The 269943-nt window shown below is 50.2% G+C and overlaps 23 protein-coding genes, 3 long non-coding RNA genes, 1 other non-coding gene and 1 pseudogene across 48 annotated transcripts in view; 16 read left to right on the forward strand and 12 right to left on the reverse strand.

Annotated features, from left to right (window-relative positions):
- The window catches only part of LOC110297728 (transmembrane protein PMIS2), an 863-nt gene extending 681 nt beyond the window's left edge, over window positions 1-182 (forward strand). The window contains exon 2 of the mRNA XM_029479738.2: window positions 1-182. This exon is cut by the window's left edge and continues 251 nt beyond it. The gene's annotated coding sequence lies outside the window, so the exon portion shown is untranslated.
- A 5854-nt stretch (window positions 183-6036) lies between these two features.
- Haus5 (HAUS augmin like complex subunit 5) lies at window positions 6037-17050 on the forward strand. Its single transcript, XM_021166601.3, has 19 exons — window positions 6037-6238; window positions 7575-7637; window positions 7733-7765; window positions 7894-7918; window positions 8885-8990; window positions 9071-9230; window positions 10589-10658; window positions 10741-10823; window positions 11326-11383; window positions 11510-11634; window positions 11799-11862; window positions 11945-12075; window positions 12263-12425; window positions 13108-13188; window positions 13291-13436; window positions 13762-13873; window positions 13969-14098; window positions 16465-16597; window positions 16712-17050. Exons 1-19 carry the CDS (start codon window positions 6141-6143, stop codon window positions 16788-16790), a joined length of 1860 nt encoding a protein of 619 aa, XP_021022260.1. The 5' UTR covers window positions 6037-6140; the 3' UTR covers window positions 16791-17050.
- A 3744-nt stretch (window positions 17051-20794) lies between these two features.
- On the forward strand, window positions 20795-30153 carry Rbm42 (RNA binding motif protein 42). 2 transcript variants are annotated; one of them, XM_021166608.2, is made up of 10 exons: window positions 20795-21041; window positions 21260-21395; window positions 23145-23229; window positions 23325-23399; window positions 24947-25012; window positions 25089-25264; window positions 25767-26099; window positions 26311-26428; window positions 29656-29850; window positions 29934-30153. In XM_021166608.2, exons 1-10 carry the CDS (start codon window positions 20902-20904, stop codon window positions 30044-30046), a joined length of 1437 nt encoding a protein of 478 aa, XP_021022267.1. In that variant the 5' UTR covers window positions 20795-20901; the 3' UTR covers window positions 30047-30153. The 2 variants fall into 2 exon arrangements, with proteins under 2 accessions (XP_021022267.1, XP_021022268.1); XM_021166609.2 differs by lacking the exon at window positions 24947-25012 and having other exon boundaries at window positions 25110-25264.
- A 4688-nt stretch (window positions 30154-34841) lies between these two features.
- Window positions 34842-37754, forward strand: Etv2 (ETS variant transcription factor 2). Of its 3 annotated transcripts, none has more exons than XM_085841933.1 (7): window positions 34842-34954; window positions 35502-35591; window positions 35689-35778; window positions 35982-36041; window positions 36258-36734; window positions 37267-37379; window positions 37534-37754. In XM_085841933.1, exons 1-7 carry the CDS (start codon window positions 34888-34890, stop codon window positions 37732-37734), a joined length of 1098 nt encoding a protein of 365 aa, XP_085698059.1. In that variant the 5' UTR covers window positions 34842-34887; the 3' UTR covers window positions 37735-37754. The 3 variants fall into 3 exon arrangements, with proteins under 3 accessions (XP_085698059.1, XP_085698058.1, XP_021022288.1); XM_085841932.1 differs by lacking the exon at window positions 34842-34954 and adding an exon at window positions 35082-35246; XM_021166629.2 differs by lacking the exon at window positions 34842-34954 and adding an exon at window positions 35082-35246 and having other exon boundaries at window positions 35692-35778.
- A 6369-nt stretch (window positions 37755-44123) lies between these two features.
- Cox6b1 (cytochrome c oxidase subunit 6B1) lies at window positions 44124-52949 on the forward strand. The gene is made up of 4 exons (XM_021166681.3): window positions 44124-44259; window positions 45685-45798; window positions 46814-46914; window positions 52761-52949. Exons 2-4 carry the CDS (start codon window positions 45693-45695, stop codon window positions 52812-52814), a joined length of 261 nt encoding a protein of 86 aa, XP_021022340.1. The 5' UTR covers window positions 44124-44259; window positions 45685-45692; the 3' UTR covers window positions 52815-52949.
- Window positions 52950-56963: 4014 nt separating this feature from the next.
- On the forward strand, window positions 56964-65948 carry Upk1a (uroplakin 1A). The gene is made up of 7 exons (XM_029479733.2): window positions 56964-57044; window positions 59454-59654; window positions 62422-62496; window positions 62645-62752; window positions 63829-64008; window positions 65189-65272; window positions 65408-65948. Exons 1-7 carry the CDS (start codon window positions 56964-56966, stop codon window positions 65450-65452), a joined length of 774 nt encoding a protein of 257 aa, XP_029335593.1. The 3' UTR covers window positions 65453-65948.
- LOC147003347 (uncharacterized) lies at window positions 59591-72946 on the reverse strand. The gene is made up of 4 exons (XR_015047986.1): window positions 72693-72946; window positions 68075-68179; window positions 67371-67477; window positions 59591-59829 (listed from the first exon to the last, which is right to left on the reverse strand). It is a non-coding gene; the product is annotated as an uncharacterized LOC147003347 (long non-coding RNA).
- On the forward strand, window positions 70940-71046 carry LOC115031686 (U6 spliceosomal RNA). Its single transcript, XR_003837345.1, has one exon. It is a non-coding gene; the product is annotated as a U6 spliceosomal RNA (small nuclear RNA).
- Window positions 72947-79488: 6542 nt separating the features above from the next.
- LOC115031532 (uncharacterized) lies at window positions 79489-83587 on the reverse strand. The gene is made up of 3 exons (XR_003837182.1): window positions 83501-83587; window positions 82843-82941; window positions 79489-82002 (listed from the first exon to the last, which is right to left on the reverse strand). It is a non-coding gene; the product is annotated as an uncharacterized LOC115031532 (long non-coding RNA).
- On the forward strand, window positions 81522-83519 carry Zbtb32 (zinc finger and BTB domain containing 32). The gene is made up of 5 exons (XM_021166611.2): window positions 81522-82381; window positions 82569-82642; window positions 82736-82804; window positions 82929-83093; window positions 83242-83519. The coding sequence occupies exons 1-5, from the start codon at window positions 81570-81572 to the stop codon at window positions 83517-83519; spliced, it is 1398 nt and encodes a 465-aa protein (XP_021022270.1). The 5' UTR covers window positions 81522-81569.
- A 1149-nt stretch (window positions 83588-84736) lies between the features above and the next one.
- Window positions 84737-104349, forward strand: Kmt2b (lysine methyltransferase 2B). 4 transcript variants are annotated; one of them, XM_021166556.3, is made up of 37 exons: window positions 84737-85099; window positions 86120-86192; window positions 86418-88435; window positions 88638-88751; window positions 88845-88995; window positions 89246-89525; window positions 89688-89743; window positions 89960-90238; window positions 90542-90636; window positions 90918-91016; window positions 91145-91258; window positions 91442-91588; window positions 91681-91776; window positions 92095-92212; window positions 92682-92795; window positions 92960-93144; window positions 93219-93308; window positions 93409-93513; window positions 93654-93727; window positions 94270-94385; window positions 94471-94562; window positions 94645-94782; window positions 95836-95994; window positions 96164-96284; window positions 96363-96441; window positions 96537-96697; window positions 97222-97446; window positions 97676-98975; window positions 99066-99155; window positions 99237-99343; window positions 102369-102509; window positions 102583-102657; window positions 102743-102920; window positions 103164-103271; window positions 103365-103448; window positions 103562-103691; window positions 103769-104349. In XM_021166556.3, the coding sequence occupies exons 1-37, from the start codon at window positions 84737-84739 to the stop codon at window positions 104042-104044; spliced, it is 8151 nt and encodes a 2716-aa protein (XP_021022215.1). In that variant the 3' UTR covers window positions 104045-104349. The 4 variants fall into 4 exon arrangements, 2 of the variants coding, with proteins under 2 accessions (XP_021022215.1, XP_021022216.1); XM_021166557.3 differs by having other exon boundaries at window positions 102372-102509; XR_015047979.1 differs by lacking the exons at window positions 103365-103448; window positions 103562-103691; window positions 103769-104349 and having other exon boundaries at window positions 99247-99343; window positions 103164-103262.
- An 833-nt stretch (window positions 104350-105182) lies between these two features.
- Window positions 105183-107586, reverse strand: Igflr1 (IGF like family receptor 1). 2 transcript variants are annotated; one of them, XM_021166625.3, is made up of 4 exons: window positions 106774-107586; window positions 106213-106400; window positions 105714-106005; window positions 105183-105562 (listed from the first exon to the last, which is right to left on the reverse strand). In XM_021166625.3, the coding sequence occupies exons 1-4, from the start codon at window positions 107000-107002 to the stop codon at window positions 105237-105239; spliced, it is 1035 nt and encodes a 344-aa protein (XP_021022284.1). In that variant the 5' UTR covers window positions 107003-107586; the 3' UTR covers window positions 105183-105236. The 2 variants fall into 2 exon arrangements, with proteins under 2 accessions (XP_021022284.1, XP_021022283.1); XM_021166624.3 differs by having other exon boundaries at window positions 105648-106005.
- Window positions 107587-107802: 216 nt separating this feature from the next.
- Window positions 107803-109876, reverse strand: U2af1l4 (U2 small nuclear RNA auxiliary factor 1 like 4). 2 transcript variants are annotated; one of them, XM_021166654.3, is made up of 8 exons: window positions 109784-109876; window positions 109564-109651; window positions 109186-109252; window positions 109051-109100; window positions 108878-108976; window positions 108572-108705; window positions 108381-108476; window positions 107803-108069 (listed from the first exon to the last, which is right to left on the reverse strand). In XM_021166654.3, exons 1-8 carry the CDS (start codon window positions 109825-109827, stop codon window positions 107985-107987), a joined length of 663 nt encoding a protein of 220 aa, XP_021022313.1. In that variant the 5' UTR covers window positions 109828-109876; the 3' UTR covers window positions 107803-107984. The 2 variants fall into 2 exon arrangements, with proteins under 2 accessions (XP_021022313.1, XP_021022314.1); XM_021166655.3 differs by having other exon boundaries at window positions 109564-109626; window positions 109775-109844.
- Window positions 109877-110001: 125 nt separating this feature from the next.
- Psenen (presenilin enhancer, gamma-secretase subunit) lies at window positions 110002-111287 on the forward strand. The gene is made up of 4 exons (XM_021166676.3): window positions 110002-110124; window positions 110238-110380; window positions 110727-110831; window positions 111017-111287. The coding sequence occupies exons 2-4, from the start codon at window positions 110320-110322 to the stop codon at window positions 111154-111156; spliced, it is 306 nt and encodes a 101-aa protein (XP_021022335.1). The 5' UTR covers window positions 110002-110124; window positions 110238-110319; the 3' UTR covers window positions 111157-111287.
- A 2193-nt stretch (window positions 111288-113480) lies between these two features.
- Window positions 113481-118001, forward strand: Lin37 (lin-37 DREAM MuvB core complex component). Its single transcript, XM_021166647.3, has 9 exons — window positions 113481-113782; window positions 115274-115349; window positions 115553-115603; window positions 115945-115974; window positions 116054-116139; window positions 116215-116381; window positions 117448-117588; window positions 117676-117749; window positions 117829-118001. The coding sequence occupies exons 1-9, from the start codon at window positions 113749-113751 to the stop codon at window positions 117908-117910; spliced, it is 741 nt and encodes a 246-aa protein (XP_021022306.1). The 5' UTR covers window positions 113481-113748; the 3' UTR covers window positions 117911-118001.
- Window positions 117994-120952, reverse strand: Hspb6 (heat shock protein family B (small) member 6). Of its 3 annotated transcripts, none has more exons than XM_085841948.1 (3): window positions 120751-120952; window positions 119944-120334; window positions 117994-119222 (listed from the first exon to the last, which is right to left on the reverse strand). In XM_085841948.1, the coding sequence occupies exons 2-3, from the start codon at window positions 120139-120141 to the stop codon at window positions 118848-118850; spliced, it is 573 nt and encodes a 190-aa protein (XP_085698074.1). In that variant the 5' UTR covers window positions 120142-120334; window positions 120751-120952; the 3' UTR covers window positions 117994-118847. The 3 variants fall into 3 exon arrangements, with proteins under 3 accessions (XP_085698074.1, XP_021022326.1, XP_085698073.1); XM_021166667.3 differs by lacking the exon at window positions 120751-120952 and having other exon boundaries at window positions 117994-119015; window positions 119100-119222; window positions 119944-120737; XM_085841947.1 differs by lacking the exon at window positions 120751-120952 and having other exon boundaries at window positions 119944-120743.
- A 217-nt stretch (window positions 120953-121169) lies between these two features.
- On the forward strand, window positions 121170-133303 carry Proser3 (proline and serine rich 3). 5 transcript variants are annotated; one of them, XM_085841896.1, is made up of 12 exons: window positions 121170-121275; window positions 123001-123077; window positions 123858-123954; window positions 124271-124438; window positions 126962-127086; window positions 127164-127264; window positions 129664-129746; window positions 129823-129956; window positions 131372-131550; window positions 131634-132537; window positions 132610-132706; window positions 132873-133303. In XM_085841896.1, exons 3-12 carry the CDS (start codon window positions 123896-123898, stop codon window positions 133012-133014), a joined length of 1992 nt encoding a protein of 663 aa, XP_085698022.1. In that variant the 5' UTR covers window positions 121170-121275; window positions 123001-123077; window positions 123858-123895; the 3' UTR covers window positions 133015-133303. The 5 variants fall into 5 exon arrangements, with proteins under 5 accessions (XP_085698022.1, XP_085698023.1, XP_085698025.1 ...); XM_085841897.1 differs by having other exon boundaries at window positions 132625-132706; XM_085841899.1 differs by having other exon boundaries at window positions 132625-132706; window positions 132877-133303.
- Window positions 127258-136898, reverse strand: LOC115031533 (uncharacterized). Its single transcript, XR_003837183.2, has 3 exons — window positions 136684-136898; window positions 134051-134111; window positions 127258-127297 (listed from the first exon to the last, which is right to left on the reverse strand). It is a non-coding gene; the product is annotated as an uncharacterized LOC115031533 (long non-coding RNA).
- Window positions 136899-137317: 419 nt separating this feature from the next.
- Window positions 137318-150166, forward strand: Arhgap33 (Rho GTPase activating protein 33). Of its 4 annotated transcripts, XR_002378316.3 has the most exons (23): window positions 137332-137440; window positions 138145-138254; window positions 139321-139418; window positions 139509-139593; window positions 139898-139978; window positions 140085-140222; window positions 140685-140777; window positions 141568-141690; window positions 141775-141852; window positions 141935-142001; window positions 142082-142141; window positions 142230-142382; window positions 142459-142561; window positions 143491-143635; window positions 143741-143823; window positions 143906-144013; window positions 145006-145151; window positions 145791-145944; window positions 146032-146177; window positions 146262-146336; window positions 147858-148502; window positions 148600-149950; window positions 150110-150166. XR_002378316.3 is itself a non-coding variant. In XM_029479686.2 (22 exons), exons 2-22 carry the CDS (start codon window positions 138177-138179, stop codon window positions 149856-149858), a joined length of 3918 nt encoding a protein of 1305 aa, XP_029335546.1. In that variant the 5' UTR covers window positions 137318-137440; window positions 138172-138176; the 3' UTR covers window positions 149859-150155. The 4 variants fall into 4 exon arrangements, 3 of the variants coding, with proteins under 3 accessions (XP_029335546.1, XP_021022230.1, XP_021022231.1); XM_029479686.2 differs by having other exon boundaries at window positions 137318-137440; window positions 138172-138254; window positions 148600-150155; XM_021166571.2 differs by having other exon boundaries at window positions 148600-150155.
- Window positions 150167-150233: 67 nt separating this feature from the next.
- Window positions 150234-156975, reverse strand: LOC110297681 (inactive serine/threonine-protein kinase TEX14-like). Its single transcript, XM_021166589.3, has 15 exons — window positions 156811-156975; window positions 153947-154061; window positions 153545-153710; window positions 153315-153469; window positions 153177-153237; window positions 152975-153099; window positions 152786-152878; window positions 152038-152373; window positions 151804-151961; window positions 151530-151723; window positions 151375-151447; window positions 151222-151298; window positions 150989-151138; window positions 150550-150608; window positions 150234-150460 (listed from the first exon to the last, which is right to left on the reverse strand). Exons 1-15 carry the CDS (start codon window positions 156941-156943, stop codon window positions 150364-150366), a joined length of 1992 nt encoding a protein of 663 aa, XP_021022248.1. The 5' UTR covers window positions 156944-156975; the 3' UTR covers window positions 150234-150363.
- A 2625-nt stretch (window positions 156976-159600) lies between these two features.
- Prodh2 (proline dehydrogenase 2) lies at window positions 159601-172103 on the reverse strand. 3 transcript variants are annotated; one of them, XM_021166617.3, is made up of 10 exons: window positions 171816-172103; window positions 171545-171735; window positions 171323-171461; window positions 171149-171235; window positions 166014-166094; window positions 165783-165938; window positions 165539-165705; window positions 162741-162851; window positions 161409-161494; window positions 159601-159829 (listed from the first exon to the last, which is right to left on the reverse strand). In XM_021166617.3, exons 1-10 carry the CDS (start codon window positions 171987-171989, stop codon window positions 159657-159659), a joined length of 1365 nt encoding a protein of 454 aa, XP_021022276.1. In that variant the 5' UTR covers window positions 171990-172103; the 3' UTR covers window positions 159601-159656. The 3 variants fall into 3 exon arrangements, with proteins under 3 accessions (XP_021022276.1, XP_021022275.1, XP_085698054.1); XM_021166616.3 differs by having other exon boundaries at window positions 171545-171741; XM_085841928.1 differs by lacking the exons at window positions 159601-159829; window positions 161409-161494; window positions 162741-162851 and adding an exon at window positions 163541-164190 and having other exon boundaries at window positions 171545-171741.
- A 6315-nt stretch (window positions 172104-178418) lies between these two features.
- Window positions 178419-206764, reverse strand: Nphs1 (NPHS1 adhesion molecule, nephrin). Its single transcript, XM_021166575.2, has 30 exons — window positions 206468-206764; window positions 206171-206386; window positions 205975-206097; window positions 205679-205807; window positions 205115-205196; window positions 204632-204735; window positions 203802-203929; window positions 203555-203726; window positions 203240-203397; window positions 202893-203037; window positions 202640-202764; window positions 200696-200882; window positions 200467-200596; window positions 200136-200308; window positions 198959-199099; window positions 198738-198878; window positions 198277-198398; window positions 195466-195637; window positions 195219-195375; window positions 194980-195131; window positions 190959-191070; window positions 190695-190876; window positions 186934-186990; window positions 183651-183770; window positions 183491-183515; window positions 183341-183416; window positions 183087-183180; window positions 182585-182700; window positions 178926-179090; window positions 178419-178836 (listed from the first exon to the last, which is right to left on the reverse strand). The coding sequence occupies exons 1-29, from the start codon at window positions 206565-206567 to the stop codon at window positions 178959-178961; spliced, it is 3771 nt and encodes a 1256-aa protein (XP_021022234.1). The 5' UTR covers window positions 206568-206764; the 3' UTR covers window positions 178419-178836; window positions 178926-178958.
- Window positions 206765-209144: 2380 nt separating this feature from the next.
- On the forward strand, window positions 209145-218827 carry Kirrel2 (kirre like nephrin family adhesion molecule 2). Its single transcript, XM_021166585.3, has 15 exons — window positions 209145-209892; window positions 210121-210270; window positions 211066-211215; window positions 211347-211507; window positions 211981-212131; window positions 212297-212402; window positions 212478-212626; window positions 212877-213004; window positions 213096-213228; window positions 213487-213587; window positions 213750-213969; window positions 215523-215621; window positions 215941-216041; window positions 216509-216574; window positions 217964-218827. Exons 1-15 carry the CDS (start codon window positions 209841-209843, stop codon window positions 218297-218299), a joined length of 2103 nt encoding a protein of 700 aa, XP_021022244.1. The 5' UTR covers window positions 209145-209840; the 3' UTR covers window positions 218300-218827.
- A 1957-nt stretch (window positions 218828-220784) lies between these two features.
- On the forward strand, window positions 220785-231348 carry Aplp1 (amyloid beta precursor like protein 1). The gene is made up of 17 exons (XM_029479704.2): window positions 220785-221062; window positions 221924-222067; window positions 223224-223356; window positions 223528-223640; window positions 223833-223966; window positions 224084-224274; window positions 224630-224760; window positions 225265-225339; window positions 226091-226249; window positions 226330-226458; window positions 228120-228219; window positions 229438-229545; window positions 230118-230141; window positions 230284-230354; window positions 230519-230581; window positions 230714-230857; window positions 230942-231348. The coding sequence occupies exons 1-17, from the start codon at window positions 220916-220918 to the stop codon at window positions 231038-231040; spliced, it is 1965 nt and encodes a 654-aa protein (XP_029335564.1). The 5' UTR covers window positions 220785-220915; the 3' UTR covers window positions 231041-231348.
- A 700-nt stretch (window positions 231349-232048) lies between these two features.
- On the reverse strand, window positions 232049-234040 carry LOC110297457 (small nuclear ribonucleoprotein F pseudogene; annotated as a pseudogene).
- Window positions 234041-237657: 3617 nt separating this feature from the next.
- Window positions 237658-244351, reverse strand: Nfkbid (NFKB inhibitor delta). 2 transcript variants are annotated; one of them, XM_085841938.1, is made up of 12 exons: window positions 244092-244351; window positions 243287-243387; window positions 243095-243155; window positions 242350-242561; window positions 241394-241581; window positions 241197-241302; window positions 240949-241095; window positions 240784-240835; window positions 240541-240689; window positions 239630-239746; window positions 239224-239388; window positions 237658-238262 (listed from the first exon to the last, which is right to left on the reverse strand). In XM_085841938.1, exons 4-12 carry the CDS (start codon window positions 242353-242355, stop codon window positions 238209-238211), a joined length of 984 nt encoding a protein of 327 aa, XP_085698064.1. In that variant the 5' UTR covers window positions 242356-242561; window positions 243095-243155; window positions 243287-243387; window positions 244092-244351; the 3' UTR covers window positions 237658-238208. The 2 variants fall into 2 exon arrangements, with proteins under 2 accessions (XP_085698064.1, XP_085698063.1); XM_085841937.1 differs by lacking the exon at window positions 237658-238262 and having other exon boundaries at window positions 239076-239388.
- A 2585-nt stretch (window positions 244352-246936) lies between these two features.
- Hcst (hematopoietic cell signal transducer) lies at window positions 246937-249266 on the forward strand. Of its 2 annotated transcripts, none has more exons than XM_021166686.1 (4): window positions 246937-247081; window positions 248336-248359; window positions 248759-248890; window positions 249132-249266. In XM_021166686.1, exons 1-4 carry the CDS (start codon window positions 247039-247041, stop codon window positions 249170-249172), a joined length of 240 nt encoding a protein of 79 aa, XP_021022345.1. In that variant the 5' UTR covers window positions 246937-247038; the 3' UTR covers window positions 249173-249266. The 2 variants fall into 2 exon arrangements, with proteins under 2 accessions (XP_021022345.1, XP_029335602.1); XM_029479742.2 differs by having other exon boundaries at window positions 246961-247081; window positions 249135-249266.
- Window positions 249267-249311: 45 nt separating this feature from the next.
- On the reverse strand, window positions 249312-252990 carry Tyrobp (transmembrane immune signaling adaptor TYROBP). The gene is made up of 5 exons (XM_021166672.3): window positions 252863-252990; window positions 252372-252398; window positions 252092-252238; window positions 251161-251204; window positions 249312-249634 (listed from the first exon to the last, which is right to left on the reverse strand). The coding sequence occupies exons 1-5, from the start codon at window positions 252921-252923 to the stop codon at window positions 249569-249571; spliced, it is 345 nt and encodes a 114-aa protein (XP_021022331.1). The 5' UTR covers window positions 252924-252990; the 3' UTR covers window positions 249312-249568.
- Between the last annotated feature and the right edge of the window lie 16953 nt (window positions 252991-269943).

The raw sequence follows: 269943 nt of genomic DNA on the forward strand, positions 1-269943 counted from the left end.
AAAACTCAACATCCAACAAACGGCCCCAGGCAGGCCACCTGACTACACTCCACCAGTTCATTCTCATTTGTCTTCCACGGCTGTCTCTACGGCTCAAGTTCAAAATCTGCATAAGCCACTAAGCTGCTCTTTCATGAAAAAAAAAATCACATTTCAGAGCCCAATAAAATTGAAGGGACTATCCTGGCTTTGCCTGTGTCTGGGTGTAGATGTTTCTCAGGATCAATAATAGTTTCACTGGAGCTATGTTGGCTTAGACCCTGTGAAAGTCAGACTGCAATAATGGTGCCAGGCTCTGTGGCACACATTTATAATCCCAGAATTTGGGAAGCAGGGACACTTACACACACATATATATATTTTTTAAATTGCATGTCTTTGATTTCCTGAACCTGTTTTTGTTGTAAAGTATACATAATAATTCATAATAAGATGAGAGTGTGTTTAGGAATCTGAATGTGTGTTTACTCTACATGACTTCCCTCTCAAGCTGAGGTGTTGGGCTTTTGGTGTCTCAGAGCAGGAGAAAAAAAAAATCCAGAAACCTTGGCCACGTGTGTTGTCACATGACTTTAATCTCAGCACTCAGGAGGCAGAGGCAGGATGGATTTATGAGTTTTAGGCCAGCCAGAGATAGTGAGTTTCAGGACTGCCAGGGCTGTGTAATAGAAAAACCCTATCTTGGGCTAGCAAGATGGCTCAGCGGTTAAGAGCACTGACTGCTCTTCTGAAGGTCCTGAGTTCAAATCCCAGCAACCACATGGTGGCTCACAACCACCCATAATGAGATCTGAAGCCCTCTTGTGGTGCATCTGAAATCAACTACAGTATACTTATGTATAATAAAGAAATCTTTGGGCCGGAGCAAGCATGGACTGAGAGAGCAGGGTTGACCAGAGTGAGCAGAGATCCTAAAAACTCAATTCCCTTCAACATGAAGGCTCGCAACCATCTGTACAGCAATAGTGTACTCACATACATGAAATAAATAAATCTTTTAAAAAAAAAAAAAAAAGGTTCTTTGGAGCAACTCCCTTCTGTGTTTGGCAGTTCAGTTCACAGGTCGGCAGCAGCAGCTCCATTCACTTGCAAACACTTCACAGATACACCAGCAGTCCAGTTCGGTAGAGTCTGGATAGCAAATGCGAATCAGTAGAGGTGGCACTACCTAGCAGAGACAGCCAGGCCTTGGAACCATCTGGTTGCACAAGTATAAGTTTGGATCAGCAAACTCATGTAAAAGCCAGGGATTGTGGCCTGTCTGTATCCCAGGACGAAGGCACAGATCCTGGGAACTCACTGGGCTAGTTTAGTTGGCAAGCTCCGGGTTCAGTGAGCTTTGTCTAAAAAAAAAAAAAAAAAAAAAAAACCTAAGTTGGCCGACAATAGAGGCAAATACCTACTGTTGACCTCTTACCACCAAACACTCACAGGCAGGCTCAGGCGCACACCCACTAATAAGATGAAGTTGCTGTTAACTACCAAAAGGTGGCAGTGTTGCTCACCTACTTGTCAAATCACAGCTGTCTTTGTTTTCTTGTCCCGGGTTCCTTAGCTGACTCAAGTTTCCCTCTTTTGCTTCATTCTTCATAGTACCACAATTGGTTTCTCTGTGTAGCCCTGTCTGTTCTGGAATTTGCTCTGTAGACCAGGCTGGCCTCGAACTCAGAGACCTACCTGCCTCTTCTCCCTTCCCAGTGGTGGGTTAAAAGCACTCCCTACCATGCCTGGCCCAAGATCTCTTATCTCTCTCTCTCTCTCTCTCTCTCTCACACACACACACACACACACACATACACACACATTTATCTAGATGATATAAATATATAGATGATATATAGATATAAAATTTATGTGTATGAATATATGTCTGTGTGTAGTCCAACTATATGTGGTGTCTGCTGGGGCCAGAAGAGGCCATTGGATCCCCTGTAATTGGAATTATAGGATGGTATGAGCCACCTGACATGGGTTCTGGGAATTAGACTGGTCTTTTGCAAAAGCAGTTTAACAATCAGTCTAGCTAGCTAGCTATCAATCTATTAATCAATCACTATTAATCATCTATAATTATCTATTATTTATCACCTATCTATCATGTGTATTTGTGGGTGTGCTTTGAGACAGTCTCAGACCTACATAGCCCAGGCTAGCCTCCAACTTGATTTGTAGTTAGGAATGACCTTGAGTTGATCTTCCTTACTCCACTTGCTGAGTGAAGGATTACTGTAAGCCCAACCACAGCCAGTTTATGCAGTGCTGGGGACCGAACTCCAAACTTCATGCATAGTACACCAGCTACACTCCCTGACTCCTTAGCCCTGTGAAATCCATCCTTATTTTTGGAACACCCCCTCTTCTTCTCTTACAAGTTTGAGTTGGGTTTTGTTGATGTGTTTTGTATCTTCTGTCTGAGACCAGTTGACATTAGGATGTTCTCAGGGCCAAGGAAGGCTGAAATGAATGGGGTATTTATTAAAAGCTGAAAGACAGAAAGCAATCCCATCGCCTGGACTGGTTTCTATCAGCTCTCAGCAAGTCAAAGCTCAGCAGCCTGCAATCCACAGGTGATCCCTGGATGTCAGCCAAGTGAAAACCTGCTGTGACTAGAAACAGAAGTTAAAAATTTCTGGTTACTGGGGAAGGAAAGAAGTCGCACGACCACGGAAAAGTTCCATTTTCAGGAGCAGGCAGGTGTGCTTGTGTGGAGTCTGTTTGACCAGTGGTAGGTGGACTCAAGTCTTGGGACTTCTTTGATCCCCTGAAGATTACATGAATTTTCGGTTCACAAAAGGAGGTATATTAGCACTGCCATTGTATTAAAGTCAACAGTGTAGAACAAGCAGTCAACACGTGTTTGTAGGACAGCAGAAATGGACGCATGTCTTCAAGTCTTAGCAAAAGGATAAAACATGTTTCTTTAGTGGGAAGTTACACCTACAATCTGTTTATCTTTTAACACGAGGTCTGTGAGCAAGGCAAACCCATTGGTCCTCTGTTAGTAAGAGACCTAGTAGCTTTAACTAATTAGTGAACTGACTGACACAGTGGGTGACTACCTGGATCAGGAGCTAGTTGCCTGTTGTTCCCTAGCTGACAAGCTACAGTTAGCCTAGCTGCCAATGTGATCAGAGACCTGAGAAGGATAAATTATAGTCTATATAACCGATGTATCCATTAAAAAGACAGAGACTAGCCCATAGTCCATTCCGTAGCCAGTCGTCTCAGACTGTCTGCATGGCACTGGGAACAGAGGCAGTCATTGGACAGCAGGCCCAAAGATGAGAGGCTCTTCTGAGGAGGAGAACATGGGAGAGACTGACCTCAACTTATCTAGGCAAAGTAGGGCAATCAATTCTTCCATGTCTTGCTTGTCCGAAAGGGCTGAGCCCTAGCAGTGGGGCAGTCTTGCCCAGTGGTTAGCATTACCACAACCCAAATGGAGTCCTTTATACACCAAACCCCTGTGCCCATTATCTTCTTGGAAACCTTGGCAGGGGGTGTCACTGCTAGGATCTGGAAGTCTCTGTCAGTCATAATAAGTTTAAACATCTTAAATGACATATTCAAAAGATCTCTGACAGATTATAGCTGGTACCTACCAAACATATCTGAGTTAAACAATCCTTCTCTGCTTTTAATATTTATCATGACTATAAATATGCTTCTGAAGATATTGAAGAATTTGATTATATTAACTTGCATTTTTTAACTATACTCAATAGTTTACAGTGATTTGGTAAGCTTCATAAGATTAGAACTTCACATATTATAGATGTTATGTTTAGATTTTTTCTTTTACGTTTAGATTTAAAATAAGGATTTTAAACTGGACTTCTCTTAGTGTCAAAACAAAGCTTTTTAATCCATAGAGAGACTGGGAACGTTTCTGACCTATATATGGTGTGTCGTTGTAGAACATAACAGTTTCCCATATGACTCCGTTTATTAAAAAAAAAAAAAAAAACAGGGGGCTGGAGACATGGCTCAGCGGTTAAAAGCACTGACTGCTCTTCCAGAGGTCCTGAGTTCAATTCCCAGCAACCACATGGTGGCTCACAACCATCTGTAATGGAATCCAATGCCCTCTTCAGGTGTGTCTGAAGACAGCTACAGTGTACTCATATACCTAAGATAAATAAATATATCTTTAAAAAAAAAAACAAAACAAAAAAACTAGTTTCATGATGCTAGCAAAAGCAAAGTTAGACATATTCTTAAAACATCTCTGTCAGCCTAAATAGACCTTAGGCAAGGAGAGACACTTCTAAGCCAGTAATGTTTAACCGCTTTTAATGTTGTAAACCTCTAAAACATTGTAAAGGAAGTTTGAAACCTCTCAATTGTGTTTTTGCAATATCAAAATTAAGTATCTTTCTAAAGAGCAAAGACATAGAGCATAATCATACGTTTCAGAAGGCAAAATCAAGTTCTAATAGTGTAAACCATTTAATCTCTCTAAAATTAATTGCAAGTGGGTTATTTATGTTACGAGTGTGGCGGCCTGAAAGGTACATTGCTGTACATACGTGCATGGAGGTGCAGTTTTTATCTTAGTAAAATTCTATAAACCTGGTTTTTAAATATAAGACAGGGGCTAGAGAGATGGCTCACTGACTGCTCTTCTGAAGGTCCTGAGTTCAAATCCCAGCAACCACATGGTGGCTCACAACATCTGTAATGGGATCCGACGCCCTCTTCTGGTGTGTCTGAAGACAGCTACAGTGTACTTACATATAATAAATACATCTTAAAAAAAAATTAAATTCCTGCATTCCAGGAAGTTATCTGGTTCCTGAGAAGGTGGAGCTTACAGATTAATTTGGGGAATTTACCGTACTGCATGCAGGCAAAAAACATATACTCACAAAATAAGATCTAACATATCTTAAAATATGAGCATTAAGTCCATTGTCTCTCATTTGTTTCTCATTGAATGAAAATCAGGACAATGTTGCGGTAATTTCTCACCCCAATAAGCCCGTATAAAAAACACACAACTATAATAATAAGCTATATGCCTAGATTGGGCAGATCTATCACTGTACTAATCTAGTCTCCAACTATGAGACTTCTTGCTACTTGCTACTTGCGGCTTCTCCAAGCCATGTCTCTCTCCTCCCTCTCTGAGATTGGGGAGAAGGCCCAGTGAGATCACCTGAGTATGCGCTCTGCTCATTGTAGAGGACAGCTCCTCTTGATGAAGCAGAATAAAAATCAAAATACAAACGGCGCCAGGGCAACAACCCACAACAGGACAAGAATGCTCCTAAGTATGGGTGAGAACGATTTTACTGTTACATGTAGACATGAAGAAGAGTACAGCCAGAGGCATCTGGAAGAGTTCAGACTGAGTATAGCTAGCAAAATAGACGGGGCCATGAAAGGAGAGGTGGGGAGTGGGGCGGGGGCGAGCTAAGAAGAGAAGACTTGGGAGAGAGGGTTCCAAGAGGACCCCGAGGGCGCTTGGGAATAAAGAGGGGAGTGGCCAAAGTGGGCACTGAGAATCTGAAGCGGGCAAAGCACGGGGGCTAGAGAGATTCAGTATAGGGGCGGGGTATGCCAGGCAGGCAGGATGACTCTGTAAGAGGTTCTTGTGAGAAGGGCCTGAAGGAACCTAGAAGCTAGCATAGACCTCGATATGCCAATAGACGCCACCAAAGGCATAGGTTAATGGAAGAGTTCTATGGCCCTTCTGCCAAAGACGAGGAGAATGGCCACTTTTAGCAAGTAAAAACGAGTTTCTTAAGTCCCTGAGAGAATGATGGGTTTTGTCTAAAAGCCCGAGTTTGGGAAAAGGGAATTTCTTGCACGTTCCCACCCGCTGCCCCCTTTTTTTTCCAGGTAGAGTGAAGCTTTTAGAACCTTTTGCCTCTTACAGTGAGTGAAAGAACAAAGGTGGATAGGCGGGTGTCTGAATTTCACCCCATCCTTTTCATTTTCATTTACTAACCTACATACACTAGAGCGCCAAGAGCCGCTACGGGTAGCCGACCGGTACAGAGAGACCGGTCAGCAGGGACCTGCTGTCTGCTTGACAACCGGAGACATCTTAGCGTCGCGCTCCTGACGTCATAGATGGGCGCCATACTTAAAGAGAGTGCGGGAAGCTGCGACTGTAGCTGAGCTCTGTGACAGCCATGGAACTAACGCAGAAAGAGCGGGAACTGAGTCGCTGGGCTGCTGAAGAGATGGAGGTGCCCCTAGCAGCTCGCCCCCGGGAGTCGACGCTGCGTAGGTGAGGCTGCTTCTGGAGTAAGGACTCCCCATCCTGGAATTAGCCTCGAGGAGTAAGATCACCGCCCTGTTAGACCCCGGGGACCCAGGTGTAGAGACCGCGACCCCCAGAAACACAGCTTGACCATAGACGCTGTAATAACAAGAGGTTTTTATCCGACGCGCGTGGGGTTGCTCAGCCTCGCAGGGAGAGTCAACCCCGATTGTCTAAATACAGCTAATTTATACTTTTTGTGAAAGGGCTCACACAGCTATTTTATTATTGGCTAATAAAGCAACAGTATAATTTTAATTTAGTAGAAAACTTTGTCAGCAATCAGCAAGGTCAAAGCAGTTTGTAGTTTTCCTCAGAATTCAGACTGAGGAGGGGTAGGGAAGTTTTCTCAAGGATGGTCATTTCTGGCAGCTGTGGTCTTTATGCCTCCCAAGTGCTGGGATTAAAGGCATGCGCCACCACTGCCTGGAGAAAGGAAAGATTCTTTAAGCAGCAGGAGACAGCTGAAGATAGAGAGTGACTGCTGCAGACAGCTTGCAGCAGGAGACAGCAGGAGATAGGGGAAGCAAGCTCTGCAAATAACTTTGGTATACATTAATTAAGCTAAAAACTAAGCCGGACGTGGTGGCGCACGCCTTTAATCCTAGCACTTGGGAGGCAGAGGCAGGTGAATTTCTGAGTTCGGCTACACAGAGAAACCCTGTCTTGAAAAAACAAAAACAAAACAAAAAATGTTAAGCTATATTTCTCCCCAGCACTCGGGAGGCAGAGGCAGGCAGATTTCTGAGTTCAAGGCCAGCCTAGTCTACAAAGTGAGTTCCAGGACAGCCAGGGCTATACAGAGAAACCCTGTCTCGAAAAACCAAAAAAACAAAACAAAACAAAACAAAAAACAAAAAACCTATATTTCTTTACCCCTCATCGAGAATGAGACAGATCTGCAGAATAAGGGGGTCCCTACAGCACCTCACCCTACTCACTCTTACCCTAATCAAAGGTGATACTAGGCAGTTGGCAGTGGCTGTTCTATTGGGGATCAAATCTGCAGAAACCAGTAACATATGACCCTGTTATGAAAGACCATTTCCTGGGGTGGAAACCTCTTACACCCACCTCTGAAAGTGACTACAACTAAACCTCTCCTAGAAGAAATAGAACCCGTCATGGAATAAGAATACCCTCAGATTTAGGGAGAAGGCCACCCTCTCAGTGACAACCCCCAGGCCCACCCACAGAAGTGAGACATCTTGGAACTTTCCACCACCATAACTGTGGAGACAGTGGAGGGTCCTCCTCCTGGGCAATGCTCCAGTCATACATACTCTATGCTGTATCCCTTCAGGCTGTGTCTGAGTCAGGGCGCTGACATCTGGGCCTACATTGTGCAGCATGTGCGTAGTCGGAGGTAAGCCAAACCTAGTGCAGGGGAGGGGGCTAGAGAGTGGGAAAGGCCCAGGGAAGGCCCACAGCAACTCCTCTCCCTCCATCTCTCCAATGCAGGAATATCAAGACGATCCAGGGAAACCTCCTCTGGTAACTGCTTCTTAAATTCATTGATTCCTATCTTCACCAGTTTTGTCTAGCCTTGTCCATAACCAAGGCCTCTACTTCCTGCCTTCTCCCCTGGAAGCCCCAGCCTAACTCTGGTCTCATTTCTCTAGGCATGCCTATCAGGACAATCCAAAGGTAAGAAGCCTGTGCTGTTAATATTCTCCCTCAACTAAAAGTCAGCTTGCAAATATTTTGCTCTAGGCCCTAGAGGTAATGGGTCTGTCAGGAACACCATGTTACAAAACAACCCAGATCTTTGTGCTCCCAGGGATTGTGGTCCAGGGTGAGCCAGGCACAAGATGGGAGCAGTGGTGTATGGACATGGGGCATTGGTGTTGGAGAGAGGAAGGTCTTGAGTCCTATAGTCTCAGCACTCAGGATGAAGCAGAAGGGTCAACATGAGTGTAAGGCCAGCCTGGGCTACATAGTGAGACATGGTCAAAAGTAGACACAGTAAACAAAACTGCTAAAAGGAGATGGATGGGTTTTTCAGAGCTGCTAAGGAATTCAAGGGAGAGGTCAAGACTAGGAGGGGGACCTACAATTAAGAGCATTTGCTGCTCTTGAAGAGGACTTATCCCAGCATCCAGAGCAGATGTCTAACAGCCAACTGTGATTTCAGTTCTAAGAGATCTAACACCTTCTGGCCTCCACTGGTACCTGTATGCATGTGGTACACAAGACATACATTTAAAAAAAAAAATAGAGGTTGAGTATGTTGGTACTTGCCTGTTATCCCAGCACGTGGATGCTGAAGAAGACTGTGAATTTAAGGGCAGTCTGAGCTAGTTACACACCAAAACCCTGTCTCAATAAAAATAAAAAATAATAATAATAATAAAAAGCATCTGACAGAGATGTAGGAGTCACCACACAGATAGAAACCAAGAAGATGGAGAGGCAATTCCCGGTGGGAGAGAACCAAGTAGATTCTTAGTGCTTCTATGTTAGACCTGAGCCACTTAAACAAAGAAAAATCTGTCAACCATCTCTCAGGAGATGAGGAGAGAAGCCGAGTGCCACCCTGAAGGTAGTACAGCCAGGCTAAGCTCCAAGGAGTCCAAGCATCTGACCTTCTGACCCTCTACCTGATCCCACCAGATCCATCGGAAGTTGGAGCTGGAAGCCACTGCGGCCCGCCTTCGGGCAGAGAACCAAGAGCTAGACCAGAGCCTGGAGCTGATGGATCAAGAGTCTGAAGCTCAGGGTGACTCATGGGGCCAGCCGGATGGGCAGTGAAACCCTGGGTGACAAAGGAGTTGACAGTCACCCCTGTTCCTCCCACAGATGTAGCCATGACACAGACACTGCAGAGCCTGAAAGACACCCAGCATCGAGCTCTTCTCCTCCAGGCCCAAGCTGGGGCTGTACGAAGACAGCAACGTGGGTTGCAAGACCCCATGCAGCGGCTGCAGAATCAGCTCAAACGTCTGCAGGATATGCAAAGGTGGGGTTCAGCCTCCCCAAGTTGGTTAGATATTCTCCTCAGAAACCCCTGTGTTCTGCCTGATCCCTTCCTTTCAGAATTCTGAGCTTCCAGCCATAACATAAGGGCTGTCAGGATGGGCAGTTTTATTATCTTGAGCACCTGGATTTATGGTGCCAACTGGATGTCTACAACACTGGCTTTGGAGAAACAAGTGAATATACAAAATAAGGTCCACCTTGCTGGAGCTAATGTTCTCCTGCATAGAAGGCAGATGGGAACCTAGGAACCACCTCACAGTTTCAGGTAGATGGAAATCCTGGAAGGGTCATAGGAGTTTATGTGCATGCATGCAGGTGTCCATTGGAGGCCAGAGGGCATCAGATCCTCTGAAGCCAAAGTTTAGGCAGTTGTGAGCTAGGGCCTTGTGAGAGCAAGAAGGCAAGAAGTGTTCTTAACCACTGAGCCACCTCTCCATCTCTCTGGCCCTGACTTGCTTTTAAATTTTATGTTCTATGAAATGTGAGTCAGAGTCTCACTAAGTTACCTAGACTGGCCTGGCCTTTTTTTTTTTTTTTTTTTTTTTTTTTTTTGCTTTTTAAGATTTATTTATTATGTACAGTGTTCTGCCTGCACAACAGAAGAGGGTGCCAAGATCCCATTACAGATGGTTGTGAGCCACCATGTGGTTGCTGAGTATTGAACTCAGGACCTCTGGAAGCGCAGTCAGTCCATTCAACCTCTGAGCCATCTCTCAAGCCCGAGATTTGCCTTAAATGTGTTTTGTAACCACAGCAGCTGTGCCAGCTTCCCACAGTACTGGGATCACAAGCCTGTGCCAGGGCTGCGGACACTCACTGTGTAGCCCATGTATGTTGGCTTCAGACTTTGAGTCATCTTCCTGTCTCAACCTCCTGAGAGCTAGAATCAGCAGTTCTCAACCCATGGGCTGCGTCCCCTTTGGGGTTGAAAGACTCATTCACAGGGCATTACCTAAGATCATCAGAAAATACAGATATTCACAACAGCAGCAATATTACAGTGATGAAGTAGCAATGAATAATTTTACGGTTGGGGGTCACTACAACATGAGGAACTGCATTAAAGGGTCACAGCGTTAGGAGGGTTGAGAGCCACTAGCTAGAATCTCAGGCATGAGCCGTGATGCCTGACTGAAAACCCAGGTTTTAATAGGGTTGCTGACCTATAATAGGTCCAACCGGAGGGGACAGGAATAGGGAGACCAATGAAGAGGCTAATATAGAAGATGACAGTGACCTAATCTGAGAGATTGCTCTTGAGAGCATGGCAGTACGAGGTGGAGGGCACAAACATCTGCTCTCCCTAGGGCCCCATCCCAATTATACTCTTCCTTCCAGGAAAGCCAAAGTGGATGTGACCTTTGGACCTGTGGTGTCAGCAGCCCCAGCCCTAGAGCCTCAGGTGCTGGTAAGAATCCTAGGCTATGCAGGGACTATGAGGAGTCGAGGATCAAGCAGAACCCACTAACACCCCATGCTCTTCTCCCTAGAGTGATGTCCGGGCAGCCTGCACCCTCCGAACTCAATTCTTGCAGAACCTTCTGACTCCCCGGGCCAGGGGAGGCAGCATCCTGTGAGTGTTCTCGGCCTCCGGGACTCTGTGAGGACCCGGGCTTGACGGATGGGAGATTGCTAGTTTATTAACTCCTCGGACAGTGGATTTCTGGGTTATTTCAGTTCTGATCCCTGCCATGTGAGAGCTCCTAGGGTGGGATGAGGAAGAGGCATACCCACCATAGATGTTGACAGCCTACGTAGTCAGGGCTGCTTGGGGAGGGGAGGCCTGAGGCTCTGGGACACAGAGGAGGCCCTTACTCAGCTCTGGCAATGGGGCAGCGGGCTCTGGCCAGGAGACTTAACAAGGGTGAAGGGTCAAGGACTAAAGAGGAAATGTAGTGGCCACCAGACAGCAAGATCGGATAGTTGAGGAACTCAGGTCTAGTAGGCATAGGTGGACTGGATGCACTTATTTATACGGTGGGGACAGTGTAGCTCCTACTGACATGTGGTGGTGATAGTTTAGACTGTAATTGATGTGCCTTACAACGTTCATTGTCTGCTCCCCAAATCCACAGAAGCCCTTGTGATGACCACGTTGGAACATCCTATCAGCAGTGGCTGACCTCAGTTGAGGTGAGAGGGCAAGGCTCCCAGGAAAGGGTACCTCCTCCTCCTCCATGATGGAATTTCAGTGCCTCAGAGGCCTGGCTTACATCCCTGCACCATCATTCTGCCCTGCCTTCCTACCTGTCCCTTCAGACACTGCTGACAAACCACCCTGCGGGCCACGTCCTAGCTGCCTTGGAGTACCTGGCTGCAGAGCGGGAGTCAGAGATCCGGTCCCTGTGTTATGGAGATGGGCTCAAAGAAGAGGAGCTGTCCAGGTGTGGAGTGAATGTTCCCATAGCCAGGAGAAGGCACAATGAACTGCAGATTGCGTGGAACTGAATGCCAGCCAGTCACGGGGGGAAGGGAAGACTTGATATTGACTACCCAAACTTATCAATACAAAGAGGCTGCTCCCTCAACTGCTCTGTCCCCACCACAGGCCTCAGGCACCAGAATCTTCCAACTCCAGCCAGGTTCTGCCGTCCACTGTTCATCTCATCCAGGTAACCCTGAGACAGCCCTCTCCCAAGACCCACTGAAGCCCTCTCCCCATGGACCATGCTCACAGAGACCTTGCACCCCCAGGAGGGCTGGCAGGCTGTAGGTGCATTGGTTACCCAGAGGAGTGCGCTCCTGAGTGAGAGACAAGACCTGGCTGGCCGCCTCCAGGGCCTAGTGGAGGAGGGGAAGAGACTTTTGCTGGGATCCAGTGAGAGGTAAAGATGCTCCCTCAGCAGAGGCTGGGGATACTGAATGTTGTCTACTCTGGGGACCCCTTCTCTTCCTCCCTTTCCTGGTGCTTGTTTCCTGTGTGTGGGGTTTTTCATGCCTCCCCAAAGATCTCATCTCCCCAGTGTGACTGCCAGTCTCTCTGTGCTCTTTCACTTCTTCCCCACCCCCCAGGAAAGTCCTGCTGCTGGGGCTTAGGCACAGTGGTCTATGGGCAGAGCTCAAGGCTCTTCATGCCCAGAGCCAGGAACTGGAGAGTGCAGTTGGACAGCGGCATCTTCTCCTGCGGGAGCTGCAGGCCAAGAGGCAGCGGATCCTACAGTGGCGTCAGCTGGTGGTGAGATCATGGGCCTGGTAGACGGTCTGAGTGGGGTTGTGGGGTTTAGAGACCAAGCACAGGGCTTCAAGAGATGGCGCAGCATTAAGAAGACTGGCTACACTGGCTCATGGTGGCCTATGCCTTTAATCCCAGTGCTCGGGAGTCAGAGGCATGATATCTGAGTTCAAGAATAGCCCTCTCTATAGAGCTACATCGAGGAGAGAGATAGATACACGGAGAAACCCTGTCTTGACAAAAGATCACTAGCTGTCCTTTCAGAGAACCTGGGTTTAATTCCCAGCATTTACATGGCAGCTCACAACTGGTAGTTCAGTTCCAGGGGATCCAGTGCCCTCTTTTAGCCTCTGTGGGTATGTGGCTTACATGCAGTGCCTAGATATCCATACAGGCAAAACAGCCATATGCATAAAGTAAAAATAAATAAATCTAAAAAAAATATATAGGGGGGAGGGTATGGGGGACTTTTGGGATAGCATTGGAAGTGTAATTGAGGAAAATACATAATAAAAAAATATTAAATAAAATAAAATAAATATATATAGGAACAAATGACCCTGGCCTCTGTGGAAGGGGGAGCCAAGGGGAGACTCCCAGGAAGAAGCAGGCCCTGTCCCCTATAACAAGGGATGGATTGCCCTAGAAGAATAGGGAGCTAGTTGGTGGCTTTCTGACTCCCTAGGAGGAAAGGCAGGAACAGATCCGTCTGCTCATCAAGGGAAACTCAGCCAGCAAAACTCGCCTGAGCCGGGGTCCAGAGGAGGTAAGGTGAATGTTGGGCAAGGCTTGGCGGGCCCTGCCTGCCCTGCCTGCCCTGCCTGCCCTGCCTGCCCTGCCTGCCCTGCCTACCGGCTCCATCCCACAGGTGTTGGCCCTGGTTGACCAGAAGCTTGTCCCCACCTCTGAAGCTGTGGCACCACAGAGCCAGGAACTACTGCGATGCTTGAAGGAAGAAGCCAAACACCTGCCCCGAGTTCTCCTGGGCCCACTGCTGCCATACCATGTCAAAGGGTGAGGCTGGAGCCAGCCCTGTCTTCCCTCTGAAACCTATTCAAATGAGTGTCTCCAAGGTGAGGCCCAGTGAGAGGAGAGCCCTGATCTCAGAAAATAAAGGTGATCAAGAAGACATCAGATGTCCACCTTGGGCCTCCACACACATTCGCACACACCTGTACATGAACACAAAAGTAGCCCAGGGTCCCCAGACTGCCAAACCTTACCCCATATCATCAGCCCAAGTCTGGTCTCCCAGTTCTTAGGCCTACCTCCAAGTCCCTGTACCCCAGAGCTTCTGTAAATCAAACTGCTTAATGTTCTGTGGCTACCCACCCACCAGGCTGAAGCCGTTATCCAGGATTCTACCATCCATCCATCAGCTGCACCCCACTAACCCAAGGGGCTCCAGTCTTATCTTGCTGAGTCACACACTGGGACTGCCTGTGGGGAAAGTAAGTGCCCATGACCTTTGACCTGACTGCCCATCCCAATCCCAACCCAATCCCAGCTCACAAGGCCAAGGTGACTCTCCTTCCCCTGCCCCCAGGCATCTGAACTGCTGCTTCCAAAGGCTGCCTCTCTCCAACAAGATCTTCTGTTTCTCCAAGACCAGTGGGGTCTCCGAGGAGGAAACCTCTGTGTGAAGACCAGTCTGCCTCCGGGACCATCCACCCAGGGTACGTTGACCCCTGCCTGCTTTCCAGATCCATCATTCCTTCTGTTCTGCACCACCATAGGCTGCCTGAAGTGCTAAACACCCTAGTACTGCAGCTTGCTTTGGCTGCATGGCAAGCTCTTGCTGTGTGTTGTGTCTCCCCCCAAGTGGCAGAGCAGGGAACTCAGGTACACAAGGCTTAGTAGCCTGACCTCATGGTAGAATGAAGGTTGGTTGGTTGGCAATTTTTGTCTTTTAGTGTGTATCTCACTGTGTAGTCCAGACTGTCTTCAAACTTGAGATCCTCTTGCCTCTACCTTCCAAGGCCTGCACCCTGCCAGCACTCCCTCAGCCCAGGCAAGAGCTTGGCTGTGAACGTGGGTCCCATCCCAGTCCCAACCCTATGGGACATCCATTTGCCAACTACTCACTCATGGCCTTCAGAATACCTTGTTTTGTTTTAGTGTGTGTGCATGTGTGTGCATGTGTGTGCCACACCATGTTTGTGAAGGTCAGAGGACAGCTTGTTGAGCCTGTTCTCTCCTTCCACCATGTGGGTCCCAGGGCTCAAACTCAGGTAGTCCGGCTTGGCAGCAAACACTGTTATCTGCTGAGCCATCTTGATGATCCAGTGTTCTTTTGTTGGTTTGTTGGTTTGTTTGGTTGGTTTTTTTGGTTTTTGGTTTTTTCGAGACAGGGTTTCTCTGTATAGACCTGGCTGTCCTGGAACTCACTTTGTAGACCAGGCTGGCCTCGAACTCAGAAATCTACCTGCCTCTGCCTCCTGAGTGCTGGGATTAAAGGCATGCCTGGCTACTTTTGTTGTTTTTTGTTGTTGTTATTTTGTTACTGTTTATTGAGACAGGGTCTGGCCAAGTAGCCTAAGCTGGCCTCAAACAAGCAATTTGTTTCCTCAGCTTCCTAAATGCTGGTGTTAGCCTGACATCACTACCCCTGGCCTCATGGTTATCTTGAACTCTTTTTGTTTGGTTGGTTGGTTGGTTGGTTTTCTCTGTGTAGCCCTTGCTGCCCTGGAACTCACTCTATAGACCAGGTTGGCCTCGAACTCACAGAGATCTGCCTGCCTCTGCCTGTTGGGATTAAGGTATGAGCAATCACCATCTGGCTATGTATCTGTAACAGCTCCTGGATCCCTCTATTCTAAAGAATAATTTTGCTCCCTTTCTTCCTGCCTCTCGCCGCCCCCCCCCCGAAATGATCCCTAACCCCCATGTCAGTTCAGAGTCCCAAGCCCTCAGAATCCCAAATTCAGGGTTCTGTTCCCGCCATACTAATCCATGACTCAGAGAATTCCCAGAGACGGCAGGCCTAGATAAAGAACATGTAACAGTCATGGTGGAGGTCACCGACAGGGCACTCAGTGACTGTGAAGCCCTGTATTCGGTTTCAGTGGGGTCAGTTCTGGTGCAATGGGAACTAGGCCCAGTCACCATCCTGGGGAAAATGGTGCAAGGGTGGAAGGTCGGAGCAGGGTGAAAAGGCCTAGGAAAGATGGTGAGTTAAAGATAGAGCCCAGGGGGTAGAGTGCTTGCCTAGCATGCATGCAGCCCTGGCCTTCATAACCAGGACTGCATAGAACTAGGCATAGTGGTTGGGAATAGTGGCATACACCTTTAGTTCCCAGTACTGTGCAGGCACAGGCAGGTATGAGTGTGAGATCAGTGGGGGTCTACATAGTAAGTTCCAAGCCAGCTAGGCCTACAGAGTGAGATCTGTCTCCAAGAAAAGGGGAGGCGGCTAGAGAGATGGCTCAGTGGTGCAGAGGCCCTGGTTCAGTCCCCAGCACCCACACGGCAGCTCACAACCATCTGTAACTCCAGTTCCAGGGGACCTGCTGCTGTCTTCTGGTTTCTTTGGGCATCAGGAACACATGTGCTGCACACACACACACATGAATGGAAAAACACTCAAACTGAACCTAAAATACACACACATGCACATGTGCCTGCACAAACCTGCGTATCCAGTACACGGGAAGTAAAGGCAGTAGGATCCGAAGGCTCAGAGTATCCTTGTATAGCAAGTTTGAGGCTAGCCTGCACTACATTTGACCTTGACTCAAAAGAAAAAACATAATAATAGGCCAGTTGTAACATGCACCTTTAATCCCAGTACTCAGAGGAGTTAGAGGCAGAAAGGTCTCTGTAAGTGTAAGGCCAGCCTGGCCCACATATGTAGGCCTAGCTGAGGCCTGGGACCTGGGAGAGAGGCCACAGAGGAAAGGGAGAAGCTGAGGCAGCCAAGTTGTGCCTGTGTCAGAGCCTGGTAGACCACGGGGTAGGCTATGGGAAAGTCCAGGTTGAAGCCTTGAAGGTGGCATCCTTGAGATGGGGACCCTGAAGCTGCCTCCCCACTTGTACCCTCCAGAGCTGCTGCAGATCCAGGTGTCCCAGGAAAAGGAGCAGAATGAGAACGTGGGGCAGACCCTGAAGAAACTGTCAAATCTGCTGAAACAGGCACTGGAGCAAATCCCTGAGCTACAGGGGATCATTCAGGACTGGTAAGAGGGGGGTTATTTGAATATCGGGGGACTGACTATGGTTCATGGCTTGAGCTGCCACCATGGGAAGGTCTGGAGGACGAGCCTTTCCTCAAACACCATGCCTTTCCCCAGGTGGGAGCAGCCCAGCCAAGCTGCCCTCCCTGAGGAGATCCGTCAGGGCCTGTCTCTGCCCCAGTGTCAGCTGCGCTGAGTGCAGGCCCAGGTAGCGCTACAGCAGCCATACAAATGAAGAGGCGGCTAGAAGCAGAGTCAAGACTTGCAATTTAGCCCGGTCTCTGCACCTACCGTATCTACTCAGGAGACTGAGGAAAGAGGACTGCTATTGATTTCTAAGCCAGCCTGGGCTACACAGCAAGCTCCAAGACAGCCTAAGCTACATAGTGAGACTCTAACTCAAAAATAAATAGTATTTAACTCCCCAAACTTCACCTCCCTCAATAAAGCATTTCAAAGAAAGCACTGCCCAGTTTTATCAACTTTGTCTTGACACAGACCTGCAGTTCCTCTCTGGCTGCCATTCTATGGTTTCTCCCAGGCCTTGCACTGCCCTTCCAACTAAAGCCAAGAGAAAGAGAAAAGGTGTACTCTGGATCATGCACCTTAAAGTGGCTGCTTCACTGTCCTCCTCAGTGATCAAATACAATGGACCAAAGCCCCTGCCTTCATGGAACTAGTGGCCTAGGAGAGGGAGGTAGCCAGCTGGCATGAAGGATGACTTAAGTACAGCGGAATTTAATTGCCATGGGTACATTAAGCAGGGTAAGGATGTGGGAGGGAGACTTTGCGAGCAGAGCTTTACTGGCAAGGTGATCAGGGAGCACAGTAGCACAGTTCCTTGCCAGAATAGAGCCCTATGTAGGGGCAGGTCAAGAGATGGCAGTGTCCTCTAAGGTTCTGTTTTCTTAGTCTGTGACTGGAGCCCAGGCTGGCCTTCAACTCATGTGCTTTCTGCCTCCACCACCCCTACTTAAGTGTTTGTATTACGAGATTGCCTTGATTCCTTTTCAAAAGCTGCAACAAAATAATGAAAGCAACATATGAGAGGTTGATTTTTGCTCACATTTAGAGACTACAGTGTGTCCTGGCAGGGAAGGCACAGTAGCTCTGTGGTGGTAGGAGCGGAAGGTGTTGCTTGTTCATATCCTAGCATCTGGACTATATCTGAAGATACTGAGTAGAAACCAAAATGAATACAGTGTTCAGGACTGGCTGCCAGCAACTCCCTCCCAGCCAGACACCACGTCGCAAAGGCTCACTTACCTCACAAAACAGCACCACCATTTGGGGACCAAGTGTCCAAACATGAACCTGTGTGGGCTGTTTCAGACTCCAACATTGGTCTCATAATTTGTACAGTTTTTATTTTTTATGTTTAAATCGGAGCTATTTTGTAGTTTGTCCTAGGAGTATGTCTCAGGGTTTTACTGCTGTGAACAGACCCGGTGACCAAGGCAGCTCTTATAAGGACAATGTTTAATTGGGCTGGCTTACAGATTCAGAGGTTCAGTCCATTATCATCAAAGTGGGATCATGGCAGCACCCAGGCAGGCATGGTGCAGGTAGAGCTGAGAGTTCTAGATCTTCATCTGAAAGCTGCTAGAAGACTGGCTTCCTGGCAGCTAGGATAAGGGTCTTAAAGCCCACAGTGACACACCTACTCCAAGGCCACACCTACTCCAACAAGGCCATGCCTCCTAATCGTGCTACTCCCTGGGCCAAGCATATTCATACTACCATATTCCACTCCCTGGCCCTCATAGGCTTGTTCAAACGTATGAGTCTATGGGGGCCACACCTAAACATAGCATAATGCAAAACACAGTCCAACTTCAAAAGCCCCCATAGTCTATACCAGTCCCAACAATATTAAAAGTTCAAAGTCCCTTCTGAGATTTACCCAATAACTTCAGTGTAATCCCCAAAGCAAGACAGGAAACCACCTGGGCAAACTCCAAATCTGCATTTCCATGGCTGATGTCAAAGCAGTCTTCAGATCCCCAATTCCTTTTTCATCTTTGTTGACTGCCACAAACTTCTTTCTCATGGGTTGGATCCACTCCCTGTTAGCAACTTTCCTCAGCAGATATCCTACAGCTCTGGCATCTTGAATGTCTTGGGGTCTCCAAGGCAACTTCAGTGTTACAGCTTCTTGTTCCAGTGTCTGGGATCCACACATGTTCTGGGCTCCTCCAAAGGGCCTGGGTCACATCTCCAGCTCTGCCCTCTGTAGCACTCTAGGCTCTGGTTGACTTCACTCCACTGCCATTCTTGATAATCATCTCACAGTAATGGCATCTCCAATACACTGGGGTCTTTGGCTGCAACTAGGCTTCATTCATAGGCTCTCTTCATGGTGCTGAGCCAAGTCCTGCTGCAACAAGAGGTACAACCTTGGCTGTCTCTGGAACACAGCTTCTTTGTGCCCTCGAAAAATACTTCCCAGAAGATACCTCACTGATGCTGGTCTTTATATATATATATATATATATATATATATATATGTATATGATTTATTTATTTTATGTGTATGAGTGCATAATAGCTGTCTTCAGAGCTGGGCGGTGGTGGCGCATGCCTTTAATCCCAGAACTCAGGAGGCAGAGGCAGGCGGATTTCTGAGTTCGAGGCCAGCCTGGTCTACAAAGTGAGTTCCAGGACAGCCAGGGCTATACAGAGAAACCCTATCTCGAAAAACAAAAACAAACAAACAAACAAACAAAAAGCTGTCTTCAGGCACATCAGAAGAGGGCATTAGATCCCATTACAGATGGTTGGGAGTCACCATGTGGTTGCTGAGAATTGAACCCAGGTCCTCTGGAAGAGCAGCTGGTACTCTTAACCGCTGAGCCATCTCTCCAGCCCCAGATGCTAGTCTCTTTGTTTTGTTTTGTTTTGTTTTCAAGACAGGGTTTCTCTGTGTAGCCCTGGCTGTCCTGGAACTCACTTTATAGACCAGGCTGGCCTCGAACTCAGAAATCCACCTGCCTCTGCCTCCCAAGTGCAGGGAGATTAAAGGCGTGTGCCATCACCCGGCTGCTGGTCTCTTCTTCATCACCGCTAATTTCTCAGCTCCAGCTAACCAGCATCAATTGTCCCAGTAGTCTCTTCTCTTTTCACTCTAAAGCCAGAGTCACATGCTGGAACATCACCCCACCCCACCCCACCCCACCCCCATTCTATTACCAGCTTTCTGTTTTCCACCTCCATCATTGCCTAAGCTTGGTTGTCCTGGAACTTGCTCTGTAGATTGACCTTGAATCCAGAGATCTGCATGGCAGTCTCCTAAAATATGGGATTAAAGACATGTACTGCCACAATTCTCTCTACATATCTCTAGTATAAAAGCCAATATTTGTGGGGCTGGAGAGATGGCTCAGCAGTTAAGAGCACTGACTGATCTTCCAGAGGTCCTGAGTTCAAATCCCAGCAACCACATGGTGGCTTACAACCATCTGTAATGAGATCTGACACCCTCTTCTGGTGTGTCTGACAGCTACAGTGTAGTTAGATATAATAATAAATAAGTCTCTTTTTTTTTTTTTTTTGGTTTTTTGAGACAGGGTTTCTCTGTATAGCACTGGCTTGTCCTGGAACTCACTTTGTAGACCAGGCTGGCCTCGAACTCAGAAATCCGCCTGCCTCTGCCTCCCAAGTGCTGGGATTAAAGGCGTGCGCCACCACGCCCGGCAAGTCTTTTTTTTTAAAGCCAATATTTTGTTCTGTATCCGTAATCCCAGCACTTGAAAGCCTATGACAACCTAGGAAGTTCCATACCTGGACTCAAAACCAAACCAAACCCCAAAATGAAAAAAAGAAAAACATGGAAGTAGTCAGTAAAATTAAATTTTATTCAAAAAAAGAATAATGAACTGACCCCTGGCAGTGTATCTGTCCACCGAGAGCAAAAGACCCCTACCCTGACTTTGCAGTGTTTACAAACTTCTGGAAGGACCTCCGAACTTCCTTGCCTCCTCAAAGTTCCGGCTTCCACAGAGGGGTGGATCAAAGTGACGTTGCTTCGCTCTCATTCGCCCACCTTCCTCTACGAGGGCGGGGCCTATCCGTACAGCCGCGTCTGTCAGATTAGAGGCCCTTCCGGGGCCCTGTCTTTCCGACACTCTAATTGGCTTTTGCTCGCCCTGGGGGTGTGGCCAAGTCGTATTAGTCCCGGTTCTTAAACTACGTCCTCACGCAGCGCATCCGTCGCGGTAGTCCACACGTCATCGGCCGGCTCCCACCCTGAGACGAAAGGGACTCGACCGTAGAACCCGCGGCGGCTGCTGGAAGGGGCAGTGAAGGCTATGGCATCAGCGATGGCCGGAGCAGGGCCGGCTCCGGGACTCCCGGTGGCGGGAGGGCCGGTGGTCCCGGGGCCTGGTGTCGGCATCCCGGGCAAGAGCGGCGAGGAACGCTTGAAAGAAATGGAGGCGGAGATGGCCCTGTAAGGCCCTGAGTAGGAGAAATAAAAGCTGTTCCCGGGCAAACCCACTCAACCCTGTAGCCTCCAGGTCTTCAGAAGGTTGAGATGTGGTTCCATAAGGGGCCGTGGGACCCGAGGGATGCGGGGAGGCATTAGCTGGGATGAAGGCGCGGTGGAGAGGTGCCCAGCACCTCAGGCTTGGTGAGACCTGACCTATGGTATCTGTTCCGCTACCCCAGGTTTGAGCAAGAAGTATTGGGAGCTCCGGTGACCGGAATCCCAACTGCTGTGCCTGCGGTGCCCACGGTAGAAGCGATGCAGGTCCCCCCAGCTCCTGTGATCCGCCCAATTATCGCCACCAACACATACCAACAGGTAAGGTGAGAGCTACAGTTTATGAGTCGGGAGAACAGAGTGGTTTGGTCCCAATCAGGGCTTATCTATGGACAGCGATTGATGTTTTGGCTGGCATGACAACTTAAGTGACAGGGACTCAGGATGCAAGACAGTATATTTAATCCATTGGAAACTAGTATTCTACAGTGTCTGTCCGGTAGAACTTTCTGCAGTGTTATTCTATATAAACATCTCTTGAGCCGGGCGTGGTGGCGCACGCCTTTAATCCCAGCACTTGGGAGGCAGAGGCAGGTGGATGTCTGAGTTCGAGGCCAGCCTGGTCTACAAAGTGAGTTCCAGGACAGCCAGGGCTATACAGAGAAACCCTGTCTCGAAAAACAAAAAAAAAAAAAAAAAAAAATCTCTTGAAAGTTTATATTCACGGATTTGGGGTGTAGTTCAGTGGTAGAGCACTTAGCCTGGCAGAGTCCTATTTTCTAAGCCCACTACCACCACAAAAAAAAAAACCCAAAAAATATTAAAATGTGTATCTGTGTTGTCATTCCCAAGACTCATGGATAATATTCCAGGTGCTTAATAGTCAGCTGTAAGACAGAAGCCGAGGAAAGAAGGAAACAGGGGTGAACTATTTAGAGGAGCACCAGCAGAGAAAACGTGTTAATTGTGTTCACAGTTATTAGGTGGGCTGGGATGCAGCTTAGTGATAAATCTCATGCCTGGCATGTCAAAGCCGTAGGTTCAATCCCTTGCATTGCAGAGGGAACAAAAAAGATCTCAGCACTAGGCACTGTTCTAAGCAAGGGGTGTATAGGAGAAAACAAAACAGAAAAGTTCCTGTTGTTTCTTTGACCTTACAAAGTGGTAAGAGTTTTACTAGCAGTCAGGGAAGGCCTTTTTGATTTGGTATTAGTAAAGCAAAGATAGAGATGAGACGACTGGACCATGCAGATGTCTGGAGTGATGTTATCCCAGGCAAAAGGTTGTCCATGCCAAGACTGAGACAGCGTTGTCTTCTTGTTCATGCAACAGCAGAGAGGTCAGTGGCTAGCGAGGAGCGAACAAAAGGGGAAATGGAGAAGATTAAAACAGTGATGGAAGCTAGATCTAGCAGGGTCTTCTGAGCCACTTTAAGATGAAATGAGGAACTACTAGAGAATGCTAAGGTGGGTGGTAATGGTCCAACTTAGAGGTTAAGCAAGTAGCTTTGGCTGTCTGGATAATATACGAGAGAGGGCAAGGGTGAGTTCAAGGAGATGGAGGAAGAGGCTAATAATCTAGGTAAGGTAGAGGTAGACAACAGGGAGAACAGGTCGAACATTAGTTAAGATAGTGTGGGGTCTGCAGCCTCACTCTGAACATACCTGCTCTCAGAAATCACAGGGCCCTGGTTAGTCCTCGGATGGGAGATAGTGCTGTAGGGAACTGAGTCAGAGAAGTTGATCCTGGGAGATATTAATAATAAAAGCTTAAGCTATTAAGTGGTGGTAGCACATGCCTTTAATCCCAGCACTTGGAAGGCAGAGGCAGATCTTTGTGAGTCTGAGGTCAGCCTGATCTACAGATGGAGTTACAGGACAGCCAGGGTTACACAGAGAAACCCTGTCTTGAAAAACAACAAAAATAGCTTTATTTAGTATGGCTCCAGAAGCCCCAGTGAAGAGACCTTGTAGCAGACTCTGAGTGGTCACCAGACCCATAAAATAAAGAGTAAAAGTATTAACCTGCCAGGGGAGCCAGCATCTCTGAGCCACAACTCCTCCCCAATAGGTCCAACAGACTCTGGAGGCCCGGGCAGCTGCTGCAGCCACAGTTGTTCCTCCCATGGTGGGAGGCCCTCCTTTTGTGGGCCCAGGTAAGTGATAAATGAGGGGTCCTGTTTCAGGCAGGGTGGTAAAAGGGGGTGCCCAAAGGTTGCCTCCCACCATCCTCACCTCTTCCTCCCCACAGTTGGCTTTGGCCCTGCCGATCGTGGTCACCTGGACAGTCCTGAGGCTCGAGAGGCCATGTTCCTGAGGCGAGCAGGTAGGTTGGGGACCAAGACCTTACTTTTGGCCAGGTACACTTGTCTGACTCCGCCCTGCTGCAGATCCCTATCTCCATGCTGATACCGTCTTCACTCAGTACATCCCTGACCGTGTCCTTCCGTACTGTCTCGAGTCATGGCACTCAGTTAGATCCTCTCAGATCTAGTCTAGTCCTGCACTTGTCCTTGCCGAGCTTGGCATTCTCCCCAGCTTGCAGCACCTTCTAGCAAACTCTTGAGTGCTTACTATGCTTGTCATCTTTCACTTCCTCTGACAAGCAAGCTTTGTGAAGGGCAGAATTCTTGATTTTTGTCACATAGTAAACGTGACAAAATCTCCACCGAGAGAAGATGGGCGGTCTAGACCAGCACCAGGCGGCTGACTGGTAGTGACCCGGTTCCATGCAGAGGCATACGCTCCATCCAGCTCATTCAGGAGTTCCAAGCATGGCTGAGATGTCAGCAAGTCAAGGGGCCTTGTCTCTTCTGCTGCATGTCAATCAGCTATGAGCCTCCAACCTTCCTGTCCACCGCCATTGCCCACACTTACACACAGTCACATCCTGCTAGGTTCTGTGACATTACTTGTGAGAATATGTGGTGAGATGTGTTCTCAGTTGAATGTGAAATTTTGTTAGCTGTGTTTTATATATTAATGCTATTCTGCTGTTCTGTTCTTGTGCTGGGGATGAACCCAGGGCCGAAAGTGTGCTGTGTACTAAGCTCTATCCATGCAAGCCCTTGGCTTTTAGAAATAAGACCTTGCTATGCAGCCCAGGCTGGCATAAACTCACATCTCCTGTGTGTGCTGCCTGAACACTACACTTACTAGCATGTCCCTCTCTCCCCATCTTTCTCTTTAATCTGATTTAAAAGATGACAAATGTTAACATCGATTCTTTAGTAACTTAGTGAACATCTGACTTGGTCACCCTGCCCAGCTCCTTAGCCTGCCGTGCCCTTGGAAGGATATCATGGCTCAGCTAGAAAAGCTGTTTTGATGCCTCCCAGTCTTTCTCCTGGGGCTCCCCAATCCCACCCCCACCCATATCCTATGGAATATCGCCTGTACCGGAAGGGAAAGGTTCTCCTTATAAATGCTCTCCATGGTGGTGATATTTCTGCTCACCCTTTGCTTGATTGCTTTCATTATCCTGAGGTCCTAGCTCATGGGTTCCTTTCTCCAGGAGGCCTCCAGTTCCCCACAAGCACCCTCTACTGGCTGGGTCAGGATGCTCTTGCCTCTGACAGCTCCCTGGGCTGCCCTTCTCTGGCAGTGCATGGATTGCCTCCTGTCCTGGACCAAGAGCCCCAGAGGACCGTGTGGTCTGCTGGGTGGGTTCCTAGCACTGTTCCCAGCAGGCTTAGGTTCTCAGGAAGTCCTCACAGTCAGTGTGCTGAGTGAGTCAGTGGCGAGACCGCTTCATCTTCTAAACGGCTCCTCAGTCTCTCCTCCAGGACCTCCTGGGTGCTCAGAATACCTACACAAACACCTTGTCCCAAGTGTCCCTTTCCCCCATGACACCCCCATCTCTCTCTCCCACAGCTGTGGCCCCTCAGAGGGCCCCTATCCTGCGTCCTGCCTTCGTCCCCCACGTGCTACAGAGAGCAGGTGAGGGGCCAGGGTCATGATCCCTGCCAAGCAATTTCTCCCAAGCCATGGGACTCCCCCACTAACACCCTGACAGATTCTGCCCTTTCCTCTGCAGCTGGTGGCCCCCGACCTATGGCCCTGAGGCCTCCACACCAGGCCCTGGTTGGACCCCCTCTGCCTGGGCCTCCTGGACCACCCATGATGCTGCCACCAATGGCTCGGGCACCTGGACCACCCCTGGGTTCTATGGCTGCTCTGAGACCTCCCCTGGTAAGTGGAGACTGCTATGGTTAAAGCCCTGATTTATATGAAGTCTTTCTTTCCCCAACTTTGCTTCTGCATCTTTGTACCCCTATTCTTTTTCTTTGTATCGGGGGAAAAAAACCAAAAACTTGGTTTTCTTTGCTCTTTGGAGCCAATAACTTACTATGTAGCTCAGGCTGGCCTAGACCTTGTAGTCCTCCTGCCTCTCAGCCTCCCAAATGATGAGGCGTGTGGACCATGCCCAGCTTTCTCCTGTGCGGAAGAGAGTCCAAAGAGAAACACCCACTGTGGATTAGTTCCATGTGTTTCTGTTTTCCTTTGATTGCCCTTTTTTTAACCTATGTGCATTCAGCATCTCCTTTGCTGCCTGCAGTTCTCTGTATCCAGCTACTATATACTTCTTTGCTCACTGTTCCCTGGCTCCCAGACCCTTGCTCTGTACACAGTGGGGATAGTAAAATGCCAGTCTGTGAGCTACCCATCCCTAACAGCCTTTCCTTGCCCACAGGAAGAGCCAGCAGCTCCTCGAGAGCTAGGCCTAGGCCTTGGTTTGGGCCTGAAGGACAAGGAAGAGGCAGTAGTGGCCGCAGCGGCTGGGCTGGAGGAAGCTAGCGCAGCAGTGGCAGTGGGGGCAGGAGGAGCCCCAGCTGGGCCTGCAGTCATTGGCCCCAGCCTCCCGCTGGCCCTCGCCATGCCCTTGCCTGAGCCTGAGCCCTTGCCCCTCCCACTGGAGGTGGTACGTGGCCTGCTGCCTCCGCTGCGAATTCCTGAGCTCTTGTCTCTCCGTCCACGACCTCGGCCCCCTCGGCCTGAGCCTCCTCCTGGCCTCATGGCCCTAGAGGTAAGCAGGGAATGTACAGAGAGGGGACAGAAAGGGCCAGGAGAGAGCAGAAGCCTATGCGTTTCCACACACAGAGGGTGCCGGGTGAGGGGAGGCAACCCCTCATAGTCCACGTCTGGAAGCGGATCTAGTACTTGAATGGAAGGTGCCATGGCTGGAGGCGTTGCAGAGCATGAGACTTCCAACACCCTTCCCTTCCTTCCCCCTATAGGTCCCAGAGCCACTGGGTGAAGACAAGAAGAAAGGCAAGCCAGAGAAACTGAAACGCTGCATTCGCACAGCAGCGGGGAGCAGCTGGGAGGACCCCAGCCTGCTGGAGTGGGATGCCGGTGAGTGGCCAGAGCAAGAGGCTGGATATTACCCATCCAAGAACAGGCTGCACTCAGTTTTCAGGGCCACCAACATGGAAAAGGAAGCAGGGGGACTCCGCAGTGCCTGGAGGGCAGGACTCTCCTCACCATGTTGGGAAGTGGTGGGCATAATTGATCTTTAGGGCTTTGGTGATGTCTCTCTGTATCCCAGGCTGGCCTTAACTTTCAATCCTTTTGGCTTAGCCTTGTGAGGGATGGAATTACAGGTGTGAGCCGCCATGGCTGATTGTTAACGAGGGCTTTCAGACCCTTACTTGTGGGGAACCAGGCCTGCTGAAGGGCAAAAGGATTTTGTTTCAACTTTATATGAAAACTTGAAAGTGCACAGTGCTACAGTGAATGACCTACTGCTGCCTAGATTCCGCAGTTAACATTGCGATGTATTTGCTTTATTACTGTGTGTTTAGGTTTCCCGTATCCCCCAACCCGTATGCGCGCGCACACACACACACACACACACACACACACACATGTGCATGCTAGGTATCCATAGAATCCTGCCTTCACAAAGTCATCCCTTTGTTTGAAATAAGAATTGAAATTATTTTTGTTGTTTTGTGGGGTGGGGTCTCATGGGGTCAGATGGACCTCAGACTCATTATCTAGCCAAGTAAGGTGTTGAACTTCTGCCCCTTCTGCCTTTGCATGTGAGTCTGGCATGTACCACCACTCTTGAGTTTATGCGGTGCCAAATTGAACCCAGGGGTACGGTGAGCTGTACCACCTGCTTAGCATCCCTAGCCTACTACTTTGTTTTTAAATACCTCAGAATTCACACCTAAGGAAGACATTCTCTCATGATACTATTAGAGCAGCTAGGAAAACAATTATAATTGATGTAGTTACAAGCTCTCTATGTAGCCAGGCTAGTCGTGAGCTTATCATCCTCTTATGTCAGCCTCCCAAATGCTGGAACTACATACAAGTGTTCTTTACTTAGACCCAGCTTCTGCTCTTTTTCTTTGTTCTGATCACACTGGCCTACAGAGCCTGGGCATGTAGCTCAGTGGTGGAGCACTTGCCTAGCATATGTGAGCCCCTGAGTTCCATCTCCCAATAGTGCAGAAAAAAAATTGAACAAGCTGACAGTAGAGAAATGCTTCAGTAGTGAAAGAGTGCTTACTACCTCAGTTTAGTTCCTACATGAAGCTCCTCAGAACTACCTGTAACTCCAGCTCCAGGGGACCTGAGACTGTAGACCCCAGGAACAGCAGCGCTCACATGTGCACCTTCCCCACACAGACACATACACAGTACTTAAGAAATAAAAACTTTAGGCCAGGTATGATGACACACTTGAGAGGCAGGCAGATGTTGGGGGTTCGAGGCCAGTCAGGGCTACATAGCCAGATGCCTATGAGTTTGAGGCCAGCCTAGTTTACAGTAGCAACTTCCAGGTCAACCAGGGGCTACATCATGAGACTTTGTCTCAAAAAAAAGTTACTTTTTCTTTTAAAAAAGAAGCAGTTAGGTGTGGTGGTCCAGGCCTTTAATCCCAGCACAGGGGAGGCAGAGAGGCAGGCGGATTTCTGAGTTTGAGACCAGCCTGGTCTATGAAGTAAGTTCCAGGACAGCCAGGGCTTTACAGAGAAACCCTGTCTCAAAAAAACCAAACCAAGCCGGGCGTGGTGGCACACGCCTTTAATCCCAGCGCTCGGGAGGCAGAGGCAGGCGGATTTCTGAGTTTGAGGCCAGCCTGGTCTACAGAGTGAGTTCCAGGACAGCCAAGGCTACACAGAGAAACCCTGTCTCGAAAAACCAAAAAAAAAAAAAAAAAAAAAAAACAAACCAAAAAAAGAAGCTAGATAAATCCTAAACCCAGAATAAATGAGTAACCATTCATGCAGAAGGGCAGAGAGGGTGTCTATATTCCAGCCAGCATCCTGCATGCTGGCCCAGGTTCGTAGACATAAAGCCAGGAGGACAGGGGATATTCTGGTGGCACCTCTGCTTCCTTGAATGCCCCTCCAGACCTTGCTAGGACCCTCAACAGGAAGCGTGCTTCCTGTAAGAGTGAGACGAGTACCTGCCCACAAAGATGTGTTAGCTGGGCTGGCCAGGGGGCACACGCAGGTGCATCTCTGCATGTTGAAGACCAGCCAGGGTACATAGTGAGACCCTTCCCTCCACCTTCCAAAAAATAAAAGTTTTAAGCTGAGAGGTCAGCTTGTGGACACTTGGCTTCAGGATGCACCTCTGCAGCCATTTTCTTATGAAGATGGTTTTGCCAGCATGCCTGACTTATATCTTATATGTTTTCTAAGTTGCTAGGTCAATGGCCTTGCTAGAAAAATCTCACAATAGGTTATCAGGTTATTTCCTCCTGGGTTAGCCTATTTCACTCTCAAAGAGTATCTTTAATCACCTTGGAAGCCATGAAGCAGCCCCAGCCATAGCTGAGGACAAAGCAAACTGCCTTTTTCACTCCAGCCCTCAGCTGCTGCCTCCTTCCTGGGACAGGGCTGTAGCCTGGTGCAGTTTACTTGATCATTCAAGTCTCACATCTCTATTTCTGTGGAGGAAGACAGTAATTCAAGAGCATGCCTTCTAGAGGCGCAGGCCCTGAGGATAAACCCAAGAGTGGTGACAGAGGTCTCCTTGGAGAAGGGGCAGGCAATGTGTTTGTGCTCTCATGTCAACGTGGAGTTAAAACAGACTTTCAGACTTTCAGAGGTGGCCCAGATAAGGAAGAATGAGGTGTCTCAGGAGGCTGGTGAGTGCTAGAGGCTCAAAGGACCAAGGACAGACTAAAGCTAAGACAGAGTTGAGACTTCATTGTAAAAAGAAGTAACCACTGTAGGTGAGGGACGGCTGTGCTGTTGGAGGTTAAAGGTGTAGACTCTGGGTGTGTTCACACCTGTACTTCCAGCATGGAGGCTGAGGCAGAAAGATTGAGTTTGAGGCCAGGCTGAGCTACTACATAACAACCTATTTCAAAGAGAAAATAGACTCTGCAACCAGATGCCTGAACTCCCAGCTCTGCTTGATGTAAGTTCAGGCAGTAGCTTGATTCCTCTACCTCTGTGGGGAAGGCCTAGAGTCCCAGAGGCTTCCCTGTAAGACTGCCTGACTCGAGGTTCAGCACTACATGGATACTGATGGATACTGGCAGTTATTAACTGAAGGTTCTGGGGATGGAGGAGCACCTGGGATGTGCTGACCTGACCTCTTCTCTCTCATCCCAGATGACTTCCGGATCTTCTGCGGGGATCTGGGCAATGAGGTGAACGATGACATCTTGGCACGAGCCTTCAGCCGTTTCCCATCCTTCCTTAAGGCTAAGGTGATCCGTGACAAGCGCACAGGCAAAACCAAGGGCTATGGCTTTGTCAGCTTCAAAGACCCCAGTGACTATGTGCGCGCCATGCGAGAGATGAATGGTGAGTGAGCCCTCTCCCGGGGAGGGTGGGTGTGGTAGAAGCCTAACCTCCCAAGTCTGACCTGGAACCCTCCATTCCCACAGGAAAGTACGTGGGCTCACGCCCCATCAAGCTTCGCAAAAGCATGTGGAAGGACCGGAACCTGGATGTGGTCCGTAAGAAGCAGAAGGAAAAGAAAAAGTTGGGCCTCAGATAGGATCTGTGGCTAGGCACCCGCTCCCACCTGGCCGTGCGCTAGCTCCTTTCAACAGTTGTCCACTTGCCTGTCCCAAAACCAGTTTCAATAAATTACCTTCATTTCCATCCCTGACTGGACTAAGAAACTGTTGGCCAACAGGGCCTGGCTCACCCCACTTGAGAACTGAGAACTTTGAAAGTTCACCTAGCAAACATTCAGATGAACAATGTTGAGCGTCTGGTCTGTGGCTATTATGTCATGTGTGTGTGTGTGCGTGCGTGCGTGCGCACGCGCTCTCCCTCTCCTTCCACCATGTGGGCTTTAGGGATCAGATTGGTCATTAGACTTGGTAGCAAGAAGTGTCTTTGCCCACTGAGTCACTCACCGGCTCCCTCTGATGGGATCTCTGATGTTCCTGGCTGCCCTCAAACATGGATGTGGTTTACACCAAACTCCAGGAGCAAGCATTTGAGGCCTCCTGGGCTACATAACAAGAACTTGTTTTAAAGGGGAGAGTCTGCTCTCTAGGATTATATGTGTGCACTACCACAGACAAGTGTATGGGGTACTGGGAATTGAATTTAGGGCTTTGTGTATACTAGGTAGACACCTACCATCAGAGCCTTACCCTCGGCCTCTAGCCTCCTAAATTCTCATGTGCGTGCCAAGTGTTGGCCCATTCCATCTGAGGAAGAGGGACTTTAAAAGGTCAAAAGCAAGCCTAGCTTGGGTCTGTGTTCTGACTCCAGCCTGTGCTCTTGGCACTGCCCTCCTAGAACGCACAGCCACCATTGGTAGACTTCCATCTGTTCCAGGATCTGGGCAGTGCTGAGGACACTGATTACCATCAGCTCCTAGAGCTCATGAAATGATGTCTCCATGGACCCCAACCCAGACATGGAGGACTGGGAAGCCCAGGGACTGACCTTAGGATGGAGACATCCTAAAGGAATCTGGTATGAACTAGCTCTGTAGTCCCAGCTGGGGGTAAGCTTGCATTCCCACCCCAGTCTCCCAAGTGCTGGGATCCCACTGTGGCTCAGAGACTATCTTCACCCTATCTTGATCACCTTGTGGACTTGCGGTGTGTACAGTCTCTGGTGAGCCCTATTCAGCATCTCTTGTAGGCTCTGGGTTTCCATTTCTCTCCCCTCTCCAAACCTACTAGCTATCTGTGCCTTTGGGGTCTATACATAGCTTCAAGCTTGAAGCCCGAGTTGGTGATGCATGAGGACAGGCCCAGCACTTGGAAAACTGAGGCAGGAAGATCACCATGAGTTCAAGGCCAGTCTGCACTTCATAGCAAGACCCTCTCAAAAGCCTGCAAAGGGAAATTCCTGAGCTGAGGAATTCCTGTATGAATGGGGAAGGGGAACTGGGAAGGGTTCCACAGAATTAAGACCCAGCACTGGGAGGCAGAGGCAACAAGATCTCTCTGAGTTTGAGACCAGCCTGGTCTACTTAGGAAGTTATAGGACAGCTAGGGCTACAAAATGAGACCATGTCTCAAGAAGAAAAAGGGGGAGATGGGGAGAAAGAAAGAAAAGGAAGTAAGAAAAAGATCTAGAAGGAAATGCCCAGAACCCAGCACTTTATAGATGCTGGGCATGCCCAAGCTAGAAAAAGCAGAGGTACCGGGCTGGAGTGTAAGAAGAAGATGTGGAGGTCTGCCAGAGGCACAGCCATCAGAAGCCTAGATTAGGGAACAAATTAAGGGAGATTGGGGCTTGAGAGTGGAGAGGCAATGCCAAGGCTCTCCAGGGACATTACTTTGGAGAGGTGTCAAATTTCTTCTGTTCCTGTCTCCCCACACTCTTTACAACTCCCTCCCTGACGACGTCACATTTTCCAGTCTGGCCACAGGGGTGAGGGCCTCCCTCCCCGGCAGGAAATGCCCTTTAGCCCCCTGCCACCTGGAGTGGACTACTCAACCCCCAAACCCTTAGGCTCCCTTCTCCCCGTGGCCAGCTCTTCCTACCCTAAATCCCCTTTCTTCCCTGCAACTAAAAGAGTAAGGGAGGAGATGGAAAGGTGACCCAGGAAAAGGAATTGTCAAAGAGCAAAGGACAGAGGTTTCAACAAGCAGAGATATATGGATGGGGGAGGCTAGGCAGAGTAGGAACTAAAAAAGTACAAGGTACAGAGAGATGGAGGACACTATGTCCCAGGAGTGAAACAGATCCAGGGCTAGGGACCTCAGGGAAGCAGGAGACAGGAGAGGCCAGCCTCAGGGAAAGGAAGCCTGGGGCAAGAAGACCAACAGGACCCTTCGGGCCTGGAGGATGAATGAATTGGGGGCTGGAGAGAACCAGTGATCTCCCCAGCAGTTCATGGCTCACTCAACTCTGGATCCAAGCATAGGCCCAAGAGACTGTTCCCTGGGGGTTCTGTTTCTCTGCAGAATGGAAGTGCCATTGGGTGTGTCTCTCACCCAAATACTAAAGAATGAGGGTTCTGTGCCAGTTCTGTAGGCTATTAAAAAGATTTGGGGCAGCCATCAAGCGATGGCTCGGTGCTTCAGAGCACTTGCTGCTCTGCAGAGGACCTGGGTTTGGTTCTCAGTGCCCCTAGGGTAGCTCACAACCTTCCACAATTCCATTTCCAGAGGGTCCAATGCCACCTGATTTCCACAGGCACCAGGCATGCACATGCTGCACAGACATGCAGACCGACAACACTCAGAAATCTTTTCTTTTAAAATTTTTGCTAGGCATCATGGTACATGCTTCTAATCCCAGAATCTAGGAAGAGGAGGAAGGAGGATTAACAGTTCCATCTGAGGCCAGCCTGGGCTGCATAATCAAACACTCTCTCTCTAAAAATCAAGGGTTTAGATGAGTGAGGTGGTTCAGTGGGTAGCCACACATGGTGGGCAATCCCATTGACCCGAGTTTGATCCCTAGAATCCATGTGGTGGGAGAAGAGTGCTAACCCTCACAGTGTGTCCTTTGACCTCTAACAGTGTACACACACACACACACACACACACACACACACACACTACAAACCAATACCAGGCAAGGTGGCACATGCCTTTAATCCTAGCACTCAGGAGGCAGATGGAAGCAAATGTCTGTGAGTTTGAGGCCAGCTGGGGCAACATAGTGAAACCCTGTTCTGAAAAAAAGGAAAGAGAGAGAGAGAGAGAGAGAGAGAGAGAGAGAAGGCTTGGTGGGAAGGTGGGCTCCATGGCTAAAGGTGCTTTCCACACAAGTCTGAAGACCTGGGTTCAATCCGCATGTGAAGGTAGAAGGAGAGAACGGCCTGCACAAAGTTGTTTTCTGACTTCTACATGCACATCCTGGCACACACACAACAACAATAGTAAAGTTAAGGGTAGTGGTATAGCGAAATGGTAGAGCACTTGCCAAAACAAATTAAAGAAAAATACTTGTATTTATTACCTTTAAATAGGGTCTCACTTTGTAAACCCTGCTAGCCTGGAACTTACTATGTAGACCAGACTGGCATTGAAATTCCAGAGATCTGCCTTCTTAGTGCTGGAGTTAAAGGCATACACTGCCATGTCTGGAAATAAAAATGCTTTTAATATTGAGTATGTACTCATTTATAATAAGTATTTTTTGTTGGATTGGTGTGATTCTGGGGTTTTGTTTTGTTTTGTTTTGTTTTGTTTGAGACAGGTTTCCTCTTTATAGCCCTGGTTGTCCTGGAACTCACTCTGTGTTGACCTCTAACTCAGAGATCCACCTACCTCTGCCTCCCAGTTACTGGGATTAAAGGTGTATGCTAGCACTGTCCAGCCAGTAAGTAAAATTTTAGTATTAAAATTAAGTATTAGGGCTGGTGAGATGGCTCAGTGGGTAAGAGCACCCGACTGCTCATCTGAAGGTCCGGAGTTCAAATCCCAGCAACCACATGGTGGCTCACAACCATCCATAACGAGATCTGACTCCCTCTTCTGGAGTGTCTGAAGACAGCTTCGGTGTATTTACATATAATAAATAAATAAATAAATAAATAAATAAATAAATAAATAAATAAAAATTAAGTATTAAAATGGCCTCAAATATTTTCATATTAATATTTACTTATTAATATCTACTAAGCAAGTACTTAGAAAAATGAGCACAGCATTGTCTGAGGCCAAGTTACTGAAGCCAAGGTTCAACAAGACTTAGCAAATTAAAACAAAACAAAGAACCAAAATAACAGGATGCCTAGTTACTAAGTTTTAGTTTAACAAGTTAAATACTTTCTGGTGTCGCTGTGTCCCAAATATTGTTTGCATACTTTTGCACATTGTGCATGTGATTCTTTTCTGAATCAGTTGAAGTAAGCTTCAAACAAAACTCTTCATTTCTAAATGACTCCATTTTCTAACCTATCACTGCACACATAAAAATTATTCCATGCAATAACTCACATTCAGTTCATACTCGAAATTCTCCAGTTGTTTGGGACTGCTATAGCCCAGAAAGCCCAGACAGAAAAAGAAATGGGAGAAAACATGCCTCAATTTCCCCCTTCATAAATTCCCCCCTTAAAACACTTCCCCCTTAAGAAGGTTAAATGAAGGCCCGTTGTCACGACTTCTCGGACCCATAAGACCCTCATTTAACGTCAGTGGTTACTATTATTGTCGTCTATAATGATGTTATTTTGATTATGGTTGCCATTATTCGGTAGTAGCTCCAGGACACCCTCCCTGTGCCTGGTAAGGGATTCGGGGTTGGATTCTCCTCCACCCCACCCCGATCTGCTGTCTGTCACCCTGCCGATTGTGACGTAGGCTGATGCTAGGGAAAGGGGGCATCTGGCCGGAAATCCCTCTTCCTGTTGCAGATAAGCCCAGAGCTGCCCAGCTGACCCCAGACCCTCCTCCCCCACCACTTTTCATGTCTCACCACCAAATCCTCAAGACGGGGAACCTGTCCAAGCCCATCACCCCATCCCCACTACCCCGTAAGCATCCCTTAGACCTCAGCACCCCAATTCCTGCCCTGCCCCTGTTCCCCAAGTTCTTTTCCAAGCCCAATTCGTCCCCGAAAAGGGACCGTTCCAGGGACCCGTGCGCATCCTAAAGCAGGGGGTGCAGCTTGACCACGCCCCCATCCCTGCAACTTGACCCAGGCTGCGACCCCCAGCTCTGACGTCTCGGAAAATTCCCCCTCCCCTATCAGGCCCCCCGGGAAGGGTGCATGGTATGAAATGGGGCTGAAACCCCCCTGGCTAGGAGAGAAGGAACCTGCCAGAGGTGAGCCACGAACTGGGGACTGAATGCCTGGGTGTTTGAACTAGGAAGGACCTGGGAACACCAAGATGTAGGGAACCTGGATTTAAGCGTCTAAGAGAGGGTGAAGGAACTGGAAACCAATATTCCTTTTCCTGGGGAAGGAGGTTGCAGAAGTCTCCTCTGGGTCTGAGGGAAACAAGGGTTGCAATCAGATTCTTGGGTCCCTAAATGTCACCAGCTTGTCCATTACCCTTGGAACTTTCCTCTCTCAACCAGAACCGTCAGAACAAGCGTCCATGGACCTGTGGAACTGGGATGAGGCGTCACTGCAGGAAGTGCCTCCTGGGGACAAGCTGACAGGACTGGGTAAGCTGCTGTGTTTTGGGACAAAGTGTATGCAAGGCTCCAAAGATGCGGGGCCCCTTGACCCCTAACCGGGACTTAACATCCTTGTTGCCTGCAGAAGGAGCGGAATTTGGTTTCTATTTCCCTGAAGTGGCCCTACAAGAGGACACACCAATCACACCAATGAACATAGAAGGCTGCTGGAAAGGTGGTTGCTGGGCTTGACCCCCTGTGTGCTGGGGGCGGGGGAGGGGGATGGGAGATTCTGGGCTTTTTAGAAGGAGCGAGGGTGCTGAGCGGGAAGGAAGTAACATGTTTGGAATCGAGATTGAAGGAAGCGTGAGTGGATGGCCGAGGTCCCTAAGTCATTGCCCACATCTTTCCTAAACTCAGCTCTCTTGTCCAACATAGGGTTCCCAGAGCTGGACTGGAACCCCGCTTTACCTCACGAAGAAGTACCTTTCCAGGCAGGTGAGTGGTAGAAATGGAGATGGAAAGAGAGGAGCTAGGGTCCTGACACACTAGAGCTGAGTTCAGACCCCCTAGTATACAGAGGACCAGGACTAAGACTGGGGACAGCTAAATCCTCAAGGCCATATGAGGCGCCAAAACTCCCCTAAAACTCCGAAGGGTGCGGGAGACCAAGACTCCTGGGCTTCCCTTGTTTAAGGTCTGTCTTCCTCGCAGAGCCCGTTGCTCACCCCCTTCCGTGGTCGCGAGACTGGACAGACCTGGGGTGCAACACCTCGGACCCGTGGAGCTGTGCTTCACAGACGCCAGGACCTGCCCCCACTGGCACGAGCCCCTCCCCCTTCGTCGGCTTTGAAGGGGCGACCGGTCAGAATCCTGCCACCTCGGCAGGAGGGGTCCCCTCGTGGTCGCACCCTCCGGCTGCCTGGAGCACTACCAGCTGGGACTGTTCTGTGGGCCCCAGTGGCGCCACCTACTGGGACAATGGCCTGGGCGGGGAAGTGCATGAGGACTATAAAATGTCATGGGGCGGGTCTGCCGGTTCGGACTACACCACCACGTGGAATACTGGGCTGCAGGACTGCAGCATCCCTTTCGAGGGGCACCAGAGTCCAGCATTCACCACGCCCTCCAAATCGAACAAGCAGTCTGATAGAGCCACATTGACTCGCTACTCCAAAACTAACCACCGAGGTAAGAGACTGCAAACTGCAGAAGAGGTAAAGCAAAACGGATTAGGACTGGGCCTGGGTACCTTGTGGGTGGGGTCTGGGTAACTAAAAGAGGCGGGATCCGGGAAACTGGCAGCTAGAGGACAGGGGTTCTGTATCAGAAAGCAGAAGAGGGAACGGGTGAGAGGATGGAACTGACTTTCTAGGGACCAACAAAAAAGGCCCCTAGGTTATGTGAGAGGAAAGAAGAGCGTTCGGACTCCTGGGTCTTCGAGGTGGGGAGGCTAAACTCCTGAATCTCCTAGATGTGGCTCAGGCTGCCAGGAGTTCCTGAAACTGGCTCTTGGGTCTCTACTATGGAGGGATCCAAACTCACAGACTCCCGAGGAGGAACAGAGCTGGACTCCTGGGTCCTAAATTGGGAGAACCTGAACCTTTTGAACCTTTTGGCCTTCAAAGTGAAGGCTCCCCGACTCTTAGGTTCGTCGCAGCAGTGTTTTGGGTCTGAGAAACCTGGCGTTCACATGCCCCCCCCCCCTCTCTCTCTCTCTCAGGTCCCATTCAGCTGTGGCAATTCCTCCTGGAGCTGCTCCACGACGGGGCGCGCAGCAGCTGCATCCGCTGGACGGGCAATAGCCGCGAGTTCCAGCTGTGCGACCCCAAAGAGGTGAGACAGCTCCCCTTGCCGGGCAAGCCCAACTTACCTAGTTCTCAGCCCCGCCCCCACCCACTCACAACCCCCCACGCCCATCAGGACTGAGACCCGCCCCGCCCATAGCAGCTAAGACCCTGGTCCCTCTGACCTCAAGATTGTGTCCTAGGTGGCCCGGCTGTGGGGCGAGCGCAAGAGGAAGCCGGGAATGAATTATGAGAAACTGAGTCGAGGTCTACGTTATTATTACCGCCGCGACATCGTGCTCAAGAGTGGTGGGCGCAAGTACACATACCGCTTCGGGGGACGTGTGCCTGTCCTAGCCTATCAGGATGATATGGGGCATCTGCCAGGTGCAGAAGGCCAATAAAACAAAAAACAAAAGCAACCCTGTCGAACCTGCGTGTCTGGTGTCTGTTTCTTTTTCACTGATACCTACTCGACCTGTCAAGGGAGCTTAAATGTGCACCCTGACATTTCAGGCTCCACCCAGACTGAGGTATCCGGACCCCTGTCTATCTTTGACCGAGTGTTTCCCTCCCGTGGTCCCTACCTAGACTGTCTGTCATAGCTCCTTAGTCCTTAGTTTCAAGACGACCATCAAGGCCATTTCACTATGAGTGATGATGCAGGTCACTAATTTCACAGCATTCAGGAGGCTGAGGCAAGAGGATTGTAAAATTAGGGGCTCCAGACCTACCAGAACTACAAACTAGTCCTTAGTCCTAAGAGGACCCAGGAGGGAGGACCGGACCCGCCCCCTTCCAATGGGAAACCTGTAAACTACAAAGCCCTTGCTCCCTCCCTGCCAGTTTTCCCCAGCCCTTCCTTGCCTTAGGAATCTAGGTCCCACCACTTCCCACTGCCTTTGCTCTCTCTGCATCTACTGCACCTCTCACCTTGGTTAGTTTAAGGTAGTCTGTAGGGTCTATTGTGTGCCAGTACTGTATGGGAACTTTTTTTTTTTTTTTTGATTCTTCAGCTGACTGCAAGAGGGTTTATTGTACACGAGCTACACTTGGCCACAAGAGAACAGAGCTAGTCCAGAGTGCCGGGGGTCCAGGGCAGAGGGACTGTTTTGGTTGTAAGAAAGGAGGTCATTTCTCCAGGCGAGGTGACGTTCCAGGTCTACTGAGACTCATTACTGATGGCAGCACACAGTCCGATAGCTTGTCCCGGCCCTCAGCATCCCTCACTTCTGCTCCTGCAGGCGTCGTGGGTGCACGGGCTAGCTTACTTGGACCTCTGCCTCATCTTTCTTCTCTTGCGCTTCAGCCTGTGCATTCTCTTCTTCCGCCACTTCGCCCTCATGGCACAGGAGTCTCAAGGAAGATGGCGCTAAGACCGAGAGCTGTATAGGAACTTTTTAAAGAAATTGGACTTCTTTAAAGATTTGTATATTTTATACATGTGACTACACTGTCACTGTCATCCCTCTTTTCAGACACACCAGTAGAGGGCATCAATCCCATTACAGATGGTTGTGAGCCACCATTGTGGTTGCAGGGAATTGAACTCAGGACCACTGGAAGAGGTCCAGTGCTCTTAAGTGCTAAGCCATCTCTCCAGCCCCAAAACTGACAATAGTTTATCCTCTGAAATTTATCTAAGAGTTTAATCCCTGAAGTTTTATGTTAAATATATTAAGAGCATAGAAAGTGAATCTGTGGCAGAGATGGTGGCCTGTTTGGAAATAATTAGATGATTAGGAAGAAGTTCCCATGGTTGCATTCTGATGTTTTATAACTAGAGCTAGAGACACACAAGGGTGTTTCAGTCTCATACTATGTGATATCTCAAGATGACCAGCAAGAAGGTCATTTCACTGAGTGGTGACTCAGGCCGCTAATTTCATAGCATTTGGGAGACTGAGACAGGAGGATTGTAAATTTAGGGCCTCCAGACCTGCCAGAGCTATCTAGCAAGATATTGTTTTTTTATTTAAACAAAACAAAACTCCATGGAACTGGAGAAATAGCTCTTTGGTTAAGAGCACTGACTGTTCTTCCAGAGGATGCTGTTCTCACAAGGCAGCTCACAACTCTCTGTAACTGCACGTCTAGGGGGACAGCTTCAGATATACATACAGACAAAACACCAATCCACATAAAATAAAATAAAATAATGTAACAACCCATAAAGTAGTGAAATGACATAATCATTTGGACCCTGCTCGGAGCCACAGTTCTATAACTGGGATCTTATTGCTCTAGACCACGAGCCAAAAACAAACCTATGCTCCTTATAAAGTGGCCCAACTTGAACATTTTATTATAGTAAGAGTGTTATTACAGCTATAAAACCCCATCTCAGAAGTTTATCTGCTCTGTCTTCTTGAAGAAAAGAGGCTCACAGCCAGGCATAATGGCTAATGCCTTTGATCCAAGAACTCAGGAGGCGGCAGAGGCACAACGATCTTTATGAGCTCAAAGCCAGCCTGGTCCACAGAGTGAGTTCCAGGACAGCACAGGTACACAGATAAACCCTGTCTCAAAACAAAACAAAATAGAGAAAGAGGAGGGAGGGAGGGAGGGAGGGAGGGAGGGAGGGAGGGAGGGAGGGAAGAGAGTCAAGCTTCAAAAAGGCTTTGCTGAGTATCTTCTAGTTGTAGAAGAAATCTGAGTAATTAGACCTAATGTACACTTAGAACAACCATGGGCACTCCAAGTTGGAAGGCACAGAATCAGACCTTCAAAAAGCCTACAGGAAGCTTAACCCACTCCAGGAGCCCTCAGAGGGCTGTTACTGTGTAACTCTCCTGTGTGTGATGCTGAAGATACATCACTAACCACAACAGGCACAACCTACATTCACTGCCATCAGAAAGGACAAGCCCATAGTCCTTAGGACTGGGATGGAGAAAACCCAGGTGATTATGATAGCCCAAAAGGAGGAAACTATGTAGCCCAGGAGGAAGAAAGTCTGGGACTGGGGTGGAGAGAAGAAGTCAGGAAAGCAAAGAATGTTTCTATCAGAAGACAAGACCAAGAGATTTGTTTCTGGTGATGGTAGTGGTGGGGTTTTGTTTTTGTTTTGTTTTGTTTTGTTTTTCAAGACAGGCTTTCTCTGTGTAGCCCTGGCTGGCTCACTCTCTAGATCAGGCTGCCCCAAACTCACAGAGATCTGCCTTCATCTGCCACCTGAGTGCTGGGATTTAAAGGCATGTGCCACTACTATCCAGTCAAAGTCCTTGTTTCTACAGTGCGTGAGCAAGGCAGATCTAGGAGGTGACTTAGTGAAAATTCTCTATCTTTGCTTTTGTTTGTTTTGTTTTTGGGGTTTGTCTTAGTCAGGGTTTCTTGTTGTTGTTGTTGTTGTCATTTTGTTGTTGTTGTTGTTGTTTTGGTCTTTGGATTTTGGTTTTTTTTGAGACAGGGTTTCTCTGTATAGTCCTGGCTGCCTGGAACTCACTTTGTAGATCAGGCTGGCCTCGAACTCAGAAATCTACCTGCCTCTGCCTCCCAAGTGCTGAGATTAAAGGCGTGCGCCACCCAGCTTAGTCAGGGTTTCTATTCTTGCACATCATGACCAATAAGCAAGTTGGGGAGTAAAGGGTTTATTCAGCTTACATTTCCACATTGCTGTTCATCCCTAAAGAAAGTCAGGACTGGAACTCAAACAGGTCAGGAAGCAGGAGCTGAGGCAGAGGTCATGGAGGGATGTTACTTACTGGCTTGCTTCCCCTAGCTTACACAACTTGCTTTCTTATAGAACCCAAGACTACTAGCCCAGGGATAGCACCACCCACAATAGGCTCTCTCATCCTTGATCACTAAATGAGAAATTGCCTTACAGCTGGATCTCATGGAGGCATTTCCTCAACTGAAGCTCCTTTCTCTGTGATAACTCCAGCTTGTTCAAGTTGACACACAAAACCAGCCAGTACAGGGTTGGTTGTTTGTTTTCAAGGCATGGTTTCTCTTTGTAGCCCTTGCTGTCCTAGAAATCTCCCTATAGATCAGCTGACTTCCAGCTCAGAGATTCACCTGCCTCTGCCTTCTGAGGGCTTGAATTAAAAGCATGTGCCACCACTACCCAGCAACATGCAAAATCTTACAGTACTGTTCAGAAATATGCATATGGGTGGAGAGGGGTCACTTTACAAAGGATCCATAGGCAATGGTGTCTCTCCAAGGCACTTGGAAGGCACAGTGGCATATAAGCAGAGACAGGATCTAGATTTTAGGAAGATGTTGTTGAAAGGGATGGATGTTTTATGTAAACAACTCCACAAGTAATTACAATGGTGACTGCGAGACTATGAAGGAGGCTCCTGTACCAGTTAGGTCTTGACACTGGATCAAAGAAGTCTGTGGATGTCAACAAGATGGCAGAACCTGTAAAGACACACGCCCTCGAGCCTGACAACCTAAATTTGACCCCAGGGACCTAGATGGTAGAAAGAGAGAACCTGTTGAGTTTAAGGGCACACGCCTTTAGTCCCAGCACTGGGGAGGCAGAGGCAGGTGGATTTCTGAGTTCGAGGCCAGCCTGGTCTACAAAGTGAGTTCCAGGGCAGCCAGGGCTATACAGAGAAACCCTGTCTCGAAAAACCAAAAAAAAAAAAAAAAAAGAAAAACCAAACAAGAAAAAAAAAAAAGAATGATACTGTACCACTTTCCCCATGGATCTCTTTCCATCAGACCCAACATTTAATTCCTAAAGTTTCCTCCAATCAGTACAGGTCTTGCGGCTGCCTGGATGTGTGAACAGTGATCTCTGGGGATTGAGAATAGTAACGAGCAGGCAGTGGTGTCTGATACAGTGATGGATGAGACTGTAGGAGAGACCAGTTCATTTTTCACCTTTTAACAAAGCTCTTAGGACCTAAGAAGGCAAGGTTTTTGTGTTTTGTTTTTTTTTCAGCAGTGCCTTAAAAAAAAAAAAGATTTATTTATTTATTGTATGTATATGAATACACTGTATCTGTTCAGATGGTTATGAGCCTTCATGTGGTTGCTGGGAACTGAATTTTTAGGATCTCTGCTCACTCTGTCAATTCTGCTCACTCAGTCCCTGCTTGCTCCGGGCCAAAGATTTATTTATTATTATACATAAGTACACTGTAGCTGACTTTAGATATACCAGAAGAGGGCGCCAGATCTCATTAGGGTGGTTGTGAGCCACCATGTAGTTGTTGGGATTTGAACTCAGGACCTTAGGAAGAGCAGTCAGTGCTCTTACCCACTGAGCTATCTCACCAGCCCCCCACCCCTTTTTTAAAACAGGGTTTCTCTGTGTAGCCCTAGCTGTCCTGGAACTAATTCTGTAAACCAGGTTGCCCTCAAACTCAGAGATCCTCCTGCCTCTACCTCCTAAATGCTGGCATTAAAGGCATGTGCCACCACTGTCCAGCTAGCTATCTTGTGAACTGAATTATGTCAATTCAGAATACAGGTTTTGTGTGTAAAAATTACCCTAAAAAGGGCTTGGTGCTACACCAAGATTTCAAACACCTAGTGTAATCACTGGAGACCTAATAAAAACTTTCTATTAACTTAAACCCAGGTCTGAGCAGTCTTTTCTGGTGGATACTCCACAACATATGAATGTTGGTCAGTGGTAGTTCAGGCCTTTAATCCCAGCACTCGGGGAGGCAAAAGCAGGCAGATATAAATTCGAGGCCAGCCTGGCCTGCAGAGTGAGTTCTAGGACACCCATAGATAGATAGATGAGTTTCCAGGGCTACACAGAGAACCTCTATGTGAATGGCTACTCTTGATTATCAACTTGACTATATATAGAATGAACTATAACCCAGAAACATAGGGTGCACCTGCAATTCAGACTTGAGGCAGGAAGACAACATGCCTGTAATCTGGACCTTAAGGCTGGAAGACACAGGCTTTTGATCCAGACCTCTATGAGGAATGACTCAAGCTTTTGGTCCCAGTCTTGAAGCACACCTTTATTCTGGGCCATATCTTCTGCTGGAGGCCTATATAAGGACAATGGAAGAAGGGACAGGCACTTGCTTTGCCAGTACTTCCATTGGAGCCTAGTTCTTCTGGATTCCAGTTATGCAGAAAAGCAGCTGAAACAGCAACCCTCAAGGATCAGAGCAATTCACCACATTGCTTCCAATTATGATGATAATGGACGAAACATGAAACTGTAAGCCAGCCCTTAATTGTTTTCCTTTATAAGAGTTGCCATAAGCCGGGCGTGGTGGCACACGCCTTTAATTCCAGCACTCGGTAGGCAGAGGCAGGCGGATTTCTGAGTTCGAGGCCAGCCTGGTCTACAGAGTGAGTTCCAGGACAGCCAGGGCTATACAGAGAAACCCTGTCTCGAAAAACAAACAAACAAACAAACAAAGAGTTGCCGTAGACATGCTGTCTCTTCACTGCACTAAAACACAAACTAAGATTCTCTATCCCTAAAACCCAAATAAATAAATATAAATAACTTTCGAATCAAGGCACAGGGGTAAACGCTTGTTATCCTAACACCTCGTAATCTGTGATCAAAAGTTCGAGGCCAGTCTGAGATATACAGCGAAGCCCTGTTTCAAAACACAGATTATCTGTGACATTTTTCAATTCCCACTCTGAAGACAGTCTTCTGCTTTTTCCTCTGGGAAGGACAGGCAGGGTGACAATAACCCATAATTGAACGTCAGGTGCCTTTTATTAAGAGCAAAGTAAAATCTCGATTGGCCCAGCAACAATAATAAGCAGGAATTTAGCTTAATAGGAGGTCCGGCCTCTTTGGAAGTGGGCGTGGCTGAAGCGGTTTCTGGGCACGCCTCCCGAGGCCACTCTAGCAGTCGGGAGGACTCAGCTCGGCTCCTCCTCTCGCAGCTTCCGGCCAGTCGGAATTCCGCTTCCCGTCTGACATTGGCGTCTTTGCTAAGGGTCACATTGAAGTAACGCTACTCCGGGACAATCTTTAGGTGAGTGTGAAGGGTCGGGATCCTGGGGGAACCTTGTCCGTTGCAGAGAAGCGCCCCGGGCCTTCCCTGACGCCAAGCAGAAACTTCCGGCGGCCCCGGGTCCGGCGTCCTGGAGCTAACCATTATAGCCGCCTTTCTTTATGATGCTAGGTCGCTTTCTAAGCAGTCCCTATTACTCCATCCTTCAGCCCTATAAGTCCCCTTTGATAGCATTGGGGCTGGAGTGTGAAGCGCCTTACCCGTGGCTATAAGGCAATTCGGATTTGGACCCAGTAAATTGGACTGTGGAGCTTTTAGTCGCGAGCTCACAGGCGTGGCCACCCGCGTTCCAAGGCCGAAGCCTGTCGTCTTGACTCGTGTCTTTTCCCCTCAGCGTCATTTTGATCAACTCTCAAAACTCGAAATATTGTCCAAAATTACTTCCGACACTGAGTCTTAAATCCCCCGTGCCCACCTTGCCTCCTCCAATGAACCTGCCCAAATACCCCACTGGTTTGGACTACTTCAGTTAACACTGGCACCTCTGTGGTGTCAAGGTCCCCCAGATGCTCTAGAGTAGAGACAGTTTCTCTCAGGTCTGGTGATATTAACTGTGTCATCTCTTCAGTCATATCAAAGCTGAGAGAAGTCGATAAAACTCAAGGAGCTAAAGTATTTGAATGATGGGGGGGGGGCGTTGCATGGGGTTCTAATCGAATTGCAGTATTTACTTCCATTAGGAATGGAGGCAGCAACGTCAATAGATTTGGTAGCATGGGCCATTGTCAGCAGTCAAAATCACAGATACCTGACACATGCCAGTTACAAGAGTCACAAATCTTCAGTCATGGTTACCTCCAGTTGTTCTTGATAAGTCCTTTGAGCTTTTTTTTTTTGGAGCCGGGGGGGGGGGGGGGGTCATCTTAGGCAATCCTGCAATGCATTTAGGCATATTCTGAGCAAAGTTTGAGTTCATTGGACCTCAGAAGAGTGTGTGACACCAGAAAACTAACTGGTGACACCAGAAAATCCTTGCAGTGTTTTTGCTGGTGATGGATAAAGCATTATCACTGGGTGCTGTGTGACCTTGGAAAGTCATTTAGACACCCTGTCCCTTGTGTAGACAACAGAGGTAGTAATACCTTTTAGACTGACCATGGGGTAGGTATGTATAGAGTACACATAGTATGTGCTGTGCACACAGTGAGCGTTCACTGGAATTTAAGGATGAAGATTGGCTTTGCCAAGGAGACCTCTGCCTAACCCTACTGTGGCTTCTGTACTCAGATATATGGGTTTCCCCTGCCCTTCATCTTTCTGTGTTTGTGGAGAAGGGGGAGATGATGGGTTTATTCACATTCAGCCTGTTATTCTGCTCTGGCCTGACATCCCCACACCCAGCACCTCCAGAATGGTTGCCAACATTCCCACTCTGTTTGCATCCAGGAGTCAGGATGGCTGAAGACATCAAGACTAAAATCAAGAACTACAAAACCGCCCCCTTTGACAGCCGCTTCCCCAACCAGAACCAGACTAAAAACTGCTGGCAGAACTACCTGGGTAAGCAGAGTACATAGTGGGCCTGCCTGGGTCTCCCATGCACCTCCAACCTCAGAAAGGAAGTTGGGGAGCAGGGGCATGTGCGTTCCAGCCCGGTTTCCCTCACTCCAGACATACCCTCTGGAGGGCCCGACCCCTCAAACTAGCTCTCAAGGTCATAAACCTTGGTCTCAACAATACATTTTTTGAAGAATATAATTATATTTATAATATATAATTATATAATATAATTGTATATATGAATTACATATGCATCTTATGTGTGTGCCACATACACACACAACATACAAGTAAATACAACATGTAAACAGTTGATTCAGGGGCTGGCGAGATGGCTCAGCAGGTAAGAGCACTGACTGCTCTTCCGAAGGTCCTGAGTTCAAATCCCAGCAATCACATGGTGGCTCACAACCACCCGTAATGAGTCTGACGCCCTCTTCTGGTGCATCTGAAGACAGCTGCAGTGTACTTGGATATAATAATAAATAAATCTTAAAAAAAAACAAAAAAAGTTGATTCAGACATAGTCACAATCCATGGATAAAAATGAATATTGCCAGTACTCTGCTTTCGGCTTGCTTTGTGCCCAGTCTTAAACACAGTCCCTTTCCTCTCTCCCTGCTAGAGACATTTGGGGCCCCTGCCCTTACTTGAGTCCATGAGACCTTCCCTCAAAAAAGAAAAAAAAAAAAAAAAAAAACAACTAACCATTAACAAGAATTTAAAAACCCTGCTGGTACCTGTCCTGTCTTCCTCAGATATGTTCAAGACTACCTTCCCTAGCCCTGTCTGGACTTCCACAATTCTGATATATGCCCCTCATACTTTGCTGTCATTCCTAGCTCCAGAATGTTCTATATAACTCCCCGGGTCAGGTGTATATAGCTCTATATGGTGTACTTGTAAGTTTGCATTCCCTCTGTATGTATAACTAATCTTAAAGCAAAAAGCATTTGTGGATTTTCCTCTGAAATGTGCTTAGCCAGGGTTGATTCGGAACCTCTTTTCTTCACAGACTTCCACCGCTGTGAGAAGGCAATGACGGCCAAGGGGGGTGATGTCTCCGTGTGTGAGTGGTACCGGCGTGTGTACAAGTCCCTCTGTCCCGTGTCATGGGTATGTGCCTCCCGTTGGGACCCTTGGGTGGTCGGGTGAGACGAGTATGGCTAGTGAGAGTTCACCTCCAAGGGTCAAGCGAGGTCAGCCATGGAATGTCACTGATCCCTGCTCAGTGAGGGCCCTTAGCCCAGGACCACCCTCCTTGCCCATGCACTGAAGAAACACAGGCTTGGGCTGGGCAGTAGTGGCCCACGGCTTTAAATCTCAGCACTCTTGGGAGACAGATGCAGGCAGATCTCTCTAAGTTTGGGGCCAACCTGGTCTACAGAGCTAGTTCCAGGACAGCCTGTGCTATACAGAGAAACCCTGTCTCAAAACACCGAGGGGGAAAAAAAAAAAAGCCCCCAAACACATGTCTTAAAATCAAAATGTGCTATTTAATTTGGTGTGGTGGTAGCACACCTGAAACCCTAGCACTCAGATCATGGTGGGCTACTTGAAAACCCTATCATGTTTTTAAAAAGTGAGAGTGTGAAAGAAAGAGAGATACTGTACAGCAGCCATGTCTGTGCTAGTGCCTGTGGCAGTAAGTAGAGGGTTTGGGCCTGGACTGGAGTTAGAGATGGTTGTGGGCCACCACATGGATGCTAGGAATAGTCTGGGTCCTCAGGAAGGGCAACGGGTATGCTTCAATGGCGGGTCTGCCCTCCAGCCCCTCAGACTAGGTACTCCGCCCCGTGATTTGCTTTGACCTGTGGGGTGGTGCTTGCCAGACAGAGTCTTTGTTCAAGAATGACCTTGAACTCCTGAGATCCCACCTCCGCCTCTTGAGAGCTGGGGCTACAGGCGCAGGCCACCACACCGCAGTGTCTGAAGCAGTGCTGGGATGGACCCATGCTCCCTGCCTGCTGGGCAAGCAGTCTACCTACTGGGCCACACCTCCAGCTGCCATTTGGTCTTGCTCTCCCCCCCCCTCCCCCGCAACTATGTTAAAGCCATGTTTTTAAATCATTTTTATTTTGTTCCTCTTTTGATGACTATATTTAAGACACCTTAGTTATACTTTATTTTGTCTTATTTGTGTGTGGGTGTTTTGTCTGCATGTATATCTGTACACCACATTGCTGGCCTAGTGCCTGCAGAGATCAGAAGAGGGCACGGAATCTCCCAGACTGGAGTTCTGAGCCACCACAGGCATGCAGGCCCTCAAGAGCAGCAAGTGCTCTTAAACTCTGAACTTCCAGCCTGCCCCATGTCTCCAGCCTCTGGGTTTGTTGTTTGTTTGCTTTCAAGACAGGGTCTCTCTGTGTGGCCTTGGCTATCCTGGAGCTCACTCTGTAGAACAGATCCCAGTGCCTCTGCCTCCAAATGCTGGGATTAAGGTATACACCACCACAGCTGGCTTTTTGTTTTGTTTTGTTTTGGTTTTTGTTTTTTAAGACAGGGTTTCACTGTGTATCCCTAGCTGTCTGGAGCTCACTCTGTAGACCTCGAACTCAGAGAGCCACCAGCCTCTGCCTCCCAAGTGTTGGAATTAAAAATGTGTGCCACCACCACCTGACTGTGTTTTTTAAAAATTTTATTGATTACATGTTGAGGTGTATACTTTTGAGTGTGGTGCCCACAGAGGCCAGAGGAGATAGAGCCTTTGAAGCTGGCTGGAGTCACAGGCAGTTGTGAGTCTCCTGCTTCTGGGAATGAACTCTGCTCTTAGCAGAGTCATCTCTCCTGCCCATCTGTAGGCTTGTTGTTATTTTAGGATTCTTTCAATTACATGTATGTGTGTGTTGGGGTGCATGCAGGCACCTGAGGTGGCCAACAGGGTGCCAGGCCCTATGGAGCTGCATTTATAGACATTTATAAGCAACTGGACATCGATGCTGGAAAAGGAACTCCAGTCCTCTGCAAGGCACAAGAGCAGCAAGTGTTCTTAAGTGCTGAGCCATCTCCCAGACCTGTGTGTGTGCGTGTGTTTAAGGTATTTTTAATCTTAGTGTAAGTGTTTGTGAGGGCAAAGGTCAGTACCTGTACTCAGCATTTGAATCAGTTTGTCCGGCCACATTTTGTTTTCCCTAATAGAAAACGTTTAGTTTTCCTAACACAAACAAACAAACAAAAAACTTTTGTTTTTGGTGTTTTGTTTTTATTTTTTGTTTTTGGGGTTTTTTGTTTTTTGTTTTGTTTTGGTAAAATTTTTTTAAAGTAACTGGATACAGGACCTTTTCTTCCTCTCTCTTTTTCCTCTTCCTCCTTATCTTTCCTCACCTATGCTGCTCCTGCTGCTGCTGCTTTTGTGTGTGTGAGTGTGTGTTTGTGTTTGCAACTTTATACAGATATGGCCTACACTCTGTATTTTACTTTTTTTTTTTTTTTTGAGCAAGGTCTAGCAATGGCTCAAACTAGCACTAAACTTACTAGGTAGCCCAGGCTGGCCCTGAATTCACCATAGTCTGCCAGCCCCTACCTCTTAAGCTAACACACCTGGTAGTAGTTTTGGTTTTTTTTTTTTGTTGTTGTTTTTCTTTACTTGGTTATTGGGTAGCCTTTATCATCAAAGAATTAAAAAAAAAATCCTCAACTGAGCATGATGATGCAGTTTTAATCCCAGCACTTAGGAGGCAGATGCAAATGATCTCTGAGTTCTAAGACAGCCTCGTCTACAAGAGTTCCAGGGCAGCCAGGGCTACACAGAGAAACGTGGGAAAACAAAAACAAAAAAACCCAACCCAGCAAATCCTCTATGCCCTTTAGCTGCGCTCCGTCAGTGGGGGAATAAACACATGGCAAGACATGTTCTTCCCTCTGTTTCCATGATTTCTTCCCTGTTTTGTTTTTGTGAAGTTACACTACTAAGGTAAAGAGTAATTTGCCAGAGGTCAAATGGTCCTTGTGCCTTGTCCTAGGTTTTGTTGGGGTTAGTGTCTTGAGACAGAGCCTCATGTGTTAAGCTCACCTGATAGCTGAAGCTAACCTTGGACCTCTGACCATTTGCCTCTACTTCCTTCTTTTTGTTTTTTTGGTTGGTTGGTTGGTTTTTTGTTTTGGGTTGCTTTTTTTGTTGTTGTTGTTTTGTTTTGTTTGAGACAGGGTTTCTCTGTATAGCCCTGGCTGTCCTGGAACTCACTTTGTAGACCAGGCTGGTCTTGAACTCAGAAGTCTGCCTGCCTCTGCCTCCCAAGTGCTGGGATTAAAGGCGTGCACCACCACTGCTTTGCTTTTGTCTCTACTTCCTAAGTCCTGGGATTGCAAGAGTTCTGCCATGCCTATGGCTTCTTTGTCTATGTTTTGGATTGGTGGATTTTGTCTGTTTGGTTTTTGGGGACTCTGGGTTTTTTGTTTTATTTTTTAGATTTTTAAAAATTCATTTTTGGATTATGACTGTTTTGCCTGCATTATGTACATGCACCAGCTGGATGCCTGGTCCAGAAAGGTCAAAAGAATGCATTGGATAGCATGGAAATGGAGTTACCACTGGTTATGGACCACCATTCTGGTGCTGGAATCCAACCTGGGTCCTCTGCACAAACAGCAAGTGTTCCTAACCACTGTGCCATCTTTCCAGCTCCTTTGGCATGCTCTACATGCTCATTTGAAAAATTTATTTATCTTTATTTTTATGTATTTGGTGTTTGGCCAGTTTGTATGTCTGTGAACCAGGTGGATGCAGTGCCCTCAGAGACCAGAAGAGGGCAGGAGATCCCCTGGAAATGGAGTTACAGACTGTTATCAGCGGCCATGTCTGTGCTGGGAATTGACTGAGCAACAACACTTTAATATGGAGCCCTCTCTCCAGCCCTTAATTAAAAAAATAAAAGTAAATAAATATAAACTTATGCTGGGGGTAATGACGCAGATCTTGCCAGCACTTAGGAGGCAGACACAATGGATCTCCGTTTGAGGCCAGCCCGGTCTACAAAGTGAGTTTCAGGACAGCCAGGGCTAGCTAAGTAGAGAGATCATGTCTTAATGACGCCCTCCCCACCCCTTCCACCCCCTCAAGAAAACCTTAATGGTAAAGCCAGTGCCTGAGAAGTTACAAGAAAGCTATGGCCAATGAAGTCAGTGTGTGGGATGTAGATAAAGCTGACCTTGGGAAAGTACGTCCTGTTCCTGTCCTCACTGCAGCTGAACAGACGTGCTATTGTCCCACAGCTGGCTGCAGACGTGACAGTGCTCCGTGCTGGCATGTGGTCAGCCAGTAGGTTTTCTGCAGGGTGTTGCTGGTGTGTAAGCTGGTCTAGTCCCTGTGGTAAGATTGCAGGCTCCATTGTCCATGCTTTTACCTGCCGAGTCAACCTCTCATTGATAAATGTGAGAGTGCGAAAGGGCTCAGTGGATAAGGGTGCTTGCTGCCAAGCCTGATGACCTGAATTGGATCCCTAGGACCCACATGGTAGGAGGAGAGAGCAGCTCCTTCAGGTGTCCTCTCTGTCTCTCCTCTCTCTCACACACCAACACACACATTCACCATTGTAATAAAAACAGAGATCACACATAGCTAGGTTGGCGCACCAGTGGTATTAACTCGTGGGGATGTTAACAGTTTGATTCGGGCCTTCTCATCAGCATCTGTGATGAACACCGAGATCCCTCTTGTGTATGCCATCTTTTGGTACTGGACTACACAAGCTGGTTTGTGCTAGATCATAGACCAGCCTCATTTTCTGTTAAATGCCTAGTGTCTTAGATAGGCTTACTATTGCTGTGATGAAACACTGTGACCAAAAGCAAATTGTCAGGACAGGAACTCAAGCAGGGCAGGAACCTGGAGGCAGGGGCTGATGCAGAGGCCGTGGATGGGTGCTGCTTGCTGGCTTTTTCCTTGGGCTTGTTGAACCTGCTTTCTTATAGAACCCAGGATGATCAGGCCAGGGGTAGCCTCACACACAGTGAGCTGGGCCCCTCCCCAGCAATCATTAATTAAGAAAATGGCCTTATAGCCAGATCTCATGGAGGCATTTTCTTTTTGTTTGTTTGTTTTTTGAGACAAGGTTTTTCTGTGTAGTTCTGGCTGGTCCAAACCAGACTGGCCAAGAATTCAAGAGATCCTCCTACCTTTGTCTCTTGAGTGCTGAGATCAAAGGCATACAACACTACACCCGCTGTGGATGCGTTTTCTTAATTAACGTTCCTTTCCCCTCATATGACTTTAACTTGTATCAAATTGACATAAAACTATCCAGCACACCCAGGTTTGTTTATCTGTTCTGACAGGCAACATACGGTGTTAATTACGGTTTTCAAAACAGGGTTTGTCTGTTTGTCCTATAGGTGAGGCTGGCCTTGAACTCACAAAGATCCACCTGCCTCTGCCTGCTTTGTGCTGGGATTAAACACAGACACTGCCATTGCCCAGCAAATAAGTAAATCTTTAAAAATACTGTTGTAGCCAGACAGTGGCAGTCAGCACTCAGGAGGCAGAGGCAGATGAATCTCTGTGAGTTCAAGGACAGCCTGGTCTACAGAGCAAGTTCCAGGACAACCAGGGCTAAGAGAGAAACCCTATCTTGAAAAACCAACACTCACACGCACACTGTTACACACTGTGTGGGTATCTGTGGGTATGTGCATGAGAATGCAGATACCCAAGGAGACCTGCAGGAGGTGTCAGGTCACTTGGCTCTAGATTACATGCAGCTGTAAGGGTGCTGGGAGCCAAACCAGGTTCTCTGCAAGAACAGTTACCGGTGACCCTGGGGTTTCCTGCCTATTCTTCCACGGGCTGTCAAGTCGTATAGTGTAGTGACTTTGTCTTTTTGGGTCACCTGATTCCCTGGGACAGTGGTGGTCACAGGAGACACCTGTGGTCGTCTGTTGGTCACATGCATTGGTGGGCAAAGTGGGGAAACAAGTCCGCCCTGTGGTGTTGGCGCAGGGGAAGTTACACCAGTTGTCTCTTACAGGTCTCAGCCTGGGATGACCGCATAGCTGAAGGCACATTTCCTGGGAAGATCTGACCTGGCTCCGCCCACCTCTCCTCTGTTCTTTGTCTTTCTCCCCGGATAGAAAAGAGGGACCTCAGTATATGATGGTCCCTACCCTGGGACCCTGAATCATGATGCAACTACTAATAAAAACTCACTGGAAAAGTTTCACATTGTGTGTATTAACAGCTGGACAAGAAGGCGGGGGTACCGGCCCAGAAGGGGCCTCACCGTGGTTATCTTTCTTGTTTTTAAAATGAAGGGTAGATTTCTTTGTAAAGATTTATTATTTTGTGTGTGTGTGTGTGCACTTGTGTGAGTGTGCCTGAAGGGACCAGAAGAGAGTTGGGCTTGAGCTCAGGGAACCAAACCCCAGTCCTCTGCAAGAACAGCAAGTGTGTGGCTGCTTTATGGGCCTTTTGCCGGCATATGTGCATGTGTACAGTGTGGCAGCTCACAACGGGTATAACTCCAACCCCAAGATATCCGATGCCCTCTTCCAGCTTCTGCAAGCACTGCACACACACGGAACTAACCCTGCGCCCTCTGGAAGAACAGCCAGGACTCAGAACCACTGAGCTGTCTTTCCAGTCTCTTCTTTTCTACTTTGTTTTCTACTTTTATTTTGTGAACTTTGACACCTGTATGGCAATCGGTGGAGTGGATGGTCACATAAAATAGCTTTAAGTCTCTGGTGTGTTAAAATGAGCAGTACTGGGACTTGAACCCTTGACTTCATGCATGCCAGGCCAGCACTCTGTTGCTGAGCTCAGCGTCAGCTGTACCGAGCAATTCCAGACAAATGTCCCATCCACTTCCTCCTCCCCTTCCCCCTTTGTGTTTTTTCTTTTTTCCTCAACAGGGTCTCGTGTAGCCCACAATTGCCCTGAGATCCAGATGTTGGGATCACAGGATGCTAAAGATGACTTTATTTCTATTTATGTGTATGTATGTGGCAGGGAGCTCTGTGCACATGAGTGTGGTGCTCTCAGGGGCCAGAAGGACCTGGATCCTTTGGAACTGGAGTTAGAGGGTAGATTTTTCTCTCTCCCTCCCCTCCCCTCTCCCTCTCTTCATTGTAGCTTCAGTGTTTCATAAAGGTTTCATTGTAGCTCAGGCTGGCTTCAAACTTACAACCCTTTCTCAGCTACATTATGGAACTGGAGGATGGTTTACAAACACACCAGCAACCAGCCGGACTTCTAACATTGTAAAATGCACGCAAGGAATTCTTGGTGCCTAACAGCAAGTCTCTGCTCAAGGTTCCCTCCCTTTATCACCATAATGGTTGAAAGTCATGACTGAGACAAGGCCAGAATGGCAAACCATCCCCCAAAGGAATTGCCACACACCAGTGTGTCCAGCCCTGGACGTTTTCTTTCGTTTTTTCAAGAGATTTTATTTTACTTTTAATTGTGTGTGTGTGAGGGATTGTATGTCCCTGAGGTGGCCAGAAGAGGGCGGTAGATTCTCTGAAGCTGGAGTTAACTTGCAGTTGTGAGCTGCCCAATATGGGTGGGAACTAAACTCAGGTCTCTTCAAGAGCAGTATATACACGTAACTGCTGAGCCTTCTCTCAGGCCCAGCTCTCTAGTATTTTTTATTACATTTATTTAGTGTTCATAGTGGTGAGTACACGCATGCAATAAGGGTGCATGTGCCGTAGCCTGAGGGTAGAGTTCAAAGGACAATTTGCAGGAGTCAGTTCTCCCCCATCATGTGAGTTCTAGGCCAGCTTGGTCTGCAGAGTGAGTTTTAGGACAACCTGGGCTGTGTAGAGAGACTGTTGCAAAAATAAAATAAATTTATACACGCGCGCGCGCGCGCACACACACACACACACACACACACACACACATAAACACAAGGCCCAATTGTTTAGCAAATTATTTTAGCTAAAACTCATTTCTGTCCATGAACTTTTGCTTAGATTTTCTTGGAAGCCCTTAGATAGATGTAAATGGGAAGAGAACAGGTATTTTAAATCTAAAGGAAGCTGATAATGTCCAATTACATTGGGAAACACCTCATGTGCTTTCTTACCAAGACTGCCGGGTGGTTTGTTTGCAGGGCTGGGTCTCACTGGGTAGCTATGACTGATTTGGAATTCACCATGAATGCCAGGATGGCTTCGAGCTGTCTCTGCCGGGATTGATGACGTACACCAAGGCAGCGTAACTGAACATGATCCTGAGGTCAAGATGCTCCTGTCCTAATCTCACACGCTCAGCTAACCCATTGTCTTGGCAGGGAAATTTTTTTTTCACAATTTTTTTTTATTATGTATTTTCCTCAATTACATTTCCAATGCTATCCCAAAAGTCCCCCATACTCCCCCCCCCAACTCCCTACCCACCCATTCCCATTCTTTTGGCCCTGGCATTCCCCTATATTGGGGCATATAAAGTTTGCAAGTCCAATGGGCCTCTCTTTCCACTGATGGCCGACTAGGCCATCTTTCAATACATATGCAGCTAGAGTCAAGAGCTCCGGGGTACTGGTTAGTTCATCATGTTGTTCCCCCTATAGGGTTGCAGATCCCTTTAACTCCTTGGATACTTTCTCTAGCTTCTCCATTGGGAGCCCTGTGATCCATCCAATAGCTGACTGTGAGCATCCACTTCTGTGTTTGCTAGGACCCGGCATAGTCTCACAAGAGACAGCTATATCTGGGTCCTTTCAGCAAAATCTTGCTAGTGTATGCAATGGTGTCAGCGTTTGGAAGCTGATTATGGGATGGATCCCTGGATATTTGACAGGGAAATTTTAAGTGCTTTTTTTTTTTTTTTTTTTTCTTGCCGCTTTCTGCAATAGATAGGAAAGCCACCACTGGGAGAGAAAATTTAGCAAAACCCCTGGAGAATTTCTGGGGCCGGGCTCTTGCTTTAAGCGACCACCAGAGGGCGCTGTCCGAGAGACCTCGGGCTCTACCCATTCACCACACCTCTGAAGCTTTTCCTGTCCTGGACGGTGCAGATGTGCGCGCTTAATTACGCTGCTAGAGGAGAGAGACAGCAGGAATTAAGCCTAGATATGCTTGCTTTCTTTTGTTTCCCCTTCCCACTGCCTCACCCCACCTCTCTGCCTATATAGCTCAGGATGGTCTCGAACCCATAATCCTCCCTGCCTACGGCTCCCCACTACCGGGATTACAATTACAGGCGTGCACTTCTGTATCTGACTTGAATTTAGATCCTTTCTATTCTTCAGCCTGCAGATTGTGTGTGTGTGTGTGCTTGTGTGTGTCCACGCGGCCGTCCCCGGGGGGGTGGGGAGCTCCTTCCGTCCCACCACACCCATACCATATGTCCCCTTCCTTTTCTAGCGTACTCCTTCCTCCTTTTTCATATATACATACCTATCTCAAACCCCTCACCATTCTCTTCTGCCACTGTAGCCATAACCAAGCACCTCTGAGCGTGCCTTGCACCTTGCCCTCAATTCCCTCCCACAGCCCTGCCTTGAGCCCACCCCACGATCCTCTGCTGTGTGGGTGTGGGTGTGTGGGTGGGGTCTCTCTCTGGTCCTCTCTCTGCCTCCAAAGCTATAGAAAGCAGTTTTCTAATGTGGGATTCCCATAAGGATCTGTCATAGATCTGACCCCTGCTCTCAGGAAAGCCCACCGTGCACCTAAGGAAAGGACAGATCAAGTGGCTAACTTGTCCCCCCCATCCCCCTCCCCCCTCTGGCATGGCTGCAGCCTGGGAATTAGAGGTTCTGGGTACATATATCACCTTGCCCCAGTGGCCAGTCAGGAGCACAATCCTGAATTTCAGGTCTGTAAATCACTTGAGTGTCAAGGAGCTCATAAAAATCTATCATGGTCAGTCTGCTGAACTCCTGCCCCCTCCTCCTCTGAGACTGGCTCAAGGAGGGGTTTGGGCATATATAGGGAGCTGCTGTAGCTGGGGCTGGCCAGAGAGGCTTCTGTAGAGAAGGTGAGCAGGCGTTCTGGGAGTTGACAGGGCAAGGGGCTGGGGAGGGCAATAGCTGCCCTGCAGTTAGAGGCTGCTAGGCTTTTCTTCTTCTGTAGGCTGCTAGGCTCACTGCTAAGCTGTTGGACTCTGGCCATTTGGGCACCAGCCTGGGCTCTGCAGCCCATGAGCATCTCCTGGGGTCTGAAGTGGACCCTGCCTCCTGCCCTCCTAACTTCTGCCCTGCTTCTGTGTCCCCAGCAGGAAGATGGCTTCTGCAGCGACAGAGGGAGAGAAGGGGTCTCCTGTGGTGGTGGGGCTGCTGGTCGTGGGCAACATCATTATTCTGGTGAGACACGGAATAATGGGAGCGGGGAAGTGTGGTGGGGAGGTGGCAGCCACAGGCCTGAGGTGGGGCTGAGATCCCAGGTCTATGAGCTGCAGGCTCTAGTCCGAGATCCTAAAGGGGGTCCCAGCTACCTGTTCTCACAGAGGGAGCAACCTCTTCTCTGGGAATCCTCCTTGTGGATCGTGTAGATTCATCCACAACTCAGGGGAAATGCTTGAGAGACAAGAAGAGTGGTACACACACACACACACACACACACACACACACACAATCGCAGCTTTTGGAAGGCTGAGGCCAGAGAATAATGGCTGTGAGTCTGAAGCCAATCTAGACTATAGTGTGTGAAATTCTGTTTAGAGAGATGAGGAGAGAGGGAGGGAGAGGGGGAGGGGAGGGGAGGGGAAGGGAGGGGAGGGGAGGGGAGGGGAGGGGAGGAGAGGAGAGGAGAGGAGAGGAGAGGAGAGGAGAGGAGAGGAGAGGAGAGGAGAGGAGAGGAGAGGAGAGGAGAGGAGAGGAGAGGAGAGGAGAGGAGAGGAAAGTTGGGAATTAGTGTCAAGAGAATCTGTCAAGGGTCAAGTCCTGGAACTCACTCTGTAGACCAGGTTGCCCTCGAACTCAGAGATCCTCCTGCCTCTGCCTCTGCCCCCTGGGTTCTAGGATTAAAAGTGTGCGCCCCCACTGTCCAACTGATGTTGTGATGTTGGTTTTTAAAAGAGGAAAACTATGTGATGCTTGGGTGTTGCCCTGAGCCAGGCAGGCTTGGGTTCATAGCCCAGCTCTGCTAGTTATGGGACTGGAGGCCATCAATATCACCTCTGCGATCCCTGGCGTCAAAAACCCAAGACAACAACCAAAGCTTGTCCACAGAGAAATTGTCTTCTTTTTCCCCTTCTTTCCTCATCTCTGATTTTTTTTTTTTTTAAGATTTATTTATCTTATGTATGTGAGTACACTGTTGCTCTCTTCAGACACACCAGAAGAGGGCATAGGATCCCATTACAGATGGTTGTGAGCCACCATGTGGTTGCTGGGAATTGAACTCAGGATCTCTGCAAGAGCAGCCAGTGCTCCAGTCCCTCATCTCTGATTTTCAAGACAGAGTTTCTCTGTGTAGCTGAAATACAGATCACCACCTCTGCTCTGCCTGCCAGGGGCTAGGATTAAAGGTGTGTACCATCAAGCCTGGCATTACAGAGGACAGTTTGTAATTCCTTTATCCCCATGACAACCTTTTTTTTTTTTTTTGGTTTTGTTTTTGTTTTGTTTTTCAAGTCAGGGTTTCTCTGTGTAGCCCTGGCTGTCCTGGAACTCATTCTATAGACCAGACTGGCCTCGAACTCAGAAATCCACCTGCCTCTGCCTCCCAAGTGCTGGGATTAAAGACCTGCGACACCACTGCCCAGATGTTTGTTTGTTTTTCGAGACAGGGTTTCTCAGTGTAACCATCCCCGGCTGTCCTGGACTTGCTTTGTAGAACAGGCTCTCACAGAGACCATCTGCCTCTGCCTCTGGAATGCTGGAACTAAAGGTGTGCCCCACCCTACCTGGCTTGTTTTTGTTATTTTTGAGAGAAGGTCTCTCATGTAGTCTAATCTAACCTCCAACTCCCTATATTGCTAAGAATATCCTTGAATTTTAGATCCTCCTGCCTCTACGTTCCAAGTGCTGGGCTCACAGGTGTGCACCAGCTGGCCCAGTTCATACAAGACTGGGAATTGAGCATGGGGCTTTCTGCATGCTAGAGAAGCAGTCTCTACCAACTGAGAGACATCCCCCAGTCTTCCTGATAGTTCTTTAAGCAAACACAAGTGAATAGGAAGAGATAAGCCCATTTTCTTGTTCCCGTGTAGCTCACCCTGCTGTATGCCCTTCAGTAGCTCACACTGCCTATAGGCTGCTCCAGACAAGACCACAGAATACCGATTCCAGGCATCTGACAGTCACACAGGGGTTCTGCCACGTGGCCTCCACCCCGCTTATCACAGTGCTGCTGAGAATAGCCCTGTTAGCTGGCGCTGGCCTTGCCTAGGACAGTGCACCTGTAGGCTGAACTGACCTTCCAAAGAATTGGTCAAAGTGTTATGTGGTTCCTCCCACCCATAAACTGCTGAGAACAGCGCCGCCAAGCGTGGCAGGCCAGCTCAGCAGTTCCCCTGTGCCCACCCTGCTTTCCAAGCTTCCTGTTGTTGAAGCAACCAGCCCCAAGGATATGGGGGCTGAGGTTCTGCCTGTACCTCTTCTTCCTTCTTGGCTTTTCCCCGCCCACCCCATCCCTGTTCATAAAAATGTGAGTCGGCCTCCTTTCCAAGCCCCAGTTTACCCCAAGGGCATGGGAGGTTGTGGACCAGGAAAGGCTGAATTCTGGAGACTCTCACAACCCAACTGCTGGGCTAACCTTTCCCTGCCCAGCTGTCAGGCCTGGCCCTGTTTGCGGAGACAGTGTGGGTAACAGCCGACCAGTACCGCGTGTACCCACTGATGGGCGTCTCGGGCAAGGATGACGTCTTCGCTGGCGCCTGGATTGCCATCTTCTGCGGCTTCTCCTTCTTCGTCGTGGCCAGCTTTGGTGTAGGAGCTGCGCTCTGTCGTCGTCGGTACATGATACTTACGGTGAGATCCCAGGACAGGGGAAGGTGGCACTTGTCATCAGTCATGGGTGACAGCGGGGCCAGGAATGTGACTCACTCATGGCCCCTCACTTAAAGACCCCGCAAACACCACTTCATTCACCATGCCCTGGTACCATGGCTTAGCTTCAGCTGTCACCCCCATTGTACAGAGGAGCCTGGGTGCAAGGAGAAGAGGGATGTTCAGCACAGCTGCTAGGAGACTCCTAAAAGCAATATATACACATAGATGTATATACACACAAATATGCACATATACACATACATATATGCATACATATATACATGTATATGTGTATGTACATGTGTGTAGATATGTAAATGTGTATGTATGTATGTATGTATGTAGTATGTATTTGAACTCAATTATTTGGTCTCCAACGTCTGCGGTCCTGAGTTGTGGCAGCATTAACAACAAAAAATGTAATGGCACAGCTATCGTTTACCAAGCATGCAACCCAAGCCAGGAGCTCAACAGTTTACACAGATTTGTTCATTTATGTTACATGGCCTCTCATGAAATGCCACCACTGCCACGGCCTCTACACTATTCAACAGACAATTGGAACTGAGGTTCAGAGAGGTGCCTACACTCATCCGGGACCATGCTTGAACCTGTCTGCTTTTGACTCTATGCCTGCTCATGGTTAAGCTTTACTGTATTGTTTTTATTGGTGTGTGACGTGTGTGTGTGTGTGTGTGTGTGTGTGTGTGAGACTCTGTGTGTGTGTGACTCTGTGTGTGTGTGACTCTGTGTGTGTGTGACTCTGTGTGTGTGACTGTGTGTGTGTGAGACTCTGTGTGTGTGTGTGTGTGTGTGTGAGAGAGAGAGAGAGAGAGAGAGAGAGAGACTGTGTGTGTGTGTGTCTGTGTGCGTGCACGCGCGTGCACTTGCTCCGTGTCCATGGGAACCAGCGGAGGGAGTTGGATCCCCTGAAGCTGGAGTTGCAGGTGGCTATGAGTAGCCTGATTGGGGGGCGGGGGTGGGGCGCAGGTGCTGAACTCAGCTTCTCTGAAAAAGCAACACCGGGCTTTCACTAAGCCATCTCTTCTGCCACGCCCCCTTTGTCTTCTCCCCACGCAGCCCCAGCTGCCTCAGCGCCTCACCGGTTGGGATTATAAATGTGCGCCACCACAACGCACAAGCCCATCATCCTCTTTTTGTTTTGTTTTGAGGCAGAGCCTCACCGTGCTTCAGCTTGGAACTGAGCTGCCAGGCTCGGGAAGCCCCCACATTCGATCCCTGACACAGTCAATGAGCCTTCCATTTGCCCAGAAGTCCACGAAATTGGGTTTTTAAGCCCATTTGCCAGGCAGAGAAATAAACCCGAAGCCCAAAGGAGGCCACTGCCTCTGCCAGGCGTTGGCGAGCGCTAGGGGTCCCATGCTTTCAGCTCAGTGCTTACTCTGCTGTGGTGGGACCTTTGGCTCCCAGAATTATCACTTAGTCAACAAATGTTTACTGAACAAGGAACACTGAGCGCAACTTAAAACAAAACAAAAGGGGCTGGTGAGATGGCTCAGTGGGTAAGAGCACCCGACTGCTCTTCCGAAGGTCCAGAGTTCAAATCCCAGCAACCACATGGTGGCTCACAACCATCCGTAACAAGATCTGTTGCCCTCTTCTGGAGTGTCTGAAGACAGCTACAGTGTACTTACATATAATAAATAAATAAATCTTTTTAAAAAAAAAACAAAAAACAAAAAACAACTGGGGTAGTGAAGGGAGCCTGGGGAAATGGATGAAAACCCAGAGCCAGCAGATGGCAAGAAAAGCAGGTTGGGGGCAGAGAGTCCCGCGTGGGCTTGAGAAGTGTCTCTGGTGGACATAGCAGCATGAGCAAAGGTCCTGTGGCCAGAAGGGGGCAGCAGTGTCTGGCAGTCAGCAAACAGCACAGGGTGGGGACAGGGGAGCAGGTTAAGGAGACAACGTGGGCTTTATTATGTATAAGATGGAGCTATTAACGGAAGGGCTTCCTCACCACTCCCTTCCTCCTCCTCCTCCTTTTATCTCATGCTACTCTCGTTATCCGACAGCTTCCACCTCAAGTGCTGAGATTCAAACTGTGCCCCACCACGCCCAGCTACCCTCTAGGTTCTGTCATTTCTCCCTCACCCACAATCATATACTTCTGTCATAGTAATTTAATCAAAGCCTGAAAGTCGATCTAACTACCTTTTTGTTTGTTTGTTTGTTTGTTTGGTATTTTTTTTGAGATAGGGTCACTCTATGTAGCCCCTATGTAGCTCCTGTCCTGGAGCTTGCTCTATAGATCAGGCTGCCCTCTAACTCCAGGATCTTCTACCCTTGCCTCCTGAGTGCTGGGATTAAAGGTGTGAACCACTACTGACCAGACAATTGTCGAGTTTTCAATCTCCCACCTCACACACTAGTTTCAAAAATCACTCTCTCATTCTTTCTGTTTGTTTGTTTGTTTAGCATGCTTTCATACACTGCTGGGAACTGAACCCAGACTCTTGTACATGCTGGGGAGCGCTCTCCCTCTGAACTAAGGTTCTAACAGGGGCTGTGTGTAATGATACAGCTCAGTGCTTATCTCTTGGTGGTGTGGGAGGGGTGCAAATTTCTGTACATTTAAAACCAGACTGGTCTACATGTAGTGATTTCCAGGCTACCAGAGAGGTCTACATAGTCTCAAAAAAAAAAAAAAAAAGTTTTATTTGGGCCCAAGGCACCTATGCATAACAGCCTGCCTCTGCACCAAGGGCTGCCTTTGCTCTCTCTACAGTACCTGCTGCTGATGCTCATCGTCTACATCTTCGAGTGTGCCTCCTGCATCACATCCTACACCCACCGCGACTATGTGAGTGGGGAAGGGGGTGGCGGGGGCAGAATGATGCCGGGAGTGGTCACGGTGGTGGTGAGGGCGTCCCTAGAGTTGCAGAGCATACGCCCGGTAGGCCCCCATCCCTAACCAAGCTGCCTTCTGCCCTTCTGTCCTTCCTCCTCAGATGGTGTCCAACCCATCCCTGATAACCAAGCAAATGTTGACCTACTACAGTGCAGACACTGACCAGGGCCAGGAGCTAACCCGCCTCTGGGACCGGATCATGATTGAGGTGGGTTGGGCCCTGTGTACTCACCTGGCAGAATGAATATTTCCACTCTGGGGACTGAGGTAGGGTGGCAGTGCCTTTGGTCACTACAGTTTTGGAGACCACAGGCCCAGAAAAGGAGTTTCCCTTTCAGGGCTGTCTGCAGTGAAATAATGATGGTGTTTCTCCTCCATTATGACAGTCATAAAAACTTTACTGCCAGCCCAGGCTACCCTTCAGCCTACTATTCTTCTCTTTTCGCCCCCCTCCCCAAACAAAGCTGTTTGTGTTGCTAGGGATGGAATCCAGGATGTCATACCTTCTAGGCAGGGGCTCTACTGCTTAACTTTTCATTACCCTACTTCCCATTGCTCTGTCTCTGTCTGTCTGTCTCTGTATGTCTCTCTCTCTCTCTCTCTCTCTCTCTCTCTCTCTCTCTCTTAATGTCTGAGATAGGTTTACCATGAGTTATTTGGGCTACCCTTCAATTCACTATGTAGCCCAGGCAGTCCTTGAACTTGTGACTCTGACTCTCTGTCTCAGCCTGCTGAGTAGCTAGGATTACACGGGGAGCTCCTTTATTACCTAAAGCTAAGGCCTTCTACTAAAATACCCATTTCAGCTGGGCATTGTGGTACACCGCTGAAATCCCAGCACTTGGGAGACTGAGGCAGGCAGCCACCAGTTTGAAAACAGCCTGGGTTACACAGTGAAACCCTGTCTCAAAAACTACAACAAACCACTCAGTGGGTTGAGAAATGCCGTAAATCTGCCTTTTATAAAATTTGATTTAAAAATTGTTATGTGCATGAGTGTCTGCGTGTATATGCATCCTTGTGTGGGGATCCCCACAGAGGTCAGAAGAGACCATCCAATTCTCTGCAACAGAGTTATAGGTAGTTGTGAGCCATCCAACATGGGTCCTGGGAAATGAATTTGGATCCTCTTGACGAGCAGCAGGTGCTCTTAGCTGCTTGCCCTCCCTCCCCCGAAATCAAATTTGTCGGCACAGTTATCAGCAATGGTTTGTGCCAAATCTATTAGCTTACTGGTGCACAACCTCACCTCTAGCCCTGCCTAAACCCTGGCTGTTTCTCCAGCAAGAGTGTTGTGGTACATCTGGCCCCATGGACTGGGTGAATTACACATCAGCCTTCCGGGCAGCCACCCCGGAAGTGGTGTTCCCGTGGCCCCCACTGTGCTGTCGTCGGACAGGGAACTTTATCCCCATCAATGAAGATGGCTGCCGAGTAGGCCACATGGACTACCTGTTTACCAAGGTGTGTCTCTTTGCCCTCTGTTTCCTCCCTTTTCCCCTTCTACTGCCTGTCTGTCCCTCTGTCTTTCGGCCTCTGCTCTCTGGCCTTTTCTTTCTTTCCCTTCTCCCTGGTCCTCCCAGCTCTTTGTCTGGGTCAACAGAATGCACAGACTCAGTGATTTAGACCGGATGTCTGGGCCTGGTTGGATGGGAATGAGAGAAGCAACAGGAACGGTATCAGTTGCTGGAGCTGGGCCTTGCATGCACGCCTGTTGTCATCTTGCCCACTTAGTAAGCTGAGGCAGTTTGGCCATAAGTTCATGACCAGTCTGAGTAACTTTGAAAGCTCTTGCCTGCAAGGAGCCAAGCTTAGGGTTCAGTGCTAGAGCACCTTCCTAGATTCCCGGGGGGGGGGGGGGGGCTGAAGGCGTGGCTTAGTGAGATTGGCTTTTCTAGGCACGTGGGAGGTCGTGGTTTCAATCCTAGGTACCATGGAAACGAAAAAATAACAGCTGAAAGCCCTTGGAGGTGGTGCACATCTGTAATCTTACTTGCAGAGGGGTCACTGCCAGTCTGAGGCCAGCCTGGGCAATATTAAAAATAATAACAGCAGTGTGTGGTGGTACGTGTGACTACAAGTCAGGTTGTTAGATCAGGCTTGGAGGGGAGACGTCCCAGGGCACCCCGTCACCAAGGACTTAGCAGATTGTAAAACTGGGGCTCAGAGAACCAGAATCATGTCTGTGTTCTACAAAGGGCAGAGCTAGCTCCAGGCTTGACAGGGTCCCATGTCCTGGACCTTTGCTTCAGCTGCTTCGTGGCTGGAAGAGGATCCAGGAAGGTGGCCCTGGTGTTGGGCTCTGCTCTGGCTCATCTTTCATCAGAAGCAGATGGGGTGTATGGGTAGTACAGAAAGCCAGGCTGAACATAACCAACCCTACTGCTGCCATCAGAACATTAGAATGCAGAGTGGCACCTGCTGCCTCTCAGGCTGAGGCTCGGGGTCGGGTGGGGTGGTCAACAGCACTTTCCTGGCTAAGGATCCCAGAAGACAGACATGACCAAAATTCCCACTGCAAAGATGGGAAAACCAAGGCAAAGGGAAGAAAAGTTATGTCTCCCAGGGTACATGGTGACTTTGTATCACCCACCAGCCCCGAGTTGCATTTTCACAAGCCGCTCTCTGCTGTCCCTCTCTCCAGGGTTGCTTCGAGCACATCGGCCATGCCATTGATAGCTACACTTGGGGCATATCGTGGTTTGGCTTCGCCATCTTGATGTGGACAGTGAGAAATGGGACACCCGTGGGCTGTGGGGGAGGGAGCTGTGGGTGTTCAGGGGTGTGGATGTGGGCTTGGTGGGGGGTGGGGGGAGACATGTGTTTGGGCTAGAGCACCCAATCTTCTCATTTGCCCACCCAGCTCCCTGTGATGCTGATAGCCATGTATTTCTACACCACTCTCTGAGGAGGAAGAGGAGGCCATAGATGCACCTCGGCCCAAAGCTCCTGCCTCACTGCTGCGCGCACTTGGACAGCCTCAACCTCCTCCCCATCCCACTTCCATGTACCTCAGCCTCAACCCACCCCATCCACCTCCCTCCATTTTCCCTTCTTGCGATCCCAACATCCCTTTCTAGATGTAGGAGCTGCCCCGGGCCCTCCCTGTGCCCCTGGACCTGGATTTATGTGCCCAGAACCTCTTGACCCTGCTTCACTTGGCTGATCTGCAGACAACAACATATCTTGTCCTTAGAGGCCCTTTGCTGCTCCTAACAACCCATCCTGCCCCGATCTGTGGCTTCCAGAACTTCTTGCAGGTGTAGCCACTGCTGCTCAGTAGTTTGTTTAAGCTCTTATACGCCTAGATTTTGAAAAGAGGAGGGTGACATGTTCTGCCGTGGTCATTGTGGGGGTTCCCATCAGCACCCCAACATGTGTCTGAGCTTTGGCTGGACACCCAATAAATACTGGCTGGCTGAATGAGCAGAGGAGTTTGTTCTGTTCTGTTTGAGATGAGGTCTTACTCTGAAGCCCAAACTGTCTCTGGAATGTGTGTGTGTGTGTGTGTGTGTGTGTGTGTGTTGTGTTTGTGTACATATACATATACATATACGTATATAATTTCTGGCTAGTCTTGAAGCCAAGGTGATTCCACTGCAGCTGCCTCCCCACTGAGAGGTTACAGGTGTGACCCACAAACTCCTCCCCTTCCGTCCTCGCCTCTGGAATGCTGGTGTTCCAGGCATGCCGCATTCCACCCAGCTGGAGTTTGTTTTCTCTTGGGGACAAGGGTGAGAGAGTAAGACTTCGGAAGGGAGTGGCCGACATCCAGCTGACATTGATGAGGCCTCACGTGGGGTTTACTGGCCCATGCCATTGGTTTAAAATGGTTGGCTTCAGGCACGTCTGGATACAGGAGTGCCCTTTTGGTTTCCAGAAAGGTTTTGAATTTTTCTCTTTGTTTCTTTGTGTGTGTGTGTGTGTGTGTGTGTGTGTGTGTGTATGTGTGCACAGAGCCTGTAGTACACACACACACACACACACACACACACACACACACACCTACATGCGCCCAAAGGCCCAAGGAGTGTCTTTCCCTGCTCCTCCCCCTCTTCCCTTAAGATAGCTGAACCTGGCATCCAACAGTTTTCCCCCCAGGCTAGCTTGGCTGGCCAATAAGACCTGCCCACCCTCCCTTTGCCATCCAGTACTAGAGTTACTGATGTTTTAAAATGAGATCTGAACTCAGGTTCTTTTTTTTTTTTTTTTGGTTTTTCTGAGACAGGGTTTCTCTGTGTAGCTCTGGCTGTCCTGGAACTTGCTCTGTAGACTCAGAGATCTGCCTGCCTCTGCTTCCTTGAGTGCTGGGATTAGAGGCAATGGGCACAACCACCAGATTGTTTTTACTATTATTTTAGATGATTTATACTATGAGTATGGCTGCTTCGCTTGCATGTATGCCTGTGCACATACATGCAGTGCTCTTGGAGGTCAGAAAAAGGTGTCAGGTCTCCTGTAACTGGAGTTACAGATGGTTGTGAACTACCATGTGGGTGCTGAGAGCCAAACCCAGGTCCTCCTAAAGAGCAACCAGTGTTTATAACTACTGAGCCCTCTCTCCAGCCGCTGGCAGACCTTTTCATTGTGAATCATGGATTTCTCTCAACCCACTGTTACCAGATGGAATGCAGAAAGTAGCTGCATGCCGTGTCTATGATCTCAGTGCTCAGAGGGTGGAGGACGAACGACCAGGAGTTAAGGTTTTCAGTCAATTAGAGGCCAGCCTGGGCTACAAGAGACTCTATCTCAGAACAATACAAAAACAAAGAAAATATCGGACTACAAGACTTTTCATTCTGATAAATGGGCATTGTGGTACATACATGTTTTCCCAGAACTTGAGAGCTCAGGAAAGGATGGAGAGTTGAGACTCGCCTGCATGCTGTTCAGCCAATCTTCTTCATTTCTGCTTTGTTACCAAGGCAGAGACCTGCCCCATCCAGTGGAGAAAAACCAAGAAGCCATGAGTTGGTATCCTGTGGATCTTCACTTCATTCCTTAGATATTTTGACATTTTCATTTTTTTTTAAAAAAAGATTTACTTATTTTATATATGTGAGTACACTGTCGCTGTCTTCAGATACACCAGAAGAGGGCATCAGATCCCATTACAGATGGTTGTGAGCCACCATGTGGTTGCTGGGAATTGACCTCAGGACCTCTGGAAGAGCAGTCAGTGCTCCTAACTGCTGAGCCAAGCCGTCTCTCTAGCCCAACACTTTCAAGAAGACTTTTTTTTTTTTTTAAAGAAAGCTTTTGTATGGGTGCTGGGGAGCCATCTGTCCAGTGCCAGACATTTACATTTTAAGAATTTTTTTTTAATGTGTCTTTGCTGGTTGTGCAAAATGTACATGGAGGGAAGAATTATTCTGCCAAGCATTTCTGAGCTTGCCCTAAGCAGTTCAGGCAAGCCAGGCCTTGCTGTAGATGGGTGCTTTAGGGTGGCTCCAGGGGAGGGGCGCAGGTAGACCCCTGTACCTGTCCAGGGTTGTGCCACCAACCTCTTTGGTTCCCCTTGTGCACATACCTGCTGAGTGGCTCAGCAGGGTGGACAGCAATGCAGTTTGATGGAGACAGCCTGGGCTGGCACGACAGGTTTCTCCTTCCTGGCCCCTTGCCCAGAGACCAGTGCCTGTGGGTAAGAGGGGAACAGAGAGGTGAGGGCCAGGTCAGAACAAGGATCTTAGGAGGGACAGGTAGCCACCCAGCGTCCTGCAATCCTCCAACCTTCTCATTGTATTGCTGTATTGCTCTTCCACCTCTAACCAGCTTTGGCTCCCTCGGCACACAGTCCAATTCCTCACGATGTGGAGGGACCTGTGTGACTCAGTCCCTTTCCACTTCCCCATGCTTATCTCTCTTTCCGGCCTCTCTGAGCATCTCATGGGAACTCATAGAAGAGAGAGAATAGTGCCATGGCACATAGCCGCCAAGTAGGGCACAAACCATTTCTATTTCACCTGTGATAGTAAGTTTGAAGCCGTGGTGCATAACTTTAGAGACAGGTGGATCTCTGTGAGTGTAAGACCAACTTGGTCTCCATAGTGAATTCTCAAGATAGCCAGGGCTACACAGAGGGACAAACAGACAAACACTGCTCTAGGCTTTGAGGACCCAAGAGTATACAAACCAGACCTGTTTCCCTTTATAAAACTTACTTTCAAAGCCAGGTATGGTGATACTTGCTGGCTATTCCAGCTGGGTATCCCAGCACTCGGGAGGTTAAGACAGGTGATCTCAAGTTTGAAACCAGCTTGGGCTACATAATAACACCCTGTCTCTCATTTAAAAGGTGGGGGTGGGGGGTCTTGCAGATGCTGGGCTGTTGGTGGTGCCTGCCTTTAAACTCAGCACTCAGGAGGCAGAGGCAGGCAGATCTCTGAGTTCAAGGCCATTCTGGTCTACAGAGAGAATTCCAGGACAGCCAGGGCTACATAGATGAAACTGGTCTCAAAAAGGGAAAGAAAAAAAAAAAAAAAGAGGTTTGTGTGTGGTGTGTGTATGTGTGTATGTGTGTGTGATCATAGTATAAGACTTGCCTAGCGGGCTGGTGAGATGGCTCAGTGGTTAAGAGCGCCGATTGCTCTTCCAAAGGTCCAGAGTTCAAATCTCAGCAACCACATGGAGGCCCACAACCATCCGTAACAAAATCTGATGCCCTCTTCTGGAGTGTCTGAAGACAGCTACAGTGTACTTACATATAATAAATAAATAAATAAATCTTAAAAAAAAAAAAAAAAAGACTTGCCTAGCATACACAAAGTCCTAAGCTGGACCCTCAGCAATAGGAAAACAGGAGACATGCGGGCCAGTAAGGTAGCTCAGTGGGTAGCCATTATATTTACTTGCTGTATGTGTAAGTGACTTTTCTGTTGCTGTGGCCAAGCACAACGGCCAAGGCAGTGAATAGAAGAAAATGTTTATTTGGGCTTTTGGTTTCAAGGGATAATAATCTCTCATGGAGAGAGGTACGGTATTCATATTGGCCAGAGCCAGAAGCTGAGACATCACATCTCCAGCTGGAAATTCTCAAAGCCTGTCCCCAATGTTGTCTTTCCTTCAGCAAAACTGGACCTCCCCGTGGCTTCCTCCGAACAGCGCCGCCAAATGAGGGTAAACATCCAAAGACCTGAGCCTATGTGGGGCACTTCTTTTTCTTCTTCTAGACTTTATTTATTTATTATATGTAAATACACTGTAGCTGTCTTCAGATCTCATTATGGGTAGTTGTGAGCCACCATGTGGTTGCTGGGATTTGAACTCAGGACCTCCGGAAGAGCAGTCAGTGCTCTTAACCACTGAGCCATCTCACCAGCCCCCTGTGGGGTACTTCTTATTCAAAGCATCACACCATGAAAGTCTGACAACCTGAGTATGATCAGCTAGAAGGAGAGAACCCACAAGATAGCACCCTTCAGAGGCATCCCCCAGCGACCCAGAGACCCACTTCCCGTAGCCAGGACTCAGCACCTCATAGCCAGCTCATCCAGTCCAGCCAGGAATTCATCAACAGATGAATCCACTAACGAAGTGAGTGGTTTTATGATCCCATTACACCTCAGCAGTGCCACCAGATGGAGGCCTTCCTGTCCTCATCCTTTCTTTTGTTTTGTTTTGTTTTTTCGAGACAGGGTTTCTCTGTGTAGCCCTGGAAGTCCTAGAACTCACTCTGTAGACCAAGTTGGTCTCGAACCCAGAAATCCGCCTGCCTCTGCCTCCCAAGTGCTGGGATTAAAGGCCTGCGCCACCACTGCCTGGCTTCCTGTTCTCATCCTTAAGCATCCTGAGAGAAATAAATCTCTTTCTCTCTCTTTCTGAGACAGGATCCGATTATGCCAATTCTTCAAGACTAGATCCAAGCCTAAAATACTAAAAAACAAAACAAAACAAAAACAAAAAACAAAAAAAAAACTAACCCCTGGGACTAGGGAGATCTGCTCAGAGGGTAAGAGTGTATATAGTACAATCAGGAGGACCTGAGTTCAAATCTCCTGAGCCCTTGTAAAAAAGCCAGTGGTGGTATGCTGTGCCTACAACCCAACTACTATGGGGTGGGCATAGTAGGATCACTGGGCCTGGCCAGTTGGGAGCGTAGCTCCAGGAGCTGTGAGAGACCTTGTCTCAAGGGAAGAGGTTGGAAGAGCAAGGACACCCTGATATTCTCCTAGGAGGATGGGGTAGGGGTGGGAGGGAGAGGTGGTAGGTGATGAATTATCTTTCCACTGGTGAAATGAGTCAATTCAGGCCACAGTATATTAAATGCAGGTTTACTGGGAAGCTGCTCTTGGGTGAGTTCACTGGTCCCAAGGACTGAGGCCAGGGAGATGGGGTGGAGTTGGGGAGGGGGAGGAGAAAGAAGGAGAACAAGACAAGGACCAAAATGTCTAGATTAGTGCTCACTTCGGCAGCACATATACTAAAATTGGAACAATACAGAGAAGATTAGCATGGCCCCTGCGCAAGGATGACACGCAAATTCGTGAAGCATTCCATATTTTTAGATACAATTTGCTAAACTCATGAAACTCAAGAAGAACGAAGACCAAAGTGTGGACACTTTGCCCCTTCTTAGAATTGGAAACAAAACACCCATGGAAGGAGTTACAGAGACAAAGTTTGGAGCTGAGACGAAAGGATGGACTGTCTAGAAACTGCCATATCCTGGGATCCATCCCATAATCAGCTTTCAAACGCTGACACGATTGCATACACTAGCAAGATTTTGCTGAAAGGACCCAGATCGAGCTGTCTCTTGTGAGACCATGCCAGGGCCTAGCAAACACATAAGTGGATGCTCACAGTCAGCTATTGGATGGATCACAAGGCTCCCAATGGAGGAGCTAGAGAAAGTTCCCAAGGAGCTAAAGGGGTCTGCAAACCCTATAGGTGGAACAACATTATGAACTAACCAGTACCCCGGAGCTCTTGACTCTAGCTGCATATGTATCAGAAGATGGCCTAGTCGGCCATCAGTGGAAAGAGAGGCCCATTGGTCGTGCAAACTTTATATGCCCCAGTACAGGGGAACGCCAGGGCCAAGAGGTGGGAGTGGGTGGGGGAGCGTGTGGGGGACTTTTGGGATAGCATTGGAAATGTAAATGAAATAAATACCCCCCCCAAAAAAAGAACATTAAAAAAAAAAAAACCCAAATTGTAGCTTCAGTGAAATCATGAGTTTAATGCATGATTATCTGAAATGTTGCATACAGAATGTAATAAGCTTACTCATGCATTTCCAGGAGTATTAGGTTTTTGGGGAACCGTGACTTTGTTGATTGCTAATAATGCAAACTATGTGCTACATTACTTTATTACAGATAAGCCATGTGAGATTGAATGTGTACTATAAATGGTTGTGGTATCAAATGATAACTGTTTTAATTAATGTTTTAATGTTAACCTGTGTATTAGTTGGGCTACTATGTCTATAATGTAAATTTTTTTTGAAAAGCCTGTTGGGGAGTAAAGAATTTATTTGGCTTAAAAAAAAAATTGTCTAGATTATATAGGGAAGAGCCCCTGAGGGAAGGGCAGCCCGGCCCCTGTGCTGGAGAGTTCAGGGTTGGAGCAGGGTATGCCAGATAGAGATGCTGGGAGGACCTGGAGGCCAGGTCTGCTTTGATATGTAAAATTTGCACAGCAGTCCCTTGTGAAATCAAACTATGGACGATCCAGAAGGAGTTAAGGGAATGATCAAAATATCAATGTATGAAAGTCTCTAATAATTAATTAAAATATATTTTAAAAACAAGAGACAAGTTATAATCTTAGAGCAGGAAAAAACAAAACCACAAACCATTTGTAGATAAGGCAAATTAGACCTTATTCCAATCGCTTCTCGGTCTTTTGGCTAAGATCAAGCACAGACCTTATTCCACATCTACAAGATCAACTGTGTTCAATCATAAAGTAGTGTTTTGTTAATTTGTCTCTCTTTTTCTCTCGGACCGGATCTGGATATGCAGCTCAGACTGGCCGCAACCTAAAGATTCAACTACTTAGTTTCCCAAGTTCTGGGATTACAGTCCAACTCCCACCTTTCTCCATTCAACCCGATGTAGCTCAGAGGCCGAACTCTAAGAACAGCTTGTGAACTTGTGAGGTTTGAGACAGTGGGTTTCACCTCTCTAACCTTCAGAGGTTACCTGATAATAGGCTTGATCCTCTGCTCAGGTCGACGTACACAACGCGATCTGTGGAAAGGGCTCGATCAGCTGCCGCTAATGCTATAATGTTTCCTTTCAACCCTTGGAGGGCTATTTACATTTGTGGGTACTGAACTAGGATCGTGCGCTGCTTTGTTTTGTGAGTGTGTGTGTGTGTGTGTTGTGTTTTGTTTTTTTAAGGATATACTCATAGTGCTCATTCCTGTCTCCTCCTTGCAGCTCTTCCGTAGGCCTAGAGATAGGAAGCGTGCCTAGCCTAGAAAAGCTGCGGGCTCCACACGCCTCTGGCCCTCTGATCAATCAACAGCGAGTGCAGCCTTGCGGCCAATCAGAAGCGGCAGCGGCAGATTAAGGCCGGCCTCTTTGAGAGCGCCCTCGTGTCTCATTGGTTGTGGCTCAGGGCCAGCCAATGAGCGGTGCCACCGCAGGCTGGGACCAGAACTGGTTTGTGCAAGGTGCCTCCCTGGCCGAGATCCAGGGACTACTTGATCCTGGCTGGGCCCTGCAGTGTTACTCGGTGGCTGCTGGCTCAGCAGGCCGTCAAGTCGTGGAAAATTAGAAGTGCTTTATTCAGTAGAAGTGTTTATTCAAACAGGCCAATCATAATGGGTCAAGGCACCGCTACCCACACCCATGGCTGGGGCTGGCGTCCTCCCTGCTGGAATACTTTTTGGTGAGGGTGAGGCAGGCTAGTCATACATCCAGTCCGTGGTGGTTTAGGAAAAGTACCTGCCGCTGGGCTGACTTTTGAGGCCCTTCCAATTTAGTGTGGTGGCCCCCTACATTCTCTTCCTACGTTCCTCACTTTGTTAGAGATTAGACAAAGCAGATGCCTTGAAGGGCCTAATGCACTGGTGAGTGCTAACGCACCAGTGGATCTAACATCTGTCTTCTAAGGGCACCTTCTCACTCTGAGAGAGAGGGCGCCCGAGGGAGGGAGGGAGGGAGGGAGGGAGGGAGGGAGGGAGGCAGGGAGGGAGACAGGGAGGGAGACAGGGAGACAGAGACAGAGTCTCATGTAGCCCTGGATGGTCCAGCACTTGCTATATATCAGACTCAGAGATCTGCCTCCAGAGGAAAACTGTCTTTCTTTTTTGGACCCTTTATTTATTTTCAGATAAAAATTTACGGCACAAACTGGTCACGTTCAGTAATATACCCTTTCCAAATGAGTATGTGTAGCCTCTCTAATAAATTCCTTCTACTTCTTTTGATGGAGAACACTCCCTTAGAAATTATTTCCTTGCTCTCTTCGTCTGCTGCAAAAAAGAAAAATTTCTCGATTGTTTATGTCCGGCTTTATTTGGACTTTGCACTCACCAAGACACAAACTCCTTGCGTTAGGTTACGTCCTCTCAATAGATTGTTATTTTCCACATATTGTAGGGGGTTAAGACAAAAGCTTGAATTTTCAGATTGGAGGTGCTCAAATAGCCGGGCATAAACAGGAAAGATGGTAGTTTCCTTAAGTTCGTGTTGAAGAAGTCTTCAAGGACTTTAACGGTGACAGAAAGGTCAGAGTAGGCATAAAAGGGCAAAATCTGTAACCAATCAACACTGTTGGCTGGCTATGTGGCAACACCGCATCTCAGCTTCACGCCTTGCCGCTTACACACCTCCAGGCCAATCAGACTCAAGGCCCGAGTTCCACAGCCAATCAGCTGCAAGGAGAAGCTGGCTGCTTCCCTGGCTGGTCAGCACCCAACAGGCACCAATAAGAAAAGAGCAGAGCCAGAGCTGCAGCCAATCAGTGTCTGCCTCAGGATCAAGCGCACCGAGGGTGTGCGCGCGCTGGCCTCGAGCTCCTGGGCTTCCGTCGATCCCCACTTTGTAACGGCCACTCTGGCCTGAGCTGTCCTTAAAGTGGGTGAGGTTGATGTAGGAGGAGACCAAACTGGTGAGTGCTATGGCTTTTCTTCCTTTTCTTTGATATTGGGCCTAGCCCAGAGAATGCTAGGGCTGAGGTGGAGGTGTCCTCGAGGGACATTGTTGAGGATCAGAAGATAGAGTTAATGGCTTTAGGTTGTGTGGCTCTTGGTCATTTTTGGGCCCAGGTTGGTCAGGAGAGGCAGCATGCCCTCCGACTTTTGTTATGGGCCCGGAGGCCAGCTTATGCTGAGGTGGGAAAAGCCACCAGCACTGCTCGGCTCTGGCAACTGGAGGGAGAGGCTTGTGGTTCCCTGGTGTGCACGTGGTGACGAGTTTTCTGGGGGTTTTGGACCCAGCTTGGGCTGAAGTGAATGTTCATGAGGTTGGAAGCACACTGGGAAGCTATCAATATCCATTTTCCCAGGCCTCACAGATGGCTGTTTTCCCGACTTGAGGTTGAAGTCCCTCGGCATTGGATCCAGAGTGGACAATGTGATCAGGATGTTGGCCTAGTGGTTCTCTGGAGGTTCTGGAGTGAAAGCCTCTAAATCCCAGCCAAACGTATTGCCCACTAGGAACGGATAACTTCCCCGATTGGATCACTGGCTTTTCAAATTTCGGGGGTGCCCAAACCTTCCCATGCTCTTGACCTATATGTATAGAGCAGGCATACCAGTTGTGCTGGCCTGTAGAGAGAGTTGTGTGAGACCCTCTGTGCTTTAGGGAACCGTCTTCACTGTGATCTTTTACATTGCTAGTTTTGGTTGGGACAGGGGTTTGCTATGTACTTCTAGTCTGTCCCCAGTCCTGTGATCTTCCTGCCTCAGCTTCTGGTGATGGAATTAGAAGCCTGCATTCCATTCTTGGGTCACTGATCCTGTTGTTGTTATTGTTGTTGTTGTTGTAGTAACTTGTGGGGCAGTGTGTTGATACCTAATTTCACTTGGCTGTTTCATAGTATTAAGGTCTTTGGGGTACTTTGGGATTACATCCAAAATATAGATATGGAAGACAGAGCCATGATTGGGCTTCCACGGTCTGTTTGCTCGTGAAAATCACCAGGAAATGTGTGCACATGTGTGTGTATATGTATTTAGTGGGAAGAGGGCTATAGGGATTGCAAAGATGACAAGAATAGGCACGGGCTTCACAGCATCCTGCGGGATTCATTTTGTTACTTGTTCATATGTGAAATTGTATGCGTGTCTGAAATGATCAATGTAAAAAGAAGGGCTGCTCCTGTGTCTGGATGGTGAGGTCCTGAGAGGTTAAGAACCACTGGAATAGAGCAGACTTTATTCCATACTGTGTACGGATTCTGAGTGAGACCACAAATTACCCATTTCCCCCCATGCTTGCTGTAGGTCTCATATACTGACCTGCACATCCATCCCGAGTCAATACAGGACCTCAAGTGTGTATATATGTTTACAGATAGTCCACTCTCATGGGTGCACAGTTGAGGCCCATCTGGACCTAGGGTGTGGGCTCAGCCTCTTTTGGTCCAGTAAACTCTGGACTCTGGATTTCCAGAATATAGTCTAGGTGTATGTATCTGTCTGTGTGTGAGAGAGTGTGTGTGTCTGTGTGTTTGTATGTGTGAGTGCATGTGAAAGTTTGTGTGTGTGTGTATGTATGTTTGTGTATGCACATGTGTAAATGAGTGTGTGAATGTAGTGCGGTTCTCTCAGCACACAAGTGGGTACTTCCTTGATGCCCTGGGACTCTTGAGCCCACCCACCGGGAGGAACATAGCCCAAGGAGGCCAGAGTGGGGCCCTCTGCTTGGGTTTAGGTAAATACTGATATTTAGTACTCATCTTGAAGCAGCCCTCACATAGCAGCTGAGGATTTGGCGAGAGTTCAGCCCCATAATAAGACTGAGGACAGGACTGTGAAAATGAGTTGGTACCTATGGTTTCTGAGGGCTGAATTATCACAGGGTCTTTAGGATCCCATTCAGCCCCTTCAGGCATCGACTATACTTTGTTCTTGGGTGAGCCAAGTGCCAGTATTTTTTTTTTTCTTTTATTATTTATTCCCATGTGCTGGTTTAAGGGAAGAAAGGAATTCACCAGAGGTGTCTCTCTGCTCTGGTATGTGTGGGACATACTTGTCTCCAGTGAACAGCTCAAAAATTCCTCTCAGATTTGGATAATTGGATAATTTACACTTGTAAATACTGTGGGGAGTGTGTGAACCTTCATTTGGAGAAAATGTTTTGTTGGGAAGTTATTCTAACAGTTTTTATTTTCTAAGTTGAATTCTGTTCAGCTTGGCTTGGGGAATGGACTCAGTATTTAAAACCCCTGGGACAAAGGAAGGTGTAGTGGTTCATACCTATAACCCAAGCTCTTGGGAGGCCGAGGTGGGAGGATTGATGGAAGACCAGCCCAGGCAGTCTGATAGACAGTGAGATTCTACCTCAAAACTGAAGAGGGTGAGGGAAGATGAAAGGAGAGCATTTTCATAAAGCAACCACCCCTGGCATGCTGTGATAGGTCTGAGTTTAGCTGTAATATTGACATAGAATCAGTACTCGTTACCTTGTTACATTAAGCTGGGTTTTGCATTACAATCTAAGCTTTGATTTTACCCTTGGGCTGTGTGCTCTGAGTACCTCACACATGTTCCTTAGAGTTTCATTGGTCAATCCTACTGGCAGGAAAAAAATGTCAGACCTCAAGTTTGACTCGGCAATACAGGTATTAAAGAGAACAGAAAAGCTGGGTATGACGGCTCATCCCTAGAACCCCCAGCATTTGGAATGCTACTGCAGGAGGAGTTCCATGAGTTTGAGGTCAGCCTGGGCTATAGACCTTATCTCAAAGAACAAAGACAAACTAACAACAAAATAGTACGGTGATCATCCCTCCTTTTCCCACATATTTCTCTTCCAATCATATGTCCAAATCTATGCACTTTAGCTTCTGCCTGGACACAGGGTGTGTCCTAATCTGTGAGCTCTAGACTCTACTACGCTAGGGAGATGATGCTCTCTGCATGATCCTGGGAAGCAGGAAATAGGGACAATTGTGTTTATTTCAGACAGGGTCTCAATATGTTGTTCAGGTTGACTTCAAACTCACAATCCCCCTGCCTTAGCCTCCCGAGTGCTATGATTGCCAGCAAGTGCCACTTTTCTCAGGGATGAGCAACATTACAAGAAGGTTCAGTATGTCAGAGGCCAGATGCAGCAGGGCAATTAGTTTGGGAAAGGATTGAACTTGAAATTCAAGTTGAAATTCAACTTGAAAGCTCCTTCATAATAAGGAGCTTTATTACGATGCTGAACTTGCTACGCTGGGGGTATGATTGGGTCTTGCAGTGGGAGAGCATTATGAGAGGTGTAGCATCACACTATCGGTAGAATGTAGAGGGTGTTGAAGGGAGAGTCTTCTTTCAAAATCCTAGAGAGGTACTTTCTTAGGAGAGAAAAGACATCTAATCTTAGAGGATCAGACTTGTCTAGGTTTTTTCTAAGGAACCATGAGGTTCCATTCCATGTGATTTAGTGTAGCGTGGTCTACGTGACTCCTGGCATTACATGGAGCCAGATATTAGATGGAACCATGACCTTATCTTGCAGTTGCACAGGGGGAGGGTCTGCAAGGCCATAGCACAGCAGGGCTTCCTAACTCTGACCCAGAGAGCCAGCGGGAGAGCAGCAGGGGGATGTGGCTAAATGTCTGAGGGATAAAGACAACTACAGGGTCTGTGATCCTGTCTCTACTCTTGCAAGTCAAAGTGCTCGCTGTTGGGTCTGTTTCTCTTGTAATTGCTTAATGCCAAGTGTCTGTGGTTGCTCTTCCATGGCTGTAGGAAGAGGCCAGGGAAGGGACCCCAGTGTCCCCAGCATAAGGGCTTAGGTGCAAAGGGCCCTGAAAATACCTCTACGGGCTTCTCTCTCTCTCTCTCTTTCTGTAAGGGATAACCTTACTGTGGGAAGACACCAAGTGGGAAGTGGGAGGCAAAATGGGGTTTCCTATTCTTTAGGGCCTTTTGTTTACTCAGTGGGGAACCCCCTGACTCTTTCCTCAGTGCTCTGAAAGCCTAATGTCAGTCCCCACAGACTGTCTTTGAGTGGTCCCTACTACTTGGTCATCAGGGGGTGAAGCATACTAATAATGGGGCAGCTGAGTCACTGGCAGAAGGGAGGGGCTTCTTCCATTGGTCAGTGCGGCTGCTGACAGACCCCAGTGCCTTTCCCGCTACAACTTTGCCCCACTTCTTGTTTTTAGAGACTGTGTTTTTGTGTTGGAGGAAGGCTTGTATCTGTTTGTACATTTATCAGAAGGACTGGCATTTAGTATGACTTTTACATAGCAGTATCTAGTATGATCCCAAGTGCATGATGTTAGGAATTAGAAAGCTCAGAAGTGGAAAATATTTAACGTTCAGAGGAGCAGATGAACACAGGGTTCCATTTGCATTTTCCCTTTCGATCTGACTCATCTTCCCCTATCTCCACCCTACTAACCCTTCACCAGTCTCACCCACCGACACACCCTGTCTGATCTAGGAGGATCGCCACCTGCCTGCACCCAAGCTAGAATCGGAGGGAAGGCATCCTAGGTCCTGAGGGATAGAGTAATAGAAGGCTGGACTGAACATCTTGGAGTCCTGGAGCCAAGGGAGAAAAGCAGATCTGACTGTTCGTTATTGGCTCGAGGAGGGGCCAGAAGCTAGGGAGAAACCTCTGGGGACTCAGCTCATTCTGGCACCACAGCAGCCCAGCCAATGTCTGGCCTGTCTCTCCTTTCCATATTTACTCCATATGTATGACAGATTAGATAGATACCTGCCATGAATAGAAGAGCAGCTTAGGATCAAATTGATAGAATGGTAAAAAATAAAATAAAATAAAATAAAACATAACTAAAATAAATGAAAAGGAAACAAACACATTTGAGTCTCAAAAGCTTTTTATCCCTTTCTCAATTTAAAGAGTATCAAAACTGGGCGTGGTGGCATTGGCTGAGACAGGATGATAGAGATTTCAAGACCAGTCTGAGCTACACAGGAAGAAGACATATGGGAGGGGGGCGCTAAAGGTGTCAAAGGAGGTGGAAATCTCCAGGGACCTTGACCCCTTGAGCAGAAAATGAAAGAAACCCCTGGTTTTGATTTCAGAGAAATGTCATTTGTCATCAGCCCAAGAAAAGGAGATTTTTCTCTTCGAAGACCACCACAGGCTTCCTGGGGTTGCCCCCCTCAGAGTCGGCTGGGAGGATCTGAGTCACACACACCTAGTCTTTGCTGTGGTCCAGAGGACAAGGGTCAGTCTCATAGAGTAAGGGAGGCCTGGTGAACTAAGCCAGGGAAAGGAGGAGCCTTGGCTTTTCCTCTGCCTGCTGCTTCCCATTCTGTGTTTCTATGCTTACACTTCTGAGGTATCAGAAGTGCTTTTCCAGCTACTCCTTGCTATGGCCACCTCCAGGATGTAGAACTAATAGCAGCTCAATGCTGTGTTGTGCTCACAGACTGCTTCCTCATGCATGGCACTTCATCTTCACCCCCACCTCTGGAGGAGACCATGACACTTGATGCATGAGGTGACTGAGGGAGGGATGACGTGCCCAAGGTGACTCAACTAGTAAATGGCAGAGATGAGGCTTCAACTCTGACTATCCCAAAGTCCCTGTCACCACAGGTTCACATCTTTGACTATACAGAACTCACAAGTGAATTAGGCTGAGGAGGCAAGGCAGTCCGGGTTGTTAAAAGTAGATCTGTAGCCTCTCTTATAGGTCTTAAGCAGAGAAAGTGAAGCCACACCCCTCTAGGGGACTGTGGCAGACTGATAGTTGGGATGACTGAGGACAGGGGTGGAGCTAACTGGGGGTAGGTGGGCAGGAACCCCAGGAGCAGTAGAGAGCATGCGGTACTAGGAGGCAGCTACAGAGGTGAGTTACCATTCCTCTCCCCAGCTGTGCTTTTCCTCCATTCCAACCTTCTTTCTTTCTACTCCCTGCCAACCTGCATCCCTCACCCCAAGGTGTCCAAGTAGTTCCTCATTCCTCTCTCTGCCTCCCCCACCATGCTGCTTACTCATGGAGGGTCCACACCAAGCTAGGCCTGCAGGATGCTAAGACTCGCAGGCTCTCTCTCTCTCTCTCTCTCTCTCTCTGGCTCCAGTATTCTGGGTGGCCTGTGTCATGATGGTTTTGATGTGTGATTAAAGTCTTGATTTGTTGAGCCCTTTCTGAGTCTGAGTCTTTTGGCTTATGGAAAACAGAACTCCACCATTCTTTATCCTCAGTGTGAGAGGAGATAGCTTCCCTTTCTCCGCTCTCTTTCCTTTCTTTCACTTCCTCAGGCATCAAAAGCCTTCTCTAAAACTCTTGTGTGACTCCCTTAATTCATTGGATGGAGATCTCTACTCTTTTCTAATCCCTTCTCAGAGGGTGTGTTCTAGAAGCGTCAGTCTTACAGAGACAATTGCGTGACGCCCTAGAGTCTTCTGTCCTGCCATGTGAGCTGTCTTGATGCCTTCTCTGGCTTTCTGGGCTCATGTTGGGGGAGGACCCAAAAGCTTTCTGAGCTCTCTCATGAGGTCACATTTCCTCCATTCATAAATGCCAGGTTTGATGCAAAGTGTGGAAAAGGCCAGGCTGTTCGAGGCTTTCCCTGCAAAAGAGCCTGGGGAAGCCAAACCTTCCTTAAGCTGGGTGTTTGCTAACTATACCAGCCCTAAACCCACTATCTGATACCTCTGCTAACTGCCTGGCTGTTGTTCTTCAGGCCCCAAATCTAACCTCTGGCCCAGTGTACATTCTCCTAGTATGGCATCCCCACAGCTGGCCTTTGGCCTAGTTTATTTGATTCATTCAGGACAGACAGCACCAATCTGAGCCCAGACACTCACTCTTTCTCCCTTCCCCTCCACAGGCCAGAGAGTATGCGGTTTCTCCCCCACTTCTACCATGGATCCCCCATTGTGGCTTTCCTCTCAGAGCCTGTGAAACTGGTAGATTAGCCAGGAACAATGCCCCAGACCCCCACAAGACTAATCAGCCCATATGGCTCTGACAGGTTGGTACAGTTAGCGGCTAGACTCCGGCCAGCACTGTGTGATACCCTGATCACAGTAGGGGGCCTGGAGTTCCCGGCTCACAGCCTAGTGCTGGCAGGTGCAAGCCCAAGGCTGGGCTGCAGGGGCCGGTGGGCTCTGGTTGAAGACATAAGCCCTTCTACCTTTGCTCAGCTTCTGACCTTTGTCTATGGAGAGAGTGTAGAGCTACAGCCTGGGGAGCTGGGGAACCTTGAAGAGGCAGCCAAAGCCTTGGGGGTACGGGCCTTGGAAGAGGCCTGTAAGAGAGCTCAAAAGGGCAAGAATGAAGATGAGCTGGATCCAGGACTGAAGAGGCACCAGCAATCAGAAGACTTCATGAGGGGTTCTGAGAGAGGACTCGGGAGTCCTGGAGAGAAACAGAAACCAGAGAAGGATTTTAGAAGTAATGGGAGAGAACAGGAGATGCCACACAAGCATGAAGCACCCGGAGAGAGGCCTGAGCTGGCAGGAGCAACTAGAATGATGAGCTCAGAGGAGGTCATGCGAGGTATCTCGAGCCACAAGGGCTCTGAGGAGAGTCTTCGTGGGTGCCCTGGTCCCCTTTCCCCACCAGGTTCCCTCCTAACTAGCCTCATTCCCAGGCCCTGGTGGGCTGAAGTCCCTAGGTTGGGGGAGGGCCAACCGGCCTTGTGGAGCATCTTGTTGTGGCCGTCCAGATATGGCGCTCCCTTCTCCCATAGTACCCCCATCACTGCGGCCTGGCAGGTCTGGCCTCAAGATCAGAGGTGAGTGAGGGGCCTTAAAGGAGGCCATCTAGGCAGGGAGGGAGTGGCTCCGGAGAGCAGCAGTGATGGTTGGAAGGGTTCAGTGTACATTTCCTGAGTTAGAGACAACAAATATTGTCATCACAAGACAGGCCAGAGTCGGTTAGGCTCTCAGGCTTTGCCAAGACTGTAATTCTTCTCCACCCAGGCTCCCACTGACCTTGAACCCTTCCAAAGCTCTCTGGAGTCAGAATCAGCTGGCTTCCTCTAGCCCCACTCCAGGTAAGCCCCTCCGTACTCCACACAGGGCTTTGCCCAGTGGCTGGGCTCCAGGAGTCCAGCCTTAGCAGGGCCCCTTCTTCACTCTGTTTCCAGGATCTTTTCCCCAGGGCACTGAAAACCTCAGCCCTTGGGAGATAGAAACATCTGGGCCAGGGTTCACAGGTAAGTAGGGTGAGAGCTGCTGCCTCCCCTCTCCTCACCAAAGCGTTTCCTTTCTCGTATAGACATTGTATAGATTCGGCCTCAGGGATTCTGTCTGGGTCACGCCATTTCTCTGTCCACACAGGCACACTGGCAACCTGTATGAGTCAGGAGGGCACACTGAACTGCCCATCTCACCAACACCTTCCTTTACCCTCTCCTGCTCGCTCTCGGCCCTATTCTTGCTCTGTGTGTGGAAAGCGGTTTTCACTCAAGCATCAGATGGAGACACATTACCGAGTCCACACAGGTATGGGCATCCTGCCCAGTGTGAATTTATCATTTTCATTTCCATCGCCGGCCTGCCAGCTCCTCCCTTACCCTATTGCTCGACGCACCCCTAGCTTGGAGAGCCTTCGCCCATTTCTTCCTTCTCTGGCTTTCTCCTCCACCTGTAGGGGAGAAGCCCTTCTCCTGTAGCCTCTGTCCTCAGCGCTCCCGGGATTTCTCTGCCATGACCAAGCACCTGAGGACACATGGGGCTGCTCCCTATCGCTGCCCTCTGTGCAGGGCTGGCTGCCCTAGCCTGGCCTCCATGCAGGCGCACATGCGTGGTCACTCGCCCAGCCGGCTGCCGCCTGGATGGACCATACGCTCCACCTTCCTCTACTCTTCCTCGAGGCCGACCCGGGCCTCCAGCTCTCCCGGTAGTCCTACCTCCTCTGCTGCCACCTGACCGAGTGTTGGTAGCTTCTCTGGCTTGACAAAGAGTCCAACCAAAGAATGAAAGGCAGAAGGGCTCAGCTAGGGCGGCCTGGCAAATTTAACCGCATAAGAGCTGCGAGACAGGAGCTACGAACCCTCCCGGGACAAGCGAGTTGCAGAAGCCTCGGCCTGGCGAGTCCGAGTTAAAGGACAATTAACTTGGTGAAGATTAACTGGGGACTGTCAATTTCATCACTATAATAAAGTTTCCTGTGCTCTCCAGTCAGGACGAGTCCAGACTTTTCCTCTGTGCTAGGGGGTTTCCACCCTTGCCCTGTAGCGGCCCCTGCTGGCCATTCAGCATTCAATAAAAAGAGGGTCACACTTCTCCTTCGGGGGGGGGGGGCTTCGTATAATTCCCCAGGGCAGCACGCGGCAAAGGCGCTCCAGACCCTACGGGAGGGGAAACGTGGCTTTGAGGCGCCCCAAGACTCGGTTCCTCCCACAGCAATCTACCGCGCGCGTAGTCTAGGGCTGGAGAGGAGCGCAGACTGAGGTCGGGATTTCGACCACCAGTCTGCTCTCCTCCGAGTAAGGGACGGAAGACTAGCCTCTCCAGCATCTCCCCTCCGCGCCGGGCAATGCGGCTACCGGGTTGCGCCTGGAAGTGAGACTAATCCAGCGCCGCCGCCCTCCCCTCAGCCAACGCCTAGCGCAATAGCCAACTTCGTCGGCTGTGTGTCCGTCGGGTTCCCAGGGTCCGAAGCCAACGGTACCCTGGGAAGGACCCTGGGAATGGTAGTCCATGCAGGTCTCTAGTTCCGACTAGAACAATGGGAGGAGTCTGAGCCGGGAACCACACCTCCTGGGGACCAGGAACTGGTTCTCCTGGTCTCTGTCGCCAACCCCTTATTCCCAGTTCTCGCGCCCCAGCTGTCGGCGGAAGGAGCAAGGCGACTGGACTACATTCCCCAGAAGACCTTGCGCCTCCCGCTCTCAGGCCGCGACGCGGGGTCCGCTCTTCAGGTGCGGCTGGAGGGTGACGGCCGACCGGCCCAGGACTCCTGCTCCCGTGGTGCCCCGCGCGTGGCCAGCCCAGCCCCCGGCTCCTGCCCGCCCCACAGCGGCGCTGGTTGTTGTCGTGAGCCGCAGCCGCCCCGCTTTGCCCCTCCTCTCCTCCCCTCCCCCCCGGCCCTGCGCACGGGCTGCCCCTCCCCCCGCCTCCCCGGCCCCTCTCACGGTGCCAAGATGGCGGCGGCGGCGGGCGGCGGCAGTTGCCCCGGGCCTGGCTCCGCACGGGGCCGCTTCCCGGGCCGGCCGCGGGGTTCCGGCGGGGGCGGGGGCCGCGGCGGCCGAGGCAGCGGAGCCGAAAGAGTGCGGGTAGCCCTGCGGCGCGGTGGCGGCGCGGCGGGGCCGGGAGGAGCCGAGCCCGGGGAGGACACGGCCCTGCTCCGTTTGCTGGGTCTCCGCCGGGGCCTGCGCCGGCTCCGCCGCCTGTGGGCTGGTGCGCGAGTTCAGCGAGGCCGAGGCCGCGGCCGGGGACGGGGCTGGGGCCCGAACCGAGGCTGCATGCCGGAGGAAGAGAGCAGTGACGGGGAATCCGAGGAGGAGGTGAGGCGGTCGGAGGTGTCTCCAGCGCCGGGTAGGGCGGAGGCCAGGGGCTTGCAGGGCTCCGGATAGCTCCGAAGGGTGTTGTGGACAAGTGGGATTCTCGGGGCTCCTGGAAAGAAGCACGAAGGAAGCAGGCTGCGTGGAGCGTTCGGGTGGCTAGGGCCTTTGAAAGTGATCAGAGAAACCCTGACTGCAGCTAGACGCCTGGAGCCCAATTGGTGTCCTGAGCTGATCTTTCGCGGTAGCAATGGCAGAGCAGGACAGGAGTGGGTGAAGAGGCCATAGGGATTGCATGCCGGACCAGCGGTGGTTGACAGCAGCAGCGTGGCCTTAATTGACCAAGGCTAGAGAGCCTCCTGGGCTCTTACTTGCAGGCTGCCTCCTTGGCCCTTAAAATCCGCGACATAACCCTGGTTCCACCAGGGCCCCAGTTGCTCTCTGGTTCTAAGGTAGAGTGGTGGAGGCTTCTTAGGCGCGGGTTGAAGAGGGATAGAATGAATGCTGAGTCTTGAGTCTGGAGTGAGTGCAGTCATGGTTTATCCCTCTCAGCCTTTTTGGAGAAGGCAGGAGGGTGTGGATTATATTGCTTAGGAGAGCTAGCTGTCCTCTGAGGGCTCAGAGTGGATTCTAATATGATAAACCATCTGCTCCACCTCTCATCTCCCCCAAACACTCCCCATTTTTAGGAATGCCCTGCAAGGGTGTAAATGGAGGACCTACTTTGTTTTAAGTTGGAATTAGCCCTCATTGTAATGCCTATTGCTTAACTCGAGGAGACCCTCTAGTGTTTTCTTCTGGGCTAGTGAATTACTGATGGCTGTGCTGGAACGGTCTGGTTCAAGAACGCCTTGTACCTTTATTCTTTCTGACCTTGCCTCAGTCTTCTAAGTTCTTTGGTAAATAAGGAGTATGTTAAGGTGGACACTAACTATCCTATCCGCAACACCTGAAGCCCAGATGGAACTAGGCCGTTGGTACTGACTGCTGTTTCTCCCCTTCACCCTTGGTCCCCTAAATCAGGAGTTTCAGGGTTTTCATTCAGATGAAGATGTGGCCCCCAGTTCCCTGCGCTCTGCGCTTCGGTCCCAGCGAGGTGAGTGATGGGGAAACTCTACCTCTCTAGTGTTACGGGAAGGTTCTTGCCCTTTGTGTTCAGCTAGTCTCTACTGGTTACTGAGTGTCCTGTGTTCAGTCCAAGGTAGCCTGGGCTGTGGGGAAAAACAGACAAGTAAGACTTAGTATCCTGTCTTTCTGGGGTGCTTTTCTTAAGACTGTAGGGCCAGCTTGACCCATCTCCCCACAACTGTTCTCCTTTTAGGTCGAGCCCCTCGGGGTCGGGGCCGCAAGCATAAGACGACCCCCCTTCCTCCTCGCCTAGCAGATGTGACTCCTGTCCCCCCAAAGGCCCCTACTCGGAAACGGGGTGAGGAGGGCACAGAACGGATGGTGCAGGCACTGACTGAACTTCTCCGGCGGTCCCAAGCACCCCAACCCTCCCGGAGCCGGGCACGGGCACGTGAACCCTCTACTCCCCGGCGGTCTCGGGGAAGGCCCCCAGGACGGCCAGCCGGTCCCTGCCGGAAAAAGCAGCAAGCAGTAGTGTTAGCAGAAGCGGCTGTGACAATCCCTAAACCCGAGCCTCCGCCCCCTGTGGTCCCAGTAAAGAACAAAGCTGGCAGTTGGAAATGCAAGGAGGGACCTGGTCCAGGACCTGGAACCCCCAAACGTGGAGGACAGCCTGGGAGAGGAGGCCGTGGAGGCAGGGGCAGAGGCCGAGGCGGACTTCCCCTTATGATCAAGTTTGTTTCCAAGGCCAAGAAAGTGAAGATGGGACAATTGTCCCAGGAACTAGAATCAGGTCAGGGTCATGGTCAACGTGGGGAAAGCTGGCAGGATGCCCCCCAAAGAAGAGATGGAGATGAACCAGAAAGGGGCTCGTGCAGAAAGAAGCAGGAGCAGAAACTGGAGGAGGAGGAGGAGGAGGAGGAGGAGAAGGAGGGAGAAGAGAAGGAAGAAAAAGATGACAATGAGGATAACAACAAGCAACAGGAAGAGGAGGAGACTGAGAGAGCTGTGGCTGAGGAAGAAGTGATGCTAGCCAAGGAGAAGGAAGAGGCAAAGCTTCCGTCACCACCCTTGACTCCTCCAGTCCCTTCACCACCTCCTCCTCTACCACCCCCTTCAACATCTCCTCCACCTCCAGCATCCCCTCCACCACCCCCAGTTTCTCCTCCTCCCCCACTCTCCCCAGAGAAGCAGGAAGAATCTCCTCCTCTTGTCCCAGCTACATGCTCTAGGAAGAGGGGCAGGCCTCCCCTGACTCCTAGCCAGCGGGCAGAGAGGGAAGCCGCTCGGTCAGGACCAGAGGGCACCCTTTCTCCCACTCCAAACCCTAGCACCACCACAGGAAGCCCTTTGGAAGACAGTCCTACTGTGGTCCCCAAAAGTACCACCTTTTTAAAGAATATCCGGCAGTTTATCATGCCTGTAGTGAGTGCTCGCTCCTCCCGTGTTATCAAGACACCCCGGCGATTTATGGATGAAGATCCTCCCAAACCTCCAAAGGTGGAGGCTTCTATTGTTCGACCTCCTGTTGCAACCTCCCCACTTGCTCCCCAGGAACCAGTACCAGTCTCCTCTCCACCTCGTGTCCCAACTCCCCCATCTACCCCAGTCCCACTCCCTGAGAAGAGGCGGTCTATCCTAAGGGAACCCACATTTCGCTGGACCTCACTAACCCGGGAGCTGCCGCCGCCTCCACCTGCTCCTCCACCAGCCCCATCTCCACCACCTGCCCCTGCCACTCCCTCCCGGAGGCCCTTGCTCCTTCGGGCCCCTCAGTTTACCCCAAGTGAAGCCCACCTGAAGATCTATGAATCGGTGCTTACCCCTCCTCCTCTTGGGGCTCTTGAAACTCCTGAGCCAGAGCTGCCTCCTGCTGATGACTCTCCAGCAGAGCCTGAGCCTAGGGCAGTGGGGCGGACCAATCACCTCAGCTTGCCTCGCTTTGTCCCTGTGGTCACCACTCCTGTTAAGGTTGAGGTGCCCCCCCATGGAGCTCCAGCTCTGAGTGAAGGCCAGCAGCTTCAGCTCCAGCAGCCCCCGCAGGCCTTGCAGACCCAGCTCCTACCCCAGGCACTACCACCACAGCAACCACAAGCGCAGCCACCTCCATCACCACAACACACGCCACCACTGGAAAAGGCCCGTGTTGCAAGTCTGGGTTCCCTGCCACTAGGGGTGGAGGAAAAAATGTTTAGCCTTCTTAAGAGAGCTAAGGTGCAGTTATTCAAGATCGATCAACAGCAACAGCAGAAAGTGGCGGCTTCAATGCCGGTGAGTGTGGTACTTTGAGCAGGTCCCTGCACTCAGTCTGTACAGCTGCCTCCCTAGATAAGTGTTTAGCTGGACATGCAGGACCAGTTTCCCTTTTATCTCCAACTGTTTCTACCCTGACCCTATCCCTTCCCTCTCCTATTCCACTGTTCCCACTGGTCTTCACTTTGCAGCCCCTGACCCTGTTAATTTTCTCCACCAGCCAAGCCCTGCAGTACAAACCGAGGAGGCTGTGGGGACTGTCAAACAGACCCCAGACAGAGGCTGTGTCAGGTCTGAAGATGAATCCATGGAAGCTAAGAGAGATCGAGCCTCGGTATGCAGTGAGAGGAGGGTCTTCTGAAGAAGGCTGGATGCAGAACCACATGGAACCATTTCCCACACTTCTTCCTGGTTTTTCCTCTCTCAGGGCCCTGAGTCACCTGTACAAGGCCCCCGAATCAAACATGTCTGCCGTCACGCTGCTGTGGCCTTGGGTCAGGCTCGGGCCATGGTGCCTGAAGATGTACCCCGCCTCAGTGCCCTCCCTCTCCGGGATCGGCAGGACCTCGCCACTGAGGGTAGGGGACTTGAGTAATGGGAGGCTTGAGGACAAATAAGGTTTGCGCATGAGCAAGAACACCAGGGAGCTGAGCAGAGGGATTGGATGGGGCCTAGGGGGCGATGGGTTATAGTGCTGCTAGGTCTTGGAGAAATCTGGTTAGGTCCAGAATACCTAGAGTCAGTGTGGAAAAGCAGAGGGAAAGTAGGGAATGAGGTAGGATACCTAGTGGCTTTGTGGCTCTGTCTCCCCTCCATCTGCTGCAATAGATACGTCATCAGCATCAGAGACTGAGAGTGTCCCTTCCCGATCCCAGCGGGAAAAGGTGGAATCTGCAGGGCCTGGGGGAGACTCGGAGCCTACAGGGTCTGCAGGGGCCCTGGCCCACACACCACGGCGGTCACTGCCATCCCACCATGGCAAGAAGATGAGAATGGCTCGTTGTGGGCACTGTCGGGGTTGCTTGCGTGTGCAGGACTGTGGCTCTTGTGTCAACTGCTTGGATAAACCTAAATTTGGGGGTCCCAACACAAAGAAGCAGTGCTGTGTGTAAGTAGCTGGAGTGTAGCCTCTGGTCCCACCTGGGGTTGTCAGTCACCTGAGCCTCTTGTCCCAGCCAGAGCAGTGGGATTGGCATCCTTGTGGAGAGCTTCCTCTCTTCCCCCAGACCACCAGTCCCCTACCCTGGTGACGTGCTGCTCCCCTCCCCAGATACCGGAAGTGTGACAAGATAGAGGCTCGGAAGATGGAGCGGCTGGCAAAAAAAGGTAATAAGGCTTGAAGAGCGTTTCTTCACAAAACCTTACGTAGATAGCGGGGTGGCAGAGGCCATGCTTTCTTTGCATTTGACACATGTCCTTTTTTGTCAGAGCTTAAATCTGTCCTGCATTCTTTGTCTTGTGCTGCACTTTCTGGCTTTCCTTTGTCCTGGTGCCCATATCCCTGGCTGAGTTCAAATCCTACCAAGTCCCCTGTTCCCACAGGCCGGACGATAGTGAAGACGCTGTTGCCCTGGGATTCCGATGAATCTCCTGAGGCCTCCCCTGGTCCTCCAGGCCCACGCCGGGGGGCGGGAGCTGGGGGGTCCCGGGAGGAGGTGGGGGCCACTCCCGGGCCCGAGGAGCAGGACTCCCTCCTACTGCAGCGCAAGTCAGCCCGACGCTGCGTCAAACAGCGGCCCTCCTATGATGTCTTCGAGGACTCAGATGACTCAGAGCCGGGGGGTCCTCCTGCTCCAAGACGTCGCACCCCCAGAGAACATGGTATGCTCTCAGTTTAGCAGTTTGTTTTATGACTCTCTTTCTTTTGGCCATTTTTGGGGTGGAATCCAGGGCCCTCTGTGCGTTAAGCTTAGAAGGGACAGGACTCCTCAGTCTGTCTAAGAGGGTAGCTGGGAACAAAGGAGGAGGTCGTTCTTGGGGAACACACACAATTGGGGTGTGTTCAGTACTCACTGAAGGTCTTCCTTCTGAGCCCTGGTTGGAGGAAGCCTTGGGAACGAACGTAGGTGCAGATGGGTAGAGGACCCGGCATAGGAAGGGTCAGCTGTCCTGTGTCCTGCCTAGAGCTGCCAGTACTAGAACCTGAGGAGCAGAGTCGGCCCCGCAAACCCACCCTGCAGCCTGTGTTGCAGCTCAAGGCCCGAAGGCGCCTGGACAAGGTCAGCACGGCCCGCTCCGAGAACCCCAAGCCCTGTGTGAGGCATGGCTCCTGCTCTCCAGGAGCTACCTGGCAAGTCAGGGTGATGGGCACACCTGAGTGTCGTGGTGTGTCCTCACCAGAGGACAGGTCCTGAGGGATGAGGCAGGCCTTGCCTTTCTGGAAAGCCAAGTGGGATCTGGGCAAAAGGCAGGGTATGGCAGGTTGGGGGAGGCCAGTGAGGAGAGGAGTCTGCAGAGGGGTGGGGTTGGCATCTTTTGACAACCCCATGTCCCTCCTTAGGATGCTTTAGCCCCTGGCCCCTTTGCCTCTTTTCCCAATGGCTGGACTGGAAAGCAGAAGTCTCCTGATGGTGTGCACCGGGTCCGAGTAGATTTTAAGGTACAGGGTTGAGAGCAACTTATAGAGCATGCAGTGGACAAAACTTCTTGATTGTAACTAGAGCTTTCAACATGGGTCTGACTTGTGTTCCTGGCTGCTTTCCAATCCTGTGTCCTCTCTTACTCCAGGAGGATTGCGACCTAGAGAATGTGTGGCTTATGGGTGGTCTCAGTGTGCTGACTTCCGTGCCAGGGGGGCCACCGATGGTGTGTCTGCTGTGTGCTAGCAAAGGCCTCCATGAGGTTGGTGCTTTGCCCTTTTATTTCTCTTAAAAAACAAAACAAAACAGGAACAAAAGACCAAGACAGTCCTGGCCTCCAAGTCTCCATTTGCCGTTCCTGACCTTGAGCTCTCAGGCAGGGATCACCTCCCGGCTGTCCATCCAGCCTCATGCTGTCTGTCTGTCGTTTCCTTACCCCTCCTAGCTGGTTTTTTGCCAAGTCTGCTGCGATCCTTTCCACCCCTTCTGTCTGGAGGAGGCTGAGCGGCCCTCGCCTCAACATCGTGATACCTGGTGCTGCAGGCGCTGCAAGTTCTGCCATGTTTGTGGGCGCAAAGGCCGAGGGTCCAAGGTGGGGCACTGGCAGCCCTGGGCAGGTAGGGCCTGGGGAGGGGCGACCTCATGCAGTCTCCTGTACACTCCGTTCCCCTCCGCTGCCTGCAGCACCTCCTGGAATGTGAACGCTGTCGTCATGCTTACCACCCAGCCTGCCTGGGACCCAGCTACCCAACCCGGGCCACGCGTAGACGGCGCCACTGGGTGAGAGGTCCCTTAGTGTCCTGCATTCTACTTAACCTAACCAAGCTCTCACAGAGATGTAGGACTACCCACCGCTCTGATACTGACTGGCAGCGTGCACATAGGCAAGCTGTAGATGGACAGGTGGTCTCTAGGAGCTCATGGGCTCAGTCCTCCCAGCCGGACACTCTGCCCCTTTCTTCCTCCTCCCCCTTCTTACCATCATTTCTTGTACTGGTCCCTCTCCATCTGTTTCCTTCTACCCATCCTCCCCGGCTCACCTGTCAGCCTGTTTCAGCCTGATGTCCGGCTTCCTTCTAACACACCCCCACCCCCCAGATCTGTTCAGCTTGTGTGCGCTGTAAGAGCTGTGGGGCAACTCCAGGCAAGAACTGGGACGTCGAGTGGTCTGGAGATTACAGCCTCTGCCCCAGGTGCACCGAGCTCTATGAAAAAGGTGGGACCTGGCAGCAGATAGGGCTTGGGGGACTGTGGTAGAGTGGGCCGGGCTCTAGCACCAAAGAGAGGAGATTTTAGTAGCGTTCTGCCATTGAGCTGCAGAACTTTTCCTGTAGTGTTCAACCAAGGATAACGAACACAGAGCAGAGCCCTCTGGGAGTAGTGCAGCTACAGAGCTTGGGGACCCACTCATTTTCTAATATCCCTCCCGGAAGAACCCCTAGGTTTCCACTGGGCCGTGTGAAGACCTGCACTATCTGCACTTGTTCACCCATACAATACCTCTTCTTTTGGTAGATGTCAGGGCTACAGAGAAAACAGGCTTTGTCCACATACAGCTTTTTGGACTGAAGGGTGTAGGGTGATACCTTGTGTAGCTATCAGATGATGGATACAGCCTCTGCACATGACTCAGGCATTGGTCAGTCCTGGCTGCTCTGACCTTTGCCTCTTACTTCTTCCCCCAGGGAACTACTGCCCAATTTGCACACGCTGCTATGAAGACAATGACTATGAGAGCAAGATGATGCAGTGTGCACAGTGTGACCACTGGGTGCATGCCAAGTGTGAGGGACTCTCAGGTGAGAAGATTACCAAAGAGTTACAGGTTCAGCCCTCCGGGGACCCTGTCCCCACCACAGGCCTGTAGGGTGACATGTGCACTAACTGTCCTTGGGCCTTGGGGGCTCCTGGGAACCCTTACATCTTTCCAATCCATTGTCTCCTTTGTCATTGACTGTTCTAGATGAAGACTATGAGATCCTTTCTGGACTGCCAGACTCAGTGTTGTACACGTGTGGGCCATGTGCTGGGGCGACACAGCCCCGCTGGCGAGAGGCCCTGAGTGGGGCCCTGCAGGGAGGCCTGCGTCAGGTGCTCCAGGGTCTGTTAAGCTCAAAGGTGGCAGGCCCATTGCTGCTGTGCACCCAGGTCTGGAGGGCCCCAGACGCAGGGTGGGTGGAGTTGGGCTCAGCCCTAGCCCTTCTGACTTCCCCCATTTGCAGTGTGGGCAGGATGGGAAGCAGCTCCACCCAGGACCCTGTGATTTACAAGCTGTAGGAAAGCGCTTTGAGGAAGGTCACTATAAGTCTGTGGTGAGTGCAACATGGGAAGGAGCAGGTGGCTGCCATGAGCAGAGTTAGGCTGGGGTGAAGTTTGGTGTAAGGGCTCAGACGCTAAGAAACTCACCTACAGCACAGCTTCATGGAAGACGTAGTGGCCATCTTGATGAGGCATTCAGAAGAAGGAGAGACCCCAGAGCGCCGGGCTGGAAGCCAGATGAAAGGACTCCTACTGAAGGTGAGTGCTGGCGTGGTGCCTGAAGGTGGCTTGAGCATTGGTGGGGCCAGGGAGGGGGAAAAGAGTGTGTCCTTCAGACCCTGCCCCCATCTATTCTCGAGGGAAGGCTGCTCTTCTCATCCTCTTAACCCATTTCCCAGCTGCTAGAGTCTGCGTTCTGCTGGTTTGACGCCCATGATCCTAAGTACTGGCGACGGAGTACACGGCTGCCAAAGTGAGCAGGGATGAGTAGCTGGAGGGGGGGACCAAGGAGTGAGGTCAGAAGCAAGGGCATTTGGGATTCCAGGGATGAGGCTGGGATAAGGGGTAAGGCTCAGGTCAAGGCTGAAGAAGAGGGTGGTAGAGCCAGAGTGAGCTTTCCTCATTACTTCTAGACTAGCAAGGATGGCGCATGTGCTGTTGGCTCTTTGTTTCTACTTTTTGAAGGCATTTGGGGAGCTTATGTTGGGGAGGTTAGGCAGGCTCTGATGGCCCAGGTTGGTCAGAGTGGTGACATGGAAGCCCAAGAGGTTGTGAGAGCCTAGATAACGTAAGAGGAGAAAGTCCCCTGGAAGGGGTGACATCCTAACTGATGTGGAATATTCCAGGAGCATGGAGAACAGCACATATAACTGGCACAGAGGAGCTTGGCTTCTTTGAGGGGGGTGCGGGGGGACGGGAGAGAGAAATCCATGTGAGAAAGGAAGAAAGGAGCCATGACATGTAAGGCTATGTCATGGGGAGGCTCCAGCTCAACCTCTAATCCTTTCTCCACAGCGGAGTGCTCCCCAATGCTGTGTTGCCTCCATCCTTGGACCATGTCTATGCTCAGTGGAGACAACAGGAATCAGAGACCCCAGAATCGGGGCAGCCTCCAGGGGATCCTTCAGCAGGTAGTGGGAAACAAGGCTGAACCCTGATTGTTGTGCCATGCCCTAGATTCTGACTCTTGTAGATTGACTTCTATATCCTCTGCAGCTTTCCAGAGCAAGGACCCAGCTGCTTTCTCGCACCTGGATGACCCTCGTCAGTGTGCACTCTGTCTCAAGTATGGGGATGCTGACTCTAAGGTAAAGGCTACTATGCAGAGCTCCAGGTCGTGGGGCCCGGTCCTGGGAACTTCCCTGTGATTCCTCTCCTCTTTGCTGACAGGAGGCGGGGCGGCTCCTGTACATTGGGCAGAATGAGTGGACACATGTCAATTGTGCCATTTGGTCAGCTGAAGTGTTTGAGGAGAATGATGGCTCCCTCAAGAACGTCCATGCTGCTGTTGCACGTGGAAGGCAGATGGTAAGGACATGGGCCCAGAAAGGCGGGCATTTCTTGGGGTCACAGGTTGGCACTTCCTTCAGTGTGGAACTAACCTAATCCTTTATTAAATGATGGTCTCTGGATCATGTCCTTCCATTCCACTGCTCGTCCTTGTTACTCTTACTGTGGTGCTGGGAATTGAAGTCAGGGCTTCACATATGCTAGGCAAGTGCTTTACCACTAAGCGATGTTATAGTCTCTGCCCCCACCCCCCAGCCCCCCTTTTTTTAATGGGACAGTGACTAATGAGCCCTAGCTGGCTAGGTACTCATGGTGCCCAATCTAGTGTCAACATAATCTTCCCGCTTTTGCTTCCCAAGTGCTGGGATTGTAGGTGTGTGCCCTGAATCTGGCTCCCTTGGTGCCCATTTGGTTGTCTCAAGACCCTGGCACTGATGGCTGGCAGCATCCTTTCTCTAGCTAGATCTAGGCCTGTATTCCAAGAGATGGAATTTACACACCTTGTCTACTGTACCTCCGAAGGCCACCTTCCATACAGTGTCATCTTTCTCTCACTAGGCAGTCTCCTTGACCGCAGTCAAGTCAGCTTCAGAATCGCTCTCAGCCAGGAGAGACACACATCTTAGTCCCAGTACTCTGAGAGGCAGAGGCGGGATGATCTCTGTGTCTTGTGAGTTTGAGGCTAGCCTGGTCTACGTACAGAATGAGTTCCAGGACAACCAGGGCTGTGTAGAAAAACCCTGTCTCAAAAAAGGAAGAAAGAAAGAATCCTTCTCACTGTGTGCTCCTGGGTGGAGTCCTGGAGAAGACCTACCCTGGCAGGAGCTGTGAGGACTAGTGTAAAGAAGGTGACAAGTACCAATGAGGAAGAGCTGATAGCTCTCTCCAGACCTTGCTCTGTGTTCCTGAGGTAGTTGGAGTGTGCCCCTGGCCCTGGGCATAGCTAGGGAAGGAAGGGGTTTCCCTTCTTACCTAGGCTGTGTAAGGTGCTGGGCCAGCCAGGGCCTGTGCAGTGTTGTCAGGGATGCAGAGCCATATAGTTCTCACCTCAGCAGCCCCTTCCTCCCACAGCGCTGTGAGCTCTGCCTCAAGCCTGGAGCCACAGTTGGCTGCTGCCTGTCCTCATGTCTCAGCAACTTCCACTTCATGTGTGCCCGGGCCAGCTACTGCATCTTCCAGGATGACAAGAAGGTTTTTTGCCAGAAACACACAGACCTCCTAGATGGCAAGGTGGGCCAGGATGCTGGGGATCCACTGCCCTCTCCCCTAGCATCTCGGGCTTCCCTGAGGTCATGTAGGCCAAGCCCTTGACTGCGGAGTTCTTGCTATAGAACTTTGCCTTCGTGCTCCCCCAACCCTCTGCCAGTCCAGCAACCTCTATTTACTTCCTGCCTCCCAGGAGATCGTGACCCCTGATGGTTTTGATGTTCTTCGGCGAGTCTATGTAGACTTTGAGGGCATCAACTTCAAGCGAAAGTTCTTGACTGGACTTGAACCGGATGTCATCAATGTACTCATTGGTAAGCCTCTTGCTCTCTTACGTACTGCTTCTGACCTCACCTGGCGCTACCCTACTTGACCTCTCCTTTGTACCATAGGCTCCATCAGAATCAACTCCCTGGGCACCCTATCTGATCTCTCAGACTGTGAGGGCCGGCTCTTCCCCATTGGCTACCAGTGAGCACCCCAGGGCTGGTGAGGGGAGGGGGACTCCAGGGCTGGGTGTTGTTTCGAGGTTTCCCTAACCCTCTTGTCCCATTTGTCTGCTCCAGATGCTCCCGCCTGTATTGGAGCACAGTGGATGCTCGGAGGCGCTGCTGGTATCGGTGCCGAATTCTAGAGTATCGCCCGTGGGGGCCAAGGGAGGAGCCAGTGCACCTAGAAGCAGCAGAGGAGAACCAGACCATTGTGCATAGCCCAACCCCTTCCTCAGGTAGGTAGCACTTGGGTACTTATGCCTCATCCCCTTCTCCAAAGGGGGACCCCACCTCCATACCCTCCATGTGTTGAGAAACTTCAGGATGCTCTCTTGAAATGACAGAAACAATGGTAGTTGGCTTTGAACTTCGAAGCATACCACAGGGGCTGTGCTCAGCATTTCACAGGAAGTGAGGGAAGAGCACCAGGCTACAAGCCAGAGGGAACAGGAATGTTCACAGCTGGCTTCCTGAGGCCTGTGTGCTCTTGTAATGTTTGGTTGGTCTTGCTAATAAGTTCATAGACTCTGCTACATTATGTACAAGGGAAATAGTTTATTTCTACAATAACCGTGGCACAGTCAGGATTTGGGTCTACATGTGCTTATTTCCAGGCTTTGTGCACACGAGCCTAGAGAGGCTAGGAGTGTCAGATCCCCTAGAGCTGAAATGGTTATGAGCCACTTGACGTAGTTTCTGGGGCACGGGTTGGGGGGTTTTAGTACAGGACCCCCAACCTCCCTTGTTCTTGCCTTTTCAGAGCCCACCAATCATGATGATCTGCCAGATACAGATTCCCTGATTCCTGGAGACCCTGTACACCACTCACCCATTCAGAATCTGGATCCCCCACTTCGGACAGATTCAAGCAATGGCCCTCCTCCCACCCCTCGCTCCTTCTCAGGGGCTCGAATCAAAGTGCCCAACTACTCACCGTCTCGGAGGCCCTTAGGGGGAGTCTCTTTTGGTCCTCTGCCCTCTCCAGGTAAGCACGATGGATAGAGAAATGGGCAGTGGTGGTGGTCATCTTTAACCCCAGTACTTAAGAGGCAGAGGCAGGCAGAGCTCTTGTGGGTTCAAGTCCAGCATGGTCTACAGAGGAAGTTCCAGAACAGCCAGGGCTACAGAGAAACCCTGCCTTTAAAAAAAGAATGGGTAGAGCTAGCTAGGAAACCTGGAGTTGCTGACTGATACTGACATTTTCCCTCTTGCAGGAAGTCCATCTTCCCTGACCCACCACATCCCTACCGTGGGAGACTCGGACTTTCCAGCTCCCCCAAGGCGATCTCGGCGTCCTAGCCCCCTGGCCACCAGGCCACCACCATCCCGGAGGACCTCCTCTCCTCTCAGAACTTCCCCTCAGCTCAGGGTGCCCCTGTCTACCTCAGTCACAGCCCTCACACCTACCTCAGGGGAGCTGGCTCCCCCTGACCTGGCCCCATCTCCCCTTCCACCCTCTGAAGACCTGGGCCCAGACTTTGAAGACATGGAGGTGGTGTCAGGACTAAGCGCTGCTGACCTGGACTTTGCAGCCAGCCTGCTGGGGACTGAGCCTTTCCAGGAAGAGATTGTGGCTGCGGGGGCAGTGGGGAGCAGCCAGGGAGGTCCAGGGGACAGCTCAGAGGAGGAGGCCAGCCCTACCACTCACTATGTCCACTTTCCTGTGACCGTGGTGTCTGGCCCTGCCCTGGCCCCCAGTTCTCTTGCTGGAGCGCCCCGAATCGAGCAGCTGGATGGAGTGGATGATGGCACAGACAGCGAGGCTGAGGCTGTCCAGCAACCCCGGGGACAGGGGACTCCTCCTTCAGGACCAGGAGTGGGCCGAGGAGGGGTCCTTGGAGCAGCAGGCGACAGAGCCCGACCTCCTGAAGACCTGCCTTCAGAAATTGTGGATTTTGTGTTGAAGAACCTAGGGGGTCCTGGGGAGGGGGCTGCTGGCCCCAGAGAGGACTCTCTTCCCTCAGCACCTCCCTTGGCTAATGGCAGCCAGCCCCCACAAAGCCTGTCCACTAGCCCAGCTGACCCCACCCGGACATTTGCTTGGCTCCCTGGAGCTCCAGGGGTCCGGGTATTGAGTCTGGGTCCTGCTCCAGAACCCCCTAAACCTGCCACATCCAAGATCATCCTTGTCAACAAGCTGGGGCAAGTATTTGTGAAGATGGCAGGGGAGGGTGAGCCTGTAGCACCCCCAGTAAAGCAGCCGCCTCTACCCCCTATCATTCCCCCAACAGCTCCCACCTCCTGGACTCTGCCCCCAGGACCCCTGCTCAGTGTGTTACCAGTGGTAGGGGTAGGAGTGGTCCGGCCTGCCCCACCCCCACCTCCACCCCCACTAACACTGGTGTTTAGCAGTGGGCCCCCCAGCCCACCACGCCAGGCCATCCGTGTCAAGAGGGTATCCACCTTCTCTGGCCGATCCCCTCCAGTTCCTCCCCCAAACAAAACTCCCCGGCTGGATGAAGATGGAGAGTCCTTGGAGGATGCCCAGCATGTGCCAGGGATCAGTGGCAGTGGGTGAGTGTGTCTCTAAGGCTGGGGCTGGCAGGCTAGGGAGGTAGGCAGGAGGAGGAGGAGGACATGTGGGCTTTCTGTGCTGCATTTCAGGTTCAGTCGCGTTCGCATGAAAACACCCACAGTCCGTGGAGTTCTGGACCTGAACAATCCTGGGGAGCAGCCTGAGGAGGAAAGCCCTGGGTGAGTGACCAGGTCCCCTCCCTGAGGCTCTGGACACCCCCTCCCGGTAATTTTTGCCTCCTGACAGGTCTTTGTTGACAGGCGCCCCCAGGACCGGTGTCCTTTGCTACCACTTGCAGAAGCTCCTTCCCAGGCCCTCGATGGTTCCTCAGACCTACTGTTTGAGTCCCAGTGGCATCACTATTCAGGTAGAGACCAGCTTTTCCTCTCACCGCCTCCTTGTGCTGGGCCCGGTGGAGCCTGACAGAACCTGGATTGGTTCACTCGACACACAGTACACACCATGGGCTAATTGGGTTCATTTTCTAACACTAGAAAACAGCAACGAAAACCCTACATAAACTCAGTGGGTAGAAACCCCAGGCTCGGTGCTAAGCATTGCATACTGTTAGGGAGCTCCTGGCCTCAGGACCGCAGGATTGGGGTTAGAAGTCAGTATCTGGGAGCTGGTGGCACTTGGGGAGCAGAGGCAAGTGACTCTCTGTAGGTTTGAGGCCAGTCTAGAGATGGAGTTGCAGGATAACCAGGGCCACATAGAGAAACCCTGTCTCAAAAACACCACAAAAAGAAATGAGATTTAATAATGTATCTTTGCAGCTGCAGGCTGAGCCAGATTTGATTCAGATACGGTAGTCTGGGCTGCACAGTGAGACCCTGTCTCACAACAGAAGGAAACAAAACACCAAGGAAAAACAACAGCTCTGTGTCCAAGCTCAAGTGGCTGGGCTTTATGCAGCTATAGGGGGTGGAGTAGGGGTGCATCTAATGGTTGGGATCAGAGTCAGGGTCACCCAGGGAGGGTGGAGCCCCAGGGCCCAAGTAAGGGGCAGGAACATTAGGAAGATTAGAACAGGCTGGTGTTGCCAAAGCTAGGAATGAAGCAGTCCACCTGCCACAGTGAGCCACCAGACCAGGCCTGTGAGTCCTAGATTGGCAAAGGGCATGAGCAGGTGGCATGGGGCGGGTAGGATGTTGAAGATAGTGGTTGGTGAGAAGCCAGAGCAGCACCCAGGCAGCTAGCCAAGAAGTTGTGCTAAGGATCAGGAGGAGGTCGGGCAGCAGGTCAGAGAGCTTGAGGCTATGAGGGCTGCAACTTCAAAGCTGAGGAAAGGGGGAAGGGTGGTGGCTGAGGAAAAGGGCACGGGAGAATAGTGATCGGCTTTGAGCAGGTGACTCCTGGGATGGGAGAGAGATGTGGCAGGTGTACCTGGAGGTTGAGTCACACGTGGGTTCTTGAGTGGTTTTGTCTGCTAGACTAAGACTAGAAGTGAGGCTCTGCTGGCCTCTGGGGTCACTCTGTGGAGCAGCGGTGTGATTAGCAGGCAAACCCATCCTCCCCAGGTATTTGAGTTCTCTCGGTACATAGAGGTAGGCTCGAAGCACTACATTAGAGCCGGGTGGACCAAGGCTGTCTAGCTGAGAGGCTTTGCTCTGCCTGCCACTGGGGTGTGATGGTGAGGATAACAAGCACATGCCGGCTCGTGGGGACCCAGACATGTTCATCCTGCAGATCAGCTTAAATAAGCAGTGTGAGAAAGAATGGGGAAGGACTCATTAGCTGCCCCTGTCTGTTCAGTAGATGAATCGAGGAGGAGTGGGAGGCCTTGGGGCCTGGAGATGAGCTGACTTCTGTGGTAGAGTCAGGATTGTCTGACTAGAGGGTGCTAGAGAGAAAGGCTGTGGTGATTGATGGGGCTTGTGGGTCTTGCTCCTATGTCATGTTCTACCCCTGCCCTGCCTTGCCCTAGATACAGTGGTTGGCCTTGGCGTCCACTGCAGATGCTGCTGGCAGCATCTGTTCTCCAACTTCCCTCCTTGAAATGTGGCTTCCAGGACCCCACGTTGTCCTCTCACCTCTGCTCATGCCTCATTTCACTCTTCCAATTTTTGGCCTTGTGTGTGTCGCTCCCCCAATCCACTTTCTGGGACGTCAAGGCCTGTGTTCCTATAGCTACCACATCACTTTCTGCAGCTCAGACCTAGTTGGTCCCTGTACTTGGCCCCTGCTTTCTGCACTTGTGTCAGATCCTCTTATCAAGTTGCACGGGGTTATGCTCTGAGAGACAGCTCAGTTAGCATGCTCCAGATAGTCGTGAGCCTCATGGCAGTTGATGGCCTTCTTACTGTGTCCAAGCCCCACACCTCAGGGTTGCCCTTACCCTTTTCACAGATAAAGCCTGCCACATCAGGAGTCCTGTTGCTTTATCTTTACAATCTGTGACTCCAGAAGGTGGTGCACATCTGTATGATCCCAGATAATCTTGAGTCGGAGAGGTCTCATGAGTCCAGAAGTTCAAGGCCAACCTGGACAATGTAATGAGACCCTGTCTTAAAACTGAATAAATACAGTTCAAGAAGTCCCTAATGCCGTGTGACCTTTTAGTACAGTTCGTTATGTTGTGGTGACCTCCAGCCATAAAGTTATTTTGTTGCTTCTTCATAACTAATTTGTTAATGTTATGAATCCTGTAAATATGTAATATGCTACCCTCAAAGGAATTACAAACCCACAGGTTGAGAACCACTGGTATGTAATAAATATTATGTGTACTTGAATGTGTCCAAGCTATACATTTTAACTTGTATAAAAATTTAGTGTATTTTCAGCTGGGGTATAAATTGGTGATAAACTGTTTTTCCTAGCACATTCAAGGCCCTGGCTTCAATTCTATACTCCCCCCAATTATTTACTTATTTAACTGTCTATAAGTAATTCTCCAGTATCTATAGAGGACAGAATAATTATAGGGTGTAATGGTGGGCTAGCTTTCAGTGAGCCGGCAGAGTCCAGCCTGGTTCATGCTTCCATGCATGCAGCTGCTCTATGGCGGAATAGTTTTTTCAGGCTCCTTAGAACATTCAAATCAATGCCATAGGACTCACTCGATAATTGAAGCAGGAAGAGGACCATCTGTCTCCTGTATGTGTTTGTGCCAAGGGGTGGGAGGGATTGATGTCAGCTGGGAATCAGGGGCACTAGGTCTTTTTTTTTTTTTTTTTTCTCCCCCCCTTTTGTTTTGAGACAAGGCCTCTCTATGTGGCTCTGGTTGTCTTGGAACTCACTAAGTAGACCAGACTGGCCTCAAACTCACAGACATCTGCCTCACTTTGCCTCTGGAATGCTATGATTAAATGCATGCACCGCTTGCCTGGCAGCAGTGGCTTTTGAGTCCAGGAAAGTGATCCTCTCCTACTTTTACCTTCCCATGGAAGCAGGCGAGGCCTCAAGCTCTGAGGAAGAGCCTCCATCTCCAGAGGACAAAGAAAACCAGGTCCCCAAACGGGCTGGTCCACACCTGCGCTTTGAGATCAGCAGTGATGATGGCTTCAGTGTGGAGGCAGAGAGCTTGGAGGGTGAGTTGAGGGCAGCAGTAGCAGAGGGGGAGAGTGTTCATACCCCATCCTGACTTGTGGCTCCTCATTCCAGTGGCATGGAGAACTCTGATTGAGAAAGTGCAAGAAGCACGAGGGCATGCACGGCTCAGGCATCTCTCCTTTAGTGGTAAGAAGTAGCCCCAGGAATCCTGGGAGCAAGGGCAAGGTGGACCCTCCATGTGATTGCTATGTCCTTCCCGTCCTGTTCTCAGGAATGAGTGGAGCGCGGCTCCTGGGCATCCACCACGATGCTGTCATCTTCCTGGCAGAGCAGCTCCCTGGGGCCCAGCGCTGCCAGCATTATAAGTTCCGCTACCACCAGCAGGGAGAGGGCCAGGAAGAGCCACCTCTGAATCCCCATGGGGCTGCTCGTGCTGAGGTCTATCTCCGGTCAGTGGTTGGGGAGCACCCAGGTGGGAATTAAGTCTAGAAAGATTGAAACTGAGACACTAGGCTACCACAAGAGTAATTTGTAGACTTCACGCCAGAAGAGTGGACCCCACCCATCTCCTGTTTAGTTATCTTCAGCCCTATAGTCAGTCCCTGGTGATACTGGACCAGATGAAAGAATAGCTAGGCAGCATCTCTTTGAAGGAATGGCTGTGACCCTCCTACTTTGCGTTCCACTTGCAGGAAGTGTACCTTTGACATGTTCAACTTCCTGGCCTCCCAGCACCGTGTGCTCCCTGAGGGAGCCACCTGTGATGAAGAAGAGGATGAGGTGCAGCTTCGGTCCACCAGGTGTGCAGATATGTCAGGGTACTGGACCTGGTCAGAGGGGTCCTAAGGGGGTACTGGATGCCAACTTATTATGTGGTATTTGTCCCCTACCAGACGTGCCACCAGCCTGGAGCTTCCAATGGCCATGCGCTTTCGTCATCTCAAAAAGACATCCAAAGAGGCTGTGGGAGTCTACAGGTTAGTGGGGTTGAGGGGGTGCCCCTTGGGTGGACAGATAGGAGCCATGACGAGGAGCTGCCTGCTGTCTGTCCCCCATCCCCGAGTTCACTGTGGTTTGTTCTGTCCCGCAGATCAGCTATCCATGGACGAGGCCTGTTTTGTAAACGCAACATCGATGCGGGAGAGATGGTCATTGAGTACTCTGGCATTGTCATTCGCTCTGTGCTGACTGACAAGCGAGAGAAGTTCTATGATGGGAAGGTAAGTGGCATGAGGGTTTGAGGTGAGTGGATGTGGGCTGACCTTGACAGAGCTAATTCCTTCGTCCCGTTCTGTAGGGTATTGGGTGCTACATGTTCCGCATGGATGACTTTGATGTGGTGGATGCCACCATGCACGGCAATGCTGCCCGATTCATCAACCATTCATGTGAGCCCAACTGCTTCTCTCGTGTCATCCACGTGGAAGGCCAGAAACACATTGTCATCTTTGCCTTGCGCCGCATCCTGCGAGGTGAGGAGCTCACCTATGACTACAAGTTTCCCATCGAGGATGCCAGCAACAAGCTGCCCTGCAACTGTGGCGCCAAGCGCTGCCGTCGCTTCCTTAACTGAGGCCATGGCTGCCCGGATTCCTCATGTGCCCGCTGCCATCTCACCCTGGCCTGTGGCTCCCTAGTCTCAGTATCTCACTCCTACCTTCCTGTCCATGGTGAATTGTGGGCATGTAGTGGGGCAGGAGTCTGCCTTCACCCCTCCTGCCTACCCAGCCATTGCCTCCTTCCTCCTTCCCTGGGGACCCAGGATGTAGATATTGTACAAAGGTTTCTAAATCCCTTCTTTTCTATGCACTTTTTTATTTAAGAGGGCGGGGTCCCAGGTGGGAATCCCCCCCACAATAAAGTCTGTCAGCGTTTGGAGAGGTGGTCTTCCCGTGACTTACTACTGTGGTGGTTGTGTTTATGTGTTTATGTCTCATGCCCATAGAGGGCAGGGCAATTCCAGGAGTCAGTTCCAAAAATCTAATTGAGGTCTGCAAGCTGTGTGTTAAGTGATTTTGCCCAGTGAACCATGTTGTCAACCCTTGTTGTTTGGTCTGTATGGTGCTGGAGGCAGGTGGAAGGAAGCTCCCACTTTCTATAACCTTTGTAATCAAGGAAACACTAATGAAACCAGATTGGGTGGGGCAGGGGCAGGACTGTTGACATATTTGCATATCATGTATTAGATCCACAGCACACAAACTGACAAAGTGATGCACACTTGGTAAGTAAGGGCAGGAAGATCCAGGTTCTAGATTCTAGGAGTTCAAAGTCATTTTTAGTTTCACCTGGGGTTCAAGGCCAGCCTGCGCTACATGAAATCCAGCCTCAAGAGTCAGGGTCTGCCGGGCGTGGTGGCGCATGCCTTTAATCCCAGCACTCAGGAGGCAGAGGCAGGCGGATTTCTGAGTTCGAGGCCAGCCTGGTCTACAAAGTGAGTTCCAGGACAGCCAGGGCTACACAGAGAAACCCTGTCTCGAAAAACTAAAAAAAAAGTCAGGGTCTGTGAAGGCATCAGAGCAAGTGTGCTAGTTTCCACCTTCCTGGACAGCTGAGGGCAGACAGGTGAGTGATTCCAGGTAAGTGAGTGGCCAGGTAACATGGTCCTGTTTATACTGGAATGGATCCTTTATGGGAAAGGATGTCTGTTGACTTGAAGCTTGATCAAGATTGTACATTAAGAAGACCCCTTTAATGAAGACAGGCAGATACTGGCTTCAAGGGAAACTTTATTGATGGAGTACTAAGCCCCAGCAAACTCGGACTCAGCCAAGTTTGGATAGCACCTGCAGAGCATCTGTGCGACCTAGCTGAGCCAAATATGTGCCGAGTTGACCCAGAGTAGCAGAAGGCTCCCTTGCCACAACCATCTCAATCAGGGCCCGCAGGGGTGAGCGATTGGGCCGCAGTGAGTAGGCGAAGGTAGACCAGGTGGCAGGCAGCCCGTATCTTGCAGCCAGGTGTCGTGTGGTACCATAAGCCGTGCTCCCGCTAGGCCCAGGCTCAGGGTCCAGTAGCATAATGAGCTCCTCCAGAACTTCCAGCTCATCCAGCAGGAGAGAGAGGGGCTGAGAGGCCAGCCCCTGGAGCTCTGAAAGGCCGGCCGGGGAGGTGAGAGGAGGAAGAGGAAGCTTTGAGGCCACCCTCCCTCCTGGGCGGGGCTGTCTTACACTAACCCCAGCTTGAGAGCTGCAGCAGATTAGCTTTCCCTCTGTTTCTACTTCCCAATACCTCCAGGGTACCTGGGCAGGGCCAATAATGTAGAGAGGTGCTGGGATCTCCAAAAGTCGAGCTGGAACCAGGACGGTAACGGACTTTTCTCTTGAACAAAGAGAGCAAGACCACTGCCAATATCAGAAGCAGCACCAGCAACAGTGGCAACACTGCCAGAGGCAGCACTGAGGCTGGGACAAAACCTGGTCCGCTGGAGACCTCATTCTTGGTTGTGTGCCCAAGGCTCCACCTCCCAAGTGAGCTAGAGGCACCTGGGTCTTCAGGTTTAAGAGGACAGACATCCTTGGGAGGGACAGGCTTCTGGGAACAGAGGTTTGAGAGTGAAACAAGAGGACCCGTCAGCCCAAGCCGGCTCCCATCCCTTAGGTCCCTAAATGGAGCTCCCTCTCCTCCCTGCCTCACCCACCCCCTTCAGGCACTCCACTTGGGGTGAGGCTCCCCCTCTGACCCCAGCTTTACCCATGGAACCACAGGCAAGCTCTGACCCATACCCCAGGAGTCTAGCACCTTTCTACACTGCTTGTGGGTTCTACCAGGGCTCTCCATGTGAGCTGGGGCTGCGGCGGCTCCGCTGCTACACTGGCTACACAGCTCTGTGCCATTGGGGTTGCAATACCCAGGGGAACACTTTTTGAAAGGATGTGCTACAGTGTCGCCGAAGTCATTGAGCCCGCAGTTTTCCGTAAACTCGTAATCTAGTGGGAGACAATGGAGCACAGGCTCTCCCTCTAATCCCACTAGACCATTTCTCTTCAAACCCTCATGAGGACCCTACCCCTTCCCCCATCACTCTACCAAGCCCTGCCCTCACTATAAATAAAGCCACTATAAATAAAGTCCATTCTCCCCATGCCCTCCACTCAGAGGTAAAGTTTGCTCTTGGTTGTCCCCATTGTAACTGGTCTTTTCTGCACAAGCTTAACCTGTGTCCACCCCCACAGCCTTACCTGCCTAAGACCCAGCACATCTACTCCCCAAAGAAGCCCACTGCAAGGCTGGCAACAACCTTGCCACTTGCTAGCGCCCCTGTTCTCTACACCATCTAGTGCACACCCAGTCACTGCTCACCAGGACATGCAGGAGGCCCAAAGCGTTGCAGGCAGCGGCTGCAGCACCTCTTGTCAGAGTTCCAGTACTCAAGGTGGCCACAGAAGCGAGAGGCTTCCATTGACGCAGCCCGGGTCAGAAGCAGCACCACCACCGCCACTGTCCAGAAAAGCCAGCTGGGCCCCATCTCAGCAGAGCCTGCAGCTTGAGGGCTGTGACCACTTCCACCCACACTGTTTCTGTAGCACATTCCAGGAAGTCCAAGGCAGAAGAAAACGGTGGATGTGGGGTCACTGACTTCCAGCACCTCTTTGGGAGCTGGCCTGTCTCATACCCAACTCCAAGCCCACAAGGCGGATAAAGAACTTGATGGGGATCACCGGATTATTTGTGATCTTACATACCTGCCTTCTCATTTTCATCTCTAAGATGGGGTAACAGAACCTGTCTCACTGGGTGAAGGCGGTGTGTGTGTGTGTGTGTGTGTGAGAGAGAGAGAGAGAGAGATAATCTACTTAAAAGATCACAATAGGCGTAGTGTGCACACTTCCATCTCAGCACTTCAAGTACAGGCAGGAGCATCTCTTGTAAACCTGAGGCCAGCATGGGCTACACAGCAAGTTCCAGGCCACTCAGGCCAGAGCGAGTAAAACCCTGCTTCAGAAACAAAACAAACACGCCAGACACCACAGTACCTAGCAGAGAGTAAACTTAGTTCAGAGTTTTGTAAGTGTTAGGAATTAGGTAGTGCCTTCATTTCAGGGTGGTATGGTGGGTTTCAATTACCAGGCCTAACCTACTGTAAACTCTCACCAGTACCTAGGCACCTCTCCTTTTCTAACTCCCATCTCTGTTAGGAATCTTCTGGCCTGCCACAAACAGGCACCTGTCCCTAAAAGGCACCTAGAATGGATAATCTGAGGTTATAGGTATTAAAGCAGCCCCAACTTACCAGTGCAGACCCAGACCCCAAGCTGGCTCCAAGTTCCTCTGTGACTGTGGTTGGCTTACACCCATTCTTAGGTTGGGGGTGGAAGGAAACCACAGACCTTGATTGACAAACTTCTTAACCTTTATTGGAGGAGGGACAGGAGGAGGTTCCTGTGTCGAACAGATTATATTATGAAGCTCTGAAGCCTGGGGATGCTGGGACTGGAGAGTGAAGGGCACTTTGAAAAGGGACGCTGGACAGGAACATCTATGCCCTTGGGTGGAGAGCAAGGGCACCAGTCTCAGAAGCGACCATGCCGGTGGTCTGGGGAACGACGTCGGTTCCTTTCTCGGGGACGGTGACCTGTGTGGGACCTTGGAGGTGACCTAAGAATTGGGAAGAGGAGTGGACAGAGATGGGTAGGAATAGTTAAGAGTGGTCAAGATTTTTCCAGGCCTGTCTCTTAGGGATAGGTGGCTGGTAATGTCATCTGAGGATTGGTACTCAGGGACAGGTACCCAAGCTGGTGGTGGGTATGAGGTTTACACTGTTTGGGGCACTAAGACTAAAGTACTTCTACCCAGGCAAGGCTCAAAACTCTATTTAGAGCACAAGAGCCTCGGGATGGTAGGCCCACAAGTTAGCATCAGGCTCATTCTAGGGTACAGGAGAACACAGCACCCTGGGTCTGAGGTACCTATGCCTGGGTCCTCGCCCATAGAGCTGCCGGCGCAAGTTCCGAGATATGGGTCGTAGGTGCATAAAGTTGCAGAAGCCACCTCGGGTGCATTCCCTAAAGACAGAGAAGGCCACCATCACTAAAAACTCCCTATCAAACACTCAAGCTTCTGGGACTCTGATGCCCGGCCTATTTTTACGCTACCTTACCCCATTTCATACTGCCGGCAGCAGGACTCTCGGAAGTCAGTGACCGGAGACAGCTCAGCGTGCACAGCCTGCCCGTTGAACCAGCGGTTATTGAGTTCCGCTACAGCCCGCTCTGCATCCTCCTCCCGCCGGAACTGAGGGGAAAGTGGGTGACCATGGGCTGTGGAATTCAAGATCTTCAGGGGACTAGTCAGCTCTGAGGCTGGACTCAACTTATCGATAGTCCTCAGGTTGGGAGGTTTCAGTGGTGGCCATAGGCACTGAAATGTTTCCACTTCTGGGTTCTAAGCAGGGGGCAACAGGCACCTTAACATAGACATTGCCCACGAGGTGGTCCCCGAGGTTGTCACACACATTCATCTCTTCAATCTCTCCATACTTCTCCTGCAGTTCTGTGAATACCTCCTGCAGAAGATGGGGAGAAGCAGCTCAGCTAAGGTCTGGCACACAGGAAACCCAGTTACCCTGGCAACCCTCACCTCAAAGAAGTTATCATAGTGTTCTTGCACCTCCACGTCGCTCACGTGACCTGGAGGAGGGATGGAGGGTGAAATGAGGGCGTAAACTGCTGGGGCTGTCTGCCCAGTCCCTGAACTATCTAGCTTTTTACTCACAGTGTGATCCATCTGCAGTTTGGGCTGTGTTCTGTGGATTCCGGTACAAGTTGAGCAGGACTATGGTCTGAACAAAATTTAAAAGAGACCTGAGCTCAGACAGAAAGCAGGGCTGCATACAGTGTGAGTATGAAGTTAGGGAGAGAGAGAGAGATGAGCCAGTGGAGTCAGAGACTCCAAAACTACCTAGCCAGCCAGGGGGCGTGGCCAGTGTTCATGGGAGGCGGGGTCCAGTCCCGGGGAAAAAGGGTCTGCTACCCAGAGGGCCAGGTCAGAAAGCAAAGAGGGGTAGGATTGGCTTTAGAAATCCGGAAGAGGCGGGACCCCGAGATGATGGACAGCAGGTGAAGCGCGGGGAGGCGTGAATCTGGGTCTCACCTGGCTGAAAGTCGGTTTGTTGTGAAGTCGGGAGCACCGGTCCCCGTGCCGGCAGGCTCCAATCTTAAAGTAAAAAGAGCAGTTAACCCTGGAAGAGGTGCAAAGACAGAGGTAAACCGAGGGCCGGGAAGGCCGGGTATCCCGCGAACACTGTCCGTCCAGCCCGTAGGGACCCAAGTGCCCCGGCTCCCTGAGAGGCTACTCCCTTCACCATTCTCACTTGTCCTTCTCAGTCCCGAATATCGAAGCTAAATATTCAGACATTTTTACCCGAACACTCCAACGCGCCTGCTCCTTGCGTCACTTCCGTTGCTTAGGAGCGTTGGGAAGTGTAGTTTCTGCCTGTGGTGCTACTGCGCACGCGTGTTAGAGGCCAGCGGGGCGTCCACGACCGTCAAGCGCATGTTTTTCTGGGAGCGCATGCGTACAACGTAACCGAGGGAGGGAGGGGGCGAGGGGGGGGCTGGGCAGGAAAAAAAAAAAAAAAGCGACAACAAACTCCATTGAAAACTGCGGCATCTCCCGCAAAGGAATCCCAGGCAGAAGGGATAAACCGCACTGGTGAGTTGAGAGTTGTCTGCTATACCCTAGCTAGACAGGGAACTTCCTCGTCCCACGAGCCTGTTCCGAGGTACCCTTCCCGTAGCCAACGCTCCTCTAATTTGTCGTAATAGGGGCGTGGTTGCTCGTGATCTTGCGCCTGTCATTTGGGTCTTGCTCTGCAGACCCTTAGGACCACCGGGCTCCAGCGCAACTATGAACTTGGAGCGGGTATCCAATGAGGAGAAGTTGAACCTGTGCCGGAAGTACTATCTTGGTAAGGCCGGTCCCCTAAGGTTTCGGGGATAATAGAGGGGATCGGACTGGAGCGCCCAAGACAAGAGGGCATATGAGCCTGAATTCGTGGGAACGCAGACTCTAGGGAGGCTTTCAGGAAGGAGGAAACTTTGTTCTCTCACTCAGAGTCCCAATGAGCAGTGAAGAAAGAATGAACGAACGCCTGGGAGGAGACAGTCCTTAGATTAGAGCCCGCACCCCACAGCCCCTAACAGCAGGGATCTCCAGTTAAACGTGGGAGAGGACCTTCCAAAGGGGCTTTCTAAGGTGGAGATTAGGAAAGCTCTTTACTGTCGTTTGACAAAGTGTGGGTTTCTTTTTCCTAGGTGGATTTGCGTTCCTGCCTTTTCTTTGGTTGGTCAACATTTTCTGGTTCTTCAGAGAGGCGTTCCTCGCCCCAGCCTACACAGAGCAGAGCCAAATCAAAGGCTGTGAGTTCTAGGGCACCAGCAAAAAAAAAAAAAAAAAAAGACAGTGGGTGGTTGGGTGGTTGGGATGATGGAGGCTCCAGAACTCGAGGAGATCTGTGTCCGAGATGAACGGGCTGTCCTGGGTGGGTCCAGCTCCCCCCAGAGCAGCTGGAGGCCAACTCTCCCACCCTTGTTCTTCACTCTAGATGTTTGGCGCTCAGCTGTGGGCTTCCTCTTCTGGGTGATCATTCTCGCCACCTGGATCACCATCTTCCAGATCTACCGGCCCCGCTGGGGTGCTGTTGGGGACTACCTCTCCTTCACCATTCCCCTGGGCACTCCCTAACAACTTCATAAGCTGCTGATCTGTTCTTTCTCCCAGGATGAAGGCTTCTCTGCTCTAGGCTTTCCCTCAGACCCTGAAGACATCTGTTTCTCATTTTCCCATCTGCCCCAATAAAGGACCCTAACTTTAAATATTGAATTCTTGGGATCTTTCGGAGGCAGGAGGATAAAATGATTGCTAACACTCAAAGGCACTTACTGAATGTGTTACATGTTAGGCTTTGTGCTTTTACTCAGTGTATGAATTTTTATTTATTAACTACTGTTAGTACCCTTCTGAAATAAGAACTTTCCTGCTTCGGAAAGAAATGACGCTCCCACTTTGAGGGGCCCCTATCTTGCACTAGTAGTTGTGAATTTAAGATTTATTTACTTTATGTATATGAGGACACCAGTGCTCTCTTCAGAGATTCCAGAAGAGGGCATCTGGGTGTGAGCCACCATGCGGTGGCTGGGATTTGAACTCAGGACCTGTAGAAGAGCAGTCAGTGCTCTTACCCGCTGAGCCACCTCTCCAGCCAGGTAGTTGTGGATTTAAAAACACAGCTTTCTGAACTGGAGCGGTAGTTTACTGGCAGTGCACTCTGTTAACATGCAGAGGGTGCTAGGTTCCATTCCTATCCTGACAAACCAAGCAAGAGAATCACTTCTTGTTCTAGGCTTTGGTAGTCTCTGCCAAGGAAGAATTCACATTTCTCCCTCTAAGTGAGGTGTCTTCAACAAGAGAAATATCCAGGAGCTTCCTTAGGACAGTTTCCTTGACTTTCCTATTCTTTATTCTTGTTGTTGTTGGTGGTGGTGGTTGGTTGGTTTGTTTTGTTTTTTTGAGACAGGGTTTCTCTGTGTAGCCCTGGATGTCCTGGGACTCACTCTGTAGACCAGGCTGGCCTCGAACTCAGAAATCCGCCTGCCTCGAACTCAGAAATCCGCCTGCCTCTACCTCCCAAGTGCTGGGATTAAAGGCGTGTGACACCACGCCCGCCACTATTCTTTATTCTTGATTTAGTTTGTGTGTGTGTGTGGACTTTTATGTAGTGTCCATGGGAATCAGAAGAGGACATCGCCATCCCCTAGAACTGCAGTTACACATGGTTGTTAGTCACCATGTGAATCCCCTTAACTACTGAGCTCAACAAGTGAGCGAGCCCTTTCTCTGGCATCTTGATCTTCTCATTTAAAATTTCATGGCCGGTCAGTGGTGGCTCACGTCTTTAATCCCACTTGGGAGGCAGAGGCAGGCAGATTTCTGAGTTTGAGGCCAGCCAGGTCTACAGAGTGAGTTCCAGGACAGCCAGGGCTACACAAGAGAAACCCTGTCTCAAAACAACAACAAAGACAAAAAAACCACCTAAATAATAAATAAATAAAATTTCATGATTTTGGTGGCTTATGTCTGGAACCACAGCATTTGGGAGGCAGAGGCATGGTGGGTTTCTGTGGCTTCCAGGCCAGCTGGGGTTTGTAGTGATCCCTGTGTCGATATAATTTCAGCAGAGTCTAGTGAGATAACTCAGTGGTAGGGACACTTGCTGCCAATCCTGACCTGCGTTCGATCCTCAAATTCTGCAAGTGATCTGACTGCTACAGGTATGCCCCACCCCACCCCACCCCACCCCCAATAAGTTAAGAAAAAGCATATACCCAGCAGGTTGTGGTGGTGTTAATCACACACTTGAGAGGCTGAGGCAGGAGGTCTTCCGGGAGTTCAGAGACAGCTTGGGTCACATAGATAGTGAATTTCAGGCTAGACTGAGCCAGAGTGAGGCAATAAATAAATAATAAAGTCTCAGTCCCCACTTCGATGTTCCCTGTTGAGTATTTTTACATATTTGTGTGTTCCCATTACATTTTACTTAGAATTTTTGGCTTGTTTATTGACTATCGTCTATTCTCTACACGATAAGACACATTATCAGCAAGGATGTTTGCCTGTTTTGCTCGTTAAAGCATCCTCACTATCTGGATGAGTACCCAGCGCTTTTAATATTTAAATGAAAGAGAGTTAGCTGAGAAATACACCTAGCGAGCTCTCTGTAAGAAAGGATCCAGTCCGTCTCCAGATTGATCTTCCTGTGAAGGATGTCAGTGACTATGATAGTTACTTAGGAGCTGGAAATAGGTTTATTGGCAATGCTAAAATATAACACTACAAATCCCGAAAAGCCTTGGGATGTCTGAGTCTTTGCTTCCCAGAGTGCTCTGTGCGGCGCAGGCGCATTACCTCCGGAAGTTTGAATCACAACCCCCACCTCCGCCCCCCCAGGTGCCTGGCTTGTCGTTGGTTTGTTTCCGGATACAGGGAAGGTGGAGCCTAAGGCTGGGGAGCCAATAGTACAGGCTGTAAATTGGCCAGCAAATGAAATTGACGTTTTCATCAACTAGTGGGAAAAAGCAGTTGTCAAAGGGTCCCGCCTACAGAAGGGAAAGAAGGGAAGTGGCCGCCAAGGCAGTCGCAGCTGGACAGTGCTCAGGCCTGAGGACCAGTGGTGCTCAGACTTACCTTTGACCTTTCCCTGCCCGCCTTCCGCCTAGCTTTTGAACCACACCTCCTCCAAGTTTTTCTGATCCAGCGCATTAGACCTGCACCCAAAGCATGTTCCCGGTAAAGGTGAAAGTGGAGAAATCAGGTGAGGACTGGGGATCCAGGAGAGAGATGTTAATCGTGAAAAAGGGGAGTATGCGACATCTCTCTGCAGCCCATATGACAGGATCCTCTAAAAAGGGTCCTTTTCTTTTTCTACCTCACTTTCCCCATTTCTGACAGTGGGCATGAGCCATCAAATGCGGTGTGTCCCTGAAGTACAGGGAATCAATCCTCACTGGCTGTGCATTCCAATAACGCTAGAGTGTAGGGTGATAAATAGACAAGGTGGGAGGAGTGGCAGTGTGTAGGAAGGAAACGGGCAGCAGAGCATCTAGGGCGACTGCAGCCGTGAGGAAACGGAGGCAGAGAGATGGGAGGGGAGGAGGAAGGATCTGTGGATTCCGGGAAGGGGCTTTCGACTTTTCCTTTGAGGGAAATGGGTAGTCTAGGGAGGCTTTTGAAGGAGTGAGTTAGTAAAGGTACACCCCAAAATGCAAAACAAAAACAAACAAACAACAAAGCTTGAGTGGGGATCCTCCGAGATGCAGTGAGTGGAGAGAGGGCTGTTTGTGTTGGCAGCTGCCTTTAATCCCAGGGCATAGAGAACAGAGACAGACCGATCTCTGAAGTCAAGGCCAGTTTGACCTACTTAGCAAACAACATGCCAACCCAAGGCTATATAGTGAAGAACTGAGGGTGGGAGGAGAGAAATACATATAGTGGAGGGAGCCTCACTACAACTATGCAGGTAGGACTAGGGTGGGTTTGGAAACGCCAGACTGAGTAAAGACCCCATTTTCTGGGGTCAGGATTGTAGACGCCTTGAGGGTTCTGTGCTGGAGAAGATCAAAGCCACGTTGTGTTGTCTGTCTGTTTTTGTATTTTTTTCTTTCTTTTGCTTATTGTTTGAGAGAGGATCTTTCATTGCTGAGGCCGACCTTGAGACTCTTGATCTTCCTACCTCAGCCTCCAGAGTGCTGGGATAGCAGACATATGCTATTATGCCCAGTAGGCTTGGCTTTCTTTTAGGAAAGTTCTGTTGTCTGCCTTATAAAAGGAGGTGGATCAGAAAAGATGACAGAGGCTAGGCGCTGGGTGGGAGGAAAAGGCGAGGTAGGGAGGGGATATATTGACAGACTCCCACAAGCCAAGTGAGCTGAGACTGGGGCTGGGAAAGGAGTGCCCACAGCGAGTCAGGAGCCTGTGGGCCGGCTAGTCACGCCTCGTGGGGAGAATCCAGGGAGCGGAGTGGGTTTCGAGAAGGAGACCTCAGTGGAAATACCCTAAGGGCTGTCCATGGAAGGTGTCCAGATCCTAGATTCCTGAGTAGGTGTTGGAGAGAAAAGCAGTGGTAGCAGCTATGCCCTTGGCCCCGCCTAAGGCTCTGTCACCCTGGTTCTGTCTTTAGTCGGTCTCTCCACTGAGTGGCACTAAAGCTGCTTTCCAACTACCTGGACCAGACAGGACGTAGGATCGCCTCCCACAGCGAATGTGGGAGGCGCACACAGAGCTGATTCCTACCTTCTACCCTCAGAGATGGAGATGGCCAAAGCCCGGAACCAGCTGGATGCCGTTCTTCAGTGTCTGCTGGAGAAGAGCCACATGGACAGGTTGGAATCTGGTCCAGCCTGGGGAACCACAGGGTGGGAACTGTTTGGACTGACTCTGATTGTTGGAGGGGGGATCTGGATGGGAGGCTGGAGGCTGCCTAGGGTGAAAAGTGTCCCATGGAATGTTTCGTGGGATGACTACTTAATAGCATCACGCTCTGGGTCCTTGGTACCCTAAGCCAATAGTGCTTTTTTGTTCTCAGGGAACGCCTGGATGAAGAGGCTGGGAAAACCCCCTTGGATACGCACAACAAGTAAGGGACTTTGATGGGATTTAGTCCTGAGAGTTTGGGTTAGGTAGCTTTTCTCTCTGCTGAGTTCTAACCATCTTACATAGACAAAGATACCTGTTGTATAAGTGGCTAACACCTTAGGGGCGGGTATTGGTGGGATACAAGGCCCAAGGGGTACCAATAATCCCCAGGATGTTCATTTTTGTTTGTTTTTAGCACTAGCAATAGAACCCCAGGGCTCTTGCCCATGCTAGGCAAATGCTCTCTTCCTGAACTACATCACTTCCGCCTTGGGGGGCAGCGTTGAGCAGATGTTTATTAAAGGCTCGTTCGGCCTCCTGACACCATGTCTCTCCCTGCAGGGATTGTTCCATTGCTGCCACAGGCAAAAGGTAAGGTGGCTGGGACCCCAGCCCACTAAAAGGTTCCCAGTCCCCAGCTCCGGGCCTGACACTCAACTTAACCACACAGGCCATCTGCCCGCTTCCCCCACCAGCGGAGGAAGAAGAGGAGGGAGATGGAGGATGGGCTCCCTGAGGGGGGTCCTCAGAGATCCAGTGAGTAGGCAGGGGACTGAGAGGGTGGGTGTGGAGCCAGGAACTACACATTTATCGCCTACCTTACCACCCCAGATACGTACGTGATCAAGCTATTTGACCGGAGTGTGGACTTGGCCCAGTTCAGTGAGAACACACCACTGTACCCCATCTGCCGCGCCTGGATGCGCAACAGCCCCACAGTGCGAGAGCGCGAGCGCTCACCCGGCTCTCCACTGCCTCCTCTGCCCGAGGATGGAGAGGTAGGATGAGTTCAATCAGGAGGCCAGATTGAACAGTGGGTGGGTAAGTCAACAACTCCCCCACAGTGGTAGATAGGTTTAACGTCTGGGCCCCCTCAATGGATAGAGAATCAGGTAGGACAGATAGCTATTTGCTCTTAGGACTATGGACAGAGGTCCCTAGGCCAGATAGATATGGCTTCCTAGGGAACAGGGGTTCTAAAAAATAAAGGGCTGAACAGGGATCTTAAGTGCAAACAGATGTGGCTACCAGACGGGGCCTTGGTGAGCACCTGTGGACCTTATGGGCTGGGTGGAGGGTAACAGGTTTGGAACTCATCTGGCCTGAAAGGGTAGGCATGGATTCCTGGGACAGATACATGACTTTGATTCTTGGGGCTCTCAAGATAAAAGTAGACATGAAACCCCCCGCCCTAGACAATTGCTTAAAGAAAGCATCTTGACCACCCCGTGCCCCTGGGCTGACAGATATAGATGGAATTCCCTGGGCTTGGCAAAGGTAGACAAGGGTTCTCAGGCTGACAAGAAGACACGGTCCCTAGAACAGGATGACTATCTTCTAGCTCATAAAGGCATGTCCCTTCTACTGTGACTTCTCCAAGTACAGGTTTCTGGGTAGACCCCTCATGTCCGTCTTGCTGGGAAAGGTAGGAGCGATGACACGTACTTTCTTTCTTTTTCTTTTTTTTTTTTTTTTCCAAGTCAGGGTTTTTCTGTATAGCCCTAGCTGTCCTGGAACTCACTTTGTAGACCAGGCTGGCCTGGAACTCAGAAATCCACCTGCCTCTGCCTCCCGAGTGCTGGGATTAAAGGCGTGCACCACCGTGCCCGGCCTTTCTAAAGGACTTTATTCTTTTTTTTTTTTTTTTTTTTGGTTTTTCGAGACAGGGTTTCTCTGTATAGCCCTGGCTGTCCTGGAACTCACTCTGTAGACCAGGCTGGCCTGGAACTCAGAAATCCGCCTGCCTCTGCCTCCCAAGTGCTGGGATTACAGGCGTGCACTACCATGCCCAGCGGCATGTACTGTTCTGACTCTTGGGTCTCGTCTGGGGCTTTGTCTCCCCAGGGTTCAGAGATCATCAACAGCAAAAGCCGTGATGTGTACAAGCTGCCTCCACCCACAGCCCCTGGACCACTTGGAGATGCCTGTAGATCCAGAATTCCATCCCCACTGCAGCCTGAGACCCAGGGTACCCCCGATGACGAAGTAGGTATCCAAGGCTGGCCTGGAGCTTCAGGGCATGTTGGGAGGGCTAGGACACGGTCACCCAGCTGAGCCTCTCTGTCCATGCAGCCTTCCGAGCCTGAACCTTCTCCTTCCACACTTATCTATCGCAACATGCAACGTTGGAAACGCATACGCCAGAGGTGAGTGTGCCCTGCCTCACTTGCTGCTTGTCCCAGTGTCCTCTGTAGCAGTTGCTAAATCCTCCCTCTGCATTCCTAGGTGGAAGGAGGCATCTCATCGGAACCAGCTCCGTTACTCAGAAAGTATGAAGATCCTACGGGAGATGTATGACCGGCAGTGACCTTCCCAATAACCCCACCCCAATAAACCTGCCCCCCAACCCACACTGGCCAGACCATCGTTCCTGGCCCAGACATAAGGCAGTTGACAAATCTCAAGTGCATTTATTGGGGACTGATGGTAGGAAGGCCTGCGGAGATGGGAAATGTTGGCAGTGAAGGTGTGACCTTAGAGAATGGCAGATGTGGAGGAGGCTCCCTAAGACATCTGGCTGCAGATGGGCAGCCGGGACAGAGGAACTCAAGGGTTCTTGTTCATTGGCCTAGCATATCTGGAGACGTTGAAGTGTCCATACAATTTGAGTTGGGGTTCCTGGTTAGTTGGGAATAGGTTTCCCAAGACTTGGAAGTCAGAATAGTATTCAAGAATTCGGGTGCCTGGAGTTTTAAGTGGGAAAGTGGGCTGGGGCAGAGGAGCATTAGGTTACAAGAGCAGGACTAGTGGGTAGGACGGGTGGACTAGGCTTGGATGTGCTGATGTGGAAAGCCCATGCAGTTTCTCCATGTGGAGAATTAGGTGACTACACTGTACTCTGGTGTCACCTTGGGGTATTCTACACAGGTTACAAGTGCGGTAGGAGGCCTGAGTGGTGATAGAAGCCCAAAGTGGGGTCAGTTTGATGGGAGCCTTGGCTGAGGGGTGACAGTAGTGTTTGTGTTGTCCCTAGAGAGGTGTCCTGGGTCGGGCCGGAAAGCTGGGAGAGGGCTTAGGGAGGGTGTCTAGGTTCCTAGGGCTCAGGTAGGCTTAGGGAGGCTGTCTAGGTTACTAAGGCTCAGGTAGGGTTTGGGGTGGAAAGGTCTCCGGAGGACATCTAGATGTGGTTGGGAAGGGCTGTCTTGACAGCGATTGGGACATCTGGCTGGGCAGTGGAGTCAGATCGGCTTTTAAAAGAGAGCCTAAAGAGGCTTCCTGGGTTCGGTCCTGTGCTGCTGGGACCCCTACTTGGCAGCAGGTGGTGACGGAAGTTGGGCCTGGGCCGACGCTGGTGTGGCCTGGATGGACAGGACACCCTCAGGAGACAGTGCTGAGGTCACAGCAGCAGGGTCCACACCAGGAGGCAGGCGGTATCGGCGGTGGAACTCTCGAGCAATGAATCCGTGTTCATCCTGAGGGTGGGGTACAGGGAGAGATGGGCTTGAGACTCCTACCCTCCTGCTTACCCCGCTCCCCAGTCTGGCATGCAGACCTACCGGGCGCTCCTCGTGCCGAGCATGGACCTCCACATGGTCGTCAACCACCTTGACAGAGATTTCCTCTGGCAAGAAGTGCTTCACATCCAGCAGCACGGAAAAATACCCAGAGTCGGTGGGCACCTGCACACATGGCCGGTAGGGGTGGGATGTTGATCGGATAGGGGTCTTGGCTTCTGGGACCCAGCACTCTCTATGTAACATAGGTTACAGTGCTGCTGCCGAGGACTTGTGTAGACTGTCCCCTCTAAGCCACCAGAACCTCAACCTCATAATAACTGGCCCCCCTCCCCTTCAGACACTGGGTCCACCTCTTTGTGGTAACCAAGTTAGATATCTACCCTATAACCCCTCACCCCATGTCCTTGACTCCACAGTCACCATGTCTCTGCTATGAGACCCCACCATGCTAGCGACCAAGATGCCACTTCCCCATCGCCAGAGTTCTTAGGTCATGGGACCTCCTATGCCCTTCATGGGTACTTTCCCCTCGTTTTAGAGTGCCCAAGACCCCCTTCATCAAATCACAGGACCCCTCTTGAAGATGCAGCATCACCATACGCAACCCTAGGAACATTACAGCCCGTCGGGACTCATTTGTCCTTTCCCCCAGATTCCCTGCTCACTTGCCCCACCCTTTACCCCCTCAGAAGATCAGTACGGGGGGGGGGGCTCAGAATAACGCACTCAAGGGACACCCAATGGCCCCACTGAGGGGCGACATTCTCCTCTAAGTTAAAAATCAACAGACATTCCCGCACCCCCGGCCCGGGGTTAGACACCCCCCCCCCGCGGCCCCCAGTCTTGTTAGTAGTTGAATTGGCCCTCTCCCTAGGCCTGGCACCTGGGCTGTGGGTAACGCCACACTGGGGGCGCGCAGATAGTAGGGGGCGATCGCAGCAGGGCACAGTGAAGCCAGCTCTGCCTCAAGCAGCCCTTCGCCGAAACGCTGGTCAAAGAGGCGTCCCGGAGCAGAGAAACCCGGTAAAGGAGCTGAAGCACGGCGCAGCCAAGAAGGCTGCACAGGCACGGGGATCTCCATCCTGTTCCTACGCTGCCACCCTGGGCCCCGCAGTGCCCAAACGCACGCTGACTCCGATTTATACTGTGCCCTGTGCCGCCCCTGCGGCGGGCCTCTCAGGGACACTGGGATTGAGGCCAAACTCAGCCATTAGTATTCCTTATTTAGAAACTTCAATAATTACTTGGCCAGTTATTAAACGCCTGCTGGATGCCTGGAAAAGGACACCAGGGAAATGTCATTAAGCCTTTTTCCATTTCTAGAAGGGGAAGCTAAAGGTCTAGGAGGCAGACCCTTATAGGTGTGGCTAATCATTGTGGCAGTTGGGACCCTGGGTCCCGATTAGTCCACCAAAGAGTTCTCAGTCCTCTTAATCCATCTCCCGCCGGGCTGGCAGCTCTGAGGATGACGCATCAGTCTTAGTAACAGACTCCTGGAGAATGCTGCACCCATGCCAGGCAGTCAGGAGGACACAGAACAGACCCTACCCCAGAGTAGGTCGGGCCTAATTCTGTGCCTCTGACTCAGCCTCGGGTGCTCAGCGGCCAGGGGGCATGAGCATGAACACTCCAGGTTGGCCCCCGGGGGCTGCGCGCCGGGGCCCGAAATAGCTCGTTTTGATCCCACTACCTGGGCCAGGAGCCCGGGCCTGGCAAGGAGTACGACCAGCTGCTCAAGAGGAAACTGGTTAAGGTGACCATCAGGACGGGATAGCAGTCAAAGTAAAGACAGACGTCTCGGGTTAGCCCTGCAATAGTAGTTAGTTTAGGCTGGAGCCAGGCCTTCGCTCCTACAGGTATCCTGGCGGTTAGAAATAAGGACTGAGTAAAAGCCAGGACTCTTAGAGCGCTTCAAGCGTCAGCCCGGCCTTTGATCGTTACTATTGGTCTGAAGTCTTGCCAATTACTGCTGCACGCTCCAATCAAACACACGCTCTCCCAGTTCGTCAAGAGAGAACGCCCCTCGGCCGCTTTCCAGTTACTTTTGTTTTCTAGGCTATCATTGGTCGCTTTGGAGGCCGCGCTCCTGCTCTGCAGGTCCAGAAAGGGGCGGGGCTGACGGCGTTGCTTAGCGAGGAGGGTAGGCGCAGGGCTGTTCCGCGAAGGAGCTCCGCTGGCGCTAAGGCTGCGGTAAATGCCGACAGACTGACTGCAGGTGAGGTTGGTCCTCTTTCAGAGACCACAGGAGGCCTGGGAAGGCAACACGGGCTTACATGAGCCTGAAGTCTCCCGCCCAATCTCACGAGAACTACAACTCCCAAGATAGCACACAGTTTGGGCCCTCCAGCATCTCTGAGTGTCTCATGTCTTTTGTTCACGCAGGGTGGGCCGAAGAAGAGTCGAAAAGAAATTTGAAAATTGAGGTCGTTAGTTTACAAATTGCCCCAGACATCTAGGGGTGTTGTCTATGAACTTTTTCATTTAGGAGGAGCCCAGTGATTCATGGGGATTGTAGTCTCTACTGCCCCTTTCTCTTGTTTGTTTGTTTGTTGTTGTTGTTGTTTGTTTCTGTTTTCGAGACAGGGTTTCTCTGTATAGCCCTGGCTGTCCTGGAACTCACTCTGTAGACCAGGCTGGCCTCGAACTCAGAAATTCACCTGCCTCTGCCTCCCGAGTGCTGGGATCAAAGGCGTGCGCCACCACGCCCGGCTTGCCCCTTTCTCTTTGGGAGTCATGCCACCACCTCCCTCTTCCCTTAACAGGTTTAACCGGAAACGTACTGTGTACGGTTTCGTCGTGGCTCTTTGTTAATGTTTTATTTTTGCCTATTGTTTTCATTCTTTTTTTCATTTGTGTGCTTTTTATTTATTTTTTTAAAAAGATTTATTTATTTATTATATGTAAGTACACTGTAGCTGCCTTCAGACACTCCAGAAGAGGGCGCCAGATCTTGTTACGGATGGTTGTGAGCCACCATGTGGTTGCTGGGAATTGAACTCAGGACCTTCAGAAGAGCAGTCGGTGCTCTTAACTGAGCCATCTCTCCAGCCCCTGTGTGCTTTTTTAAAAAAAGATTTATTATTTTAGGTATATGAGTGCTCTCTCTGCATATACTCCCGTGTGCCAGAAGAGGGCATCAGACCACATTACAGATGATTGTGAGCCACTATGTGGTTGCTGGGAATTGAACTCAGGACCTCTGGAAGAGCAGCCAGTGCTCTTAACCACTGAGCCATCTGTCCAGCCCATATGGGTGCTTTTTAAATGACGTGTATTGTTGTTGTTGTTTAAGACAGGGTTTCCCTGCACAGCCCTGTCTTGGAACTCACTTTGTAGACCAGGCTGGCCTTAAACTCCTGCCTCTTTCTCCTGAATTCTGGGATTAAAGGCATCCACCACCATTCTTGGCTACATTACTTGGGGTTTGTTTTTTTTTTTTTTTTCCTCGTGGAATTAATTGGAGCGTCATGAAATGGGCTTCTTGGAACATGTTTAAAGAGGTAGAAATTAGTTACCTTGATTTGATTGTAACACATTGTATACACGTATTGAAATATCATACTGTGCCGCATAAACTTGTACAATTAGTGTCAGTTCAAAACAAGACAAAACTATGCAACAGACCAGGTTTTTCCTGAATGGGGCTGGAGAAAGGGCTCATTGGTTGGGAGCAGGGGCTGGTCTTCCAGAGGTCCCAGGTTCAGTTCTCAGCATCACATGGCTACTCACATTCATTCCAGGGTCTTCGAGGGCATTGCACATACATAAATGTGCACAGACACATGCAGGCATAATACTACCCATGCATACAAAATAAAAATAAATAGATCTTTTTTTAATTGCCTGAATAGTGTGAAGAAGTTGCAGTGTCTAGCCTGTTCCCTGATAGTCTGACTCTGTTAGCCTCGAGTGGGAACCCACGCTCACCCCTCCTCTGCAGGACCAGGCACATCCTCTCCCACTGAGGCCAGGCAAGGCAGTCCAGTTAGAGGAACAGGATCCACAGGCAGGCAACAGGTAAAATGTTATTCTTGTTTTGAGACAAGAGTTCTCTATGCAGCCTTTGCGTATGAGTGCACTTGTTTCTCTCTCTCTCTCTCTCTCTCTCTCTCTCTCTCTGTGTGTGTGTGTGTGTGTGTGTGTGTGCACCCTGTGGAAATCAGACAGGCTCAGGCGTCTGTTCTCATCTTTCACCATGTTGAGCCAGGGTCTTCTCTTTGATGTTCACCTCTGAGGCTCGCTGACTTGAAAAGTTTTAGGGGACTCTCCCGTATCCACCTCCCACCTCTGTATAGAAGTACTCGGATTGCAGATTGTGCTACCACATCTGTCTTCCCATAGATTCTATGGATTTGAACTCAGGTCCCCATGTTTGTGCAGCAAGCATCGTACTCACTGAGCCATCTCCTCAGCCTTTGCTTTGGAACTTTGGATCCTTCTGCCAGAGCCTCTTGAGTGCTGGGACTACAGATGAACATTACACATTTGGCATTAGTCTGTAATTTTTAAAGTCCTAGCACTCAAGAAGTTGATGCAGGAGGATCACCTCAAGTGCAAGGCTAATCATGGCTACAGAGTAAGACCCTGTCTCAAAAATAAAGCTCCTGCTAGGCTACCAGAGTTGAGAACTACCAACTACTAGTTTCTAGGTTCTTCTATGTCTCTATCATGGGACTTAGAGCTCATGGGAATTATGGGACTTGTGATGATTCATGGGGATTGTAGTCCATTTCTTCCAGTAATCTATGGGAATTGTCAGCTTCTGTCCTCCTCTACTATGCTCTGCTTCTTTCATAGCCTGTCAGTTTTCACCTCCCAAGACAACCCCTTTGGAAATGTTCCCCACGGTGGACAACCCTTTGGGCCATCAAGAAGCCAGAACTGGAGCCACAAGGTGAGGACACTTTTTAGGTAAAGTTCTGTGCCTCAGGCTGGTAGCTGTCAGTGACCACTAGAGGGAAGGAAGGCATGCAGTGAGAGATTAAGAGAAATCCCTTACCCCAGTGCTGGTGCCCATGTCTAGCTCTCTAGTGCCTGGATCCCTGACCACAGCCCCACTTAGATAGTTACCTGAGCCTCCCAATGGTAACAGTGTGGGATGTTTCCTCTTCTGACTCCCTCTATGTGTGTTCATTCCCTATGAGGTCACCTTTCTGATCTGCTCTTTACTTCTTATGTTTTCTCCCTATTTAAATCCCGGGTCCATCCAGGTCTCAAAGGCCACAAGCTCCCAAGGCCACAGCAGCCAGTTCCGATGAGCTGTCTGAGGAGTCCTGGCCATCTAGTTCATGGACCCCTTCCCCAGCCAGTACCACCGAGGGACAAAGTACCTCTCCACCCTGCAACTTAATTGACAACGAGGACTCAGTAGTAGCCAAGTGAGTACCAGAATTCCTGGGGGGCGGGGGAAGAGAGGAAGAAGGCATCCCATAATAACTATCAGAGACAGAGCTGTTTATGCAGTACTTTTTTAGGACCAGGCATTTCATCTGTAGTATTGAGGGCTGTAGAGCCTGGGTTCAAATCCTGCCTGTTAACTTACTCCCTATATTGCTGCTTTGGTCTCAGTTTCCTTCAACTGGGAATATTAATCACACACAAACACTGGAGTTGTTTTGAAATCTCAGTTCCTCCATACAGTGAACTATAAGAGCACCTGTGGCCGGGTGGTGGTGGTGCATGTCTTTAATCTCAGCACTCTGGAGGCAGAGGCAGGCGGATTTCTGAGTTCGAGGCCGGCATGGTCTACAGAGTGAGTTGCAGGACAGCCAGGGCTACACAGAGAAACCCTGTCTCAAAAAAACAAAAAAAAAAAAAGGAAGATAGAGAAATAAAAGATTCTGTAACAAAGGTCCTAAGATAATTATGGCCTAACCAAGATAACATTTATTTCTGTTTCACTGATACAAAAGAAACCAGAGCTGACACAGCAGCCCCAGTGTAAGTTGTTAGGATCCTAGGTTCTGTCTGTCTTTTTGTTGTCCTATGTCTAGACTGTTGTCCTTCCCGTCATGGGCCAAAAATGGTTCTCAGTGACACTGCTCTTCCAGAATCATTCTTCCTTATTCTTTGTTGGTCAAGAATCATTTGGGCTGGCAGTGTAGCTCAGCTGTTAGAGTGCCTGTCTGGCATACACAGAGCCTTGGCTTGATCCCCAAAGCCACATAAAAGCAGGCATGGTGATGTCTGCCTGTAGTCTCAGCATTGAGAATGTGGAGGAAGGAGGGTCAGAAGTTCAAGGGCACTTTCAGCTACATAGTGAATTCAAGACCAGCCTAAGCTAAATGATCCCTTGAGTAAAACACACAAATAAAAAACCAGGGTCCAGCAAGATGGCTCAGTGGGTCAAAGCACTTGCCACAAAAGCCTGTCAACCTCCTCCTTTTGATCCCAAGACCTCCACGTGAGCATGGACAGTTGTCTTCTGTCTGCACACACAGGCTGTGATGCGTGTACACAGCAAGTATGCAGTGTGCAAAAACACACATACAACATAATAAATAATTTTTAAAAATCTAATTGTGGCTTAGCAGTGGTGGCTCATGAAGAGACAGTCAATCTCTGAGTTCAAAGCCAGCCTGATCTATAGAACAAGTTCCAGGGCAGCCAGGACTACACACAGAAACCCTGTCTTGAAAATAAATCTAATTATGTATTCACAAGTTCTATGATAAATGTAGTCCATTGCACCAACATAGTGGTTTATAAGTCTATAACTTTAGTTTTCTGGGATCAGACACCTTCTTCTGGTCTATGTAGGCAACTTGTATGCATATGTATATATGTGGTGCATACACATATATACAGGCACACACATAAACAGATCTCTTAAAAAAAAAAAAAAAGTAGTTATGTACCTGGCTAAAAATTTGTGACCAGGCAGTATAGCATTTAACTGATATACTGGTATACGCAAGGAGGCACTGAGTTTCAGTTTCATATTTCCAAACATGAATAAATATTTTTATTTATTTTTTTGTTGGTTTTTCAAGACAGGGTTTCTCTGTGTAGCCTTGGCTGTCCTGGAACTAACTCTGTAGACCAGGCTGGCCTGTTCAGAAATCGCTGGCCTCTGCCTCCCAAGTGCTGGGATTAAAGGCGTGCAGCACCACTGCCGGGCTAAATAATTTTTTAAAAAGAAAGACAGACAGACATAAGATTGGCATGGTGGCATAGACCTGCAGCTGCAGCTCTTAGAAGGTGGACGTAGGAGGATGAGGACTTCAGGGCAGTCCTTAGCTGCAGAGCTGGAGGTGAGCCTGGGCTACATGGGGAGCCCCTCAAAATTTTTAAGATACTAAAACAAAAAATTAAAATCGGGCTGACTGTGGATAAAGGTGCTTGCCACCAAAGCCTGACAACCTAAGGTGGATCCGATCCTTGGAAACCACCTCCACGTGTGCCCGGAAGTATGCCTGCTCAAGTGTGCGCCATGCCTGTATGCATGCGTATGTATACACATGTGCACACACTTGCAGAACAAAGTGTGAAAACATTACAATTACTATATAAGAAAGAAACAGGTCATTGAGGCCAGTTGTGAGCTTTTGGTAGATGTGAAAAAAGCAGTTTTTTATTTTTATTTTTATTTTTGCTTTGTTTAGTTTTTTCAGACAGGGTTTCTCTGTGTGCCTCTCACTATTGTGGAACTAACTGTAGACAAGGCTGTCCTCTAACTCAGAAATCTGCCTGCCTCCCCGCCCACCCCTGTCTCCTATAAGGTCCGGGATTAAAGGTGTGTGCCACCACCATCCACCAGAAGGAGTTAGTTTTGTCTGGGCTTCTGAGCGTACCTTTGCATGGTGCTTGATAAACTGAAGAGCGATGTGCCTACGGCTGTTGGGATGGTTACTACGTGGCTCCCTTATCCCCTCTGCCGTCTCATGCATTGATGCTCACAGGTACATAAACAGGTTCCGCCAAGCTCAGCCCACGAGCAGAGAGGACCGCCAGCCTGCAGGCCCGACCTCAGCTGACTTTTGGTGGCTACAGCCTACAGCAGACTCGACTGGTTACCTTGCAGCAGGTATACCTAAATCTGTCCTGCAGAGCCCGGCCACCACTCTTCCTGGTCCCAGTCATTTAACGGAGGTTTCCCGGCAGGAGCTGGTGAGCCTACAGGAAGATCTGCTGTGACAGGTCCGTCTCCCACTGGTGTGTCCAGTACCTCTCTGGCTTCTGCGCCTCTTCAGAAAGTAAAGCAGGTGACAGTGTTCTCTTCTCCCTCTCTCGTGTGCCTGGGACAGAAGCAGAGATACTGACTAACTTCAAGCATCATAAACAAAAAAGGGTTTGTAGACCGAGAGGTATGGCTCATTTGGGAAGGTGCTTGCCTAGCAGATACAAAGCCCTGATTTGATCTCTCGGCACCACATAAAGTAGGCATGGTGGCACATAGCTGTAACCTCAACACCCAGGAGGTAAAGACAGGAAGAGCAGAAGTTTAAGGTCATCTGAGTTGGAGGCTGCCCCAGGCTGTAGACTATCCTATCTCAAAAGAATTAATAATAGAATAAAAATTTAACAATAGGATTTGCTAGTTAAATACAACTTTGAACCTTTTTTTAAAAAATAGATTTATTTAATGTATAAGTGTTCTATCTGCATGTACACCTGCATGCCAGAGAGGGCATCAGATTCCATTACAAATGGTTGTAAGCCACCATGTGGTTGCTGGGATTTGAACCTCGGACCTTCGGAAGAACAGTCGGGTGCTCTTACCTGCTGAGCCATCTCTCCAGCCCTACAACTTTGAACTCTTTAAAAAAGTAGATTCTCACCCATGTTGATATGACCAAGACACTAGGTAGGAAGAAGGGAAGAAAGGTTTATTCTAAGCCCAGTTTCAGAGGCTGCCAGTGCAGGAGTGTGGAGTGGGGGTGTTCATGTTTTAGCAGACCAGGAGGCAGAGAGTGCAGGTTGGAATCGTGTGTGGACATACCTTCAAGAGCCTGTACCTAGTGCCTGCAAGGCCCTACTTCTTAAAGAGTCCATAGCCTTCAAAAAGGTACCATAAACTGCGGCCTGAGCTTTCCAAACATGAGCCAGATCCTTATGTTTGGACAGTGCTGGGGGGAACCTAACTCTTGGTTCTGAATCCCTGACCTAAGCCTTCACAGACTTTCTCCTTACAGTAACCAAGATGGCCCCAGTGGCTCAAGATGCCTGTGGTACTCAGATATAACCCTGGAAAGTAAGATTGAAGGACTGACTGACTGCCTTCCTTCTTCCCTCCCTTGTCTTTCTTCTTGTTGTTTAATGAAAAATTTTATGTGAATGGGTGTTTGCCCGCATGTATGTCTGTGTACCACTTGTGGGCCTGGTGCTCCTGGAGGCCAGAAGAGGGTGTCAGATTCCTGGAACTGGAGTTACAGACAGTTGTGAACTTCCACCTGGGTGCTGGGAGTTGAATCTACATCCTTCGGAAGAACAGCCAGTTACTTAATGGCTGAGCCATCTCTCCAGCCCCCACGTCTCTGTCTTTTATTCAGTCACCCTTGAGTCAGTCTCTGAACTATTTGATAGGATGTTTTGATTAGGCAGGGTCTGGTCAGGAAGATAAGCTTCATCTTCCCTTTTCACATTTTAAATGTAGTGCATGTCTGTGTATAAGTCTGTCTGCCTGGCTTTGTGTGTGTGTCTGTGTGTGTGTGTGTGTGTCTGTGTATGTGTGTCTGTGTGTGTGTATGTGTGTGTGTATGTGTATATGTCTGTGTGTATGTGTGTGTGTGTCTGTGTATGTGTGTGTGTGTCTGTGTGTGTGTGTCTGTGTGTGTGTCTGTGTGTGTATGTGTGTCTGTGTGTGTGTCTGTGTGTGTGTATATGTGTGTGTGTATGTATATATGTCTGTGTGTGTATGTGTGTATATGTGTGTGTGTCTGTGTATGTATGTGTCTGTGTGTGTGTCTGTTTATGTGTGTCTGTGTGTGTGTATGTGTCTGTGTGTGTATGTGTCTGTGTGTGTGTGTCTGTGTATGTGTGTGTGTCTGTGTATGTGTATGTGTGTGTATGTGTCTGTGTGTGTCTGTGTATGTGTATGTCTGTGTGTGTGTGTCTGTGTGTGTGTCTGTGTGTATGTGTGCGTGTGTGTATGTGTGCATGTCTGTGTGTGTGTCTGTGTATATGTGTGTCTGTGTGTATGTGTCTGTGTGTGTGTCTGTGTGTGTCTATGTGTGTGTTTATGTGTGTCTGTGTATGTGTGTGTGTGTGTGTGTCTCTGTGTGTGTCTGTGTATGTGTGTGTGTCTGTGTGTGTTGTGTTTGTGTGTGTGTGAGAGGTCAGCTTAGGAGCTGATTCTCTTCTGTTACTTCGGTGTAGGTTCTAGGGATCATAGGCCTGTATGGAAAGTACTTCCCCCACTAAGCCTTCAATACTGGGGTGGCCGAGGTGGTAGGATGGACATTTCAAGGCCAGCCTGGGATCAAAAGACAGAAACCCCAAAATTCAAAGCAGGAAAGAGAGCCTCTCTTCCCCCAAGGTAGAGAAGTAGATTGTAAGCTTCAAGCAGCAGGTGGACTATCGGCCCCCAGGCCTTCTGCAGAGAGCCTCTTTCTCCTCAGCGACCTTTGGCGTAGGGGCTAGCTTCTGGTTCCTCTCTCTGCAGTGTCTGAACTCATGGAACTCGTCTCTGCTGGACTTGGAGGCCCTAAGCCTACAGAGCCGAGCTGCCAGGCTGCTCAAGCGCAGGTGACGCCCTCCCCAAAGTCACCCTTCCCAGCTGTACCCAGTCCCTGCTCTCCTCACGGCTGCCTTACCCCCACAGCAAGGCCTCCCTCAATCCCAATGATGCCAGCAGCTCCTCCTTCCCCATCAGCTCCGATGGCCTCTCTCCCAGCTCTGTGACCTTCAATCCGGACTCCAACAAGAGTTCTAATCCCAAAGAACCTGTGCTGGGAGGTAAGGACTGATGGTAGCCAGGTTCAGATCTCATCTATTTACTAGCTGTGTGACTTGGGCCTCTCCCGGCCTTGTTTCTCTAACTGGGAACCAGGAATAATAACTGGATCCCTCACTCATATTATACTTTATTGATTTTAGTTTTATTTCTTTGAACCAGGGTCTTGCTATGCCTCCCAAGCTGGCTTGGAACCCATTGTAGTTCACGCTGGCCGTGAGTTCTCAGCACTCCTGCCTCAGCCTCCCTAGCACTGGGATTACAGGAGCACATCACTACACAATGGTTTTTGTTTTGTTGTGTTTTGTTTTTTCTTTTGCTTTGTTTATATCACAGTGAACTACATGGAACGTTTTTGCAGGTCAAAAATAGTTGAGTATCTGGCAATTTATATGGCTTAGCTAAATCTCAGTGTGTTCCAGCCTTATGCCTTGTCCCAAACCCATATCTACACTGCATATAAATATGTCTATAGTGCACATAAACACCTCTGTGGTGCATTCATCAATGCAGCTTGGCTACTGAACTGTTGAAGGCCCAAAACTTGAGAGATGAAGCTGGGCTGCTGCAGCCCCAGCAGGAAGATCAGGGCCAGCCTCAGCTACACCCTGAGTTTGGGGCCAGCATAAGCTCTGTGAGACTACCTCATGAGCCAGAGGAAGCAGGTCTGAGACAGGGTGCCTTTTTTGGCAGGGGTGGGGGTGATATTGAGACAAGGTTTCTCTGCTTAGAACTGGATGTCCTGGAATTTGATCTGTAAATCAGTCTGGCTTTGAACTCAGACCCACCTGCCTCTGCCTCCTAAGTGCTGGGATTAAGACGAAAACACACCTCTTTAATCTGAGCATGTGGAAGGCAGAGACAGCAGATCTGTGAGCTGGAGGAGAGCCGGCACACAGTGAGTTCCAGGCCAGCCAGGGTTGCATAGTGAGACAAGGCAAGAGCCAGAGATGGAGCTGTGCAGTACAGGTGCCGAGGCTGGCCAAGGAGGCCTGGAAAGACTTCTGAGCACTGGAGGGTCCTTTGTTTTCTGGATGTTAATGGGGCCCTGTGGCTGCTCTCTGCACCTGGACCAGAGCTGGACCAGCAGAGGGCAGGCAAGTGACCAAATTTGAAAGAATCACAGAGGAAGAGAAGAAAAAACAAATAAGGAAAAATGAAAATAGAACTACACTACTGGGTGTAGTGAACTTGCCTATAAGCCCAGGCTGAGTCAGGAGGATTACCAATTTGAACCAGGCCCAGGCTTCAGATTAAAACTGTAAGAGAGCTAGAAGCCCCAACCCAGCTTCCCACTTTAAAACAGAGTTGGGTGGTGTCTGGGCATCGTCCTGTCTGCCCAACCCTCCCACACAGTGGCCTTCTGGTGTCACCTCGTACTCTCTCCTTAGCCCTTTTCTCTCTACTCCCTCCACAGCAGCCCCGGGGCCATCCCAGGCCATCCCTGCACCCCACCCAGCCTCGTCCCAGGCAACACTTAAGCCTGAGGAAGACATTTTATACCAATGGCGGCAGCGGAGGAAGCTTGAACAGTCTCTACAGGGCGCAGGTGATGGAACCTGGGTGTTGCCTCGGACGCCAGCCCTCACCATGCAGGTGAGTTGGAAGAGTGAGCCTGACGGTAATAAGGGTCACTCGAAGTGACACAGAACCATTCGCCTCTTCCTTTCTGCTTACAGACTCCTCCTGTCTCTGCCGTGAATCTTGGTTCCCAGGGGACCCAGCCTAACTGCACTGCACCATGTGGTAGTGTGGCCCAGCCTCCTCCCTCACAGGCCTTCTATATGGAGAGGCCACCTCTTTCAGGGCCCTCTCCACACATCTGGGCCCCCGGCACCCACGGGGTTCTCTGGGCCCCACAGGCCAATCCATGGGTATCTGTTGGGATGCTTCCTACCACATTACTAACCTCCACCCTTGCTCCCTTGGCTTCCTTTCCTGTACCACCTACCCCAGCTCCCACCCCCGCTCCCCAGGTCTGCATCCCAGGGCCCCCAACCTCCGCTCCACCCCCCTGCGCTTCCACCCCCGCTTCCACCCTCCCACTACCTGACACCCCCCAGGGACCAGCCATACCTGAGCTGAGTAGCTCTATTCAGCCCAAGAAGGTGGGCCCCAAGCCAAGGAGGGTGAGCACTTCGTCTCACCAGAAGACTACGGTGCCAGACACTGCAGCTTTCGAGGGTCCCTGTTCACAGCTCAGGGGGGCCCTGAGCCAGGTAGTGACAGCTCGGCTGTTCCTGGACAGCCCGAAGGATACGCCTCCATCTGAGGCAGATTCCCGGAAAGTCCAGGCCACCCCTTCTCAAGCCAAAGTTCCACCACCTCCACTTGAGTCTCGGCGTGGGTCCAAGACAGAGTCCCGCAAAAATCAAGTCACCCTCCCAGCTGAAGCTGGGGATCCACAGCCGGCTACAGCTCCAAAGGCATCCACGCTGTTAGAGGTTCAGCCACGTGAATTCAAAATGTCTGCACCCAAGATGGGAGCAGGTGACCCCTTGACCATGGTTCCCCCTGCCTCAAGCCACGCCCCTTCCGAGGACTTGCTATCCCAGGCCACCAGACTTCTGCAGGCTGCGGAAGGTGAGGGGATTCCTGGGCCCTTGGGTATCTTGATGGTGGATCCAAACCCTGTATCTACCTTCTGGAGCTCAGTCTTTTATTCCCCAGACTCGGACGGCAGCGAGTTTCAGGAAGACCCTGTGTTGCAGGTGCTAAGGGCTCAGAGGGCAGAGCTCCGGCAGCAGAAAAGGTGACTCTTCATCACCAGGATTTACAATACTGGACCCCTGAGTCCTGTGACACCCCTATTTGGTGCCTGTCTCTTCCAAGTCCCTTTCCTGAACCCCTCACCCGCTGTTGCAGGTTCTTACTGTGAGCACATACTTCAGCCTCTACCTCTCCCCACTTTTCTCCAGGAAAGTGGATGCCCAATTATCTCTCCTCTTGGACCACACCAAAGACCCGGGATCTTCATCTCCTCCAGCCAGGTCACCTTCCAGGTCCCCAAGAATGCGGTTGAGGAGGGAAGGAACCTCCCTTGAGGCCAGACGACTTTGAATTAGAAAAATTCTGTTTTTCCTGGGCTGAGGAGATAGCTCAGTGGGCAAAGAACTTGCAAGTGTGAAGGCTCGAGTTTGGATCTCCTGAACCTGCATAGAGGTACCAGACAGGCCAGCTGGCCCATGGAGATGGACAGGGCTCAATCCAGGTGGAAGGCAAAGACGAGTCTCTGAAATTCTCTGACTTCCACACACGAGCTGTGGGGCACATACACACCACACCACACCACACACCACACACACACACACACACAGAGTAAAAATAAAGTTGTCCCCAATTAACATTTTTCCAGTTTACTGTTCATGTCTAAGAAATGGATTGTTGTAGAAAGGCTAATTGTGCTAATAAGGAAATGTGTCTCTCTCTCCCTCTCTCTGTGGATGAGCACATGGCTCTAGATAATGTGGGCACCTGACTCATGTAACTCAGAAGTGGATTTTTATATCTCAGATGGAGACAAAGGCCCTGTTATCTGGTCCTAAGAAACATCAGTGTTGGACAATAGTACATCTCCATCTGTGCTAGCATCTTTCCCTCTCTGGTCGCCATCTCCATCCTCGGGCCTAAGAGATGCCTCAATTCCCACAGGTGCTCAAATTCCTGGTGTTTCCCCAAGTTTATTCCCCCTCTTTCACATTCTTCAACTGTGTTCTCTCTACTCAGGACCAACGTCTTCTGTCATCCTGACTCTTCTCCCCGCACACAGTCACCTGGTAAATGCTGGCTCTGTCTATCAGAACCCAACTCCTTTCCACTGCCCTCACCCAGTCTAGGCTACCTCCTATCTACACAGCTGAACGCTTGTCATCACTATAAACACATCTGCTCACTCTTTGATGCACTTGCCACCCAGGGGGACATCCTATTGCTTCTGTTTGAAACTGAGCTTTTCAACAAATTAAATACAACTGAAGGCCTGCAGCTTCTGTCAGAAAAGTGGGTGCTGTTCTGTTCTTTTTCTTCTACTTTCTGTGACTCGGATGCTTTTCAGAGTCTGCTATAAAATCTGATTACTGGACACAGTGGCACACACCTGTAATTCTAGGAGTCTGAGAACAGAGGATCTTGACTGAGGTCACTCTCACAGAGAGTCCCTGTGTTAAAAAAAAAAAAGTCATCATATTAGGGATGGGACACACAAGCATGCATCTACTGAGCTCAGTGAGATTTGTTTCGTTCTCTGTGGTGGTTTAGTTACTTTTAAATTGCTGTTATAAGACAGTGTGACCAAGGGAATGTAAAAAGGAAGTGTTTATTTGGGGCTTAAGAGTTTCAGAGAGTCAGGGTAGGGCACATGGCACTGGAGCGGCACCGAGAGCTCATGTCTTGAGACTCAACCAGGAGACAGAGATACAGACACTGGGAATGGGAGTCTTGTGAAACCTCAAAGCTAACTGCAGTGACACACCTCCTCCAACAAGACCAAACAGTGAGACTAACTAGAGACCAAGTATCCAAACGTCTGAGCCTGTGGAAGCCATCCTAATCAAAATCCCTGCGGTGGTTTCCCTCAAGGAAAAAAGTGAATTCTAGCTAAGGAGATACATGTGAGCAAGGCATGGTCACACACACCTTTAATCTCTGTGAGTTCAAAAATAAAAACCTGGTCTATGTAGAGAAATCCAGGCCAGCCAAGGATGCATAGTGAAACTCTGTCTCAGAAGAAAAAAATGGATATAGAAATATTAGGTACAGTGCCAGGTGTGGTGGCGCATGCCTTTAATCCCAGCACTCGGGAGGCAGAGGCAGGCAGATTTCTGAGTTTGAGACCAGCCTGGTCTACAAAGTGAATTCCGGGATAGCCAGGGCTAAACAGAGAAACCCTATCTCGAATCCCCCACACACATACACAAAAGAAATTTTAGGTACAAATATTGACTTTTACAAAAGGAAGCGAGAAGCTGGGTGGTAGTGGCGCACGCCTTTAATCCCAGCACTTGGGAGGCAGAGACAGGCGGATTTCTGAGTTCGAGGCCAGCCTGGCCTACAGAGTGAGTTCCAGGACAGCCAGGGCTATACAGAGAAACCCTGTCTCGAAAAACCATTTAAAAAAAAAAAAAAGGAAGTGAGGAAAATTCCGGGATAGTATGGATGCAATGGTTTGTCTTTTGAAATAGGGTCATTTAAGATCTAGGCTCCAACTCACTATGTAACCTAAGCCTGGCTTTGGACTGAGTCTCCTACCTTCACATCCTCAAGTGCTGGGATTACAGATGTGGGCCACCACACCCACCCAGCCTAATCTGTTTTGAAACATTCCCAAAGATGAGTTGGATGGGTAAGTAAAGCAATAAGTAGACGTAAGACAAAATGAATAGCCAGGCATGGTGGTGCACGCCTTTAGTCCCAGCACTCGGGAGGCAGAGGCAGGCGGATTTCTGAGTTCGAGGCCAGCCTGGTCTACAAAGTGAGTGCCAGGACAGCCAGGGCTACACAGAGAAACCCTGTCTCGAAAAAACCAAAGGAAAAAAAAAAGACAAAATGAATATAGTAAAATGTTTTAATGATAAGTGCTAGCTGGTGGATATGTGGGTGTCGACTTTCCCTATTGAGGGTTTTGTTTTGTTTTGTTTTGTTTTGTTTTGTTTTGTTTTGTTTTTGTGTGTGTTTGGTTTGGTTTTTTAAGACAGGGTTTCTGGGATTCTTTAATCTGAGATCAGTGTTGTTTTGATATATGTATGGGATTTATGAAGGGAAATGGTATAGATTTCTGACAGGCAGTTCTCTATGTCAGAAACAAGATAAATGTGGGTTTTCAGCCTTTTGAACAAACCACACACTTGAATCAATAAGGAGGTAGCTGTTTAGACACAAGGAACAATAAAAGATATTCACAATAACATCCTGATCAAGTTAAGAGGGGGCACTAGAAGGCTGCCTGAGGAAGTCACACTTAAGTTGAGATTACCTACTTGACAGAGGCCATCTTAACTGTGGCTGGGTAACAAACCACCCCCAAAACTTAGTAGCATCATCACTCATTACACTTATCCCCCCCCCCCCAGCACTTTCCGTATTTCACCATCCCAACTAGCTTTTCTCTGGGATGATAAATATTTATATTTATTTTGTTCATCTTTCCCCATCAGCCTTTGATTTGGAGGTTTTAAATTTTTTTATTTAATGCATACCGGTATTTTGCCTGTGTATATGTTGGGGTTCCATGTGTGCCTAGTGCCCACAGAGAGCATCTTCTGGACATCGTGGAGCTGGAGCTGGTGAACAGTCATGTGGGTGCTTGGAACAGGGAGTAGAAATCTGAGTACTCTGGAAGAGTAGTCAGTGCTAACTGCTGAGCCATCTCTCCAGTCCCTAATTTGGTTTGTTTGAGACAGATTTTCACTACCCAGCTCAAGCTGGCCTCAAATTCATGATTCTCCTGCACCCACTTTCCCAGTGCTGAGATTACAAACCGAAATCACCTAGTTCATATTAGCCTTTGAGCTTCCTCATGGGTAAGGCTGTATATTTTTTCTTTTGATTATTGGTATATCCCCGAATTAAATAATCACAGTCTTTAAAAGCCTGGACCGGGAGCGTGCTACCGAAACGAGAGCCCTGTTCAGGTCCAGATCAGTGAAAGCATCCTTCCGGAAAGGGTGTGGCTGCAATGCTTTCTAGGCACTTCTCTATCGTTTAAAAAAAGAAAAAGAAAAAAGACTGTACCTGGCTTTCTGAGAGGCATGGATGTCATAGCATTCCAAACAGAAGCTTTTCCCAGAAAAAGATGTCAAAGGCTAGCCTCAAATAAGCGAATTTAGGGAAACAAGGAAAAATGTCCAGTGAATAGGGGGGCAAGTCGCACAGAGCCTAGGGTGGGGACACAGCGGGGTGTGCGAGATCAAAAAGCTGTGGGCGGGGTCGGGATCAGGACTGGAAGACCCGCATTTCGAAAAGGCTGCTGGGGGGGGGGGGGAGATAGTCGTAGGCGAACCCAATGAAGCGCGTCCGACGAGCGACCGCGGGAGGAAAGGACAGGCTGCTTAGGGAGAGAAGTGGCGGCAGCGGAGCATAAAGAATACAGGGTGGTTATCTCAGGAGGGCCCTGACAGCCAATGCCAACCGTCCATGGGCGTGGCGCTGTCAAACTTCGGGGGTGGGACTGGAGAGACGGGGCGGGGCGGGGGGCGGGAAGTAGAGCAGCACTCAAAGCCAATAAGCAGCCGCCTTGTGGGCGGGGCGTAACCCTCAGGCCAAAATTGGAGCCAATGAGAAGGGCCTCCGCGTGCCCGCGTGCCCGCCCCTCATGGGGCGCGCGCCAGAGACCCCCGGGCAGCCGTTAGGGGAGGAGCCTGCGACCGCCCGCGCGCGCCTCACGCCCTCCCCTTTGTGTCACCATGGCGGCGGCGGCGGCGGTGGCGAGGACTACGAACGAGGGCTCGAAAGCCGCCGGGGTCTGAGGAGGCTTACCGCGACCATGGTGGTGAGGGGCCCTCGGGGCCATCAGTCTGTGTGTCCGCGTGCCAGTCTGTCCGCGCGGCCCCGCCCTGCGCGCCCCGCCCCCGGCCCCGCCCGAGCCCGCGGCCTGCGCGCCGCCCCTCACCCTTCCTCGCGGTCCCCTACGGTCTCCACCTCGGTGCGGTCCTGGGTCGCGGCCCGGGCCTCGACCCCGCCCCCTCAGCGCACATTTCCCCCCTCCTTCTTCTGGGCCCTGAAAAAGGGGTGACAGTGGCGGAGGACCCGGACTTGAGAAAAGGGGGCTGGTTCAGGGAAGGACCCGCGCGCCCCATGAGGGCTTCCCCCCTGCAGGCGTCTGCCGAGGCTCCCTGGAAACCAGCCCCCTTTCCAGCGCCCTCCTCAGCATCCTCATCCCCAGTCACCCTCCCGACCAACAGCCCCTTTCTCATTCCTGAGCCCCACCCCCATCTTACTCCATCCCCTGCCTGACCCTTTTCTTCTTCATTTTCATCCCACGCCACGCGCTCTCAATCCTTCCACCGACATCGATCTGAACCTTTATCGAAGTCTCTCCCGCCGCTTCCCGATCCTTACTCTACCCTCGAGGCCAACATCGCGCCTCCCGCCTCCGTTCCACTTGAGCCTTGGGGCTTCTCCATCTCCTTGTCTTCATCTCCCCTCCTCCATACTGCTCCCGCTCATTCATCCATTCATTCCCTCACTCCACAGACATTCACTGAGACCTCCTCTGTGCAGGCCCCATGCTCCAGGCACAGAAACAGTCAGATCCCATCCTGCCTTGGGGAGCTTCATGGGCTGGCAGGGGACAGACTCTGAGGGTGAGACCCAGGGATGAACTTGGGGTTGCAGGGACACGGAGGAGGGAAAAGCCCAGTCTAGCAAATCCCTGAATCCCCATCTGGCAGCTGGTTATTTTATTCATCAGAGTTGCCCAGTCTATGCCGTGCAACTGGATTGGCACTGCGTGTCAGGGACCCAGAGAAGAATCGTACATACAGTACTAACTCTGTGCTGATCTCTGTTGGGTATTGGCGGGGGTGGGGGTGGGGGTGTCAGCCTGGGGCCCTATTTCCAAAGGGAGAGATGAGTTCCTTGCAGGAAGCATCTCAGAGTGAGGTGGATAAGCTCAGGTATAGTTGTGCAGTTTTCGATAGAGGAAGCCCACAGGATGGGATGGAGACAATTGTCTGAAACAGCTTAGATGGACAGAGAGGGCTTTCTGAAGGAACACACATGAGGAGTGAGGAGGAGAGAACCTAGTGACGGTGTGCAAACCACATTCCAGTCTGAGGAATAGCCTTTGCAAAGGCATAGAAGGGAAATGAGAAGGTGGCACGTGTGTTCTGAAAAGTTCAGAGCTCTGAGAATTGGGGCAGCAGGGGAGAGACAGGACTGGAGTGGCAAACGGAACCCAGCTCAAGGAAGCTTGGCTCTCAGGCCTGAGAAGTCCAACCTCATCTAGAATTCTGGAGAGTCACAGAAGCAGGAAAACCAGTCACATTTGTACTTTGTGGAAAGCATCATGCCAGGAGGGGGAAAGATTGGGAACAGAAGACTGAGACGTGGACAGTGGCAAGTGACCGTACCCTTGCTGTACAGTTGCTACAGAAGGGTCTTAAACACGCACAGACAGGATCGGCATGCCCTCACTCCTGTTGCCTGCTCACCCTTGGTCCCTGCACCTCCAGTCCTTCCTCCCAGACCACACAGGAAGAAGCAGGCTGACTCCAGTGCAGCTCATCTCCTGCTGACCTGCCCTTTTACCCCTTGCTGCAGGACAGTGTGGAGAGCCTCCAGGCCCAAGGCCCAAGCTTGCAGATAACAATGCTCCTGTTGTTCCCGCTCCCATCTCTGGGGGCCTCTGATTCTCTCTCTGCTCTACAGGCCCGCAGCACTGACAGCCTGGATGGCCCAGGGGAGGGCTCAGTACAGCCCGTGCCCACTACTGGGGGGCCGGGTACAAAGGGGAAGCCTGGGAAGAGGTGAGAGGATACCAGAGGGTTTAGCTGAGGGAGGAGGGAAGCCCCAGGAGATGATATTTTGCCATGGATGATATTTTGCCTGTCTTCCAGGCTCTCGGCTCCTCGAGGCCCTTTCCCCCGGCTGGCTGACTGTGCCCATTTCCACTATGAGAATGTTGACTTTGGCCACATTCAGGTATGGGAACTTGTGCTCAGGCAGGGAGGTGAACTGCTAGCAGACACTTGCAAAAAGCCAAGGCCCCAGCTGACCAGGAGGCACTGTTTCATCCCTTTATTTTTCTATTCACTCCCCCATACCAGTGTTCTGATAGGCTCTGCTCTGTGACAAGACTCTGTACCCAGACAGTGACACCGTCACACCCTGTCCTTGTGGAGGCCCAATGGGGAACACGGATCTACCCCTAGATAGTCTCAGCCAAGAAAGGTTAGGTCTGGAACAAAACTAAAGCCCTCCCTTTGGTTTCTGTTTCCTTCTGTAGCTCCTGCTGTCTCCAGAGCGTGAGGGCCCCAGCCTCACTGGAGAAAATGAGCTGGTCTTTGGGGTACAGGTGACCTGTCAGGTGAGGCTGCCTCTGCCTCTCATCTAACATGAAGGACTAGCTAGCCTCTGTAGTCCTCAGCTCTGTGTAATGGAGTCTGCACCCTCTGTCTTGCCTGCCTCAACAGGGCCGCTCCTGGCCAGTCCTCCGGAGCTATGACGATTTCCGTTCTCTGGATGCCCATCTCCACCGATGCATATTTGACCGGAGATTTTCCTGCCTCCCAGAGCTCCCTCCACCTCCAGAGGGTACCAGGGCTGCCCAGGTAACCTACTTGCCTCAGTCCCTTCCTGGGCAATCAAGGGTATATCATCAGCTATGTGTGCAGCCAGTAAGGCAAGGGGAACAGGTAATAAAGAGCTCTTGAGTTGGCCATGCTGACGTGAGCCTGTAATCTCAGCACTTGGAAGGCTCCTGTCATATGATCTGAGTGCCAACCAATCTGTGTGGAGAAGCCTTAGAAATGTATCAGGATGCTAGAGGGTCCCTTTAGTTTGGGGATCATGGGAAGGTCCAAGAGGATTCACCGGTCAGCACAGCCACATCAGTTTCACTCCAGAGCTCAGCTCAGATAACATTTCAGAGCTTCGCAGCTGAGCCACACCCAGGCATCCAGGCTGAATCAGCCTTGCTGAGACGAGCTTGAGCATTGTGGGAGGTGTGGGGGGCAGTGAGGGGGCTCTGTCTTCATCAATTCACAGCAGCTTCCTTGGCAATTTGCTCCCAGATGCTGGTACCACTGCTGCTGCAGTACCTGGAGACCCTGTCAGGACTGGTGGACAGTAATCTCAACTGTGGACCTGTGCTCACTTGGATGGAGGTGGGCCTGATATGGGGAACCTGGAGCTAAGATCTAATGAGAGGTGTCTGAGGCACAAGAAGCAGCCTAGGAGTGTGTGGGCACAGGGAAGAAGGAAACTGGGGGAAGTGGGGAGGCATTGGTATTTTAGTGTCTGTGTGGGTGCATGCCAGCAAGAGAAAGGTACGAGCGTGAGTGCATGTGTGTGTGTATAGCTGTGTGGCTGTAGAAATTTAAAGGTATACCAGTTAGAAATGTGTTGCTTGTATGAGCGTGCGTGCTTGTGTGTGTGTGTGTGTGTGTGTAGCTGTGTGGCTGTAGAGACTTAAAGGTATACCAGTTAGAAATGTGTTGCTTGCAGTTCACAATACATCTGGCTGACAGTGGCTTAGACTAAATGAATTTTGGATAAAATGTGCACAGATGTCCTTGGGAGTTTGGGGGACAACAGGCAACTACTTATCTCTTGGTGTTGCTGTTATCTTGTTGGCTTTAGATGTTTTATGTGTATGAGTGTTTTGCCTGACTGTGTGTCCAGCACATGCATGCCTGCAGAGGTGGGAGGAAAGCCCAAGATCCTCTGGAACTACAGTTTCAGATGTCATGAGCTGCCTTGTGCATGTTGAGACCTGAACTTGGGTCTTCTAGCAAATGCTCTTAACTACTGAGCCATCTCTCCAGCTTTGGGCAATAGTTCTGAGTGACAGATGCTCTTAGGGACAGCTGGTGGCCTTACTGGACATGGAGAAAACTGATCTGATTTTACTAACCCCTTTTGACTTCTCCTTTCCACATTTTACCTCCACTTCAGCTGGACAACCATGGCCGGCGCCTGCTCCTCAGTGAGGAAGCCTCCCTCAATATCCCTGCTGTGGCTGCTGCCCACGTGGTCAAGCGGTACACTGCCCAGGCGCCAGATGAGCTGTCCTTTGAGGTGAGGCTTGGAAGGAATGGACTCTACCTGTGCTCTGTGCTTCTCCTGCCTCTTCTGAACCCCTGTCCTCCCATCCATTCCCAGGTGGGAGACATCGTCTCAGTGATCGACATGCCACCTACAGAGGATAGGAGCTGGTGGCGGGGCAAACGGGGCTTCCAGGTGAGCTGGATCTGAGGTGGACCTGTGCACTAGGGCTCTGCCCACTAGGGTGGCCTGGCTACTCACTTTGATTTTTCTTCAGGTTGGTTTCTTCCCCAGTGAGTGTGTGGAACTCTTCACAGAGAGGCCAGGGCCTGGCCTAAAGGCAGGTAAGTGCCATGGGGAGTGGGCAGCAGTCCTCCTCACCCTCAGCCTACCACTTGTCCTTTCTACCATTGTCCACCCACAGATGCTGACAGTCCCCTGTGTGGCATCCCAGCTCCCCAGGGCATCTCTTCTCTGACCTCAGGTAATGGAAACGAGAAATCAGATCTCTGCCCCTGCCCCAGCAAGCCAACCGCACTCCTGACTCTAATGCTCTGCTTTTGCCCCCACAGCTGTGCCCCGGCCACGTGGGAAGCTGGCAGGACTCCTCCGCACATTCATGCGCTCTCGTCCTTCTCGCCAGCGGCTGCGCCAACGGGGAATCCTGCGGCAGAGGGTGTTTGGTTGTGATCTTGGAGAGCACCTCAGCAACTCAGGCCAAGACGGTGAGGCCTGGGGTCTCTCACCCATCCTGCCTCACCCATGATGCCATTCTGGCCCTGACCCCACCCTCTCTCCCAGTGCCCCAAGTGCTGCGCTGCTGCTCTGAGTTTATTGAGGCCCATGGTGTGGTGGATGGAATCTACCGGCTCTCTGGCGTGTCCTCCAACATCCAGAGGCTTCGGTGAGCACCTTCTGTCCCAGCTCTATGCTGCGTGCCAGGGTCACATGTGTTGGAAGCTAGGGAGGCACAAATGCAATGCAGTGGTGGCCTGAATGCAATGGTGGCCTGAAGCTTCTTCCTTGAGGAGGTGACAGCCAGGCTAAGGCTGGAAGATGAGAATAGGAGTAGCATCCCCAGAGAGTTAGCTTAACGAACCCCATGATATGCCAGGACTAACTCTAGAACTGGGGGACACCTCAGTGAATGACATACCATATTGTAGGTCCTGAGGGACAAACAAGATTGCTGACGTTAGCACAGGTGCAATGGAGAAAAATAGATCTGTGCTAATGAGGACAGACAGAACTAAGACAGAGCAAGGAGCAGATGCCATACTGGTAACCCTAACATGTCGGAGGGCAGGGGTTCAAGGTTGCATTTGGCTACATAGGGAGTTCTAGGCCACACTAAGCTATGTAAGAGACTTACTAAAAAACCAAAACAGTCCTCCACCACTGAAAAAGAAAACTAGGATGTGCGAGAGCAGGAAAGTTGAGGGGCAGTGACTGAGTGGAATCAATCACAGAGGGAAAGCTCTGCCTGTGAGCCACAGACACCCAACGGAGTAGTGAGTGCTTCACTTCCCAGTGTCTGCTTAAAGTCCAGCGAACAGCACAGCATGGGGCTCATGGCAGGGCCACAGTTAGACTCTGGAGTCCTTGGATAGCTACAGACAGAGGCATCTTATACTTGGGGCTCAGTACCCCTTCTCTAGTGGCTCCCCTGTCTTTGCCATGCAGGGTCATTGGAGATTCAATAAGGTTCCCACTCTGGATCCCTGCACAGGGCCTAGGGAAGGTTGCTGTATCCATCTGTGGGACTTGTGGGTAGGGGTAGGGGATGTGGCCTGGTGAGCGAGATGAACTTCTCCTTGCCGTGGTGATTCTCAGGCATGAGTTTGATAGTGAGAGGATCCCTGAGTTGTCTGGCCCCGCCTTCCTACAAGATATCCACAGTGTGTCCTCCCTCTGCAAGCTCTACTTCCGGGAACTGCCCAACCCCTTGCTCACCTACCAGCTCTATGGGAAGTTCAGTGTGAGTAAGGGAACTGGCTAGGGCAGCGGGGGTGGAGGGGTGGCAGGGGTGGGGTTGGGGCAGCCGCATGTGGCCCAGCACCATCATGCCTGCCCATCATTTCAGGAGGCTATGTCAGTGCCTGGGGAGGAAGAACGCCTAGTGCGAGTGCATGACGTCATCCAGCAGCTGCCTCCACCACATTACAGGTAAATGGGCAGAGTCAAGAAGGGCATCTCAGGATGCAGAGAACGGAAGTAAGTAGTCATCTGCCACTGCTTCTGCCCCCAGGACCCTGGAGTACCTGCTGAGGCACCTGGCCCGCATGGCAAGACACAGCGCTAACACCAGCATGCATGCCCGCAACCTGGCCATTGTTTGGGCACCCAACCTGCTACGGTAAGCTTTCCTCCGTGGGATAGACTCCATTCAGAAAGTAACATGCGTCAAGACCTACGTGGGACCCATGAGAGTATCCAGGGAAAATCAGCAGGCAGAAGGCGCAGAGTGCAAGCCTGCAGCACATGGCCTGGTTGGTGGTTGGAAGGGGCCCCATGGAGGTCTGTTGGCTGTAGTCGAGTGAATGAGCATGGGTGGGGAGTAGAGATGACGTCACAGATTGAAGACCAGATAGAAGTCAACAAAGACTTCGATGTGTATTGAGGTATAGCCAAGGCCTCGAAGCTGGGAAGCCTCACTGGTCAGGGCTACACAGGTTCTCTGAGGACAGTCTGATGGGGACAAGGGAAAGAGGCTACTATGACTTCCACATGGGAGGAATGGAGACTGGGCTAAAACGCTAGTCAGCTTTCCATAACTATAACAAAATCCCCATGGTGGTTAGCTTATAAAGAAGAAGGACTTGTTTAGAACACAGTTTTCCAGATTTCGGTCCACAGTTGACTGGCTCCGTTGCTTTGGGCTTGTAACAAGGTAACATGGTGGGAGTATAAGGTAGAATTAATACACAGCTCATGGCCAAGACAAGGGAAGGGTTAAGGGGAGCCGGGAGCCAGGACCCAGGATTGTCTTTGAGAGATAGTGACATAAAGACCCCTCCCATCAGGTCCCACCTCCTAAATCCCCACCTTGGGGACCAAGTTTTTATTACATGGGTGTTTGGGGGATACTTTCTCAAACTATACCAAGCAGCATGGGGTCAGAAGCAGCCGTGGAGGGAGAGGGTGTTGTTAGAATCTGGGTCGATTTTTGGAGGTCTGAGTACACTCGGGGTTGCTGACAGATTGAATGTGGGTTTGAAGGAAAGAGGGTTCAAGAACAGCCAGAGCCACTTGAACAGGACTGTTATCACTAGTGATCTCGTCCACTGGCACCCTATACTGCCAACCAGGCTCAGAGTCCGTGGGTGGCCTTACTCTCCCCAACTCCAGGTCTATGGAGCTGGAGTCGGTGGGGCTGGGTGGGGCAGCCGCCTTCCGGGAGGTCCGGGTGCAGTCCGTGGTGGTGGAGTTCCTGCTCACCCACGTGGAGGTTCTGTTCAGCGATACCTTCACCTCTGCTGGCCTGGACCCTGCAGGTATGGCCAGCCCATCCCCTGACGTCCTGGCTACTGCCCCTCAGTGTCAGGGCTGCAGTGGGAGGGCAGGTGGGCTCCTGGCCCTATCCCTACTCCACTGACTAGACCTCCCCCGCAGCTCCTTGAGGACCCCACCCTGGCCCATCCCTCCCCGCGCCCCCCTCCTTCTCATTTCAGCTCCTACGCCCAGGATCCCCACTTCTTGGCCAGGACACCGTTCTTCCTTCACCCCTTATAGCTCCTGGGGGCGCGTGGGGCCTTGGGTCCACCCGGGAGGAGGTGGGAGGTCCCCAGACTTGACCCCACCCTGGCCCTGCCCAGAGTCCCTGCCCTGCCCCGGACCCCAGCCCAGTCAGGATTCTGCTCGTCGGAGGGCCCTCTGGCCCGAGGTAACTGACCAGAGCCACTGCCCTTGCTGGCTGCTGGGAGCTGCCTTCTCATCAGCTCGTTCCGCCTTACCCATCTTCCTTACCTGCCTGCTGCCCCTCCCCCCAATTCCCGCCTGATCTACACCGGCCCCCTGCCTTGCCAGCCCGGGTGGGCACGCTGCGGGGCCGGGGCTTGGGCTGTGGCGCTTGGCTTTGCCTGTAGTCTCAAATGGCCCAAAGCTTATAGCTGTCACCTTTTCGACCTCTCCAGGTCGCTGCCTCCTTCCCAGACCCAAGTCCCTTGCGGGGAGCAGTCCCTCCACTCGCCTGCTAACACTGGAAGAAGCCCAGGCACGAACTCAGGGCCGTCTTGGAACACCTACAGAGCCCACGACTCCTAAGACGCCAGCCTCACCAGTGGAAAGGTATACATGGGATGCTGGTGAGAGGAGGATTAGCCTGGAGGCCCTGGTTCTTCAGACTGCCTACTCTCCCTGTCACCCAAACTCCAGAAGGAAAAGAGAGAGGGCGGAGAAACAAAGGAAGCCAGGAGGTAGCAGCTGGAAGACATTCTTTGCTCTGGGGCGGGGCCCCAGCATACCCCGGAAGAAGCCGCTGCCATGGCTGGGTGGCAGCCGAGCCCCACCACAGCCTTCAGGTCTGAGACTGGGGCCTCGCTGAGGGGTGGTGGGAGTAGCTGTATGCTGGAGAGGCACGTGACTTATCTTACTCCTCCTTACAGGCAGCAGACCTGACACTGTCACGCTGAGATCTGCCAAAAGTGAGGAGTCTCTGTCATCCCAGGCCAGCGGGGCTGGTGAGCACAGAGTGGACCCCACATGTACCTAAACTGAGCTAGGGGGACTGAGGCCCTGGCTTCATCTCTAAATGTTGTACTTCAGATTCATGGAGAGGGCCTTGCGTTTTTGGTGTTGGTGGTGTTGGCTGTTTGTTTGGTTTGGTTTGGTTACTGCTTTGAGATTAGGTCTTGCTATGTAGCTCTGGCTAGCCTGGAACTTGCTATAGAGCCCAGGATGGCCACACAACTCTTGAGAACTGAGATTACATGTGTGAGTCACTACATCCAGCAAGGGCCTTCCTTGAACTTTTGTTTTTTCTGGACAAGGTTTCTCTGTGTAGACCAGGCTGGCCTCAAATGTCCTGAGTGCTGGGATTAGACAAATGTACCATCACAGCCTGGTGGGATTCAAACTTTTATTTTTTATTACTTTTTTTTTTTAAAAAAAGATTTATTTATTATATGTAAGTACACTGTAGCTGTCTTCAGACACACCAGAAGAGGGAGTCAGATCTTGTTACGGATGGTTGTGAGCCACCATGTGGTTGCTGGGATTTGAACTAAGGACCTTTGGAAGAGCAGTCTTACCTGCTGAGCCATCTCACCAGCCCCGCCCCCCCTTCAAACTTTTAAAACCAAGGCCTTAGGTGTAAACTAGATACATTTTAGGTACAAATTAGATATAAATTGCTGTTGATAGTACACTCGGTATTCATTGGTTCATATAGGGTCTTTTGTTTAGTCATTCCTTTTAAAAAGACTTAAATAATATTACAACACCCCAAAACTTCCTGGATGCAATTAAAGGAGCCCCACTCCTTACCTGAGAGTGTCTTTCCCTCCCTGCTGCTGCCCCTGACCAGAGGCATCCTGGACAGCCATCATCCCTCACTGGGAGGCGTTCTCACTTACAGGTGTATGTGGGAATAGCTGTTGCTCAGTTCCAGCTACTTTGAAGAGTTTGTGGGCAACATGGGAGGTGGAAGCATTCTGCATCTGCAGCTTGATTTTCAGTCATCACCCAGCCAGAAGTCCATCTGCGCTGGCCCTCTGCAGCTTGCTTCCTCCCCCTGTGTGTGTGTGTGCACATGTGCTCCCACCCCCAATGTGGTCAGCATCATTCCTCCACCAAATGGATTTGGTGGTTCTGGTCAGCAATCCCCACCACACTCACAGTCCTGGGAGACGGCTCTGCCAGATGCCCAAGAGTGAAGCTGTTCTGTAGGGTCAGCATCGTGGCTGGACAGGACTAGAATAGCCAGTGGTTTTCCAAGGGACGCGATCCATCTGGACACCCTGCTCAGTGCATGATATCCTGTTGCTCTCATACTTCACAGGTTATGCAGTCACCAGACCCCATCCTTGCTCTGGGTCTGGACCAGTTCATAACCTTGCCCTACCCCTGTTGGCTGCAACAGCTCTGAGTCCTCCAGGGAGTTCTTGCTTTCTTTCACATTGTTTCTGCCAACTTGCATCTGGTCTTTACTGATGTATGTGTCTGTAAGGTTCTGATCTCTAACTGTAACCCTCTCCCAACAGGCCTCCAGAGGCTGCACCGGCTGCGACGACCCCACTCCAGTAGTGATGCTTTTCCTGTGGGCCCAGCACCTGCTGGATCTTGCGAGAGCTTGTCCTCTTCTTCTTCTTCCTCTTCTTCCTCTTCCTCCTCCTCCTCCTCAGAGTCTTCAGCAGCTGGCCTGGGGCCACTCTCTGGCTCCCCCTCACACCGCACCTCAGCCTGGCTGGATGATGGTGATGATCTGGATTTCAGTCCACCCCGCTGTCTGGAAGGACTTCGGGGACTTGACTTTGATCCCCTTACTTTTCGCTGCAGCAGCCCCACCCCAGGGGACCCTGCACCTCCTGCCAGCCCAGCACCTCCAGCCTCAGCCTCTGCCTTCCCACCTCGGGCAACCCCACAGGCTCTGTCACCCCATGGACCCACTAAGCCTGCTTCACCCACTGCCCTGGACATCTCAGAGCCCCTGGCTGTATCAGTACCACCTGCTGTCCTGGAACTACTGGGGGCTGGAGGGACGCCTGCCTCGGCCACCCCAACACCGGCTCTCAGCCCTCATCTCATCCCCCTGCTGCTGCGTGGAGCTGAGGCCCAGCTAAGTGACACCTGTCAGCAGGAGATCAGCAGCAAGCTAGCACCAACCCGGGGAGCTCCAGGCCAGCACAGTGAGCCTTGTTCAGTAGACCCCACTCACAGTAGACCCAGTCCCCAAGCTGTCCCAGGACCCGGCTGACCGCCTTCCCATTCCTTTCTGTATTGTAGGTCCTGGCGGCATGGATTCACCATTATTGCCCCCACCCTTGCCTCTGCTGCGCCCTGGTGGGGCTCCGCCCCCTCCCCCCAAGAACCCAGCTCGTCTCATGGCCCTGGCCTTGGCTGAGCGAGCTCAGCAGGTAGCAGAACAACAGAGCCAACAAGAGCAGGGGGGCACCCCACCTGCTCCCCACTCCCCCTTTCGACGCTCACTATCCCTAGAGGTGGGTGGGGAGCCTGTGGGGACTTCAGGGAGTGGGATACACCCTCCCTCCTTAGCTCACCCAGGTGCCTGGGCTCCAGGTCCCCCACCTTACCTCCCAAGGCAACAGAGTGATGGGAGCCTGGTAAGAAGCCAGCGGCCCTTGGGGACCTCAAGGAGGGGTCCCAGAGGGCCTTCCCAGGTCAGTGCCCATCTCAGGGCAAGCGGGGCTTACAGGGATGCTCCAGAGATGGCAGCCCAGTCACCATGTTCTGTCCCCTCACAGGGTTCTAACCCCAGCTTCTTCTCAACCCCCCGAGAGTGTTTGCCACCTTTCCTTGGCGTCCCTAAACAAGGCTTGTACTCTTTGGGTCCCCCATCCTTCCCACCTAGCTCTCCAGCCCCAGTCTGGAGGAACTCTCTGGGTGCCTCCTCAGCACTGGACAGGGGAGAGAATCTGTACTATGAAATTGGGGTAGGGGAGGGGACCTCCTACTCAGGCCCCAGCCGGTCCTGGAGTCCGTTTCGCTCCATGCCTCCCGACAGGCACAATGCCTCCTATGGTATGCTTGGCCAGTCACCACCACTCCACAGGTCCCCTGATTTCCTGCTCAGCTACCCGCCGCCCCCCTCCTGCTTTCCCCCAGAGCACCTTACCCACTCAGTTTCCCAGCGCCTTGCCCGGCGCCCTACCCGTCCTGAGCCCCTCTATGTCAACCTAGCCCTAGGGACCAGGGGCCCTTCACCTGCCTCTTCTTCCTCTTCCTCTCCTCCTGCCCACCCCAGGAGCCGGTCAGATCCTGGGCCCCCTGTTCCCCGCCTCCCTCAGAAACAGCGGGCTCCTTGGGGTCCACATACTCCCCATCGTGTGCCTGGACCTTGGGGCTCCCCCGAACCTTTTCTGCTCTATAGGCCAGCTCCACCATCCTATGGGAGGGGAGGGGAGATCCGAGGATCCTTGTGCAGAAATGGAGGACATAGAGGAGAGGGGGCTGGTCCCCCTCCTCCTTACCCCACACCCAGCTGGTCCTTACATTCAGAAGGCCAGACCAGAAGTTACTGCTGAGATAGCACCAGCAAAGGACCCTCCCTGCATTGGATCTTGGCCCAAGTCAATCCCTTGTTTTGTATTTTCTTGAGCTCACCACCCCACCCCAGGTTTCTAACTTTGTAACTTGCTCTGATGTGGGTCCCTAACCCCAAAATCATTGTGTCCTTATTATGGGTTGCAGGATATGACCACCACCCCCACCTCCCACCTGGGACTCTTGCACAATTGGGGGGGCAAGGCTGACAGCCTGTCCCTACTCCCTCTAGGAGTCTCCAGCCTGTACACAGATGGTGAGGAGACAGTTCTTGCCCACCTTCCTCGTGCACCCCACCCATTAAAGCCACCTGACAACATTAAGGAATAAAAATGGCAGAAATTTGGTTGCTGGAGCTAGTGAATGATGGAGACAAACTGGGAACTTTCCATCTTCTTTGCTTTGAAGCAAACATTGAGGGTTGGGGTCAGTCTTGGGAGGGCGCCCAGGGTAGTGTCTGCAGGGAGACACTTCAGGGAGGGCACCCTAGGAGTCTGGGCTAAGACTGGGACTCAGTCGGGGCTTGGCTTCAAGGTGGCACTTATTCTGCAGCTCTGCCATGATCTCCTCCAACAGATCCATCCTGGACAGCAGAGGGCAGAGACAGACCTGGGCTTAGTCAAGGAATGAGGGAGGGACCCGGGCTGCCCACCACAGCCTGTGTTATCTCACTCCTGTAGGCTGGAGAAGAGACTGCCTTCTGTCAGCTCGAGATCCTCACTAGCAGGTTTCTGCAGGAGGAAAGGTTGGCACTGCCAGCAGCTGCCCTGCAGGTTCAGAGCCTGGGTCTTTTGGGTGCTCTAGTTATGGCCTTCCCTGTCAGCAGTTCTCTGGGCATTGAAGCCTCTTTGTTGGTCAGCATGTAGGGGTGGCATCCCAGGGCTGGGGGTACAAATACCAGCCCCATGTGTGCCACAGCTGCCCCTGTGGAGCTTAGATTCTGACAGAATTTCCTCCCCAGCAGGGAGGCTGGCTCCAGAAGGCTGCTGTGCAGGGGGAGGCCCTTGGGGGGAGCAGGGTTGCTCAGGGAACCACAGGTCAGAGCCGAGGGAGCTGGGAGACTTCTGGAGGCAAGGGTTGCCGGCTTAGCGTGGGGTAGGGGTATCCGTACTATTGAGGTGGGCTCCGGGCAACAGTGTGGGCTGGGGCTGGGACTGGGACTGGGACTGAGGCTACTGCCTAGAGTCAAGCTACTGCCAGAGTCCCAGGCTGCATTCTGCTGGCCCCTGCTGTGACCGGTGACCTCAGGAGTCTCCAGAGCCTGCAGAAAACAATGTTGAACAGGCATGGTTGTCTGTGTCCCCATACCTCCCTTGGTTCTCCAGACCATCCCCTGCTTCCTACCTGGGAAGGGTCTGGGGAAGGGAGCACAAGCCTGGCTCTGGCCCTGGTCCTGGGAGCCCCTTCACAGTACAGATGCTCTGGGGATACAAACCCAGACGGTTGGAATTGGATGCACACTGCCACAGTCCCCCACCGTGATCCTGGCTCTCTAACCTGGCAGGGAACCCAGGGTTACAGGAAACAGTGTTGTCCATTCTAGTGGGGAGCTGGCGTTGGGTGCCAAGTCCTGTGGAAAGCAAATGAGAAGGAGTGCTATGGGCCCTGCCTGGGCTTCCATAAATCCCCACGCCACTCTGACCTTCCTGTACCTTGGCCATGGCCTTGCGCAGCAGGTACCGAGTGCTCTGCAAGCTGCCCCAGCGGTCAGCAGGCTCTAGACCCAGCCCAGCTTGGACCAAGGCCTGGTAGGGGGCTGGCAACAAGGGGTCCAGGCCTGGACTCTGGCCTGCCTCCAGCTTAGCTTTCACCTCAGGCCCCTCTCCTCCTGCCCAGGGCAGCTCTCCTGTGGAGGGGCACCATGAGGAGACCCGCACTAGTGGGATGTTTCTGGGGTTGGGTGTAAGTGCAGGGTGGATCACTGACCCGTGAAGACCTCCTGGGCCAGGATGCAGAAGCTGTAGAGGTCTGAGGTAGTGGCTGGCACGTCGCCATGGATCAGCTCAAGTGGTAGCCATGGGTACAGTTCAGGGGGTGGGGACAGCCCTAGATTTGGGTCTCTCTGGGAGCAGTCTTGTTTCAGTCTGGGGAGGCCAAGAGGTCTAGTGAGCTAGTGGATAGTGGGAGGGACATAGGGCAGACATGGGGGCAGGCTCTCACCTGGGCTGCAGCCTGGGCTGGTGCAGTGGACGCCCGTGTTCTAGGTGGCTCACCTTAGCCAGGCCTGGCCGCACGAGCTGCACAGCATGGGAAGTCAGGCCAGCATGGGCCCAGCAGCGGGACTGCAGGAACAACAGGGCCTCCAACACCTGGAGCAGCAGAGGGCCAGGCAGCAGGCCTGGCAGAGCTGGGGGACCTTCCTCATCCTCTCTCACAGAGTGCAGCAGGAGATAAAGGGAGCCTAGCCACACTGGCTCGAAGAGCAGACTCAGTCTGGACAGGTCCTCCGAGGGGCTCAGTGCCATCAGCAACAGCAGGCCAGGGTGGTGCAGGATGCTGGGAGGAAACAGAGCAGGCCCTTTACAAACTGCCCCAACCTGCACAGGGTGAAATCTGTGTCAGGCCACAGAACATCTACCGTGGGCCAGGGGAAGACTGTCCCACCAGTCACCATACAGGGGACATTGAGATGCCCATCACAAGCCGAGCAGTGGCAGAGCCAGCCCTCACCCATAACAACCTAAGGCCTCTCCCACTCCTTCCTCCTCTCTAGGGCTTACAAGACATCCCACACAGATCTGGGTACTACTCTATGGGAAGGGTAGTACAGTAGTATGGGGGGGGTCATTACAGTTGGAGGGCACTGTGCTGGAGACTAGCACAGAGCCAAAGCCTAACCACAGCTGTGGCTTGTACCACACCCCCTTGGTTCTGGGCTGCTGGAGTCAGGTCAGCTGGGACTGGTAACCTGCAGTGCTGAAGGTCAGCCAATAGCACATCAGGGCTGCATTCAGAACTCTTCAGCTGCCGTACAGTAACCGGGTGGCCCTTCCACAGGAGGCTGGAGAATGGGCAGCAGGTGAGTGCCAGGGGCAGGATTTCCTTGTGAGGGCAGCAGGAGGGAAGGGCTCTCTGAGGGCATGGAGGAAGCTCTCACTTGCTCATGACAGTATGAGAACTGCTGTTGTAGGTGCGGTCAGGCTCATCCTGGGTTGGTACCAGCTCCTTGGGGTCTACTACTGGGATGCCCATTACCAGTGCCGGTGGCTGGAGGCTGCTCAACTGAGGGAAGAGAGCCTGGGCTTGAGCACCAAAAGGATGCAGCGGTGGTCACTGCTCTCCCACCCACTCCCTCTTACCTGGCCAAACCCCAACGCTGGGGTTTTGGGGGACCTTCTGATCTGCCCTTGCTTCAGTGCCCTGGAATAAAGGGTAGGCTGTGGGTATGAGGTCACCGGGTGTGCTGGCCCTGGAGACTCAAGGGTGTGGGCTGTTACCTGTCTGCCTGGACCAGCCTTAGTGAGGAAAGGGAGCCACACAGGCTGTGTCCAGAGCTAGCTTGCAACTGACTCAAGGACACACTGGGCGCCAACTCCCCACTCTGGACCAGTGCTGACATGTGGGTCCGGCACCATTGCAACAGTTCCAACACCTGGGTGGGGCACAGGGTCAGCCTGGGAGCACACACTGGCCTTGAAGCCTCCACTTTGTCCTGGACACTACTCACCTCCCAGCTCTGCTTGGCGTCACCCTGCTCAGCCCAATCTCCTGGCGTGCGACCCTGCTGGTCACGCAGACGCAGGTCACCTCCTGCCTGCAGCAGGTGCCACAACACCAAGCCTCGGCCAGAGGAGGCACCTGCATGCATGGGTGTGCTGCCATCCAGGCAGCGGCTAGGAAACAATGGGAGGCAAGGGCGGGATGGATGAAAAGGGAGGTGGGAAGCTGGATGGGGGCTGAGTGGATGGGTGGAGTCATGTGGGTGGGTCTCGTGAGAACTCCAGGGATGAGCGGACCTTTGTGAGTTCTGGGAGTGAGAAGAGGGTAACTGAGAACAGGAAGGGCACTGAGGGGATTGAAGGGGACTTGTGCCCTGGGGGTCTTAGGGTACGGTGACCTGTTCACTCACTGGTTGGGGTTGGCGCCAAAGGCCAGTAGGAGGCGCACAGCAGAAGTGTGGCCCAGTAGCGCAGACAGGAAGAGCGCTGTCTGCCCAGCAGAGTTCTCACCATCTACCTGAACAACTGAGGGACAGAAAGCTTAAGATTGCGCTCGCTCCAGATTCCCAGAAGTCTTTTCAGCCACCAGGCAACACACATCTCATGTATGTCAGGCTCGCCTGGAGCTCAATATGCACCCAAGGATGACCGTGAACTTGTGCTTCTCTCATCTCTGAGAGCTGGGATTTACATGCGAGTGTTAAGGCCCCAACCCGGACACTGAGCATTGAAAACATGCACTCTATTACACCCCCAGGCCTTAGGCAAACACTCTGGTCAAGTCCAGCCTCTGCTGTCTGTCTTCTGCTTGGTGCCTGCCCCGCCCCTTTCTTCATCCATCCCACCATCGCCTCTGGTTCTGTCCTAGCCACGACCTCAAAGGTAGCACACCTATGCCTTGATTTCAGGTTCCAGGAAATAGCGCCTCAACACAGTGCACTAGAAGCTCCACAGAGCTAGAACAAGGTGGGGTGCCTGTCTTCTCCCCAGACCAGAGGTGGCCCTGCTGGAATCTCTGAGCAGCACATCCGCAGCCTCTTATTTACTTGTAGGCCTCTGCCATCTTCTGCAGTGACAACTGGCTTTCCACTCTCAACCTGTGCCCCAAAGGGATCTTCCTAAAACACAAACCATTGCCAAAACTAGATCATCCCAAACAAGTTGTTCCAAAATGAAAATACACTAAGAGGGTAAGGTTTGTTTTACGAGGCCAGTGTGGATGAGTTTCCAGAACCAGAAAGTAAAACTGTACGTGAATTCCATACGAAGTGAGTGCCAGGACAGCCAGGGCTACACAGAGAAACCCTGTCTCGAAAAACAAAACAAAACAAACAAACAAAAAAAACAAACAAAAACAAAAACAAAAACAAAAAAAGCAAAAAAGAATTCCATTTATGAACACACAGGAATAATCCTGACTTCTCCCCAGAAAGCAGGCATGATTCACCCTAAGAAAACCTATCAATGTAATAAACCTTCATGAATTAAAGGACAAAATTAATATGTCCTGGACAGCTCAGTGGTAGCGCCCCTGCCTAGAATCCTCCAGTGAGGGCTGGGGGCGTGGCTCTGTGGCAGAACCCCTGCCTAGAATCCCCCAGTGAGGGGCTGGGGGCGTGGCTCAGTGGTAGAGCACCTGCCTAGAATCCCCCAGTGAGGGGCTGGGGGCGTGGCTCAGTGGTAGAGCCCCTGCCTAGAATCCCCCAGTGAGGGGCTGGGGGCGTGGCTCTGTGGCAGAGCCCCTGCCTAGAATCCCCCAGTGAGGGGCTGGGGGCGTGGCTCAGTGGTAGAGCCCCTGCCTAGAATTCCCCAGTGAGGGGCTGGGGGCGTGGCTCAGTGGTAGAGCCCCTGCCTAGAATCCCAAAGTGAGGGGCTGGGGGCGGGCTCTGTGGCAGAGTGCTTGCCTGGCATGGATAAAGCACTGGGTTCTATCTCTAGCACCAGTGGGAAGAAAAAAAATCACACTTTAGCTTTGTAGATATAGAAAAAGGGAAGGTAATGAAGTGTAACACCTGTGTACAATTCCATCCTCTTAGGGAGAAAAAAACTCAGGAAACTTAGCCGGTTACTAATTATGATTACATTTATAAACCCCAAATGCAAACATGATACTCAGTGCAAAACCAGATTTAATTCTTTTGTTATTTGTTTGTTTTCAAGACAGGATTTCTATGTAGTTCTGGCTGTCCTGGAACTCACTCTTAGACTAGGCTGGCCTTGAACTCACAGAGTTCGTCCTGCCTTTGCCTCCCAAGTGCTGGGATTGAAGGTGTGAGCCACCACCACCCAAGAGACTTAATTCTTTAAATATGAAAAACAAAACAAAACAACAAACAAAAAAACCAACTGTGTCAAATGGCAACAGTGTTTTGGGAGTTTAGTCTAATACTTTAAGAAAAAATACTTTTTTTTTTTTTTTTTTTTGAGGCAGGGTTTCATTAGCACAGGCTATCTCATTAGCACAGGCTTCTCCCACAGTCTTTTTTCCCCCAGCCGCAGCTTTCTGAGGAATAGAATGGCACGTGTGCCATGTTTTCTGTTTTCTCCCTCTTCAACTAACAAAAATATTAAAACCCAGCAAACAATCACAGCTACCAAGCAAGTTCCGCCAGTGGCCAAATACGTAACAGAAATCAGAGAAACTTGTGAAATTGTTGAATGTTCGTCTCAATGGGAATTTCCCATCCAACACCCAACAAAATCCAGCACCATTCCCTCATCTTCTCAAGCTTTTTGTTTGTTTGTTTGTTTTTGTTTTTGAGACAGGGTTTCTCTGTATAGCCCTGGCTGTCCTGGAACTCACTTTGTAGACCAGGCTGGCCTCAAACTTAGAAATCCGCCTGCCTCTGCCACCCAAGTGCTGGGATTAAAGGTGTGAGCCACCACTGCCCAGCCTTCTCAGACTCTTTATTGTCTGGGTCCAAAACCTTTTTCCTCTCCTCTCCCTACGTCTGGCTAGTCACACACATGCCCAGCTTGGACTTTAGGGCCTTGGCCCAGGCCATCCCAGTTTCCAAGAGTCCCTTCCCCCAGCTTTCTGCAGAATGGTTTACACTGTGAGACTCCTAGCACACGCAGCACAACCCCTCCCCACCAACTACATTTTGTTCCCAACGATCGCGAGGCCAGCTTCACCCTGATAGCTCATCTCTGACCGTAGATCTTGGCAAGCAACAGCATAAGGACCCTGGCACCCAGTTCTGGACCGGCTCAATTGAAGTTGTCCCTCCGTGGTTGGTTCTTTCCTCACACCATACCGGCAGTGGAAGCTCACCTCTGCGCAGAAGCCTGGCTAGGCCCCAGCATGGGCCTCCGGCCATAGCTAGGCGATGCAGACGCCCCACCTGGGCATTTGGATCCCTCACGGTGCCCAGCTCCACCGGGAAGCGGGGGGCCTGTGAATGCATCTGCAGCCCGCTTAGAGCCTGTCAGTTCCTGGAATGGGATACACTCCTGAGGGGAGGGTGGGGGTAAAGGACAATAGGGCTAGCTAAGGAGCAGTCTACTTGAGAAGGGAATTTGGGAGATTTCTGATGGGAAAGGAGATGTCTGGTAGGCCCGGCCAGGGATCTGCACACCATTAGACCAGGAACCCGAGGGATCGAGGTGATAAGGGGGAGGTTTAGGGCAAGGGCGGGCATTTCAAGGAAAACTTTTAAGGGCTTCGGGCAGAATCTGAGCCTGGGTAAGGCTGAAGTATCAAAAGGCTAGGAGGCCCGGAAGGCTGGTGGGGTCTGCGGGCTGGGAACATCTTAGGTGTTTCCAACACAGAAGTGGGGTCTGAGTGAAAGAGGGCAGGGCTGGGGCTGGAGGTGGAGTATGGAGATGAGGTGGGTGTGGTGAAGAGCCTTGGGTCCTGAAAGCTCCAAATAGTTCAAGGCCTGGACTCTGGCCCAGCCAGGTACCTACCGTTGGGCGCTAGTGTGACTGTCACGTGACTGTGATCCAGCCACGGCTGTCTGTGCTGGAATTCTAGATGCAGATATGCCTGCAGCTTCCTGCTACCTCGCACTTGCGCAGTAGCCTGCCCTAAGAAGCATCCCCCCCAACCCGACCCCGCCATCTCATAGCGAAGGTTCAGAGATGTTGACCCGAGAGGTTTCAGTTGACTCTCCTTCCTCCTTGTGTGCTCCAGAACTTCAGGCCAGCCAGAATCTCTTAGTTTTTATTTATTATTTATATTAATTATGTGTATGAATATTTTGCTTGTATGTATGTAAGTGCAGCACACGGGTTCCTAATGCCCACAATAGACAAAAGAGAGGAACTGGAGTTAAAGGGGCGTGTGACCTACCCTGTGGGTGCTAAGAATCAAGACACTGGGGTGGGTGGGCAGCCCGTGCTCCTAACCGTTCAGCCATCTCTCTCAACTCCCAGCCATGCCATCCTGGACCCTCTTAACCGCGGTTCCGCATTTCTAACTGTCTTCCCGTGTTCACCATGACTACTTCCAGGCTCTTCCCTGAGCCCCATACCTGAGGGCCCTTCAGGACGTCTCCCTTTAGACATCACCTGGACTGTCAAGGCTGGCTCCATTCAGTTTTAGATGGTTGCCTTGCCTTGTTACAATATACATCAAGGAGTTTCCCCTACCTTGTTCATAGTATTTGCCACTGTTTGAAACTGAAACAAGCTATGCTGGTATGGCTGCCTTTCTTTGGCTCACCCTCCACATGATAGAGAACCTGTTGCCATGTTCCCATGTCCCCTCTGCCTGTAACTCCCATGATTCCTTGTTGCCTCTGGAGCACAGAGCAAATCTTCAGGCTGCACCACCAGACCCTGTACTTCCCTTTATCTGTAGCTCCTCACTCCTTAATCTGAACCATTTCTCTGTGGGATTTTCTTTGGGTTGTTTGGTGGTTGTTGTTTTTTTTTTTTTTTTTTTTTTTGTAATTTATTTAATATATGAATTCTCTGATGCATCATCTGCAGGCTAGAAGAGGGCACCAGATCCCATTACAGATGGTGGTGAGCCACCATGTTGTTGAACTCAGAACCTCTGGAAGAGCAGCCAGTGCTTTTAACCACTAAGTCCCTGGTTTGGTTTTTTTTGAGACAGGTTTTCTCTATGTAACCCTGGCTGTCCTGGAACTTGCCCTGTAGACCAGGCTGGTCTTGAACTCAGAGATCCGCCTGCTTTCCCATCCCAAGTGCTGTGATCAAGGCATGTGCCACCACCATGGAACTCCTTTCCATCTTTGTGACTTTTATTATCATTTGCAGTGCTGGAGAGAGACTTTTTGTGCATGTTAAGCACGTACTCTACCATCGAGCTGTGCCCCAGCTTCTCACAGGATGACTCTAGGCAAGTGTTCTTCCAGTGATCTATGTCCTCAGCTCTTGGGTTTTGTTGTTGTTGTTTGAGCTAGAGTCTCACTATGTAGTCCAGGCTAGCCTAGAACCTGTAATCCTCTTGCCTGTGCTTCTGAGTGCCACATCTGTTTGAGACAGCGTCTCTCACTGGGAACCTGTGGCTCACCAACTGGGCAAGGCTGGCTAACCAGTATCTGTGTCTCAGCCTGTATCCCCATGCTTGGAGTTTTATGTGGGTGCTGGAGATTAAACGCGGGTCCTCATGTTTGTGCACCAGGCATTTCACAGACCGAAACATCTCCTCAGCCTGCTCATCGGTGCTTATTAACTGAAGGAATGGCCCACCCCTTCTGAGCAGCCATTTGTCGTAGGCCATCAGTGTCTGCTATTCACCTGTGTTGTTTATTACAAATCCTCTGAGAGGGAAAGAATTCTTGACTAGATCCCTGGCTAAGCACATTGAAGGATTAATTATCCTTTGGTTACCAAGTCACTACCACCCTAGGCTAGCGCTTTTCCTCCCCTTCCTTCTCCCACTCCTCCTCTTCCTTCTTCTCACTCTGTAGTCCAGGCTGGCTTGGAACTCATGGCCCTTCTGTCTCAGCCTCCCAAGTGCTGGGATAACAGGAGTGTGCCACCACACAGGACTAAAGATCTCTTGAGTCTCAGGCATGCCCCACCTGTCTGAGCAGACACCAGGGTCAGCCCTTTCCCCAAGGAGGCAGCTTCTGAGAAGTCCAGACAGGGCCAGGACTCAGGACCTTTATTGAGCGCATGGCCCCTGATGGTGCTGATGGAGACATCTTAGGCCGTCCTTCCCAGCAGCCTCCGCCACAGTTCCTGGCTGAGTAGTGCCTGCTCCCTGCGGGCACCCTGCAGCACACTCCTGTTCTCCTGGGCTCTTCGGATCAGGTAGGGAATCACCTCCTCCAGGCAGCCATAGGGAATAGACTTGTACACCATATAGCCAGCCTGCCCTGTTGGGATAGCATTGGCAGAGTGTGGGGCTCAGAGAGAGATGGTCCTGGGTATCAGCAGCAATAGCTACTTCCCTTGCTCAAAGCATGGCACACTAAGTGGGTTAGACACAATTCATCACTAAAACACTCCACGGCAAACACCTAAAAGTGATAATTGTCTTCTTCTCCTTCTATCCCTCCCCCTCCCACCCTCCCTTCCTTCCATCCTTTCTTCCTTCCATCCTTCCTTTCTTCCTGCTTGTTATGAGATTGGCTTTTATTAAGTAGTCCAGGCTAGACTCCAATCTAAATCCTTCTGCCTCAGCCTCTTGAGTGCTAGGATTAAAGGTTTGCACCACCACACCTCAGTTGGGGGCTGGTGGGATGGCTCAGCGGTTAAGAGTGCCGACTGCTCTTCCAAAGGTCCTGAGTTCAAATCTCAGCAACCACATGGTGGCTCACAACCATTCGTAACGAAATCTGATGCCATCTTCTGGAGTGTCTGAAGACAGCTACAGTGTACTTACATATAATAAATAAATAAAAAAAAAAAAAACCAACCTCAGTTGATTAAGATACTACACAGAGAGCAAGGGGTTCAAGAAACCTTGGTTGTGTTGTGGGTCATGCCTTTAATCCCAGCCCCCAGGAGTAACACAGAAGTGTTTCTGTGAGTTTGAGACCAACTCAGTCAACGTGGATGTTCAGGCCAGGCAGGGTTACATTACAGATCCCTGTCTCAAAAACAAAACAAAAATAAATAAATAAATAAATAAAATAAAGGGCTAGAGAGGTGGCTCAGTGGTTAAGAGCACTGACTGCTCTTCCAGAGATCCTGAGTTCAATTCCCAGCAACCACATGGTGGCTCACAACCATCTGTAATGGGATCCAATGCACTCCTCTGGTATCTGAAGATAGCTACAGTGAACATAGAATTTTGAAAAAGCAAACAAATAACAAAAACTACTACACATGTAGATTGAGAGCAAAATGGTCTTTGAAAACACATCTCTGTGTTGTGGTGTGTGTGTGTGTGTGGGTCAAAGGACAGGTTTGGGGTTTGTTCCTCCCCTTTTTACCTTGTGTGAGAAGGGCCTCTTTGCTCTGAATAAATCTGGACTAGTTGGGTTACAAGCTTCCGGAGGGTCTCCGGCCTCTGCCGCCCATCCCCATAGTTGTTCTAGGTTGACTGACATTTGTACTACTGTCTGGCTTTTGCATGGGTTCAGGAGATCTGAACTAAGGTCTTCAGGGCCACACAGTAGGCACTTTACCCATTGAGCCATCTTCCCAGCAATAAAGAGCTTTGGCCATCCTTAATACCCCACAGATGGAGAGAAATTGGGCATGAGGCACTAGGGACTGCAGTTAGACCCTAAATAATGCAGGCAGTATGGCACCATCAACAAGAACCAGCACAGATCAGGAGAGAAGACGCAGGGCACAGCCCAGCAAGGGCCTCAAATATTGGAACAGTCTGGAGCCCGTTGCAGGTTCCATGTGAGAGAGGGAAGAGGAGGGATCTGCTGAGAGGGAATAGGGGTGTGTGTGAACGGTGAGGACGGATGGAAATGGAGGGATAGGCCATTCACATACCTAATGCCAGGGAGACATGGTCACACATGCCCAGAAGTTGTCCAAAACAGACAGGCCCATCCAGAGGAATGCCCAGCTCCCACATGCTGCAGAAAGGGTCACATTGTCACTCCAGATAGTGGCTAGATCTAGAGAGCAAGCCAGCCATTACCCACCCAAGAACTCAATATGGAAGAACTGTTGAGCCAATGGAGCCACAGTTCCACACCCGCAGATTTCAACCAGGGATCGGACACAAGGTGCATCAGGTGGAACGCCCGCATAGGTTTCCCCTTAGATTGTCCTTAACTGCGTAGCTGTTTATGTAGCATTTATATTCACTATTCTAGGTATTATTAATGAGCCTGATGACTTTAAGCATACAGGAAGATGCTCGTGGGTCATAAGCAAATATTCAAACATGACATCATCTGATATGAGGGCCTTGAGCAGCTGGAGATTTTGGTTTCCATGGAGATTGGTCCTAGAACAAAATTTCTACAGATTCTGAGAAATGACTCTGTCCCCAGTCTCAATGGTAAATAACCACCGCAGGGCTGGAGAGACGGCTCAATGGTTAAAAGCACTGACTGCTCTTCCAGAGGACATGGGTTTGACCCCCGGCACCCACACTGCAGCTCACAGCTGTCTCTAAGTCCGGTTCCTGGGGATCTGATGCCCTCTTCTGGCCTCTGTAAGTCCCAGGCATGCACATGGTGGACACATATGCATGCAGGCAAAAATACCCAAACATAACCTTTTAAAAATAAAAATTAAATAAAATCTAATAAAGAGCTCTTCCTTTGCAGAGAATCCCAGTTCAGTTCCCAGTGCCTAAGGCAGGCAGCTCACAACTGCCTGCAGCCTTGGTTCCAGAGGACCGGACACCCTCTTCTGACTGCCCCTGCTTCTTGCATTCATGGGTGCACACATACACGCACATATAATCAAATCAATCGATCATTAATCAATCAGCCACAACTCCCAGGAGCTCTCGTGAGCCTTAGCTTCATCATGGAATCCTTAGTACTCCCTGTGTCACAGTAAATACAGGACAATGCCCTGTCACACCTGAGCCTACAGGATATATGTAGGCATAGAGTCAATTTTTTTTTAAAAGATTACTATGTAACCCATGTTGGCATCAGTGTCTTGATCCTCCTGCCTCAGCCTTAAGGACTAAGAGGTGTGTGTCACCATAGCAGGTTGGGATGAAATATCTGTAGTATCCTCCTCCCTGAGCTCCTTCTCGCTGGATTTATTCTTGTCCCCCCACTCGACACCCGCCCCTCACTGTCGTGTAGACACAGGGGCTTCCTAGAGGCTCTGGTTTCCCACCCCTCAACCTCATACCGCTTAGTTGCCTGGCGTACGGATTCTTCATTGTGGGAAGCCACCATGAGGTGACACGGGGGACCGTGGTTCGACACGCGGCGCAGCATCAGCTCTAGACAGCGGCTGTAACTGAAGGGAGATGCTCTGCTCAGCTCATCTAGGGAGTGAGGACCAAGCTCCAGGGATAGAGTGCCTGCACGCCTTTGTTCCATGGGCACAGGCTCCTCAGAGCTGTCTCTCCCTCTCTTGTGACCTCCAGAGTTCCCCTCAGGTCGTCAGGATGGGGGAGGGGGTGAGAAACAGAATTTTCTGACACACAGTTTCACCGTGTATAGCCAAGGCCTAGAATTCATGATTCTCTTGCCTCTGCCTCCCATGGACAAGGCTGACAAGCACGTGCTCTTAAAGGCCAACAGTGACCTGTCTCTGACCTGGTGGCCGCCACGACCACAGCCAAGGTGACATTTGCCTACGGTTAGTCACTGCAGCAGCATGGATGGATTTTTTATTTTTCTTAAGTTACATTTTATTCCTTGTGTGTATGTGTGTGTGTGTGTACGTGTGTGTATGTGTGTGTGTACGTGTGTGTGTATGTGTGTACATGTGTGTGTGTACATGTGTGTGTGTGTGTGTGTGTATGTGTATGTGTGTACATCAGAGGACAACTTGCAGGAGTCAGTTCTCTCCTTCTACAGTGGCGGTCCCAGGGATGGAACTCAGATCATCGGCCTTGGTGGCAAGCACCTTTACCTTCTGAGCCCTGTGTTAGTTGTTTTAATTTTCTTTCTCTCCTTTTAAAAAATGATTTACCTATTATTGTTATTTTTAAGTGCATTGGAGTTTTGTCTGCATATATGTCTGTGTCAGGGTGTCAGATCCCCTGGAACTGGAGTCACAGACAGTTGTAAGCTGCCATGTGGTTGCTGGGAATTGAACCACTGCTTGTCTTAATTTTCAATATGACATGATGGGGAATTACGTATAAGAGAAAAATGTTGGCCCGTCTCTGATGACATTGTCACAGAAGTTTAAGGACTTCTGTTGAAGAAAAGACTCCCAACCCCTGACACACACACTGATTGTGGGTTGTGGTCCCAGGTCGAAAACAATGGAGAAAGTGAAACCCTGTTGTGGTGGACCATATATTTAGTCTCAGCACTCAGGAGGCAGAGGCAGGGGGATCTCTGCGAGTTCAACTACAGAGTGAGTTCCAGGACAGCCAGGGCTACACAGAGAAATAAAACAAACAGAACCTAGATGGGGGCAGGGATGAGCAGAGCAGCAGCATCTGATTCTCTGGTTTTTGATGATGATGCAGGGTGACTTGCCGCCACCTCAGGTCCATGGTCATACCTCCCTGGTGCTGTGAACTCTGTCCCCTCACACCAAGAGTCAAAGAAACTCTTCCTTCCATCACTTGCTTTTGTGAACGATTTTTGTCAAAGGAGTGAGAAGAGTAACGATACACCTGCAGAATGTGATCAACAACAACCCAAGCTCTCACAATTGGGGAAGGACTTCCAGGGATGTTGTGGGGGGAGGGAAGGGGGAAAGCAGCTAAGCAGAAAGCAGCCAAGCTGGGGATGGTGGGGGCAGTGAAGGAGGAAGGAAGAAGTTGCTGTTCAGAGGGAAACAACAACATCCTAAAACCTTGGAGAGAGGCAGCGACATAGAGACACAAGATGTTCGGCACCAAACCCCATGGCCGCTGAGGAGCAAGTGAAAGGTTACATTGTTACAGCCTGGAAGTGCAAGCCTGCAGAATAAGGCTGGAGGGTTGCAAGTTTCAAAGTCTAACTGTACTGTAGAGTGTGCTCAAGGTCACCCTAGGGACATAGCAAGGGTCTGTTTCAAAAACAAAAATAGAAAGAGGGCTGGGAATAGAGTTCAGTCGCAGAACACCTCCTAGAATCCCCCAGTGAGGGTCTGGGGGTGTGGCTCAGTGGTAGAGCCCCTGCCCCCTCACCCCCACAGAGGCTGGCTCAGTGGTAGAGTGCTTGTCAAGTTTAGGTAATTTGCTTTCCCATAAAAGAAGTTACATTTTATTTTTCTTTTGGTTTTTTGAGACAGGGTTTCTCTGTAGCCCTGGCTGTCCTGGAACTCACTTTGTAGAGCAGGCTGGCCTCGAACTCAGAAATCCGCCTGCCTCTGCCTCCCGAGTGCTAGGATTAAAGGCATGCGCCACCACGCCCAGCTCTATTTTTCTTATTTGATGTGTGTATGTGTGTGTGTGCATTTGTGTTCATGTGCACATGTGTGGGTTGTGGCCCAGGTTGACACTGGGTGTTGTTCTAGATGAATCTCCACTTTATATACTTGGCTCCTGGCTCATGTCTAGATGACAAGTGCCTACCACACCTGTTCATCTTTTTATATGGGTCCTGGGGATCTGCCCTGCAGCTGCGGGGCCATGCCAGCCAGTGCTTTATCCACTGGGCTGTCACCCCAGGCCCCACCTTGTTTTTTGAGACAGGGTCATTTTTTTTTTTTTCACTGGAACTTGGGCTTGCTAATTAGAGTGGGCTGCTGCCAGTGAGCTCCAGACGTTCTCCTGTCCCTGTCTTTTCAGTACTGGGATTATAGTAAGAAAAGCCTCCATGTGCGGTGTATGTGTGTGTGTGTTTATGCGTGTTTGTGTCTCTGTGTATATGTGTGTGTGTGTTGGTACATCTGTCTGTTTCTTTATGTATATATGTGTGTGTTTGTGTGTAGGTGTGTGTTTACGTGTGTATACCTGAGTGCCTATAGCATCTGCTTGTCCTGACATGTTATTGTCATTTCTTTTTCCTCTTACATCCTCTCGGTCCTCTCCCTACCTCCGACTAGTGGCCTCATAGTCAGGCTGGGTACAGTCTTCCTTCCCTTGGAGCTGTGTCATGGATCTCTCCTTGTCCAGATAGGCACCTCGCACCAACTTCACCCCAAACGCCAGGCCAGCCTTGTGTGCTGCCTCGGCATCCTGCTCCAACCTTTGGTGAGTGTCCTGCAGAGCACACAGGCAACTCAGGGGGGTCAGGTTGCTGAGTTCCCACTCACAGCTTTTCTGAGCCTGCCACTCACCTTTAGATAGGCCTGGTAAGTGTTCCACACCCAAGGGCCACCTTCCTCGGGGCTGTTCCAGCGCACAGCCAGGGCAGCCACCAGCAGGGACAGTGCAGGGTTAATGAAAGTGTATTCAGCATCCACCAGCAGCCGCACACACTTCGCCCGGGCGTGCTGAGGGGCAGAGAGAAAGATGTCAGGGCCAGTGGGGTCCATAAGGGGTGGGGAGCCAGGACGCCCATGTGTTACCTGTGCCACGCGGTGCAAGCGGCTGAGGGAGGCCTGCAGGTGCTGATTCTGTTCTGTGCTGAGGCAGGAGAGCTGGAGGTTCTAGGAGGTACCAGGGAACAGGAGACTGCTCAGGACTACAGACTCCTCTGGGACCGAGTCCTCTTTCCCACCAGGAAAGGGCATGCGTGAAGACTTGGTGGGAAATTAGAAAGTGACTTGCAGGACAGGATGCCACATGCCTGCAGTCTCACAATTTGGGAGGCTGAGACAGCCTGAGCTAGTCTATCTAGAGAGAAAGAAAGAGGGCTAGTTGGATCAGTGGCTGAAGACTCCCTCTGCTAAGCCCGAAGACCTGAGTTCAAGTCTCAGGACCCATGTGGTGGAAGGAGGCAACTGGCTGACTTCCACTTCATACTGTGCCATGCATGTACACAAGGGTACACACACACACACACACAAAACAAAAGCCCAAATAAATAACATTGTAGTAGTTTTGTTGTTGTTTGTTGGGTTTTTGAGACAGAGTTTCTCTGTCTCCTGGACTTACTTTGTAGACTAGGCTGGCCTCAAACTCACAGAGAGCTGAGATTAAAGAGCTACACCACCAGGCCCAGCACACAAATGTAGTAGAATTTTTTTTTAAAACGGTAACAGAAAAAGAAAAGAATTTGTAATTCTACCTTCTGGGGATCTTACGCCTTCTTGTGGCCTCTGTGGGCACTGCACACATGTGGTGCACACATTCACAAGTAAAATAATATATTAAAACAAAGCATCTGCACTGAGTGTAGACAGTCATATGCTATCATCATCCCCTGAGTTGGTTAGTGTTGGTAACTTGACACATCTAGAATCACCTGAAAGACCAGGGTTCCGGGCATGCCTGCCGAGGATTGTCTTCCAACCCGCAGCAAGGGGAACATGGTCCTTGGTGGTCATCTTGGATTGTTTAAGTGGAGAGAAGGCGCTGGGAGCAGGAAGCTAGTGCTTATGGCTCTCTGCTTTTGAGCTTAGATGCCACGTGACCAGCTGCTTCGAGTTCCTTTCATGAAGCCCAAATCAGTCCTTTCTCCCTTAAGTTGCTTTGGTCAGAGCATTTTACCAGGAAAAGACACTGAGACAGGTCCTTACCAGTTCTGCACAGTGACTGTTTATGTAGGGCACACTGCACTTGGTGTGGTAAGTCACCCAGAGAGGATTACCGTGCCCAGGAAGATGTGCACAGGTTATATGCAAATACCATGGCTGGTGGACTGGAGCACGCTCAGGTTTTAGCTGCTTCACCCCGTGCCCCGTGCCTCTCAGAGACAGCTGTGTGGCTAAATGCTAAAGGTGACGGGTGTGTGGATAATTACTGCACAGTGAGCGGTTTACTTTTCAAATGTTACCCCTGCAGAGCTGGGGGTAAACCTAAGACCTTTACATACTAGGCAAGCTCTCTGCCACCAAGCATCTCCCCAGCCCCTCACTGAGGGATTCTAGGCTGGGGCTCTACCACTGAGCCACGCCCCCAGCCCCTCACTGGGGGATTCTAGGCAGGGGCTCTACCACTGAGCCACGCCCCCAGCCCCTCACTGGGGGATTCTAGGCAGGGGCTCTACCACTGAGCCACGCCCCCAGCCCCTCACTGGGGGATTCTAGGCAGGGGCTCTACCACTGAGCCACGCCCCCAGCCCCTCACTGGGGGATTCTAGGCAGGGGCTGTACCACTGAGCCACGCCCCCAGCCCCTCACTGGGGGATTCTAGGCAGGGGCTGTACCACTGAGCCACGCCCCCAGCCCCTCACTGGGGGATTCTAGGCAGGGGCTCTACCACTGAGCCACGCCCCCAGCCCCTCACTGGGGGATTCTAGGCAGGGGCTGTACCACTGAGCCACACCCCCAGCCCCTCACTGGGGGATTCTAGGCAGGGGCTCTACCACTGAGCCACGCCCCCAGCCCCTCACTGGGGGATTCTAGGCTGGGGCTCTACCACTGAGCCACGCCCCCAGCCCCTCACTGGGGGATTCTAGGCAGGGGCTGTACCACTGAGCCACGCCCCCAGCCCCTCACTGGGGGATTCTAGGCAAGGGCTCTACCACTGAGCCACGCCCCCAGCCCCTCACTGGGGGATTCTAGGCAGGTGCTCTACCACTGAGCCACGCCCCCAGCCCCTCACTGGGGGATTCTAGGCAGGGGCTCTACCACTGAGCCACGCCCCCAGCCCCTCATTGGGGGATTCTAGGCTGGGGCTCTACCACTGAGCCACGCCCCCAGCCCCTCACTGGGGGATTCTAGGCAGGTGCTCTACCACTGAGCCACGCCCCCAGCCCCTCACTGGGGGATTCTAGGCTGGGGCTCTACCACTGAGCCACGCCCCCAGCCCCTCACTGGGGGATTCTAGGCAGGGGCTCTACCACTGAGCCACGCCCCCAGCCCCTCACTGGGGGATTCTAGGCAGGGGCTCTACCACTGAGCTACATCTGTTGCTCTTTCTATTTTAAAGACAGGATGATGTCACTATGTAGCCCAGGATGGCCTAAGGCTTGAGATCTTCCTACTTCAATAACCCAAATGCTGGGCTTCTAGATGTGTACAGCTATGCCTTGCTTCTTAACATTTTGTTATGAAAAAATTCAAGCACATAAGACAATAAAAAGAGGCCTGGTATACTGGCAAATGACTGTAATCCCAGCATTGAAAAACTAATGTGGAAAGCTCAGATTGTGTTTTCCAGATCAGCCTGAGCTACACAGTGACCCTGTCTCAAGAAATAAGTTAGCAAGGCAACCTCTCCCTGTTCCCACTGCCAAGTATACATTTATTATGCCAAAAATCTCAATGGGAGTGGGAGCTAGGGGGATGGCTCAGTGGATAACGCTCTTGCTAGGTGACTGTGAGGGCCTGAGCTCTGATTCTCAGCACTACATAAAAGCCCAGGTGAGACACCACATGCCTCTAACCCTAGCAGAGCATCCAGGATGGACACACTTGGATCCTGGGGCTCCCTGCCAGCCAGTGTAGCCATTACAGTGAGCTCCAGGTTCAGCGACAGACCTCCTGTTAAAAAATAAAACGGGTGGGGCGTGGTGGCCACATGCCTTTAATCCCAGCACTTGGGAGGCAGAGGCAGGCAGATTTCTGAGTTTGAGGCCAGCCTGGTCTACAGAGTGAGTTCCAGGACAGCCAGGGATACACAGAGAAACCCTGTCTCGGAAACAAACAAACAAACAAAACAACAACAACAAAAAAAAAACACACAAAAAAATGGGACATCCAGATGTGGTGGCACACACCTTTAATCCCAACACTCAGGAGGCAGAGGCAGGTAGATCTCTGTGAGTTCCAGGTCAGCCTGATCTACAGAGTGAGTTCCAGGATAGCCAGGGATACATAGAAAATCCTTGTCTCAAATAACCAAAAACTAAAACCAAAAAAATCAGAAAGAATTTATTAGCCAGATGTGTCGATACACACCTTTGATGCCAGCTCTTAGGAGGCAGAGGCAGAGGCAGAGAGATCTCTGTGAGTTTGAAGACAACCTGATCTACTCACTCAATTCCAGGACAGCTAAAGCTGTGTAGAGAGACACTGTCTCCAAACAAAGCAAAACACAAACAAACAATAAAATGGAGAGTGATAGAGGAAAAAGCCTGTTGCCAGCCTCTGACATCCACATTTGTGCATGTGCACATGAGCACACATACACACGTACACACATGCGCACACAAACATGCATACACGTGTACCCACATGTTTGCACACAGAAATGGGATATTAGGATAATACAAAGGAATGGATGAATGGAAGAATGAATGAATGAAGGGTCAGGCATGATGGCAAACATTAGTAATCCCAAGATTAAGGAGGCTGAGAAGGAGAATTGCAAGTTTCAGACCAGTCTGGGCCATATGCTAAGATCCTGTTTCAAAACACACACACACAGGCACATGCACACACACACAAAGAAAAAGAATATCCCATTGGTCACATAAGAGTTTACATGCAGGAAGCACACACCTGTGTAGCTGTTAATTGATCACTTTGTTTTTGTAAAAAACCAGAGTGTAGTAAGAATTCTGGGATTTTGGTTTCTTTGAAAAAATACAGAAATATTATAATATTTTTACATTTTAATCCCAGGTGTGGAGACATGGGGCTGACTGTCCTCAGCAGCTGACTATGATTTGCCTCGTGCTCTAGCAGAGACATGGTCTTGCCAGCTGCAGATAGTTTCTGTGATTGTGTGAGGTTTGGAATTCTAGGAACTTTTCAGTGGGTATATAAATGCCAGAGCTCTGAGAGGCAGAGTTAGTGGTTGTTGGTCACTTGGGGGAGGATCGGTTGTGGTTTGTTAGTAGTCAAGCTCAAAGAAGAAACAAAAGGAAAGAAATTAAATTCAGGACTCTCTCCCGCCTCTATCCTTCTTGCCCTATCCCTAGTGTTAGGGCATGAAACCAGAGCAGGGGGCTGGGGAGAAGGATAAATATAGGAAAAAGAAGAACCCACAAAAATAGCAAAGACCAGATATACCAGAAACAATAGTACATGCCTATATCTGTAGTGGGCTGGAGGCAGGAAGATCAGGAGTTCAAAGGCATTCTTGGCTATACAGAGAGTTCAAGACCAGCCTGGGATACATGTCTTAAAAACAAAACCACCAACATGTGTGTGTGTGTGTGTGTGTGTGTGTGTGTTATGTTATAGATGTTCTGCCTGCATGCTTGTATGCACACTACAGGTGTGCCTGGCGCCTATGGAGGTCAGGAGAGACGGCTGCATTTTCTGGAACTGGAGTTGTGGATTGCTGTGAATCACCATGTGGGTGCTGAAAACCAAACCTTGGTCCTCTGCAAGAGGGCTCTTGACTGCTGAGCCATCTCTCCAGCCAGGGCTTTTGAGGCAAGTCTCACTCTACAGCCCAGGCTGACCTCAATGACTTGAGCCTCCTCCTTCAGCTTCCCAAGTGCTGGGATTACAGGCATGCGCGACCATGCTCAGCAACTGACCAATAGGTCGGTCTTATTCGTGTCCTGCCCTCTGTGGAGAAAGTGCTGTTGGTCTGATCCCTTCTCTGGATAGCTCCTCACCCCAACACTTCCCTTAGAACTCCAAGAGTCCCATGTTTATCCAGGCCAACCATGTCCTCAGTGAGGAGCGCCTGCATTCCTTACCCGACCCGAGTCCATGGCTTCTGCCAGCCTCTCAGGGCTCAGCTCCGAGGAGCCTCTGGGTCTTTGGATCCAAGCCGACAGCTCTTTCTGAAATGGGGTGGTGGCTGGCATGGTGAGGGTGGCCTGGTGGGCAGCCACCCCCACATCGCCACCCCCATCTCCCTTGTCACTTACACAAAGCCGAGTGCTGGTTAGCGCGGTCACCTTCAGCTGCATGAGGCTGTTCCTGGCTGGGCCGTGGGCGTCCACGAGGGCTCGGGATAAGTCCACACAGTGCAGCATGGCGCTAAGGTTCTCCTCATACCAGGCCTCACTGCCCGGCCAGTGGAGGTCAGCTTCCAGGGCCCCCCTCCTGCCCACTCCATCCTCCCTTCTACCCTTCCTCTCTCTACTCACCTGGTCTTGGCAGCGGAGTCTGGTTCCTCTTCAGTGGGCACTGCCAACAGGGGCTGGAGTCCCAGGGCCTGCAGCTGCTGGACACAGCTCCTCACTTCCTCTGCTGTCTCCCCGGCCACAAACTGCCCGTAGATAGATGCTCGAAGAAGTGTGCCTGAAAGCCGGGATCCCAGGAGTCGCTGAGACCAGGCCTGAAACTGGGTGACAGGGAACACATGCTCAGAGCCAGGTCTGGGAGACTTCCAGGCCAGACCTTGTGCCTACTGCTCACCGCTAGTCCATGAGTGACCAAAGGGGGCCAGGCGCATAGGCGAAGCACTAGCAAAGCCCGTGCCAGTTCTGCGGTTCCCTTGACATGGAAGGCCCCACCATCAAAGCGCAGCGGCTGCCAGCCACCTGTAGAGGGCTTGGAGGGGCCATACAGCGGCAGACGCGTCCAGATCATTGCAAGTGCCTGGTTACCACCACCCTAGGGGAAGGGGCCAGGCAGATAGCAGCTGTACCAAATGCCCCTTGCCCAGCTGGGGGGCAGTGACTGATTAACTGGGCAAATCTTTAGGATAGCAGTCTCTTGGGGTGGGGGTGGAGGGTTAATAATTAATGGTTAGGGACAGAGGTCAGAATAACAGGACATGTACGCCCCCAGTGACAGCCCCCAATAACCTTTCAGCCTGACAGTAGGACAGATCTCAGCTGTCCAGCTTGCATTGCTGAATAAGCAGTTGGGCCCGAGAGCAGGGAACTCCAGGTTCAAGGCAGCCGGGCTTTGCAGTCTCAGCTAAGTCACCTCCTCTCTCTTGTTGCGATGATTTTTACCCTTCAGGAAGGAGCAGTGCACAGTTCTTGCATACACTTAAACTGCACATAGACCACAGCCCTGCTGTCCATCCCAAACATGTAGTCTGCAGAACCTGAACACGGGCATCAGGAAAAAAAATATGTCCTTGATGGCCTTAACCCCACCCCGATGAAAACAACCCAACTGTCCACCAAACGGGACTGGGTGAGGCAATGAGGTGGGTGCAGAGGGACCCAGGCAATGGGTACTCTTCAGCAATGAAAAAAATGAGCTGTCACGTGACCCCAAGTCTTTTATTTATTTTTTTAAACAAATAAAAGATTACTTGTTTTTATTTTATTTGTATGCATGTTTTGCCTAACAAACGGCTGAGTACCACATGCCTGCAATGCCCACAATGGCCAGAAGAGGGCATTAGATCCTCGGGAACTAGAGCCATAGAGGGTTGTGAGCTGCCAAGTGGTTGCTGGGACCCTAATTTCAGTGTTTTGCAAGAGCAGCCAGTACTTTTGACTGTGGAGCCATCGCTCCAGCCCTGGATTGTTTATTTTAATTTTTTTCTTTAATTTGCCAAGTCTGCAAGGTATGCACTGTAAAGCCATTTCCAATGACATGTCCCCCCTTAAGAGTTTTCTTGTTTTGTTTTGTTTTTCGAGACAGGGTTTCTCTGTATAGCCCTGGCTGTCCTGGAACTCACTTTGTAGACCAGGCTGGCCTCAAACTCAGAAATCCGCCTGTCTCCGCCTCCAGAGTGCTGGGATTTAAGGCATATGCCACCATGCCCGGCAGAGTATTTTTTAAAAGATTTAATTTTCATTATTTTAATTACCTGTGTGTGTGTGTGTCTGTCTGTCTGTCTGTCTGTCTGTCAATCTGTGTACATAAATGGAGGCACCCACTGAGAGGCCTCAGATCCACCAGGAGCTGGAGTTACAGGCAATCTTGAGTCAACCAGCATGGTTGCTAGGAACTGAACGAGGGTCCTCTGGAAGAGCAACCAGGGCTCAAGACTATGGAATCTTCTTTCCATCTCCACTACAGAATTAAAACAAACAAACACGCAAACAAACAAACTAGAGTCTCACACCCAGGCTGGCTTTGAACTCCCAGCAATTCTCCTGTCTCATCACAACCTCCAAGTGCTGGCTTTACAGGCATACAACACCATGCTCAAGACTTGGTATTTATATATGCTCATCTCCCCAGAGGATGACGCAGGTTGGAGACTTCAAATTCCACTGGGTGGGACTCCTGTGGGGTCACAGAGGCATTAAAGCAAGGACACGGAGCTAGCAGTGTGGGAGCATAAAAATAAACCATGAGATGGCGTGGTTCCTCACGCCCGCAACCTCGGCACAGACGAGGCGGAAGCAGGGGACCTCAAACAAAGCAAAACAAGACAACAAAAACCACCCGAACCCCCCCCCCCCCACACACACACACAAATGAGAAGAGCTGGAGAGACCACTCAGCAGTTAAGAGTATGGGCTACTCTTCCAGGTCCCATCCAGTCCAGATCTGACACCCTTGGATGCACGCACAAACATGCTAGAAAAACATACATAGAGGAAATAAATGTATCACGAGAGACTCGAAGTTGGCTCCGTGGGCAATGGTGCCTGTTGACAAGCTCGGTGACCTGAGTTCGACCCTTGGGACACATAAGGTGGACAATGAGAACTGACTCCCACAAGTTATCCTCTGACCAATGCATGCACTCTGTGACATGTGTATGCTGGCTCACATTCACACTAAACAAACAAACAAGTGTAATAATTTAAAGAGCAGTTAACATGAAACTGAATGGGTGGAAGAAGAGGCTCGATAGAGCGCTTTGTGTCTGTCAGCGCAAAACACACAAAACACAGCCGGTGGCGGCTCAGGGCCCGGAGCGGGAGGTTTTGGATTGTTGTGCTTTGAGAAGGAGCCCTACCGAGTAGCCTAAGCTGGCCTGTGACTTACAGTCCAGGTTGGTCTGGAACTCAGGCTCTTTCTGCCTCAGTCTCTCAAAGGCTGGGAGTGTACCGCCACGCTAGACTCGTCAAAAATTCCTGAACAAAGTTTTATGGGCAGGTCAGGGAAGATTTTTACTAATAGCACAAAAGTAGGTACAGTGGGAGGATCCAGAGCCCCCTCATGGCTGCTGACTGGATTACAAGAGGACCTTTCTGGGGAGGGGCAATCACTGGGGATGAAGGAAATACTGGTCACCTCCGGTTGTTCACTGTTCTTTCTGTACAGTGATCTAATCCGCTGTTTTCCAAAGCAAGACCATGTCACCATCTGCAAAAGCAGAGGAGGCTTTGAGTGATGAAAGCACTGGATGGCTAAGTGACAGCTTAAGTGACTGTAGGAATTGCTTAGAGGCTGGGAACTTGGCTCTGCGGAGAGCTCTTGCTAAGCATGCGCAAGGCCCAGGGCTCTGTCTCCAGTGCCGCCCACAAACAAAAAACAACCCCTAACTCAGAATACAGCTTGGCATGCTGAAGTAACTCGTCGATGCCATCTGTTATTGTTGCAAAACGGCCTTCATAATTGGATGGCACATAAATCCCGGAAGATGTCCTTCTTGTTTCTTCTGCCACATTGCCAGCCTAGGTTCCCTCCACCTTCAGCCTTGAACTTGATTTTGCACACCAGTTTCAAGAAGGTCCCTCCCGCCAATGTACTCCTGAAATCCTCTGCCTCAATGCCAGCAAGGACAATGAAGTCCAGGAGTCTTGGAGTCCAGGGACTGTTTACCTATTGACGACCCCACCTACCCCCACCCCGCCCCCGACCAGATCTAACAGGAACCTCCAGAACTGCATCTTGTCGATGCAGAAGCTAGATCAGGTCTTTTCAAAGGCGCTAGTACCGCCCCCTTGTGGAGATTTAAGGAAACGGCACCAACGTCTGCGCTTGCTCGTTGACAGGCCGGTCTCTCCCTTCTTCACCAGATAATCTCACCCATGCAAACCCCATTTGTTCTATTTAGCTAAAGCTGGATACCCCACCCCTAAAATGTTATTGTAGTCGGGCAGTAGTGGCGCACGCCTTCAATCCCAGCACTCAGGAGGCAGAGACAGGTGGGTCTCTGAGTTCCAGGCCAGGCAGCTCTTTATGTTCTGGAACAGCCACAGCTACACAGTCTGTCTCGAAACAAAACAACAACAAAATGTTATTGTAACACCCAGACATGGAGTCACATGCCTGTAATTCAGTACTAGGGAGACTGCGACAGGAAAATTGAGAGTTTCAGCTCAGCCTGGCCCACATAGTGAGGCCCTGTCTCAAAACAGCAGGGGCAGCAGGGAGGGGGCCCGGGGAAGGGATGCCGCTCAGTGGTGGAACTTCACCGAGCATGCGCAAGCCTCGGGACTCACTTAGCGGCACACACAAAAATTATAGTGGTAAAAATACACATAAATAAAAACTTCTGACTTAGCCACTTAAAAAACCCTTTCATTATATTATTTTAAATTATGTGTCTGGGGGTGGATATGTGCTCATACATGCAGATGCCCCAGGAGACCAGAAAAGGGAGTCAGATCTCCTGATCTGGAGTTGTAAGTGGCCCTGAGCCTCCCAAGGTTTGTACTGGAATCGAACCCAGGTCCTCTATAAGAGCAGTACTCACGCTTAACTGCGGACCTTTAACCTTTAACCATTGTTTTCTTTGTTAGTTTTAAATTATTATTATTTTCCACATCCTGACCACAGTTTCCCCTCCCTCCTCTACTCTCACTCCCTCCCCACCATCGTGCCTCTGCCTACCTGCTCCCCCATCTATCTCTCTTTCCATGGATAGGGCTTTCCATGGATACCAAGTTGCAGTTAGATTAGGCACCTCCCCTTGTACTGAGGCAACTCAGCAGGAGGAAAAGGGTCCCAAAGGCAGGCAACAGAATCAGAGGCAGCCCTGGTCCCTCGGGTAGGAGTCCCACAAGAAGACCATATATGCAGAGGACCTAGGTCAGTCCTTAACCATTTCTTAAAGAATGGTTCGGGGTTAAGTACATGCATACTGGGGGGCAACCATCACCCACACACATGAAATGAAACAAACGAATAAATATTTAAATAAAATAATCTTAACAACAATAACAAAAATAAGCTGGTCTGGTAGGGCACATCTTTAACCCCAGCACTTGGGAGGCAGAGGCAGGCGCATCTCTGTGAGTTTGAGGCCAGCCTGGTTTACAAAGTGAGTTCCAGAACAGCCAGGATTACACAGAGAAACCCTGTCTTGAAAAACAAAACAAACAAACAAAAACAGTGGAGCGTGGGGGAGCAGGATCCCTGAGCCCCGGCCTCCACAGCCGTGTGTATCCGTGTGCACCCACACTCCCACACACAAAGGTCATGTTATCCACTCCTCTTTTGCTCACTTATTTGCTAAAAATCATTTGGTCTGATGGCTGGAGAGATGGCTCAGCGATTAAGAGCACTGGCTGCTCTTCCAGAGGTCTTTCAATTCCTTCCAACCACATGGTGGCTCACAACCATCTGTAATCGCGTATGATGCCCTCTTCTGGCCTGCAGGGGTACTTGCAGATAGAGCACTCATATACATAAGATAAAACACAAACAAACAAAACCACTTAGGCTGTGCTCACACTTTGAGAAACACTGATTTGAGCACAGAGGAACAGCATGCATTCTGGGACTGGAACTCCCGATTTCTGGTCATGGCCTCTCAAGTGTGGGATTGTAGACATGTAACACCAGGCCCACAATTTTTACATTTTATTTATTTTGTGGGGCATACACTGTCAGGCGCATGGGCGTGTATATGTGGCACGCGCGTGTACACACACACACACACACAAGCAAATAAGTATGTTCTGAATATTTTTTTCCAAAGTGGAACATCTAGAATTCCACAGCCCCTAAGACCCAGCCGCCAATTGTGTTCTTGCTTCCGTGACGTCATCACTTATTGTTCCATCAACTCTTCAATTTTAACTTTCGTTCTGCATCACCTACATTCCTTCAGTGTCAACATTTGAGTCTGAGCTCACCCTTTTCTGTATCTATAAACGTGCATTTTTTAAATTTTGAAAAATAAATTGAAGTTACCATACCCTCTAATTCTAAGTATACACTAGTGCATGGTCTCTAAGCTTTGCCCATAAATGTCCATTCTTTGACAACTATATCCTTTTGCTACAATATGTTCCTGTTTGCATGTCAGTTCATTTATGTTTCACAAACTGTGGAAAATAAAACAAAATCAGCTGAGATCTGACAATGGTCTATACTTTTGCATATTAATATTAACTATTTCATATGTAACTGAACTTAAAATGGACTGGGGTTTTTGTTTTGTTTTTGGGATAGAATTCAGAGCTTTGTGCATGCCAGGCAAGTGTTCTACCACTGAGCCACATCCCCAGCCTCTCACTGGGGGATTCTAGGCAGGGGCTCTACCACTGAGCCACGCCCCCAGCCCCTCACTGGGGGATTCTAGGCAGGGGCTCTACCACTGAGCCACGCCCCCAGCCCCTCACTGGGGGATTCTAGGCTGGGGCTCTACCACTGAGTCACGCCCCCTTTTAATTCTGAAGCTTTTAAAATTAATATTTGAGTCGGGGTTTCCCTATGTAGCTCAAAACTCACTAAGTTGTAAGCCTTATACTTATAGAAATCCCCCTGCTTCTGCTTCTCAAATTCTGCTAGGATTAAAGGTGTGGGCCACCACACAGGTTGGATTTATCTTATTTGTAATTGTGTATATATGTGTTTATGTGACCAGGAGTGCAGGTGCCCCTGGAGGTCAGAAGAAAGCATCAAATTCCCTAGGGATGAAAGTGTGATGGTGAGCCACCTGATCTGGGTGCTGGGAACCAAAGTCAGGTCCTCTGCAAGGGCAGTAGCTACTGTTAGAGCTCTCAACTCTTGAGCCATCTTTCCAGCTCCTAGGTGGCTTTGAACTTGTGCTTCCCCTGCCTCAGCCTCCCACAGAGCTGGGATGACAGGGATGGGTCAGCATGTCCAGCTTCGTATGTGCATGCAATGCCAGGGCTCGCTGCACTCTGCAACCCAGAATCTCACCCATGCTAAAGCATACGCTCTCCCACTGGGGCATCCTCGGGCTTGGAACAGAGGTTTTTTTTTAATGATTTATTTATTTTATGTATATGAGTATACTGCAACTGTTTTCAGACACACCAGAAATGAGCATCATATCTCATTAAGGATGGTTGTGAGCCACCATGTGGTTGCTGGGAATTGAACTCTGGACCTCTGGAAGAGCAGCCAGTGCTCTTAACCACTGAGCCATCTCTCCAGCCCCTTGGAATAGGATTTTTTTTAATAGATCTTTCCTACTTCTAAAAATTTTACTTTTGAAAAGTATAATGATCCCTAAATAGATTTTCATTGTTCAAATGTCATTTCCAAATGATTGTGTCTCTTGGGAGAAGCCCCATTACAATTAAAGGAGTCTTGGTCATGCCAGATGTCAGCTGGAGTCTTCTTGTCACTTGTACGCATTCCCTCAGGTCTTCTCCTGAAAAAGCCTGTGTGTTAGTGTCACAGGTGCTCAGAGAGTGAGCTCAGCAGGAAGGGGATGCACAGGGCCACTGGAGCACGACATACCAAGGCTGTAGGAAACAGGTGTCATGGAGAGTCTCACACCAGATGTCCCCTCAGCTCAAAGGGCAGAGAACCAGGCTCCCCAGCATCCACGTCTGCCGCCACCTGGTCGTAGATTCCCCTTGGATCCTCATACTTGACCTCAGGCCAGCGAAGGTCATAGGGGTCCTATCAGGCAAGAAGTGGGCTCAGAGCCACAGAGATGCCCTGTGGGACATCACTCCACTCTAGGGACGCACATCTCTGATGAGCTACCCAGGGAACAAAGGTGATTTAGTCCTCATGATTTAGCACACCGGCTTGCCATGCGCCAGGTCTTACATGCAGCCCCCAGCACCACCGAAACCAACGTAGAACCAAAAAGCCATTATAAACCATTTGTTGGGCTCATACTTGTAATTCTAGTGGTCTTGTTTTGAGTTTGAGGAAAGCCTGGGCCACATAGAGACTTCTAGGCTAGCCAGGACTCCATCACAGGAACCCACCTCACCTCACAAACATTCTCTGACTGTCTGTCTGTCTGTCTGTCTGAAAGTGCAGTTTGAGAGAAGTCAGGGTAAAGTGAGGGTTGGAGTTAGGAAATAAGCAGACAGGTGATTGTGAAGACAGGTCATTATAATAATCACCCTCATCTCCGTGAGGAAGGAGGACTGTGCCTGTAATTAAGAGTTAAAGCTGGGTGTGGTAGCGTATGCCTCTAATCTCAGCACTCAAAAGTCTGAGGCAGGAGGATTTTGAGTTAAGAACTTACCTGTCCTTCCCATAGTGAGACAAAAGATAAATATACAGTTAGATAGAACACAGACAAAACACCCATACCCAACAACAACAACAACAACAACAACAACAACAGCTGAGAGCCAGTTGTGGTGGCTAAAGCCTGTTATTCCAGAATTTTGAAATCTGAGGCTGGAGGATTGCTGTTAGTTCAAGGCCCACCTGGGCTACAGAATGAGTAAAGCATTAATAAAACGACCTTATAATGTCAGCTACAGCGACCTCATAATGTCAGCTACAGCGTCTGTAGGACGTGAGCCTCAGTTCTTTTTGTCTCGTGGCTCCCAACACATTTTCTCATCAAGATGGAAGACAGTCTGGTGTGGTGACACACAACTATGATCCCAGCACTCTCTGATGCTGAGGCAGGGGGATTGCTAGTCCAAGGCCAGCCTGTGCTACATAGTGAGCCTTTGAATTTTTTAAAAAGATGTATGGCACTGTGGGAAGACTCAGAAAGTAGCGACACTTGTCACCAAGCCTGTAAACTTGTGTTCAACCCCAGGACCCTCCCCCCCCCCACACACGCAGGCACACACACAAGTAATTAATTTTAAACGGATGATATGGGAAGGGTCATATAGAGTGGCCAGTTTTAGAGGTGTGTTCTGTTCTAGGACTCAGAGAAAATAAATGTTTGGTTTAGCAAATCTTGGAGCAGCATTGGCCCAAAGCGGAATACAGCTGCTCTCATCTGCTTCTGGGCTACCCAAGAGCTATAAGTAGGTTGACAATTTTTAAATGTTAAGGGAAGCCAGAGAATGATAGCATTTGCGGTGTATAAAAATTAACTGGAATTCAACTTTCAACACCCAACTATAAAGTCTTCTTGGGCCACAGCCTCATGCGTTCACATACGCACGTGCTGTGACTGTCTCTAACCTATGACAGCGATGAATAGCTCAGGGGAAGGCCATATGTCCCCCAGAAGCCCAAAATATTTGTTCTGTGGACCCTGTGCAGCTACATCCTGCAGATTCCACCCCCGTTTTCTGGGGAATTGCGTTCCAGCACCATGGACAGCGTTTCAGCGGCTCTGTCCCAGGAGCCTGGACAGCATCTGAGACATTGTTACCAGAGATGCTGGAGCATTGGTGGGGCCCAGGGGAGAATCTGGCTCTTTGTTTTGTTTTGTTGGATTTCTTTTCTTCTTCTTCTTCGTCTTCTTCTCCTCTTCTCCATGCCCCCCCTCCTCCTCTTCCTCCTTTTCTTGGAGACATAGTCTTTCTGTGTAGCCCAGGCTGCCCTTTAACTCCCAGTCCTCCTGAGTGCTGAGTGTGGGGAAGACAAGCTGCTACCACCACACTGTTGAATATTAGGCGTGTGTCTCCTCTCCCTTGACATGATGCAGTGGGTGGGTGAGAGGTCACATTCCCCTTCCACCATTGTCACCTGCCCAGCCACCATCCTCACATCATTCCAAGTGCTCTGCCCTCTCCCACTCTCTTCCCAGTGTACTGAATAGGGTTGGCCTGTAATCTCTGACACCATAGATGAACACTGACTAAATGGTACGATGTGCAGGCTGCGGTGACTCACACAGGTAATACCCCATTGGGACATAAGGACAGGACAATCAGGAGTTCAAAGACATCCTAAGCTACATAAAAAGGCTGAGTCCAGACCAGGGCTATATGAAGTCCTGTCTCAAAACAAGAGCCCATAAACCAAATTGTATATTCTATCCCCTGTCTCAGCATGCATGTGACCAAAGGTGGACCACTGTATGGCTGCCCTGTGCACTGGGAACTACCTGGAAAAGAGACATTCTCTTTTTTTGACGACTTCAGATCTAATGGGATGGAAATCTGGCTGTACCGGGAAGCAGTGAAGGAGAAGTTCTGAGCCTGAAGACGGTTCCAGCATGTAACTTTTCAGCTGAGTGAACCAAAATGTTATTTCTCAGACCAGCAAGACAGCAAAGCAGCTGAAAGCGCGCATCACAAAGGCCTGTGGCAGGAGTCTGATTCCCAGAACACACACAGAGGTGGAAAAAGACTGTCCCTACAAAATTGTCCTCTGATATTCGCAGGGCAGTCATGCATGTTCACCATGACACACACAAGATAATAAACAATTTAGTTTTAAAGAATCCTTCCTCTCAGACTGGAGATAGCTCATTGGTGGTTAGGAGCACTGACTGCTCTTCTAGAGGTCCCGAGTTCAAATCTCAGCAACCACATGGTGGCTCACAACCATCTGTAATGGGATCTGATGCCCTCTTCTGGTGTGTGTGAAGAGAGCAATTGTGTACTCACATACATAGAATAAATACATCCTTTTTTAAAAGTTTTTTTTTCTCTCTCTAGCAACTTAACCAGTGTGGTGGAGATGTGCCTATTTATCCTAGGAATCACATTCTTTCCGTTCTCCCACATGTCAGAGCTATAGATAACAGTCCCCAGCCCCAGTGTCGAGACCATGTTCCCATCAGTCAGAAGGAAGCAGAGGGGCTGATGGCCATTTCTGGGTCTGTCTAACAGCTTTTCTCCAGCAGTTGACCTCCACCCCTAAGTAAACTGACCTGTGCCTGCAGACCCTGCCGATGTGTGTGCCAGAGAATGACAGGGAGATCCAGGGGGAGAACCCTGCATTATAAATCACTGGGACACAGCAGGACTCCTCTTGGACAGCTATGCGAGAAAGACTTCATTTTCTGCTTGGTGGAGATAGTCTCACTATGTAGTCAAGGCTGGCTTTGAACTCCCCTCTTCCTTCCCCCTCCTCTCTGGCATGCACCGCCACCTCTGGATGAAGTGTGCCGCTTTAATTTTCCCTGCCACTGCACTGAGGGGTCTCTTTGTCACAGTGGCTTCTTCTAACAGATACACCCAGTGGGAGGTGGGTTTCTGATCTAGACAGCCTGGTAATAAGATTCTTCTTACCATTTGTACTTCATCATAGAGGGGTCCCCAGACCCCAGGCGGGCCATAGACTCTCTCCACCTCGTCATACAGGTGTCCGGGGAAGGCCATGTCCTCATCTTCAATACCTGTGAAGGCTGGAGTTGGTAGACATGAGGACTGGATGGGAAAGTGTCTACCCCAAAGGCTCATATGTTGGGGTTTCATGGCTAGTGGCGCCATTCTGGGAGGTTCTGGAAACGGGTGTGCCTAGCTGGACCTGGTCACTGGGATGTGTCCTGGGGGGGCGGATCTCTTGCCTCTAGTCCCCTTCCTGTCTGGCTCTCTTTCCATTTCCTGTCTGCCGTGATGAGAGCAACTCTCCTTTGCCACACATGCAGTGGGGCCAAGCAGTCACGGACAGAACTTTCTGAAGCGAGGCAGTGGGAATCTGGACTCCTCAGGTTGTTCTCTGGGAGTATTTCGGTCACAGCAATAAAGAAGTAAGCAGCACAGATTGGAAGGAAAGGCGGTCATGACTCACCTTGGTGATATGACACCTCTTCCACTGTTGGGGGAAGCTGGGGACTGAAGTCCCTCATGGAGTAGTAGTGTGGGTCCACTTCTGCTGTGCTAATCTGTCTCAGACATGCATATGCACATACATGAACACACACACATACACACAACCACACAAAACCAACAAACAGGGTCATTTCCCTTGACTCTCAGGTCCCAGGAGATGGCAGTGATTAGCTTGAAGCTGAGGCCGGAGGCTGCCAGGTCCCCCTCTCTCACCGTGGAGCTTCTTGTGTCCCGGTCCCCAGTCCACTGACTCTCCTCATATTCATTCCTGATTCGATCCTCCTCCGACCTTCCAGGACGAAAGTGCCGATGAAAGTTGGGTTCGAGTCTGCCACCCGTCACTCCCAAGCCTCTCCCTCTTACCCTGCCTCTGTCTTCTCTGAGATCTCTGGGAGAAACGAGGAAGGGGGGGCTTCAGAGACTCTGTTCAAGCCCACCTGGACCCGAGCTGTTGTACTGAACGGCAGCCCCAGTGTCCCCACCCAATCGCTCTCCAGCTTGGCACTGAGAAAGCTTTCCTCACCCTCAGCAAGGCGCCTCAGTCTTCTCCGCCAGAGGAGTCCCCCAACACAGGAGGCATTGGAAAGCAACAGAAGACCACCAACCGCAAAGAGCACAGGCAGCAGGGGCAGCCTCGGGGGTCCTGGGAGTGGAAGATGCCTCTTGGTGAATCCACAACCCCTGGGAACGGGCTGGGATTGGGATTCTGTGAACGCCTGTCCCTGACTGATGGCTAGTCTTCAGTGCCAACCTGACGGTGCCCAAATCGCCTAGGACACTTGTGCAGCACACGTCAGGGTGTGTTAAGCCTGTAGAATTGGTTAGCTGAGAGGAAGGCCAGCCCTGAGGGTGGGTGGTGCCATCCCCCCCTGAGCTGGGAACTCAGAATCCAAAGCTGGGGGGTGATGCTGAGTGTCTTCCTCTATTGCTTTCTGCCTTATTTGAATACATATACATGTTAGATCAATTTTATTTTTTTATGCGTATAAATGTTTGCTCGCATGTATGTTATGTGCACCACGTGTGTGTCTTGTGCCTGTGGATGTCAGAAGAAGGTATCAGGTCCCCTAGAACTGAAGCTATGGATGGTGGTGAGCTACCCAAAGGCTGCTGGGAATCCAATCCAGCTCCCCTGGAAGAGCGGCCAGTGCTCTTAACCACAGGGCCAGCTCTTCAGCTCCCAATTTAATTTTTTTGTTGTTGTTGGGTTTTTTTTTTTTTTGAGACAGGGTTTCTCTGTGTAGCCCTGGCTGTCCTGGAACTCACTCTGTAAACCAGGCTGGCCTCGAACTCAGAAATTTGTCTGCCTCTGCCTCCCAAGTGCTGGGATTAAAGGCGTGTGCCATCACTGCCCAGCTCCAATTTAATTTTCAAGAAGGTATTTTAATTTTAATTTTACGTAAATGAGTATTTTGCCTGCGTGTATGTATATAAACAATGTGTGTGCAGTGCCCCCAGAAGAGAGCGTCAGATCCTCTGGAATTGGAGGTATAGATGGCTGTAAGGCACCATGTGGGTGCTGAGAACTGAACCTGGATCCTCTGTAAAATCAATCAATAAATCAATCAATCAAACAAACAAACAATACCAGCATGTGCTCTTACCTGCCCAGCAATCTCTCTAACCCCAAAGATTTACTTAATTTCAAATCTCTCTCTCTCTCTCTCTCTCTCTCTGTGTGTGTGTGTGTGTGTGTGTGTGTGTGTGTGTGTGTGTGTTTGTGCCTGCACAGGTCATACAAGGCTGTCAGATCCTCTGGAGCCACCTGATGGAACTCGGGTCCTCTAGCATGTCCCTGGCTCCGCTGTCTTGTCTCACTGAGCCTGGGCCCACTGCTTCAGCTAGTCTGGCTAGTCAGCAAGCCATTGGGGCTCTGCCTGTCTCTTTCCCCAGCCCCAGGTTACAGCTGTGTGCAGCTGCACCAGCCTTTTATGAAGCTCCTAGGGATCTGAACTCTGGTCCTTGCATTTGTATGGCAAGTACTCTACCCACTGAGCTATCGTCCCAGTCCCAGGACCCCTTCTTTCCACCCGAAGGTGGGTGGCTTCTTTCTCAAGTCAATCTGTTAGCAGTGGTTCCCTCCTCCACCCGAGTCCTGTCGGGACTGAGAAATCCCCTTCCACACTGGCTCCATGTTGAGACACGTCATTTGCCCGCGGGGGATGGTAGTAAATGTGACAGAATTCGAAGCCTGAGAAGCTCTGGTAACCAGAGAGGACCTTTCTTGCTGTTCTTGGACCCCATGGCCATCTCCATGTGAATACTCTAAGGGGCAGTACTTACACTGTTCCAACCCTGAGCAAGATGGCTGCCACACATATGAGCAGGAAGCCGTCTAAGCTCAGTCCCAGGCTACTATGACCATCGAGATGACCTGAATCAGCCCAAGCCAGAACTTTCCCATCAGACTCAGAATCACGGAAAATAATGTATGTTGCTATATGCCTCCACCTTTGGGGTGGTTTGTTACACAGTTAAAGCCAACTGATACAGCTGCCTCATAGAGAGAGCATGGACATAGATAGCTCGTTTTTTAGTTGTTGCTGTTTGCATTTGGGGGTGGGAGTATGTCACTATGCAGCCCATACTTCAGACTTGTGATTGTCCTGTCTCAGCCTCCAGACAGTAGGGAGTCTGGGCATGCACTAGCTAGCAATCCTTTAGAATTAAGAAAGTGCTGGGACGATGGCTCAGGAGGAAGCCCACTGGGTGTACAGCACAAAGACCTGTGTTTGGATCTCCAGCACCCACACACAAGAGCTGGTGTGTATGTGTGCACATGTGTGCACGTGTGTGTGTCTGTGTGCATGTTCGGGTATATATGTGTGCTCATCGTGTATGGGTGTGCATGAGTGTGTGAGTCTGTTGTGTGTGTGTGCATATGTGAGTGTGTGTGTGTGTGTGTGTGCATGTGTCCGTGGGCATGTATGTGTGTGTGCATGTGAGTCTACTGTGGGTGCACATGTGTATGAGAGTGTGTGTATGTGTGTGTGTGTGTGTGTGTGCATGTGTGTGTATTCTTGCCCAAGGATGACCCTGGATGTCTTCTATCATTCTCTACTTAGTCCCCTTGAGACAAGGTATGTCAGTGAATCTAGAGACCACTGTTTTATTAAGATTTAATAATAACCTATTATTCACTTGTTTTAATGTGTGTACATAAATGGCAGGTGCATGTGTGTGTGTGTGTGTGTGTGTGTGTGTGTGTGTGTGCCCACAAAGGCCAAAAGAAGGCCTTGGATCCCCTGGAACTGGAGTTACAGGCAGTCGTGAGCCACACGATGTGGGAACCCAACTCAGTTTATTGAGCTCTCTCTGGCCAGCCTAACCAAACTCAAACTCAGAGGCAGGCATACTCAACTACACACACATACACACACACACACACAAAGAGGTGCATGCATGTATACACTCACAGCATTAAACTAAATTACACCAGGCAGGATGGCTCACACCAGTAGATCCAGCCGTCGGCAAGCTGGAGTAAAACTACTACAAATTCATAGCAAGACCCTGTCTCAACAAAAGGGGAAAGTGGGCCCGAGAATGTACCTCAGTGGCAGAGTGCTTACTTACAGGGCATGCACAGGCACAGACCTGGGCTTGGTCTCCAGAATTGCAAAAGAGAGTTAAGCCAGCTTAGGAAAAGAGAAAGGATATTACTTCAGCAAGAAGAGCTGACGGGTGTGCGTGGGAGTCTGCAGGGATTCAGCTAAATCTTAGGCAGCTCTGATTACAAGGGGGGAGTCCAAGTGAGCGAGCAATCGAGCGAAGAGAAGGGAGGGGCTCAGGGAAGGGGCACTTGCCTGGAGGCTGCTCTGTGGGCAGCGGCTGGTCTGTGTCTTCAGGAGCCTGGTCCAGGCCTGTGGGGGGAGAGGGAGATTAACATTAATACCAGAAATCCGATAAGCCCAAAGGATCCCTGGACTTCTTAAGCTTCCAGCTGACTTTGAAGATCATGGGAGTGGCGCTCAGCTTCTTAGGGACGTTTTATTTATTTATTTATTTATTTATTTATTTATTTATTTTAAAGAGTTGCCTTTTATGTGTACTCGTGTTGTGCCTGCATATATGTGTGTGCACCAGGTGCCTGCCCGGTGCCCAGATGGTTGTGGGTCACCATATGGGTGCTAGAACCGAACCCTCTGCAAGGGCAGCAACTGCTCATAACCACTGAGTAAACTCCCTGGCCTCTTAGTGACATTTTAAGGACAATATATTACAGCGAGCGTTCTGTACCAACAGTAGCAGTGGATTATAGTGAATTAGCGTTTTATAGTTCCTTCAGTGTGAACTACCAACTTGCTGAGTGAATTAAAAAGATGCTGTGGGTAGGAAAAATGGCTCAGTAGGTAAAGTCACTTGTCAACCAAGCCTGGCACCAGGCACACACAGAATGCACGTTCATGCAAACAGGCAAAAAACATCCACATATGAAACATGTTTAAAAATGTAAATGATAATTAAAAAAATAAAAATCAAAAACGTCTTTAAATAGAAGAAACGAATCTGAAAAAAATGGTTTATTCTCTGTTGGCGTTCTATAGTCGAGGTATAAATTAGAGTTAGAGCAAGGGAAAGTAGTAGTTTGTGTTTTAGCATTCAAAGGTCAGACTGTAATGTAAGGAGCATGTGTGGTGGGGCAGGGCGTGCGCAGAGGCTGCAGATTGGGAAAGGGCCCTGATATTCCATCAGAGGAAGACAGGGCAGGAGGTATCCTGGGCTAAGCAAACTGAAGCACCCTGGGGATATTTCCTTTACATTTATGCCAGAATATCGCGCTGTCCAAAGAGCATGTCATATATGTCTCTTCCCTTAATCTTCACAACCGGGCTGAGAGGAACCCACTTTCAAAAACCCAGGCAGAGAGCTCTGGGAGGAAAGCCTATTCTAGCTGGGGTGATGGAGCAGCCCTGAAATCCCCGCACTCACAAGGGGAGGGCTAGCCTGGGCCACTCGGCACATTTCCAGGCCAGCTTGGGCTGCAGCTTGAGATCCTGTCTCAATAATCAAACGACAAAGGGACAAGTAAAAACTGCTTTCAGAAACTGAGATGCTTCCTTGAGTCTACAAAAGTGGTAGGTAAGCTTCGGGCTTCTGTGAACTAAGTCACGTCCTGCTAACTCCTGCGCTGCCGGTCGGTTGGATTTCAGTGTACTCACTGGTCAGTTTCTTGTGGTGCTGGGGATTGACTTTTGCATTTGAGTCAAGAGCTCTACTGTGTAGCCACGCCCCCAGCCCCTCACTGGGGGATTCTAGGCTGGGGCTCTACCACTGAGCCACGCCCCCAGCCCCTCACTGGGAGATTCTAGGCAGGGGCTCTACCACTGAGCCACGCCCCCAGCCCCTCACTGGGGGATTCTAGGCAGAAGCTCTACCACTGAGCCACGCCGCCAGCCCTCACTGGGGGATTCTAGGCAGGGGCTCTACCACTGAGCCACGCCCCCAGCCCCTCACTGGGGGATTCTAGGCAGGGGCTCTACCACTGAGCCACGCCCCCAGCCCCTCACTGGGGGATTCTAGGCAGGGGCTCTACCACTGAGCCACGCCCCCAGCCCCTCATTGGGGGATTCTAGGCAGGGGCTCTACCACTGAGCCACGCCCCCAGCCCTTCACTGGGGGATTCTAGGCAGGGGCTCTACCACTGAGCCACGCCCCCAGCCCCTCACTGGGGGATTCTAGGCAGGAGCTGTACCACTGAGCCACGCCCCCAGCCCCTCATTGGGGGATCCTAGGCAGGGGCTCTACCACTGAGCCACGCCCCCAGCCCCTCACTGGGGGATCCTAGGCAGGGGCTCTACCACTGAGCCACGCCCCCAGCCCCTCACTGGGGGATTCTAGGCAGGGGCTCTACCACTGAGCCACGCCCCCAGCCCCTCATTGGGGGATCCTAGGCAGGGGCTCTCCCACTGAGCCACGCCCCCAGCCCCTCCCTGGGGGATCCTAGGCAGGGGCTCTACCACTGAGCCACGCCCCCAGCCCCTCACTGGGGGATTCTAGGCAGGGGCTCTACCACTGAGCCACGCCCCCAGCCCCTCCCTGGGGGATTCTAGGCTGGGGCTCTACCACTGAGCCATGCCCCCAGCCCCTCCCTGGGGGATTCTAGGCAGGGGCTCTACCACTGAGCCACGCCCCCAGCCCCTCACTGGGGGATTCTAGGCAGACACTCTTCTGTTGATCCACACTAACATGTGCTCTACCACTGAGATATATCTCTAATCTCATGGATCATTTTCAAAGAATGTTGCCTGTGTTTTCAAAGTTACTGTGTGTAGTGACCTAGATCATCTATAGTATTCCCTTAGAGTCCTCTTTGTGTCTGTGAATCCAGAGTCTCTGTCTCTCTCTGTCTCTGTCTGTCTATCTGTCTCTCTCTGACAGGTTTGTTTTTATTTTGTGTATATGTGTGTTTTGTCTGCATGTATGTCTGATCACTACACATGTCTGATGCACTGCCTCCTCCCCAGGCCAGAAGAGGACATTGGATTCCTTGCAACTGGAGTTACACACTGTTGTGAGCACCATGTGGGAGGTGGGAATTGAACCCCAGTTCCCTGGAAGATCAGCTAGTGCTCTTAGCTTCTTAACTATATCTCTAGCCACCTCTCAATCTTTCTTTTTTCAATCACTTTTTTTGGGGGTTCTTTTGTTTGTATTTTTTGTTTTCTGAGGCAGGGTCTCACTATGTACCCTGGATAGCCTGGAATTCACTGGGTAGACAGAATGGCCGAGAACACACAGAGATCCACCTGGCTCTGCTGGGATCAACGGTGTGCACCACAGTACATAGGTCGATTTTAAGAATTCCCAGTCTCGGGCTGGTGAGATGGCTCAGTGGGTAAGAACACCCGACTGCTCTTCCGAAGGTCCAGAGTTCAAATCCCAGCAACCACATGGTGGCTCACAACCATCCGTAACGAGACCTGGCGCCCTCTTCTGGAGTGTCTGAAGACAGCTACAGTGTACTTACATATAATAAATAAATAAATAAATAAATAAATAAATAAATAAATAAATAATTCCCAGTCTCTGCAGCAGAGCTGGCTTTCAGTTTCATTGATTTTCCTAGTTGGACTCTGCTCATTCATTAGGACTCTGCCCCTCACCTTTTATCTTCCTCCTGCTGTTGGAGGAAGTTTTGCAGGATGGAAACATTCCCTCCAAAGCCTAGTTTGTGCATTGTTTGTCTTTTACAACTACTCACTGATTTTCTGTGGGTGGGAGCACATGTGGAGGTGAAAGTTCAACTTGCGGGAGTCACTTCTCTCCTTCTATTAAGTGAGTCCCGGAAATTGAACTCCAGCCATCAGGTTTGGCTGCAATCACCTGTACCCACTGAACCATCTCCATTTCTGGTTTTTTTCTCTTAATCTAATAAAAAATTTACTTAATCTATGAGCTGCCTTCTACACGCTGACTCATCTGTAAATAGGAGAAATAACAGTATCTATTTTGCTATGCCATCCCACAAGATGTCAAAAACCAAACCAAATCAAAACCAGTAACAACAGCAACACAACCAACAACAATAAAAAACTCTACCCTACCCAAGATTGCCTCTTCCCACCTGGGGTAGTGATGGAGACCTGGATCCCCTTGTCCGTCAATCCACTGTCCCCCAGGGCATTGCTGGCCAACAGCCAGATCCTGTACCGTGTAGAAGGCTTCAGCCCAGTCAGTGTGAAGGTGGTGGCCTGTGCAGGCAGGACATCCATGTAGAGGAATCCTGGGGTCTCGAGGGCCTCATATCTGCATGGCGTGAACAGTCAGCTCAGCCAGGTGTCCATCTCTGTGGTTTGCCCCACTTCACCAGCCTTGGCGGAGGTCTCACCTGATTTGGAACCTCTGAGGCAGACCCCCATCAAAGCCAGGTTTCCACTCCAGTCCTACTGAGTGAGGGCTCACACTCACAACCTTCAGTCCCAGTGGAGGGTCAGGACGGCCTTGGGGGAGAAGGGATGGAGAGTCAGGGGATGCAAAAGGAGTCTAGAGCTTTCCTGTCGGAGTGTCCTGAGAACAGTGGTTGGTTCTCTTTATTCACAGTGGCTATGCTCAATGAGTTCTTCTCAGTGGCTAATAGCATGGGCTGCTCTTCCAGAGGACCAAGGTTCAGTTCCCAGCACCCATACACAGTTCACAACCTGTGGGTATCTGGCACATGAGCAGTTCACAGATACACATGTATGCACAGCACTCATACACTAGAAAGTGGTTTTAAGTTCACCTGGAACCCTGGCTCTGAGAAACGCAAGGCTTACTTCTGGTCCTCACCACGGCATTCTCTCCCAACACTGTTTGCTTGTTTGAGACAGGGTCTCTCTGGAGCCAGGCTGGCCTGGAACTCACAGACATCTGCCTGCCTCTGTCTCCCCAGGGCTGGGGCTAAATATTTTATGTATTTATTTGTTTGTGTGTGCATGATTTGTGGAGGTCAGAGTATAGCTTGAGGGAATCAACTCTCTTCTTTCACCATGAAGGTTCCAGGGATGGAGCTCAGGTCTGAAGCCTGGAGCCATCTCATTGGACCAACTTATTTTTAAACTCCATCTCTCTCTCTCTCTCTCTCTCTCTCTCCTTCCTTCCATTCATCTGTGTGTCTATCATTTGTCTGTACATCCATCTGTCTACTATCTATCTATCTATCTATCTGTCTATCTATCATCTTTCCACCAACTATCTCTACCTGTCTGTCATCTGTCCATCTGTCTGTCTGTCTGTCTGTCTATTATCTATCTATCTATCTATCTATCTATCTATCATCCTTCCACCAACTATCTCTACCTGTCTGTCATCTGTCCATCTGTCTGTCTGTCTATCATCTATCTATCTATCTATCTATCTATCTATCTATCTATCATCTTTCCACCAACTATCTCTACCTGTCTGTCATCTGTCCATCTGTCTGTCTGTCTGTCTATCATCTATCTACATATCTATCTATCATCTATCTATCAACTATCTCTATCTATTTTTCTGCCTGTCCATCTGTCTGTCTATCATCTATCTATCTATCCATCCATCCATCCTTCCATTAATCTGTGTGTCTATCATCTGTTTGTATATCCATCTGTCTTCTATCTGTCTATCTATCTATCTATCTATCTATCTATCTATCTATCTATCTATCATTTTCCACCATCTCTATCTGTCTGTCTGTCCATCTGTCTGTCTATCATCTATCTTTTATCTATCTATATATCTATCTATCTACCATCTTTTTATCTATCAACTATCCTGTCTGCCTGTCCATCTGTCTGTTTATCATCTATCTATCTACCTACCTTTTATCTATCCATCCATCCATCCATCTATCTATCATCTATCTATCAACTATATCTATCTACCTATCTATCATCTATCAACTATATCTGTGTCTATCTGTCCATCTGTCTGACTGTCTATCATCTATTTATCTGTCTGTCTGTCTATTATCTATCACTTATGTATCTATCTATCCATCCATCCATTTATATGTCTGTCTACTATCTATCTATCTATCTATCTATCTATCTATCTAGCATCTATCTATATATCACCTATCTATCTATAGACCATGTTTCTTCAGGTTAGCCTGGATCATTTTGATCCTCTGACTGCATCCACCCAGCTGCTGAGATGACAGGCATGTGCCACCCATACATTTTTGCTTTATACATATTTCTGGTTTTTAAACAAGCCACCTTATTTAATACATGTTGCTGATTTACTAACATTGAAAACATGGCTGGCAGGATGAGGCTGACAATATGGTTCAGTGGGTAGAATGTTCACTTAGCATACACAAATCCCTGGGTTTGATCCCAGCCCCTCCTGAGCCCAGCATGGTGACAGACACCTGCCATCCTGGTTGCAGAGGTAGAACAGGAGGACCAGGAACTCAAGGCCAGTCTGAGCCTGTGAGACCGCCATCACTCTGACTTGCCCTTCAGCAAAGTTTACTCAACACAGACAAATTCTTCCTTGAGGTATATCATAACCTTCTCCCTTTTTTTTTTCTTTTAAAGATTTACTTGGCCGGGTGTGGTGGTGCATGCCTTTAATCCCAGCACTCGGGAGGCAGAGGCAGGCGGATTTCTGAGTTCGAGGCCAGCCTGGTCTACAAAGTGAGTTCCAGGACAGCCAAGGCTACACAGAGAGACCCTGTCTCGAAAAACCAAAAAAAAAAAAAAAAGATTTACTTGTTTTGGGCTGGAGAGATGGCTTAGTGGTTAAGAGCACTGACTGCTCTTCCAAAGGTCCTGAGTTCAATTCCCAGCAACCACATGATGGCTCACAACCATCTGCAATGGGATCCATTGCCCTCTTCTGGTGTGTCTGAAGAAGGCTACAGTGTACTCATATAGTAGAATAAGTGAATAATTCTTTTTAAAAAGATTTACTTGTTTTTGCTTTATGTTTGTGGATGTTTTGCCTGCATGTATGCGCACCAAATGCATGCAGTGCCTGTGGAAACCTGAAGGGGGCAGTAGATTCCTGGGAATTAGACTCACACATGCCTGTGAGCTCACGCCCTGTACCTGCCAGAAACTGATCTCCAGTCCTCTGCAAGAGCTGCCAGGGCTCAGCCATCTCTCCAGCCCCTATAAACTTCTTGAACTTAGGAACGTGACAGAGCATTTTAGCCTTCTGTTTGGGGACTACTTTGAATTTCAAAAATACCAACAAGTGAGAATCAAAAAATCCACAGTCCTAAGTAAGTCACAGAAAGGACACTTATTTACAGCGTGACCCTAGGACAGCAGGGCAGAATGTCACTGGGTTCACCATCAATATGAACATGCCCATTAATGGGCTCACATTACATCTCTCTGGTACATGGCTTTTCACGACCACAAAAGTCCCATGCATGTGGGGGCATGGTGGTGCACACCTTTAATACAAGCGAATGGGAGGCAGAGGCAGGCAGATCTCTGTGAGTCTGAGTATAGCCTTGGCTACATAGTGAGTTCCAGGCCAGCCAAGGCTACATAGTAAGACTCTAATTAAAAAAATAAGACAAAAACAAAAAGGATTCACAGACACACACACACACACACACACACACACACACACACACACATACACGTGTGTGCACGGCTTTTGCCCCATCCTCACCTCCTTAGTGATGACACCCTGAATAACATTCCCAACCACACTCTCAAGCCATGTGCTTCTAATAGAAATGACCTCACTCCTAGTAGGAGGGGCATGTGACAAAACCATGTCAATTGCTATGAAATGGAAGTGAGGCCATTGAGATACAAATGCAATACTTCCACACAGTCATTAGAAGAAAAAGAGCTGTATACCCAGGCTAACGGATAGGTCAGTAATAGGGAACGTACCCAACATACACAAGGCTCTGGATCTGACATCCTGCTACCCACCCCCCCCCCTTCCCAGCCCCAGAAAAAAAAAACCCAGCTAGGCCTGGTGGTTCTCAACTGTAACCCAGCCCTTTGGAGGTTAAGGCTGAAGGGTCACCATTTTGAGGCAGGCTTGGCTACAGAGCAAGTCTGAGGTTAGCCTAGGCTATATAGTAAGTCTGAGGTTAGCCTGGGCTATATAGTAAGTCTGAGGTTAGCCTGGGTTATATAGCAAGACCTTGTTCTAACAAAACAAAACGCCATTCCTATTCACCAACACCTCTCAGTTATCAGAAATACTTCCTGGCTTTGGGCAACCAGGATCTTGGCAGGTGACCCAAGGACCTGACCCCCACCATCCTCCCAGTCAGAGGTGACCCAAGGACTTGACCCCCGCCATCCTCCCAGTCACAGTTGACCCAAGGATCTGACCCCCCCGCCATCCTCCCAGCTGCAGGTGACCCAAGGACCTGACCCCGCCCATCCTCCCAGCTGCTCCCATCGTACTGATGCTGACGAGCTGGATGTTGGTGTGGTCTGAACCAAGGGCATTGGTGGCTGTGCATTGGAAGAGGGCGTAGTCCTGGGCTGCAGACACATTGGCAATGGTCAGGAGGCTGCTGTGGACCACACCCTGGTGATACTTGTGCTCTGTGTACCTGGAGAGGGGGCACACTGGGGCTCAGAAAGGGAAACCAAGGCTGGATGAGTGGGCCGGAGTGAGAACTGAGTAAACTCAGGTTCACCTGGGGTCTTGGAGATCCAGAGGGACTCCATTTTTGGTCCAAGTGAAGTCGATGTTGGGGACCCCCCGGGCACGGCAGTGGAGTGTGGCCGAGCTGGTGCTGTCCCCAGCAGCAGCCACTTTCGTCAGGGGAGTAGGATGATCCACCTGGGGGGCAACTGGGATGGGTTGAAGGATCACCATGATGCTGACTGAGTGCTGATACGTGTGAGAGCAGTGGGTTATGGGCAGACCTCGAAGTTACCCACATCGGACGACAAGACGAACCAGTCCTCTGGCTGCAGGAGCCACCCCGTTGTCCACGATGCACTGGTAAGCGCCAGCCTGGGACAGCTTGGCCTGGCGAATCCGCAGACGCCCTGTGGATCCCTTTGACATCTTCTCCATGTCGTCCAGGTTCAGTTCCTCCTCGTCTTCCCCCTAGCATCCCAAGACACAGGAGTTTGTCCCCAGTCTGTCCTCAGATCAACCCTCAAACTGTGTCCCATCTGTCCCTTCAACCCCCTTTCACAAAGGTAAGGAAGTAGGACTGTTTCTTGTTATCCATCCAACCATCCACCCATCCAGTCAATCACCCATCTCTAATGTTTGTCTAAACACTCATGCATGAGGCCAGGATGGTAGCACTGGTTCATCTAACCATCTGTAGACCGCAGCTTAGTGGTAAAGCCCTGGACAGTCTCAGGCACACACACACACACACACACACACACACACACACACACACACACGCACGCACACACGCGCGCACACACGCACACACACGCACACGCACACATGCACACACACGCACACGCACACACATGCACACGCACACACACACACACGCGCACACACACAAGCTGAGCTGCATGTAATGGTTCATATGCACTTGGAAGGAAGAGGCTAGAGAGTCCCAAGTTCAGAGCCAACCTGGGCTACATAGCAAGTTCTAGGCTAGCTTAGACTACAGGTGAAAATCCTCTCTCAAATATAAATGTCCTAGAATGGTGGCACAGGCCTGTCATCCAAGTTCTTGGACCTTGGAGTGAGGAAGGTCAAAAGTGAGTCAAAACCTAGGGCAGTCTCTGTCACAAAGCATGCTTAGGGCCAGCATGGGTTATACCACTAGTGGGTCTCAACCTGTGGGTCACAACCACTCTGGGGACAAGGTCAAATGACCTTGTCACAGGGTCTCATACCTGACATCCTGAATATCACATACTTGCATTGTGATTCACAACAGTAGCAAAATAACACTTATGAAGTAGTAATAAAATAATTTTATGATCTGATAAAATGGACCAGTCCTCTGGTCATGGGAGATGCCCCACTGTCTACAACGCACTGGTAAGCGCCAGCCTGGAACTGTATTAGAACCATGAAGAACTGTATTAAAGGGTCGCATCACTAGGAAGGTTGAGAACCCCTGCATCAAACCCTCTCTCAAAAACAATGGGAGCTGGAGCAACGGTCCAGAAGTTAAGAGCACTAGCTACTCTTCAGAGGACCTGGGTTCAATTCCCAGCAGCCACATGCCAGCTTACAGATGTCTGTAATTCTAGTTCCAGATCTGACACCCTCACAAAGACATACATGCATGTAAAGCACCAATGTGTAATAAACAAACAAACAAACAAACAAATAAAAAACAATGGACCTTGAAGATGGCTCAGTGGATGAAGACACCTGTGGTTGAGCCTAACAATTTGACCTCTTGACCTTCATATCCATACTATGGCACGTTTGCACTACACACACACAGAAAATATGCACACAACAAATAAATTTAAAACAACCACAACAAACAGCAAAACAAAAAACCAAATCTATCTTTCCTCCCATTTACCTTCCCACCAACTCAATCACCAGCTCAATGAATAAACCTTTGTCTTCTTCCTTTATAGTTTTAAAATATTCTTTACCATTAGTTGTGTGTGTATATATATGTGTGTGTATGTGTGTATGTATGTATTATATATATATATGCACAATACTGTATATATACATGTATGATGATGTGTAAGTATGTATACATGTATGATGATGTGTGTATGTATCTATAACAATGTATATATATATGTATGTATGTGTGATGATGTATGTGTATGTATGATGATGTGTGTATGTATGATGTGTGTATGTATGATGATATGTGTATTTATGTATGCATGTATGATGATGTGTATAGGTATGATGATGATGCATGTATGTATGATGATGTATGTATGCATGTATGATGATGTGTGTATGTATGTATGATGATGTGTGTATGTATGTATGTACAGATGATGATGATGATGGTGTGTGTGTGTGTGTGTGTGTGTGTGAGTGTAGGCACATGTGTGCAAAGCATTCGGGTGAATAACTTGAAGGTCGGTTTGCTCCTTCTACCCTGGGTCCAGGGACTGAAGTCAGGTCACCATGTGCACACAGCACTTTTACCCACTGCACCACCTCACCCGCCCCATTTGTCTTCCTTCCAGAAACTGAGCCATCCATCAGGCAGCGCTCTGCTCATTCATGCTGTTTTTCACTCCTCCATGTCCACATTCATAAATATGTATACTGCTTATATATACATACATTTATAATGCATATACACATATGTATGTATATATGATAAAAGTTATATATGATATATATCATATACACCATGTGTATGATACATGTATGTATGTATGTATATCTACCACAGACTTCCTGCCACTCACCTGCCGGTCTTCTCATCCTATTTGTCTACCCTTTAATCAAGCATGGAGTCGCCCATCCTATTTTCTGTTCTTTCACTTATTTTTTTTACTCATCCTCCAACTTTTCATTCCTTCATGCACCCATTTACACACATACACACACACACACACTACACTCACCACATACACACACACACACACACACACACACTATTCACTCATTCACACATTCACCTGCCATTCAACAAAATCAGTTCCCAAAAGATATCCTGACCTGTACAATCACGCATGGCTTCACACAGTACAACATTCACTTCCAAGGAACTAGCAACCCGGAGACTGCATCTTCCTAGCTCAACCTCCATCCACCAAAGGCTAGGCGCTTACCAGTCTCTCCCAGCTGAACATCTCTGGAAGGATGGGATTGGCATCGACGGTGCAGACTATATCCACCGAACCCCCAACATTCACCTCAGTAGGGTCCTTCAGGGCACGGATGGTGGGAGCATCTATTGAGAGATAAGTGCTTGATGAAGAAACTTAGGTCCTGACAGACCCTGTGGGGGTGAGGGGGGACAGATCTCAGGGAGGAGGAGTGTCTTTGAGGTGTCTAGAATAGTATGGAGGTGGGTACAGCTTGCCCTTTATGGAAGAGAATTCTCAAGATAATAAGCCTGTCTTCATCGTTGTGCCTCTGTGATTATTAGAGTCTGGTGTGTGCGCTGGGGGGCGGGGATATACCAGAACAGTGCTGGGGTGGGGTCAAGAGAACTTGAGTGGGCGTGTCGTCCACGGTAAGGAGCAGCTCTTGGGAAACCCTAGTTTTCCGGGTTTCTGAGGGGGCTCACAATGCACGTCCAGCTTCAACAGCGCCTCGGCGGTGCCCTCCGAGTTCTGGCAGTGTAGCTGATAAAAGCCATCGTCAGCTCGGGTCACATTCCACAGCTGCAGAGCCCCTCCAGACAGGATGCGGTGCCGGGGACCCCCAGCTGCGGAAGGAGAGGGTCAGGAGCTTGGAAGTCACGCCCAGCCTCCTGAATCTGCACCCTCCTCCAGGCCCACATCCTACCTGGGCTGAGGCGGTATCCTCGGAAGGTCCAGTTGAAGGCCTCGGGGGCGGGGTTAGCAGACACGGACACCGGCAGCAGCGCCTGGCCCTGCTCCACCACGGTCACCGCCCGCACTTGCTCTCCCAGGAACTCTGGAGGGTCTTCAGAGGGGGCGCCCCAGGAAGTCAAGAGTCGGTAAAGTTAAGGCACAAGTTCAGGGGTTAAGGTTAGGGTCGAAGCCAGGACTAGGGTGGTGGACAGGACAACTGTTAGAGCTGAGATCTGGGACAAGGCTCTGGATAGAAGCTAAAACCTGGTGGGATGGTTCGGCTGGTAAGATTACTGCCAAACCTGAGTTCAGTGTCGGGGACCCTCAAGGAGGGAGGTGAGAACCAGCTTTCTTAAATTGTTCTGTGAGGCTGGGCGGCGGCCACAGTGCACGCCTTTAATCCCAGTACTTTGGAGGCAAAGGCAAGCGAATCTCTTGTGAGTTCGAGGACAGCCTGGTCTACAGAGCTAGTTCCTGGACAGCGAGGACTACACAGAGAAACCCTGTCTCCGAAACCCAAACCCCACAAAAAACAAACAAACAAAATGTTTTTCTTTTAAGTTGTTTTCTGACCACCTGCTCACCATGGCACAGACATGAGGGAACACACACAATAATTAGATGTAATTTAAAAAAAAATCCAAGTGGGGTGTGGTGAGGCATGCCTTTAATCCCAGCTCGTGGGAGACAGAGACCCGTGGATCATTTGTAAGTTCCAAGCCAGCCAGAGCTATTCAGTCAGATACTGTCTGAAAAAACAAAAACAGCAGAACAAAATACGCAAAGCCAGATATGGTCGTACAGGTTTGCAATCCCAGCACTTCAGAGGCAGTAAACTTTAGAGTTCAGAGACAGAGGCAGGAGGATTGCTGCAAGCTCATGACTTTCCTACTCTACATATCAAGTTCCAGGTCAGCCAGGACTATTTTAAAACTTTTAAAATTTAACAATTGAGAAGCTAAGATCCAGTTTTTTTTTTTTTTTGGGGGGGGGGAGATAGCAGCGAGTGCCAAGCTGAGAGTGGAGAGCATGGATTGGAACTGCTGACAGCGGGAGATCAGGATGAAGGCTAGGAAAGTTATAGACTCGATAGAGGTCAAGGTGAAGACTCAGGTAGCTGAGGGGCGGTGCCAGGCCTGCGCACTTACATAACACGTTGAGGCGGTAGAAGGAGCTCACGGTTTCACGAAGTGCCTCGCTGTGGGCTCGGCAGGTAACCCGGTGGCCGTGGTCTCGGGATGACACCCGAAGAAAAACACTCCTGGATGCAGCGGAGCCTTTGAACGGGGCGCTCTGGGGTTTTGCAGCCACGTCTTCCAGCCTGTGCAAGTTTGAGAAAATGGGTGAGGACCCAGCTGGTCCCGGAAGCTTAGGGCACCGAGGGAGCAGACTGGGTGTGTGTGTGTGTGTGTGTGTGTGTGTGTGTGTGTGTGTGTGTGTGACTGAACATAGACGGGATAGGGTTTCCTATAAACTCACCTCTCTCCTTCCTTGTCCAAAGACAAGTTGACTGGAGGGTTGCTGCTGATGCTGACGCAGGTCAAGTTCAAGGCGTCGCCTGGGCGCAGTGCGGACGAGTTGGCCAGGATGGTCAGGTTTGTTGGGGGAACTTAATGGATTAGAGATTCAAAGGCTGAGGAACCTGGGCTACAAGGGTCTACACCGCCCCCTCTCCAACACTCGCCACCCGCTGGGCCTGTGCGCTCACACTGCACCACCAGCTGCGTAGATGCACTGAGCTGACCCGCCTTGCAGGAGAACTTGGCTAGGTTGTCCGGCGGGCCTATGATCAGCACCAGCTCGCGGGAGAAAGTGCTGCCGGACTTCTCCACACTGCCCAGCTGCACACGCCGGGGCTCCTGGGACTGCCGAGGATCGTTCACCGGGCGCGAATCCTGAGGACCCAAATAGGGTGGGTGGGTGGCCGCTAGCCCAGAGAGGGCCTTTGTGTGATGAAGGTGTCCTCATCAGCGGCAGCAGGAGTAGGGTCTGGATTTGAGTATCCCTAGTACTAGCCTCTCCTGCCTGCCTTGGTAGTCTTGGGATCTTTAGTCCATTGTGCACCGCGCCCCCCATCTCCACCCACACACCTACACACACCACCTACCTCCAGCCCCCCCCACACACCCCCAGCCCTTTGCTTGCTGCAGGTACCACACCCCCAAACCCTGAACTGTGATATTTACAGAACAGGAAACTCCCTCGGAATTCCCAATACTCTTTCCCTTTTCTTTGCCTCTGTTGTTTTTGCCTTGCTTTGCTTGAGAGGGGATCTCATGTAGCCAGGGTTGACCGCAGAGTGAGTCCCCTAAGTAGCCTAGCCGAGGATGACCTTGAACTCCTGACCTTCCTGCCTTCTGCTTTCAAGAGCTAGGATTACAAAAAGGACTGCCTCCTCACAGGTGTTTTTCTTAAAAATTCCCGTCTTCCGCTGGAGAGTTGGCCCAGCAGGTAGGAGCACAGGCTGCGCTTCCAGAGGATCAGGGTTCAATTCCCAGCACCCACATGGAAGCTAACAACCTACTGTAGCTCCAGTCCTAGGGGACCTGACACACTCTTCTGACTTCTCAAGGCATTAGGGATGAATGTGGTCACAGACAAAATATACATGCATATTAAAATTAATAAATAAAAATTTAAAATTTCAAACACTTTCCACTCTCCCCCAAAATTTCTCGAAACTTTTCCCTAATTCCAATATTAACCCTTAGATATCCCTGCCTCTTTCTCTGCCTCTTTTTCTGCCTCCTTCATCTTTCTGTCCCCCGTCTCTGTCCTCCCTCTCCATCTCTTTCTCTTCCCTCCCTTCATTCTTTATTTTCCTTAACATTAGCTTTAATGTGAATGAATTTTCTTTACTATGAATGGAATTATAGTTACTTTATCTCTAGAATTTTCTTTTTTTTTTTTTTTTTTTTGGTTTTTCTTTTGGTTTTTCGAGACAGGGTTTCTCTGTGTAGCCCTGGCTGTCCTGGAACTCACTTTGTAGACCAGGCTGGCCTCGAACTCAGAAATCCACCTGCCTCTGCCTCCCGAGTGCTGGGATTAAAGGCGTGCGCCACCACGCCCGGCTTAGAATTTTCTATTTTGACCCAAAGTTCCTTTTTTTTTTTTTTTTTATCCTGGAATTATTTTTTCAGAACTTTCCTGGGGGGTTCCATTAATTCTCATGGCATTTGTGACTTTCCATAATCTCTAGAGTTTTCCAAGAGATACGGGTGTTTCCACGTTCTGAGGGGGTGGAGAGGACAAGAGGATCAAAAGGATGAGCAGGGTTTTAATCCAGGCAGAGTCGGGTGGATCTCTCTAAATTCGAGGCCAGCCTGGTTTACATAATGAGTTCTAGGCCCGCCAGAACTACATCCTGAAACCCTTCCTGGATCAAAAACAAACAGAATTCAAGGCCAGCCTAGATGACATAACATCCTGTCTTAGGAAAGCAAATGAAAATGAGAGGACAGCTCAGTCAGTAGAGTGTGAGTGGTTTTAGCTTTCTCTCTCTCTCTCTCTCTCTCTCACACACACACACACACACACACACACACAGCAGATAAACAGGAGGGAAAAAGGGAAAAGAAAAAAGACAGGAAAGAAGGAAGGGAAGGGGGAGAGAGGAAGATCTCATGCCTTCCCTTTCTTGCTTGGCCCCTACCTTAAGCCAGGTGAGGGAGGGCTCTGGGTTGCCTCCAATGGCTAAGCATACCAGCCTCACCCGAGTTCCAGTCCGGATGCTCTGCCCCTCTGGGGGTCCCTCAATCCACAGCTTCTGGGCAGGGTCTAGTGAGAGATGGTGAAGAGACACATTTACATCTGAAGAGAGACATTTTCATCTGGGCTAGATCCTCAGGGTGAGCTCTGTGAAGCCCGAGGCCTGAGGCCTCTTCGGGCTCTGGGTTAAGGCTCACATTTCACATTCAAGGTGAGTGATTTCTTGAAGGTCTCCTTGCTGAAGGCATCACTGAAGGCTTCGCAGGTGAGGGACAGGCCATTGTCTTCTCTCTTCACCAAGAGTGTCAGATTGGACATGGAGATGTGGCCACCATGCAGGCCCTAGCAAGGAGTGAGCTTCAGATTTACGGCCCAAGAAGGCCTCACTCATGGTAGCAGAGGCCTGGGTCCACCAGACCCTACCAAGGACACATGAAACTTTCCCACCCTCCCTCTATAAGACCCAAGAACTGGAGCCTCAGTCTGGCCTCTGCAGGGCCCAAAGCCTCTGAGGATGTCAAACCACAATCATGTACATCCTCACATCCATGACTGTCTCATCCGTGGGCAGCAACTGCCGTCCACCCAACCACCATCTCAGCAGGACCGGTGGGCGACTGGACTTGGTAAGGCAGCAAAGGGTCACATTTTTGTTCTCAGACTGTGATGCAGATCCCAGGATGGTAATGGCACTGGGGGGAACTGATGACAGACACACCAAGGAGAGATGGGAATTCAGGCCAGGGTCTTCAACCCAGACAGATGGGGGTGTAGGCTGACAATGAGGTCTTTGACATAAGATTGGCCGGATATGAAGGCACAGAAGGATATGGACTGAGAGGAAGAGGGTGGGACTCACAGGTGACCTGCAGCGTGATGCTTTGCTCCTGGGTCTCTGCAGACACACTGTTGTAGGACTGACAGCTGAGCCGAGCTCCGTGGTCTTCAGGTCGAACAGTCATTACCAGCACACTGTGAGCCACTGCCTGGGCATGTTCTGTGCCCCAAGCTATGGACACTGGTTTACCATTCTGGACACAGAGGCAAACCTGGTTACCTCAGCATCGCTCCTTCCCCAGGCCCCCGTGTCAGCCCTCCATCCTCACCTTCAGCCACTGCAGGGTCGCAGGTGGATTTCCACCTCTGGCTATGCAGGGCAGCTCCAAGTTCTCCCCTGCCCGTACATGCCCCTCATTCAGGCCTGGCCAATCAATGACAGGAGGTCCTGGGGGGACTGGAGAGCATAGACCACTCAGGGAGCCTAGGAAGCCCCCATCTACTCTTTCTGGGCTCCATAACTTGCTTTTCTCTCCTCTTGTGGACAAGGGAGATGGTGCAGGAGGGCCTTGGCAACAAGCCCAACAACCTGACTTCAAGTCCATTTTGCAAGGGGAGACTTAACTTCTGAAAGATGTTCTCGTGCATGCACACATGCACATGCACACATGCATACAACAACAACAGCAGCAGCAATAACAATAACAAATCTTAGCTTTTCCTTGGCTGCTTGCTTTTTGTTTCCAGTGCTGGGTTTGGAACCTGGGTTTATGCTTACCCCAGGGTGGATTCTATGGCAGAGCTACAAAGTCCAGCCCTCAGTAGCCCAGGTTGGCCTTACTGTCCTTCTGCCCCCACCTCCCGTATACTGAGATTATAGGTACACAACACGGTGGCTGATGACAATGTCTGAATTTTCTACCACTTTTTTTTTTTTTTTTTGGTTTTTCGAGACAGGGTTTCTCTGTGTAGCCCTGGCTGTCCTGGAACTCACTTTGTAGACCAGGCTGGCCTCGAACTCAGAAATCCGCCTGCCTCTGCCTCCCGAGTGCTGGGATTAAAGGCGTGCGCCACCACGCCCGGCTCTACCACTCTTAAATCTCTCTCCGTGCTCCCAAACCATCCTCTGTGCCCACCACTGCCCATCTTCCCCACTCACACAGGATATTCATGGTGAACGAAGCCTTTATGGGAGTGGCCAAGGCTGGGTTGGACCCCTCGCAGACTAGCAGCTGCCCATTATCTGAGCTCTGGGGTGTCACCCTGCCATGGAGAAATAGAAGTTTCTGGAGTCAGAGTTGTCATATGACGGTATAGGGATCCAGGATGAAGACATGAAGTTCCAGGTCTTCACTGTCAGCTAGTCTCCATACTGATTTATTCTAAGATCTAGACACCCCTGGGAGAGATTTGGGGGCTTAACGTGAGAGTTGGGGTGCCCAAGGTCCTTACCTGGGCTAAATACTTTTACTTAATACCTACAAACTGGGATTACCATCAAGAATTTTTGAGAGTCAAGGTAAAGAGTTGGGTCCCAGGTGTTTATACAACTCAGGGTTCCATGCTTGCATTACTAGGTTCTGAGAGTCTGCTGGGACAACCTGGAACACAGGGTATGGGAAGGAAACCCCAGCTTGCGCACCTGGCTTCGGCTTCCGTGATAAAGAGTTTCTCCTCTGATCCCTCGTTCACGCTGGAGGAGACATCCTCTACCGTGCGTCCACCTTGGGACAACGAGAAAGCTGGCTAGAGGGACTTGGGGTTCTTTTCCAAGGTGGATGTAGAAGCATAGCCTGGAAGTGCTCAGGGTGGACATAGCACCCCCATTCTTATTGGCGCTGGAGGACAAGAAGCTGGGGTGTAGGCTTGGACCTCCCACGCATTCAGAACCCCCTGAATTCTGGGGTTCCCAGGGCTGTACCATGGTTTCTCCTTTCTCCCTAATGCCTTACAGCTGCAGGACATTGACATCCATAGCTCACTTGAGTGCTGACCCTCTCTCGCTACCCCAGATCAGCCATCTTGTTGTTTCCTGGGTGTCTCCCCACAGCATCTCCTTATCCAGCATATTACATTGGCCTCATTACCTGGGGTGGTAATATCTTCAGGGGAGACATATTTTGGGGGTCTCTTAGGAGGATACTTGGCAGGAACACCCTTCCCATCCCAGTGGTATTGGCTGTCCCACCGGTTCACCTCCACTCACCCTGGATGAAGATGATGTCAGGTGCTGGTTTTGCATCCCCAGACACACAGGTGACGACATACTCCTGTCCAGCTACCCAGGTAACTGTGCTTCCTGCCTCAGGGGTTAACTGAAGCACCTTGGGGGAAACTGGTGGGAAAGAGTCTGGGGTGAGACACACTATTGGGAGGTACATGAAAGGTTTGGTCAAGAAAATGAGACTGTACCCAGGACCCAGGGTGGAGGACTCCCAGGTCTGAGGAAAGAGGGCTGGAGCCCAACTTGGTGGGTTCTGGAAGGGAGTCTCTCACCCATACCTAGGATGGAGAGGATTACTCTGGGAGACACGAGCTCGGGACCCAACTCGGAGCGACCGACTTGGCACTCGTACTCCGCATCATCGCTGAGGTCACAGGCTTCAATAAGCAGATGGAACTCACCTAGAGATGGAGCCACCAAGGTCAGCGCCACTGTCTCTGCCCTTGCCAGGGATTTCAGGCTCTGACCTCTCACCTTTAGCACTGTCTCCTTCCAGGCTGTACCTTGGGAAGCCTGGAATCTTAGGGTTTGGACCCAGAAGCAGCCCATCCTTAGCCCACTGCACCACACTGCCGGGGGCCCTGACGCCACACCACAGCTTAACTGTTGCCCCTTCCACCACAGTCAGGTTTTCAGACAGAGCCCAGAAGCCTCGAGGTGCTGAGGTGGGGACTGGCGACTGGGCCAGGCCTGGGGACACAAGAGATTGACAATAGGAGCCTACGGTGGCACTTGTGAGCCTGTGCACTACAAGTCCAGCATTCCACTCACCTGTGGTCAGCATTCCCGCGAGCAGCAGGGGAATCAGGCTGCAAGTTCTGTGCACTGGGCTTGCCCCGGGTCCTCTGACTATGGCTTCCTTAGCTCCCATCACCAGCAGCTTGTTTGTTGCTGTCTTCCCTGAGCCTCTCTCTGTGTGCCCTGCTTTTCTGTTCTTTCAATCTCTTTCTAACTCACCCTTCTCTCTTCCCTCCCTTCCTACCTTTCTTCTTTCTCCTTATCTTCCTAGACGCCTACCATTGTCTGTGACTGTCGTAGTCTTTCTGTCCTGGCATTGCCTTTTCTGCCCTTTTCTCCCCCCCCCCCTCTCCCCCGTTAACAGTTCTTCCTCTGAGCTCCAACCCCAAGACCTTAAAAATGCCCCCCTCTATTCTCTCTGTTTTTCTTTACTATCACCTCCCTCTCACCCACTCACAGGTACCCAAAGAGCACCAGCTGCTCTGAGTCCAGCAGGTTCACAAACCCAAAGCAGTCAGCCACAGCATGGAGCATTGCTTGGACCCAGTGTGAACTTATTCTGCTGCTTCCCCCAAGTCCTTCCTGAGTCTGCCCAGCTGGGCAATGAAATCCCCTGTCAGCACATGCCAGGAACATTCTTTGGTGCCTCCCCAGCCCGGGTGACCCCAAGGCCCTGGGAGAGCATTTCTGATCAGGGCCATCTCCAGCTCAGGCTGGAACACAGAGCTAGGCCTGTGTGTGGGGGAAGGACACAACCCCCCCCCCCCCACACACACACAACGACATCCTTGCTCTTTGCAGCCCAGACTGTGGCATGTATCAGGCACCCCTGCTGGTGAATATGCGGCAGTATGTTGTTAAACCAAGAGAGTATGGAACAGAGAGAAGCCACCTATGCGGGTGTGGGTTTCATAGTGTATGTGTTCCAGGGGAGACGAGAGCCGATTTTCATCTGTGGACGTATTTGGAGTGTCTCATATGGGTGTGCACAGGGCATCCAGACAGTCAGCAGGACTGTGTCTGCAGACCTCAGTGTGTGGAAACCTGGTGTGCTCAGACGCAGATAAACATAGGGTGGGGGTCTCTGGGAGGTGAAGCACCTGAATCCCGGGGCCATGTGAGGGCCTTCTGTTTCCTCAACTCCTCCATCTCCCCTTGTGTGTGTGTGTGTGTGTCTTGCTAGGATGATTTATCTTCTTATTCTTCTCCACGTCTTTAATTCCATCTCCCCCCTCCTCCTCTGTTCCTACCCCCTTCTCATCTTCTGTCACTCTTGCTGCCCCTTCTGTGTCTGGTCCTTGAATTTTAGAAGCATATGTTGACTGGCCTGCCCTCCCAACCTGGGTGCACAGATGAATTCGCCTGGGATAAGCCCCTGCTGCCTGCTTATCTCCTGCAGGAATTGCAACTGTTCTCTTTTGCCCCATATTCCCTACAAACCTCCCACCTCACGGCTGCTTCTCCTCCAGGAGGCAATCCAGGCATCTGGCCTGAGCCCCCCCACAGCTCTCTACCAAGGGTGAGCCCTCTGGTCTTTCTTTCCCACCCAGCCCCATTATTGATTCATTACCCTTGGTCCACATTCCCATCTCCAAACCTACCAACACTCGTGGGCAATGGATTGCATACAGACCATGTCAGGGAGTCTGCTATGGGGCCTTTGCCAGATGGTATCCTTGGGGGCCAAGGTGTAGAGCTGTCAGTTGCTGGAGCCTTTAATTAGTGCAAACCTTCTACACTCACCCTTGGCTGTTTTCCTTCTCTGAATGCTCTGGGGATCCCAGGTTCTCCATTTTTCCATGCCTGTGGCCCCAGAGTGCCAGGAAAGGGAAGCTGTGTCAGGTGTCTGGAAAAACAGCCTCTCTCACCTGACTTCCTCCCGGGGACTTAGGAGTCCTGGGCTCAACTCTGTCCTATTTCAAAACTCAGAAGCCAGGAGTTCAGATTTAGGTGTGAGGCCTCCTAGGACTCTGTTTTCCAGGCCCCCAGCCTGCAATCCCTCCACTTCTACAGGACTCGGCACAGCTGTTCAGTCTGTTGGTTTTCCCATCCTCGGGGGCCCGAGGGGGTGAGTGAGAACGAGATTGGTTGTCAAATCCAGTAGCTTTAAGACTTAAGACCAGACATTCTGAAACTGGCTCAACTCCACCACACTGCAGCCTGCAAGGCTTCTCAGCCAGCAGAGAAGTCTGAACCATCCCCTGGGGCAAGTCCAACCCTCTGATATTTAGAAGTACCAGTCTGAGCCCTGAATGTCATTTATTTCTGAGAGGTCCAGGAATGTCAGACCCGGGGTCTCAGGCCCCCAACTGCCCCCCTCCAGCCCCTCAGTAAGCTCAGGGTCCCTCCCACCTGCTCTGCCAGCTGCGCTGCGTGGGAACGCCCAGCTGGGCTGCACCGGAGCTGTCAGGACAAGCTGTGCGGTTCCCAGCCTCCCTCCCTGCCTGCCAGAGCCAGGGCACTGCTGCCTCCCAGCCGTCGCCCGGCAACCACTCACCACTCGGATGGGCCAGGGACGGCTGGGTGGAGAGAGGGGACGGGTGGGTACTGCCGGGTCCTGGGAAAGGAGGAACTCGAGCTGGAGGGGAGGGGGCGGGCTAGATTCCTAGATCTTAAGGTACGTATGGCTTGCAGGGATAACAGAGCAGCAGGGAGTATTTTGGGAAATAGGGAGCTGAAACCCTCTTCTCTCAAGGCTCCTAAGTGGTCCTTCAGCACCTGGGTGCCCTCTCTCCGACCCGCAGGCCCAAGGGAGCCTGAGCTCCGCCTCCCCAGGGCGCGGAAGCTGGCGAAGCCCCAGGGATTCCCATTTATAGCTTGGTTTCCACTCAGCTCAGTCCCTCCAAGGACTCGGGCTGAGCAAGTTTCTTCCATTCCCTTCTCTCCTCCCTCCACCCCCTTCTCCTTCTCCTCCTCCTTCTTTTCCTCCTCCTCATTCCCGCCTCCCCTTCAACCTCAGCAGGGTGCAGGTGTCCAACTCGAACAAGGGCCCCAACTTGGACTCAGATGTTCCCACTCTCAGACCCCCTGATAATGCAGGGGCGCCCGCCTGCTGCGCGGACAGCTACCCTGAGCATCCGTAGCCGTCCGCACACAGGCGCGGGAGTTTCTCAATGGGAAGAGGCCGGGACTCTAGGAGGCGGGGCGAATAGGATTCCTCCCGCCTAGTGGGTCCCTCGCAGTCCTAGGGTTGCAACCCTTGAGCGGTACAGAACACCGGAGACTGCGGATGAGCCAGATTTCGGGGACTCTGGGCCAGACATAAAATCTTTCAGCCCGGAGAGAAGAGTGGGGTGCAGAGAGGGGCTCCAGTCCAGCGTGGTGTGAGAGGCGTGCTATCAAGGAAGAAGTTGGAGAGGAACCAGTGCAACCCTAACTGTGAGATCTTGGGGTACACACACTCGGGATGCTGGCCTCCGCCCTCCTCGTTTTCCTTTGCTGTTTCAAAGGACATGCAGGTACACCTCTCCCTCCCCCGGAGGGCTCAGGGAACTTTAGAGAGGGTTATTTGTCCATTACACCCCTGTTTGGGAGAAGGAGACAAAGGGCCCCTAGTCCTAGGTGTGAGAGAGTGCTGTAGAAGCCATGGCTTCTGAGTCTGACGAAGTGGGGCTTTGGAGATTGGACCCCCTGAGTCTTGCATAAGGTCATTTCTTTTCTAAGCTCAGCTGTACCTCTTCTCCTAGGCTCATCGCCCCATTTCCTTCAACAGCCAGAGGACATGGTGGTGCTGTTGGGGGAGGAAGCCCGGCTGCCCTGCGCTCTGGGCGCGTACAGGGGGCTCGTGCAGTGGACTAAGGATGGGCTGGCTCTAGGGGGCGAAAGAGACCTTCCAGGTGAGTTGGTCTCTGCTCAGGGAAGGGGCTGCTGTGCGCGGGCTGCACTGGTTTCAACTTTGGAGAGTGACAAACTCCTGACAATCTTTGGGAATCCTGAGTTTTAAACTAATTGCCTTTGAAGAGATGCGATTCCTTATGTTTGGAGATTATCATCTTTATTCTGTAACTGTATGCACACCTTGCCAGTGATTATAGACAGTCACAAAGCTAATGCACAGGTCTGTGAGCTCCTTAGAAGCCCCGCCCCTTTTTACTTGTATCTAATTTTTGTTTGTTGGTTTGTTCTGTTGCTTGAGTTGGGGTCACCTTCTGCAACCCAGGCTGGTCTTAAATTTGAGATCCTCCTGCCTCAGCCTTTTGAGTGCTGGAATTACAAGCTCAACTTAATTTTAATGGGAATTGTTTTCTTGTATTCCTATCTGACTTTTTCACTCCCAAATTTGTGACGACTCTAAATTGTCAGGAGTCTTAGTATCTCTCTGGACTCAGCACTCGCACGCCCTCCCCATCCGTTATTGGTTTGGTTTGATTTTTGAGACTGGCTCTATGTAATCCTGGGCAGCCTGAACTCCCTATGCAGAACAGGCTGGCCTCAATCTCAAAAAGATCTGCCTGCCTCATACTCCTGAATGCTGGGATTTAGAGGTGTGTTCCATCATACCCTGCTCCGGCACATGCTTTTTAATAGTGTTTTAGCAAGGAATGTGTGGCTCTTTCCCTGCTCCCTGAGGTGGGTGCCCGAAGACGTGAGACCAGGAGTTCAGAATTATGTATGGTCTCCTCTGTCTCCAGGGTGGTCCCGGTACTGGATATCTGGGAATTCAGCCAGTGGCCAGCATGACCTCCACATTAAGCCTGTGGAACTGGAAGATGAGGCATCGTATGAGTGCCAGGCTTCGCAAGCAGGTCTCCGATCGCGACCAGCCCAACTGCACGTGATGGGTGAGGCTCCAACCTATTTGCACTCTGGGAGCTGGGGGTGAGAAATTGGAACAGCAGAGTCCAGGAACCCTAGGGGAGGGGGGGGTTGGAGCTGATAGAGATTCAGTTCTGACCCCAAATCTACCATGCAGTCCCCCCAGAAGCTCCCCAGGTACTAGGCGGCCCCTCTGTGTCTCTGGTTGCTGGAGTTCCTGGAAATCTGACCTGTCGGAGTCGTGGGGATGCCCGACCTGCCCCTGAACTACTGTGGTTCCGAGATGGGATCCGGCTGGATGGGACCAGCTTCCACCAGGTTGGGTCTAAATCTCTTTGTCATTTTTGTTCATTATTGAGACTCAGCAGCAACCACTCCAACCACCGGCTTACCTAGGGGGAAATGGCAGCCATTCAGTGTTGAAATGTGATTCAGGTCAAGAGCCAGACTTCCTGGCTCAGTCATTTGCTAACTACTTGCTTTTACATAAGGTGATTAAGCTCTTTGTCCCTCAGTTTCCTTATCTGTACAATAGGAAAAATAGTAGCATTAATCACCTCAAGGGATAGTATAGAGAATTAAATAAAACACGTGAGTGACTAAAAGTATCCAAGATAGTTCTTATGTTATAGATGAAAAAATTAATGTGAGGCGTGGTAATAATACACACCTGCAGCCCCAGCACTCAGGAGACGAAGGCAGAAGGATGAGGAGTTCCAGCCTCCACTCCAGAGTGACACCCTGACCAAAAAAGAAAAGAAAAATAATTATTGTGCATTTATCACCTCTAGACCACGCTGAAGGACAAGGCCACTGGAACAGTGGAAAACACCTTATTCCTGACCCCTTCCAGTCACGACGATGGCGCCACCTTGATCTGCAGAGCGCGAAGCCAGGCCCTGCCCACAGGGAGGGACACAGCTGTTACACTGAGCCTTCAGTGTGAGTGCAATTGGTCCTGGAAAGACCAGGGGTGGGTCTGAACTCCTGTGTGTGATAAAGGAAGGAGAGAGCAGAGGGGTGGCACGCTGGAGTATTGGGAACTGAAAGCCCAGCTTCTGCCTCAGAAGGAAAAGAGAGCTAGCGATCCACACCCAACTCTCACAGATCCCCCAATGGTGACTCTGTCTGCTGAACCCCAGACTGTGCAGGAGGGAGAGAAGGTGACTTTCCTGTGTCAAGCCACTGCCCAGCCGCCTGTCACCGGCTACAGGTGAGGGAAAATGTAACTTGTCTCTAGCAGTTGAGGAGAGCTAGGACGACATTAATAACGTCCCTGTCTCCGCAGGTGGGCGAAGGGGGGATCCCCGGTGCTCGGGGCACGTGGGCCAAGGTTGGAGGTCGTTGCAGATGCCACTTTCCTGACTGAGCCGGTGTCCTGCGAGGTCAGCAACGCGGTCGGAAGCGCCAACCGCAGCACGGCGCTGGAAGTGTTGTGTGAGAAGGGGCGAGGCCGTGGGTGTGGCCGAGGTGGGCGTGGCCTACAAGAAGGCGGGGCTAGGACAGGTGTAGGACTGGGTTTGGCGGTGTTACAAGATCGAAGCGAAGCGGGGTGGGGGCGAGGCTTGTGGGCGTGGACATTTAGTGGTAGGTGTTGCTAGAGACCTACACTTGGACCTACTAGTGTTTTAGAGAAGCAGATCCTGGGTCAGGGGCTCATTCCACCTAACTCCGCTCTCTCCTCCAGATGGACCCATTCTGCAGGCAAAACCGAAGTCCGTGTCCGTGGACGTGGGGAAAGATGCCTCCTTTAGCTGTGTCTGGCGCGGGAACCCACTTCCACGAATAACCTGGACCCGTCTGGGTGGCTCTCAGGTGGAGTTCGCTCTGGGGCTTGTGACAGTAGCTGGAACTGGACGGAGCTTCCTCTCCGGGGCTTGTCTCTGATGCCCCTTCCCTGTGGTAGGTGCTGAGCTCCGGGCCCACGCTGCGGCTTCCTTCCGTGGCACTGGAGGATGCGGGCGACTATGTATGCAGGGCTGAGCCGAGGCGAACGGGTCTGGGAGGCGGCAAAGCGCAGGCGAGGCTGACTGTGAACGGTGAGAGAACCCGAGGGTCGAGGGTCGTGGGCAGGGGGTGGGACGAGAAGGTGGTGAGCGTTGAAAGGAAGTTATAGGGATTAGGATTGGAGCTGGACTTGTTGAAGAAGAGGCAGGCCTATTCTGGTAAGTAGAGAAGCGTGGCTTTTTTTTTTTTTTTTTTTGAAATTACAGTGCCTGGGTCTGACCTCGCTTTATTCAGAATTAGTTTTGGAGAGGTCGAGACCTGTGTCTAATGGTCCATAGTTTCCATTCCAGCACCCCCTGTAGTGACAGCCCCGTACCCTGCACCAGCCTTTCTGAGGGGTCCTGCTCGCCTCCAGTGTGTGGTGTTTGCCTCCCCTGCCCCAGACTCCGTGGTAAGGAAAGGACCTTCACCTCTATGACACACCAGCCCTCCCACACCTGGCACTGACACCCCCCCCCCCCCACACACACACACGCGTCCCACCAGCCCCTCTGTTCTTTCCCAGGCTTCTCACTGACTTTGACTTTTTCTTCCCCTCCAACCTGGCTCTTAGGTTTGGTCTTGGGACGAGGGCTTCCTGGAGGCAGGCTCACTGGGCAGGTTCCTAGTGGAAGCCTTCCCAGCCCCGGAAGTGGAGGGGGGACAGGGCCCCGGCCTTATTTCTGTGCTACACATTTCCGGAACCCAGGAGTCCGACTTTACCACCGGCTTCAACTGCAGTGCCCGCAACCGGCTAGGTGAGGGACGGGTCCAGATCCACTTGGGCCGTAGAGGTGAGTTACTGACCCAAAGACCCCTAAACCTGAGCACTCCAAACCCCACAAACACAGCTAGGACTGAAGCTACCAAAGTATAAAGCTTCTTAAATGCAGACTCCCCAAACCTAGCGAATCTCAAAACTACGAGTTTAGGACAGTGAGGTGGCTCCGCAGGTAAAGACACTTGCCACCGAGTCTGATGGCCAGTGTTCAGCACTCAGAACCCACGTGGTAGGAGAGAACCAATAACCCAAAGCTGTTCTCTGACCTCCATTCCTATACCCCAACACATATACATACGTACAATAGCATTTAAAATAGAATGAAAACAAAACAAAAAAGCCCTATGAATTTCTTGAATCATAGGACCACCAAATCAATAATTCTTTCAAGTACAGAACCTTAAATGGAGACACCATTCCATACTAGGAATCTATAAATATGGGGAATTGCGCAATAAAAGACTCTCAAGTTCTCAAGTTCTAAGCATCCCTACAGTTACGTTGTTTGCTTACATTTACCTCTCTCTCTCTCTCTCTCTCTCTCTCTCTCTCTCTCTCTCTCTCTCTCTCTCTCTCTGTTTATGTGGAGGGTCATGTTCCTGCCTCAGTGAGCATGTGGAGGCCAGAGGATAACCTGTGGGAATCAGTTCTCTCTTTTCATTATGTGAATCCCCAGGATCGAACCCACTGTAGCCCAGGGCACTAGACTTGATAGTAAGCACCTTTATCCATTGAGCCATCTTGCCAGCCTTGTTTGTTATTAGAGTTTTGTTTTTGTTTTTGAGACAGAGTCTCAGATTGATCAAGCTGGTCTTCAACTACTGGCAATCCCCCTGTGTTATCCCAAGAGCTGTGATTACAGAAGTGACTTGCCAAGGGATTTTTAATTCACATACTCTCAAGCTTCGAATCCCCAAATTCATGGGTCCTCAGACACCAGACATAGCACACTTACAAATCTGGGGAAATCCCAAGATTAGCAGCCCTTTGAACCCAGGGATCCCAAACCCAAGCCCTGAGCCCCTGTTTCCTTGCTGCCCCGTCTTTGAATCAGCCTTCTCAGGACACCCCATCTGCGCCTTACAGACTAGCTGCCCACTGTACACACCCCATCTGCTCCCTACAGACTAGCTGCCCACTGTACATACCCCATCTGCTTCTTACAGACTAGCTGCCCACTGTACATACCCCATCTGCTCCCTACAGATTTGCTGCCCACTGTACACACCCCATCTGCTCCCTACAGACTAGCTGCCCACTGTACACACCCCATCTGCTCCCTACAGACTAGCTGCCCACTGTATACACCCCATCTGCTCCTTACAGACTTGCTGCCTACTGTACACACCCCATCTGCTCCCTACAGACTAGCTGCCCACTGTACACACCCCATCTTCTCCCTACAGACTAGCTGCCCACTGTACACACCCCATCTGCTCCCTACAGACTAGCTGCCCACTGTACACACCCCATCTGCTCCTTACAGACTTGCTGCCCACTGTACACACCCCATCTGCTCCCTACAGACTAGCTGCCCACTGTACACACCCCATCTGCTCCCTACAGACTTGCTGCCTACTGTCCGGATTGTGGCTGGTGCAGCTTCTGCAGCCACCTCACTCCTTATGGTCATCACTGGAGTGGTCCTCTGCTGCTGGCGCCATGGCAAGTATCAGTGCCTTGAACCTGCCTCAGTCCCAACCCTACTCCTTTCCATCCCCTGTCCAGGCCCATCCCCTTGATTGACACCCTTGACTGACAGCCTTGGGACCTGGCTCCAATTCCTGGCTCCCAATGCTTGCATGGGCTCATCTTATCCCTAGTCCTGCTCAGTTTCCTTGGGGTCACCCCAGCTCTATCCCATCTCTCCCAGGCCCGAGTTCTCCTTGGTTCCCAACCTTCGTAGCACACTTTGTTCAGTTAGCTCTGTTTCAAGTACTGGTCACTTCCTCCTTACCAATGCTTCTCACGTCCTGGGCCTCAGGCTCTCTCTCTAAGCAAAAGAACTTGGTCCGGATCCCAGGAAGCAGTGAGGGTTCCAGTTCACGTGGCCCTGAGGAGGAGACAGGCAGCAGTGAGGACCGGGTAAGATTCTGGGCCTCCACATCCCACTGTACTCCCAGACCAACATAATAACCCAGTCCAACCCACCCTCAAACTCAAGTATGGCCCTAGGCTTTTTGTTGTTGTTTGAATCAGGGTTTTTCTATGTAGCCTCGGCTGTCCTGGAACAAGCTATGTAGACCAGGCTGGCTTCCAAATCAGATATCCTCCTGCCTCTGCCTCCTGAGTGCTGAGAGTAAAGGCATGTACCATTATAACCAGCTTGGCCCCAGTCTTAAACATGATGACCCCAGACCCACAGTATCCTCACAATTGCAAGTGTGTTTCTCCACAGTTATCTTGTGGCTCAATGTGCTCTCACAGCCTTCTTTGTTGTTAAGTCTAGCCTTAAGCTCTCTTCTCTAAGAAGGCCATGAAAGACTTCAGGATCTGGCAGAGGGATAGATCGGATGATCTTCTGACTATGGCTTATCACTATCCCCCCCCAGGGTCCCATTGTGCACAGAGACCACAGTGATTTGGTTCTTGAGGAAAAAGAGGCTCTGGAGACAAAGGTGAGTGTTGGGGAAGGAGCTCACTGCCAGAACAGCTCTATGGAGACAGGGTCTCCCTGTAGCTGGCTTTGGACTCTGCACAGTCTTTCTCCTGTAGCCGCTGGATTGCTGGGGTTGCAAACTTCAGACCTGAACACCACATTTGGCAGTTTCTCTGCTTCTCTTCTCCTTTTAATTCCATCACCTTAAGACCTTTGCCGGTGGTGGTGGCACAGGCCTTTGCAGAGGCAGGAGGATCTCTGAGTGTGAGGCCAGCCTGGTCTACAGAGTGAGTTCCAGGACAGTCAGGGATACTCAGAGAGACCCTGTCTCAATAAAGATAAACAAACAAACAAACAAATATATAATATAATATAATATAATATAATATAATATAATATAATATAATATAATAAAACTGAATCAAAAGGGCAAACAAGTGAGGGAGAGATGGTTCATCAGGTAAAGGCATTTGCCAAGCTTTATGAGCCGAGTTCATTATGATATGGTGGAAGGACAGCCAGGGCTACACAGAGAAGCCTTGTCATAAGCCTCCCTCCCCCCTCCCCGCAAAAGACCTGCCTTTAACTGCACTCTCACCTCCTGGGCCAGCTCACCAGCTGCAACATCAGCTTCTGTTATTGTTTCATTTTGCCTTGGTTTCTTCTTTCCCCATCTGCCGTGTTTTATGCCTCTAAGTCTCTCTTTGTTCAGCTGCTACCTTCCAGACAGGGGTCTTCCTTTCACAATGTCCCACCCTACCCTCACATTCCCTCAAAGACATCCCTACTTTGGAATTCTGTCTTAGGACAGACACATTGATTTCAGCCCTGGCTCCCATTCTAAAGCCCCTGTCCTGACTTTTCCTTCGGACAGACTCTTGAGCATCCCAGGAGGGCCTCAAATGGAGTCTGTAGCCAGGATAGATCATAAGCTCCTGGTTATCCTTCCGAGTGCTGGGATTAAAGGCTTGTGCCTCCACATTGACTCTATGTAGTACTGGGAATCAAACCAAGGGCCTTGAACAAGCTAGACAAGTGCTCTACTGACCGATTACATCCCCTAATCCTAGTTAAAACCTTCTTGTCTATACTTAAGTGTGTTTTTCTCTTGACCCGAAAGCCACTCTTCCTTTCTTTCTCTCTCCCTCCCTCCCTCCCTCCCTCCCTCTCCCATCCTCATCTTCCTCCCTCCCCAGTTTCAGCCCGACCTCACTTGTTCTAGGAAGCCAGCACCACGCCACCATCTCCATGCTGGTCTATAGCTCTCTGTCTGGGAGTCTCTGGCTCTGCTCTTTGGCTTTTTGCCTCCATGCGAATCTCTAGATCTAACTGTAGCTCTGTGTGTCTTTCCCCCCATGATCCTTACCTCTCTACACACATTCCTTACCAACTCTCATTTGTTCCTCAGGATCCAACCAACGGTTACTACAAGGTTCGAGGGGTCAGTGTGAGCCTTAGCCTTGGGGAAGCTCCTGGAGGAGGTCTCTTCTTGCCACCACCCTCTCCGATCGGTCTCCCAGGGACTCCTACTTACTATGACTTCAAGCCACATCTGGACTTAGTCCCTCCCTGCAGACTGTACAGAGCTCGGGCAGGTTATCTTACCACCCCCCATCCCCGTGCCTTCACCAGCTACATGAAACCCACATCCTTTGGACCCCCAGATTTGAGCTCTGGAACTCCCCCCTTCCCGTATGCTACCTTGTCTCCACCCAGCCACCAGCGTCTCCAGACTCATGTGTGAATCCATCTCTCCAAGTGAAAGGTCTTGGAATCTTCTGTTTGCCATATAGTGTGTTGTCCAGATTTCTGGGGAGTCAGAACAAGTCGATGACCAACCCCTCCAAAACTGAACACTGAAGGAGGGAAAGATCATTACAAGCATCAGGACTGTTGGTGTACACTCAGTTCAGCCAAAGTGGATTCTCCAAGTGGGAACAATATGGCCACCTTCCCATGAGAAAGACATTCAAGATGGTGACTAAATGACTAAATACTTTGCAGAGGGACAAAGATGGGAACTAGGTATATGGATGGAAGGCCTTTCCAGCCAGTAGAGAAGATATATGACCATCTGCATCAAGAGGAAGGATAACATAAGACAAATCAAGATGAAAGAAATAATCCACCACCCCCACCCCCACCGCGTCCTGGCCAATAAGTATAGCCTACATGGCTGTTCATTCTCTGGGAATCAAAATGGCCACTAACTTGACTCCTTCCTTAATGATACAGAAAGAATTGAAACTAAGGAATGGGGTAGGGTGGAAATAAAAGAAATGAAGGGGACTCTTGGGCTAAGAATATTTATGTTTAATAATAAAAGGGGGAGGCAAAGACGCAAATGTGCTTGTGAAAGAGCTCCATGGGGATACCCCTACCTGAGTCACAAGATAGCACGCACACCCAAGGAATCATGAGAGACTGTCTTGATGCAAACACACGAGGTAGTTTAATGACGGAGCTCCGGGCCGACAAGTATCTCACGCAGGAGACAGAGGAATCGACCATGAGGCTCAAAAGTTAGGGGTTTATATAGGAAAAGAGTGGGGGTAGGGGAAGAATTGGCGTGGCTTCACACAATTGGACAGTTTAAACATCAGCAAACTGTATGTGCAGAGCGAGGTAACAGCAGAGCATCTAGTTAACATTTAACCCATGTCAGAAGGGCGGGAGATAGGGAGACGCCCGGCTAATCCAGACGTCCTGGTATGTCTTCCCTACCTTTTATGGCTAGCCAGTTCCTGGAATGACTTTATAGCCTTTGTTTTTTGCCCTAGGCCCAAAAGCCCTCCTAACTAACTGACACACACCACATGAGTCATGCATGGACCTTGAATTTTAATTTTCTTTCACTTGGAGGAGTCTCCTGGTGTTTTCCATGAATGAAGAGGCCCACAAAGGTTGTACTGTATCTAGTCCTCCCTCGCCCCTCGTGCGTAGGGTGGCAGTAGCGATGATGTCCTAAGTCCTTCCTCAGCTCCTTGCTACTGGCTTGCTGCTGTAGGCTGGCTCTCTCTCTCTCTCTGTATTTTAAGATCTGTTATTTTTATTTTACTTGTGTGGGTGTTTTGCCTGCATGTGTTACTGTACACTATATACATGCCTGGTCCCTGAGACCAGAACAGAGGGATGGGTCCCCTAAAGCTGGAGCTATAGACAGTGTGGGTGCTGGGAATTGAACCCGGGTCTTCTGAGAGAGCATCCAGTGCTTTTCATCACTGAGCCTTCTCTCAGCGGTTAGCCTGGAACTCTTGATCTTGCTGCCTCAGGCCCTTTAGGATTACAGGTGCACATCACCGTTCCACTTTAGACTCTTTTAATAGTATACCACTACCTCGTCCCGCCCACATCCACAGAGATGCACACACACAAAGCAGAAAGACAGACAAATGTGGGCCGGTCCACACCATACAGACACACACACACATCTACGCTGCTTCAGTTGGGGGGGGGTGGATTAGACTATTGTACACTCACTTAAGATAAAACAGTGAACCCTTTAGGCAGAAGACTTGAGGTGGTCCTAAGAAAGGGTGAGAATTGGGGACTCCACACAGTGGTCCTCAGGTGCTGGTCTAGTCATCTGTAAAGAAAGGGTCTAGGGCTTTAGTCATGGATTTTTGGAGGGAGTATTTGAAGATCCAGACACCTGGCAATCAGGGCAGGAAGGCTTCCTAGGTTTGAGGAAGCAAGGGTGGAAGACTTGGCCTCTGGTCCTGAGACAGAAGAGGCCTGGAAGGGAGCAGATTTACCTAGCTGTAGCTGTGTTTTGTCTTTTGAGACTGGGTTGCATGTAGGTAGGCTAGCTTCAAACTCCTATCCTCCCGCCCCCTCCTCTCAGGTGCCGGGATTACAGGCATTCCTAGAACACTCCCTAAATTCTTGACTGGGAAAATTCGGAGGTCTATATTCCTGGGACCTCAAGAGAGGAATTTATGGAAGACCCCCACCCCCATGGATTCTGGCATCTTTGGAGGAGGACAAAGCTGATGCTGGGTGTCTGCGTTTGCCAGAAGAGAAGGCCAAGGATGAAAGTCCAGAATACGGCTACGCCCAGGACTGAACCTAGTGACTGGCCTTCACGCGGACAGTGACACCTGGAATCTTGAGGGGCTGGGACTTGGCGGCGCAGGCTCCCTCCCGGGGTTCCGGAGCCTCTCAGTGCGCAGAGCCGCCACGCTATTGTCCTGGCTGGGAAGGCGGGGCCGGCGTGGGGCGGGGCTGGCGGCGCCGGCGCAGCCCGGGGGCGGCGGGAGGAGGAGGCGGCGGCGGCGGTGGCGCTGGGAGCTCCTGTCACCGCTGGGGCCGGGTAGGGCCGGGCGGGAGCGCAGGGGACGTGAGGGCCCGAGGCCCAGACATGGGGCCCACCAGCCCCGCCGCTCGCGATCAGGGTCGCCGCTGGCGACCGCCGCCGCTGCCGCTGTTGCTGCCACTGTCACTGCTGCTTCTGCGCGCGCAGCTCGCCGTCGGGAACCTGGCCGGTGGGAGCCCCAGCGCGGCCGAGGTGAGGCCCGGCCGGGTCCTGGGGATGGGGAAGGGGCGGGACCGGGCCTCGACCTGGACACAGGACGGCCACCGCAGTCCTTTTGGCCAGGTGGCCTGTCCCACGCGATCCGAACTGTAGATTTTCCTAGGTTCCTCCATCGTCTGACGTCCCTGCCCCCTCCCACCCGCATCGTCGGACCTGGCTCTTTCCAAGAGCCTCTAGTCCAAGAAATCCAGAGCACCCCTAGACGACAAAGCCCCAAGACCTGCCCACCTAAGCGTAGGACGCACCAGGCAGCAGGCGCTTGGCTCTAAGAACCCAGGTCCCTTGTATCCTCTGGACCCACATGAACCCTCTGCCCTCAAACATCCAGGAGTCCGGGCCTCCACCCACTACTCAATCCGGATATAGCTCCTCTAGTCCTTAAAGGTCTGATGTGCAGGCCTGCTGGGAAGCTGGGCCCTGTCGTCTTTGCACCCCCTCAGTGGGAACCTGAACTGGGGATGGAGGGAGGAGGGGCCAGAACGCCTGGGTTCGCCCCCTCCCCCGCCCCCCAACACGATTCAAGTTTAACCCCTTAAGGCTTCAGACCCAAGCCTCTGGGGCGGGGGCGGAGCCTGTCTTCTCAGCAACAAGGCCGCGAGAAACGGGGCGGGGAGGGGGACCCGGGTCACCATAGCAACGGGAGAGCTGGGGCGCTCCAGCCCCACGGGATTTGTTTCCCAGGGAACGGTCTCTCCACTCAGGAGGTGCTTAGAAGGAACTGGTGCTAGAGATAGGGGCAGGAGCCCTATCTGAGTTTTAGGGAGCAAAGAACCAGACAACACAGATGACAACGTTGCCCTGGCTCCTCACTGCCCCATCTGCCTTCATTCCCAGGCTCCGGGGTCGGCTCAAGTGGCTGGACTATGTGGGCGTCTAACCCTTCACCGGGACCTGCGCACCGGCCGCTGGGAACCAGACCCACAGCGATCACGACGCTGTCTTCTGGACCCGCAGCGCGTGCTGGAGTACTGCAGACAGGTGGGCGGGACCCCACGGGGAGAGGCGTGGTCAATGAGAAAGTGGGTCCAAGCTGGGGCGGGGTCGCCCTTGAGGAAGCTGGACTTGGCAGAGCCTAGGGAGATGAGAGAATCTGTAAAGCCAGGGAAAGCTTGGGGGGGGGGGTCTGTGGTCAGTGAAGAGGCCCCTCCTAAGGGGCCAGCGCAAACCTATTTTGAGAAATTAGGGGCCGCGGGGCGGCGGTGGAGACTGAAAAAAAAAAACCAAAAAAAAAAAAACCAAAAAAACCAACCAACCAACCAACCCCCCCCCCCCATGGACTAATCAAGATCGCCTGAAGAGTGGCAGGGTTTAGGAATCTATGGATCCATTTAGAAAAAGTGGGAGTGTAAGTGGGCGTGGCCGAAAGAGAGGCAGGGCTTAGATCAAAAGACCTTTTAAACCAACAAGATTCAGTAAGCGAATCTCATTAGAGCCCAATGAGAGTGGCTGCCTGCCTAAGAGATGTGCAATGAAAAGGCGGGGCTAATACAAAGAAGAGTTACTTAGTAGCTAAACAGAGAAAGGCAGGAAGTGAAAGAGGCAAGATATATTGAGCAAGAAACCTGATTGCCGAGCAGGGTCGCCTTCAAACATGGGCTCAGAGAAGTTGAGTTTGGCATGAAAAAGCCTGGGGACCTTTATCAAGCCCTCCTGAGGATGGTGAACTTAAGGGAGACCACTAGGGGATATGACCAGTGGACCCGAAGTTTAGCATCTGAGGCTTACAAATTAACCTGTTAGTTCTATAGACAAGAGACGAAGGCCCAGGGGATGTCCTTAGGAACCAAGACACGTAAAAACGAACTGCTCAAGCTGAGATTGGTGACACGGGCCCATAATCCCAGTTATTGGAAAGGCTGAGGTAGAAGGATCACAAATTAAAGGCCCTCCTAAGCTACAACATGAGTTCAAGACCAGTTTAGGAAATGTAAGGAGACCTGGTCTCAAAATAAAAAGTGAAAAGAGGGCTGGACATGTAGGAGTTTGGTGGTAGAACATTGCTTTGGCATGTACAAGGCTCTGGGGGGGGTTTTCAATCCCCAGTACTGCTGCAAAATGAGAGATGCAGAGGGTGGGGGTCAGCCAGTAGGTTGATTTCCCCCCCACCTCCTCCCACACACATTGTGTCCTACAGATGTACCCCGAGCTGCACATAGCACGTGTGGAGCAGGCTGCACAGGCCATCCCGATGGAGCGTTGGTGTGGGGGTACCCGGAGTGGCAGATGTGCCCACCCCCACCATGAGGTTGTGCCCTTCCATTGCCTGCGTGAGTCACCCGCTGGGGGAGGGGTGGGAACTGAGGTGAAGTGGGAGTCTCCCAGAGATGACTCTGGTCTACATTTGAAGTCTGGGTGATGGGCTGAGAAAGCTATGAATGCCTGGCCTCTGAGGAGGGCAGGCCTGGGCTATTATGATTCTGGTGTCTCCCATTCCCCAGCTGGTGAATTCGTGAGTGAAGCCCTGTTAGTGCCCGAAGGCTGTCGGTTCTTGCACCAGGAGCGTATGGACCAGTGTGAGAGTTCAACCAGGAGGCATCAGGAGGCTCAGGAGGTTAGGTCCTTGTCCTGCCTGTTTCCTAACCCTAGGACCTGGGAATCTAGGCCCTTCCTTCCAGACCCCAAGCGTTCAAACTTGGATGTAGGCAGTCCATTCCTCAGCCACTTCCAGAGCCCAGCTTCCAGGCTTTTCTGCCCACACTCTCCAACCAGGTCCTCCTGACCTCCGGGCCTCCTCTTCCTGCAGGCCTGCAGCTCTCAGGGCCTCATCCTGCATGGCTCTGGCATGCTTTTGCCCTGTGGCTCTGATCGGTTCCGAGGTGTGGAGTATGTATGCTGTCCACCTCCCGCAACTCCCAACCCATCTGGGATGGCAGCTGGGTGAGTGACAGAAACTCTTTCTGTACCCACCCCCCACCCCCAAGGCTCTCGAGGCCGGGCATGGAAGCCTGGGAGCCTCTCTGGAGATCTTACTGGCTGAGTCTTCTGCTCCTTCAGTGACCCCTCTACCCGGTCCTGGCCCCTGGGGGGCAGAGCAGAGGGAGGTGAGGATGAAGAGGAGGTGGAATCTTTCCCTCAGCCAGTAGACGATTACTTCGTAGAGCCCCCTCAGGCTGAAGAAGAAGAGGAAGAGGAGGAAGAAAGGGCCCCACCTCCCAGCTCCCACACCCCTGTCATGGTTAGCAGAGGTGAGGCAGCTTCCTCTGCCCCCTCCCTCTTCAGCATTTGTGGTTTGGGTATTTGGGGGAGTATTGGGGTGCCTTTAGGAGTGACCTAGTGGGAAGGGGCACAGCTGGGGGAAATGGAAGAGATAGCTGTGGCTTTGGATATGGTAGATTAGTCTGTGAAGAATGAAGGGGGAGAGGGCTCAAAAAGGGATGCCCGGAAGAGGGGTCATTTGACAGACGTTGCTTTGAAGATGACATGATGGAGTCCAACAACAACCGAGACTAAACTGGATGCATGCTGGTATCTAGTGCATCCCGGGCAATGCACTTCTCAGGGAGGGAAAGTGACCTGCCTGCCTGACCCCTTGTCTTGCAGTCACTCCCACCCCAAGACCTACTGATGGTGTGGATGTTTACTTTGGCATGCCTGGGGAAATCGGCGAACATGAGGGTTTCCTGAGGGCCAAGATGGACCTGGAGGAGCGTAGGATGCGCCAGATTAATGAGGTGATGAGACTGGGAAACCAGCAGGATTCCATAAACACAGGGAAATTCTTTATTGACACTCCCCCTAAGGATAGCCAAGCATCCTCCGACCTGAGCCCACACTCAGGCAGTGGATTACTGATCTGCCTTGCAGATCCCTGAAATGCCACCAGATTCCATAGGCACTCTGGTCTATGGCACAATCCACTTTAAATTCCATTGGAGCTGGTTGGATGTAATATCAGATGCCTTAATCTGCATGCCTGAGAGGCTAAGGCAAGAGGATTGGAAGGTTAAGGCCAGGCTCAAATATATAATGACTTTGAGACCAGCCTGGCTACATGAGAACCTGTCTCTAAAGAAATAAAACAATAAATAAACCCTCTGGTTGTTCCCTCTTGGGAACCCGAAGTTCAGCGGTATTAGGTGATCTTTGTCCTCTTAGACCTTGGAGATGAGTAGGGGGACTCCCTGTGTGGAGCAGGATAGATCATTGGATCCTGAAGTGTCCCCATCCACCCCTAGGTGATGCGTGAATGGGCCATGGCTGACAGCCAATCTAAGAACCTGCCAAAGGCAGACAGGCAGGCCCTGAATGAGGTAGGACTCCTTCCTCCTCCCTCCTCCCTCCTCTCTCCTGACTCTCTCATGCCCCGCCCACTACTGGGGGCCACTCCGCCCATTTCAGTTCCTTTCAACTCACCTGTTTCCTCCCAGTCCCACCCTTACATTTGGCACTGCCTCTACTCAGAATGGAGCCCAGGGCTTGGTGCATGCTGCTGAGCCAGCACTGCCCCCTGGAGGCTGGCTTTGGAATCCTCTCTCAAACAGGGAGTCATGGCCAGTCCTTTCTCTAAAGTTTTTCCATCAAAGCTAGACAACCCCCCCCCCGCCCCCGTCCCCTCGCTGTAGTTGGTTGTGTCCCTCTGGTCCTTCTCTAACAAACCCAGCTTCTTAACTCTTGGCCCCACTTACCTGTGGTTGGTTGCCTTTGGGAGACCCTACCTATGTAGAATTCTCTTGATCAGCCTCCAGTCCTGAGCCCCACTCCATTACCGTTTTGGAGGCTCAGCCTGTCTTTTGGGTTGGAGCAGCCCAAGCCTGCCTTCTCTTTAACTGACCATTTCTGCTTTTAGATTGCTCCCACCTAAGTACAGCCTACACCCTCAGGCTAGGCCCCCGCCCCCAACTCTGCCTGACCCAGCAGCCCATCCCTTCCATTGAACCTCCCATCCCAGATTGTCGCTGTCCGGAGGGAGACCCACTGAAGCCCACCCTCTTTGTTCTAGATTCACATCTACTCAGGTTTTCACCCACCTGCTCTCTTTCCTACTTCTGCACCTCTCCCTAGCACTTCCAGTCCATTCTGCAGACCCTGGAAGAACAAGTGTCTGGTGAACGGCAACGCCTGGTGGAGACCCACGCCACCAGAGTCATCGCTCTGATCAATGACCAGCGCCGAGCAGCCCTGGAAGGTTTCCTGGCAGCCTTACAGGGCGATCCGCCTCAGGTATGGGAAGGTAGGGGTGGGGCAAACACCAGTTGAGAAGGATGAGGATCAGCCTGGAACAGCCTTGGTCCCTTCCACAGGCTGAGCGAGTTCTGATGGCCCTGAGGCGCTACCTGCGCGCCGAGCAGAAAGAGCAGAGGCACACTCTGAGGCACTACCAGCACGTGGCCGCAGTGGATCCTGAGAAAGCCCAGCAGATGCGCTTTCAGGTACCACATGCTTCCGGTCCCCGGATGCTAACCCAGCCTCCTTTCTTCCTCCCACCCACTCCCCCTCTAAGAAATGTTCCATGGATGAGTGTTTTGCTTGTTTATCTGTTTACCACATGCATGCCTGGTCTGTGAAGAGGCCAGAAGAGGGTGTTGAGTCTCCTAGAACTGGAGTTACAGACTTGTAAGCCATGTGGATGCTGGGAATTGAACCTGGGTCCTCTGGAAGAGCAGCAAGTGCTCTTAATGGCTAAGCCATCTCTCCAGGCCCCAGATTCTTTTCTTGGCCCTCATTTTCAGTTTAGAACCCTTCACTATGCCTGGAACGTCCCCTTTGTGTCCCTAGACCCTTTCCAGTCCCTCCATTCTTATCCCTCAAATCCCAACTTCTTCTTTTTTTAAGATTTATTTATTTATTTAACGTGTATGAGTGCACTGTCACTCTCTTCAGACACACCAGAAGAGGGCATCAGATCCCATTACAGATGGTTGTGAGCCACCATGTGGGGTTATTGGGAATAGAACCCAGCACTTCTGGGAGAGCAGTGTTCTTAACTGCTGAGCCATCTCTCCAACCCCAAATCCCAGCTTCTTGATGCTGGACAACTGCCCCTAAAGCATGCACAAGCACCCACGCACGCGCACTCACTCACACGTATGCGTGAGTACACACCTATCATACTGTTCTTTTGACTCCCTTCTTGCCCTCAGGATTCCCACTTCCTGTCCCTTGGAATCCTATTTCCTGTCTCTTGGATCCCTGTTTCCTAGCCCTTGGATTTTACTTCCTTTCCCAGAAACCTTTCCCTTGATCCTGGAATTTGTCCCACAGCATTCCTCCCTAGCCCTGTTTTCCCTGGAACCTCTGCTGTATGCACTAAGCTTCTATCTACTTCTGGTTTCTTGGACATTCTCATTTGGTTCATAGATGCTCTCCTCTCTGCTCCTGAATAGCAAGCCTTGCCCAGGAGCCATTGATTCCTTTGTGAATCCTCTGGGCCGAGTCCTGCCGCCTCCCCCACAGCCCCACAAGTGTTCCTCCAGCCCTGCTTTCTCCCTCTGACCCATGAGTCTACTTTCTCCATTGGTACCATCTCTCTCTCTCTCTCTCTCTCTCTCTCTCTCTCTCTCTCTCTCTCTCTCTCTCTCTCTCTCCCTTTGTTTTTGCTTTTGGATAGAGGGTCTCACTACTCACTATATAGTAATCCTGTTTGCCCCTGGAGCTTGCTATGTAGACCAGACTATCCTTGAACTTACAGAGATCTACCTCTGCATCCCAAACGCTGCTATTAAAGGCATGCACCATCACACCCAGCTCTCTCTCTCCATATATATATATATATATATATATATATATATATATATGTATATATTCTTTTTTTCTTTTTCTTTGTAGCCTACTGTCATCTTGCCTCCAGTACTATTTTCCTCTGTCCAAGCCTTGAACCCCTCGTCTTGTACACATCTCCTCTTCCTTTTCTCTGCATCCCATTTCTCCTGCCTTAGTTTCCTTCCCCTGTGGCTGGGTGTCTGACCCTTATGCCCTACTTCCTGTTCTTGCTCCATGTTCCATTTTCACGGCGCCCGTTGAGTTCCCCTTTCATCCCATTCTTCTCCAGCCCGTGCTGCCTGCTTCATCCCTCGTGCTCACTCCCCTACAGGTCCAGACCCACCTTCAGGTGATTGAAGAGCGAATGAATCAGAGCCTGGGGCTGCTCGACCAGAACCCTCACCTGGCTCAGGAGCTGCGGCCACAGATCCGTAAGTGCCTGTTACTTTTGTCCTGAACTTCAGATCTCCAAGGGCAGACTTTGACTCCCAACCCTCAACGTCCCATCCTTCACTTAAATCACCCTAGAACTTGGTAGTTCAAATTAAGAGTCAATTCCTTTTCAATTAATTTGAATCATTTTCCTCTGTCTGGTCTGGACTGGTTTCCTTTGGTGGTATGGCTAGTAGTCAATTAATTGTACAGATTAATTACAACAGTGGTTTGTTTTTGTTTTTTGTTTGTTTCTTTGTTTTGAGATAGGGTCTTACTTTGCAGCACTGACTAGTCTGAAACTCACTATGTTAGATCAGGCTAGCCTTGAACTTTGAGCAATCCTTCCTGCTTCTGCCTTCCAAGTGCTGGGGTTATAGGCTTGTGCCCCAACACCTGGCAAGATTTTTTAAAAATTAATTAATTAATTAATTAATTTAATGGCACCAGGGATGGAGTCAGGACTGCACACAGATAGGCAAGTGCCTTACCATCCCCACATCCCTAGCCTTTGGCTTCTTAAGACAAGATTTTGCTCTGTAACTGAGGCTGGCCTGGAACCACGTAGCTCAGGCCAGCTCTCAAATTCACAGTCCTCCAGTCTCTGTTTCCCCAGTGTCAGGATACAGCCATACATTGGCCCTACTCTCCTCAAAAAAATGTGTAGTGCCAAGTGTGGTGGTACATACCATTAATCCCACACTTGGAAGGCAGAGGCAGGCAGGTCTCTGAGTTTGAGGCTAGCCTGGTCTAGAGCCAGTTCCAAGACAGCCAGGGATACACAGAGAAACCCTGTCTCAAAAGAAAAGAAAAGAAAAAAAAACAAAAAAACAAAACTGGGTAGTACTGGGTAGCCCAGAACCTTTTATATGCTAGCTGTGTGCACCACTGAACTACACCCCTGGGCTATTGAGCCCAGGTTTTACTGGTTAGAAGGAGTCACCAAATCTGGATTCAACAGAGGGAGCCTACACAAGAGCGAGAAGACCGGAAAGTGTTAGCCTGCGTAGCCCCGCCCCCTACTGTGACTTCCTTCCAATCAGCCCATGCCTAGCTCCTAGTGAAGGTCCAGCCTCCAATCCTTCCTGCTGGATCACCTTGCGGTCTCTGCTGTCTGTCTAATCTCCCATCCATCCCGCTGTGAGGGTCCCTGCCCTTGCGCCGATGTGGTCTTCGCACACTCGCCGCCTTAGCTATCTTTCTGTGTGTCCACTCAGAGGAGCTTCTCCTTGCTGAACACTTGGGTCCCAGTGAACTGGACGCCTCTGTGCCCGGGAGCAGCAGTGAGGACAAAGGTAGCCTCCAGCCTCCCGAATCCAAGGATGGTGAGTGAATACCGAATCCCTCCCGCCTTTGAGAGTCAAGCCTCTTTCCCTTTCCTTTACAACGTCAGATCCCTTGGCCAGAAGGAAGAAGCTGTTGGGAGCCCAGGGCTTTGTGCATGCTAAGCTAGAGAAAAGGCCTTCCATTCAGCGCTGGCCCTAGTATTCTTTTTCCTCCCCGCCAACCCCATTTATTTATTTTTAGACAGTCTAAGTACCCCTGTCAGGCCTTGAACTCAACATCCTGAGTAGCTCAGATTACAGGGTCTCACTCTGTAGTTCAGGCTAGCCTAGAATTCACTATTTAGCCTCAGGTGGCCTCAGACTCGTGATCTTCTCGTCGTAGCTTTCCAAGTGCTGAGATAAGAGAAGTGTGAACTATCATACCCAGTATACAACCTTCTTTCTAATTCTCTAAGGTCTGGGGGAGTCTGTGCCACCACAACAGGTGGGAAGGAATAAGGAGGGATACCTGGGGGTATTGGGCTTCTGTGAGGTTCTTGGTTCTGGAGGGGTTCTCTCCCCTTTCTTGCTCTTCACTGTTTCGCCTTTCATCTTGTCTCCTCTGCTGGCAGATCCCCCAGTGACCCTTCCAAAAGGTAAGTGTCACACAGCATAGACCCCGGCCATCAAATCCCTCTGAACCCTAAACCACAAAGGGAAAGGGTTGCGTATAGCAGGAAGCCCAGGGCTCCTGGAGAGGAATCCAGTGCCCTTTCTGATGTGACTTGGGTGGGCTAGGGTCCACAGATCAAGAGTCATCCTCCTCTGGGAGAGGGAAGCTAACTCCACTGGAGCAGTATGAGCAAAAGGTAAGTGAGTGGGGGTCTGGACCCTGGGAGGAGGGGAGGTTCTGGAGGCTTGGATCCCTCAGCTTCAGGAAAGAGCTTGCTGGGGACATGGACTTAGTGTTGGGCTGCGAGGTACTCGTCTAAGCCCCGGGGTCCCTGACATCTGCCATCTCCTGCTTCCCCAGGTGAATGCATCCGCCCCGAGGGGGTTTCCGTTCCACTCGTCAGATATCCAGCGGGATGAACTGGTAAGAAGAGGCAGTGAGGCCTCTGGGGGCGAGGTCAGAGGTCGGCATCCAGGCTGTGGCCTCCAAAGCCGCAGTGTCCTGGATCCTGGTGAGCCTCAAAGATACTCTTGGTCCGGTCTCCTTTCTCCCCAGGCTCCTTCCGGGACTGGAGTGTCCCGAGAGGCCTTGTCAGGTCTGCTGATCATGGGAGCTGGAGGAGGCTCCCTCATTGTCCTATCCTTGCTGCTTCTGCGCAAGAAGAAACCCTATGGGACTATCAGCCATGGAGTGGTGGAGGTGAGGGGCAGACATCGCGGTGAGGGGCGGAGTTAAAACTAGCCCTGCCCCCATGCATTGAGCCCTCCCCTGGCCCTGTTGCAGGTGGACCCCATGCTGACCCTGGAGGAGCAGCAGCTCCGGGAACTTCAGAGGCATGGCTATGAGAACCCCACCTACCGCTTCCTGGAAGAACGACCTTGACCCCTACCCTAGCTGCCTTCAGCTGAGCCCTACTGCCCTTCTTCCGGCCCCCCAAACCCAACTCCCAGCTTCCGGTGGGGGAGGGAGATCTTGACAAATTCATTCTTGTTTCCCCTTCCTAGTTCCAAATTCCACACCCTTAGAAACCCCCAACTCCTGTCCCACAAGGGACCTCTTCACCTTAATTTATTTTACGTTAATTTATTGCTCCTTAAGGTGACCTGGGTCCCAGTGTATGTCACTCCCTGGAATTCACCATCCCACGTTTCTTCACTAACATCCCAATAAAGTCCTCTTTCCCACCCGGCCATCCCGTGTTTCTGTTGGAGAAACTGTGTGTGAGCAAGCTGGACTTCTCAGCCCAGGATTCCTGCAAGTCTTAAAACTGAGTGAAGAGTGGGTGTGGTGGCACAAAACTTTAATCCCAGCATGCAGGAGGCGGAGGCAGGCAGATGGAGTTTGAGACCAGTCTGGACTTCGGTCTACAAAAGAGTTCAGAACAGCCTAGAATCAAAACAAAACAACAACGCCGGGCAGTGGTGGCGCACGTCTTTAATCCCAGCACTTGGGAGGCAGAGGCAGGAGGATTTTTGAGTTCGAAGCCATCCTGGTTCTTCAGAGTGAGTTCCAGGACAGTCAGGGCTACACAGAAAAACTCTTTGTCTTGAAAAACAAAACAAAACAACAAAAACAACAATCAAAATAAAACAAAAACCCACCACCAAAAAACCTGGAACGAACCTGAGTGAGAGTGTTTTAAGTCTGGGTGGGGCCTGGTGGGAAGGATTACTGAATAGGGGGCGGGGCCCAGAGGCTGAGCATTTTTTTGCCGGTCTGGGAGCTTTCCGTGGTGCTGAATGGGTCGCTCCTACGATCGACTACCATCCTCTAGCCCTTCCCCCTTCTCTCTGCTCTCTTTTTATCCCTAAACTTTAAAAATAAATACATTTTTTTAAAAAAAGTACTGGAACAGGGCGGGTAATGCGTGCCACGCTGTGGGAGTGGAAGTCAGGAATTGCTTTCCCCCGTGTGGTCCTGGGGATACAATTCGGGTTGGTTGGAGGCAATACCCTTGACCCAATAAGTTATCTCAAACGTCCTTCTCCAGCCTTCTTTTTACAGTCAACACCACACCACTGCAACCTTCCAGCCTTGGGAATGAAGGACTGGGCATACATGTATGCTTGTTTTCTTTTTAAAAATGTGTTTTGTGTGTTTGTTTTGTTTTATTCTTGAGACATGATTTTAAAATATAGCCCTGACTGTCATAGAACTCACTTGGTAAACCAGGCTGACCTCAAACACACAGACCTTCCTTCTTTTGCCTCCTAAGTGGACTTTGCAAGGTCTAGCTATCTATGCTAGTCGTATACTCTGCCACTGAGCCACATTCCCAGTCCCCGGTGATACCATATCAGTGTCCCACAGAAAGACACCTAATACCAGCAGCACCTTGTGAACTCTCACATTCCATATGTGACATGTCAGGGTCATGCTGTTACCTATTCCAAGGTAAGACAGGCTTCTCCACATGCTGTTACTTATCCTAAGATAGCTGTTAGCAGGGCTATCCGGTTTTTGTTCAGGGAATTTTAAAACATTGGGGAGAGACTCGGAAATACAGCTCAGCCCCTCGGTGCTCACCAAGCATGCACAAAGCCCTGAGCTCAGTCTTCATTGCTGTATAAAGTGGACATGGTGGCACCTGCCTGCAATCCCAGCACTCAAGAGGTGGAAGATTACAAGTTCGAGGTCAGTGGTGGACAGAGCTCAGTGGGTAAAGGTGCTTGCCAGTCAGCCTGGCGTTTTCTCCCCCAGAGCTATGTAGCAGAAGGGGAGAATCAGGTGGCTTTTAACACCCCCACTCCTCAACACACGTGGACACAGATAAGTGCCTACATAATACATACATGCATACATACATACATGCATGCATGCATTCATACATACATACATACATACATACATACACAAATGCAATAGCAAGAAGACATTCAAGATGGCCCACACTCTTTTTTTTTTTTTTTTGGTTTTCGAGACAGGGTTTCTCTGTATAGCCCTGGCTGTCCTGGAACTCACTTTGTAGACCAGGCTGACCTCGAACTCAGAAATCCGCCTGCCTCTGCCTCCCGAGTGCTGGGATTAAAGGCATGCGCCACCACGCCCAGCTTGATGGCCCACACTCTTGGTCCCAGCACTTTGAAGGCAGAGGCAGGAGTTCTATGTAAGTTGGAGGCCTACATAGCTCAAGGTCAGGCAGGGCTATGTAGTGAGACTCGATCTCCATCAAAACAAGAAAGAATTTCAAAGTCAACCTCAGCTGTATAGCAACTTCCAGGCCAATTTAGAGTACATGACACCCAAGATTAGTACAGAAGTATTTTAAAAGATTTATTTATTTGAATATTGCTTGTATGCATCTTTGGCCTTCGTGTTTGTGTGCAGACCACATTTGTGTCTGCTGCCAGCCAGCAGACGCTACAAGAGCACTGGATCTCCTGGAACTGGAGTTATATAAAAGCTATGGTCCACCGTGTGAGTGCTGGGTCATGAACCCAGGTCCTCTGCAAGAGCAGCCGGTGGACTTAACTGCTGAGCCGTCTCTTTAAACCCAAAGAAAGTTTTCTTTTCTTCTTCTTTTTTTTTTGAAAAAAAAAACCCAAATCTTTATTGTATATAAATATATAAAATCCCCCGAAACGCTATCTTTCATTTCCCCATCTTCCGCCTCCTCCTCTTCAACACCTCTGATATAGAGGATATTATTACACCTTATTAGAACTTCACCCGATGTCCACACAATGCCCCATCTTATGTATTCTGCTGTATTTGCTAGCTGCATGCTCATGTAGCCATCAATGGAGACCAGGTAGCCCTTGGACTCCATGCCCACTTAAGTTTCAGCACCACTGGCTTCTCTGTCAGTCCATCGAGAAAAGGCTTGGGATTGGGGGATAAATTTATTGTGAACATCTGAAAGCACTGCACCCCACTAGTCATTGACCCCGCCGCTGCCTGCTCCTCGTGACTGGAGCAGCTGCCGCTACACAGAACCCAAGAACGTTTTCTTTACGTTCAATGTCATTCTCTACTATGTAATGAGTTTGATAACAGCCTGGATGTCATGAGACCCTATATTAACACACACACAAAACAAACCATGTTTTGGAAACAACATTCATGGTACTCTCTCTGTGCCAGAAAATTGCTCCATTTGAGGAAGGAAAGGAAGAAAGGAAGAGAGGGAGGAAGGGAGGGAGGGAGGGAGGGAGGGAGGAAGGAAGAAAGGAAGGAAGGAAGGAAGGAAGGAAGGAAGGAAGGAAGGAAGGAAGGAAGGAAAGAAGGAACGTGCATAGCCAAGGCTTTTTCTTTTCCTTGGCTTGCTGGAGTTCACTTCCTAACATAACTTCCCAGCAGATGGCAGCCATGCACCAAACTCTAACACCGGTGAGTCATGATCTTCTGACAGATGGCCTAGAGAGAGGTGGGGGCGGAGGGGAGGCGTACCTATTTCTGACTCTCCCAAAGGCCTTATAAGCTAGCAGAAGCTTATAAGCCTCTGCTATATCCACATCAGCACAGGTCACACCACACACACACACAGAGTGTGAAGTGAATGAGTGTTGGACACCCTCCCAGTCTACTAGAGCACCAGGTTTGTACTGTTGTCTGACAGTGGTTGTATATTTATCGCACTCAGAGCAGGTAGATGCACATTCTCCTAATGCCAGAATGGAGAAAACTCATGATCATCCAGGATTTAATAAACTTTACATTTTAAGTCCAGGGTGGGGGTGGGGGGGTGCACACTTTTGATCTCAGCACTTAGGAGGCAGAGGTAGGTGGATCTTTGCATTCAAGGCCAGCCTGGTCTACAGAGATAGTTCTAGGACAGCCAAGGCTACATAGTAAGACCCCGTCTCTAATTAACTAATTAATTAATTATTAGCTTTACATTCTAATGGCAATGCTTGATTTTTTTTTTTTTACTCTCTGTGTATGCATAAGAAAGTCAGCTTTCTCCTTCCTCGCTGTTTGTGGAACTCAAAGTCATCAGACTTGGCGACAAGCCACTTTACTGGCTGAGCCATCTCACCAGCCCTGTCTTTATCACCTGTCTGTCTGTCTATCTGTCTGTTTATCTATTTCTGAGACAGGGTCTTACTATGTACTCCAGGTTGGCCTCGAAACTCACAGAGATCTGCTTGTCTTTGTTTCCTGAGTGCTAGAATCAAAGACATGTGCTACCACACTGGACCTGTCTATTAGTTTTAAAATACTGTAATTAGGAGGTGGAGATGGCTCAGAAGTTAAGAGCAATTTTTTCTCTTCTACAAGACTTCCGGTTTGGTTCTCAACACCCATGTTAGGCAACTCACAGCCACCTGTAACTCCAGCTCCTGGGGTTCAGATGCCCTCTTCTGGCCTCCATGGGCACCCATACTCTCTCACTCACATTTTTAAAATTTAAATTCTAAAGCAATACCATCATTAAAATATCTTGCCATTGCTCTCCTGACGCTTCATGCCCCTAAAACAGCCTTCTTTTTACATTGAAAATGATTTTGTGTGTGTGTGGGGGGGTGGGGGACATAGTTCCCTAAACTATATCACACTGGCTGTACAGGGAATTCCTAATTGCAGGTAAGTTGTACATGAAGTCCAGCACATTCATATGAATTCATGAGCCATCTGCCACAGTGTCACCACACCTAGGAGCACACACACTGGTGTGAGGCAGCTGCCATGAAGAGACAACACTTGTCCCTGCTATCTCTGTCCCTCCTGACCCCCTCCCAGTTTCCTTTCCTATCCTCCTGAACTTCTGATCCTCCTGCCACAGCCTCCCAAAAGTTGGGAGAATAGGATTGTACTTCCACACCCAACCTGGCCATGTGACTTTAGCCGATAGAATGTATCAGCAAGCCTTACAGGGCTTTAGCCGATAGAATGTATCAGCCTTACAGGGCTTAGCAGGGCTATTTCCTCTCAAGACACCGTCCCTTGGGGCCCTTACTCACTGAGCCGGAGAGTTTGATGTCAACTCGACACAGCTAGAGTAACTGAGAGGAGGGAGCCTCAACTAAGGAAAGTTTGGGCTGCAGGGAAACCTGAAGAGCATTTCCTTAACTAGTGATTGGTGGGGAAGGGCCCAGCCGATTGTGGATGGGGCCATCCTTGGGTGGTCCTGGGTTCTACAAGGAAGCAGGCTGAGCAAGCCAGCAAGCAGCACCCCTGCCCCAAACACCATGGCCTCTGCATCAGCTCCGGCCTCCAGGTTCCTGCCCTATTTGAGTTCGTGTCCTGACTTCCTCAGATGATAGACAGTGCTTTGGAAGCCTTTCCTCACTAATTGGCTTTTGAGCATGGTGTGTCATCACAGCAGCAGAGACCTACCTGCCTTTCTGGATCACCTCCTGTCTGCCATTAGTTGAGGGCTGTTGTTAGCTTAGAGCAGGGAGTGGGCTTAATATCCCCAGAAAGGTTTCTTTTCCTCTTTCCCTCCCCTTCTAATTAAAACAACAACGACAAAAAAAAAATTAGGTAAGTTTTTTGTCGGTAGCTCAGGCTTGATTCAAACTTGAGTACTGAAATTATAGAACTATGCCATTACCCCCCCTTCCTTCCCTTCTTCCTTTCCTCCTTCATTCCCTCCTTCCCTCCTTCCTTCCTTTTGTTCTTTAATTGCTTTTCTCAAGACAGGGTTTCTTCTTGTAACCCTGTCTGTCCTGGACTCACTTTGAAGACCAAACTGTCCTTAAACTCAGAGATCTGTCTACCTTTACCTCCCCAGTGCTGGGACTAAATGTGTGTGCCACCACACCCAGACGTCACCCAATTTTTTGTTTGGCTTTTGGCCAGGGCTAGTGATGGAACACAGGGGTTTTGTTTGTTCCTTTGTTTTTAGACAAAGGTCTCAGTATGTTTTTTGTTTGTTTGTTTGTTTGTGGCTGTCCTAGAACTTGCTAAGTAGACCAGGTTGGCCTTAAACACAGAGATCTGCCTGCTTTTGCCTCCTGAATTCTGGGATTAAAGGCATGTGTCACCATGTCTGCCAACACAGGGCAGAATATTTTTCCACTGGGCCTAGTCCCCAGCCCCTCCCTGCAAATGCTCTACCACTGAGCCACGCCCCTAGCCCCTCACTGGGGGATTCTAAGCAAGGACACTACTGCTGAGCCACATTCCTGGCCTGATAAACTCCCTGGCTTTGAAATCTTCTCACATCTTTTAACGTGATTTTTGAGTCAGGGTCTCACTATGTAAGTAACACTGGCTGCCCTGGAACTCACTATGTAGACCACACTGGACTCAAATTCAGAGACATGCTTGCCTCTGCCTCTAAAGAGCTGGGATCAAAGGTGAGCACCACCAACAATCTGCTGGCCTTCTCATGTTTTCTGAGGGGATTGGGCACCGGCTGTCTGAAATTACAGTATCAGGAAGGGATGGCCGTCTACTAAACAGAAAAGTGCCTTTCCCAGGCATTAGATCTGACAGGCACCTTGACCTTTGACTCCTAGCCTTTCTATCATCCTTCTGAGGCCCCTCAGAGCCGCTCTCCTGAACCAATGCTCCCCCACCCCCCATTTTGAATGACACCACACAGTCTGAGGCCAAATTGAGTTTAATTGGTAGCTACAGGGATACACAGACCAAGGGGAACAATTCACGGGGAATGCTAGCGTCAGAGACATTGAGTTCTAAATGATAATGTAGCCAGGACTCAGGGCACATTAATCTCAGAGGGCCTTTCCAACATCTCAGGGGTGTGGGTCCTGAGGAGGAATCCTGACGGGAAGGTACTCAGATGCCTCAAATCCCATGGAAGCTCCACTGGGGATTCAGGATAAGACAGTCTGGGGGGTGATCATGACTGATCCAGGTAGGAAAAGTTAAAGATCTCTAGAGTGTTTCACAGAAACAATCAAGTGGGCTCGATTTCACAGAAATCATCTAGACAGCCCCTTGTAGGGGGAGGACGTGTCACAGACCCCAAATATTGGAGACTGCTCACCTTCCCCCGTGCCACTTTGGAGTTTTAATGTAAGACCCTAATGGCAGGATATTACACATATATTATCATGAATCTGCGACATGAGCATACGCTGACTGTCCCACGGGACGGTGGGGACTGGAAAATCAGTCCAGGTTCTGGGTTTCGGTCCTAAGAGGACAAGCCTGGGGGTGCCGTGCGGCTCCTCTTCAACAGCTGCCGGAGCTGGGGACAAATGAGGTGGAATGAGATAAGGGGGAGGCTGGGGGAGAGGAGGAGGCTGGAGTTACATGTGGAGGTTGAAGGGTGCCCCGGGTGGAGTTATTGACAAGGGAGAAACTAAGTGGGGTCAGTTGGGCTGGAAGGTCACAGTTTAAAAGTCAAGAAAGGGGCTGGTGAGATGGCTCAGTGGGTAAGAGCACCCGACTGCTCTTCGGAAGGTCCAGAGTTCAATTCCCAGCAACCACATGGTGGCTCACAACCATCTGTAACAAGATCTGGAGCCCTCTTCTGGAGTGTCTGAAGACAGCTACAGTGTACTTACATATAATAAATAAATAAATCTAAAAAAAAAAAAAAAAAAGTCAAGAAAGGGGTTGAGGTCATGTGTGGTGGTCCACCACACTACTTGGAACGGCTGAGGCAAGAGAACTGGAAGTCAGGGGTCATCCTGGGCTATCTACTGAAACCATGTGGGTTTGGGAGTGAACCTTTGTTCAGACTCTGGTAGAGAGCCAGGAAGGTTTTGCTGGTTGGGGGCAGCATTGTTGGGAGTCAAAGGGCAGGGGCAAGGGTCAGAGATCACATTTAAGATCAGGATCCGGAGTTACAGAAAGGAATTAGAGGCCCCTCTGCGGGACCCAAGAGTCAGGGTTGAGAGTACAAAGAAAGAAAGCCATAAGGACCCATAATGTTGAAGGAAAGGGTCAGACTTTAAAGTCAGAGATCATTGTCTGGGTTTTTTTTCTTTTTTCTTTTTGAGACAGGATCTAACTATGTAGGCCAGGCTAGCTTCCAAGTGCTGGGATGACAGGAGGGTAGTACTTAGCATACATCACTCTTTGAGTACTTAGCATACATCACTCTTTGAAGAGTCGCCTTCTGTGACTAGATGTCATTTTCTAAATGAGGGTTGGGTGCAGTTTGGGGGACCCCCGGTTAGCTCAGAAGGCAGGCCAGTGCTCACCCCCTCAGGGCCCGGCCCGGGTCGCAGCAAGTGAACAGGCTGTTCGTTCTCCAGGTTGCGCAGTGTCGGGTCTGCTCCGGCTGCCAACAGGTGCCGCACAATGGCCTCTTGGGGTGGCCCAGGGGGCAGGGCAGCTGCCATGTGGAGGGCAGTGTTGCCATGGGCCTGTAACCACAAAGGGAGGACCGATGGGGACCCAGACCCACGCCTCTGGGTCTTTGAACCCGGATCTTGCCTCATCTGTATCTCATACACCCCCTTCACCCACCTCCATCCACCCCACTATGTGGTACACACTCCCTTCACAGCCTGGGTATTTCCCTCTCCGACATCCACAGCTCATAGGGTGCTAACAGCCATCTTGTTATTCTATCTCAAACCACCTGCACATCACCACCTGTCCTACCTTCATATTAACAAAGGCCCGTAGGTCCCCCCTCGGCAGTCCCAGGAGCAGCTGAACCAGCGTGGGGTTGGCAGCCTGTACAGCCAAGTGCAGAATGGTCTTGTTGCTCTTGATCTCCTAGGAGAAGAAGAACAGAGGTCAGGCCAGTCGTCCATCCACCACGGGTGCCTTACACGGATGCATGTGCCATGTGCTATGTAAGAGGAACATGGCTAAGGGAAGCCATTTGTAACATGTGTGTCATAGAACTGCACGTTCAATGTGACAATTCTCCAGCTCAAGTGTCTCGAAGGAACTGTCTGGGCTGGAGGTTATCCTGGTCACCTGGCACCCTACTGTATACACTAAAATGCACCCTGTCTCATATGGTTGTGACTGAATCATAAGTACGGGAGCTGGGTAGTGTTAATCAGCAGACAAGTCTATATACAGGACAACTGTATTCTAGAGCAGTGGCTCTCAACCCTCCTATGGGTTCCTGCTGGTATCCTTTAATACAGTTCCTCATGTTGTAGTGACCCCCAACCATACAATGATTTCAATACTACTTCAAAATTATAATTTTGCTACTGTTTATAAACTATAATGTAAATATCTGATATGCAGGATATCTGACATGTGATTCCCCAAAGGGGTCATGACCCACGGGTCGAGAACTGCTGTTTTAGAGGGAAATATTTTTTCTTTTAATTTTTTACAACAAATTTTTAATTTAAATTTGTCTTAATTTTAAAATAAAAAAAAACCTTAAAAAATTCATGTATGAGTTCTTTATAAACACATATATCTGTGTGCCAAAAGAAGACGCAAGGTCAGCATTTAGTGCCCCTGGACGTCCAGGTGGCCCTCTGCACACACTTCCCTGTGGGTTTGCTGGTCTCCTCCTCCCCCAGTTTGTCCCCCAAGCTTACCTGGCTTGTATGACTGGCACCCATTTGCAGTAACATCTGCACACAAGCCAGTCTGTCCCGGGCTTGGGAACTCTGCATCCTTGGACACACACTAGCTGGGAGCATAGCAGCGTTGAGGGCCAGGACGGCTGTGTGCAGGGGTGTAAGGCCTGTGGAATGCACATAGTGAGGGACTTGCACCTGAGCATCCACCTTGTCCACCCAGCCTGCCTGCCACATCAGTCCTGGCCATGACCAGCTCACCTTCGAAGTCTCTGGCTTCCAGATCCACTTGAATGCCGGACTTAAACACAGCCTGGGGGGAGAAGGAAGAGAGGTGTGGAAGGGTCTGCCTAAGCATGGTCCTGGAAACCAGCATCTGGATAACCGGCCCATCCCAGACACCCTGGATCTGCCAGCTGGACATACCGAAAGGACTCCTGGGAGTCCATAGGTGGCAGCCACGTGCAAGACAGAACGGCCCTGGTGGTCAGTGGCATTAGGCTCTGCTCCCAGGTTCAGCAGGTCTTCCACAATCAGTGGCTGGTTGGCAGCAGCTGCCACCAGGAGCGGCGTCTGTAAGTCACAAAAAAGTCAGCCTGGACTCCCAGAGGCCTCCCCTCTGACATCAGGAGCCCTTTTCCCTGGACTCAGAAGTCCTGACGCGTGGCCTTTACCTTGCCTTTATGTTCACGGATATCCAGCTGTCGGTACATCTGTAATACCTCGGCTGCAGCATATGCTGCCCAGCGCAGCCCCCGGGCAGCAAACAGGTGCAGGAGCCTGGGGAGGGGCGGGGGTGGAGCAGCAATGAGAACAGCCCTCACCTGCAGGCAAGCCAGGGCTCCACATCATCCTCTTCCCCTGTACTCACGTGTCTCCTTCCTCATCCTGGGCCAGCAGTTGTTGGGGCCCCAGAGCCAATATGTGAGCTCGGGCTGTCTCCAGGGACGGTCCGGTGGGTGAAGGCAACTGTGGGGATCCTGAGGGGAGACTAGAGACTCTCCAGGACCCTACCTGTGACAGGGAAGGCTCAGGATACAGCCGGGTATCCAGAGAGTCCTGGGGGGGATAAAGAGGGTGGGGCAAGTCAGTCAACTGAGAATTCTCATCACACAGAACACACAGCCCATGGTCAAATGGATGAGACCAGGACTCATATGTGTGCCAAATGATTTTAAACCCCAGGACTTCAGTTTTGGCCACAAGGGGGAAGGGATTTTTTTTTCCTCTTTGTCTTTTGAAAGAGGATCTCACTGTAAAGCCCAGGCTAGGCCTGAACTTGGGGCATTTCTGCCCCAGAAGTCTGACTGCTGGGCGTGCACTACTATGACCAGCTTGTTTTAGTTTCTGCTTTGCTACACTACCTAGGTTAGTTTCAACTCATAACTAACTGGCTTAAAATGATGATGCTCTTGTCTCAGCCTCCCAGTGCTGATACTACAGGCATAAGCCAGTGCACTTGGCCCGGGATGGGATCTTAAACCAGTCCCTGACATCTCAGAATACTGAGATTCTCTACTCTCCATCCCTACCTCATGGGGACTGAACCCCATGGCCTCACACATGTGAGGAAAGAGCTGGACCACAGGGCAAAACTCCCAATAGTCTTCTGTTTTCCACTCACTTTTTTCCCTTTATTTAGGGAAAAAAAAAGATCCTATTATTGTGGCTAGGGCAATCTAGAACTCATTCTGTAGCCCAGGTAGGTCTTGATCCTTCTACCTCTGCCTCCCGAGTAGCTGGGATGACAAGCCTGCGCCACCAGGCTCAGCACCACTGGGAAGTTTTTAGGGGCCCTTAAGCATCTGTCCCCACTCTATAGTTTACCTCCATCACCAGGGGAAATGGGCCTGACCGGCCTGGGTCTGACAGTGGGTAGTAATCAGGAGTCAAGAAGCCTTCAGAAGCAGAGAATGGGAAAGAGCCGTCTGTATAGGTAGCATGGATGCTAGGGTCCCAGTCTGCAAAGCCTGAAGGGGGAGCCAGGTTGCCAGGTCCGGAATCCACAGTCTCTTGGAAGGCAGGGAAATGAGTATGGCCTGAAACAGAGAGGGTGGTCAGAACCAGCCTGTCATTACAGCCTGGAGACATGGCCAGGGAAGGTAAACCTGGAGTCTCCAGAGGTCCTGAGACACTGAGGAGCTGGGCTCTCCAGTCCTGGAGCATCAGCAAGCTGTGATGCCAGGCCTACTGGATCTCAAGCAACTGGGATCTGAATTCCTGGAGTCTTAAACCCTGGATGCTTGAAGGACACTATTCATGGACTACTGGGCTACTGAAAACCAATGTCAAATTCCAGGGGTTTTTGTTATAAGACAAGGTGTCTTAGATAGCTCTAGGTGTCCTGGAACTTGCTAGTAAAAAAACATGTGACCTCAAACCCAATGGCAATCCGCCCCCCTCAACTCCCGAGTACTGGGAATATAGACATGTGCAATGATGGCAGGATGGCCATCAAAATTTCCCATATGTCTCAAGAATAATAAGAGCTGCCTGACTCCTCGGTCCCCAAGGTCTAAGAGCTGGGATGTCCCAGTCTAAGAGAAGCTGGGCTGGGAGCTTTTATTCTTACCTGCTTCTGCCTCGTTCACAGATGGAGTCGGTGGCTGGACCAGAGGAGGGGAGAAATGTCCCTGCAATGTAAAGAAAATGAATTTATGAATCTGGAAGATTCTTCCAGGTCTGTCCCCCACCTGCAGAGCCTCAGAGTCAGGACTACAACTCCCATCTCCCCCAGGGCACATGGCGACTTCCAGAGACTCACCGGCACCCCAGCAGCCTCTGGCTGCTGCTGTCGGCGCCTCTGTTCTTCCAGAAGTTTCTTTACCGTCTGTGTTGGGCAGTGACTACGCTCAGGCCGACTCACTGTGTGTGGGAAGACAGAAGGAAGTCATCAGGAATGTTTAAGTCACCCGAATGCAGCCTCAGTGGCAGCGGTGGGTGGCTAGGAGTGCATGTGGGCGCCCTCCTTTCCCTCGAGCGAGCGCGGAACACCGGAGAACTACAAAGCCAACAGAAGATGTTGAGTGCAGGGCCCGCCTCCGCCATTTCCTTCCTTTTCCTCTGCACCAACTTTCCACCACCGTAGTGGAAACTAAGGAAGTGGGGAGGCTGGCACTTCTCTGAAGCATCTATCTTCTCCGGAGACACCCCACTCCTCGGAAGCACCACCACATCCGTTAAAAATCCCAACCTAGGCTACCAGGTCCTAACACTAGGAGTGGAGGATTGGGGTTTGCTAATCTCAACTTCCCGAAAAGGCATTTCCAGGTTCCCAATATCTCTGTTTTAACTAGGAGTAGAGGCACACCCCTGCAATCCCAGCGAGGTGGTGGCAGAAGGGTCAGGTGTTAAGGCCAGACTCATCTATAAACGAAGTGAGAGGCCAACCTGGACTACCTGAGACCTCTGTCTCAAAACAACAACAAAATGTTTCTCTGTTCTAGAATCTGACATGTGGGGCTGGGCGCAAGGCTGGGTGGATGGTAGAACGTAGGCCTAGAGTCCTCAGCACAGGAAAGGGTGAGTTGCGACTCTCCAAGTCTTGGGATCACCACTCTTGCTCTAACCTCTCTGCCGGGATCCACGAAATCAGTAGCGGTGTAGTTCCTCAATGATCCAGGGATCTGGAGTCGCAAAGCTCCCGCCCCCACCTCGACAGACTTGGGAATAGCCGGGACCCAGCATCCCGGAGATGCCCCTGTATTCCATTGGCACAATCCATTCACCCAGAACCCAGGAGTACAGACCCTCAGTCTCCTCTGAGACCTGCAAGTCCGGTTCCCTCGACCCAAGAAGAGCAAATCCCCAGCTCAGACTTCCCAGCTTAGACTCCAGCGCGAGAAGGGTTAAAGTCAGCCGAGGACTGACTCGGAAACCCTCGAGACGAGACGCCGCGCGCTGACGTCACGGCGCTAACGCAAGGGAATCTTCCACCTCCCAGTTCCGCTCCGCACGCGGGCGCCGCAGGTGTCTGGCTCGGAGGCGGGGCACGCAGCGAAGCGCGGCGCCCGTGGAATCCCCGCGCAAGGGGAATTCCTGTTCGGCCCGGGCACCCTGCACCAGTAGTGCTCTGGGAAGTCCCAGGGCGGGGCTGCTCTCTACCAGAGTGGACCCCTGAGGTCCAGCGCCTGACCTTCGAGACCCAAACCTGCGTCCATAACCGCAATTTCAAGGATGCAATGCAGCCCCTCCTTGGGTGAAGGAGTCCGGGCCACTTCGTCCTCTTAGAGAATCCCCGGTATCAGGCTTCCCAGTCCTTGCACCCCAACTCCGAAGGATGTCCAACACTCCCAGGACTCAGAAGTCCAGGACCCCAGCCTCTCCTCTTCAACGTCCAGAACCAATTCTCAGGGCCCAGCTTTACGCTCCAGCCAACCTTCAAAGCATCCAGAAAGGCGTGTTCCTCGCTTTACCCCCAGCTCTTACCTCGAGGATTCTTGGATGCAGACTGTGGGCCCCCAGGGCCGCGGCCTCGGCGCTGCGCCAGCCTCGCTACCTGCCCCGCGGAGCCGCCGCCGGGTCCCCGGATCCAAAGCCAGGTCCCCCGCGAGTTTTTAAATTCGTCTTTTGGCCACGCCCGGTTCAAGGCGGAGCCCCGCCCACAGTCCTGGGAGTCCCGGGTGAAGCCGCATAGCTAATTTAGACTCTGGATGGGAGGGGCTGACCTTGAAGAGTGTCATTACTTGGTCTTCCTGGAAATAGGTGCTTAGGGGTCCTGCTTTTTCCTAGAGGGGCACATGGGGACCTGGAATTCTGAGTCTCTGGACAAGGGGATACTGGAGGCCTTGACTTGGCTCTGCATTACTGTTAGGTCCTCAAGGAGAAGAAGACCGTGAGTGTAGACCCCATGGCCTCTTGGAGAAGTCTCTAGGCAAGGGTCATATAGGTGCCTTACAGCTCTCTTTTCCACGTGGTCGTGCCCTTCTTTAGAATTAACTTTCATTTATAATGCTTTTTTCTCCCCGTTTGGTTTCAGTTTTGATTTGAGAGAGAGAGAGAGGAGAGAGAGTAGGGGGAAGGGCAGATTCATGTAGCCCAGGTTGGCCTAGAACTCTAGGTAACTGAGGATAACCTTGAACCCCTCCTGATTCTCTTGCTTCCATTTCCCAAATGTTGGGTTATAGATATTGGAGCCATATCAACTACCAATATTGGCTCTTTTATTGTTTTTCAGCCCCCCAGGCGCCCCCCCCCCCAGAGTCAAACTATGTAACTCTAACTGTCCTGAAACTCACCATGTAGACCAGGCTAGCCTTAGAATCCACAGAAATCTGCCATCTTCTGTCTCCAAAGTGCTGGGATTAAGGGTGTGTGCCACTCTGTCTGGTTCCAATATTTGCCTTTTAAAAAAGTGTGTGAACTCCCCTGGAGGTGGAAGACCACGTGCTCTGAAGCCTACTGTAGATACCGGCCTTTTTGTGACAGTTATGGGGCCCTAAAACAAGTCAGGTACCTTTATCCCAAACCTTCTCCCTACCAACACTTTGTTTTTGAGACAGGGGCTTCCTACATCTAAGTAGCTGGCCTGGCCATGCACCTGCTAAAACAGCCAGGCTAGCCTTGAACTCACAGTCATTTTTTTTCCTCACTTGTCTCCCTAGTGCTGGACATACAGGCTTGGGCAATCATGCCTGGCTTACTTATTCACCATTTAAAGAACTCTGTTAACATAAAGGAGACACTTTGCTGGGCACTGGAGATAGAGAGGTGTGAGCCAAACAGGAATTCCCAGTCCACCAGGCAACCAACAATTCTCAGTTCCCACTTGGTGACCTTCCTTGGCATTGAACTGTGATGACCAAATCTCTCCCTCTCTCTTACAACACTACTGGGGGTTGGGTCTCCCCTCCCTTGCTTCCGCCCTGCCCTCAGCTTCCCTTGCACTCCCGGCTTCTGGCAGTGTGTGTGTGTGTGTGTGTACCTCTTTAACGATCTCACCCAGTCTATGGCTTTACACGTGTCTTCCAGCCATCAACCCTCTCAGATTTATGTGTCAGGACCAGACTTGTTCCAGACTCTGAACCCCTACCTGTGGGCATTCACATTTCCAGAGAGATCTGTTAGGTATTTTCAACTCAATGTGCCCAAACACAGGCAGCCCTTCTCTCCTTCCTTAACCAGTGCTTCCTAACCATCTTTCAACCCACTCTCCACTCTTCTAATCTCACTCAGGCTGGAAATGACAGTCACCATGATCCCCTTTCTCAAACACACACCCCCTCCTCCCCAAGTGTTGTTGGCTCTACCTCCAGCTTATTTCCATAATCTCCCTGGTGCCCACACCATGGTCCTCTTGCCACTCCACCGAGATGATCACGGAAGCTTCTCTGGGCTCTGACTCCCCCATATTTGTTCTCCAAAGGAAGTCTTGACACACATGCACCCACACAGGAAGTAGGTAGCATTGTCACCATCGGGGTGACATCCGTCCTAGCTGCCTCTCTTCTCCTCGACTGTTCTGAGGACTTCCCTGGATCACAGTTTTGGCCAGATCCCTTCAGGTCCCAGCCCAGCATGGCCCCCCCAGGCTACCTCCTGTTCCTGCTTCTGCTCCCAGGTGAAGCCAGTGCTCAGGGGTTGAGGGGACAGAAAGGCTGCCATCTGCTGTCAGAGGCACAGAGAGGAAGTCGGTCTCCCTGTTCCCCTGAGTCCTTGGGGGTTGGGCATGGGATTCTGAAGCCCTGCTGAGTCACTTCTATTTCCCTTTTCTGGTGGCTGTGTAGGGGGTTGGGGAGGGGGCAGCTCTCCTTCCAGTTTACCTCTCCACTGTGGAGTTTAGTTAGGTCTTAAGTACAGCGAGAATTTTTGGTTTCTCTAAAAATGTAGTTACGCTATGTGAACGCTTTTGTTTTAATCCCAGATCTGGGATATGGGGCTGCTTAAGATTGCCCGTGGCAAGCCGGGCGTGGTGGCGCATGCCTTTAATCCCAGCACTCGGGAGGCAGAGGCAGGTGGATTTCTGAGTTCGAGGCCAGCCTGGTCTACAAAGTGAGTGCCAGGACAGCCAGGGCTACACAGAGAAACCCTGTCTCGAAAAACAAAAAAAAAAAAAAAAAAAAAAAAGATTGCCCGTGGCAGGTAACTGTGATTTGTCTCATGCTCTGGCAGGGGCGTGATCCTGCCAGCTGAAGATAGTTTTGGAATTCTGGGGACTCTTGAGAGGTATAAAGAGGTCAGAGCCCTAGAGGCCACAACAGTGGCTACTGCTCCGATTGTTGCCCCTTTTGCTGGATTGCTGGTTAGAGACATCCTAAGGGCTTGTCCCTAGAACTTGACACCCCTAACCAGCAGGAAGTTGTCTAAAGTGGTCTACAACCCCGTTCCCCTCTAATCTTCTTTTTTGCCTACCTGGTGTTAGGGGGGTTGGAAGGGACTGGGATGGAGAAGGGTGCTAGACCCCAGTAAAGTAGCCAAAAAGCATTTAACCACCAGCCATCCAGCAAACAGCCAATGCAGCAACAGCAGGGGGAGCAGCCACAGCCTCCAGGGCTCTGGCATTTTCCCAGCCTTTCAAGAGTCCCCAGAATTCCAGAAGTTAACTAGCTTCAGCTGGCAGAATCACGCCCCTGCCAGAGCATGAGACAAATCATAGTTACTGTGGACAATCTTAAACATCCCCATATCCCAGACCTGAGATTAAAACAAAGCATGTTCACACAACTGTTTTTTTCTTTTCTTTTTTTTTTTTTTCTTTTTTAAAGAAGCCAAAATTCACACTACACCCAAGCATCCCACCTGCCCTAAGCCTGGGTGTTGGGGTTTGCTCCCCTGTACTTCCAACCTCCATCCACCTTCTTGGGTTTTTCCACAGTGGCTGCAAGTCAGACATCGGCAGGTGAGGAGTGAAAGAAGCCTTAGCCCTTGTAACTTCAGCAGCGCCTGCAACCCTTAAGTCTGTCCCACAGCACGCCCCTGGCTTGTGACGGTCCTAATCTCAGCCCTTCCCAGGTCCCATCTTGACTCTTCACCACCCAGTTGAAGTGATGGGAACCTCGAGAGTTTCTGTAACAGATTCTCCAGTGTGCCGAGGGCACAAAGAGTCCCAAAGAATCTGGGAGCTGACACTCCCCCTACCTGACCCTACTGCTCCGCTCCCGACCCCACGCCCCCACCCTCTGTCTCGGGGGTCTTTAGGGAGGCGGGGGGACGAGAAGGGGGCTCCCTGTGAACGAATCAAAACTTTTGAGAGTCAGAAGTTTCAGCTGCCTGTTTGTCTGGGCTCTAATCCCCTCAGGTTCCTGCTCCGGATGTGGGACTCTGACTCTGCCACTCCTGGCAGGCCTGGTGGCTGCAGATGCGGTCATGTCACTCCTAATTGTAGGGGTGGTGTTTGTATGTTTGCGCCCACACGGCAGGCCTGCCCAAGGTGAGCCAACACTAGGGCGGGGCCTGAAGTGTAGGTCCCCTAGCAGTCCCTAGGGAAGAAGGGGGTCCCACGAAGGCGGTCCCGGGGAAGCCCTGGAGGAGGTGTTTGGGAAACCCTGGTGGAGGTGTCTGGGGAACCCCTGAGGAAGCCCCTGCTGAGGCAGGGGGTCTCCCAAGAAGGTGGTGGTGTGGGAAGAGTTGTGGGTGGTCAGGCTTCATGCTCTCTCTACTCCACCCACCAGAAGATGGTAGAGTCTACATCAACATGCCTGGCAGAGGCTGACCACGGCACCTTCTGACCCGCTCATCCTGGATCCTGTGGGTTTGGGGTGCGTGGGAACGCACTTCTTCAGGACAGGAATAAAGCGATTCAAATACTTCTAGTTTTATTCTTTCCAAAATTTGACTTCCTCCCAGATAGCATAGTGGTTTCCTGATTTAAGACCGCTCTTGGGGCCCCACTGTTTCCCAATGCGTCAGCCCAGTCTAGAATAACTCAGTCGTTGTTTTTGCTCTGTCTTTTATTTGGGGACAGAAATGGTACGAGGTCAGATATCTCAGGAAGGCACCCTGTGGATCTGTATTCCAACGGGAGTCCTGATCCCAGGGAGGGCTTGTTGAGTAGGCATCTGGAATGACTGGATTCGGGCATCAGGCTGCTGATGGGCATAGAGTGGGCTCATCTGTAATATTGCCTCTGTGTGTTGAGGTCACTGTATACTTCTGGCCTCTGACCCTGAAGCTCCTTAAAAAAAAAAAAAGACCATCATTGGAGGGGGCCCAGCAAGTAAAAACAAATCCAGCCTCCTAATGACCTTCAAGGTCTCTGGCAGGTTTTTCAAACTTAAAATCATGAAAAGGTCAAGATTTTATTCAAATGCACTCAGCATTCTCCTGGCTTCTCTGCCTGCACATTAGGCACCAACCCCAGGGTCCTTACACGTGCAACCCCCGATGCCTGGAGCACCAAGCCCACAGATCTCTAACCTGCTCACCCTTTGAGTCTTGGCAATGTCTTAGTTTTCCCATCTTCGGTTTCTTTCCCGTCCCACCATTATATTGGTTCACTTCAATCTCTTCATAATGTCACCCCAAATGATTTTGTTAAGTTGCTTCAAATAAGCTTCTCCAATTGGAGTGCTGTGATGATCCATGTAGGCCTCAACCAAGATACCGAAGGATAAAAAAATCAGGCTGACATTTGCCCTAAAGTTTCCTGGCTCTCAGAAACTAGACAGCCTGGGGTCTTCTGGACATCAGATGGCCAATATTGAGATTCTTTTTTGTTTTGTTCTGTTTTTTTTGTTTGTGTGTAGACAGGGTTTCTTTGGGTAGCCCTGCCTGACCAGGAACTCACACTGTAGACCAGGCCAACCTCAAATTCACAGAGATCTGCCTACCTCTGCCACCAGAGCGCTGCCCCACACCAAACTCAAAACAAGAATCAAGAGATTCTAACACTTTTCAGAGAAAACGTTCCTCCAGCAAGGAGTCAGTCCAATGGGCAAAACTGGCTACAGGGAGGGAGGTAGACTTCCAGAAATTGGGTCACAGAGCAGGGGTCTGTGCCTCCCAGGGACAGACTCTCTGAAAGCATGTACCAGAGACCAGCCTGGGTGTGTTTCCCTAGAGATAGAGTTTCATAGCCTCACCCAGAGCCCAAAGGTTAGGAAGGAGGCTTGGGGCTGGCGAGGTGGTTCAGTGGGTGAAGCACTTGCTGCCAAGCTTGACAGCTAGGATTAAGAGATCAGAGATCCACAAGGTGGAAGGAGAGAACCGGCCCCCACGGGTTGTCTTCTGACCCCCACATGGCTGCCAGTGATATGCACACCTACTCCACACACACACACATGTAAATACAGAGCAAAAATCAGTGCCATTTTAAAAATAAGGTAAAGATAGGATTTGATATCCTCTTATAACCTGCCTACACACACACACACACACACACAGCTTAAAGGTCATGGTTGACCATCAAATATGTTTGACAGATAGTCCTTTGCCTTCAGGATTGGGGGAGCTTCTGAGGAAGAGACCTTAAGGTTCTGGGAAGGGTAGTGTATGTGTGTGTGTGTGTGTGTATGTGTGTGTGTTTATTTATGTGAGTGTGTGTGTTTATATATGTCTCTGTGTATTTGTGTGTGTGCTTGTGTGTGTGTGTGTATGTCTCTATGTGTATTTGTGTGTGTGTTTGTCTGTGTGTCTGTACTGGGGACGGGGGTAGCCAGGATGGGGCAGGAGCAAGGGTGGAGAAGAATTTGGCTTTCTTACCTGATAAGGCGACTCAGTCTCAGCAATGTGTTGTTTCCGGGTCCCTAGAGAGGGATAGAGAGTGACATATGATGTGAAGAAGGACTAAGCTGGGGACTGAGACAATTTTTTTTAAAGATTTATTTACCTTCTTACTCTCTTGCCTCTTGCCCACTTACTCCCAGTTCCTTTCCTCCCTCTCTCCACGTGGCCATGGCCCACCCACATTTCTCTACTCTCTCCTTCTCTCTGCCTTTCTCTGCCTCTGCTACCCTCTTATATAAGTACACTGTAACTGTCTTCAGACACACCAGAAGAGGGCATCAGATCTCATTACAGATGATTGTCAGCCACCATGTGGTTGCTGGGATTTGAACTCAGGACCTCCAGAAGAGCAGTCAGTGCTCTTAACCGCCAAACTATCTCTCTAGCTCCAGACTGGGACTACTTTTGGTTTTAAAACCAGCCCCTCCAAGCAACTGGAAAGATGGTTCAGCAGTTAAGAGCTGGTACTGCTCTTGCAGGGGACCCAAGTTCAATTCCCAGCATCCATACCAGTGGCTGGATCACTTGTAACTCCAGTTCCAGGGCATCTGGTGCCATCTTCTGGCCTTTGTGACACTACACTCAAATGCACACATTCACACACACACACACACACACACACACACACACACAGAAAAAAAATATAAAAAAATAAGAGGGAGAAAAAAGCCAGAGTTCCCCACCCCCAGCCCTTCTGCCTGAAGGTGTAACTCAGTTGGTAAAAAGCATTTGCAGTACAAATGGGAGACCCTGTTTGGATTCTTAGCATTAAGGGAAGAAACAAAAACAAACAATAACAACAAGCCAGCCCTCCCATCCTTTTGATATTTGTGACCTTGACGCTTTCGTATCCACCGCCCACCAGGTCCCAAAGTGTCCCAGACCAGCCCCCTCCTGCCCCACTCACCTTCCGCTGTCCCTTGGCCTCGGGAGACCAGGCGGCCCAGAGAGTACACAGCCAGGGCAATCAGCAGAGTCAACACCAAGTCACCCAGAACAATCCCAGCCAGTACCCCAGGGCTCACGGAAGAACAGTCGCATCTTGGGAAAGTGTCTCAGGAGGATGAAGAGGGGGACACAGGTTAACAATCAGGGCTTGGTGTTAGCACAGAGAGGGCTAGAAGGAGAAGGGCTGGCCTGAGGAGGTCTTTGAGAGGAAGAGAGAAAGATCGGGGGTTATGGCTTACCACTCTGGGCCTGTACGGGACTTAATCCTAAGGAGAAAAGAACAGCTAAACTGAGAGAGGTGGAGACAGAGAATAGAAAGGTTAAGGTTATCCTCAACTACATAACAAATTTGAAGCTAGCCTGGGCTATATGTGATTCTATATTCAAAAGAAAGATGTAAATTGAGGCACAGACAGTGGATGTAGAAGGTGGAGAAGGTAGGAAAGAGCTGGTCTCACAGCACCCAGGGGCCAGTACAGAGGCAACTGACCAACATGTGGTACATCTGTGAGCTTCAATGTCCCCCCTACTCATACTACCAGGTTCCAAATCTCAGGGCCTCTAGCTCAGGGTGAAACCCACAGGCTCTAGAGGAACCTTCTTCTGCCCAGCCTTCCCGTTTGTCTGTGCCTTCCCATTTGTCTGTGCCGTCCTTTCCTGCTCCCTGCCTAGTCCTGGCCCCAACATGAGCTGAGGATGCAGGAGGCATCCACAGAAGCCCCCGACTCACCTCCCACAGTCAGGAGGACAGGAAGGAACAGAAGGCACCAGGAGGGCTCCAGGGCCCCCATGGTGGTCAGATATGCACTGGACACCACAGTCCAGGGGCTGGTGGGACCTGGTGTGACGTCCAACCAAGTGAAGGAGGAAGTGTGAGGTGGGTGGTGGCAGCAGGAGGAGGGGACAGCAGCAGGGAGGAGGGACGTATAGACATGGAGGCAGAAAGAATGCAGCTCAGGGGGCTGTGCCACGGTCCCAATGGGCTGAACAAGAAAGACAAGAGATACACATGTCAGTTCTTCATCTCCAGATAGAGGGCAAATCTTGGAACAGGAGGGACTGTGGGTGATACTCATTGAAATCAGCTCAGCCTCTTCCTAGCTGGGCAACCTTGACCAAGTCGCTTAGCTTCTCTGGGCCTTGATTTCTTCATCCACAAGACTGAGAATTAAATCGTATTTTCTTTGCAGGGTCGTTGGGTCTCAGCCAACCAGCATTACTAGAGCAGGGTCCAACCCACATTAGCCTTATAAGTATCAGCCGTGGTTATTATTCTATATCTACCCTCCAGTCATGGTCACAGGCTGTGGAGGACAGAGCCACCGGCAGGAGCACTCACGACAGTGCTCCCATGTGTGACGTCACTGAGTCCTCATAGTATTCACCAGGGGTTGATGCCTTTCTCTCGTTTTACAGAGAGGTAAAGACACTTGCCCACAGCCACACAGCAAAGAAAGACAGACAGGACCCAGGACCTAAAGATGGCCGCTTCACGGTTAGAAGAAGAAAAAAAGATACAGAGAGAAAACAGATGTGCACACCACAGACACAGAGTTGGGGCTTTGAGGGGAGGCAGGTGGTGGCCATGTGGTGACTACTGGCTGGGCTGGGCTAGGCTACCCTGGTAAGCAGGGGAGCAACCGGGAGCCAGGACAGAGGGGAGATCATGGGAGAGGAGGTTGGGACTATTTTAGTCCCCAGTGGGAGCCTAATCGAGAACTGGAGAAGGAGGAACCTGAGGTTGGAGCCCTAAGGCAAGAGCCAGATGCAGGAAACCTCCCCCCTTGCCCCCCCTCCACACACTGTATGTCACGCCCTGTAGCACCCTGGGTGCAAGAGAAAGGGGAAGCCAGACAGTAGTCATGGGACAGAAGCTAATGCCACTCTGGGAGGAGGGGACTCTAGAATTGGGGTGGGGGAGGTGTCTCTGATAATCACAGCCACTACTGCCCTGAGCCTGGTTCCTAAAGAACCCAAAAGCTTCTTTCTTCCTTTCTCAAAAGATTTATTTATTTATTTATTTATTTATTTATTTATTTATTTATTATATGTAAGTACACTGCAGCTGTCTTCAGACACACCAGAAGAGGGTGTCGGATCCCATTACAGATGGTTGTAAGCCACCATGTGGTTGACGGGAATTGAACTCAGGACTTCTGGAAGAGCAGTCAGTGCTCTTAACCACTGAGCCATCTGTCCAGCCCCAAAAGTTTCTTTCTGAAGTCTAGAGCTAGAGGGGTGGAAAGGGTCTCTCTGGGCACAGTGGGCCTCTTAATACAACCTTGAGCCAGCCTGAGCTCAGGACCTTTGTGTGGCCATGGGAAGCGGGGGGTGGGGAGGCTGGCCCTGCTGGGGGTCAAGGTTCCCTCTGCCAACAAGCAGAAGCAGAGCATGGGGACCGGAGCCAGAGGACACAAGGTTGGTATCTCCAGAGGACTTTGTGTGGATCGTTAGAACTCTGCCTGACACATAGTAGGTACTCATGACATGCTACCTACTCTCTTGAGTGGTGTTAGCATGGCCAGAGGTGAGCTACGGTTTCTCCTTTCTAAATCTTTCTCCTGTTTCCCAGTTTTCTATTGTCCTGTTTCCCACACCTGTCCTGTCTCCAGAACACATGCAATGAACAGCCAAGACACCAGGGCACCATCCAGTGCAATGAACAGCCAAGACACCAGGGCACCATCCAGTGCAATGAACAGCCAAGACACCAGGGCACCATCCAGTGCAATGAACAGCCAAGACACCAGGGCACCATCCAGTGCAATGAACACCCAAGACACCAGGGCACCATCCAGTGCAATGAACACCCAAGACACCAGGGCACCATCCAGTGCAGTGAACAGCCAAGACACCAGGGCACCATCCAGTGCAGTGAACAGCCAAGACACCAGGGCACCATCCAGTGCAGTGAACAGCCAAGACACCAGGGCACCATCCAGTGCAATGAACAGCCAAGACACCAGGGCACCATCCAGTGCAGTGAACAGCCAAGACACCAGGGCACCATCCAGTGCAATGAACAGCCAAGACACCAGGGCACCATCCAGTGCAGTGAACAGCCAAGACACCAGGGCACCATCCAAATCAGAGCCAATGCGTTCCAGTGGGAGGGGGATTTGGTTTGGCTGGAGTGCTGCTGTCCTCTTTAGTTGCTAAGACATTGGAAGTTTTGGGGGTTCCAGTGGGCCAGGCTGTACACCCCAATTCCAGGAATCCTCTCAACTCTGTCACCCTGGTTGTCAGACCACAAGGCCCAGTCTTTTCTCTTCTGTGGGTCCAGTGCTTTGCTGACTGAGGGACCTTTCCAGACCCAAGGACACACTGTATCCTAACCAAAAGACCGATCCATTCATCCATCCACCCATCTATGTTGCTTTCCTTTCTTCAGATTTATTTTATTTTTATGTAATGTCTGAGTGCCTAAATCTACATGGATGCCTGGTACCCTCAGAGGCCAGAAGAGGCCATCAGCTCCCCTGGACCTGCCATGTGGGAACAGGGAAACAAATGAGGTTTAGCCACAGAGCCATCTCTACAGCCTGCCCCCCAACCCTTCTGAGACATAGTCATGCTCTGTAGCTGGGGATGGCCCACGACCCTCATGTTTTAATCCCTCATGTGCTAGTGTTAAAGGCACGGGCCACCACAACCAGCTCAGAAATGTCATCTTGCAATATTTTCACAACTCATACATTGGCAGGCCCAAGCCACAGAAAGTAGACCTCTGCTGGTCTCAGGGCCAGATGGTGGTCAGGGTCTATCTTTGGGTGAAGAAAGAAGATGTGGTGAGAGGCATCTTCTGATGGGTTGTGCTCTGCAGTGGTGTCCTGCTGCAGGAAGCTGGGCTGAGGTCTATCAGATGACCCACCTCTCCCAGCAGCAGGCCAAGAGCCACGGAAGGTGACAACCCGCAGTCCCAGAACCCCAGCACTCTGTTGGGTCTGCAGCTGCCACAACCTATCAGCCCGATAGCAGCCCCGTGAGGTTTTGAAAAACAGAAAAACAGGCCTGCTGGTGTAGCTCAGTGGTAAAGCGTTCATTAACCGTGTTCAAGGCCCAAGATTCTGTCTCTAGCACTGAAGAAAAGAAGTGAAGAGGAAGAGGAGGAAGAAGAGGAAGAAGGTGAAGAAGGAGAAGGAAGAGGAGGAGAAAGTCGAGGAAGAGGAGGAGGAGGAGAAACCCTGATCTTCTTTTTCATGTATCCCATGATGGCCTTGAGCTCATTATGTAGCCAGGATGATTTTGAACTTTCTGGTCCTTTTGTCCCCACCTCTGGAATTCTGGGGTTACCGGCATGCACCAAATGCCTATGTACTGGTTTGGTTTCCTTTTTAAGTCAGTATCTCAACCTACATAGCCCAAGATAACCTCAAACTTAAGCTGACCGTCCCATGCCTGCTTCTGATCCAGGAGTAAAGCCTGGCTTTCCTTGAGTGGCCAAGAGCTTTGTTGGTTTGTTTGTTTGTTTGTTTGTTTGTTTGGTTGGTTGGTTGTTTTTTTTGGTTTTTCCAGACAGGGTTTCTCTCTGTAGCAGACACATCTGCAAAGGGGAGGCACTGATGGCCAGTCAGTGGGAGGTGAGGACCAAAAGCCATTAGTCACTAGAGAAATATAAATGAGAGTCCAGCAAGACACCGCCACACCTCCAGCTGAAAAGCTAATACACTCAGGCAGCAGAGGCGAGAACTGGAAGTCTCAGGCTGGCAGGAAACAGAAAGAGAGCTAACACTGCCAGAGGTTGGGTTAGGGGAAGGGTGCGATGGCTTAAGAGGCCTTTTGCTTTTTTGTTTTTTTTTTAAATAAAGTGTTTGTTTCCCCAGAGATCCCCAAGAGAAATAAAATCACAAGGTCACATGAAGGAGTGTAGAGTCAAGTGGGTGCCATGGCAGGCACCTGTAGTCCAAGGAGCCCGTGGCAGGGAAATTGAGAGTTTGGCCCCATAGTGTAGGTTATATAGGGAAACTTTGCCTCGACGGGAAATGGAAGCAATTCACAAAAGCCACTAGGAATGAGATGTCACAGACTGGAAATGTAGTTTACTTGGTTAAATGATTGCCTAACAATTACCAAGCCTTGCTTCTGAGCCTAGCACTACTAACTGGGTGAGGTAGAGTAGACCTCAAGAATCAAAGGCAGGAGAGTCAGGAGTTCAAGGTCACCCTCGGCTACCTTCAGGCCAGCCACTAGACCCTGTCTCAAAACAAATAGATTGGTAGTCCGAAAATCCTGTCAAGGGTCTAAAGGGGTGGCTCAGATCTGGCTAAGAACATACGTTTGTTCAGGAAATCCATGTTTGCTCCTTGTACCGACATCTGACAGTTCACAACTGCCTGCAGCTCCAGCTGCAGAGATCCCACACCCTCCTCTGGCCTCTGCAATACACACAGACACATGAAGTGGAGACTTACAGGTTCTTTGGAAAGCCAGTTGTGTCAAATGATGGTTTGCTGGGGCACACGGGTGAAAGGATGTCTTGCTAAGGCAAACACATGAAAGAATGTTTCCCTGAAGCAGGTGAAAGGATGTTTGGATATAGCTAATTCATGAAAGGACCGGGATGAAGGAGTATAAATATAACCCCACAGATGGTGGGAGACAAGCACTGAGCATTGGTTTGGTTTGCTCTGCCTCACTATTCTTTACTAACAACACGCATGTATTGGTTCACCTTACATGTTGATATTGAGTTCAACTTGTGGTAACGTCATCATTGAGAGAAACTCTCCCAAGAACTGCTTGTGAGGTCCCTGCAGCAGCTGGTCACTTCCGCCACCTCGCCTTAGGCCAGTTGGCAAGTCTGGTGGTTTCTTCAGGATTGAACTACAGCTGCCGGGTGTCTGCTGGCTGGAAGGACCGGACTGTAGCTGCCGGTTTGTGCCTGGTGTCTGCCTGCCTAGAGGACTGGTCTGCAGCTGCTTGGTTGTATTTGGTGTTTGCTAGGAGACTGAAGTGATGCCTAAGAAGATGGAGCTCAGCCCCAAAGAGCTACTGCTGAGCAGGTCCACTTCCCATATCCTAATAACTTTCCTCTTCCACTACCTCTGCGGGGTGGAGGGCTAGGAGAGGTGGAACCCTTATTAAAAGTAGGTTACAAAAGGATGTATACCTACAGATGCACGTAGAGATACATAATTCGAACACAAAAAAATAAACCTTAAAAAGTAAAAAGTCTTGCAGAGAACTGGAAACCATAAAAAGCAGAGGAAATGCAAAAAAAAAAAAAGCAATTCTAGAAACAAAAAGTACAATACCAAAATTAAAATTCAATGGATATATTTAACAGAAATGAAAGCTCTTTAAAAAAAAAGGCTAGTCTAAAATTCAGTCGAGATAAAAATATGAAAGCTACATAGGATAAAAGAACATGTCTAACTTTTTTATTTCATAGCTCCAGAAGAAGAGGATAACTACAATTCTCAAATAGATCATAGTCATGTTACAGCAAGACTGTAAAGCTGCAATGCCTGGTATGAGCTACACCCTTCCATTAGTCCCTCATGGAACCCCCCCAGCCCCCACAAAACAACACAGGCTACTGCCATCGCTCCTGGATGACCGACAGAACTGTGCAGTGAGACCCTGTTGCTGAAGTCACCACACACTGTGGTTGCTGGACAGAGAGAGACCAGGTTAGAGCAGAGTTGGAAGCTTCCCCCTGCTGGCTTGCTTTCATCGTGCCAGAGAGGGCTGTGCTATAGGCATTGGAACAGCGGGGCCTCACTCAGCTGTGGGTCCAGCATGCTATACTATGGACCTGCCAGACGAAATGTGCTGCGGGTGGGATAGTGGCACCAACGTTATGTGAATAACCAACTTCTTTCTGATTAGATTTGGTACCCACTCCTTGGGGGAATTTCACACTGTGAGACCTGTTCAAAATCAAGAAAGGTCACAGGATGTAGTAAGTCAGGCACTGTCACTGTTTTGTTGAATGGACTTTGTGAGCCCATTAAATTCCCTTCTTAGATCACGAAGTGCTCTGACCCCCACAAAATGAAGAGACTCATAACTGATCAGTGTTGAGCATAAGTTAACGGCTGGATTTTCAGCCTGTATTACCCACTCTAAGCTTAGAGGGCTTTACTGAAGAGGGAGTGGAAAGGATGGACCACTGGGGGAAGTGTCCTGTTGGACACTTGAACTCACAGCTGCTTTGATTACCTGCACAGGACTTGTACAATGATTGGCCCTGGTCAACATTGCAGTCTAAAAGAGGGAGGGATCGTGAGACTCCACCCCTCCTCCAGACTCTAAGGGCAGTTAATGGTTGCTGGGAAAGGAGAGACACTTTCTTCAGTGTTGGAGCCTCTGTTAAGCTGCCTATAAATAATTCTCATCCAGGCTCCTGTGAGTAACCCTAATTAAACTCCTCTGGGATGGAGGGGAAGTGGGGGGGGGAAGAGAGGTGGGGGAAGGAGGAAAGAAGGGAGAGGTAGAAGAGGGCTGGAGCGATGTCTCCATGATTAAGAGCACTTGTTGCTCTTACAGAGGACCTGGGTTTGATTCCCAGAAATACACGATGGACTACAGTAATCTGGTAACTCCAGTCCACCTATAACATCAATTAACATCAATGCCCTCTGCCAGCCTCCGCAGGCATCAGGTGCTCTCTCTCTCTCTCTCTTACACACACACACACACACACACACACACACACAAAGCATAAGTACACATAAAATAAATCTTTATTATTTTTCTTTTAGTTTTTTTATATATAAGATTTATTTATTTATTTATTTTATGTAAGTACACTGTAGCTGTCTTCAGACACACCAGAAGAGGGCATCCGATCTCATTACAGATGGTTGTGAGCCACCATGTGGTTGCTGGGATTTGAACTCAGGACCTCCAGAAGAGCAGCCAGTGCTCTTAACCACTGAACCATTTCTCCAGCCACTAAAGTGTTTTATTTTTATACGTATGTCTATCTGTATATGGGCTTAGGCACTTGAATGCAGTATTTCCAGAGGTCATAAGATTCCCCTAGAGTGGAATAGACAAGCAGCTGTGAGCCGCCTGACCTCCCAACATGGGTGCTAGGAACTGAACCTGGATCCTCTTTGTGAAAGTAAGCAGGCTTTTAACTGCTGAGCCAACTCTCCAGCCCTATAATAAAGGCTTTTTATTACCAGTATAAGCTTGGTTAAATATTGGAAAACCAATGGATGTAAATCAGAACATTATCAGCATAGTGAAGGGGAATCATATGCTCACCTCAACAGATGTGAAAAAGCAAAGTCACATGAGTTCAACATCCACTTGTGATTAAAATTCCGAGCAAATGGGCTGAGCTCAATTGACAGAGGAACTGGCCCAGCAGGTACAAAGTCCCCGGTTTGATTTCCAGCCCCTCATGAAACTGAGTGTAACAGCATATGCCTGCAAGTCCAGCAGTCTGGAGAGAGGACCATTTTACGGTTCCTGTTGCTACACAGTGAGTTTGAGTCCAGCCCAGGATACTTGAGATCCTGCTTCAAAAATAATATCAGCAAAGAGAGAATAGATGTGAACCTCTTAACTTGATATTCTGAGAACTGTAGCTTACAATTCTGTGCAAACTCTGAGGCATTTGATGGCTGAATCCTAACCCTTTTCTTCTAAGAACCGGACTGAGGTCTGCTGTGTCTCTTGATTTGAGCCTGAACACTTTAAGGTTGCCATAAAGCAAGATGGTGAAAGTAGGGGCTGGAGAGATGGCTCAGGGGTTAAGAGCACCGACTGCTCTTGCAGAGGACCCAGGTTCAGTTCCCAGCACCCACATGTCAGCTCACCACGGTCTGTAACTTCAGTCCTTTGCCCTCTTCTGGCTCCCACACATGTGATGCACAGACAAAATACCCACACACATAAAATAAAAACAGGTGAAAGTTATCCACATCATTATTCAGAGAGAAGGTTTGGGTTACAGAAGAACATACAGTAGGCTCAGTAGACTAACTTCTTAAAAATTCATAGCAGAATTTAGGTAGGTTAATGAAATTCAAAAATCAATACATAAAAATCAATTTATTGCTATGTACTGGCCACAAACCAAGCAAAAGCAAAGAAAAATAACCACTTGGCTATAAATGGTCAAATATCTAGTTATAAATCTAATAAACTAGATGAAAAGCCTGTACAAAGAAACTTTATTAAAAAAGACTTTTAAAATTAAAAACCCTAAATAAATAGTGTGATATATCATTTTATTGGGTTGATGTCAGTTTCAATCTCTGTATTTGGTGGCTTTGTAATCCAAATGAAAAACTCTTTCCTCCTCTCTCTTTGGAAGTTGTATTTTACACAGAAATATAGAGTCAAGTAAAACAAAGATGCTTTGAAGAATGAACAAGGCAGGCAGTCTCACTACCTGATAGCGAGACCTTTTGGAAGGCTAGGAAGAGGGCTCCCTGGGGTTGGGGGAAACATGGCGTGCAAGCATGAAGACCTGAGTTCAGATCCCCTGACCCATGTAAAGCCAGAGGAGGCAATATGCATCGCTAATCCCAGCTTTCCTATGGAGGCATGGAAGACAGAGACAGAAGAGTCCCTGAAGTCTGTAGACAAGAAAGCATGTCTGTCCTGGGGGATGGAGAAACTGCTCAGCTCATGTACTGCTTGTGTGGAAGACCCGTGTTCAGGTCCCAGAGTCCACATCAGTGACTCACAACCACTTGTAACTCTAGGTTCTGGGGACTTGACATCTCTGGCCTCTGCAGGCGCCTGCACTCTCATGCACATACCCACACATAGATACACAATTAACATAAAATAATCTTTAAAAAATGCTGTCTTAAGGTAGAAAAGCAAAGACTGACACCCAGTGTTATTCTCTGGCTTTCCCATGCATGCTGCGGCATGTGTATGCCTAGGGCATTTACATACATGAACACACACATACATGTATCATACACACACACACACACTCACAAAAAGAAAAAAACCCACTGTAAAGCTACAGAAATTAACATGGTTGTGGGTGACTCTGTACAGAATGAAGTCTAGAAATATCTTTAAATATGTCTGGCTACCTGACCTCAGGGAAAAGATGGTCTTCTCAGTAAACAAGCGTCCTAGTTAGGGTTTTGTTGTTGTGCAGAGACATCATGACCAAGGTAACTCTTGTTTTTTGTTTTGTTTGTTTGTTTGTTTGTTTGTTTGTTTTTTGAGACAGGATTTCTCTGTATTGCCCTGGCTGTCCTGGAACTCACTTTGTAGACCAGGCTGACCTCGAACTCAGAAATCCGCCTGCCTCTGCCTCTCCAGTGCTGGGATTAAAGGTGTGTGCCACCACTCCCGCCAAGGTAACTCTTATATAAGAAAATGTGTAACTGAGGCTGGCTTACAGTTTCAGAGTTTCAGTCTATTATCATCATGGCGGGAAACATGGCAGTGTATGGGCAGACATGGAGAAGTTGAGAATTCTACATCTTGATCCAAAGGAAGCAGCAGGAGACTGACTCTTCTGCCCGCCTACACAGTGACACACGTCCAACAAGGCCACACCTATTACAACAAGGCCACACCTCCTAATAGTGACACTTCCCATGGGCCAAGCATATTCAAACCATCACAGTAGGCTAAGCTAATTTGGACAAATGGTTAAAAATGACTCTTGGGCTGGCAAGATGGCTCAACGGGTAGAGGTGCTTGCTACCAAGTCTGAGGATTTGAACCTGAGTTTGGTCCCAGGACCCACACAGTAGAAGGGGAGAACCAACTCCTGAAAGCTGTCCTCTGCCTCCATACACCTGCTGTGGCCTAGTGCATCCAAAACATATATTAATTATAGGTAGATTATATTCATGTCCCTAGACATGAAAAGGGAAGCAATTAAGAATAATGTAGAATACATTAAGGAAGAGAAACAGCTCTGAGTCATCCCCCCATACTGATTATAATAAAGTGATAAGCAACACATTGACTAATTAACATTGAGAATTCCCAGCTGGGTGTACTGGTGCATGCCTCTAATCACAACACAAGCAGACCTCCGATTTGGAGGTCAGCCTGTTCTATAAGGCAAATTTCAGGACAGCTAGGGCTATCAGATCCTGCCTCAGGAAAAAAAAGAAAAAGAAAAAAAAAAAAGAAAGAGAACAAAATGAGAATTTGCATCCATCAAGAGATTTCTAGGGGCTGGCAAGATGGCTCAGCAGGAAAGGGTGCTTGTTGCTAAAGTCCTGACAACCAGAATTCAAGCTTCAAGGCTTGTGCAGTGGATGTGAACTGACTCCAGAGGGTTTCTGGCCTCCACATGCGTGCTGGAGCATCCACACTCCCATGAGCACTCACAGGCATGCTAACACCCCACCCCACAATAAATAAATATTTTAAAATAATGTGATAAATGTAATTTTAAACATGATTTCTATGCTGGCCAGGATTATATACATGCCTATAATCCCAGTAGAAACAGGAGGCTTGCTGTGAGTTGGAGGCCAGCCTGGGCTCCATAGTGAAACTGTGTCTCAAAAAACAAATGGCCAGGAGTTGACAATTATTGAAGCTGGTGGCAAGTCTCTGGGAATTCCAGTTCTGGACACTAGGCAAGTGTTTTACCACTGAACCATGTTTCCAATCATTTTATTATTTTTTTTTATTTATTGAGGCAAGTTGTAACAATGTAGCACTTGTTAGCCTGGAACTCTCTATGTCAACCAAGCCATCCTCAGACTCACAGAGCTCCACCTGCCTCTGTCTCCTGTGTGCTGGGATTGCAAGTGTGCACCACCATGCTTAATCAACCCTAGGGCTTTGTGCATGGCAGATACACACTCCAGAAACTGAGCAGTCCCAAAACTTAGTTTTTCCAGGCTGGAGATGGTTCTGTAGTTAGGAGCACATGCCACTCTCACAGAGGATCTGAGTTCAGCCCCCACACCAGGAGGCTTACAAACTACCCGTAATTCTATTTCCTGGAATTCAACACTTTTTTCTAGACTCCTGGGACACTTATACTCATGCATATACACTCACAGATATGCACACGTGTGATTTAAAGTAATAAGAATAAGATTTTTTAACCCCAGTGTGTATTAAAAGTGATGTACACGAAGTATGAATTTTGATGACTTTTAAATGATACTTGACTTCAGTGGGAAACACAACCACTCCCATCCTTCCTTTTACCCTTACAGATGACAGATTGTGTGGTTTGATAACATCAGGTGTGATAAAGGTGCAAAGACAGAACAGCCACAAGAGGCTGAAGAGCATCAGTAGCTTAGCACATGTGTGTGTGTATATGTGCACTCACACAGATGTGTGTATGTGTGTGTGTACTTGCAAGTGTGTGTATGTGTGTGCATGTACACTCATGCACATGTGTATGCATATGTGTGTATATGTGTATGTATGTACATGTGTGTGTACTCACCCACATGTGTATGTGTGTATATACACTCGAGCAGGTGTGTACACTCACCCATGTGTGCATGTGTGTGTGCATGTGCAAATGTGTGTAATATATACATGTGTATATGTGTGTGTCTGCATGTGCGTATGTGTGCATTCACCCATTTGTGCATGTGCACATGTGTATGTATATATGTACATGCATGTGTGTGTTTTTGTGTACATCTGTGTATGTACATGTGTATATGTATATATGCATGTGTACACTCACTCATGTGTGTCTGTATGTACACTCTCACATGTGTTTGTGTGTATGTTTGTATATGTGTACATGTATATATGTATGTATATAGATATGTGCACATGCATATATATGCGTACGTGTATATATGTGTGTGCATGTGTGTGTACACATGCTCCCATGCATGTGGAAGCAGAAGTTGACATCAGATGCCTCCATCTTATTTTTGAGGCAGTTTCTCACTGAACCTGGCACTTGCCTCGCTAGCCATTAAGTCACAGAGACTTGTCTTTCCTCACTTGCTTAGAACTAGAATTTCATGCGTGCACCCCCATACCTGGCTTTTCTGTGGATGCCGGAGATCCAAATTCAGGTCCCCAGCCTTGCACAGGAAGCAGTTTACTGACTGAGCCTTCTCCCCAACCCCTGCCACTTTCAAAACCAACTTGGCATTATGCTTCTGCCCCATCTGTACCCTAGACAGATGGGTGCTATAGAGAGCTGCAGACCGGACATCCAGCCCAAATGACCATTGCAGGACGATTGGACATACTGTGACAGTCATACAATGGAGTACTGTATGGTAAGCAGAATAAACAAATCTTTGCCACAGCCTGGATTTATCTCTCAAAGGTAATGTTGAATGAGAGAAGAAACTAGGCCAGGAGGTGGTGGCGCATATCTTTAATCCCAGCACTCAGGAGGCAGAGGCAGGTGGATCTCTGTGAGTTTGAGGCCAGCCTGGTCTAAGAGTGAGTTCAAGAACAGCCAGGTCTATACAGAGAATTCCTGTTTCAAAAAACCACCACCACCACCACCACCACCACCACCACCACCACCACCACCACCACCACCACCACATCTGTTTTAGTTGTTTGGTTTAGTTTTTTGAGATGGGTTCTCACTGAATAGATCTCAGAAAGGCTTCAAACTCGTCATTCTCCTGCCTGAGTCTCCTGAGTGCTGACATTACAGGTGTGCTCCAAGGTCCCTAGCATTATCTGCTGAGGATTTTTTTTTTAAATTTTGCCCCCCATCTCCCCAGACAAATTGCATTAATCTGAAAGTACAGTTTCAGCCTCTTCAGCTGTTCCTCCCTGTGCTGACCTCTCTGTTTTACATTGGTTCTGCCCTGGAAAGTAACCAGAGAGGCAACCCTTTCAGTCCTGGGGGCAGAATAAATTAAGGCTAAGATTTCATTTCTCAGTTCATCTGTGTTTAGAAAAGCCGTAGACTTAATTGGACCCACTTTCTCTCTTCGCTTTCTACTGCCTGCAATACAGACACGATGAGAGCCACCCTACACCAGACTGGCCAGAGCACTCCACTAGGGATGGCAGAGCCAGGCAGGGATGCAGATCAGACCACGGACTCTATGGAGCTCCTATCGGATGCTTCAACTGCCCTGCAGCTGTCTCTTGTCTATGTGGGGGCACTTTCCAAGTCCACAGGAGATGCCTGGAAACTGGAATATTAAACTCTGCAGTTTATGTAATCTTTCCTTCCCCACCCCACCCCCTATTTATGTGTGTGTGTGTGTGTGTGTGTGCGCGCGCGCGCGCGCGCGCGCGTGTGTGTACATGTGCATGCTTGCTTCACAGCTCTTTGTTAAAGGCTGGTACGTTGAGTGTTTATTACCAGTTTGTAATGAGTGGTCTGGGTTCGCAACTCTCTGAGATTTAGAATCCCCTAGAGGACACACTTGTGAGTCTGTGAGTGTGTCTGTGAGTGTACAGGGATATCTGGGAAAAGAGAACCTCTTGATTAATGATTGATGTGAGAAGGCCCAGCCCACCTTAGGCGCTCGCCACCGTAGGGCAGGCAGTCTGTGAGCTTGAGAACAAGCCAGTAAGCAACTTCCCTCCATGGTCCCAACCTCTGCTCCTACCTGAGTTTTTGCCTTGACCTTCCTTAAAGACAGACTGTGACCAGGACGCATAAACCAGATAAATTGTTCCTTCCCCAAGTTGCTTTTGGTCATGGTATTTATCTCAGCAAAAGGATCAAAGTGGGACAAGCAGGAGGATTGGCCTTTCGGTCCGCAGCACCCACCAGCAGGCAGCCTACTCTAGAGAGATCCTAAGGAAGCTGCCTGCCCTCGCTTGCCTGCCTCCTCTTAGTTCCCCTGAGTAATCGCATCTGTTGTTGTTGCTGCCATTTGATTCCAGTTTCATCAGCTTCCAACTCAGTCTCGAAGGCAGTGACTCTCCAGGGACCCAAGCCTTCAGTTCCGGATTAGGACTCCTAAAGCCGCGGGCTCCCTGGACCAAGTAGCCACCTGGTTCTTGTCTCTTTTGTGTAGAAATGGCTCCTGTTGAATAAATCTCCTTTTATAACATATTATATGCATACTATATGTAAACATATTCTCTGGGTCCTGTTCTGTCTAAATGCGTTGTTTTAAAAATAAGATTGTGTTTTTAGAATATCAAATGTTTTCATTTTAAAATGATACATGAACATCTTTGAATGAGATCTTTCCTTTTGTGTGGATTGCTCCCAGAGACTTCCTGGAAACATAAACAATAGAGCGACAGATGTGCACATCTTTAGTCTTTGTTCTCTCTCTCTCTCTCTCTCTCTCTCTCTCTCTCTCTCTCTCTCTCTCTCTCTCTCTCTCTTTGGTTTTTCGAGACAGGGTTTCTCTGTAGCCCTGGCTGTCCTGGATTGTCTCAGGAGCTCAGTTATCATTGTGTGAATATCACTGAGGGCCTCTCCTAATGCCCTGACCCTTTAATGCAGCTCCTCAGGCTGTGATGACCCCTCCCACACACCATAAAATTAGGCCACTGCTACTTCATAAAAGTAACTTTGCTACTGTTACGAATTGTAATGTAAATATCTGGTATGCAGTCTATCTGATATGTGACTCCTGTGAAAGGGTTCTTGGACCCCTAAGGGACTGAGAGCCACTGGTCTGTGCGTAGCCCAAGCAATCGCTATTTTGAACATCTGTGCATGGGAGAATTGTTTATATTTCTTTTGTGATCTCCTATATTTGTCCATTTTTATTCTGGGTTAGTGGGTTTTTAAAATTAATTTAACATCAATTTATTAACATCTTCATTATACTTAGAGGGTTAGTCATTTTTCCTATCTTGTTTTCCTATTATTTATTGTTAAGCAGGTTCGTTTTAGACATTTGGAAGAGTCAACTCTCCACACAGTCCAATGCATCCATCTTTTCCTTAGCGACTCATTCTCGCACTTTGAAGTACAGAAACTCTACCCAGAGGTTATTAAATATTTATTTCATCTTCAGTGCTTTTATTGTGCAATATTCTACCCACATTTTGCCCAAGTCCATCTGGAATTTATTTTCATTTATCATGTTAAGATGAAGCTTCAAATTGATACTGCTCTCCCAAATGGCTCAGACATAAATCCAGCCAGCGTGACAGTGCATCCTCTTCTGTACTATATTAGCAAGAATGGCTATTCCAACGCTAAAACTGCACTTTAGCGTATGTGAGATCCATCTTGTTTTTAAAAAGATGAGGTCTTTTTTTTAAAAAAAATATATGTTTCTATGTTATATGTGTGAATGTTTGCCTGCTTGTATGTCTGTGCGCCATATGTGTGTAGTATCCAAAGAGGCCAGCAGAGGGCATCAGATATCCTGGAGTTGGAATTAGACAATTGTGAGCAGCTATGTGGGTGCTGGTAACTGAACCTGATGCCTCTCCAAAAGCAAATAGTGCTCTTAACCAATTAACCATCTCTCCAGCCCCTCAATAAAATCTTGGTGATTGCCTATACTGACCTCAAACTACATTGACCTCGAGCAATCTTCCTGTCTCAGCCTCTTAAGTAAATAAGAGATATGTGGTACAGATACGTGCTTCTCTGTCTAGCTGAGTTTCCTGATTTTATTGTGAAACCACCTGTGCGTATGTGCATGGCACTGAGAGCCTGAGAAGCTGGTGGTGAAAAAAATGAATGGATAGATGAGTAGATGGATGGATAGATGAATGAATGGATGGATAGATGAGTGGATGGATGGATGGATAGATGAGTGGATGGTTGGATAAATGGATGGACAGGTGAAGGGATGACGAATTGATGGATGGGTAGATGAATGAATAGATAGATAGATGAAGGAATGGATAAATCAGCAAACAAAGGACTATAGTATCCTTGCCTCGATCTGGGTGATGATCATATTCATGTTAAGAAAGACAGTCTTGGGGGCTGGAGAGATGGCTCAGCAGGTAAGAGCACTGACTGCTCTTCTGAAGGTCCTGAGTTCAAATCCCAGCAACCACATGGTGGTTCACAACCATCCGTAGTGAGATCTGACGTCTTCTTCTGGTGTGTCTAAAGACAGCTACAGTGTACTCATATATACATAAAATTAAAAAATAATCTTAAAAACAAGGTCTTCCCCTTCTTCTGTGAAGTCCACAGATGAAGATAAAACAGATTACTTGCCCTGTGTCAGGTGGCTTTTGATGCATTCTGAAACACTCAAAAGTCAGTGGTTTAACTAGCACCTGTGGGACTGCGATGGCTCAAGAGGTTGTCATTTGTCTCAACATTTGTTTGTTTGTTTGTTTGGTTGGTTGGGTTTGTTTTGTTTTGCCCCAAAATTTAAATATTAAAAAAATAATAGCCATGTTCTTTTGTTCACTATCCTGTTGCCTTAGTTAAGCTTTTATTGCTGTGAAGAGACATCATGACCAAGATAACTTTTATAAAGGAAAATATTTTATTGTGACTAGCTTACAATTTGAGGTTCAGTCCATTATCATCATGGCGGCAAGCATGGTGGCCTTCAGGCAGACATAGCGCTGGAGCAGCTGAGAGTGCTACATCTTGATCCAAAGGCAGCTAAGAGGAGACTCTGATTCCAGAACCTGAGCATAGAAGACCTGGAAACCCACCAACATAGTGACACACTTGCTCCAACAAAGTCACACTTCCTCCAATAAGGCCACACCTCCTAATAGTTCCAACTCCCTATGGTCAAACACATTCAAACACATGAATCTATGGGAACTAAACCTATTCAAACTACCACAACTGTGTTTCAAGAATTTGGGGCCTGAAGGTGTGGGTCAGTCATAGCCTAGCATGCATGGAACCCTAATTTCTAGCTTGAGCAAACAAGCTGCCAATTGAACTCTGCCCAGTCCCTCACCTGGGTCTTAAAAATGAGAAAAGTCTTCAAGTAGAAGATATATAGAAGGCTCAAGAGATGGCTCACCAGTTAAAAATATTTGTTATTATTG

The sequence above is a fragment of the Mus caroli genome, unplaced genomic scaffold, assembly GCF_978045245.1.
Source record: "Mus caroli unplaced genomic scaffold, Mus_caroli_1 scaffold_8, whole genome shotgun sequence".
Lineage (NCBI taxonomy): Eukaryota > Metazoa > Chordata > Mammalia > Rodentia > Muridae > Mus > Mus caroli.

What these genes read in the sequence shown, in the direction of transcription:
- Haus5 (XM_021166601.3), top strand. Translation starts at nt 6,141, where the DNA reads ATGGAACTAACGCAGAAAGAGCGGGAACTGAGTCGCTGGGCTGCTGAA. An exon ending in CCCTAGAGCCTCAGGTGCTG is followed by an intron (nt 10,659 to 10,740) that starts GTAAGAATCCTA and finishes TCTTCTCCCTAG; the next exon opens with AGTGATGTCCGGGCAGCCTG. An exon ending in CCACTGTTCATCTCATCCAG is followed by an intron (nt 11,863 to 11,944) that starts GTAACCCTGAGA and finishes TTGCACCCCCAG; the next exon opens with GAGGGCTGGCAGGCTGTAGG.
- Rbm42 (XM_021166608.2), top strand. Translation starts at nt 20,902, where the DNA reads ATGGCATCAGCGATGGCCGGAGCAGGGCCGGCTCCGGGACTCCCGGTG. An exon ending in CCCTCCTTTTGTGGGCCCAG is followed by an intron (nt 23,230 to 23,324) that starts GTAAGTGATAAA and finishes TCCTCCCCACAG; the next exon opens with TTGGCTTTGGCCCTGCCGAT. An exon ending in CTGGCCTCATGGCCCTAGAG is followed by an intron (nt 26,100 to 26,310) that starts GTAAGCAGGGAA and finishes TTCCCCCTATAG; the next exon opens with GTCCCAGAGCCACTGGGTGA.
- Etv2 (XM_085841933.1), top strand. Translation starts at nt 34,888, where the DNA reads ATGTCTCACCACCAAATCCTCAAGACGGGGAACCTGTCCAAGCCCATC. An exon ending in CATAGAAGGCTGCTGGAAAG is followed by an intron (nt 35,779 to 35,981) that starts GTGGTTGCTGGG and finishes TGTCCAACATAG; the next exon opens with GGTTCCCAGAGCTGGACTGG. An exon ending in AGCTGTGCGACCCCAAAGAG is followed by an intron (nt 37,380 to 37,533) that starts GTGAGACAGCTC and finishes ATTGTGTCCTAG; the next exon opens with GTGGCCCGGCTGTGGGGCGA.
- Cox6b1 (XM_021166681.3), top strand. Translation starts at nt 45,693, where the DNA reads ATGGCTGAAGACATCAAGACTAAAATCAAGAACTACAAAACCGCCCCC. An exon ending in CTGCTGGCAGAACTACCTGG is followed by an intron (nt 45,799 to 46,813) that starts GTAAGCAGAGTA and finishes TTTTCTTCACAG; the next exon opens with ACTTCCACCGCTGTGAGAAG. An exon ending in CCCTCTGTCCCGTGTCATGG is followed by an intron (nt 46,915 to 52,760) that starts GTATGTGCCTCC and finishes TGTCTCTTACAG; the next exon opens with GTCTCAGCCTGGGATGACCG.
- Upk1a (XM_029479733.2), top strand. Translation starts at nt 56,964, where the DNA reads ATGGCTTCTGCAGCGACAGAGGGAGAGAAGGGGTCTCCTGTGGTGGTG. An exon ending in TGGGCAACATCATTATTCTG is followed by an intron (nt 57,045 to 59,453) that starts GTGAGACACGGA and finishes TTCCCTGCCCAG; the next exon opens with CTGTCAGGCCTGGCCCTGTT. An exon ending in GGGACCGGATCATGATTGAG is followed by an intron (nt 62,753 to 63,828) that starts GTGGGTTGGGCC and finishes CTGTTTCTCCAG; the next exon opens with CAAGAGTGTTGTGGTACATC.
- Zbtb32 (XM_021166611.2), top strand. Translation starts at nt 81,570, where the DNA reads ATGCCCCAGACCCCCACAAGACTAATCAGCCCATATGGCTCTGACAGG. An exon ending in ATCTGGGCCAGGGTTCACAG is followed by an intron (nt 82,805 to 82,928) that starts GTAAGTAGGGTG and finishes CTGTCCACACAG; the next exon opens with GCACACTGGCAACCTGTATG. An exon ending in ACATTACCGAGTCCACACAG is followed by an intron (nt 83,094 to 83,241) that starts GTATGGGCATCC and finishes CTCCACCTGTAG; the next exon opens with GGGAGAAGCCCTTCTCCTGT.
- Kmt2b (XM_021166556.3), top strand. Translation starts at nt 84,737, where the DNA reads ATGGCGGCGGCGGCGGGCGGCGGCAGTTGCCCCGGGCCTGGCTCCGCA. An exon ending in GCAAAGGCCGAGGGTCCAAG is followed by an intron (nt 91,589 to 91,680) that starts GTGGGGCACTGG and finishes CGCTGCCTGCAG; the next exon opens with CACCTCCTGGAATGTGAACG. An exon ending in AAGGTCACTATAAGTCTGTG is followed by an intron (nt 93,309 to 93,408) that starts GTGAGTGCAACA and finishes ACTCACCTACAG; the next exon opens with CACAGCTTCATGGAAGACGT.
- Igflr1 (XM_021166624.3), bottom strand. Translation starts at nt 107,002, where the DNA reads ATGTGCTACAGAAACAGTGTGGGTGGAAGTGGTCACAGCCCTCAAGCT. An exon ending in TGGGCCTCCTGCATGTCCTG is followed by an intron (nt 106,401 to 106,773) that starts GTGAGCAGTGAC and finishes GTCTCCCACTAG; the next exon opens with ATTACGAGTTTACGGAAAAC. An exon ending in GCTGCAGCTCTCAAGCTGGG is followed by an intron (nt 105,563 to 105,647) that starts GTTAGTGTAAGA and finishes CCGGCCTTTCAG; the next exon opens with AGCTCCAGGGGCTGGCCTCT.
- U2af1l4 (XM_021166654.3), bottom strand. Translation starts at nt 109,827, where the DNA reads ATGTCTGAATATTTAGCTTCGATATTCGGGACTGAGAAGGACAA. An exon ending in ACAAACCGACTTTCAGCCAG is followed by an intron (nt 109,253 to 109,563) that starts GTGAGACCCAGA and finishes AATTTTGTTCAG; the next exon opens with ACCATAGTCCTGCTCAACTT. An exon ending in GGGCGAGGACCCAGGCATAG is followed by an intron (nt 108,070 to 108,380) that starts GTACCTCAGACC and finishes CCCAATTCTTAG; the next exon opens with GTCACCTCCAAGGTCCCACA.
- Psenen (XM_021166676.3), top strand. Translation starts at nt 110,320, where the DNA reads ATGAACTTGGAGCGGGTATCCAATGAGGAGAAGTTGAACCTGTGCCGG. An exon ending in GTGCCGGAAGTACTATCTTG is followed by an intron (nt 110,381 to 110,726) that starts GTAAGGCCGGTC and finishes TCTTTTTCCTAG; the next exon opens with GTGGATTTGCGTTCCTGCCT. An exon ending in GCAGAGCCAAATCAAAGGCT is followed by an intron (nt 110,832 to 111,016) that starts GTGAGTTCTAGG and finishes TCTTCACTCTAG; the next exon opens with ATGTTTGGCGCTCAGCTGTG.
- Lin37 (XM_021166647.3), top strand. Translation starts at nt 113,749, where the DNA reads ATGTTCCCGGTAAAGGTGAAAGTGGAGAAATCAG. An exon ending in GAGAAGAGCCACATGGACAG is followed by an intron (nt 115,350 to 115,552) that starts GTTGGAATCTGG and finishes TTTTGTTCTCAG; the next exon opens with GGAACGCCTGGATGAAGAGG. An exon ending in CTCTGCCCGAGGATGGAGAG is followed by an intron (nt 116,382 to 117,447) that starts GTAGGATGAGTT and finishes TTGTCTCCCCAG; the next exon opens with GGTTCAGAGATCATCAACAG.
- Hspb6 (XM_085841948.1), bottom strand. Translation starts at nt 120,141, where the DNA reads ATGGAGATCCCCGTGCCTGTGCAGCCTTCTTGGCTGCGCCGTGCTTCA. An exon ending in TGGCGTTACCCACAGCCCAG is followed by an intron (nt 119,223 to 119,943) that starts GTGCCAGGCCTA and finishes CCATGTGTGCAG; the next exon opens with GTGCCCACCGACTCTGGGTA.
- Proser3 (XM_085841896.1), top strand. Translation starts at nt 123,896, where the DNA reads ATGTTCCCCACGGTGGACAACCCTTTGGGCCATCAAGAAGCCAGAACT. An exon ending in CTCTTCAGAAAGTAAAGCAG is followed by an intron (nt 127,265 to 129,663) that starts GTGACAGTGTTC and finishes CTCTCTCTGCAG; the next exon opens with TGTCTGAACTCATGGAACTC. An exon ending in CAAAGAACCTGTGCTGGGAG is followed by an intron (nt 129,957 to 131,371) that starts GTAAGGACTGAT and finishes CTCCCTCCACAG; the next exon opens with CAGCCCCGGGGCCATCCCAG.
- Arhgap33 (XM_029479686.2), top strand. Translation starts at nt 138,177, where the DNA reads ATGCTCCAGGCACAGAAACAGTCAGATCCCATCCTGCCTTGGGGAGCT. An exon ending in GGGTACAGGTGACCTGTCAG is followed by an intron (nt 139,979 to 140,084) that starts GTGAGGCTGCCT and finishes CTGCCTCAACAG; the next exon opens with GGCCGCTCCTGGCCAGTCCT. An exon ending in AGGGCCTGGCCTAAAGGCAG is followed by an intron (nt 142,002 to 142,081) that starts GTAAGTGCCATG and finishes GTCCACCCACAG; the next exon opens with ATGCTGACAGTCCCCTGTGT.
- LOC110297681 (XM_021166589.3), bottom strand. Translation starts at nt 156,943, where the DNA reads ATGCATTCACAGGCCCCCCGCTTCCCGGTGGAGCTGGGCACCGTGAGG. An exon ending in AGCCAGGCTTCTGCGCAGAG is followed by an intron (nt 154,062 to 156,810) that starts GTGAGCTTCCAC and finishes TCTGTCCCTCAG; the next exon opens with TTGTTCAGGTAGATGGTGAG. An exon ending in CTCTTCTCCAGCCTACAGGA is followed by an intron (nt 150,461 to 150,549) that starts GTGAGATAACAC and finishes TCTGCTGTCCAG; the next exon opens with GATGGATCTGTTGGAGGAGA.
- Prodh2 (XM_021166616.3), bottom strand. Translation starts at nt 171,989, where the DNA reads ATGATCTGGACGCGTCTGCCGCTGTATGGCCCCTCCAAGCCCTCTACA. An exon ending in AAGCCATGGACTCGGGTCGG is followed by an intron (nt 166,095 to 171,148) that starts GTAAGGAATGCA and finishes GGTACCTCCTAG; the next exon opens with AACCTCCAGCTCTCCTGCCT. An exon ending in CTTACCAGGCCTATCTAAAG is followed by an intron (nt 165,706 to 165,782) that starts GTGAGTGGCAGG and finishes TGTGCTCTGCAG; the next exon opens with GACACTCACCAAAGGTTGGA.
- Nphs1 (XM_021166575.2), bottom strand. Translation starts at nt 206,567, where the DNA reads ATGGGAGCTAAGGAAGCCATAGTCAGAGGACCCGGGGCAAGCCCAGTG. An exon ending in TACGCAGCTGGTGGTGCAGT is followed by an intron (nt 200,597 to 200,695) that starts GTGAGCGCACAG and finishes TAATCCATTAAG; the next exon opens with TTCCCCCAACAAACCTGACC. An exon ending in GCCCACAGAGCAGCCTCCAG is followed by an intron (nt 183,771 to 186,933) that starts GCAAGTGCCCCT and finishes TTCCACTCCCAG; the next exon opens with GACCCCCGAGGCTGCCCCTG.
- Kirrel2 (XM_021166585.3), top strand. Translation starts at nt 209,841, where the DNA reads ATGCTGGCCTCCGCCCTCCTCGTTTTCCTTTGCTGTTTCAAAGGACAT. An exon ending in GGGCGAAAGAGACCTTCCAG is followed by an intron (nt 210,271 to 211,065) that starts GTGAGTTGGTCT and finishes CTCTGTCTCCAG; the next exon opens with GGTGGTCCCGGTACTGGATA. An exon ending in AAGAGGCTCTGGAGACAAAG is followed by an intron (nt 216,575 to 217,963) that starts GTGAGTGTTGGG and finishes TTTGTTCCTCAG; the next exon opens with GATCCAACCAACGGTTACTA.
- Aplp1 (XM_029479704.2), top strand. Translation starts at nt 220,916, where the DNA reads ATGGGGCCCACCAGCCCCGCCGCTCGCGATCAGGGTCGCCGCTGGCGA. An exon ending in TGTGCCCTTCCATTGCCTGC is followed by an intron (nt 223,357 to 223,527) that starts GTGAGTCACCCG and finishes CCCATTCCCCAG; the next exon opens with CTGGTGAATTCGTGAGTGAA. An exon ending in ACAGGCAGGCCCTGAATGAG is followed by an intron (nt 225,340 to 226,090) that starts GTAGGACTCCTT and finishes ACCTCTCCCTAG; the next exon opens with CACTTCCAGTCCATTCTGCA.
- Nfkbid (XM_085841937.1), bottom strand. An exon ending in CAGGATGAGGAAGGAGACAC is followed by an intron (nt 241,303 to 241,393) that starts GTGAGTACAGGG and finishes GCCCCTCCCCAG; the next exon opens with GCTCCTGCACCTGTTTGCTG. An exon ending in GTGCCAGTCATACAAGCCAG is followed by an intron (nt 239,747 to 240,540) that starts GTAAGCTTGGGG and finishes TTCTTCTCCTAG; the next exon opens with GAGATCAAGAGCAACAAGAC.
- Hcst (XM_021166686.1), top strand. Translation starts at nt 247,039, where the DNA reads ATGGCCCCCCCAGGCTACCTCCTGTTCCTGCTTCTGCTCCCAG. An exon ending in GTTCCTGCTTCTGCTCCCAG is followed by an intron (nt 247,082 to 248,335) that starts GTGAAGCCAGTG and finishes GTTTTTCCACAG; the next exon opens with TGGCTGCAAGTCAGACATCG. An exon ending in TGCAAGTCAGACATCGGCAG is followed by an intron (nt 248,360 to 248,758) that starts GTGAGGAGTGAA and finishes TAATCCCCTCAG; the next exon opens with GTTCCTGCTCCGGATGTGGG.
- Tyrobp (XM_021166672.3), bottom strand. Translation starts at nt 252,923, where the DNA reads ATGGGGGCCCTGGAGCCCTCCTGGTGCCTTCTGTTCCTTCCTGTCCTC. An exon ending in AGGCCAAGGGACAGCGGAAG is followed by an intron (nt 251,205 to 252,091) that starts GTGAGTGGGGCA and finishes ATCCCTCTCTAG; the next exon opens with GGACCCGGAAACAACACATT. An exon ending in AGACTGAGTCGCCTTATCAG is followed by an intron (nt 249,635 to 251,160) that starts GTAAGAAAGCCA and finishes TTTTTTTTTAAG; the next exon opens with GAGCTTCAGGGTCAGAGGCC.